At 31.7% G+C, this 243,793-nt stretch overlaps 11 protein-coding genes and 1 pseudogene across 22 annotated transcripts; 6 read left to right on the top strand and 6 right to left on the bottom strand.

Annotated features, from left to right (window-relative positions):
• Positions 1–309: 309 nt before the first annotated feature.
• On the bottom strand, positions 310–8,468 carry LOC143068373 (uridine diphosphate glucose pyrophosphatase NUDT14-like). Of its 3 annotated transcripts, none has more exons than XM_076242376.1 (5): positions 8,234–8,468; positions 5,984–6,027; positions 2,659–2,723; positions 1,931–2,144; positions 310–669 (listed from the first exon to the last, which is right to left on the bottom strand). In XM_076242376.1, exons 1-5 carry the CDS (start codon positions 8,312–8,314, stop codon positions 426–428), a joined length of 648 nt encoding a protein of 215 aa, XP_076098491.1. In that variant the 5' UTR covers positions 8,315–8,468; the 3' UTR covers positions 310–425. The 3 variants fall into 3 exon arrangements, with proteins under 3 accessions (XP_076098491.1, XP_076098492.1, XP_076098493.1); XM_076242377.1 differs by lacking the exon at positions 5,984–6,027 and adding an exon at positions 6,553–6,596 and having other exon boundaries at positions 8,234–8,390; XM_076242378.1 differs by lacking the exon at positions 8,234–8,468 and adding an exon at positions 6,553–6,573.
• On the top strand, positions 8,446–64,614 carry LOC143068372 (E3 ubiquitin-protein ligase UBR2-like). Of its 2 annotated transcripts, none has more exons than XM_076242375.1 (47): positions 8,446–8,548; positions 11,059–11,321; positions 12,168–12,246; positions 14,311–14,421; positions 15,267–15,461; positions 15,833–15,910; positions 17,017–17,079; positions 17,307–17,430; positions 17,810–17,911; positions 18,221–18,257; positions 18,936–18,987; positions 19,641–19,739; positions 23,976–24,057; positions 24,322–24,400; positions 26,066–26,171; positions 27,058–27,186; positions 27,554–27,647; positions 29,708–29,794; positions 30,646–30,707; positions 31,242–31,349; positions 32,828–32,893; positions 33,259–33,335; positions 41,548–41,642; positions 42,416–42,540; positions 42,877–42,929; positions 44,079–44,187; positions 46,999–47,047; positions 48,891–49,045; positions 49,627–49,720; positions 50,672–50,769; positions 51,240–51,487; positions 51,955–52,107; positions 52,326–52,466; positions 52,864–53,031; positions 53,454–53,554; positions 54,002–54,113; positions 54,989–55,049; positions 55,382–55,469; positions 56,082–56,234; positions 57,055–57,285; positions 57,918–57,993; positions 58,468–58,601; positions 59,195–59,303; positions 59,766–59,903; positions 60,459–60,629; positions 61,483–61,584; positions 62,447–64,614. In XM_076242375.1, the coding sequence occupies exons 1-47, from the start codon at positions 8,492–8,494 to the stop codon at positions 62,586–62,588; spliced, it is 5,256 nt and encodes a 1,751-aa protein (XP_076098490.1). In that variant the 5' UTR covers positions 8,446–8,491; the 3' UTR covers positions 62,589–64,614. The 2 variants fall into 2 exon arrangements, with proteins under 2 accessions (XP_076098490.1, XP_076098489.1); XM_076242374.1 differs by lacking the exon at positions 19,641–19,739 and adding an exon at positions 19,255–19,353.
• A 1,337-nt stretch (positions 64,615–65,951) lies between these two features.
• Positions 65,952–78,033, bottom strand: LOC143068371 (AP-4 complex subunit sigma-1-like). The gene is made up of 6 exons (XM_076242373.1): positions 78,010–78,033; positions 75,821–75,963; positions 75,129–75,215; positions 72,743–72,811; positions 70,107–70,118; positions 65,952–68,563 (listed from the first exon to the last, which is right to left on the bottom strand). The coding sequence occupies exons 2-6, from the start codon at positions 75,953–75,955 to the stop codon at positions 68,438–68,440; spliced, it is 429 nt and encodes a 142-aa protein (XP_076098488.1). The 5' UTR covers positions 75,956–75,963; positions 78,010–78,033; the 3' UTR covers positions 65,952–68,437.
• A 127-nt stretch (positions 78,034–78,160) lies between these two features.
• Positions 78,161–127,565, top strand: LOC143068370 (striatin-3-like). Of its 6 annotated transcripts, XM_076242366.1 has the most exons (19): positions 78,162–78,422; positions 80,056–80,159; positions 81,021–81,100; positions 81,602–81,677; positions 82,408–82,584; positions 87,322–87,465; positions 88,125–88,197; positions 89,344–89,467; positions 90,320–90,409; positions 93,749–93,883; positions 95,724–95,878; positions 96,702–96,760; positions 98,210–98,326; positions 98,845–99,014; positions 99,667–99,834; positions 100,565–100,705; positions 101,079–101,186; positions 102,127–102,213; positions 122,262–127,565. In XM_076242366.1, the coding sequence occupies exons 1-19, from the start codon at positions 78,219–78,221 to the stop codon at positions 122,429–122,431; spliced, it is 2,382 nt and encodes a 793-aa protein (XP_076098481.1). In that variant the 5' UTR covers positions 78,162–78,218; the 3' UTR covers positions 122,432–127,565. The 6 variants fall into 6 exon arrangements, with proteins under 6 accessions (XP_076098485.1, XP_076098481.1, XP_076098482.1 ...); XM_076242370.1 differs by lacking the exon at positions 87,322–87,465 and having other exon boundaries at positions 78,161–78,422; XM_076242367.1 differs by lacking the exon at positions 90,320–90,409.
• An 11,040-nt stretch (positions 127,566–138,605) lies between these two features.
• LOC143066739 (neuroglobin-like) lies at positions 138,606–142,846 on the top strand. Its single transcript, XM_076239550.1, has 3 exons — positions 138,606–138,827; positions 139,137–139,368; positions 142,320–142,846. Exons 1-3 carry the CDS (start codon positions 138,619–138,621, stop codon positions 142,482–142,484), a joined length of 606 nt encoding a protein of 201 aa, XP_076095665.1. The 5' UTR covers positions 138,606–138,618; the 3' UTR covers positions 142,485–142,846.
• A 12,492-nt stretch (positions 142,847–155,338) lies between these two features.
• LOC143068369 (glutamate receptor ionotropic, kainate 1-like) lies at positions 155,339–167,633 on the top strand. Of its 2 annotated transcripts, none has more exons than XM_076242365.1 (6): positions 155,339–155,637; positions 157,737–157,766; positions 160,296–160,490; positions 163,388–163,742; positions 165,227–165,967; positions 166,698–166,823. In XM_076242365.1, exons 1-6 carry the CDS (start codon positions 155,572–155,574, stop codon positions 166,700–166,702), a joined length of 1,392 nt encoding a protein of 463 aa, XP_076098480.1. In that variant the 5' UTR covers positions 155,339–155,571; the 3' UTR covers positions 166,703–166,823. The 2 variants fall into 2 exon arrangements, with proteins under 2 accessions (XP_076098480.1, XP_076098479.1); XM_076242364.1 differs by having other exon boundaries at positions 155,346–155,637; positions 165,227–165,963; positions 166,698–167,633.
• Positions 167,634–170,726: 3,093 nt separating this feature from the next.
• Positions 170,727–180,529, bottom strand: LOC143068368 (HHIP-like protein 1). Its single transcript, XM_076242363.1, has 8 exons — positions 179,741–180,529; positions 178,656–178,744; positions 177,894–178,069; positions 177,207–177,347; positions 176,178–176,307; positions 175,464–175,597; positions 173,893–173,953; positions 170,727–172,099 (listed from the first exon to the last, which is right to left on the bottom strand). The coding sequence occupies exons 1-8, from the start codon at positions 180,203–180,205 to the stop codon at positions 172,006–172,008; spliced, it is 1,290 nt and encodes a 429-aa protein (XP_076098478.1). The 5' UTR covers positions 180,206–180,529; the 3' UTR covers positions 170,727–172,005.
• A 3,692-nt stretch (positions 180,530–184,221) lies between these two features.
• On the bottom strand, positions 184,222–200,391 carry LOC143068367 (tubulin--tyrosine ligase-like). Of its 2 annotated transcripts, none has more exons than XM_076242361.1 (10): positions 200,290–200,391; positions 199,131–199,247; positions 198,696–198,859; positions 197,987–198,065; positions 195,934–196,178; positions 194,859–194,991; positions 191,415–191,615; positions 190,881–190,974; positions 190,432–190,550; positions 184,222–189,432 (listed from the first exon to the last, which is right to left on the bottom strand). In XM_076242361.1, the coding sequence occupies exons 3-10, from the start codon at positions 198,856–198,858 to the stop codon at positions 189,324–189,326; spliced, it is 1,143 nt and encodes a 380-aa protein (XP_076098476.1). In that variant the 5' UTR covers position 198,859; positions 199,131–199,247; positions 200,290–200,391; the 3' UTR covers positions 184,222–189,323. The 2 variants fall into 2 exon arrangements, with proteins under 2 accessions (XP_076098476.1, XP_076098477.1); XM_076242362.1 differs by having other exon boundaries at positions 200,323–200,389.
• Positions 200,392–200,489: 98 nt separating this feature from the next.
• Positions 200,490–224,702, top strand: LOC143068366 (putative ATP-dependent RNA helicase DHX57). 2 transcript variants are annotated; one of them, XM_076242359.1, is made up of 27 exons: positions 200,490–200,853; positions 204,478–204,615; positions 204,843–205,031; positions 206,417–207,425; positions 208,211–208,332; positions 209,325–209,520; positions 209,952–210,076; positions 210,350–210,483; positions 210,960–211,014; positions 211,350–211,531; positions 212,219–212,325; positions 213,094–213,200; positions 213,612–213,671; positions 214,091–214,204; positions 214,634–214,797; positions 215,141–215,217; positions 216,242–216,337; positions 216,980–217,029; positions 218,716–218,806; positions 219,304–219,399; positions 220,054–220,137; positions 220,504–220,641; positions 220,997–221,111; positions 221,809–221,870; positions 222,140–222,229; positions 222,550–222,690; positions 223,303–224,702. In XM_076242359.1, exons 1-27 carry the CDS (start codon positions 200,546–200,548, stop codon positions 223,444–223,446), a joined length of 4,194 nt encoding a protein of 1,397 aa, XP_076098474.1. In that variant the 5' UTR covers positions 200,490–200,545; the 3' UTR covers positions 223,447–224,702. The 2 variants fall into 2 exon arrangements, with proteins under 2 accessions (XP_076098474.1, XP_076098473.1); XM_076242358.1 differs by lacking the exon at positions 216,980–217,029 and adding an exon at positions 216,903–216,952.
• Positions 224,703–228,340: 3,638 nt separating this feature from the next.
• Positions 228,341–242,753, top strand: LOC143068365 (uncharacterized). The gene is made up of 9 exons (XM_076242357.1): positions 228,341–228,515; positions 232,215–232,354; positions 232,796–232,937; positions 237,552–237,673; positions 238,495–238,605; positions 239,742–239,787; positions 240,250–240,310; positions 241,567–241,657; positions 242,573–242,753. The coding sequence occupies exons 1-9, from the start codon at positions 228,413–228,415 to the stop codon at positions 242,708–242,710; spliced, it is 954 nt and encodes a 317-aa protein (XP_076098472.1). The 5' UTR covers positions 228,341–228,412; the 3' UTR covers positions 242,711–242,753.
• On the bottom strand, positions 234,902–236,076 carry LOC143068363 (uncharacterized). Its single transcript, XM_076242356.1, has one exon. The coding sequence runs from the start codon at positions 236,068–236,070 to the stop codon at positions 234,943–234,945; it is 1,128 nt and encodes a 375-aa protein (XP_076098471.1). The 5' UTR covers positions 236,071–236,076; the 3' UTR covers positions 234,902–234,942.
• Positions 236,312–237,154, bottom strand: LOC143069818 (uncharacterized; annotated as a pseudogene).
• Positions 242,754–243,793: the final 1,040 nt, after the last annotated feature.

Raw genomic sequence — 243,793 nt, 5'->3', positions numbered from 1 at the left:
TATCAATCTCGCTACCAAAAATGTGGATATCACAGAGGCAATTGAGTAATAGAAAGAAAGACAACATCATTGCTTAAATTTCCACAGCCCATAGGAACATATGGACATACATAAAGAATGACAAGGGTTTAAACACTTAATGCCCACTTCACTGTGGCGGGGCAAGAAGCTGTCAAACAAATCTGTTTGCATGAACAATGGAGAAAAAAGAAACTGTCATAGACATAGGTAAAGGTTTTTCACTGAGTAATAATTCATGAAAATTATGACATTTTATGTTAATTTAACCAAAAATCCATAACTTGTAAAATCAATATAAAATGCTGCTTTTATTCAATAAAACACATTTATAAAGAAATAAAGATGATTTGCATTAAAGTAGTTGATTTGTAGAATTCTCATTATAACCTATGACAATTTGTTGGTCAAATTTTCGAGGAATAATGTTTATTTTTATGCTGAAAGAACCATAATACAGCAAACATCATTCCTACAGGTTTGTTTACATTATCATCCATGGCAAAGTCCATAGCTTCTGAAACAGGTATATCTACAACATCTATCATTTCTCCCTCTTCCTTTACTCCTCCTCCTTGAGATACCCTCATGGCATCTGTCACTTCAGCAAAGTACATAGTTTGTAAAGCTCCACTAGTTCCAACACCACCTCTAAAAAAGACAATGATATAAAATTATCTTGCATTAGTTTGACCACAACTGTACCGACATGAAACATATCCCCAGAACAAATTGTAGACTTGGCATCACAATATATCAAGCAAATGAACCCCAAAAAACTGTGAAAGTATTCAGTAGCTCCAGAAAAGTAAGCACTTTCTGCTCCTTTACTGACATGTGATGTTTTTCATGCATGTGATGTCTGTCATGCTAAAACTTGGTAAGTTACAATTATAATAAGTTAAAAAATTTGCTTTGCTGAGGGCAGCCTGATGCAACCGCAGAGGTTGAATCCTGAACAGTTGGAGCAAATTTGGACACAATATTCAAGCTTGATACTGTCTGAATTTGGATTGTGACAAAAATTATGACATAACATAGGTTTCTGACACAAAATAATTATGGTCAATGATCATACAAATGTATTGCGCAATACAGACAAAACAAAATGTGAAAAAAAAAGTATGAATTCCCTTAAAAATTTGGAAAAAAAATCCCCCCTCCCATTCCCCAACTTTCTGAAACACCCCTTGGAGCAATAACCTCAAAACTCAATCCCAGCCTTTCCTTTGTAGTATGGAACCTTGTAGTACAATTTCAGAGAGATTCAAACACTTAAACACAAGTTATTGTCTGGAAACTAGTAAAATGCTTGTTTTTAGACCCATTTTAGCCCTTAATTCCTAAACTTTAGGCCCCATGACCCCTAAAATGAATCCCAACCTTCAACTTGTGGTATAATTTCAGAGCAATCGAAATACTTATACACAAGTTATTATCCTGAAACTAGAAAAATGCTTGTTTTGGGTCCCTAATTCCTAAACAGTTGGGATCATCATCCCCTAAAATCAATCCCTACCTTCCTTTTGTGGTATTGTACCTTTTTCAAATATTTCATAGAGATCCATTCACTTAAACTAAAGTTATTGTCCAGAAACCAATGTTTCTTCAAACGACGATGCAGATGACAAAGTCAACATCATACCATTATACGATCCCCCAAAAAATTTGCGGTTATATAATAATTTATAATGCTCAAATATATATTAAGCTTGAAGAACTGAAAAGTAAGGTTGCAATTCCCAATTGCAAAGATGACTCAGACATCTTAGTAGGCCCTTTTGATTTTATACATTTTATGTTTATCCATATTTCAATCCTTTGGTTATAATGAATATATAACATGCCAAATGACATTAGTATCTTGTGTTAAAATTGAATTTGTTATTCCAAAATATTATTAAACACTAACCTACAAGAGCACATTCTTTCGAGTTTATCTAGAGGCACTTTATACCCACACTCCTCCAATAACTCTCCCTGAGCTATTTGTTCCAAACTGGTATCTTTATCTACGATACCCGCACAAAGTTCATAGGTTAAACCTAAATTAGGTGGATTTTCCTCATGTTTAATAACCCGTTGTCCCTCCACTTCTGACACTTTGGAACTGCACAGGTATACAGCTGAAAAAGATACACAACAAGATATAAATTCCTTCTCATCAAATATACAGCTTTGCGTGAAATAGAGTTTCAAAATCCTACATTTTCATTACTTTGTATTATTTCTCAAAAGGCTTAAACTCGTGTAAAAATCTTCAATTGTATTATTTGCAAGTCTCCTTCAATGATGCCAATATGAATCGTTCATTAAATTTTCATATAGTTAGCTAAAAAAAAACCAAAATATTATAAAACAAACACTTAATTCATATTGTACAATGGGAGATAACTCAGTAATCTCCTAGTCAATGCATTAAAAATTAAGAATCACCTCAATGAAAAATCAGTTCAAAATTTGAAATTATGATCAATTTCAATACTTATCCAACACTTTTGTTTGGGTATAGGTTTTGGAAAATTTTGTCCACTTGAAATTATGGTTAAAAAGAAAATTCATGTCATTATCTACTTTTTGTGTCTGAGATTTATTTAATTAAATTTAATTTAAATGTAATTAAATGTACAAAAATCTTACCAGGTCTGAACTGTTTAACAAACACCAAGACATGTCTTGTTACATTGTAGATGAGGATCACAACACTGGAAAAAGAAATCATAAAACTGCTTTATAACATGAACAACTATGTTGTTAACTTGTCCAACAAGCATACCATAAAAATCAAACGTTTGACATAAACTATTTCAACTCTTCATTGTAATGATATTTATTGGATAAAATTTGACTTAGAAATTGTTCTAATTCTGATGATGATGTAAATATTTTGCTATATTTTCGAAAATATTGGCTTAATTTGTCAAAAATAAAGAAGCAAGTTCACAGGTTGTTTTAGACAAAACAAAATGTCTACCCACAGTCTCCAGGGGCGGATCCAGGATTTTGGAAAGGGGGGGGGGGGGGGGGGGGGGTGAAGTAACTAAAAATCGCGGAGCGAAGTGAGGCGAAAAATTTTTGGAACCTTTTTTAGACTAGAAACATAAAATAAAGGTAAAATGTACTTTTTAAACGGTTCTTGACTTCGGGCATGTATATTTTATATTTGCTGTAAAATGTACGGGTTGGACATTTCTTATGCCGTATTCTCCATATTAATTGTCTATTATAAAATGATGGGATGATTCAAAGCTATGTACTAATATATTTGATGTGGGACTTGCCAGTTAAAAATTGACACGGAAAATTCTAGTTTGTTGTATGTTTAGTTAGTATCAAGATATACGCCGGGCTATTCCGAATGAAATTTACAATACGACCGACACGAGTTAAGAAACAAACAGACAATTTTTATCGAAATGTTTGATAGAAATGTTTCTGCCAACAAGGAAAGAGAGGGGTTTCCAAATCAACCAAAGGCTACGAATGAGTCTGAAATGACAACAAATTTATGAATGACGGTCGAAAAATGGAGACATTAAGGCAACATCCATCAGGCAGGTTGCAATCGGGCCTTGAACAAAGTATTCAATAAATCAATTCGGCGAAACAGACATTCCGGTCAGATATGCAAAACCTCGGCCACCGAAAAATTACGCCCGTTTATTAATCATCATGTTCATTTAATTCTAAAAAAAATCTGTTGGAAATTTTGGTTTAAAATGGCAAAAAGGTAGACAAGATTATTGTTTTCAATCCTGATACGACAAGATTTTTATACGCCCGTCGTCTTTTAGACGGGACGTATTATGGTATATCGTTGTCTGTCCGTCCGTCTGTCCGTCCGTCCGTCTGTCCATCCGTCCGTCGTCCACACTTCGGACAATAACTCAAAAACACTTTCACCAATTTCCATGAAACTCAAGAATTGTTTATATCTATTGACGTAAGCTCCCTTTCGTTTTTTTTTTAATTTCAGATTTTAAGTTTTGGATTTATGGGGCTTTATTCATAAAAAAGGGGGGATTTTCAACACTTCGGACAATAACTCAAAAAGGCTTTCACCAATGTCCATGAAACTTTGGTGAATTGTTTATATCTATTGATGTAAGCTCCCTTTCAATTTTTATAAATTTCAGATTTTAAGTTTTGGATTTATGGGGCTTTATCATAAAAAAAGGGGGATTTTCAACACTTCGTACAATAACTCAAAAAGGCTTTCACCAATGTCCATGAAACTTTGGTGAATTGTTTATATCTATTGATGTAAGCTCCCTTTCAATTTTTATAAATTTCAGATTTTAAGTTTTGGATTTATAGGTCATTATGCATACCATATGATTCTTATGCATACCATAAGAAAAAGCCCCATAAATCCAATTCATAAGAAAAAGGGGGATTTTCAACACTTCGGACAATAACTCAAAAAGGCTTTCACCAATGTCCATGAAACTTTGGTGAATTGTTTATATCTATTGATGTAAGCTCCCTTTCAATTTTTTATAAATTTCAGATTTTACATTTCCGTGTTATGAATTTTTATGCTTAAAAAAGGGGGGATTTTCCAATTTTGGGACAATAACTAACACTTTAACAAAATTTTATGCAACTTTGATAAATTGTTTAGATCTATTGACATAAGCTCCCTTTCCATTTTTATAAATTTTAGATTTTACGTTTTCTTAAGTAATGAATTTTTATACTTAAAAAAGGGGATTTTATGAAACTTTGGTGAATATATTAATGTAACATCCCTTTTGATATGTATATATATTTCTAGTTGATCATATAAATTCATTTAAAGCATAAAAGACAAGTTAAAAAAGCAACGGGCATATCATGCGCTAAAGCGCAGCCCTTTATTTGTTTAAGGCAAAAAGAGTGTCAGAACTTTTCCTCTCATACATCTCAGACTGCCCCCTTAAATCAAATGGTCCGTACCTTAGATCTTAAGCTTACTGACAGAGGATCATTATTCATATGTTATTAATAGGCTTGGCCGTGTAAATAATATTGCTATGGAACTTTTTTGTTCCTGATATTATAATAGAGTATTACTTTCTTTTTGGTGGAATTGTGAAATAAAAGTCAGTACATTCTTGCTCAATCCTTGTCTCTTTGAAGGTGTCATTCTTGTCACCCTCAGCATAAGCAATTTGTTACTTTAATTTGATTTTCAAATTGACATGGTGACGTTTTTTCGACGCACTGGTTTACTCCACCGTAGCGAATCACAGGACTTTGACATTACCAATAATATATTACAGTAAATACAAGCGAAAAATATCTTTACAATTAAATAATTGCCACATAAAAACTAAATACACGGGAAATATCAAAGTTCACGAAGTCTTGTCTGATTAATCTTTTACAAAAAAAAAAAAAAAAAAAAAAAGTCCAAGCAAAAGGGGGGGCGTACGCCCTCTACACCCCTCTCTGGATCCGCCACTGGTCTCTCCTATGATACAACAAGTCAATGAAATGTTTTAAGATATTATTACAAAATAATCACATTTCATGTATGTTTCATTATAAATTGTTATTATGATTGGCTAATATCTATCTCATGTCATTCTGAAATCAACCTTCCTTACAAAATGAAATGTAACTTTCATTATGACACAGGTAAATAAAAGAAAAACTTGATAGAAAACATGTTTTCATTGTCCTGCCAAAAAAATGTAATTATTAGTATTGAATGCTTCTTTCTTTAAGTAATTTTAAAGGGTGGTAATAGCATTGATTGTGCACACATTTTTAGAATGAAGTGCTTTCTCACTTTATACAAAAGGTACTTCGGTCGACACTTGTACACAACAAATTAACAAAAAAAAACATATAATAAGAAAAATATTCACATTTCTGAGAATAATTTTCACTGTATTTTTCAATTTAATGCAAAATGTGCCGAGTTTATAAATAAAGGTTTTCTTGAAATAAAATGAAGAGCTATTGTAATAATCCCTACCTATCATGAACTTTCATTGCATCCCAAATCTTTTTTATTCCATTCTAAACAAATATAAACAAACATAATATTGTTACTCAACTTATGTAATTTGTATAAAAGACATTAAGATTATTTATGATGTATTCTTATAGAGATATTGTGTAATCTATCAAAATATTATCCGTCATCCCCTACATTGCATACATGTTTACTGAAGTAAACATAAAATGTTTTAAGGAGCTTGCATTGCCTGCCTTGTCAAATGCTTTTACATGTACCTGACATATATAATAATGACCCACAATACTTTACTAATAAAGTGGAGATCAGTTCATTAAAAAGTGTCTTAAATAACAAAATTTACCTCCAACCATGTAGAGCACCTGTTTTTTTCATGACTGAAAACCAAGTAGGATGCTAGGCTACATTGATTCCAGGTTAAGAGCGGTTTTTCTTTCTTTAATCTAATACCAAATTAAGGGAACATCACTGACCAATAAAGTCATCAATTAAATGAATAATTTTGATTTGTTTTTCCCATTTCTAAATTATATGCAAGTAGATAATGAAGGAGTACAGTAACTTACTCTTCATGGTCCCATATTAAATCTACTGTCTTTTTCTTTAAATTCTACCAAATATAATATAATATTATTTGAGAACCTTTCGTCATCATATAAATATAAGTAAACTTATTAAAATTTTGGTAGATTAAAATTCTATACAATTTTAATAATAAGTTCTGTTGCAAACATACTGCATGTATCTCGCTATCACAGGAACACTTGTTCAGGGAATGATGTTAAGGTTTTGGCAATGTTAGCCAACAGGTTAGATTTTGTAGCCAATATATGTAGTTCTATACAAGAAAAGCAGAAACTTTAGGAGCCCACAACAAATTTTAGGGGCAATTGTTGAATGGGCCCCTGCTAATTTCAAACCCTGTTGTTGTTCCCATAATTTTTTCCGGGAGATTTTAGAAAAAGATTTCTTCATATTTGGACAAAAAGTTAGGACACTCAAGCCGGTTTGACAAAAATAAATTTTATCTAATTATGGTTTAATGGAATAAATCTGTATTTAGAATATATAGCATGTTCAGAAAATGAATTATCAATTCTTAATCTATGTTATACAAGAAGCATGACTTGTACTAACCATGCTTACTAACATGACTAACATTGATTTTGTTTTTAATGAATATTAAATATGTATTGCTTTACAGTTATGCATACTTGTTGGACTACTGTCCATACTTATATTTTGGCATTGTACAAGGCCTCGTTTTTCTTTGAATGTTCATTTCTTGTTAACACTTAATCCCTTTGAGTTGTATGGAATGATATTAAAGTGATAAAAAACATGATTTTAAATGTTTATTGTAATGAGTAGTGATGAGCTTTGAAAAACACTTAATTTATTTTTCTTCAATCAATTAGATATCTTGGTGTAAACATCACAAGTAACCTACACTGGGAAAACTCATTAAACATGTTAAAGAAATCTTTAATAAAACATACAGAACACTGAGATTAATAATGTATCACCCGCAAGTAAAATTACAAGCATACAAAGACTTATAGGACCTGTCCTTGAATATTCAAGTGCTGCCTGGGATCTTTATCAAATATATCTCCAGAAAAAAATTATAAAATATCAAAAAAAGAGTGGCCTGCTTTATTTCATTAAATTTATAGAGATTGTGAATCCTGACATGACTGATCAATGACAGCAATTCTAAAACTTTAACAGCTCAATTTACCATCATTAAAAGATAGAGGAACACAGAGTAGGCTAATACTTCTGCATAAAGGACTAAACAACAAAACTTATATGCAAAAACTAAGAGAGCAATTGGACAAATTACCAAATCCATGCAAAAACATCATTTTCTCAGACTGCCAACCAGATCAGACTCACTCAAAATTAGCTTCATATCAAATACCATTTAGGACGGGACCTCAATGACAAAATTGAATCTTTAACAGACTAAGTAACTATTAAAGATCATTTGACATTTGCAGATTATTGTTAGGGAGGAGAGTATTTAGACTAATCGCTATATATGTGAGTTATTGACCAACATGGTAGTTATATGCAATGTGCATAAACAAACATGAATGGGAATGTCAAAAATAAGTCTTGCACGTAAGTGTACGATTGTAAGAGGAAATCAGTTATAAAATGTCTATAATGTTTGAAATTCATTGTTTGCAATTTTCTAGTCTTTTGGCACTATAATGAATATTTGACTGATGTCATTAGTACCTGTTGATATGTTAGTCTTATTGGTTTGATATATGTTGATTTTTCGCAATCAGCAATTGTGACATCTGATATTTTATCCATATTTCAAAGTTTTGCTTATATAATAAGTGCTGAAGTGGTCTACTTTCAGTTTCCCAGTGCATATGTACTTTATCATGATCAGTTTAATGTTTGTCGAGTACCGAGTTTACGTGAAAATTCCAAGCGTCTCAATTACCAAGTTTCGTTGTAACGATATCCTGTCAAAATAATGGGAAAATGGCGTTGAAATTACCTTTACAAGCACCAGAATTTTGTCAAAATACACTGTTAAAGGTATGTATTGCTGTTTAAAAAGTCATAATTTATTCATTCAATATTCTTGTTAATCTATATATCGTTTCAAAGTATATGTTTTCCGAGATTTGCGCAGTTGGCACACAAACAAGATACCGTGTATAATTTTGTTATTTCTTTTTTATCTGTCAATATATGTGTACTGTGCTAGAGAAGAATTAACAGTAAAAATCTTGAACAGTCAAGCCTCAAATTTTGGTCTTAAAAGGCTAGCAATTTACTTTGCTGTAGTCACTTAAACAAACCATTTTTTTCATGGTGTGCATATAAATATTCAGGTTGTACACATGGGTTCAACATATGCTATGAAATGTATGTTTATAGGGCTGAAATAATATATATTTATCAATGATTATATTTGGATTTTTATTGCAAAGAACCAATTTATTTTGTATTGTTTGGAACATTTTTGATTCTTCAATCCTAAAATACACATCACCGCACATGCCACCTGGCCATACAAATTGTCAATCTTGCAAAACATGTTAATAAAATTTTGGTTAAGCAGGCATCTAACAGTCAGTTTTAGTAACTCCAACAAGCTTATGTTTAACTACATTGTATATTATATAATTGTTTTTCCCCACATACAATGCATTCGGGGGGGGGGATAGGAATAACGAACAACCATCTGTCTAAAATCGGTAGGTCTTTTCACCACCGAACACTGCCGAACACAACAAAAGTTTATTATTTTGACTTTTATCGTTATCAATGTGGATAAAATATAATATTCAAGTTATTAATTCAACAAATCAGAAAATTACAAGTCCAAATATCTATAGAAAACAGAACGGAAGAGTCTATAGCACCCCACTTTTTGAACTCTGCTGACCCTCATGGACACCTTAAATTTACTTTTTCCAATTTTTTCTTCTTCTAACTCTTCTATAAAATAGTTGTACCAATAATTTTTAAAAGAGAAAAATATAAAAATCTAACCAATGAACAGATCGAGGATACTTGAACAGATTACTAAATATGAATATATTTGAATTTTATAACACACACAACGTTATCCGGAAAGTGATGGATCCGTAGACGTTTTTCCTTATATTGAATATCGATTTTAACATAAAAATGATGCCCATAAAAATCTAAAAATTAATTAAATTATATGTAATTTAATTTGTTTTATTGTATAATATCAAAGTTTCTAGTGATTGGTGTTTTTTTGGGGTGTGCGGTGGTGTTTGGTGGTGAAAAGACCCACCCCTAATCTTGTTAGCACTCACACGTGTACAATTCATGCTAAAAACATGTATATTTGAAACATATATCATACAATGTAGGTTTATATCAGCAATGTTTTGGTCAAGTTCAAAAATCAGTGCCAATCAATAGACAACTTTCGAATTCGATGCATTTCTGTCATAAAGTCTGGATTTAGGGAACATCATTCGTGCGTTTAGGTTTATATCAGCAATGTTTTGGTCAAGTTCAAAAATCAGTGCCAATCAATAGACAAACTTTCGAATTCGATGCATTTCTGTCATAAAGTCGGGGTTTAGGGAACATCATTCGTGCGTTAAGGGGCATCGTCACTTCCCTTCCAATGTTGAGTGAGTGGTTAAAAAACTGTAATACTATAGTGTACAAATTATTCAGCAAATTAAATTCTCATAATTGACAATCATTGCTGTCATTAGGGAATTGTGATTAAGTACTTATAAAACAAACATTATTTCTAGTTTATCCTGCACAATGACGATCTCTACAATGCTTGATAAATGTTAATATTGGAGGGACACATGTGATCCCCCTTAAAAGAGTTGAAAATTAATTTTATTGAAAATTGCATGGTATTTTCTCTTTTTTAAAGCCTTTATTTTTCTCAGATATTTAGAATAAATTATTTTAAGTTATTGCCCTTAGGCATATAAGATGTGCACAATGCAGGGGACAATGGAGCTCTGTTCTAACATACTGACTTTGAAATTTTTTTAATTTGATTTGACAGTCAAATCTTGTTGGATGAAGACATGTAAGATACATGTATATGTATGGCATTTTTGTCTCACAGAGAATGTTTTAATTAAATGTTGTGCGCACAATGTCTAAAACTCAATATAGATTAAATAAACGTAAAATTTATTTTGGTACATGTATACAACATGATTGTAAAATGCAAATGTTTGTCTGACCTTGAACTCTTTTTCATTATTCATTCTATTTCTATTTCACAGATACTGTAAGTTGTACATACATGTATGTAGGTCAACTGCATGAGGTCTTAGAACAAATATGAGGTGATCTGTCCATGACCTCATTTTCATGGTTTGTTAGTCTACCTTATATTTTCATTATTTAATACTAATGTATGTCATGCATGTTTCTCAGATATTTGTAATATCAGGTAACCATGAATCTTAATTATCTTATTATAATTTATATAAAATGGTCATACTATAATCATAGATTACATGTATGCTGCCCAGTGCCTTAATAAGCCATTGAACATCATTTAGACATATTAAATATTATTTCAGGAATGGAACCTGCAGTGTAGATCAGGAAATCTACTTTTAGCTCTACAGAAACACTGGAAAACATTTGCTTTAGTTGTCTTTGCCAATAACTATGAGACAAGCAAGGAAGATAGACTGGCAGAGAAATTTCTCTTGCGGCCTATGGAACATTTCTTGTGTAATGGTGACCCTGAAACAATCCTCAAGTCTTTAAAAGAAAAGGATCAACCGTCTCAACTCTGTGGCAAAGTATTTAAAAATGGTGAACCAACCTACTCATGCAGGTATATATTAATGATATAACGTAAAAGACACCCTTGTAAATTTCGAAAAAAGTTTCATCATAATATTAGTTCTGACATTGATTACTACATTTTCCTGTCAGGTGTGAACACAGACTAAAAGTGATAAGCAATCATTAGCCAACATCATCTTGAACAATTTAAATGGTAATTCAGAGGGCCCTTCAGATAATCATACAATATTGCAGTGACGTCACAGTTTTATAAACTAAAAAGCATTAGCAAAAACTAATTCTTGATGTCGATAAATAAATTTATTACATTGGTTGCAATGAATTACATTGATTTCCCAATTAGATAAAAACCGATAATTTCACATGTGAAATAAACGTGGTTATTTCACTCTCTGACGTCATACAACAATAGGCGTTGTCAAGACGTCGATAACGTCGGATCAAAACAAATTGTCAATGCGTAGGAAAAAGATTTTGTTCCTTACATTTTCTACATTAACTTCATAAAAAAAGCCAAATTTTGCCAATGTAATAAAAAGAATAACTAATCGCCGTATTTGAATATCAAAAATAAGACAACTTGTGACCGAACGCCGCTATGGATTAAACTCGTGCTGCGCACTCGTTTAATCCATGCGTCGTTCGGTCACGCGTTGTCTTATTTTTGATATTCAAATACGGCGATTAGTTATACTATAAATGATGTTAATGAAATAAGCGAAATTATTTCTGCACATTCTGTTTCATAACCTAAATTTAACATGTTTAAGACACCATTTCTGTCATTGGTCTTTCTGATTAGGACTTGAGTGGCAAATATGAGTGTTTACAGACCCTTGCATTCATGTCATGTATGGTATATGTATATTTACAGGGACTGTGCCAATGATAATACTTGTGTATTGTGTATTGACTGTTTCCAAAAAAGTGCTCACAAGAAACATAGATATAAGGTAAGAAATTGGTATAGACTCCATGATGACTAAGCATATAACAAATTGAAAAAAAATGGGAACTCACAAACTCAGCCTTATCAAATGTTAAATGTTTACAAAATTAGAAAGTTAAAAAATTCAAATCTAAAAAAAGATATTTTTATGAATATTGGTGTAAAATAGTTGATACTTACATATTTTGTAAACAAAATGTTAGATTCAGGAAAATTGGTTAACCTTGTATAAGACTATAATGCTTACTGTCTTTAAGCTTTTAATTGTTACATTTTGGTGCTTTTAATACATAGGATTTTATAAGTTATATTACGACTTGCTTGCGATTTTGATGCATATTTTAAAAACACCTGTAATAAATCACTAAATCAATTGAATGATAGCCAAATGCACAGTCGCAATGTGACATTATATTTAACCAATTATCAAGTGACATAGCATCAGAGCTGGGATTGCTGCTGTTTTGTGTTTGTTTGTTTTTTTACTTTGATTACATAACTAACTGACACTTTATCTAAATGTAGGTATACTAAATGGCGTTGAAAATGTTTAATTGTGTTTATTTTTGAGAAATATATTGTAAAACAGTTTCATGTTCAATTACAGATTCATGTGGTAAGATCTAAGAATCTTTTTTTTCTTCAAATTTTACTTCATGCTCATTATATAATAAATGTTTGATAGGTTCAAAGAGCTTCATGCAGCTGTTAAGGTTTTGAATAAGCTTTAGGTAACTGTTATTACTTTTAAATCAACTCTTTTTGTCTCTTTGTTTGTTGATATTTATGTTTCAAGCAAATCTTATAAGTCAAGACCTTTACAATTGATTATTACAGTTTAATGGTCGTCCCACTGTCTGAATCACTCTGTTCAGGCCTTAATAAAATTGCATATCATTGGTTTTTTTTTTACGTCAAATACATTGACCCAACCTTAAAAACTAACTGCATGTATCAGCAACGTCATAATATGTATGATCTGACATTGACAAGTTTGACCTGAACTTATCAAGTCTTCTTCCGGTCTGCTGGTCAAACAAAGAAAAAAACTGTTTCTAGTATGCAAATTAATTATCTTGTTGTCTGCATATTTATATGGTAAATAATCAACTGCTGGACACAATATGAAGACTTTTTGAACTTTTTTCGCTGTGCACACTTGACAAAAAGCTTCATATTGTGACTTCACTTGTACAATGTAGTTAATATTTTACTATATCAATATGCAAACAACCTGATAATTGTTACTAAGTTAAACAAAGCCCAATCTCTTTGTGAGGTATAAATATGATTTACAATTCCATCATAAGAATACATTTTAAAGCTTAATTCTAATAAATGCTTCTTCACACTAACTTTTTTATTACTTTCTTACAGTAGCTCAATTTTTTTTTATAGTAAATTCTTATGAATAGCTAAAATACTTTTAGTTTCTTTCAAATTTCTAATCTGATAAATAGTATAATCTATAAATTGAATAACCAATAAACAGCTTATAAGACAGTTAAAATTTCTATATGATATGCACAAGAAACAAGTCTGATTTTCATGGTTGTAACTAATCAACTGCTTGGATCAAAGGTAGAATATTTAGCTAATTGAAAAATCATTTGTTCATTGAACCTCAACTTAAACTTTACTATTGTTTCATAGTACACACAAGGTGTTAAAATCACTATGACTGGTGTTAAGTAAATCAAAGGGTGATTTGTGGTGATTTGGAATATACTGCCGACTCTATGCTTTGTTAGATATTAGTTTTCACGGATTACGTGGGTACAGGTGAACCATGAAATCATGTATTTTCTATAGGATTGTAAGTAGAATCGGCAAAACCACAAAATTGAACATCCACAGACATGTTAGTTTTCCTTAATCCACAAAAATTGGTACCCACTAAAGTGAATGAATCCACAGTAAGACTGTTTTGATATCATATAATACCTATAGCAATCCAGTCTCTGTGTACTTTTGTTACCAGATTAAATTATGAGGATGTTACAGAACATAAACACATGCAGTACATACATGTAACTTTGGAAATAATGGTTGATGTTTTTTTTGACAGATGAGTACATCAGGAGGAGGAGGATACTGTGATTGTGGTGATGTAGAGGCATGGAAAAGTGATCCTTACTGTGAAATACATGATGCTAAAACAAAACCAATGTCGGATCAGGTTTGTTCTTGTTCTTACTGTAATATTGTCAAGGATGATAGTCCAAATCTTCTCTCTCTTTGAATAAGTAAAAAACTGATTTATAAATAGGTGTGCTGTTTCCAGTGATGGTGATAATAATGTATTAGCTTGTGTGATTATGTCAGTTTAAAGGGAACCATTTAAAACTGATTTATAATTGGGTGTGCTGTTTCCAGTGATGGTGTCAATAATGTATTAGCTTGTGTGATTATGTCAGTTTAAAGGGAACCATTTAAAACTGATTTATAATTTGGTGTGCTGTTTCCAGTGATGGTGTCAATAGTGTATTAGCTTGTGTGATTATGTCAGTTTAAAGGGAACCATTTAAAACTGGTTTATAAATAGGTGTGCTGTTTCCAGTGATGGTGTCAATAATGTTTTAGCTTGTGTGATTATGTCAGTTTAAAGGGAACCATTTAAAACTGATTTATAATTTGGTGTGCTGTTTCCAGTGATGGTGTCAATAATGTATTAGCTTGTGTGATTATGTCAGTTTAAAGGGAACCATTTAAAACTGATTTATAATTGGGTGTGCTGTTTCCAGTGATGGTGTCAATAATGTATTAGCTTGTGTGATTATGTCAGTTTGAAGGGAACCATTTAAAATGATGTCTATCATTGTGTAAGGCACTGTCATTTGTAATTTCCCAAAAAAGATATTTGACCCTGCTCTTTCAGTCATGGTACTGTCTTTAAAATTTTAGCATGAATCTTTTCATGTAAAAGTAAAATTCCTGACTTTATTGACTCCACCTGGAAGTAAAAAGTTTATAAGACTGTATTGAACTTAAATTAAATATTTCTATCTTATTTATCTTGTATAGAATCCTATTGAAGTTTTACCAGAAGATTTGACTGACAGAGCCAGTGCATTATTCATGGCAACTCTACATTATGTAGTGCAAATGTTAACTTGGGAGCAGTGTGATTGTCTGCCATCAGAAATACAACCTGAGGGAGAGTTAGATGATTCATATATCACAATGCTGTTTAATGATGAACTTCATACATATGAACAGGTGAGTGGGTTCAGATCGTGTAAAATTACACTCTTCACATGTCAGATTTAGCATAAAATTATATTTGTTTTTTTCCTTGCCAGATTCAAAATATTCTTTTGATGAGTTTATTCAGTGTTATGTCAGTATGAAGATTTGTTGGAAATTCTATACTTTTATGTTTTTCACACCCATTTGGTTCCATTTTGTTTTTGTCTCCTTTTTTTCAAAAATAATATATTTTTCTCCTCTTTCAATTTCTCTGTGACTTTTTACCTTTGAATTTTTTTATTACATGACTTTTTTCCCTACATTCGTATAAACACAATTTTGTAGGAATTTTATCACTGAAAAATAACAGTTGTACATTGAGTGGATTGTTTTTTTTGCAGGTGATTAACACTTTACAGAGAGCTGTAGAATGTACTCAGGAAGAGGCTGTGGAGCATGCTACCATTGTTGACAGAGAAGTAAGACTAATTTTCGTGCTCAGAAAAAAAACATTGGTTTGGTTTTTATTATGGTGTGTGATAAGTCTGGAATGTTTCACAAATTCTCCATGCAGAAAACAAGTTTTGATGAGTTAGACAAATGACTTCAAAAGTCTGCATTTCCATACTGAATATGCGTATAGATATAACTAAAATGAAAATGTAAGGTAAAGAGAAGCTGTTATTAATTCAATTAGTTATTATTTAGGAAAATTCATTCTATCAGATGGCACCAAATGAATAGATCAAAGAGGAATGAATATGATTTGTATATATGTTGTGTACAAGATGTAAGTTTGTACAAATTATAATTTGTACAGGGTTTTTGTACAAGTTATAAGTTTTTTGACACCTACCTTCTTGCAACAGGTGAACAGGTTTAACTTATAAAATGTACCAGTGTAATGTTTTAAATTCAAAAAATTATACGTCAACCTAACATTTAGTGCTATTCTCCTTGCCTTCAAACTGGAAATGAGGATACCTGAATGGTTTAAATTCTAATTTTATTTTTTTCCTTATACCATATTCATATCTATACAAAATCTTTGTGAGGTCTTATAATGTTTTTGTATCAATGCTCAGTATTAGACTGTATCATGAAGTTGTGAAAAATTGACAGAAATATGCGTAGCAAAAGACTGTGTGCTTGCATCATTCGTTTTTGTTCAGCAGGTCATAAAACACTGATAACTTGTACAAAAATTCTGTACAAATTATAATTTGTATTCTGTACAAATTATAATTTGTACAACATTGCAACTAGTACACAACATATATACATGAGACCACAGTTTCATGAAAAAACTGGAAATAAACCATACAGCACATAATTCAGAGCAACATCTGCTAGATTGTCATCAACAATACATAAATAAGGTTACACATTACAGAAAGAGTAGAATAGCATCCAGTATCCACTCATTAAGTGCATTTAATTTATGTATTGTTTAGAAAATTAGTTTCTTCTAGTCATGACCATAATATACATATATCTATGCTCTACATCAGAATATTTTCTCTTTATGGTTCTTATATCATCAGTTGTTAAAAGTATATTATATTATGTAAATGTTTCATTTCAGGGAAGAAGCAGTGTAAGAGATGGTACATTTTCTTATTGTGAAAAGGCTCGTCATATCATTGAGGTAAATGAATGAAGAAGACATGTTTTCTTTGATATACAGTATAACTTAGAAATCTTACAACGATATCACTATACAATATTACTGCTAAATTACCAAAGACAAGATTAGGAGTCAGTACTTAAGTATTTGTAAGCTGTACTGAAATAGTGTAAATTTGTTCCTAGAACATTCAAATAAGTATAAAGAACATTAAAACAAGTATTAATATAATTGATAATATCTTGCAGCACTCAACGTCTAGACATGGAAGTAAGCCATTGAAGGTACAGATTATGCATACAATAGTGGTAGCCCATCAGAAGTTTGCTCTCAAGTTGGTCACATGGCTTCAGGACATCATAGGAAAATCAGGTTGGTTCAAAGGTTCAACGGGGTTAGCTTAAGATTTGTACTGGAAAGAAATGTTTGTTGTAGAAACTTTTCATTTAAATTTTTAACTGAAGGATCTTTGTTTTGTATTACTCATAGAAAAATCCATACAGTTTTTAGAAACCCACACAAGAGTATTATCCAAATTATCTTGGAAAAATGAATGTCATAGTATCTTGAATTTGTTTAATTTTCTTAATGTTTATTTATAAAGCATATATACTTATAGTTTTTAAGTCTGTTAGTTCCCAGTGCATAATAATCCTCAGATTTTTTTTTACAAAAAGCCCATATTCAAGGGACTATATAAGAAGATAATTAAAATTCATTTTAGTTTTTAAAAGTATAAATGTAATTACAGATGGATTGAGAAGACTGTTTTGTACACTAAGCACACAACCTTATGAGAATGGAGAATCCTTGATAGAAAAGTTGATACTGTCAGATACACAGATGTGGAAAAGTGAGATTTGTCATACATTTATATCCTGCCTTAAATATTTCCCCTCTACCATCTTTTGAGATTAGAAATTATTCAGTTCTTCTCTTACTTTTCAATTCCGCATTGATAATTTATACAATTGATTTGAAAATAAAAAATGTAGTATTTCAGTTAAAAAGTGTTTCTCTTGTGAAAAAGTCTTAGTCTATTGACATGCCAAAGTTTTACCATTTAAAATCAACTTTTGCATTATGCTTTCAAAAACTTACAGGTGAGTCATATCACTGTGTCAACAATTAATTTTGAAACATTTGATATTTTATTTTACAGATGCCAGAATGTTGGTTCACCAGATGATGATGTCAGGGTAAGTGTATGGGAGAAATGAGTGGGACTTAACATCCCTCTTAAAAATCTAATGAGTGTACCTGAGGTTAAGACAAGATCAAATAGAATTTAGGGTTTATATGTTAAATAATCTATTACTTAAGGATTTTGTTTTGATTTATCTCTCATGTTTTCCAAACACATATAGTAATTTGTAGAAATCTTAAACAAAAAACAATTAAGTACTAAAGTTTGACCTAATTTTTAGCATTATTTTATGGATCACTGGTCCATTAACTCTTGGTGATTTGATTTGTAAGAATATTTTTTAGTTCAAACACAATGTCATGAACCACGATATACAGGTCACGTTCAATTTTGTCATTAAACTTATTGATATTTATAGAGTTATGCTTTGGGTTATGATGTCTGTGGTCACCTAGTTTTTATGTATATTTGTCTTTTCAGAATCTGAATTTAGGTTTTTGCAATGAGCACTTTATTATAAAATGTAGAAAAAAATTATTTCTTAGCTCATCTTCTTAAAATCATTTGTTTCTTTCCTAAAGGTAATTATAATTGCTGCTATTGAAACAAATATGTTTATCTAAATTGCTAGCAAATTCTCCAATCAAATTTTAATAATAGGCAAGTAAGTAGATTTGTTTGTTTAAAATTATTAAAGTAATATTAATCATGAATATATGTTTTATTACAGTGTACTAATGGATCAGGAATGCAAAAAGCAGTTCTCTATTATCTTCACTAAGGTAATGTCATGATGTCATTTGACCAGTAAAAAGAAATATCAAAAAAACATACCAAATACAATTTTCATACAACATTACAATAAATCAAATTAAAGTAATTGTAATCAGATCAGTGAAATGAATATTTTAAGTAAAGAAATAAGTATATAATTATTCATAACTATAAATAACTCTCAAGATGAATAACACATGTTAATAATTTTAACAGCATGAGGGCAAAATTTAATATTTAGGAACAAAAATAACACTATTTTTGCCTACTTCTAGCATTATCCCAGCCTGATTAAGGACTATGCCACTGATGATCATGATTTTGAAGTCTCTGTGGCCTCGTTGTCAGTACAAATATTTACAGTTTGCAGCCTGGTATGTTTGTCATTTATGACAAACAAGAAAGGCATCTGGCTACTTTAAACAATTTTCTGTTGGAATTTGTTAACATTTGTACAGTGGGTTAAAAAAGCCTATTTTAGATTTTTTTGCAGTACTTCAAAATTTATGCAACAAATAACTATAGACAAACTATTTTGTATATTTTAGGAAAAATATATCATATCACTTATTTGTAAGATTTCACACTGTGCTGTAAATTTTGACAGGAAATTGTTTGAGAAGACCAGATGTTATATCTTGTTTTTATATCTGTTTTGTAGCATTATGAAGCAATAACCAGAGAGTTTGTATCGGACGACCATAATCGCCCGGTATCCATTACATCTTTGTCTGTTCAAATTTTCACCGTCCCATCAGTGGTAGGTTATTGATTTTGTCAGTTTATTGAGTTACTGTGGATTAATTATTATTCGTAAGATACCAATTTTCGTTGATTACTTGACCAGAGAGAAACGGTGAAATTAAATGTCCAACTAGGTTTAAATTTTCTAAAGGTTTGTGTTCTAACTGTTGTTGCAAAACCATGAAACCAAATATCCACCAAAATATGTATTTCCCTTATTCAACGGAAATTGGAACCACGAAAATAAATGAATCTACAGTATGCATGAGTTGGACGTTTTGTTTTGATGTCTGATGTTATTCAAATTATTTAAAAGAAGAAAAAAAAGCATAGCCCATTTTGAAATCACCCATCCTCATAATTCCCAAAGTTTGAACAGAAAAGAAAGATACAATGTGTATTGTTATAGAACTAATAAAGTTGACTAAGATGCACATTAATTTTTGATTCTATGTTTTTTGCTTCCCAATGTAGTATGCATGATCCAAATATGTGGTGAATTGCTGGTAAGCAACATCCATTTGAAATCTGATTTATCCATATAACAATTTTTTGTGCAACAATTTCCAGTTTAAAAGTATACAATTTAGCAACCCCGGGCATGCTTTTCTTTACAAAAATAATCCATCTAGAACCTGCTTGTGTGTCCCATGATTGGATTTGACTAATAAAAAAATAGCTTAGAGGGTTAATGCTTCATCAGAAGGAATCTATTCAGTAAAGGGAAAATATATTAAGTCTGTGGGTTTGTCTGTATATGGAACCCATTCAAAAATTTCATTTCTGCTTTTTAATCTGCAGTTTCTTAACCATTGGTGTCTTATCCATATCCAAAGCAAAACTGTAGTAGGGTATAAATGATCAAAAATCACATTGTTCCAAAAAAAAAAATCACATTTACCATTCAAGATAGTATTGTGTCCAATTTTTAGCTCACCTGGCCTAAAAGGCCAAGTGAGCTTTTCTTATCACTTTGCGTCCGGCGTCTTCGTCATCCGTCGTCGTTAACTTTTACAAAAATCTTCTCCTCTGAAACTACTGGGCCAAATTAAATCAAACTTGGCCACAATCATCATTTTGGTATCTAGTTTAAAAAATGTGTCCGGTGACCATACCAACCAACCAAGATGGCCACCATGGCTAAAAATAGAACATAGGGAGTAAAATGTAGATTTTGGCTTATATCTCTGAAACCAAAGCTTTTAGAGTAAATCTGACGGGGTAAAAATTGTTTATCAGGTCAAGATCTATCTTCCCTGAAATTTTCAGATGGATCAGAGAGCCCGTTGTTTGGTTGCTGCCCCTAACTTGGTAATTTTAAGGAAATTTTGCCGTTTTTGGTTATTATCTTGAATATTATTATAGATAGAGATAAACTGTAAACAGCAATAATGTTCAGCAAAGTAAGATCTACAAATAAGTCAACATGACCAAAATGGTCAGTTGACCCCTTAAGGAGTTATTGCCCTTTATAGTCAATTTTTAACAATTTTTCTTTTACAAAAGAGTATTTCCCTCACGTCAATCGTTTTATTCTAAACATTATGGAACATCTCGGATTCTTATGATTGTCTTGCTTTAAAAGGTAAAAACAAACAAAGGGATTGAACTTCAACAACTTTGCTATAATGTTCTTTTCATAATCTTCATGTTTAATAATTCCCTTGACTTATATGCGTGTTTTTAACAACACGGAAAATCAGAATTCAGCAGTATTTATTTTTAGTGTATTTATAAATTTAGAAACACATCAGAGGGAATACCCAGTTTTGGTAAAATGCGAGAGTTCTCGGAATTCCAATCAATCTATTTCTGTCATATAAGAACTGAAGTGGAGTTTTACTTATATGTTACCGTTATGAAACTGATATTTGAGATTGTAATAGAGAACCATGATATCTAGGTCGTTTAATAAACATTTAATATACGTTCTTGCTTCAGGGTTTGTTTTGGAAATTATGCGCATGCGTATAGTTTTCTTGAATTCAAGGGGTTTTAGATTGAATGGTTGCTCTAGATTCCCCACTCAATTAATTAATTTATAACTCATGTGATCTTTTCTATATATGTCCGCTATTGAGGGTTATTGTTGATGCATATTGCATAATTTTAAATCATATGCATCATTTAAATTAAAATAAATATCGTCCACATCTTAGAACACCCCTTTCGGCGAAATGGAGTCTTCCATATTATTGTATAGAGTTGTCTCCCTTCCGGAAATAACTTCCGTGAATTCTAATCGAGTATTAGCTCGTTCTGTCAATAAACGTCGTATTATATTAAAAACGAATGCAGTTTAAACCGATAAATGTGTACGGAAAGGAGTCATGATCACTGACCCAAAAGAAATTAAATATTTAAAGAGTTAGGAATGGGGTGCCTCCTAGAAATAACGTAGGAAAATAGGTCATAAGATAATAAGATAATGTACGAGGTGGAATGCCTTCTCTCACTCTGAGTCTCGGTGACTGCTGTGGAAAGTAAACTTGGAATTGATAATACAAAAATAAAACACAATAGGTCTAATTACATTGTTTAAACACTTTTATCCGGGATTGGCTATTTTGTAACTATTTTACATGTGCAGTTGAATTAGTTTTAAAAATAATATTATCCAGCTACATGTATACATCGGTGTCAATGAAACAACGGCAATCGTATCCCTCAGAGCAATCTGCTCTTTGATTGGCTCATATTTCTGAAACCAAAGCATTTAGAGCAAATCTGCTGTGAAAAAAATTCTTCATTAGGTCAAGATCTATCTGCTCTGAAATTTTCAGACCAATTGGGCAACTTGTAGTTGGGTTGCTGCCCCTGAATTGGTAATTTTAAGAAAATTTTTGCAGCTTTTGGTTATTATCTTGAATATTATTATAGATAGAGATAAACTGTTAACAGCAAAAATGTAAAGGAAAGTAAAAGCTACAAATAAGTCAACATGACCAAAGTGGTCAATTGACCCCTTACAAAGTTATTACTCTATATAGTCAATTTTTAACAATTTTCAGAAATTTTGTAAATTTTGGTAAATTTATACAAAATATTTTCCACTGTCACTTCTGGGCCTAGCTGTGGAACTGTAGCTCTTAGGACCATATGGTCCGCAAATAGTCAAAAAATAACATAAGGACCTAAGAGCTACGGTTCCGCAGCTATTCTGGGCCAAGTTCATTATAGGTAGAGATAATTGTAAGCAGCAATATTGTTCAGTAAAGTAAGATCTACAAAGGCATCACCAACACCAAAACACAATTTTGTCGTGAATCCTTCGGTGTCCTTTGCTTAATATGCACATAGACCAAGGTGAGCGACAGAGGCTCTTTAGAGCCTTTAGTTTTTTTTTTATTGTGGCCCATATTTCACTGTCTGATCCTAATAACAAAATTTTTAAATATTAAAACCACAAGTCTTGGATTGTATTCTTGGTGAAATGTTTAGATTCATAGCAGATGCCAATAAACGCTTTGGACTAAATTTCATGTTCGAATTAAATACTGTAAGTTTAGAAATTATTGCATGCATTTATTTTTGCAATTTTAACACAACAAACCAAAATCCACAAACTAATGTATGTGTCAGATTTCAAAATATGAGTTCTTATTATTACAATACTCCCCAAATCACATTATTTGCAATAATAAAGACCTCACAATTATTTCTAAATTTACAGTATGTTTGATTTAGCACTCTTAAGAACATTGATGATTATCATTTAAACTTATAAAATTGAGAATTTTAACAGGGAATATGTCAAAAGAGACAACAACTCGACCAAAGAGCAGATAATAGCCCAAGACCACCAATAGGTCCTCAATGCAGTGAGAAAATCCTGCACCCAGGGCATATTTGCAGAAATATCTTGATATGAAGGAATCAGGAAGTCATCACACTGTTCAAATAACATTCATTATTTTAGATTTCATAGTAAAAGATATAATTGAAAAAGATATTGAAAATCAACTAAGTATTTATTCAGTATTTGATGCAAATAAGCCAAGTAAATGAATTGCATGAGCAAAAGATAAAAGATGAATAAAATAATATGAGCTTGGGTAAGCATGTAAAAATATGAGCTTGGGTAAGCATGTAAAAATATGAAAATAAGATGTATTATGATTGCAAAAGAGAACACTCTTGACTAGAAATCAAATGATGAAGAAGGCAACAACTATAGGTCACTGTGCAACAAAATGTTGATTAAAAACAACATTAATACCTGGAACGTAACTTTATTTTTTTTTCCTTCTAGGCTAAAATGCTGGTTACTGACCATGACTTGTTAGATGTAATTATAACAACATTCCTTGGATTCTGTGAGGAAAAGAAAAACAGTAAGTAGTTATTTAGCATATCTCTAGACTTTTAACATGCTTTATAGACTAGTAAATCAAAGAAAAAAGAAATAAGTTTACCATGGGTAAAGATTGGCCTTATATTTACTCTTAATAGTTAACAAAAATTCCTAGAAATAAGATCAACTTGAACAAAGAAAGTTTTATATATTTTTGAATGTTTATAAGTATCCATAACAAACTGCTTTATATTAATTGAAATTATGTTTAACTCACCCATAATTATTGCCTTATTTTATATAGATGATGGGAAGCTGTCCTTCGAGAGAAATGAAAGAAGTACATCCTTTAAACGAGCTTGTTATGTATTATATGATGTCAAGTAAGTTATGAATACATTTTGGGGCAAATATATGGCGTGTTTCAGTCTGTGAGACTTGAAAAGTAATATTTGAAAAATTTTGAAATGTATTAAGTCATATCAAGGATGTAACATGAATATAGATAATTGATTTCCTTTGTTCTTTCGTCCGTCCTCCTGTCCTGCTTCAGGTTAAAGTTTTTGGTCAAGGTAGTTTTTGTCGAGCCTGCAACTTTTGTTGCAGAAAGCTCGACATAGGGATAGTGATCCGGCGGCGGCGGCGGCGGTGTTAGCTCACTTCTTAAAAGCTTTATATTTTAGAAGGTGGAAGACCTGGATGCTTCATACTTTGTATATAGATGCTTCATGTTACGAAGTTTCCGTCAGTCACATGTCCAATGTCCTTGACCTCATTTTCATGGTTCAGTGACCACTTGAAAAAAAAGTTCAAATTTTTTGTAATGTTGAATTCTCTCTTATTATAAGTAATAGGATAACTATATTTGATATGTGCGTACCTTGCAAGGTCCTCATGTCTGTCAGACAGTTTTCACTTGACCTCAACCTCATTTCATGGATCAGTGAACAAGGTTAAGTTTTGGTGGTCAAGTCCATATCTCAGATACTATAAGCAATAGGACTAGTATATTCAGTGTATGGAAGGACTGTAAGGTGTACATGTCCAACTGGCAGGTGTCATCTGACCTTGACCTCATTTTCATGGTTCAGTGGTTTTAGTTAAATTTTTGTGTTTTGGTCTGTTTTTCTCATACTATATGCAATAGGTCTACTATATTTGTTGTTTGGAATGATTGTAAGGCGTACATGTCTAGCGGGCAGATGTCATGTGACCTTGACCTCATATTCATGGTTCAGTGGTCAAAGTTAAGTTTTTGAGTTTTGGTCTTTTTATCTAATACTATATGCCATAGGTCAACTATATTTGGTGTATGGAAATATTTTATGATCTTTATGTCAGTCGCGCAGGTTTTATTTGACCGTGACCTCATTTTCACGGTTCATTGCACAGTGTTAAGTTTTTGTGTTTTGGTCTATTTTTCTTAAACTTTAAGTAATGGGTCAACTATATATGTTTTATAGAAGCATTGTTAGCTGTACATGTCTGCCTGGCATGGTTTATCTGACCTTGACCTAATTTTCAAGGTTCATTGGTCTTTGTTTAGTTATCTTGGTTAATGTTAAGTTTATGTGACAGTTGTAATAAAGCTTAGCTTTATACTTTGGACTATCAACATAATATCAATGATTAGTATAGAAGGCAAGACATTTCAGTGTGTGCACTCTTGTTGATGAAGTCGAAGTCCTATCAATTTGAAACTTAGTACACATGTTCCTTATGATATGATCTTTCTAATTTAATGCCAAATTAGAGATTTGACCCCAATTTTATGGTCATTTGGGCATTTTTTTTACTATGAACACATTCTTGTTTGTTTATTATTTACATATTTGGATAAATTGCATTGCTCAGTTTACTATCTGAAAGTGTCATGGGAAATTTTGGTTGGTGTTTGTCTCAAAATTGTCAAATTTGCAAATTCTAAATGGTAAAGTATAGGAAGTCATTGATTAATTCATATTTGAAAAGTTAAGGAATTTATCATTAAAACTGAATGAAATTAGAAAGCATTAATCTGCCATGTTATTGCTCTTCATCATTTCCAGATACGCTTTGATATGTAGACCATCACCAGATGAATGGAGTGACAAACTGAGACATAGTTTCCTTAAAGGTTTTAAATCATTTCTTAAGATGCTGAAAATGATGCAGGTAAATTCTATTGAGAAACAAGAAAAAATGATACAAGGAAGTAGACCTTGGTTAAGGGAGATAACTCTTTAAATCAGTTATGCATTTGTAAAAGTCGAAGTTTCATCAATATGTTTTAAGCATTTATAATAATCTATGTAACCTTGAAGCTTAGAACATATTATGAAAATGGTTCACACAAAAGTACTAGTGACTTTATGAGTTATTTCCCTTAACCTATGTCTACCTCCTTAACAGTGGTATGTTAAACAGTTAAGTGTGCATAAAAGGAGATATGGTGTTAACATTGTTGAGACATTAAAATCTAACAGCAGAAAGAGAATTGAATAAAAAGCTTTATTGTTGACCAGAAATTTAAAAAAAAAAGTATAAATATGATTAGTTTTTAATAGCACAAATGCAAATTAAGCTTTAAAAATGTGACATCATATTTTTTTTTTAAACAGTAGAGTTTGCATGAACATTGATGACTATTATCCTGCATAGAAAATATGTATTGCACTCACTAGCTCTTTCAATATCAGAACAAACTTTGTACAATATTCATCAATTTTCATGCTACAACCATTTTTATTTAAGAATTTTAATAAGAAGCTTATTTACTACTATAAATGTAAGGGCTATTCCAGAAAAAAATGTATGGGGGGGTTGGAAGGCACATTATATTAATAATACATGGGTGATGGGTATCAGAGCAACTTTTCACACTATAATGCACTATAATTCTCAATTATAATTGTCTGGGTGGCGGGTGCTGACAAAAACTGCCTCCCCCCCCCCCCCCCCCCCCCCCCCCGCCCCCCCATACATTTTTTTCTGGAATAGCCCTAATGCTAATAGTTGTGCTTTCAGAAATTGACTCATTTTATTAACTGTTTTTATATAGGGTATGGACGGTGTAATGAGACAATTAGGTGTACATCTGGAGTATGAACCTGAGTGGGAAGGTGCATTTAACTTACAACTAAAGCAGGATGATGTAATAACAGAGTTTCTGGAATGGTGTGGCACAGATGTAAGTATGAAACACTTTGTATTGATTAAAAATAGAAATTAAAAAAAGCATCACCAGAATAGAGTACCTATGTTTATATTTTTAACAGTACCACATTGCATCGGTGTAGCCAATGGAATAACACAGATTATACAAATTGAAGACTTCCTGTAAGTACTTGTTAATCAGTTAGTGAGTTTCCTGGTATGTTTTATGTTTTCAAGTAATTCAACTGAAAAGGCAGAAGATTGATTGACAATATATATATATTTGAGGGAACACTCAAAAATCTAAATATATAAATGTTCAAAGAGAAGTTCTGTTTCTTTAATACTGTGAATACATGTTTTTGTTTTTGTTTTAAATTTAAATTTCTTTATCTTTTTAGAGAAAAGTTCTGATTGAAGCTTTTAAACTAACATTAGAGTTCCTTTTGAAATGCAAAGACAAACCAGCCACAGTGAAACGAGAAGACAAAACAGGTAGTTATATCAGATGTTTTGAAAAAAAAACCATAAGCAGTCATACATTAAATCTGCTGGATCTGTACTGGTTACAGCGGATTCCATTGAGTGTGTAGCAAAAGGTAATATCTTTGGTTAGCTTGCTTGTTAGCTGAACCGTGAAGTCATTATTAGGTCAGGTATACTACCCTCCTTTCAAAGTAGCATAGTCCAACAGACAGATTGACTGGTTTTCTGTCGGACTAGTCTATTCTTAAAGTAGGGTAGTTACCTAAGCTAACAATGACTTCACGGTTCAGCTAATAAGCAAGCTAACCAAAGATATTACCTTTGGCTACAAACTCAGTAGAATCCGCTGTAATACTTAAGAGTAGAAGAACATGATATATTTAATTGTTGAAATTGGTTTTTAACTGGCTTTTATTAACTGTGAGATCTCTTAGATTGTACGCCTTTTCTTGTTTCTATAGTAGGTGGGTTTTTTTGTGCTTTATATTAGTTTTTTTTTAGCTGAACCATTTCCAACTGAATTTTTACAAGCTTTTATAGCTGACTTTATGGTATGTGTTATGCTCCTTGTTGAAAGATTTACAGAAACTTTTATTTTCTCACATTTGGCCTATTTGGACTTAAGTGGGTAGTCTAATTGGCACTCATACTGTATTATCTTTTAGAAATTATTATGGTTTTTAAGTTCACTTTATTACAGTTTGTCTTTCTTTTTTTGTGTTTGCCATGCGAAGGCATTGTATTTGTTCAATTGAAATCGAGATACTTGGTAATTTGTGATTATACCCCCGCTTTGAAAATAAGGGGGGTATACTGTTTTACCTCTGTCTGTCCTTCCGTCAGTCCATCGGTCCGTCAGTCTGTCAGTCAGTCCGTCCCTCCCATGAATATTTTTCGTCACATTTTTCTCAGGAACTACACTACCAGGATTTCTGAAATTTGGTTTCAGGCTTGATATAATTCAGCTATACTGTGTGATGCGTTTTCAGATTCATCACTCGACAACTTCCTGTTTACTGAACACGTGTATGATTTTACACATGATAGCCAAGTTGAAAATTTTCGTCACATTTTTCTCAGGAACTACAATACAAGGATTTCTGAAATTTAATTTCAGGGTTTATATAAGTCAGCTATACTGTGTGATGCGTTTTCAGATTCATCACTTGACAACTGCCTGTTTACCGAACACTTGTATGATTTTACACATGATAGCCAAGTTGAAAATTTTCGTCACAATTTTCTCAGGAACAACAATACAAGGATTTCTGAAATTTGGTTTCAAGGTTTATATAAATCAGCTATACCGTGTGATGTGTTTTCAGAGTCATCACTCAATAACTTCCTGTTTACGGAACACTTGCATATTTTTACACTATTAATATTATCCACTTGCGGCGGGGGTATCATCAGTGAGCAGTAGCTCGCACTTTCACTTGTTTTTATGGCCCTGCAACGAAGATGTCGGTGCCATATAGTTTTACCCTTGTCCATAATTCCATTATTCCGTCATTCCGCAACAAACCATTATACAGAGTTTTTTTCTAAACCCCTTCAGATTTATGGTATGTGAGTTAACCATGATGAGTTACAGATCAAGTTTAAGTTTTGTTCGCTCCACTAATTTTTACTGCAATTACAGGCTTTGGACTTTAATGAATTGTTGAAAAGCACAGATATACAGACTTTTTTCTAAAGGCTTTCAGATATTGGGATAATTTTTGGCATATGATGAGTTTCAGATCAAGTTTAAATTTCGTTTTGCTCCGCTAGTTTTTGCCAAAATTAAGGGTTAACAACTGAAAATTGTTGAAAATCACAGTTATATAAACTACCATCATGTTTGTGTACACATATGTGTTATTGAAATTGCAGATTTTTCAACATTTTGAGACTGATGACTGAATTTTAATGAAAATGTCACATGTGGTGAATTTGACATCTGTTAGGATATGACAGTTCCTTGATTTTAACCATACATATAAAAAGTGGCACATTCAGTTCCAATGACTATCAATATGTCTATAAATATTATGTGTATATTATTATTTTGTTTTTATTTATAACAGTGTGTGGACATAAAGTAAGATGTTTGAAGTATGATGTGTCTACTCAACCTGTATCTATACATCTGCCTTTATCAAGGATCCTAGCAGGTAAATAGAATAGAGTAAATGTGCATTTTAGCTACAGAGTGTGGCCATAAGTATTCATCACTTGAGATTTTTCGCTATATATTGTATTTAAAACTACATTTTTTCCAAAAAATATTTTGGGTCATTTTTGGTTTGATTTTAGGCAAATTGGTACCAATAGAAGCAGAATTGTCACAAGTTTATTTGTTTTTTTTGGTTATATTTTTTTGTGGATCATTTTAATTTTTTCACAAGATAAATACATATTATTTTCTGTTCAGAAATTCACTATAGAATGAAATTCAAAACAGTGTAGCTGTGGCCATTGATTGACACATTAAAATCATCCATTGACTGGGACAATTAACGCGAACGTTTGTCTGTAACGACCACTGTTCACGACGTACCTACGATAGACATTTAAACTGTGGGGTCACCAAAGGTTTCTTAACGCCTTTAATTATAAAATAATTTGAAAAATTAATCAGGAATAACCTTTGTGTTTTGATTTATATAATTGATATAAATCAAAATATCGTGTTATTTCTGATTAATTTTTCGAATTACTTTATTTAGGTGTTGAGAACCTTTGGTGACCCCATAGTTTAAGTGTCTTTAAAAAGTACATAGTGAGCATTGGTCGTTACATACAAACGTTCACCTAAATTGTCCCAGTCAATGGATGATTTTAATGTGTCAATCAATGGCCACAGCTACACTGTTTTGAATTTCATTCTATATTCAACCAAATTAAATTATAAAAATTTATTGTATGTGTTCACATCAATAGAAAACACAAACACCTGAAGACAAAACTATTACCGAATAAACAAACACACTTAAGGTTTGCATGTGTCTTTTTTTTATTTTAGGTCTATTTTTACATTTTGGAAAGCTTGGAATTGCATGGAACAGTCCTGAAGTTAACATTGAGGTAAGAGTAAAACATAAATTGTCTTGTAAAGTTGTATAAGATACTTACATTGTAACATTCAAGTAGGTAATAAATAAAGAGACTTTCAGAGTTTCAGCTGCTGCAGTATGTATTGTTCACTTTTAAAAACATTCTGTGTTATTACCATGTAAAGTTTAATCAATGAGAATAGTGCATATGTTATATATTTCTAGCAGGGTAAGAGAATTCCAAAACCTGCTTATAGTATGGTTTATTTGTGGTATTGGCGGGTAGGAAAGGAAAATTGGATGTCTTCTTTGTGTAATCAGCTTCTACAGTTTTCAACCCTGATCTCTGAAACTTCACAGGAAGATTGCACATATGTTGAAGTTGTGTACCTGCTATTATGGAATTGTTTTAAGGAATTTATCTCATTTTCCATACTTGTGGATATATTCTTTTTTCAGCAAAATTAAGTCACGAATATTGTTATCTAGCCTTACAAGACTTTCACCTATTTTACTATTATTTTGTTGAATGTGTTTTGATAGAAATTTTTCAAATGTATTACAGCACTTAGATATGGCAGAAATTATAGAGCCTCCTTTACGAGTACAAGTGATGGTAGCACAAACACAAGCTGGAATGTGGAGAAGGAATGGTTACTCCTTACTAAATCAGGTGAGGCATGAGTATTTTTAATTAGATTATAGATCTGCCAATTTAATTTTCCACATTTTCTTAAAGAATTGGAAATTTAAGTCTATTTTTTCCCCTGACAAAACTACAGTACATAGTGAATTATTTTTGAAATATAGCTTTTGTGCTTTTAACTTGAATTTTAATCACACCTTGCTTAGACTATGTAGATTTTAAGCCTGACATATTGCTTAAGACACTTTTCCAATTTTGTTAATTGTATGTTAATTTTAAACTTGCATCGTTTATTCTGTGACATAATATAGCCATTATGTTGGTTCCCACTTTGATCCAGAATAAAATCCTTGTTTATATTACATATCATCCTCTTTATTTGTTTTCTAAATGTAAAAAAACTACAAATAGCCAATAGCAGTTGATAGGGAAAAGTTGTTCACTCAAAAACTGTAAAAAGTCCATTACTTTGAGATTGTTTTGCTTTTTTTTTTCATTAAGATTTTATTTTGAAAACAGTTTGGATCAGCTGTTTTATAAATTCATAGTATGTCATTTTTTATTCATAATTCATATTTCCACACAGAAAGCACAGTTAAAGTCATATGAAACGAGTGACTGGTGAAAAATAATGTTTATCAAATTCTTGAACCAATGCATGTATATATCATGAACCTTGTCTTCTGTGCATGATTTTGTCATTTTTTACGCAAATATATTGTATAATCATCAATTTTTTTTCTCTGTGTCTGTTATGATTTAACAAATATGGCAGCTCATTAAATGCCGTGTTTTGAAGCCGAAGTTTATCGATTGAAAACAATCAACAAAAAACATGGATATTGAGCAGGTGTATAACATATACAATCAAATAATAGTTTATTTAAATGACAGATCCACGTGTATTGCGATCACCAGATTTTTACGAGAAGGGTCACGTTAAGGTCACTTGCATATACGGAAAATATGTCTGGAAGCAAGCAATTAAAATAAAGTAAAATTCTTCTAAATGTGGACATATTAAAGAATTTTCTTAAGATAAAGTATATGCACATAAGTTTTATAATGAAAACTATCCATTTAGTTCTTTAAATCATATGTATAATTGTTTCAAATGACTTTAAGTAACTAAAGAGAAAGAAGATGACCAGGTTTCCTGTATCAGAGTTCATTCATTTGGATACAGAACCTAAAAGAGGCATTAACTTGCAAAAAGAATGAAATTGATATCTCTGATACTTTCTTTACCATGGGACAGGTCTATATCATCATGAAGATAAAATGCCTTATATAACTAAATATTACATTTTCACTCCTCTGACTCAACTTTTCATCAAACAATACTGATAACTTACAACACTATACACATATTTTCCAGTTTATGTAGTGTTTAATCATTTGTTGAATATTTTGTTTTTTCAATTAATTTTTCTGTTGGAAAAAAACCTTTATTAAGATGGAAATCCTTTATTGTATCATCATCTTGTATTTATTATTGCTTACAGATTTTTTTTTACCACAATGTTAAATGTAGAAGAGAGATGTTCGATAAAGATATAAATATGTTACAGGTATGTATTTTACATCATTTATGCTTACAAAATAGTCACAAGTTTGAATGATATAGATTATAGACTAAATAAAAAAAAAATAAGCTCATTTGCAGCACATTTACTATAGTTTCCCTCAACTAAATGGTATAGAAATTTATACATAATGATTATTTCCACAAAACACAGATCAAGTTCGAAATTGGGTGGCACCACTTTTACGGTTCATGAGCTATTCATAAATTAAAAAAAATGCTGAATTATTTCGTTTCTGTTTTCTAACTTTAGGTTGCCTCAACCAAATGTTATGAAACTATGTCAATAGTTTAATATAAACCTAATAAAGGAAAGCATATCTTAAAGTTATGACATTATTTTGTTTATAGATTGGAGCCAGTATTATGGACAACAATGAATTTCTTATACACCTTTTGAATAAATATAATCTTCTGTCTTGGGTTCGGTAAGTACAACATATTGTGAATCAAAAGATTTCAACATATTGTATTTCATAGTTTGAGGAATATTAAAATTACTTTTTTTTCATTTTTATACGACCGCCAAAAAAATTTTGCGTCTTATAATGGTATCATGTCGTTGTCGTCCGAAGACTTATTTTGTTTCCGGACAATAACTTAGGATTTAGTGATTGGATCTCTATAAATTTTTACCAGAAGGTTCAATACCACTAAAGGAAGGTTGGGATTGATTTTGGAGGTTATGGTCCCAATAGTTTAGGAATTAGGGGCCAAAAAGGGGCCCAAAATGAGCATTTTTATACAACCCGTATATTGGTATGATGTTGGCGTCGTCGTCTTTGTAGTCCGAAGACATTTGGTTTTTTGCACTATAACTTTAGTATAAGTAAATAGAAATGTATGAAATTTAAACACAAGGTTTATGACTATAAAAGGAAGGTTGGGATTGATTTTGGGAGTTTTGGTCCCAACAGTTTAGGAATAAGGGTCCAAAAAGGGCCCAAATAAGCATTTTTCTTGATTTTTGCACAATAACTTTAGTATAAGTAAATAGAAATCTATGAAATTTTAACACAAGGGTTATGACCACAAAAGGAAGGTTGGGATTGATTTTGGGAGTTTTGGTCCAAACAGTTAAGGAATTAGGGGCCAAAAGGGGCCAAAATTAAACTTTGTTTGATTTCATCAAAAAATGAATTATTGGGGTTCTTTGATATGCCAAATCTAACCGTGTATTTAGATTCTTAATTTTTGGTCCTGTTTTCAAATTGTTTTACATTAACCCTTTCGCGGCGAGTGTATCCTTGAGGATACACAATGCGCAGGGCGGATGTTTCCTTGAGGATACACGATGCGCAGGGCGAGTGTATCCTTCAGGATACATAAATATTGACCCAATAAAAGCCGCAATTTTACGCTATTTGCCGTTCTTAACAGTTGAAATCAATGTTTCAATTAAAATCTGCGATATCTGAGGGTATTATTTCAGTTCTTCAACAGCATTAAAAACATCGTGAAAGGTAAATAAATCAAATCGGAAAATTTTATTTTCTAAAATTAGAACCGGAAACACGTTTTGAGGTCATGTGGGGTTTCAAAATGGCTCCTCTCGATAACGAGGAGTGGAAGTACAGCTGTTTTCTGTGTTTTGATGAAGCCCATTATTATTCTTAGGTAGTTTTAACTATACAATAAAAATAAATGGTTCAATATATCTTAAATAAATATGATAGAGTCTAGCGATCTTTTTATTCCGCCCACAAATCGGAACTAGACAAGTAAGTTTTTTTCGCGTTCATGGCTTTGCTACAAAAACAATTCTCGATTTCGAGGGAACAGAGATATGGCTTTGAAAAGCTGGTACTCGGGTGACACATACACTTTGATTGAGTATCGGGTGAAATAAGCGGATAGGCTGTGAATGTACGGGAGAACAATGCACGAAATTGAAAGCAGTTTAGGAAGTGCAACTTCGTCTGCTAGTATTTCAGTGTGAAAATGTCGTCAGACGAAACTGATGTAGAATTTGCAGGTTCAGTGAAACTGATGTTATTAATGCCGGAAAAGAGGTCTTACTTACTTAATGAGGAAAGGTTAAGAATTGGTCAGAATGGGCAGGGGAAAGATGACAGTGAGGGCTATAATGAGTCAAATAATGAGGAAGCCAAAGGGGAGCAGGAAGTTAATATTAATTGGTGAGGAGATGGTGGTGATTTGTGGCACAAACGATGAGATTAGTAGTGTTGAAAAAGTCTACACATATATTTGCCCCTTGTGGGAATACTGGGCTAAGTCATGTCATGGGTACTGAAAAGGAGGTGTCAGATTTAGGGCAACTTTATATGGACAATCCTTTTCTTGAATGCATTCTAAATCAACAAAACTGATAACTTTAAGCTTTCCACTGATTTTTAAAGGTGCTGTTATGTCACTATCCCAGATAAGGGGGAAAGGTTGAGCGCTCACAAACACGTTTAACTTTAACCCTGCCACACTCATTATTTGCCTGTCCCAAGTCAGGAGCATGTAGTTCACTGGTTGTTGTTGGTTCATGTCTGTCATTTTCATTTTAGATTAATTGTTTTGTAATCAAGAACATGTAGCTATATATATAGGCAGTTAGTTTTCTCAGTCGAATTGTTTAATATTTCTCATGTCTGGTGGGCCTTTTATAGCTGACTTTACATTATAGGATTTTCTCATTGATGAAGGCCATATGGTTGCCTATATGCTTACATCCACTGTATTTGAACTTTGGTGGATAGTGGCAATCATACCTCATCTCCCTATTTTCATATTCACTACAAAGGCAAAGGCCAAATGACAACAAAATGCCTTTGAGCTACAAATCAGAAATGAAAGCAATTTTTTGGTCTTGCATACCATTTACTAAGTTGTATTGGTTAACAGATCCAATAATGGTCACCTCAATATTTTCTTGTACAATGATTAGGGACAGGTATACCCATATTTATGGAACGTTCATTTCTCTGACCATCATAGTAAATGAAACTTGATTACGTGAACAAAATGTTGATCCTTTCTGTAATATTAAACCTGTTGTTTCATTAGTTGAAACTCTGAAGAACAAAACAAATGTCTCAATCTTGTTAATATAATATATATATTGGTCAAGTTAAATGTGTAATAAATTTTGGCCAGTTAGCAAGATAAGAGGTTAAACTACCCGTTTGTCATTGTTGACTACCCTTCAAACAGGGGTGGCTGACCAATACATCTAGTATTATTGATATTATCAAAAAACCTTGCAATGGCTCAAAAAAGTATATTTCATTTTACTTGGGATAGTTAAATTTGTAATGCCTACATATTATTTACCATTCATCCAACCTAAAATTTCTTCAGTTTTCTTGTTTGCTGGTAAAAAGGATTGATAAATAGATATTTTGTGCTGGGGTAAGCAGGGTAAGGCCATTACTAGACATAAGTTCACACACATGCCTTCAAACTGGAACAATAAAGAGAAAAGTCAAGTTTGCTGTATTTAATTTGTTCTTGTTTGTTAAAATTTTATTGTTGAAAGTTCATAATTTAGTTATCAAATTCTCTTAGTTAATTTTAATACTGATTATATAAATGGGAAAATATTGCTTAATTTTTTATCAAAATCTAAAGTTTTGTGACTTGATATGGGAAAAATAAAACTGCACTGAATTATCAAGAAAGGATGAAACATATGACAGATATGTGTACATATGTAATGAGAGTAGAAATTCATTGTGTAAGTGATTATTCTTCACATGATTACAATGTACATGCATATATATGATAACTAAAGTATCTATCATAATTAAAATAGTAATTTAATATATTTTATATACTCAGTGATTAAAAGTTTTTCAAATTACATAATCAGAAAATCTAGAACAAAGCTGTTGCATATTGGTAATCATGGTAATAGAGGAAGTTGAAAAAACACCAAACCTTTGAAAAAAAGACCAACTACAAAAATACTTGTATATTTATATATAATGGTTGACCCTGGTAAATAATTAATCCATTTTGTTTATCTACTTATAAAAGATAATCATGACCAACTATATTCTGCTTTTTTTTCAAGTTGTCTTTTCATCAATACAAATGGCGGTTGGAAACGAAAAGTCAAACGGTTAATTTAGGAGAGATAAAAAGCTTCGGTTTTGCTATAAACGATGTTTAAATGACAAAAAACGAGTGATAAGATAAATAAGAAGACTCGGTAAAAATGATTTGCTGAATTATATCCGTTTAAACACATTTTTAACGTAATAAAGTACATCCGAATGTCGACATTTTGGCAACATTGAGCTAAAAAGGTAACAAAAATCGATCTTTCAAGCATTGTAAAGACATTATTTTTGTTTTAATTTTAATTCACTAGGAAATTTTTTTACAGAGCAACTTTTTTAACTTCTGTATCCGTTGTTTAGGCGATCTGAGACTGCGTTCTCGAGTTACAGCACGTTTTTCAATTTGCAACTTTTCTTGTAGCACCGGTCACGAAATTAATTCAGGCTGGGGAATCTGAGCGTTCAAATTTGCCTCGGCCACAGAAACCCGCGGAAAAAATAAAATCAGTAGTGAAAGTGTTAAGGTCCAAAGGGTCCAAAATTAAACCTAGTGTGATTTTAACAAAAAATTAATTCTTGGGGCTCTTTGATATATGCTGAATCTAAACATGTACTTAGATTTTTTATCATGGGCCCAGTTTTCAAGTTGGTCCAAATCAGGGTCCAAAATTAAACTTTGTTTGATTTCAACAAAAATTGAATATATGGGGTTCATCAATATGCTGAATCTAACCATGTATTTAGATTTTTAATATTTGGGCCCGGTTATCAAATTGGTCCACATTGAGGTCTAAAGGGTCTAAAATTGAACATAATTTGATTTTCATCAAAAATTGAATTCTTGGAGTTCTATGATATGCTGAATCTAACCATGTAGAACGAAATTCATAACAGTGTGGTCGACAGTAAAACGTTTATTAGTAATTGTACTGAAAAGTTTACCTTTAACTTGTTTGTCGTGGGCGATGATTTTATGCTCACTCAGTCTATCGGAGGCCTTCAAGTGGGGATTTAAATAATCATTTGTTACACATTTTGATACATAAAATGAAACTTTCTTTTCACATATCATTTAAGGAATTTATTTTAAATAATTGTTATACCATCACTTACAACAGTTTCACTTTTAAGAATATTAATGTCCAGAGCTGATATCAATAAATAATAATAGAAAAAAAAAAGTTTATTCATGGTAAAAAAAAAACAAAAAAACTTTTAAGTTAATAGGGACCCGCGTTATTTCAGAAAATATCTTATTGATTAAGAGAACAAAAACTTCTACGTTGTGATCATTTAAGAGTGGCCTTCTATTTATTCAATGCTAACCATGTGGGCTTTGTTTTTTTTATATACCATAAATCGATTCGTTCATTCAGATATTTGTCAGTTTGCCTTGGCTCTTCAAGTCCAACACACAACTTCTCACGAAATTGGTATTTTTCTTACAAAAATTACATCCGTGTGATGTATTCTTTTCATGGAGAATGAATGTTGCACCTTATTTTATTTGTTATCGTTTTTTTTGTGTGTATCATTGACGTATAAGACAACCTGAATCTTCTTTATTCAAATTTAAAACATACAAGATGGCAATTATGACACAAAATAACTAAATTAAACTTACAGCAGAAGAAAGATAATGAACATCGCTATTATAGTCTTCTAAATATCGAAGACGCGTGGTCTTTTTAAAAATGATGTAAATTTATAAAGGAAACAACAAACAAAATAGTTCGAATATTTATATTGAAAAAAGTAACGGTGTGTAAATCATAACAATTATTTTATTTCAATGAAAATCAAACTGTTGAATTTTTTCCGCTGCGAGCAAATTTTTAATTTTGGTCGCATTTTGAAAATCAATAAATCTTGTATTCTTGTTGGAAGCTGCACTGTGTAGTTTATACCCTTTTTTTTCAATGCCACACAAATCCAACACAGACAAAAAAAAAATGGTAGGTTCAAGAAATAATTGATGCAAACTATACTTTATTGTAGTTTTAACATGGGTAGGCATTATATTCGTGATTATTTTTGCCGAAGACGTCCATTTCTATTTAAATTGGGTCGATTTTTTTATATAGATAAGATGAATGCGTTTCTGTTGCCAAGTGTTTTTCACAAGTATAGTAGCAATATAGCAGAACGGTTTAAGTTTCCGAAAACACCAAATGATACATTTTGCCAATACAATAACGTAAATGCATGCAAATTTCACAAGGTTTAATCCAAATAGCTTTCTTACTATCCAATAACTTTCAAGTACGAAAAAGACAGGGCAGAAGTATATTTTGTCTTTATGTTTCGTATTTGCACAACTTTTGAAAGTGGATTATGCATTCGTTCTAAAATAAAATTAGACCAGATAAAAGTTAAAAGATTACATAACTCGACAATCGCAATTGTTAAATCCGAAAAAGATAATCAGTCAATACATGCATTCAGTAAGTCATTCTTTTTTCTGAAAGAACATGGCTTTGCGATATCTTATTATGAAAATTGATTGTCGAAACATAACAAAAACACAAGTAAAGGACGTTTAATTAATCAATATAAATCAAAACACAAATTCCTGATTAGTATTTCGAATTATTTTATATAGGCGTTGAGAACCTTTGGTGACCCCACGGTTTAAATGTTTATATTAAGGACGTCGTGAGCAATGGGCGTTATAGACGAACGTTCACCTAATCTGTCCCAGTCAATGGGATATTAAAGTGCGCCAATCAATGTCCATAGCCACACTGTTATGAATTCGTTACTATTTAGATTTTGGACATTGGACCATAATAGGTAAATGTCCAATTTAAAATTTTTATGTTTTTAAGTTTAAGTTCTTAGACCACATTCATTCTGTGTCAGACACCTATGTTGTGTCAACTATTAAATCACAATCCAAATTCAGAGCTGTATCAAGCTTAAATGTTGTGTCCATACTTGCCCAACTGTTCAGGGTTCAAACTCTGCGGTCGTATAAAGCTGCGCGGATCATCTGGTTGTAGTTTTGAAACAATAACTTGTGTTGAAGTGTATGAATCTCTTTAAAATTATACCACAAGTATCCATACCATGAAAGGAGGGTTAGTAATGACTTTGGGTGGTTATGGCTCAAAATGTTTTGGAATTAGGGGCTAAAAAATGGGAATTAGGGGCAAAAAAGGGGGGAAATATAGGTTTTCTGGGCAATAACTTTAGATTTAGTGAATGGATCTCTAAAATTTTTTACCAGAAGGTTCAATACCTCTAAAGGAGTCTTGGGATTGATTTTTGGGGTTATGGTCTTAGGAATTAGGGGCCAAAAATGGGGCCCAAATTAAGCATTTTTGTAGTTTCAAACAATAACTTGTGTTTAAGTGTATGAATCTCTCTGAAATTATACCAAAGTTTCCATACAATGAAGGGATGGATAGTAAGGACTTTGGTTTTTTTTTGCTCAAAATGGTTTGGAATTAGGGGCAAAAAAAGGGGAAAACTAGGTTTTTCTGGTCAATGGATAATTAAGACAATTTAAAAGCAGTGTAAGGGAGGTAATTCAAAAACAGTTAACATACAATGTTGGGTATGTTTTCGGATTAACCTCCCTTACAATACTTGTAAATAATGTATAAAGAAACGTCAGGTTTTGGACTTATTGCAAAAAAAAAGGCAGGTGGAAGTAGTTTTTAATTTTTCCCCCCCAAATTTCTCAAATTCCAAATTTTTAAAAATATTGCATAATAGATTTGTAAGATCTTGATATTTGTAACGTGTCAGAAACTCATATTATGTCAAGAATTTGATCACAATCCAAATTCAGAGCTGTATCAAGTTTGAATGTTGTGTCCATACTTGCCCCAACTGTTCAGGGTTCGACCTCTGCGGTCGTATAAAGCTGTGCCCTGCGGAGTTAACATTATGTTTGAGAAATATCAGTACTTTAGTTAATTAGATGAATCTGTCAATGGGGGATTTGACAGACTGGCAAATGCAGTTTTATTGGTAATGCATAAATTTTTGTTTACAACAGTGATTTTTCAACTGCAATACTGATTCATATTCTAATGCATTACAAAAAACATGACGTTCTACAAATGAAAAACTTTCATAAAGGTTATTCATGAATGCTTATTTCAGTTAAAACCTGACTTGTAGAATTAAGCTTAATATTGAATAATTTTTCTAGTTTAGTTAAACATGTTCTGATTTAAAAAAAATTAACAAAAAAATAACTTTTCTAATACAGTTGATTCATTTATTTTCGTGGATTGAGAAAAACTTGCATTTTCGTGGATATTTGGCGAAGTCTGCATTCATTCCATTAGAAAATTTGGATTTTTGTTGAACATGTAAATTCATGGTTCCCTTGACCCTTGTACCCAAGAAATTCACGAAATTTAGTATCCAAGGAATATTAATGTATCCAGAGTATTGTGGAAAACTGTAGTTTCAGTACAGTTGAGGTAGTTTCTTAAAAAAAAAATTGAGAAAATTAACTGTTATTAAAAATTAATAATACAGATTCAGTTAAAAATGCCATGTGTGTGATACAGCATGCCATGTTTTACTTATAATAAAGATTGGTTTATACAATGTACAAAGAAACATTAAAAGTAAAACTTTAGAGTTAATCAGAAATGTATACTTTCAGAAAAGATTATGACACACCGTCAGGGCAGGAGGACATGGTTAGACAGACTGTTACTTTAGCTGAAGAATTCCTTACTTTACTCATAACAATAATAAGTAAGTTAGAAGTACACTGTTAAAGGACTTTTTATGCTCCTGTCAAAGCAGAGGTGGCATTTAGTGTAACCCTTGTCCGTCTGTTTGTCCTGTCTAACACCAAAATTGGTGTCTGTTCTTTATGTTTAGTTTGCTTCAACCAAATGCTATATAACTTATGGACAATGCTTATTACAACAAAACACAGATTAAGTTCAAAATTGGGTTGTGTCACTTTTACTGTTCATAAGTTATATCCCTTGATATACATAGAAATTGCTATATTTTTCGTTTCCATTCTCTAACTTCAGTTTGTCTCAGCCAAACTTTATAAAACTTATATACAAGGCATATTACCACAGAACACAGATCATATTCTACAAACATAAAAAATGCTGAATTTTTCATTTCCTTTCTACTTACCCAATTGTTATGAAAGTTGTACATGATGCTTATAATCACAAAATGGTCTTAACTACATAAATCCTTCATCTGTATGAGGAAGTTGACTCATGAATATTTACAAGTGTGGGCATCTGTAGCCCATAGACACATTCTTAATTAATTTTTTTACAAGGATAGCAATGATCATGTCCTATTAGAAAATAATTAGTTCCATGTGTTGTAAATGAGATGTTTAAAAAAAACACCAGACAGCGTGTTTAATGTTGTTGCAGGAATACATAAAATGATAATAATTGATTTTTCTAACCAATGAAATGCATAAAACAATGGGTACCTACTTGAAATATTTGATACTTAAAAAAGATAAACAATTCTTTTCTTCTGTTTAGGTGAACGTTATGTGCTTGGCATAGGAACAATGGATGAACAGGATATAACCAAAAGGGAGATAATTCACCAACTTTGTATAGCACCTATGTCATACAGTGAACTTACCAAAGGATTGCCTGTAAATGTGAGTTGTTATCATTTGAAGACTAATATTCTGTAAAGAAAATATATTCTGATGTATTTTTATCTTTTACAAGTAACGACACCTGATTAATGCTATCTACAATTGATGTTTGAAGAATAGAGTCGTTACAGATTCTGTAATATTAATTTACTCTGCATAATAATAGACCCAAAAAGTTAACAGTTGGCAGTTTAAATATAAAATATTTAACCCTTATTAAACACATTGGTAAGAAATTTTGCACACAATTCTGGTTATGTTTTAGAAAGAAAAAATGTACTTGAAAGTCCCTTGTTTGTACACAAATGTATAAAGTTTTTTTTTTTTTTTTATCAGAGTAACCATGAAACAGGAATTGAAGAGGTCATCAATGATGTTGCTGTTTTCAAGTAAGTTTGAATGAAACATAAATAAATTGCATACAGATTGATAAGATAAATACATAAAACCATTCCAAAATTTGTATTGAATCATGAGAGATAAAATAAAAATGGAAATTATCCAATTACATACAAATAGACAAATAAAACATATAAAGTATCCAATTACATAAAGACAGATCAAATAAAACAGCTGAAATAAAACATTAAAATGATTAATATACATACTGACATATATTATTAGTTACATGGTGTGTTAGTGACCTAATACGATATATATGGGGTCAGTAAATTCCATATGGGGTGAGAGCAAAGCTCGAATATTATGTTTTATCAGACATTGATACTGTCCATTAATTCTTCTGGACAAAAGTGTAAAATTAAAATTTAATGTTTGAAGTCAAAAAGAACACAACAAGGATTTAAAGTTAGGACTTATTGGTATTGTGCAGTGAAGTTGTCATTTTAATTCCAAACTAGTAACTACACTTTGTTGTCTGAAATATTTCAACTTTAACTTGAGTATGAAACGATCTTTACTGTTTTTGTGAAATACTTTAAGTATTGATATAGCATCACACAAATAGAATGGTATAACTGTACCTTTGACCCTTGATAGCAAATGATGCTTGATAGCAACTAAGAAAAACAAATTTTCAATATCATCAGTAAAAGCAATATTTAACAAATAATATCACATGAACATCTTACACATTATTGCACCTCATGTAAATTAGTATATTGTGATTGGTTTAAAGCCGCCATGTGGTTACCCCTTATGGATCATATGGGTTCAATAGGTTTCATATTGGGTTCATGATGTCACATCTACTATCAAGTTTGACGTAATCTATGAATGTTATTGTATTTCATTGTTTATCTATAACAAAACTTGGCAGGAACAGTCCTTTGTGCAATAAAATTGTCCCATGTGCAATAAAATTGCTATACAGTTCACTACTGACCCCTTACAGATCCATAGATGGTGAGTTAAAACCATAGAGGATTCAGCCTTCTGCTACACCCCTATGGATTTCACTAACCCTCTATGAATCCTAAGGGGGTTGTAGAAGAATCATATTCAATAACTTATGATAGAAAAATTAAACAGAAAAACTATAACTATTTTGATACATGCACTTTTAATTCACATTATAGGAAACCCAGTACTACAATGGGAGGAAAAGGAATATTTGAGTTAAAGCCAGAGTTTTACAAAGAATATGACCGATTTTTCCTCCATTATAGTAGAACTGAACAGTCTAAGGTATGACATCAAATTTGTACAAGTTCAAATATTTTGATTGATTGTGTGTGATGTTTTTTTTATTTGGAGCATATCAAATAGAATGGTTCAAATGTAAAACTCCTAAATTCTCTAGAATGTTGATATCCATATATAATTCTGATTCAGATTATTGACAAAAATGATAAAACCACAACTTCTCTTTATAAGTTTGTTACATGTATTGAAAAGTGCAATTTTGCAACAATTAAAAACAATTATTTTTTTTTACATTTCATTAAAAATCTCTAACCTCATGATGTATATGTGCTGAATTTTTAATCAATGTTGAAAGATTATAGAACAATTAGTTTTTGTTCGAGCCTGCAACTTTTGTTGCAGAAAGCTCGACATAGGGATAGTGATCCGGCGGCGGCGGCGTTAGCTAACTTCTTAAAAGCTTTATATTTTAGAAGGTGGAAGACCTGGATGCTTCATACTTTGTATATAGATGCCTCATGTTACGAAGTTTTCGTCAGTCACATGTCCAATGTCCTTGACCTCATTTTCATGGTTCAGTGACCACTTGAAAAAAAAGTTCAAATTTTTTGTAATGTTGGATTCTCTCTTATTATAAGTAATAGGATAACTATATTTGATATGTGCGTACCTTGCAAGGTTCTCATGTCTGTCAGACAGTTTTCACTTGACCTCAACCTCATTTCATGGATCAGTGAACAAGGTTAAGTTTTGGTGGTCAAGTCCATATCTCAGATACTATAAGCAATAGGGCTAGTATATTCAGTGTATGGAACGATTGTAAGGTGTACATGTCTAGCAGGCAGATGTCATGTGACCTTGACCTCATTTTCATGGTTCAGTGTTCAAAGTTAAATTTTTGTGTTTTGGTCTGTTTTTCTCATACTATATGCAATAGGTTTACTATATTTGTTGTTTGGAACTATTGTAAGGTGTACATGTCTAGCGGGCAGATGTCATGTGACCTTGACCTCATTTTCATGGTTCAGTGGTCAAAGTTAAGTTTTGAGTTTTGGTCTTTTTATCTAATACTATATGCCATAGGTCAACTATATTTGGTGTATGGAAATATTTTATGATCTTTATGTCAGTCGTACAGGTTTTATTTGATCGTGACCTCATTTTCACGGTTCATTGCACAGTGTTAAGTTTTTATGTTTTGGTCTATTTTTCTTAAACTATAAGTAATAAGTCAACTATATATGTTGTATAGAAGCATTGTTAGCTGTACATGTCTGCCTGGCATGGTTCATCTGACCTTGACCTCATTTTCAAGGTTCATTGGTCTATGTTTAGTTATCTTGGTTAATGTTAAGTTTATGTGACAGTTGTTATAAAGCTTAGCTTTATACTAAAAACTATCAACATAATATCAATGATTAGTATAGAAGGCGAGACATTTCAGCGTGTGCACTCTTGTTGTAAGAAGGCTTGATACCATAATTAATCACAGAATTATATTAAAGTTTTCTGTAAAGATATTAATTTTAAAAGCATCAAATTGATACATAGTGCTACAAATGATGAAAAGTATATTCACATTTAAATTACTGTGAAAGTACTTTTATTCGTGGAGAAACAATTTTTGTGGTTTTCGTGGATGACTTTATCCACAAATTTAAGTGTCCAACGAAATAAAAAACAACCATTATCAAAATCAAGATATGTAGATGTGACTACTGATATGATCTAGAGAATATATTGAATATCGCCAAATCTGAGAATACTATAATAGTAGTTACAGGGCAAATGCACTATGAACTACAACTGCATGCAGGATAAAAAGCCAGGATTATACCCATTTAATCTTTAATAATCTTAACTGTACAACTTTTGATCTTTTAATACTCATTAAAAATATTTTTGATCGATGAAAGTCAGATTTCCGGTATTGATATGCTAGTATGGTAAAGTGTTCATTTTATATTCTCATAGTTATCATACACATGGGAAATTATAATTTCATGCTAGGCTTGATTTTGATAAGAATTATTTTACAATTCAAGATATGTTTATAGCATTTGTTTTTGTTACTGTTTTCTTTAGGTGACATGTTTCAGGCCTAATTAACACCTTTATGGTCTTTAATCTGTTGATCACTTTCTTTTATGTTAATTAGTGTGGTCACTATTGTCAATTTCCTTTAATCCAGAAAATTTGTAGTCTGTTTCTAATGGCTTCAATTTTTCAAATATAAATATACCCCCGCTTTAAAAAAGGATGGGTATACTGTTTTACCTTTTTCTGTCCTTCCATCCATCCTTCTGTCAGTACTTCCGTCCCATGAATATTTTTCGTCTCATTTTCTCAGGAATTACAATACAATGATTTTTTAAATTTGGTTTCAGGGCATATATAAGTCTGCTTTACCCTGTGATGCCTTTTCAAATTCATCACTCAACAAATTCCTTTTTACCGAACACTTGTATGATTTTACACATGATAGCCAAGTTGAAAATTTTCGTCCCATTTTTCTCAGAAACTACAATACAAGGATTTCTGAAATTTGGTTTCAGGGTTTATACAAGTCAGCTATACCTTGTGATGCCTTTTCAGATTCATCACTCAATAACTTCCTGTTTACCAAACAATTGCATGTTTTTACACTATTAAAATTATCTTCTTGCGGCGGGGGTATCATAAGCGAGCAGTAGCCCACAGTTTCACTTGTTTTTTTAAGAAAACTACAATCAGCAAATTTTAAAAACCTACGAACATGTAAATGTTGCTCAAACCACAAAAATTGATACCCACGAAATAAAGTACTTTCACAGTATACTGATTTATATTCAGGGTTATTATTATTTTTTACAGTCTGAAGAAGCTCAAATGAAAAGGAAGAAAGATGCAAAAGAAGATCATGGTAAGCTTTTGTGCTGAAATATATTATTATAGTGAGATACCTGAGTAGACGAATCAGGAATTTCAATTCTTTTCAAAAAATTTTGAAACAAAAACAAAACTTTTTACTATTCTTAAAATAAGGGTTTTGTCGAGCCTTCGACTTTTGTTGAAAAAGTGAGACATAGCGATCCTACATTCCATCGTCGTCGTTGTCGGTGTGGTCCACAAATCTTCAATCTGTGGTTAATTTTAATCACTTTCTTAAACTATCTTGGATTTCTACCAAACTTGCACAGATGCTTGTTTATGATTAAAAGTTAGTATCTAGAAGAAAATTAAAAAAAAAAATTCCATTTTTTCCCCGTATTTTACTTATAAATGAACTCAGTTTTTCTGCAAGGAAATATTACATTCACTCTCTGGTTAAAGTTTTTAAAATTTTAATAACTTTCTTAAAGTATCCTGGATTTGTACCAAACTTGCACAGAAGCTTGTTTTTTATCATGAGATAGTATCCAGAAGTAAATTTAAAAATAAAAAAAAATCATTTTTTTCCGTATTTTACTTATAAATGGACTTTTTCTGCCAGGAAACATGACATTCACTCTGTGGTTAAAGTTTTTAAAATTTTGATAACTTTCTTAAAGTATCCTGGATTTGAACCAAACTTGCACAGAAGCTTGTTTATGATCAGAAACTAGTATCTAGAAGGAAACTTTGATAAAATTTTGTACCTGTTTTGTATTTTAGTTTTTCTTCCAGTTAACATTACATACAGTCTGCAGTTAAAGTTTTTAAAACATTTATTAGATTCATAAACTATCCTGGATTTTTACCAAATGTGGACAGAAGCTTCTTACAATCAAAAGACAGTATATTTGAGCCTTTGATTACTGTGAAAGTACTTTAATTCGTGGGTATCAATTTTCGTGGTTTGAGTAATATTAACATGTTCGTGGGGTTTTGAATTCGTGGATTTTAGTTTTCTAATATAAAAAAATAATTGAAAAATTAAAGCCTTTAGAAACGAAGGTTACAAATAGTCTTGATTGAAGGAAATTGCAAAGTAAACATTGACCGTGTAAATCGTAGTGATAACACTAATTAACCTATGATAAAGTGATCAACAGATTAAAGACCATCAAAGGTGTTGATTAGGCCATAAACATGTCACCTAAAGAAAACAGTAACATAAATAAATGGTTTAAACGTATCTTGAATTGTCAAATAATTCTTATCAAAATCAAGCCCAGCATGAAATTATTATTTCCCATATGTAGGAGAACTATGAGGATATAAAATGAACACTTTATCATACTAGCAAAACAATACCGGAAATCTGACTTTTGTCGATCAACAATATTTTTTATGAGAATAAAAAGATCAAAAGTTGTACAGTTTAGGTTATTAAAGATTAAATGGGTATAATCCTGCATTATTCAATATATTCTGTAGATCATATCAGCGGTCAAACCTACCGATGGGGATCTTTCCATGTCTTGATTTGGACAATGGTTGTTTTATTTCGTTGGACACTTAAATTCGTGGATAAAATCATCCACGAAAACCACGAAAATTGGTACCCCACGAATAAAAGTACTTTCACAGTAATAGCAAAAGTAGGCGAGACACTTGGTTCCGTGAAACCCTTAGTAATTTTTCTCACAAGATTTTTCTTTCTAAGGAAACTTGATTTCATTGTTGTAACGTTCACTTTAATAACAAAGGTTGCTGTGCTCTTTTATATTATTTTTTTAACATTGCCCCCTCTTTGTGCAATCAAAGGTTGATTACTGTAGTATATACTTGTTAGAGAGTTACATGTAAATGTATGTACATTGACTATAATTTATGTATTACAGCATTGCCACCCCCAGTACCACCAAAGGTTACACCAATGTTTGAGCAACTTGTTGGGTTGCTGCAGTGTGACATTATGGTACATATTATGCATCTCATTCTACAAAGAACGGTGGCAGTCAGGTCAAGGTCATGGTCAGAAGCTCAGGTTGATAGGGTAAGTATTTTACTTGAAAGTCAACATATCATACCCGTAATTCAAGTTAAGGTTCAACTGTTGTAGATGATAGTTTTAGAGACATTTCAAAAAGTTAACGGAAGTTTGTCAGACATTAGGACAATCATGTTTGAGGTAATAAATGTAAAAATAGTGTGAGGTCACTGATTATTAACACTTGCTGGTTTTTTTTTAAACAGTCTACAGGTTAAAAATCCCACCTTATGATAATGAAATGCTAATCACACAGTTTATTTGCCAGGTTTGACCATAATTTGTTTCTGCAGTCATTCTTACTACATGTACTATAATATTTCAATTGTACCCATGTAAGGGCTTTCCAATAAAATATACATGGGACTCAGGGAAGGCATGTTGACATCTCAACTATGATAAGGTGTTAAAAGACTATGTTTTGCAGTGAAAATGTAAGAGAAATTCTAAAGATGCCACTATAGATAGTTATCCCATTTTCACACTGCCTTTCTTGGGTGAGATATGTGTTAATGGAACAGCCATAAGTTAATTGTTGAATGAAGTATGTGCTTAGAGCTTTTTAATTTTGTTTCAATATTTTACAGGTTTTGCATTTAATAGGACTTGCCTTGCATGAGCAGAGGAGAGCAACACTGGAAGGAAACCATAACTTTGACTTCCTTGCCAGAGCATTGAAAGGTAACCTTTGAAAGTAATACTTTAGCCAATCTGGTCTGCTCTCCAATAAAATGAACATATCTTTTAAGATTGAAATTTTCTTTATTTTCCTATGAATGATACAGCTGTATAGCAAACTAATATGTCTATATAAATAGGTATACAAATACAAGCTATGAAATTATATTTCATTATTAGGGAAACTCTTAAATTTTCACTAAATCTTCATAATATATGTTTCTACAGAGGTCAAACTCATCTCTATAATACAATATCTTTCCAATTATCAAAAACTTTTATATTTGAGCAGCAATTGTAAGTTTTCACATAGATTTTCTGTTAATAGCTTAATAATGCTATTTTGCATGTTATCAATTATCAAACTGTAACTAAATTAAGCTTATTTTTCATGCAAAATATTTCAATATATAGTCTCAAATTCTATATTCTTAACATATAATATACTGATATTGTAATGAATTTATCCACATACATTTCTCAATTTTGCAAAACAGTGAAGTTTCATTGGTTTATTATTTTTTTACATTACAAATTTTTGACTTCAATCGTTTAAGCAATGTAACAATGAAATTGTGATTCAAATGTGTCAATCTAGGTGTGCAGGGGGCAAAAAAATGCCAGAGTTTCACTCAAATAATTGATTCATTGAAAGTCTTCTGAACTTGACGACTTATGGGATGTCTTCAGATTTTCAACAAATCTAATGGAACAAAATGAAACCTGATAGGTAAACACATTCTGCATCTCGAATATTGAAAGTATGTGTATATTGAATCATTCTTTGAGATAAACAAAATAAAAACTGTGATTCAGCCTCTAACTTTTATGTTTACATTTGGAATTAAGTTATTCAATCCCCCTTCAATAAATGCAGTGAATTGAAATTTTCATACTTGTTTTTCAAATAGTTTTGGGTTTACTTTTAATATTATTATGTATATTATTTGACAGATGACAGAAATATTTTAACCTTGTTAGAATCACTTGTTGCTGATCATCGTAATATATCCCATGATTCAACAGACAATTTATTGACGTGGGTTGTTAAGGTAAGTTTGATATGGAGAATTTATTGAAATGAGTTGTAGTTTGTTACATCATTAACTTCCATGTATCAGGTAGACCAAACATTTTACTGTTAAAAATTTAGAAATATCATTAAATTCCAAGTATCACATAGACCAAACAATATACATATTTGAAAAAACCTAGAAATGTAAAATTGAACTGTGCTAGAATACCCAAGTTTCACTTCTGAGGAGAAAAGCTTTGACATATTTAAAAAGACTTTCCCAAACAATAATTGTATACTAACACAGTGTCTATGCATCAGATGTTTGGAAATTAGTTTACACTTTGGAATTAAAAGAAAATTTTTGTTCTCTTTTAACATTTGAAATTTCTATTTGTAATTTGGAAGCCTTGATTGAAAAAACTTCCAGAAAAACCAAATTATATATGTGTTTCTGTTAAGTAGTATTGATCGTTTAAAATCTGCATGTAATGATTTATCTTACAGCAATTCATGGAGATACGACAGATGACTAATTCTAATGTGACTGCTAGTGCATTGGATGAATTGTCAGCCAGTACTAGACAAGAAATAGAATTAGCCAAAAGACAAAAGGCAGAAATAGCTGCTAAAAGAAGAGAAAAAATAATGGCAAAGATTTCAAAAATGCAGAAAAATTTTATCCAAGATAATGCAGATCTGTTTGAAAGTACTGATGCTGAATTGGCAAAAACTCCATCGGATATGGATGTCAGGTAATTATACTCTTTTAAATTACATTTCTTTTTCTATATGATTGATATTAGAAGATGTGGTATGATTGCCAATGAGACAACTCTCCACAAGAGATTGAATTATTAATTTTAGAAATTAACAACTATAGGTCCGTGTACAGCCTTCAACAATGAGTAAAACCCATACCGCATAGTCACTTATAAAAGCCCCAGAAATGACAAATGTCTGCATAAAAGATTCACCTAGTATCGGAGATGATAGTCGTAAGTAAGTTCATTTTATTTAGAGTCGGTACATATGTACAGTTGACAATAACAATGACCTTAAGAAAGCTCATACAACCGACTATGAAGTAGGGAAGGGGGTTTGGGGAACAATATTTTATTCAACCTTGGTTCTTTTTAATCAAAATTATCTTATTAGAGATTTTCTAAAAAAGTAAATGGTTTTACTTTCTTATTACATGTTTTGACTTTGTATGTTTCAGTATATCTGACAGTAGGTTTCCTGTAGCCCTTGGTAGAAACCAGACATCCGTAGGATATGTAGGTTGTCAACATGCTACATGTATCCTGTGTCAAGAAGAACAAGATGTCCGACATAATTCCAGGGCTATGGTTTTAGCTGCTTACATCCAAAGGTAAGCTGGAATTTTTTAAATGCAAATGTATGGAAGTTTAGAATATAACACAATAAGCTGGAATTTTCAAAATAGGAATTGCCTCAGGAGTATAATGCAATTTAAAGATTTTAATTGGACAATTTATAAGGTTGCTGTTGTTCAGGAGCAAAGCCTTATTACAATATCTTGATTCTTCACTTTATTCAGATGTAATGATGACATATTTTCTGTTACAGGTCTACAGTGCTATCACAAAATCGTAGTAAAGTAGTGTTAAATGGGGATAAATATGATCCAACATTTATGTCAGCTGACCTCAACACTGATGTACATACTAGTTCATGTGGTCATGTTATGCATGCAGACTGCTGGCAAAGGTAAGAAAGATGATATCAGTGCTCATTATTCCAGGCTTAATAAACAAGTGTTTGGCTGCCCAGGATAGGGATTCAACTTCCTAAATTTCTGAAGTGTGAATTAGTTGATTTATTAAAGGGACAAAAAAAGTAGTATATTCACAGACACATTTTGTTTTTACTTATAAATACCACATTGGATCTAAACATTGTGATGTGAAAGCATTTGTTAAGAATTGCATTTTTGTGCATTTTCATGTTTTATGCAGCAAGGTCATATGTATCCATTCCCTTTATATTCCATTAGATAAATGCCATTTAAAACAAGGGTTTGTGACAGAATTAAATAAAGTATTTAAATTTTCTTATAATTTTCAGATAGATTACTGTGATTGTTAATAATTTCCTTCTATTTTAGGTTTTTTGATGCATTACTGGCTAAGGAGAGACGTGGTAGACCATTTAGATTTAGACCTAGCCTAAGTTATAATGTAGATAACAGTGAGTTCCTGTGTCCACTGTGTGAATGTATAAGCAATACTGTGATACCTATTGTTCCTGTTCTGTCTAGTCTTTGCAAAGAAAGGTAGGTCTAGTCAATTATTAAATGCATCATGTGAAAAGCTCTGGATGTACAAACATCATAATATTGAAAAGTGTCATTAACAAACAATATGTCATATGATTAAATCGTTTTACAGACCTAAACACTTTTGTTTAATGTAAAGTATGATAGTGATTTTTTTTTTTATAGTAATCTATTAACCACATATTATCAGTCTTGTAACAGATAATTATATACAGTGGCACAGATTGAATTGTTTTTTGCAATTACTTTTCATTGAATTCAATATTTGGCATGACAGATGAAAGACACTTACAAGCATGGACAGAAATATTTTTTTTATAAACCTTATTACATGTACAAATCTCTACATCATTATCTTTTTTTTAAGTCTTGACATTGTAGCCTATGAATAAACTATACAAAATTTGTATTTGTTTCAGTGATCAAAAAAGTATTTATATAACTTTTAATGATTGGATTGATGGTCTTCAGAAAACTGTTCAGCATAGTATAGAGAAAGCTAAAGAAAATGAAGATCAAGGTAAATAGGACTGGATTAATGGGTTTACATAATACTTTCCTAAATAGTAAAAAGATAGGATTAAGTTTAATAAAAACAATGAAAAAAATAAAAGTCCACCAAATGAATTTATTTTAGATTTTGTTTAGCATGATAACTGAAATTGATTGGATTGGAATTCCTCCGAAAACTGTTCTAGAATGGTATAGTGTTAAAGAAAATGAAAAGAGTACTTGGTGTATATATAATGATTAATTCAAGAATAAAAATTAGAATATGTTTAGTGTAAAGTCCAAACATACTGCAGAATGGGGTGAGAAAGCATTAGAGAATAACAACCTAGAAAAGATTACATGAATCGGTACAAATGTTTAACTGCTTGCTAGTGGTTTATTATGAAAAAAAACCATTATATTCAAACAAAAATGATAAAAGATGAAAGAGAGTTTCTTTTCTTTTTTTATTTAGAAGATTCCTTGTTGTTCAAACCATGTCCATTACCAGTGGTTACAAGGATGCTAGCTGAAAGTGTAGCAAGAAATTTCCAGTTGTTGTGGGACTATGTCTCTGAGGATGGCAGGTAAAGAAAATTCTGTATTCTCCTTTTGTTACAGAATACCATAGTATTAATAAAACAACTTTAACATATAGTGTTATTAAAGTTAACTGGAAGTTGTGATATGAAATTGGAACAGGTTTCAGGTTTCCTTTTAATCAGGAAGGTATGAAGAATATTTCAGGTTCTCTATTGGAAAACAAGCTACACAAGTTGACAATTCTGAATGTCCATAATAATAATGTTTAAAGGAATAAAGCAACTTCGCCACCATGATTACTGCTACTGTATATTTTTCAGTATATAATTTTTCACTAAATGACACTTGTGTATATTTTTCAGTATATAATTTTTCACTAAATGACACTTATGTATATTTTTATGCCCCACCTACGATAGTAGAGGGGCATTATGTTTTCTGGTCTGTGCGTCCATTCGTCTGTTCGTTCGTCCGTCCGTCTGTTCGTTCGTCCGTCTGTCCCGCTTCAGGTTAAAGTTTTTGGTCAAGGTAGTTTTTGATGAAGTTGAAGTCCAATCAACTTGAAACTTAGTACACATGTTCCTTATGATATGATCTTTCTAATTTTAAAGCCAAATTAAACTTTTGACCCTAATTTTACGGTCCACTGACCATAGAAAATGAAAGTGCATGTTTCAGGTTAAAGTTTTTGGTCAAGGTAGTTTTTGATGAAGTTGAAGTCCAATCAACTTGAAACTTAGTACACATGTTCCCTATGATATTATCTTTCTAATTTTAATGCCTAATCATATTTTTTATCCAATTTCATGGTCCATTGAACATGGAAAATGATAGTGCGAGTGGGGCATCCGTGTACTTTGGACACATTCTTGTTCAGTATATAATTTTTCACTAAATGACACTTTTGTATATATTTCAGTGAACAGTTCTCTGACAGCATGAAGGACATGATTAAGAAGTTTGCTTCAGATTCTTATTCTGTGAGTAATGGTGCATTTCTTGTATCTTGATTTGGTATAATTATGTGTCTTCATTATTAGCTCTTTTATATTTTCTTCAAATTTATAATCTTTAAGATATTGTTAGCAAATAATAAAAGTAATGTTGGTTTTCTATTTGTTTCTGATCCTATGTAGTTGCATGTAACCTTTTTAGGTGCATTTTGTGTTTAAATATTTTTTTAATATACATACATGTATTTTTAGTGTCAACATCTAAATGTCATTGTGTATGACTTTTAAAAACAGTGGAGATTTTATTTATTAGTCTGAAGAATGTTGATTACAATTTTAAATTTTGAAATATATTACAGTTTGGATTAGGAGTAGAACCAGATGAAACCAACCCTAGAGTTCCAATCATGGCTTGGAATACTTGTGCCTTTACCATACAGTCCATTGGTTAGTACTTATTCTTCGTTTTTTGTCGTGATAACTTTTTCTATTACATTAAAATACTTTCAACTGTCAAGGAAATATAATTGGGCCTAATGGCCCAGCAGGAATCAGAAACAATTTCAACAGGTTTAATTCAATGTCTTGATCTCATGAGGTTCTTTGATATGCCGAATCCAACCATGTATTTATATTTTCAAATTTTTGTCAAATTTTTAAGTTGGTTAACATTGAGGTCCAAAGGGTCTGAAATTAAAATTTGATTGATTTAAAAAAAAATAATGAATTCTTGGATTCTTTTGATGCTGAATCTAACCATGTATTTAGATTTTGGATATTGGACCATAATAGGAAAATGTCCAATTTCATTTTTTTTAAGTTCTTGGAATACATTCATTCTGTTTATGAAACTTATGCTGTGTCAAATATTTGACCACAATCAAAATTCAAAGTTGTATCAAGCTTAAATGTTGTGTTTGTACTTAACTACACCTAACTGTTTAGGGTTCAATCTCTGTGGTCATATCAAGCTGTGCCCTGTGGATCATTTTACTAATAGTTGATATAAAGAATTGATACAAAAAATAAAATTCTCAATTTAATGAACTTTTATTTCAGAACAAATTTTGAGACATGACCAGAAACCATTGTTTGGATCATTGTCCTCCCGACAGTCTGATTGTATGGGTTCATTAGTAAGATTTGCTGCTGTATGTGGTCAGGTGATGAATTCAGACTTGGTCAAACAACATTGTCTCAAAGTACTGTCATGTAAGTTTTTGATTATTTTTTCTATAATTTTATTCAGGTTAATGTATTATGCACAAGTAAATGCAAGATTGAAAGGTCATTAATTAATCACAACAAAACAATTCAAATTTTAAGTCTTCATATTATTAGAAAAAACTTGATTGAGACAATATAAGATTCAAATGAAACATCTTATTGTAAAGTATTTTATTTGCCAAATATAAGCAGATGATGTAAAAAAAAAAAACGTAGAATAGAAAACAGATATATTTAGGAAACAGGAAGAAGAAAATGTAGGAATTTTTCAGAGACGCATGGTCAGAAAATTGAAAAACTGTTATTGCCAACTACTTTTACAGAACATCTGTTAATCTAGTTTCAATCTACACTGTTAGACATTCAGGAAACAGATAGTTGGTCACTACGACAGAAAAATGTCAAGATTTACACTATTGACCTAATAAAAGGCTAATATTGATGATTTTTGCATAGTTTTGGCCAAAATACATGTAAATATATATATAAAAAAAAGCTTAACCCCAAAAGATTTTTTACACTCATTAGCATCTTAGGGACGACATCAAAAGTTCAATGAAGGATAAAAAACTTAATTCACATAGTTTTTTCACTGACCCCCACACCCCCCCTCTTAACTTAATTTGGGAAAAATTGATTGACCAATAGGGATATATGTAAAATCGATTTGAGATTAACAAAACTTGCAGCAATGTTGACCCCCCCCACCCCCAAACTACTTGATTTAAGTTTTCTATCCTACATCGACCTTTTGATGTCGTCCCTTAGTAAAAATTAATTAGTGTTAGGTTGTTTCTTTTTTCAGTTTTGATTATGGATTCTACACAAGCCAATGAAAACATGTGCATACTCGATGTGGACTTATTTCATTATCTGACTTTATTGACAATGACTCTTCCTTCACTCCATGTTGAAGGTCAACGGTCACCTTTGTCAATCATTCCCACTGGAGGAATTAACAATCATCATGCTTTAGAGCTTGTGTTAACAGCTCATTTAGTGCAGATAATGCTTGTCTGTGATATTTCTTCTCAAAGTAAGTGGATTTTTTTGTTCAGATTATGAATATAGTATAATTCTTTCAATTTCTAATATTTCTTCCCTTATTGACTATTTGAGGATAGTAGAATGTAGAATAGTAGTGCAGATAATGCTTGCCTGTGATATTTCTTCTCAAAGTAAGTTGATTTTACTGTTAAGATTATTGACATAATTTCTTTCTTTCACTTTCTAATATTTCTTTCCTTATTAACTTGTTCCATGGTAGTGGAAAAGTTGATACTTACCAAACATACTGTTTTTCGCTTCTATCAAAGAAATTTGCAGAATAACCACAAGGGAAGCAAATCTTTATAAAAACTTGCTAATGGCTTGCTTTACTAATATCAACCAGAAAATTTTCCTATCGAATTTCAGTGGTTTTCTCTGGGCACTCTGGCTTCCTCCACCAATAAAAACTGGCTGCCACGAAATAGCACAAAAGAGGTTCTTAAAAGTGGTGTTAAAAAAAAATCAAACCTGAAAATCAAGGTCACCCATCATTTTGATTGTCATGGATTAGTCATGTTAAAAATTATCTGATTTAAACTTTTTGCTTAAATGATAGATCAAACTGTAAATTGTTAAGTTGTGCATTGAGAGGACCAAAGTATTTATTTTATTTTATAGGTGCAATGGAAGTGGAAACAGATTCTGATGATCAGAAAATGCTGGAAATATACACCAATGTTAGGCAGTTGGCTGGGTAGGAATAATACTGTTATCAAACATATAGGGATTTTTAATGGAGAGGATATTTAATCAATGTTACCTTTCTCAATAGAAACTAAAAATTTAGATTTCAAATTTGAAAAAACTCTCCTAGAATCATTTAACACAGTGCTTTGACTTGTAGTTGGTATGGGGTTTATAATGAATAATTTTAGTTTTGATAAAGAAATTTTGTATATCATTTATTTTCAAAGTGCTTAAGAAATAGTTCTCTCATGCCATGCTCTATGCTGATTTTAACATTGGTAGGCATTATATTTGTCAATATCTTAATACCAAGCGTTAGTCATATCAGAATTTTTATTTGATCCTTTCTACCACTAGGGAAAACCTAGTAAATGAATTTTTTTGAGTTTTGATGTTAAGTTGTTCTTCAATTATTTATGGAGGAAAAGTAATGGATTGATGTTCAAAAATTGATGAAATTTTTATTTTTTCTCTTTGACAGAATCCAAAGCCAGACTAGTCCTCAGCCTTGGCAGGTAACACAAATGGTTAAAGAGGCTTGTCTGCCTTTCCTGAGATGTGCTGCCATTCTCTATCATCACATTACCAGTATACCTGTGCCAAATATACTTCAGGGTATGTATCATCTATCAATATTATTTCTTCAAACTCTTATTATATTAGGAGTACATGTTACTTACTACCCTCTTCAATATGATAAGTTCAATGTTGTACCTGATAATTAACATAATGTCTATCATTTTCATATTTCCTATTCACATTGGGAGTTAGTTTACTCACTTGAGATTTTTCTATCAGCAGCTGTGTCATTTCAAAAGTAACAGGGTATTTATATATGGGTGAAATAGATCCTTTGCTGAAATTACATGTCACTCAATAACAATGAATTTCAACAAAGTATCAACCATCACTGGCACTATATAACAGGATTGTTTGCCTGCAAACTTACAGGATTGAGGTGTGACATACAAATTTTGTATCCCTTGTTATGAATTCACAAAAATAGTTTCAAAACACCATTTTGTTTTATTCCAGATTTTGAAGTTTTCCCACAAAAGACAATAATAATTAATTTTTTAAAAGCCCAAAAATTTGCTTCCAAAAAGCGATCATAATGGGATATTTTATGCCAGGTGAGCAACTGGTGCTCTTATGAGCATCTAGTTTCTTTTGTATATTCAACTTAGTATATTTTTTTTTATTTTCAGAAGCAGGCTGTGATCAGTTTGAGCCCATTTGTAGATATTTAGCTATTTCCTCACCTCTCTCCAGCTTGTTTGAAACACAAGGGGACATAATTCAGACTCTAGTCATGAGGTAATTTTAAAACCATGCATTTTGTGAAGTAAGAATTTGTAATGGCTGATGAAGCATTATGCATGAAAAAACCTGTTATGACAGTAGGTTATTATAATTTTACATTGTAATATTGCAAAAGAAAATTACAAGTATACTTAAGTTTTGAACAGAAAGGAAAAAGTTATGATAATATTTAATATAACTACAAACGAGTCTCTTGATACATGGCACAATTCTTCATATGGCTATGCCATACTGTGAGATGTGTTTTCAGTTCCTGTGATATTCTACTTTCTGTTTGCCAAAACTAGTAATGTCATGCAAATATAGAAAATTAATGTCATTGCTTTCTAGTTTTAGTCACCAATTGCAAAATTTGATTGTTAATATATTTACTGCAAAATAGAGTTGACAACATTGAGCAAGGATATAATTTGTGAGCATTAGCTAAAAATATGTCTTGTTTTAATTATGTTTCAGATGGTGCAGTAACAGTACTTTAAGGGACCGGTTCTCAGCCAGTAGTGATAAAATTATTACATATCCTTTACCTATCAATAGACTTGTTCCCTTACCTGAAGATTACAGCGAGCTTATAAACAGAGATTCTACATTTACGTGAGTGCTTTTACATGATCTACTGTATATGGTTATACATTTTTTAATGGTTAGATATAGGTTTAAATTGACTTTATTCAACATGTACAATGAATGAATTAAGAACTTGGATTTCCCCTCAAATTATTAAATTGTACATAAAATACCTACATTTGTATTTTAAAAGAATTAACAGTTGTTTTAAGAATGATAAGCAACTTCCAAATTTAATGGCTGCAAAAGAAAAAGTAGATATAAAAAAAATGTTGGTTTTAAAATTGAATTAACAACAAATATGTGTTAACATTGATTCAATAGAAAAGTGTTGATCTACTGAACATTCATAAGATATTTTTTGGCTTCATTGAATACAAATAAACTCTAAGATGATTTTTTTGGCAGTAAATTAATCAATGTATCCTCCAAAATGAATACCCTATGAATATTATACTTATATTGTGTATTTTATCGAATATTGAAGTCTTTCACATATCTTCAACTATTGTATGGCATTGATCTTTTAAAGAGTAAAAAACTTAAATGCTTTAAATTTTGTTTTACCAATTCTTTTGATAGATGCCCCAAATCAAATGGGGATGAAACAAGAGCCCCTACTATGTGTTTGGTTTGTGGACAGATGCTGTGTTCTCAGAGTTATTGTTGCCAGACAGAACTTGATGGTGTTAAAGTTGGTGCTGCTACTGAACACTCTTACAAATGTGGGGCTGGAGTAGGAATATTTCTCAGGTATGTAACTACCTTAAAAACAAATAGAAATTTTCTGTGATTGCAGAAAATAATCATTTTCCTGTTATTGTCATAAAGGAAATCATAAGTCGTTGAGATCAAAACTGATCATATTGCAAATATTTTGGCCTGAAGTTCTGAAATGCGCATCTGGTGCCGAAAAATTGGTACCATTAATGTTATTGAAACCTTCTTGGAATATCTGCCACAAAATATAGGTTAGTAGTAGGAAACTCAAGGGGAATTTCATGATTTTTTTTATATTTCATACATATATTGTATACATTATTTATATACAAACAATTTTCTTTTCATATTAAGTTAGGTGTTTTTATGCCCCACCTACAAAATTAGAGGGGCATTATGTTTTCTGGTCTGTGGGTTCGTCTGTTCGTCCGTCCGTCCTTCTATTTGTCCTGCTTCAGGTTAAAGTTTTTGGTCAAGGTAGTTTTTGATGAAGTTGAAATCCAATCAACTTGAAACTTAGTACACATGTTACCCATGATATAATCTTTCAAATTTGTATTCCAAATTAAAGTTTTGACCCCAATTTCACATTCCACTGAACATAGAAAATGATAGTGTGAAGTTAAGGTTTAGTTTTGGTTCAAGATTTTGGTCAAGGTAGTTTTTGATGAAGTTGAAGTCACATCAACTTGAAACTTAGTACACATGTTCCTATGATATGATCTTTCTAATTTTAATTCCAAATTAAAGTTTTGACCCATATTTCACGGTCCACTGAACATGGAAAATGATGCGAGTGGGGCATCCGTTTACTATGGACACATTCTTGTTCTTCCTATTTCACAGAGCCTATATTTTGATAATTAAAATGTGTCTTAATTTGTAGGGTAAGAGAATGTCAGGTTTTATTACTGACTGGTAAGACAAAGGGCTGCTTTGTTCCACCACCGTATCTTGACAGCTATGGAGAAACAGACCAAGGTCTCAGGTAGGACACAACATTTTTTATCTATAGAATATTATTAGAGGAAAATAACTAATTTTAAAAGTATTTGAGAATATTTAATCAAAAGTTCAAACATATAAAATGAATGGATAACAGTTGTCATATCCATCTTGATAATGGCATTTTCTTATGCAGAAAATAATGGATTAAACATGGTTTTATAGCTAGCTAAACCTCTCACTTGTATGTCAATTGCATAAAATGGCATTATATTGACAACGGTGTGTAATCAAAACAAATAGACATAGTAGGTAAAAATGCCAAATATATAGGTACAACAGCAAACATTGAAATGTTTGGAATGGAAATTGTTGTCATAAATATTGATAAATACCTGGTGAAGGGTTTTACACTCTTTGGGTAAAAAGTGACATTTTTCCTGAGGAAAAGAAGATTTTCACAAATGATGACAAAATTTGTTGTTGTCAATTATGATATTTCTGTAAGAAAAGTAAGACATTTTATATTGAAAGTAAATAACAGATGCAGTATAATGGAAAAAAAATATTCAAGTAATAAATCTTTTATGAATGACTTGTATCAAAACAGTTTTGTAAGGTCCATGATAGTTTTCGTTAAATTTGTTCATGACTTTTCTAGATGAGGGAAAATTTAATAGATACAATGGTTTCTACTATTTAAGACTATTGGCCTTTGGGTTTGGCATTTCATTGGTATGCTCGTCATCACATTTTATCCATATACTTGATAAAGACTATATCAGAGTATAAGTGCTACCAGTCCATGTGAAAATCAATAAGTCTGGCACTACAAAGTTAGGTTTATTTAACCACTCCATATGTTACTAATTAAAATGTTTAAAGATTTTTTGATTTTTTTACAGACGTGGTAATCCTTTACATCTGTGTCCAGACAGCTATAAGAACCTTCAGAAATTGTGGTTTAATCACAGTTTACCAGAGACTATATCTCACAGCCTGGAGACAAATACAAACCTATTAACTTTTGATTGGCAACATCTTTGATGATATATGAACTAGTTGGAATGTTACTTCTTATTACACCTTATTTTATTTTTATAACATGTACAACTGGGATTTTTTTTTAAACGAAACAAAACCGTCATGACATAATATAGTTTATTATCACATGCATATCATCTTTGTACATGTTGGATTGTATGCATGCTTCCTGGTGACCTTTGTGATATCTGGACTTTAATAAACATGATTTTATTATTAAGATTAATAATTAAGTCTTTCAATATTGTAAATAGACAGGTAATACTTTATAAATAGACATACATTAGATAGAAATAGAAGCCTTGAATTAACCCTATGGAGTTTTAGCTGATGTATATATAATTATCTTCACTGTATTTATTCCATATTTTGTTTGAGAGTAATTTGTTTTTTTGTACAAATAGGTAATAATAACCTTAATTAGAAGCAGGTGTCTCCTGTGAAATGGACAAATAACAAATTTCTGCTTTTATGAACCATTATTATTTTCAAATATGATGTGGCTCAATTCACTGGTGAAAATGTGTTTTATGCACATTAGAAGAGAATCTCAGACTTTCACATGCTTGATGTGTGAAATCTTATGAGATGATTTCAAATAACTAGGATTATTTACTAAATATGTTTAATTACAACACATAGCTTGTGAAATAAGAAGAAACAAATACAATTGTACATACCAAGGCTGTCAATGAAAACCCAATCTCAGTTTGTTGTGAACTGACTGACAATGCCAACTGTTTTGCTGACCGGATGAATCATTACTGTACACACTTGTTCTTGTTATTCTCAGGTATTTGCATTGCATTGCATTATGGTATATAAAGTACCAGGTTTTTAATTTGCTTGAATTTGAGGGATTGTTGGTGATATCTTTTAAATTTGTTTTCATTTTCAAGTCATATTTATTCATTTTGAAAATATCTGAAGTGTGATTTGTTTACTTTTCTAAGGATTTCTTTGCATTTCCCTAGACTGGATTTACTTGTTCTCAATCATCAATAAGGTACATGTATCAAGTTTTAAAAATATGTCTAATGGCCCCCACCTGCTGACTAACATTGCTGACACGGCTAAAAATACAACACATGGGTTAAAATGTATTTTTTTGTCTGCTATATAGACAAAGAAAATCTGAAAAGGACAGAATTATTCAAAATGATGAGATCCACCCAATTACTACATCTAAACTGTCGGACGAATTCTTGTTAGAGTTATTGCCCTTGAACAGTGAAGTTTTACCATAAAATTATTTTATTTTTAATGATATCTTTAAAATAAGAATAGATAAAAACTTAAATAGCAAAAATGATCTGCAAGATGATATCTACAAATAAGTCAACATGACAGAAGTCATTTGGTGATTCCTTATTAAAGTTTTTGCCCTTTAATGATGATTTTTCCCATTTTTTTTCTTATTATCTTGAAAACTATAAAAGAAAGATAGAAACTTAGAATAGCAAAAATGATCAGCTAGACAAGATTTACAAATAAGCCATGGCTGAAATCTTCAGTCAACTCATAATTTGAGTTATTGCCCTTGAATTTTTAAAATGTCACTATAAAATTAGCAACAACAAAAAATGCAGTTAGGTCCAAGAAATATCAAGTATAGTATTATTGTTATTTATATTGTTGAATCATCCCTTCTATTTCATAGGTCATAATGTTAGTGTGTGGAGTTAATTTTCAGTTTCAGAAACAAAGATGGATGAAATAGTGTACAGTTCTTTCAAGAAACCTAACACATGCTTTATGCAAACCAATTATAAATTTTCCTGTCACTGCTTTCCAAAGGTAAATGTTCTACTGATATGATATGCTAAAACTATAATTGTCAGTAGATATTTAATTTTATAATATAAATCCATTAACTGTTTGAATAGGAAAGTTTATGTTATTATAGCCAGTGCTGTCTTTTATTGTTTTTGTTATTCATTATTATTTATATTGTTGTCTGAAATGAATTCTGTACAAACTTGTGTGTATTAATCTGTCTTGTCATCAATAAAAGAATGTGTAATATTTAGATTTTGTTTTCGTCATGATAATGCCTGAAAGTCCCTAATGAAATGTGCACATGTATGTTGTGCTTATTTCATCTGACCTCTCTATAAATGAAATTTGCAAGAATAAGGTACATATAAAGCCCAACAGAAAATTAAATCGAGTATGGCACTTAATGAATTAATATGCCTGGCAACATTGTAAACTTATGAGGACAAGGCCAAGCTGAAGTGGAAGTTGTCTATATCACAAATCCTGTCTACTCTGTCTTTGAGTTCAATGTCTATTCTGATTGTTTACTAGATGATACTTTTAATTGTTCACACAACAATAGCAATGTCGATAGCTTAATTATCAAAGGTAAACTCTTTGTTCAGTGTAATAGACAACTTTCGAGTTCGATGCATTTCCGTCAACAACTTTGGTTTTACTGAACGTCACTCGTGCGTTTATGTGCGCCGTGACTTCCATTTTAATGTGGAGCAAGTGGTTGAAAAACTATAAAGCTATAAAGCACGAATTATTCGGCAAATTAAATTCTCATAATTGACAATCTGCACTGCTGTCATTAGGGAATAGTGATTAAGTACCTACTAAACAAACTTTAGTCCTAGTTAATCCTGCACAACGATGATCACTAAGACGCTTGATGAACGTTTATAGTGCAGGGATACAGGCAAGCCCCTCTATCTAGTTAATGACGTCACAAAGGCGTGTATAATTGACGAGTTTTTGTCCGTTGACGGATGAACTCAAAAGAGGTCTATTGTTTCAGACCTTAGGTTCATTGTTCTAAATGTGAATTTTTTAGTAAATCTATTCTGATTTTTAACCGGATTTTTGTGACAAAAATGTCGGTTATTCATTTGGGGATGTCAGGCGAGCAGCAGCCAAATGTTGTCCGTTGCATTTACTCATGAACCATTCAACCAAAGGTTTTAGAATTTAAATATGTTGTTACTGACAACAAAATGGAGGTCAATTTCAATACTTTTTACTTTTACCATTCAGGAGTAATTGTTCTTGAAAGATTGAAAAATGGTGTTTCCAGTTGTGTCCCTGAATTTACTCATGAACCGTTCAACCAAAGCTTTTCAAATTTAAATATGTTGTTACTGATGACAAAATTGAGGTCAAGTTCAATAATGGCGATTTTCACTTTTTCTGTTCAGGAGTTATGGTTCTTGAAAGATTGAAAAAATTGTGTTTCCAGTCATTTTGTTGCATTTACTCATGAACCATTCATGCAAAGCTTTTCAAATTTTAATATGTTGTTACTGATGACAAAATGGAGGTCAAATTTCATCATCTAATTCGATTGTTTAGCTAATGAGTCATAAAAATTTAGAATCAAAATAATTTACTTTCCAACAAATGTTTTATTGAGTGAATATACATATATACAACAATGTATAATTACTAGAAGTTCCTAAGATCTTGAATTACTCAAAATTAAATCTTGAAATGCTGATAATTTTAGTTTTTTTACTTATTTGTTGTAGTTTTCCAAATAATAGCAATAAAATGCTCCTTGCAGGGCAGCAGGTTGATAAGACCACAAAGGTCAAACCCTGAACAGTTGGGAGAAGTATGGAGACTATATTCAAGCTTCATACAGCTCTGAATTAGGATTGTGATGAAATATTTGACACAGCATAGGTTTCTGGCACAGAATGCATGTGGTTAAAAAAATGATGTTTTTTTTTAAATTGGGACCTATTGTGTTCCAATATCCCATATCAAAAGCATTTTTCAGCATATCCAAGTGCACCAAAAATTTATTGAAAACCAAAAGAAACTTTTCCACAGATTAAACTCCTATTGTTCAATCTGTTGCCCCATTGAAAAAATACAAAAGCTATTGTTCTCTGTGCAGTTTATTCACTTTTAAATTTGTTCAAAGAGAAATCTATCCCTCTTTGATTAATTAACCTATGGTCGCCAAAACCCTAAAAATTAACCCAACCTTCCTTATTTTGGATATGGAACCTTATGGAAAAATTCAATAGAGATACATAGACTTATAACTATACTAAAGTTATTGTCTTTAAACATGTTTAACATAGCCACATTCCTTGGAGCCTGTAGTTCAGTGGTTGTCATTGGTTTATGTTTGTCTGAGTCATATTTGTTTTTCATTAATTGTTTTGTTATAAATTAGGCTGTTAGTTTTATCTATTGAATCATTTCATATTTTTCATGTCAAAGCATTTTACAGCCAGCGTAAACAGTATGGTTTTTTTTCTCATTGTTGAAGGCTGAACAGTAATGTTGCCTCGCAGTTCTTGCATCCACTTCATTAAAATTGAGGTGGATGTTGTCCCATTGGCAATCATACCACATCTCCTTATTTTCCTATTTAAGTGCAATAGAAGGAAGCATCCACTTATTTTGGTCGAAAGTATTTTTCAGTTGATCTTGTAAGCTAATAATTTTTCCTACTTATAGCTTCCACTTATCTATTTTATTTTTTAAGTTAAAGGCAAAGATTCAAAAACTAGTCAACATTGAGAATTGAATGGCAAGAATAAGGCTTACAAGGAGTCATGTAATGGTTTTGGTGATATTATTTGCATTTTGTAAATTTTGTGTAATATACTGGAATCCTGAAACTGACCTTTAATATTAATTTAAATATATTTGTTCTTAGTGTTAATGTATTAACACTCAAAATCTGAAGATATGATCAAATGTTGATAAATGTCAGCATAATGTGCTAATTATTTTCAACAATACAAAACCAAAGAAAAAGAAAAACATTCTCAGCTTCTAAAATCTTATGTAGGTTTATAAGTGTTAAAAAATGTAACACCAGACATGCCAGACATCATTCTCTTGATAAAAACTTTTTAATGAAAATAAAACAGAATACATTTCTTGTTCTTTTTAAACACGAATACATTGGAAACACTAAGACTAGAACAAGAAAGACTAATTTCAAACTCGATTACTTCAATGGAAATTTTAGAAAAAAATATTTTTGTCCCTGAGCAGAAGATGCAGTCTTTTTTACACTTATTTCATCTCCATATTTCCCTGCACCATCCAGCAATTAAAATACTTCAAGTAGCTAAAGTTGGTTTTATATCTGTATATAAATCTATAAAGGTACATGTATCTTTAAACTCCTTAGTGTCCAAGAGTACTAAAGTCTTAATTAGATTACTGCTTTCCGAGATTTTTTTTTATCCATGCCTGCTTTTTCTTTACTAGCTGTGTATGTACACTATTTCATTATATCCTTGTTATATTGTGTGGTATCAAACAACAGTAGAGCAAAATTCTAGCTTTATTTTTGCTGTTTTCAAGAATATTTCCACTATCAATGTTTGTTGACATCTACTGTGCCTTTAATAATTTCCAATTTCTTAAGTGGAAGTTAAATTCTAATGCATACTTATTTACTAGTTTATTCTTTGTTTCAAGTTTCCCATTTGCAACTACAGCAAAATTATAATCATAGTTAAAACTTAAAACTGTTTTCAGAGATGTTTCTAAATAATTCTTCATTTGTTTATATCAGATGTTAAGCAGCTATGATATTAATAAAACTTTAGGTCAACTTTCTGCTTTCCATGATGTTTCAATTCTTATTAACTCAAATGGTTCTTATTTCCTTGTTTCACATTAAGTCACTCCATCAGAATTAACATTAGAGGTTTCACATTTTGCATTTCGAGACTTATATGCATGTGCACCCATCTCGTTATTCCACATGTCAGCTCAAATACAGATGAACCAAAGTTCTGTTTAGCTTCCTGCATTCAGAGATATGTTCCTCCAAACTTATTGATTATTTCCTAACTGTATCCAATATTTGTAGAGGAGCAAGAATTCTACTTTGATTATTTCCTAACTGTATCCAATAATTGTAGAGGAGCTAGAATTCTACTTTGATTAGTTTCTGAAATGTATCCTTCTATAATCATCTCATCTAGAATCATATGAACTTTGTCCATATTTAATATAATCTGTTTATAAATGTCAAGGATTTTAAATAATATTACCACTGGTTGCCTTTTTCAAGCTAATTTATCATTAGAATTAATTTCTTTTCTCATAAGGGAACATGCATAATCTTCTTACAGTAATTTTAACTAGCAATTTGTTCAAAAATAGATGAGTTAACATGGTATTTTTTGTTGTGGGCTTAAATGGTCAAAGGAGACTGTTTCATCTCTTATATTGTGCATGGTGCAATCTTAACATTTTTTGTTTACATTGTCCTTAGCAATATTGTTGTTGTAAGATGATGTCATGTAAAATTTGACACCACTGAGGTGACATATATGATCTTGTTTTTCAATCTAAAGCTTAAGTATTATTTTGTAAGATCTATAATTTAAAAGTAACAAACAACTGAAATGAGTTTATGTTGAAACCCCTCAAATGTATGTACCCACATTACAGAAATTCCCCGAGAATTCAGAATTTTATATCATGTTATACTATATGCATGTTTCCTACTTCATTGAAAAGAATTTTAGATATTGAAGTTGCTTTGCTATTCGGGTAGTTACTTGGACAGGTCTGCAAAGCTTAAGGTCAAAAATTTAATGCCTGTGCAAGACGAGAAAAATCTCACACAATATGGTGTAAGACCACATACAAATCTTTGATAAAAATAAGCAAGAGAGGATTAAAATCTTCATCAAAGACATCTAAATATTTTGACTCTAACATTTTAAACATTGCTTATAATGAGGATCCTAGTTCAGAAACCTGTTTTTCAGGTACAAAACTTTAAAATAAATTTTAATTACAAAAGTCAACAACCTCTCATTCTTTACACTGATGATTTATGAATCACCTTTGATTTTCTTAAGGGGACCTATCACTTGAAATGTTTCTGGCCTTTTCATAATTTAAAGCAAAGAGAAGGTTCACGAAAGGTTAAAATTTGCTCTAAATTTTTAATGTTTATTTAATTTGGGACAACTTAGAAATATTTGTGATACATGTACTATTATTAAGACTAAAATATACTTTTTTGGCACCTTCCTTTAAAAAATTTAAAGCTATAACCCATTAAATATACATTATTTGTATTTTTGGTCAATTTTGGTTGATTTTTTCCAAAATTTTAATTGTTTTGGCATAATTAACCTTGGCCACAATCCACGATTCAAAAAGTTTTTATATTCATCAAGTATATTTCAAAATTGGAATCTTTTGGTTACAAAACATTTTGTATTGTAGGTGGTATTCAAGTTTTTCCTATACACCTTTTAGGTCTGAAAATTGCACAAAATCATCATATTTTGACAAACTGTCCAAAATGGGCCTAATTAGAGAATAATATGTACTTTTATTAAAAGAACTGATTTATTCAGCATTAAGGCTTTTGAAATAGACCCATTTACGAACCAAATTAAGAATGTTTTAGTGTTTTATGATAAAGTTCATAATATAGGCCATTTTGGGTCATAAGTGAACCTTGTCCTTTGAACCCCTGAGTGTAGACTAACTGTCTTATTCAGTAAACTTCTATCATACAGGTCTGTCAAAGGATACATCAGCTTCTGACTGAAATTACAAAGTAATCATCAAGTTAATTATAAACATGTATCTATGATTTAAAGATAAATAAATATATTATATAAGAACCAGATGCTCCGCAGGGCGCAGCTATATACGACCGCAGAGGTTGAACCCTGAACAGTTGGGGCAAGTATGGACACAACATTTAAGCTGGATTCAGCTCTAAATTTGGATTGTGATTAAATAGTAGACACAGCATAGGTTTCTGACACAGAATGAATGTGGTCTTATGAACTTAAAATTTTTTTTTTGCCTTTGAGCAATTCACTATGCTGTTGAATATTAATCCTCTCAAAAAAATGTTTGAAGAAATTTTCTTTTTATTTATGAAATCTGAAATGAGAAAAATTTAACCCCCCCCCCCCCATTTTTTTTTTCACATCCCCCTTTCCCTTTTTCCAAAACTGATCTCAATTCAAATTCCTAATGGAGTTTGCAACAATAACTACTCATTTAAATACATCATAAAATATTAAAATGTAAAATAAAGTGCTTGTTATCACTGAATGGTAAAGATTGTTTTAATTTATCAGTTGGTAGTAAAAGTGAATATACATTGTATATTGTATAAAACAATGATTTAAGTTGATTCAACTACTATTCTGGACAAAGAAAGATAACTCCAATTGAAAATTTCTTGCTATTGCACAATATTGTGCAATTAGATATTTCTTGCTATTGTGCAATACTGTGCAATTGAAAAAATTTGCTATTGCACAATACTGTGCAATTGAAGATTTCTTGCTATTGCACAATACTGTGCAATTGAAAATTTCTTGCTATTGCACAATACTGTGCAATTGAAGATTTCTTGCTATTGCTGAATACTGTGCAATTGAAAATTTCTTGCTATTGCACAATACTTAATATAATAATTTTGGATCCTGATTTGAACCAACTTGAAAACTGGGCCCATAATCAAAAGTCTAAGTATATGTTTAGATTCAGCATATCAAAAAAGCCCAAGAATTCAATTTTTGTTAAAATCAAACTTAGTTTAATTTTGGACCCTTTGGACTTTAATGTAGACCAATTTGAAAACGGGACCAAAAATTAAGAATCTACATACACAGTTAGATTTGGCATATCAAAGAACCCCAATTATTCAATTTTTGATGAAATCAAACAAAGTTTAATTTTGGACCCCGATTTGGACCAACTTGAAAACTGGGCCAATAATCAAAAATCTATGTACATTTTTAGATTCAGCATATCAAAGAACCCCAAGGATTCAATTTTTGTTAAAATCAAACTAAGTTTAATTTTGGACCCTTTGGACCTTAATGTAGACCAATTGGAAAACGGGACCAAAAATTAAGAATCTACATATACAGTTAGATTCGGCATATCAAAGAACCCCAATTATTCAATTTTTGATGAAATCAAACAAAGTTCAATTTTGGACCCTTTGGGCCCCTTATTCCTAAACTGTTGGGACCAAACCTCCAAAAATCAAACCCAACCTTCCTTTTATGGTCATAAACCTTGTGTTTAAATTTCATAGATTTCTATTTACTTATACTAAAGTTATGGTGCAAAAACCAAGAATAATGCTTATTTGGGCCCCTTTTTGGCCCCTAATTCCTAAACTATTGGGACCAAAACTCCCAAAATCAATCCCAACCTTCCTTTTGTGTTCATAAACCTTGTGTTTAAATTTCATTGATTTCTTTTTACTTATACTAAAGTTATTGTACGAAAACCAAGAATAATGCTTATTTGGGCCCTTTTTTGGCCCCTAATTCCTAAACTGTTGGAACCAAAACTCCCAAAATCAATCCCAACCTTCCTTTTGTGGTCATAAACCTTGTGTCAAAATTTCATAGATTTCAATTTACTTAAACTAAAGTTATAGTGCGAAAACCAAGAAAATGCTTATTTGGGCCCTTTTTGGCCCCTAATTCCTAAAATGTTGGGACCAAAACTCCCAAAATCAATCCCAACCTTCCTTTTGTGGTCATAAACCTTGTGTTAAAATTTCATAGATTTCTATTCACTTTTACTAAAGTTAGAGTGCGAAAACTAAAAGTATTCGGACGACGACGACGCAAGACGACGACGCAGGACGACGACGACGACGCCAACATGATAGCAATATACGACGAAAAATTAAAATTTTTGCGGTCGTATAAAAAGTCTTACATTGGCATTCCTTCCACATCTTCTTATTTCTATTTATTTTTATTCACAAATATCAACATCTTTGCACAAGACACAAGACATCGTAACCAAAATTTTTGTGGTAATAAGTTTTGCCCACATCCAAATATTTAAAAAGAAGATCTTTAAATGAGGCTTTTGGCAATATTTGCTGATTGAAATATTGCTGGATCTTTGAAGGCCTAAGGCAAATATTAAGAAAAAGTTCAAATGTATCATTAGAGACAAATTTATATCTTGAGATCATCTAATGGATGTAATTTCCTAAATTCTGATATAATGAGATTCTTGAATACATGACATTAAAACCTTGCTAATTCAAGCAAAACTTTTTCTTTAATATATCTTCCATTCATATTGAGTTATAAACACTCTTATAATAGTAATGTTTCTATTTTTATGAAATTATTTTTAGAATGTTAATTTTTTCTGTGTACAATGCAACTTACCACTTTATTTAAATACTTCATCAATGTTTCCACCAAATTGTGTAGTAATTCAAGGACTGCCAGTTCATTCTACAACACAATGTATAATTGTTATATTGCAATGAACAAAAATTTAAAATGAACCAAAATTATTCATTAACCAGATGCTCCGCAGGGCGTAGCTTTATACGACCGCAGAGGTTGAACCCTGAACGGTTGGGGCAAGTATGGACACAACATTCAAGCTGGATTCAGCTCTAAATTTGGATTGTGATTAAATAGTTGACACAGCATAGGTTTCTGACACAGAATGAATGTGTTCTAATGAACTTAAAATTTTTGTTTTCTCTTAGAGCAATTCACTATGCTGTTGAATATTAATCCTCTCAAAAAAATGTTTGAAGAAATTTTCTTTTTTATTTATGAAATTTCAAATGAGAAAAATTGAACCCAATTTTTTTAATCACATCCCCCTTTCCCTTATTCCAAAACTAATCTCAATTAAAATTTCTAATGGAGTTTGCAACAATAACTACTCATTTAAATACATCATAAAATATTAAGATGTAAAAAAACTGCTTGTTATCACTGAATGGTAAAGATTATTTTAATTTATCAGTTGGTAGTAAAAGGTGAATATACATTGTATATTGTATATAACAAAGATTTAAGTTGATTCTGGACAAAGAAAGATAACTCCAATTAAAAAAAAATCTTGCTATTGCACAATATTTTGCAATTAGATATTTCTTGCTTACTATTCTGGACAAAGAAAGATAACTCTAATTAAAAAAAAATTTGCTATTTCACAATATTGTGCAATTAGATATTTCTTGCCATTGCGCAATACTGTGCAATTGAAAAGACTTGCTATTGCACAATACTTAATATAATAATTTTAGATCCTGATTTGGACCAACTTGAAAACTGGGGCCATAATCAAAAATCTAAGTACATTTTTGGATTCAGCATATCAAAGAACCCCAAGATTTCAATTTTTGTTAAAATCAGACTAAGTTTAATTTTGGACCCTTTGGACTTTAGTGTAGACCAATTTGAAAACAGGACCAAAAATGAAGAATCTACATACACAGTTAGATTTGGTATATCAAAGAACCCCATTTATTCAATTTTTGATGAAATCAAACAAAGTTTAATTTTGGACCCCGATTTGGACCAACTTGAAAACTGGGCCAATAATCAAGAATCTAAGTACATTTTTAGATTCAGCATATCAAAGAACCTAACTGATTCATTTTTTGTCAAAATCAAACTAAGTTTAATTTTGGACCCTTTGGACCTTAATGTAGACCAATTTGAAAACGGGACCAAAAGTTAAGAATCTACATACACAGTCATGACAGTTAGATTCGGCATATCAAAGAACCCCAATTATTCAATTTTGATGAAATCAAACAAAGTTTGATTTTGGACCCTTTGGGCCCCTTATTCTGTTGGGACCAAAACTCCCAAAATCAATACCAACCTTCCTTTTATGGTCATAAACCTTGTGTTTAAATTTCATAAATTTCTATTTACTTATACTAACGTTATGGTGCGAAAACCAAGAAAAATGCTTATTTGGGTCCCTTTTTGGCCCCTAATTCCTAAACTGTTGGGACCTAAACTCCCAAAATCAATACCAACCTTCCTTTTGTAGTCATTAACATTGTATTTAAATTTCATTGATTTCTATTTACTTAAACTAAAGTTATTGTGCGAAAACCAAGAATAATGCTTATTTGGGCCCTTTTTTGGCCCCTAATTCCTAAACTGTTGAAACCAAAACTCCCAAAATCAATCCCAACCGTTCTTTTGTGGTCATAAACCTTGTGTCAAAATTTCATAGATTTCTATTAACTTAAACTAAAGTTATAGTGCGAAAACCAAGAAAATGCTTATTTGGGCCCTTTTTGGCCCCTAATTCCTAAAATGTTGGGACCAAAACTCCCAAAATCAATACCAACCTTCCTTTTGTGGTCATAAACCTTGTGTTAAAATTTCATAGATTTCCATTCACTTTTACTAAAGTTAGAGTGCAAAAAGTAAAAGTATTCGGACGACGACGACGACGACGACGACGAAGACGACGACGACGACGCAGACGACGACGCCAACGTGATAGCAATATACGACGAAAAATTTTTCAAATTTTGCGGTCGTATAAAAATAATACAATGTAACAACAAAACTAGGAATTAACTAACCTAATATGATGATATAACATTCATAACAAAAGCTATCTTCAGTTAAAATATAACTTAAGCATTTCACATTATCAAAAAATGTACAAACGTTTTGTAATAACAATGTCATCATGCAAATAATCTAAAAGGTTAGTAACAACTATAATCTAATTTCCATTATGGATTTCAATTCTAAAGAACAATTCTAACAATTACGTTACCTCATCTTCTGTAATTCCTGCAGCAAAAACCAAGTTACCATAGTGACGGTATACTAAAGTGTAATCTTTATAATCTAGTATTCCTTCCTGGAAATGGAAATTGTATGTTTAAGTGTATTACTATCATGCCTTTTTGTATTTCCTTTTCATTACTATTACAGAAATAATTAATTTTGAAAATGGCTCCTAGATTTCTTATGTCTCAAAAAATCCTTTTGATGTCATATCCTTTATTTACTTTTTTAAGATACACAATTTTTATTGTCCTTGAAAAAGTACATTGAGTAAATGTAGTCTGATGCCTGTAAAACATCCAGTATCCTCTTTGGGTTTTTATAAATTTCCTGAAATAAAGATTTAGCTTAACCAAACTATGTACACATTACTTCAATTGAAACTTGGTTCAACACAAAACAATCAAGATTTTTTTCTATTAAAACAAGCATTGTGACTAATTCATTTTCCATAAATATCAGCAGGTATATAGACATTTTTTATGGGAGACAGTGTTTATTTAAAACAAGGACTCACATTCAGATATAATGATTTACTTTTAATTGTTATTTGGATGCAGAGTTGTCTCATTGGCACTCATACCACATCTTTCTTTATCTATTTAAACTTGTATATACATGTGATGTAGCATTCATTTTGAAACTTTATTAATGTATTGAAGCAAAAGGTCACTGTACCTGTTTTGAATGCGCTAAGCAAAAATTAGAAACCTCTTTTTGAACTGTTATTCTTTGGGATTCTAGAGGATTGTCATAAAATCTAACAATTCTTGGTTTTCCAATTTTGTTGAAAAGGAAAATGAACTTTATCATAATTGCACCTAAAAATAATAAAACCGAAATTAAAATTTCACCATAATTATTTAGAAATAAACTTTAAACTTTAACATTTTAAATGTTCGAAATGTTTTATGTATACAGCAGACAGACAACTAAAACATACTCTTAAGTGAAGGCATAAGCGCTAAAAGAAGGGTTTTTAGACATCAAGGGAACAACCAAAAAACATTTTTTAAAGGCAGACACACAGACAACAACATCTCAAAAAGAAAATCCATGTATAAATGTATAACAAAAATAACAAACTTCAAAGGAAATTCTAAACAGGAAAGTCAATAAGGACTAACAAGATCAAACATTATCAATAGGTTCCATAAATTTGTTTTCTGGTTGGTTTTTTTGCCCATTCTCAGGCTCACATTTAAGGCTAAGATGGCATATCTTTCATTTAAGAATAAATGCATTCTTGGTTAACTTAATATTGTTTTATAAAGCATACACCAGTTTGTTGTCATTTGCTATCAAAGTCATAAACAATTAAAATTTAACTAATGATGTGAGATTATCATTTTGGAGTAGAAATAATGATATAACCCACTCCTTTAGATCATGAAAAGTTAAATTTCCTACCCATTAAAATGATATTTCCTGTCTTTAGATTATTTATTAATAAAGTTGAGAAACCGGGATTATGTATCAAAGAAACAACAACCTGACCAAAGAGCAGAAAAAAAACACAAGGCCACCAATGGGTCTTTATCGCAGCAAGAAAATCCTGCACCTGCAAGCAGGCTTCAGCTGGCTCCTAAACAAATATGTGTACTGTCATTCACAAAATAACTTTTTTCTAATCAAGTGACTTTGAAATTAACAGTGATTTTCCTTTTATTATGTGACCATATTTATAGAATGAAAATCAAACTTTATTAATTTTGTACATTTCAAGTGCTTTACTGGATTTATCTTTATCAGGGACACTCATACCAGAAATTGTGAATACCGAGGATGTACCTAATCATGTAGAGCTGTATGACTTAAAAGGACTACATGTATTATAAACAATATATCCAGTCACCTAAGTTCAACTTTGCATGAGGTAGTTGTAATTTGATTCCAATTATGATTGCAATTGTTTTAGTTATATTTGATTAAGCCTCCTCAAACCACTTTTCACAAATGTATATGCCTATTTAAACAATTTTGACCTTGACCTTAGACACAGCAACATAAAAAATAATAAATTTAATATCTTCCTCTCATGATATGTGCCCATTATATATGCAAGTAAGGTTACAATTCCATGTGTAGTATTTGATTAAGGATGGGGAAACCACTTGTCAGCAGAAATCTGTCTATTAAATTGAGGTAAACAGGACCTTGACCTTTGACCTGATGACCTTCAAATCAATAGGAATCTTTCTCTCTTACAAAAAATGTATATATGACAGTATATCCAAGCATGAATGAAATCAGAAATTAAGAATAAGAGTTAAAAACTGAACCCATATAATGACTGAAATATGACTACAATTGTCAATTCCTATCCATATCCTATATCCAGATATCACAATGGTTATTATATAGTCACATTTTAAAAGAGACTATTGTTTAATGACATCTTTTCCAAACTTTCCAGCGCGACTACTTAAAGGAAAAGAACTTAAAAATTGTCACTTTATAATCCCCCCCCCCCCCCAATTATTTTTAAAAGGGAGATGTGATTTATACCAAGGATTTGTATAGATAAGATAACTTTAGTAGCACTAACGCATTGACAATAAATGGTTATGTATAGTAAGATCTTTAAATCCTTGTCTGCATCAACAGTGATTCCATCATCATGCATAATATAGCTAAATTTTCGAAATAAGAAGCCTTTTGCACTCTTTCATTCTTTTTTCAAGTTTATAATTCATGAATCGTTGATAATTATTGTACACTATTTACAATTTTTTATGTCTGTATAATATTTTCATTCATGAATCATTGATAATTATTGCTTTCATAACTTATACTGTCTGGCCTCTGCTGTTCAGGGTTGATAAATAAAAAAAAAATCTAGTTTTGTATATTATTTCACGGCATACGTGTGTATTCAATAAAAAGTACTGTTATGAATGAGAATTTGGTCTGCAGAGGCTTTTTCGGGTGGGGTAAAGAATTTTTTTAATCTACCAGATTTCCTTTGATAGGAAAGAAAAGTCCAGACGCATTCCGAAGGAAAATTTTGCGTCACTGACATCTGAAGCGACACCTATCATAATAAAAATGAAGAAAATGGCGATCCTCTGAAATAATGATTAACGATAGTGAAGGACCACAAAACGGAGGGTCTCTGGGCCCTGTTTCCGGAGCAATAGGGATGCTTACTAAACAGCAAGATGAATCTATTCAACGGCCACAGTATTCAATGCCTGGAATATTGCATTTCTTGCAGACAGAATGGTCCCGTTTCGAGATGGAGCGATCGCAATGGGAAGTTGAACGTGCAGAACTCCAAGTGAGGACTAAGCAAAAAAGCAAATAACGCAATTTAATAAATCTTTAATTTTTAAACTATCATATAATGGCTAAGTTATGGTTGTTATTAAACAGATCTTCTACAAACATCCGTGTTAAAATCATATATCCCAGGACGCCATTTTGCAGAAATCAATATGGCGGCCAAATTTGACATCTGATTCACTTATTCACTGTGACAGTACCGTAGAGGTCTTTAGTAGAAAGCATTGTATCACCAATGGGATTTCTCAATATAATGCTTCCCTGAGGGAGAAGTAAACAAAAGCATATTGAATGGTTTTCTCTTAACATTGTCAAGTGTGTAAACAACACAAAGCTCTCACAACACCCTTTCAGTTGTTTATAAAGAGTTTCTGTCTAATGTCTATTTCCCCATTGCAATACGTTGTGTGGGTTCATGGTTTAGTAGCTAAGACAGATGGCTACCATGCTGAAGGTCCCAGGTTGGGATATGACTCGGGGCGCTGGAAATTTCAGTACATCACAAGGATGATTTTCACGGTATCTGATCTGTTCGCCCAGATTTCATGGTTGCCCTGGTCCATTCGCCCTACTTTAAAAAATTCAATTTAGGGCTTTAAAGTTTAACGTATTCAGATATTATATGATATATATTCTTGAAATTTATGAAACCACATGGAAATATTTAAAAGTTGATGACTTGTTTTGGAGCAATATAATTGTTCAATGATATAATAATTCTCACTGATTGTTGTAACACAAACACTTGTCTTCAATGGAGTAATTAAGTAAAGAAGAACAAAGTTTGTATTTTTTTGATAAACTAGTCCGCTTGGAATTGATAAAAACATGTTATACGAATTGTAAATCATGAATAGGATTAGGATCTACAAGTTCATTTGTAATTAAACTCTAACTTTAGAAAGAATGAAAAAATATGTTCAAATTATCGGGTTTTCTACACATTGATATCGTAAAAAATTAGCCGCGAGCCACAATGTAAACCTTTTTGGCGAGTGAGCGTAGCAAACGAGCTAAAAAGTTTCACCTTGTGTCGAGCGGCTGATATTTTACGATATCTATACGAAGAAAACCTGATTTTCTTTTTCCCTAAGACAGTTTTACGCTTGAAAAAAGCAAGCTTGATAACGTCTCCTCTCACATTGTGACGTCCCTGATAACTTCTCCTCTCACATTGTGACGTTGCTGATAATGCCTGGTCTCGTTTTGAAGTCTTGATACGATAATTACGGAGCAACAGAGCAGGGTGATATAGGCAGAGGAAAGGACGATAATAGCAATAATCTTACCAAAACACGATTAAGATTTAATCAACAAAAAAACCACGTCAGATTCTCACTATACTGAAACAATGAAAAAAACATTTATAGCAATACAATAACCAAAACTTGATACAACATGTACAATAATATTAAACACAAAGGGCAAACGTTAATGGGCGCTTATGTGTTTTTGGGTGACCAGACTATGATTCTCAGAGGAGGTATAGTTCAATTCAATTGAATTTATACTTCGGATAGTGAAATCTATTTCAAGTGTTGTGTAATCAACACAGTCTAGGGCCAACAATTTATCAGATTACTCTTGACAATAAAACTTCTCTTTATGAACATACATTTATTTTTTAGGCCAGAATTGCATTTTTACAAGGAGAAAGAAAAGGACAAGAAAATTTAAAACAAGATCTTGTCAGAAGAATAAAAATGCTGGAATATGCCCTGAAACAGGAAAGGTAAGTTGACAATCTATAGTGTCAGTTGTTAATATTAATGTTAGTGCAAAACATTGTTGTTCAATACAGAGAAATGTGATAATGGTCAAAATGAAAACATAAAATTGTGTCATGATATTGGCTCAGCCTGAGATTATCATTTTACAATACCATGAATACAGGGGGATTGAAATAACAATCAAAATAATACCAATTCTGGAAAGCAGAATTGAAAACATTAAACATTTAAGTGGGTGAACAGCCAATATGTTATTTTTGGTGGCTAATTAATCAAGAAAACATGTAAACAAAAATGAGTCCATCTCAAAGTTTAGGGACCATGGGCTCCAAGGAATTGTCATCCTTGCTTTTAAAGGTTTCTTACAAACACACTGTTTTCTATGGGGAAATTTCTTATATCCTCCTGGTAAACAGGTAATTAAGAAATACCATCTTGTTTCTAAAAATTATAGCATGACACCCATAACACTATCTGTTAAAAAAAACCCACTTCAGATACTAGATAGAATCACATTCTAGCGATATAGCAAATTAACATCACATTACCATGGTGCTAAAAAGCCGTGGTGAGAACACTGAAATATTCATCAATCCATCGTATAACCAATAAGACAAAAACATGGTGTCAAGATTAACCATTGTGTTCAGAAACTATATTTTGTTGTTATGTCTGTTGTGAAAAGCAAGACTTATCATTCTTTAATTCAACTGGCACAGTCAATTATATTGACAATCATTCAGTCAACATGGTCAAGTTCTGAATATTTTTTCCAACTAGTCAAAAAAAAAAATGTTAAAGTCATTAAATTTATAATTCTTGGGGGATTCTCAAGGATACAGTATTTAATTCTATAATTTCAGGTCAAAATACCACAAGTTAAAATATGGAACAGAAATCAATCAGGAAGACTTGAAGCCCCCTGCATTAGAAAAGAAAGATGGTAAATATTATCATGATAAAACATTAATTCAATTTTGCCAGTTACATGAATATAAAAAAATTTAGTGAGAATGAAATATTGCATTTAGAAATATATTATTAAACTTTATAAATAGCAAGATTTACAAAAGTATAATCAGAGGTCTAACGAGTGTCTAACGAGTGTCTAACCAATAAATAGCCTCTCTTTCTTCTTTTTAGAATTTTTTTTCCCCTCAGAATTTATAATGATTCTTGTAACTATCTGAAAAAATATACTTATACACCGAAAAGCAATCTTTTATACAAGAAAGGATAAGTTAAAGGATAGCTTGGTTCATGAAATGTATAAAAACGAGCTAAGATATTCATTCCTTGAAAATTTTACTCAAAAAGTGTCTTACAGGAAGTCACATTGCAAATAATTTCAAATTTAATGCTGTTTCATCATTATAGTCTCAAGTATTGAAGCCTAATATATAAACTCATGTAATTTCTGTTTTTGTTTGTATTTGTTCATTAGATGAACCTGAGCAAAATGAGATAACAACATCAAACAGTAATGTATCATGGCGACAAGGAAGACATTTACTGAGGCAGTAAGTTCATTTGTTATTATAAAAAAAATCATGTAGATTATGTAATTATGTGAAAATAAGATAATTTGAAATATTGGTTTTGAAAATATGCCAATACAGTGATGATTTACCATTTAATTAATTGGAAAATTTGTTTAGAGATTATTAAACACAAATCAAATTATACTTATTTACATTTTTAGTTTCAGAGCAATGCCCCTGAATTATTACAAAGAGAATTAAAGGTTGTTTTTTGGCTAAAAGTATTGAGTTGTAAAAGGTCATATGCATTGTATTGTTTTTATAACAATCTGACACAAACAAAAGAAAAAAAAATAATAAACACAACAATATACAAGATTCACTATGGTCCCTAACTGGCTTACTTTGAAATCTTAATTGGAAAGATATAAAACATTGTAAAAAATACCAATATATGGTCACTATAGATAAAAAAAAAATGGACTTGATAGGAATTAATTTATCTGAAAAAAAATTGGTCATACTGACCAACTTTTAATCACAAATAGTTATTATATCTTGAAGGAATTGATCAAAATTTAACAGCATTTTAGTAACTGAAAATATTAAAATTCGGAAATAGAAAATATACTGATAAAAAAAGTTCTTCCAACAAATTGTCCTTATCAATTACTTATCCATGAAATGGAACAAAAGTTAAATTAACCAAACAATAATTCTAAAGATGAGAAGAAATATGATTTATAATGTGCATTCTTGGTGTTTGCAGATATTTACAAGAAATAGGATACACAGATACAATCATTGATGTGAGATCTGCTCGAGTAAGATCATTACTGGGACTACAGGCTCATAATATAGAGAATGAAGCAGAAGGAGCACAACCAGCACTGGTGAATGGAGAATTATCACCAGCCAAAAGAAACAATGACCAAGGAAAAGCAAGGTTAGTTCCTGAAGATACAGAAACAAAATGTGTGAAACACTTTATAACCATTCAAACATGTATTGCTTGAAGTTATAACTTTCTTGTTGCATGTATTCACCAGTCCTACAAATGGCAATTGTGCACCTTATTAATGCATTTCAGCTGTCCAGGATTCCATATCAAGTATTGTGCAATAGCAAGAAATTTTCAATTGCACAGTATTGCACAATAGCAAGAAATATCTAATTGCACAATATTATGCAATAGCAATTAATTTTCAATTGGAGTTATCTTTCTTTGTATAGAATAGTAGTTGATAATATATGTTGGAAATTTGCCAGACATGACTATGATGTCATTTTCTATTTTTATTTGCCAATAACTTTATGTAAATAACTTCATTGGAAATTTGCCAATATAAAATGTTGCTGATGAAGCTTTTTTTCCTTATCTTATCTAAAATGTTTTTAGATAGTGTATGTTTGACATTTGCCAGACATGACTATGATGTCATTTTCTATTTTTATTTGCCAATAACTTTATGTAAATAACTTCATTGGAAATTTGCCAATATAAAATGTTTCTGATGAAGTTTTTTTTATTGTTTTATACAATAAACAATGTATATTCACTTTTACTACCAACCAATCTTTACCATTCAGTGATAACAAGCACTTTATTTTACATTTTAATATTTTATGATGTATTTAAAAGAGTAGTTATTGTTGCAAACTCCATTAGAAATTTGAATTGATATCAGTTTTGGAAAAAGGGAAACGGGGATGTGAAAAAAAAGGGGGGGGGGGTTAAATTTTTCTCATTTCAGATTTCATAAATAAAAAGAAAATTTCTTCAAACATTTTTTTGAGAGGATTAATATTCAACAGCATAGTGAATTGCTCAAAGGCAAAAAAAAACTTTTAAGTTCATTAGACCACATTCATTCTGTGTCAGAAACCTATGCTGTGTCAACTATTTAATTTTAGATTTAAAAAGTTTGAAGAAGAAATTTTTAATTGATTTGTAAAATCTTGACATTTGTTTTGTGTAAAAAAAAACCATGTATTGTCAAAAATTTGATCACAATCCAAATTCAGAGCTGTATCACGCTTGAATGTTTTGTCCATACTTGCCCCAACTGTTCAGGGTTCGACCTCTGCGGTCGTATAAAGCTGCGCCCTGCGGAGCACCTGGTTGAAAAATATATAGTAAGAATTTTTGACGCAGATCGCACCGTATTTTTTTTTTATTTACAAGTACCTATTCAATTCCGGTTATGAAAAATACGACTGTTAAGATGTTATTTTTAGCTCACCTGGCCTAAAAGGCCATGTGAGCTTTTCTCGTCACTTGGTGTCCGTCGTCGTCGTCTGTCGTCGTTAACAATTTTTCAAACATCTTCTCCTCTGAAACTACTGAATAGATTTGAATGAAACTTAAAATGATTGTTCCTTAGATTATCCTGCACTAAGTGTGTGCTTCGATTTTTGATCCGTCAAAAAACATGGCCGCCGTTACTTAAAATAGAACATAGGGGTCAAATGCAGTTTTTGGCTTATATCTCAAAAACGGAAGCATTTAGAGCAAATCTGACATGGGGTAAAAATGTTCATTAGGTCAAGATCTATCAGCCCTGAAATTTTCAGATGAATCAAACAAACCATTGTTGGGTTGCTGCCACTTAATTGGTAATTTTAAGGAAATTTTGCAGTTTTTGGTCATTATCTTGAATATTATTATAGATAAAGATAAACTGTAAACAGCAAAAATGATCAGCAAAGTAAGATCTACAAATAAGTTAATATGACCAAAATTGTCAATTGACCCCTTAAGGGGTTATTGTCCTTTAATGACAATTTTTCACAATTTGTTCATCACATTTGCTAACTTTAAAAAATCTTCTCCTCTGAAACTACTGAATGGATTTGGATGAAACTTAGCATGATTGTTCCTTAGATTATCCTGCACAAAGTGTATTCTTCGATTTTTGATCCGTCAAAAAACATGGCCGCCGTTACTTAAAATAGAACATAGGGGTCAAATGCCGTTTTTGGCTTATATCTCAAAAACGGAAGCATTTAGAGCAAATCTGACATGGGGTAAAAATGTTCATTAGGTCAAGATCTATCAGCCCTGAAATTTTCAGATGAATCAAACAAACCATTGTTGGGTTGCTGCCACTTAATTGGTAATTTTAAGGAAATTTTGCAGTTTTTGGTCATTATCTTGAATATTATTATAGATAAAGATAAACTGTAAACAGCAAAAATGATCAGCAAAGTAAGATCTACAAATAAGTTAATATGACCAAAATTGTCAATTGACCCCTTAAGGGGTTATTGTCCTTTAATGACAATTTTTCACAATTTGTTCATCACATTTGCTAACTTTAAAAAATCTTCTCCTCTGAAACTACTGAATGGATTTGGATGAAACTTAGCATGATTGTTCCTTAGATTATCCTGCACAAAGTGTGTGCTTCGATTTTTGATCCGTCAAAAAACATGGCCGCCGTTACTTAAAATAGAACATAGGGGTCAAATACAGTTTTTGGCTTATATCTCAAAAACGAAAGCATTTAGAGCAAATCTGACAGGGGTAAAAATGTTCATTAGGTCAAGATCTATCAGCCCTGAAATTTTCAGATGAATCAAACAAACCATTGTTGGGTTGCTGCCACTTAATTGGTAATTTTAAGGAAATTTTGCAGTTTTTGGTCATTATCTTGAATATTATTATAGATAAAGATAAACTGTAAACAGCAAAAATGATCAGCAAAGTAAGATCTACAAATAAGTTAATATGACCAAAATTGTCAATTGACCCCTTAAGGGGTTATTGTCCTTTAATGACAATTTTTCACAATTTGTTCATCACATTTGCTAACTTTAAAAAATCTTCTCCTCTAAAACTACTAAACCAAATTCAACCAAACTTCAACTGAATGATCAGTAGGGTGTATAAAATAAAGTTTGTGCTTTATTTTTTATTTCGTCAAAAAACATGGCCGTCATGGCTAAAAATAGAACACAGGGTAAAATGCAGTTTTTGGCTTATATCTCAAAAACTCCAGCATTTAGAGCAAATAAGACAAGAAGTTAAAGTATTTATTAGGTCAAGGTCTACCTGTCCTGAAATTTTCAGCCGAATTGGGTAACTGGTTTTTCAGGTATAATGCCCCTGAATTGATGATTTTAAAGAAATTTTGCAGTTTTTGGTTATTATCTTGAATATTATTATAGATACAGATAAACTGTTAATAGCAAAAATGTTAAGCAAAGTAAGATCTACAAATAAGTCAATTTGACCAAAATTGTCAATTGACCCCTTAAGGAGTTATTGCCCTTTAAAGACTTTTTTCACAATTTGTTCATCATGTTGACTTACTTTAAAAAATCTTCTCCTTTGAAACTGCTGTATCAATTTCAGCCAAACTTAGGCTAAATGAGTTTCAGAGTATCTAGTATAAATTTTATATTTCATTTCCTTGTATGTCAGAAACATAGCTCCTATGGCTAAAATAGAACATAGGAGAAAATGATTTTTTTTTTTGCTTTTGAAGAAAATGGGACGATTCAAAGAACATTTAAATAAATTGAAAAGCCAAAATAATCATTGATGAGAGATTTAACCAAAAAAATTAAGGTGAGCGATTCAGGCTCTTGAGAGCCTCTTGTTTTTGTGATTTAGTCATATTTAAACACCTGTGAAGTGTTTTAGAATCAATTACATACATTTCTAACGGCAACTTGATTTTGGAAATCAGCATTTCCGCAAACGTGTGCGATTACATGTACACGATTTGAAATTAACAGATTTACTTTACGTTTTCAACACATGTCAAACAGTTTTCTCTCTGAATTCTTATTATATATTATTTTAAGAACAAATACATTTTAGAATCATGATCTTAGCAATAATGAAAGACAGTGAAACCGTATTTTAACTTTTCTTAATTGATTATTATTTCTGTTTTAAAAGGTTCTTGGACTTGGGTTTAATTGTAAAATCTTTGAAATGCAGCATAATTTGATCCATGTCAAATCTTCAATTCATTCAGACCTACCAGAATAAACATACATGTAGCTCTTATGTCATTAAGTTATGGTCCTTATGTCATGATATTTTTTGACAATTTGCATAGGTACACATGTAAATAAAAAAGTATTTCAGACTACAAGCATGACAAGACAAGGACTTACAAAATGTACTTCCTTAGCAATTGTCATGCAAACATGATTAGAAAAGTATCAAAAAGGTATAGATTCTTAGAAAATTTTATTCATAAAAAGTATATACGCGATCTGTCGATTTTCACTGAAGTCTCCCTGTTGAGCCTTCACTTCTCCCTGAAGTCTCCCTGTTGGGTTTTCACTTCTCCCTGTTTGGCTGCCAGGGAGAAGTGACTTCTCCCTATTATTTTGAAGTGTGGTGACCCCTGACATGCATGTTAAAGTTTATGAAAATAAACTACATAACAATATGTCATTAATGATCAAAAAAGCATTTTTAAACTTTACTTTCTTATATAACCATATTCTGCATTTTCCTTGTGTATTTGAATGTGTGCTATCAGCATTGAAATTAAAGAACTTTGTAGAATTTCAATAAAATATATTTAAATTGTAAATAATGAAATATATCTCTTCTACTATAAACATGATAAATAAACATGTGTACAACATGTCTGCATAAATTCTCTTTCCTTTCTTCAATATCTGCATGCTGGAATGATTTCTTCTTGTGCTTTCTTAGGCCTGCTGGTAAGAAAGTGCCTGCTTCATTAGTGGATGATATATTTATGGAAAGTGAAAAGTCTGTTCTTGCTACCCTTGATTTCCTTGATAATGAAGGCATTGATGATGACGACGACGATGATGACGATGATGATGATGACAAGTAAGTTTTGATTGACGTTAATTGCATAAAGAGGATAATTAAAGATAACAAACATTGTGATGGATGGGTAAATTTTTCATGTGTATCAATTTTTGTGGATTGCTGAAAACTTGATTTTGGGGTTTTGACAATCTCTGTATACAAAGCCTATTGAAAATATGATATTCGTTGAACATTTGAATTTGTGATTCACCTGAACCCACAGAACCAATGAAAATATGTTTCCAATAATAATGAATCCACAGGCTATGGTTTTGATAGTATGGCTATTTTCTCACATTTACTGACAAAAAGAAATAAACTTTAGAAGAGTTGTCAAATATTTAACAGATGATTAGCTATGCAATTTTCTAGGAATGTCTGCTATTAAAAATTAAACATAAGCTGATAGTAATCTATAGAATAACATAGTTAACGAAGAACACTGCCTGAAATGGGGAAAAATTATAAATTGTATTTAAAACAATAATAAAGGTACAAATATTAAAATTTAAATCAGAATTCCACTTGCTTGTGATGAATATGAAATGGTCATCTCCAACATTCAGTTAAATTGCAAAGCATATTTTTGTGTTGAAAAAAATACTTAGTTACATATTTAAAAACATTGTTCAATAGTTGTTCAATAAGTAAAGTTTTATTATTATATTTTTGCACAGTGATGAAGAAGATATTATGGCAGCAGACGAGAAAAGAGAAGTAAGAAGAATTGTTAAAAGGCCTGGTCCTGGTGTAAGTTTAATTTATGTTCCAGTGTAACAGTATGAAACTTATACACAAAAGATTGGTCAAGTTTGAATTTTAGTGGTGTCACTCTTCGGCCAAATAAAAATATATGTGTGGTTCCAGTTCCAGTTACATACTTTTAAAAAATAGGGTCGGTAGGTCGGCAAATTTTTTTTTTCTTTTCTAAATTTTTTTTTGGATTGTCAAAATCTGGCAAAAAATCGTGTTTACCGTAATTCTTTCCGGTATTATACACATCAATACCGTAAGTCGGCCATTTTAAAAGTGTTTGGTTGCAAAATAAAGACAGTCATTTACCTTTTTAGTTAATTTTGTTGCATTTTGACAACAAATTGTTATGAATTCTTGCATTTTATATGTCTCTGACTTTATCAATAACAGATACTTCTGATGGAAATTCAGATGACAGAAATCTACGAATTTTATTATTTTAATTCACAATCTTCAAAATTTGATCGTTTGAAAATTCATTTTTCCGAAATGAAAAAAAGTTCTAGGGTCGGGGGGTTTAAACTAGGGTTGGTCGGGTTACTGGAACCACACATATATTTTTATTTGGCCTTACCATTTTAGACAAATGGAAAAATTGCTGATTTTTTGGTTTCGGTTCTCTTATGACTGGTTTCAACTTAATGTTATGAAACTTATACACGATGCTCATTACCACAAAACACAGATAGAGTTTGAATTGGTGGTGTCACTTTTACAGTTCAAGAGTTATGCCCCTTTACAAATGGAAAAATTGCTGAATGTTTCTGTTCTCTAACTTAAGTTTGTCTCAACTTAATGTGATGAAATGTATATATAATGCTTATTACCACAAAACTCAAGTTAAATTCAAATTTTGGTAGTGTAATCTTTTACAATTCTTGAGTTATGTCCCTTTATAAAGTTATATGCTAGCAGGTGCATCATCTGTGTCCATTTGGACACATTCCCCATTTATTTCATCTCAATTGCTATGATGATAATTTGTTACTACCTTTGAAGATAGAAATTCATTTTGGCCACAAAAAAATTGAGATAATTTTTTTAATGTTCTTAAGACTTGACTTGATTGATGGTATTATTGAGAAATTCATTTTGTCAAATCTGTATTGAGATAAGAATTTGATTGTTTCTTTGGCATAGGTTGATGGGATTATTGCTGGTGATGAAGAAACAGAAGAAGCTCTTAGAGAATTTGATTTCCTTGTTGCTGAAAATGAAGATGGCGCTGGAGAGACACGTAGTCATGGTGATGGACCAGAATGGGGTAGGTTTCATAACTGAATTCTAATTTGTCTTTTTTTTGTGATAGAATAGTTTGTTGTATTCAGATACTGTGGAAACTGAGAAAAACATTGTGTTTTAAAAGTTCTAGTGGTTAAATTTTTCATTTGATAACACTATATCAATTTTAAATTCAAAGCTGACTACTTCTTTAATGTACCCAATTTTGTGTTTTATACTTTTCATGTTCTTTAAAATTAAAGAAAACTGTAACATGACATTAAATTGTTTGAAGTATGATGTACTTATTACATGAATGGGACTCGGCTGGTATGTTGGAATGGCAAGAGTGAAATCAATTTGTATTGACTTTGTGATGTTCAAAATGAAAGAAAAACTTCAATAATTTGCAAAGGTTGAAGAAATAATAAATGTGCTTGAAAGTATTTTTGCCCCATATTTAATGCCAATATTTTTTTCCATATCATTATTGAGGTAAAAGTTATTATAAAAAGAAGAACTTGGTTGCATTCTATTTGTTAGTTTTTCTCAGCTTCTGAATTTGTTGATTTCTAATTTCCTGTTTGATTTTGTGATTAATCTTATCATTTTCCTACATTATTCATCAAAAAGTAAAATTCATTTTAAATAAATGATTGGCTCTTTTGGAAAAAAAAATTATTTTAAGTAAGACAGAAAATTTAGGAAAATGATAGTCTTTGTTTGAAGTGAAAAAAGACACAACAGCATAAGAGGAAATTAATGGTAAGAACATTAAACAGGACATTGTGTAGAGGGAGATGCAATTTTAATTAATTTTCACCAATTTAAGTGGTGTATGCACTATCTGCATATCCAACACAGTAAAGTGATATTTAATATGTGTATTAAACAGAGAAGAAAGATGATGAATGGAAAGTTGATCCTCAAAAACTATCTAAATTTAAAGAACAGTGTGAAAAAGAAAGAAAAGGCAAAAAATCAAGTAAGTTCAACAGTCATTTGGTAAGCTCCTGTCTCATGCTAGTACATGAATGGATCAGATTTTATGGTAAAATGTTTTTCTGTTTTTAGAAAACGTGTGAAAATGTTTGAAGCTTTTGCTTGTTAAAAAATTCTGTTTTCTGCTTTAGAACTGATGGCACACTGTATCACTTCAAATGAGTGTTGTTGCATGAATGCTCCCAAAAATCCTTGCATGGTTATAGTATGCTGTACTTTATATATTACTTTTAGTTGTCAAGGCCATATGTATTTTTTTTGTAATTTACTTTGAAGATTTTTTTTTTTTGGGGGGGGGGATTTTCTAGAAGACAGTATGCTGTTGATTTATTTGCATACTTCAAATATGTATATGTTTAGTAGGCATGCAGTTTATAAATCTTTCTGATTGAAACAAATTTGATATGAGGTTAATACAAATCTAAATCTAAAAATGTTGTGTTAAACATAATTCAATTTAGATTGTAATTCAAAGTTTTATTTAAAGTTGATTTTCAATATACTTAATAAACACAGGCTCTTATGAGCTTTTCAAATAGACTAATAAACACAGGCTCTTATGAGGTTTTCAAATAGACTGAGATAATGTCTATTGTGTCTTTGTAAACATTAGATTTCATATTATCCTTAGGTCACAACAAAACTACATTCAAAATCATTACCATAGTTTTACAATATTTTATTATCAAATTCCTTCATGACAACAACATCAAAACATTTAAGGCTATGTAAAATTAATGATTTAGTTTTACATGTAGATGCTACTAATTAAGAAAAGTTAAATTATACTGATGGCCTGTATTTTTTTGGCAAAAATAACCGTTTGAATTTTTGCTGGTGGACAAAGGTAGATAACTTAAGATTCACTAGTTTTAAACAAGTTTCAATGGTCTATTTTAGGGACTTTTCATGCAGTGTTTGCAGCTGAAAACATTTATTTCTTTACATTTTATTTAAATTTTTAAATTCTTAGATCTTCATGTAACTATACATATAGGTCATTTATTTGGGTATTCAATTATAAAAAAATACTGGTAAATATCTCAAATTTCTATTGAATTTTATCTACAGGTTCAATGTTCAGTCTATTAATTAATGAAATTCTTCTTAAATTTCTGATATAATGTCTGACATGAAAAAAAACTTTTATTGAAAACTATTGTCCTTGCAGTAAAAACCTTCAACATACCCACTGAAAACAGATTGTGTGTGAATGAATCAAGCAAAAGTTGTTTTTTTTTAATGAAAGTCACCTCAGTAACTTGTCCTTTATAAGATTTAATTTTTGACAAGCAGCCACCTTGTCATGGGAACTCTCCAAAAAATATATGTATATATTACAACACAAATGACTTTCATTTAATCACCAATTTCAAAATTAAGTTTTCTGCTCAATTAAGTTTGATCAGAACTTCTTATGATAGACTATGAGATTTTCTGTAAAGTTTTGTTAGTATTACTACATTTCAATACTTATGATTAGAGTGAAATTTTGGGAAAGGTTTTGTTTCTAGACAATATCTTTTGAGCCATAAATCTTATCTTAACCAAACTTGCTTATATTGATAAGCAGATAGACAAATTGTTTTTGCAACATAAATGCACCTTGCTAACAACTATCCATATACGTGTACAAGTTTAATGCTATATTGTTTATCCTGATTTGCGTGAGATTTGAGGTAAAAGTACATGTAAATTTCTGTAAATTTTTCCTCCCTTTGAATTCAGAAATTTTGCTAATATCTGTTATTTTTATGTTACTCATCCTTTGTTTGACATAGAAAAACACTCTAATTTTGCATAGTTTTTTCCAAATGTATGTTCTTCTGTGAACATATGATCATATTCTTCAGTCTGTCTTGTCATTCTAAAAATATTTTGATGCACTAAAATTTTAATACTTAATATGTTTTCAAAATATCTTACTCAAACTGCTCTCGGACAGTAAAATCTGCTAATCTACATTTCTAGTTAATACCTAAACGTGTTAGCTTGCATTATACTTATAGATGTCTACTCACCTTTTAATTGTTCTTTTATAAAAAAAAAAAAATGACATGCACTGAAGTTTAATGCGTTCTCCAAGCAGCAAGCTAAATAAATATAAGAGTTTTGCTTTGAAAATAAGGGTTTGATTGTTTACTGTAAATTCTGAAATTTTTGCATGCATTTACTACTGCAGTTGTTTAGCAATTGATACAAATGTGAGATTAATTAACAATTATTTTGCTTTAAGTAAAAGTTATCAAAATTTTAAAATGTGATTATTTATTTTTGCAAATCCTATTCCGTCACAATTATTTATTTTTGCAAATTGTATTCCATCACAACAATAGTAAAAACCTTGCAAGAAAATGTCTGTATTTACAGTATTAACTTTAGATAAAATCTTAAGTGGTATTAAGCTGAGTTACATTTTAAGTGATCGTAATATTAAATGGGCTCTTTGCCAGATTACAATCTATAAATAAAAAAGACATATATTAAAAACAATATAAGTTCTCAACCCATATTAACAAACATGAAATTGATTTGAAGATGTTCCTCTTGAAAAAATTGATTTGGTTGAATCAAATAAATCTTTTTAAAGATGAAAAGCAAACAATTTTATTAAATGATAATCTGGGTAATGTTGGTGAATCTTTAAGTGACGATTTTAAACAGGAAAAGATGGATGTATACAGCCCTTATGATACAATGAACTAGACAGGAAGTTCAGTCGAAATTGTTTTCCTATAAATAAGATGTAGATTACATACCAAACGACAAACATGGAGGAATTTAGTTTCTTGGATATGGAGTTCGATACATATTCATGTATTACTTTCAAAAGAAATTCAGGTTATATAATCATTTGAATTTTCTTAATTTATTAAATTTTGTTTTTAGATTTTAAGAGAAATTGTTTATAAGTTTTTAAGATTTTTAATGATAAAATTAGGGAGGACAAGAATAGTTAAAATGGAGGCAGAGGAAGTTATTTCTTGTTGGCAGAAGCTGACCTAATTAAAATATTTTGTTGATGTGATACATCTATTATTGCATAAATGGTATTCAATGTTAAGAGAAAATGTTCTTGATGATAACTAAAGTTTACTTGATGTTTTTGCATATTAAAATTATAATACAAAGTTATAAAGACAAAAAGTTAAAACTTTCAGTTCTGAAATTTGCTGTGTTAATTAATGATGGACTTGTTCATCAGCTTCTTCAACACTATTTACTAACTTTCTCTAAAAAATCTTATTTTCAATAAAAACACATTCAAAATAAAATAGAATTTACCAATGATGTTCTGAAGTTGAATAATCTTATTTGACAGGACCAAAAAGATCAGCATTACAAGCCATGCTTGCTAATCTAGGCACTGAAGACGATGTGCATGCTGGGGCAGCATCGTCAGGACAATCTCCTCCTTCATCTTCGGGAAATAGCATGCCCGATATAGATGAAATGGGTATGCACATTAGTCATACTGATACAATATAATTCTAATTTTGTCAGTTGAGTGAGCAGTGTATTTAGACAAAATTAGAATTACAAATGTATATGATTGAACTGCCGGGACTTTCCTAAGTTTTAACTTGCATTTGGGTGTAATTATAATTCAGGAAAGCTAGCTTTTGCAAAAATCTGGTGAAGGCATTTTAATATTTTACTTATAATCATAGTAAAACATCCAAAGCCATATATTAAAGTGTTATGCATAAATTCAGAGTGGTGATATAAATTTCAGAATTGTTTGTTTTTTGTAGTTTTTAGCTTTGCACGATTCACTTCTTTTTTATTTCACAAATCTGCTTTATTCCACCTAGGAAAGTCCCTGATTTATTTATAGATAGAGTATGTTGTTTTAACATTTATTGTTTATCAATCCTCATTAATATATTGTAAATGTTCAATGTTGTATGCAACAAACCCTTGCAGTTAACCTTTGGTGTTATTATCAGTGTAGAAAAGTCTTAACCATAACATGTATAGTAAAATGAACTTATGAAGTAGATGTCATCAATGCATGTCACAAAATAGTAATTTCTTTTTTTCCACATATTAACTCTAGAATATTACTTGTCAGGTGAAGACTGAAAAACCTCTGATAGTCTAATCTAGTCTAAACTGCAAATGGTAGAAAATCTTACCTTAAGATGCCTGGTATTTCCAAGACTAGAATTCTTGCTGATGTTCAAATTTACCCCCTTATCTGTCAATGTTCATATAGATTTTTAAAAAAATAGATGGAAAAAGACACAGGAACGTATTCTATCCCTTCAAGTTAGGTAGGAAAGATATATTGAATCGGTCAATAGCAACTGAGATAACCAACAGCAGACCAGAAATAGTTCTCCATGTTTCATTTCCATTGAAAATTTACTTTTATAGATTTTTATGGCCCCGCAACGAAGTTGTCGGTGCCATATAGTTTTGCCCTTGTCCGATATTCTGAAATTCCGAAATTCCGTAATTCCGTCATTCTGTCATTCCACAACAAACCAGTATACGGAGTTTTTTTGTGAGACTACCATCATGTTTGTGTCATTGTCAACATCATTGTTGAAAATCACAGTTATACGGACTTTTTTTCTAAACGCCTTCAGATATTGGGCTGATTTTTGGTATGTGAGTTAACCATGATGAGTTACAGATCAAGTTTAAGTTTCATTCCGCTCTGCTAATTTTTGCTGAAATTATGGGCTTTGGACTTTGATAAATTATTGAAAATCACAGTTATACAGATTTTTTTTCTATACGCCTCCAGATTTTGAGCTGATTTTTGATATGTGAGACTACCATCATGTTTGTGTCCACATGTGTTATTTAAAAATTGCAGATTTTTCAACTTTTTGGGACGGGGCCATTCATGTCGCTTCGACACATCTAGTTTAATTAATATCAAAAGAAAGTTCTTTTTTGTTATCAAATAGGGAATTGTTTATTACTCTCATGTATATCATAACGTTATTACAGCTGCTTAAAAGAAAAATACAAGTTGACAAAAACCCCTAAAGGTTGTAAGGTTATTTTTAACAATTCAAAGTCTGGGAATCTGATTTAGCTTAATTGAAGGTACGATATTGACTTTCTTTTATGTTGTTTAGTTAGAAATTGACCCATTTATAAATATAATATTATGTTGAGAAATTTGTCAGATAGCCACACCTCCAGATGAAATGTTGAGATTTCCTGTTGTAGGTGGTAAGAGTCATTGAAATATGAAGACAAGTATAATTTATGTAGTTGTTGTTCTCATAATTACAATTGAAGAATGTAGATTTAATCATATTATGTTTTATTTGTAGGCGTTCAGGGTGGTGGATCAATGCCTTTTTCATCGTCTAATAATCAGCGACAGATAATGAATGCTGAGGAAGATGCTCTGGAAGCATTAGAACTGGGGGAATTAGCTGGAATAACTCCTCAGGACGAATTTGACCCTGTTAATAATAATTATGATGTAAGATATGTATAAAGCATGTGTTTTACCTCTGAAATGAAATATCTATACAACTAATTGGCAGAATACAACTTAATCTAGTTTGAAATGAATCTTGACGGATTCAATTTTGATCAGAAGAGAAATAATAGTCTAAATTAGAAAAAAGATTTCAAGACTTTTTATAATGACCTCTACATTAAGTTCTCCAGTCCAGTGTATCCATCCCTTTATTTGTCTATTCATATCATTTATATATTGGTTAAAGGTTGTTTACTATGAATTTGTGGTCACAACAAATTGAACCTTAGTATTTATTTTCCTTTTGATGTGAATTTTTGAAAAAAATATTTGCTAATTTAAGGGTTTTGAGGTTAATTGAGCAAGGAAATATAATAGAATGAGGGGTGATGGTGTCGTATAAACCTATATTCTTGTTGTGCTACAATTGAAAATAACAAAGAACTGATGCCAATGATAAGTTGAACTATGGAAAACAGAAATATTTATTGTTAGTGTTGAACTATGGAAAACAGAAATATTTATTGTTAGTGTAGCCTTTAATTTGGGAATATTCATTAAAAAAGATGGTAGCTATTATACTAACAATCTTCAAAACAATTGTGTATTGAAAAAAAAGAAATGATGTAGAGAGAGGAAAAGAGCCATGTAATGTTCACAATTTAAGTTTTCCTATACTTACATAGAAAATGTACATGGTGACGTTTACACATAAATACTTACACCCAATGAGAAGTTTATATCCTTGAATCTGAAGTTTATATACTTGAATCTCAAATGAAAAAGATTTAAACATTCTGTTTATGATTATTTTGTGTTGTAGAATTTGTCACCAAAAGAACCTTTCAGGAAAACTTGGAATGCCAAGTACACGTTACGAAGGTAAGATAAACTAAAAAATATTTGCAATTCCGATAACATAGAGGTAACTATTAAAATATGCAGTAACAATATATGGAAATAAAACAATGGGCTAACAAATTTGTTAAAGTGTAAACTCTTAGAAAAATGGATACCTTAATATTTTTCTATTAGTCAAAAACAAGTCTAGATCTGATTTAGATCTTTGATAGTCAGTCTAAAAAATCATACCTGTCAACTGACCCGTATTCTGCGGGTGTGACCCGAGATTTTCACAATTCTGAGGCATCACCCGGAACACCCGCCGGGTCATTGAAATAACCCGGGAATTCCGAAAATGACCCGATTTCACCCGTATTTCTTAGCCTTGAGATTGATTTCATAAGTAATATTCCTTTGAAATACCGGCAAATTCGTAATTCTTCCATGAACAGGAAGTTCATCTTGCTATGTAAACTGTCAAATTAAGTGACCCATTAAGTACATGGCTTCACTTGACAGCTTTGGTGTCAACACACTGTTAATTAACACCAATTACCTTAGCTTTAGGTCGTAAATAAATTGCACCATTGGTTTACAAACTGAACTAGAGTTACGTCCCCTTATTTGTCACCATTCAAAATTATTCCTTATATTTACGTTTTATGGGTGAAAAAGATTAAATCATAAAAATATAAAATTCAAATACATATTGAAAAATAACTTTTTATTATTTTTATACCTTTATACAATTTTTTTAAAAAAAGTTGAAAATTATTTTTTACATTTATACTTCCTTTAACTGTATTACTATATTTTATCATAGTCTAATTTCCTTGATAAATGAAAACAGTTTGGTTAAAAGCTAGCTACATAGTCAATAGTCTCAAACATTTAAGAATTGCATTAAATTCTAGTATTTGATGATTGTAGTTACTAGTATTCTTTCTCAAAAAGTAAAGCACATAAGACTGAGTTACACAAATTTATAAAAATCTTTAAAAGTGCAATGAAATAATATTTAATAAGATTTAAAATGACTTAACAAAGTGAACATGCACTGATGTTTTGGTATCTTTGATATACATTATAAGAAAATGTACCATAAATACTGAAATTCAGCTCGAAAAAGTTCGTACGCGTTATGACCTGAGATTTGATTCTTCAATGCAGGTCATGTCCTGCATTTTCATCGTCACAGGTTGACAGGTATGAAAAATGTGAATTAAAAGATTATGTTTGTGTGTCCTTAACCTACCTACCAACAAAATACCTGCCTACTCAAACATTTTCATTGTCCTGATGTGGATAAAAAAAATTAATCAAATAGGCATGAAGACTTAAAAAAAACATCTGACATTTCAATTTCTCTTTGCTAAAAAAAAGGAAATGCCTAGCTACCTATCCTCTTGCTCTACCTTTGGGTAAGGTTTTGGAAAACCAAAATGTTTTTAAGTGTGGCCTCGCTTGATATTTTGACTTTGTTTTCAGCCATTTTGATGGTGTTAGAGCCCTGGCCTTCCATCCTGTTGAACCTGTTTTATTAACAGCTTCTGAAGACCACACGTTAAAATTATGGAATTTACAGAAAACAGTCCCAGCAAAAAAGTAAGTTTTAATCTAGTTGTTTATTTACAAACATCAACACAATCATTATAATCTCTTCTAGTGTATTAATTTCTTAATTTTCTTAACAGATAATAGGTAAGCTATCAATAAATAAATCAAAAGACATGTATCTGTAAATGTATGCAAGACAATAATAATACCATTTAGAAAAACATGTATAAGGCAATGTTGGACAAAAATTACAAAAATTTGAAAAAAAAACAACATATTTTCTATATATTTGTAAAAACAGTTGTAATAATTATCTAATTTGCATTCTTTTTTTTGAGTTGAAAAGCCTTAGAAACAGTTGGTATTCCTGTGGCTAAATTTGCATATTTCTTAAAAGATCTAGACTTATTAGTTTTTTGCTGCTTTAAAATCCAAGTTTGAGAAAGACACCCTATTTTCCTTTTGAAAAAGTAGCAGTTGAGAGTAACCAATGAATAAGAAATAAAAAAAAAAACAGACTATAGTTAGTGACATGACATCATATAAGTGTATTATTGTTTTTTTAGAACTGCATCATTAGATGTTGAACCTGTATACACATTTAGAGCACATATAGGGCCAGTATTATGTTTAGCCATTAATGCTACAGGGGAACAGTGTTACAGTGGTGGAATAGATTCTACAATAAAATGTTGGAATATACCTAATTCAAACATAGATCCATATGATTCATTTGGTAAGTCGCATCATAGTACAGTAATGAAGTTAAGTGGTTTAAAATTTCTTTTCAATTATTGAAGTGAGTAGTGTAAAGTGATAGATTAACCTATATTTCTCACTTATGTTTTGTAACTGCTTCTGAACCTCTTGACTGAATTAGTTTATTTTCTCAGAAGATGTACGTTTTCACCTCTTATTTTATATCTTTCTCCCAATAATTATCAGGGTTTGAACGAACTTTGTCATATCCTTTAATACAGTACACATTTACTTTTAGGGCAAATTTTGAATCTGTGCTTTTTCAATAAAGCTTTGCTTAAAACTTATGTCTTTTACAGGTTGTTATTAGCCATGAAATGACCCTAAACTCAGTAATAAAACTAATAGTAAAATATCAAAATACCCTAAACTCAGTAATAAAACTAATAGTAAAATATCAAAATACCCTAAACTCAGTAATAAAACTAATAGTAAAATATCAAAATACCCTAAACTCAGTAATAAAACTAATAGTAAAATATCAAAATACCCTAAACTCAGTAATAAAACTAATAGTAAAATATCAAAATACCCTAAACTCAGTAATAAAACTAATAGTAAAATATCAAAATAATGAAAAATTGCAATTCAGCAATGGGACTGAATAATGTCTTTCTTATTTCTTCCAGATCCAAGTGTTCTTCAAGAAACTTTAGTTGGCCATACAGATGCAGTATGGGGTTTATCAATACACTCATCTAAAACACAACTTTTGTCAAATTCTTCTGATGGAACAGTGAAGTTATGGAGTCCAGGAGCCAAATCTCCATTACTGAATTCATTTACAGCAGATACTGGTAATTGTCACCTTATCCATTTTATAAAAATTTAATTTTGGTTGTAACACGTCTTCTGAATGGCTGACATTATTTTGTTATGAGCCCATAGACATAATTTAGTCATGTGACCGTGATGTCATCAACGTTTTTTCATGGTTTTCTACGGTTTAAAATGGATTTAGAATTAAATTATAAGGAATAACTGTAATATTTTTTCTGTCTATTCGAAATAACATAAAAAATGTGGTGCACACTGTTAAATAACCTGCTACACCCGTTATTCAGTGTGCACCAAATTTTTTATGTTATTTCTTCATAGACAGAAAAAATATTACAGTCATTCCTTAAATAATCGTTTAGATGATTTGTATTGTCTTGTCTATTTACAATATCTTTATTTGTTTTGGTATACATTTGTGGCATGTATGGAACACAGTGACATTTAGCTGAATAGCTAGTCTATGAAATAAATATCTGTTCTCTACCTTTTGAAGTATCAACAGAAGTTGTAAATATACAATAAAATTATGGGTAAGGTAACACAATAGGATTTGACCTGTGTTGCTCTATTAAAAATAGCTGATACAAAGTGCAACAAATTAGCAAAAGCGAATTATAATTTTATGCACACAAAGTACACACTCAATTAGAGAAGATGTCACACATGCATTCTAAATGTCATATTCTTAAGAAATTTAACAATATATGATATTAAAGTATTTATTCTTCATTATTATTTTCTTAACAGATGATGGTGTACCAACATCAGTAGATTTTGTGCGTTGTGATCCTAGCCAAATGGTAGCTTCTTACACATCTTCAAATACTTACATTTATGATTTAGAAACTGCAAAACAAATACTCTGTTTAGAAACTAAAATCAATATAGGTAAGTATTGTTTTCATAGCTTTAAATTACCATTTTATTAAAAGATTCCCATTTACAAAATAATTAAGAACAAAGATTAGGTTTAGCAGTTAGATTAGGTTTAGCAGTTATGATGCAATAATTGAATTCTGTAGTCAGTATTGATTGTTTTCTTTAAATACTGACCAACAGCTTAAATGTTCACTTTTTTTTTACTTCAGGCTGTTGTAAATTCCATTTATAACAAGAAGGGAGACATGTAAAGCATCATCTTAGGACTCCCCATTATTTTGATATTTGTAGCATGCATAGAGGTTTTTTTTTCATGATTATGTTGCTTTTCTTATGGAACATGAAGTTGTGAAATATAACATTATATATTTATTTTTTTCAGATACTAATAATAGTAATCAAATAAATAGAATAATAACACATCCAACACGTCCAGTCACTATTACAGCACACGAAGACAGGCACATTAGATTTTTTGACAATAACACAGGTAATGTTCATTGAAAAATATAAAAAGTTTCAATTATTTGAGAAGAAGTCTTGTGTATGTTATTTGTTTTAATGTAGCTTGACTGTTAAATACTATTACTAATATATATTTATATACTGCTGCTCAAAAGGAGGGGGAATGGTACTGTTTTAACGCTGTCAGTTTTTCCTTACGTTACATAGTTCTACCAAATTTTTCTCAGTTACTACAAATTTGAGTTTCCTGAGATTTGTAAGCATTCTTCATTTGAAAATGATATACTGTGTAATACAGTTTCAGAATCATCGATCCTCAACTGCCTGTTAACCTAATACGTGTATATTCTGACAAATAAGTGATATGAATGAAATTTTTGTGGCATTTTTTCAAAGTACTACAAATAAGTTTTTCCTGTTCACTAAGTTTTTTCAAGTGGAGTATCATTAGTGCGCTCACAGATTTACTCGTTACCAGTTTGTTAGTTTTATGTAAAAAGGTCTTAATGATTTTTAGAAGCGTCAAGTCATTTGCTAAGTAGCAATGACTTTTTCAACTGTTTTTATGCCCCCATTTAGGGGCATTATGTTTTTCAATCGGTGCATCAGGTCTTCTGTCTGTCCTGCTTCAGGTTTTTGGTTTAATTTTTTGGTCAAGGTAGTTTTTGATGAAGTTGAAGTCAAATCAAAAACTAAGTACACAAGTTCCCTATGCTATGATCTTCTAATTTTTATGCCAAATTAGAGTTTTGACCTCAAATTCATGGTCCACCGAACATAGAAAATGATGAGTTGGGCTCATGGACACATTCTTTTGTTGAGTAATAATTTTCCACAATCAAAAAGAAATAAGCTTTACAGATGTTTTTTATCCACTTTCTCATGTAAAAATAAGTTTCTAAAATGTTATAACATATAATTCCCCCTTCAGAAAAAGATTTAAAAAATACTGTTTATTGTTACAGGTAAATTAATCCATTCAATGGTGGCACATTTAGATGCTGTGACGAGTTTAGCCATTGATCCAAATGGACTTTATTTATTGTCTGGAAGTAAGTATCCATTTATATGTCTGTAATTAAGTCTCCCAAACAAAGTTTGGAGACTTATTGTTTTTGGTCAGTTCTTATTATTTTTATTATGGCACCCTCAACGGAGTTGGGGTGACATATTGTTATTCATCGTTTCTTTTTTTTCTTATTATGTCACCCGATCGACAATGTCGGGTGACATATTGCTTTTCTTATGTTTCTTTGTTATTATGTCACCCGATCGACAATGTCGGGTGACATATTGCTTTTCCTCTGTTTCTTTTTCCGTATTATTATTATTATTATTTTTCTTCCACCTAATTTTGTCCGCCCGCTTTCTCAGAGCCAAAGGAACCAATCTGAATGATGGTGCACTATAACAAGGAACCCTGACTTTCCTGTTGCTTTCCGGTATTGGAACTAAAAAAATGGCTGCCATCACCATGGAAACGGAAAAATGGTGAAAAAATATAATTTTGGAGTTAGGTGAATTGTTTGAGAATGCTTAACCTTAAAATCTTTAGATTTTAATACAATGTAGGTGCCCACTGTATACTGCTTTGGGATGATTTTGGCAATCATTGGAACTGCTATGTTGCCATGGATACTACACCAAAAATTTCCAAAATATGGAAATGCTCCAAATTTTATAAAACTTCACAGTAACGATGAGCAACATTGTAAGATGTGGAATTTGGCGTTGGAATTTTGAAAATGTCTACCGTTACCATGGAAACAATGCAAAACAGGTCAAAATGGTCCAAAAACCTTAAAGTGGCATTAACTTTCTTAATATGGTAGGTCAAATGGATCGAAACTTTGATGGTATGGTCCCTCCCATGTACCAATGTGGTATATGCCATTAAATTTTGGGAATGGTCTCTGTTGCCATAGGAACCAATCAAAATGTCAAAAATTTCAAAAGTTTCAAAATGCTCCAAAATTGATGAAACTTAATATGATTGTAGACTGGCAAGTCTGGATGAGACTTTTGAAGTTGGAATTTCTAAAATGGCTACCGTTGCCATGGAAACTGTAAAATTTGTCAAATATTTTCAAAATGCTCCAAACTTAATGAAACTTAATATTATTGTAAACTGGCATGTATAGATGAGACTTTCGACTTTGAAAATTTCAAAATGGCTGCCGTTGCCATGGAAACAGCAAAAATGTCATGTTTTTAAAAATGATCTAAATGTACTGAAAATTTACAGAAAAATGCATTGCCATGCAAATATGTGCATTCACTGTTAAAAGTTTTTGAAATGGCTGCCGCTTAGTGGCAATTGGGGGTAAGGGTGACATCCGCTATTGCTTGCAATGGCAATTCTAGTTATTATTATTCTTCCACCTTTTTTTGTCCGACAGGTTTTTTGGAGTAAAATGGAACCAATCTTAATGATAATTCACTATAAGGAGGAACACAAAATTTCGGGTTGCAGTAGGGTCTAAGACCATAAAAAATGGCTGCCGTTTCCATGGAAATGGAACAATTGTGAAAAATTCCAGTTTTTGGTTTTGTGAATAATTTAGAGATGCTTAAACTCAGAATCATCATATTTTATCACAATGTAGGTGCCAGCCATATATTGGTTTTGGATGATATTGGCAATCATTGGAACCACTATGTTGCCATGGAAACTACCCCAAAAATTTCCAAAATTTCAAAATGCTCCAAATTTTTTGAAACTTCATAGTAACGATGAGCAACTTTGGTAGATGCGTTATTTGGCGTTGGAATTTCCAAAATGTCTGCCGTTACCATGGAAACAGTGCATAAGTGTCAAAATGCTCTAAAAACCTCAGGGTTTGGTAAATAACTTTGGTATGCTTGAACTTAAAATCATCAAATTTTTACACAATATAGTTATCCACTATATACAGGTTTTGATTGATTTTGACAATCATTGGAACTCTTCTGTTACCATGGATACAGGACCAAATATTTCAAAAATTTCAAAATGCTCCTAAATTGATCAAACTTAATATGATTGTTGACTGGCAAGTCTGGATGAGACTTTTGACTTTGGAATTTCCAAAATGGCCACCGTTGCCATGGAAACTGCAAAAAAGTCAAAAATTCTCTAAATGCTTTGAACTTAATGAAACTGGATATTATTGTTAACTGGCAAGTAAAGATGAGACTTTTGATTTCGAAATTTTCAAAATGGCTGCCGTTGCCATGGAAACAGCAGAAATGTGAAATTTTTAAAATGCTGTGATTGTACTGAAAATTTTCAGAAACATGTATTGCCATGCATTTATGTGCATTCACTGTTCAACAATTTTGAAATGGCTGCCGCTTAGTGTCAATTGGGAAGGGTGACATCCGCTATTGCTTGCAATGGCAATTCTAGTTATGGCACCCTCAACGGAGTTGGGGTGACATATTGTTATTCTACGTTTCTTTTTTTTCTTATTATGTCACCCTGACGGAGGTCGGGTGACATATTGTTATTGTACGATTCTTTTTTTATGGCACCCTCAACGGAGTTGGGGTGACATATTGTTATTGTTCGTTTCTTTTTTTTCTTATTATTTTTATTATTTTTATTCTTCCACACTTTTTGTCCAAGGCAGTTCTCGGAATTGGATGGACCAATCTTGATGGAACTATGCTATAATGTTGTCCACCATGTGAAGTTGTGCACCTGACTTTGGAATGTGCAAGATGGCCGCGGTTACCATGGAAACTAAAAAAATGTAAAAGAAAATCAAAATTCTAACTCTTTCGTTATAAGAGCCAACCTTATGAAACTTTGTGCAAATGTTGGTGGTGGGGCCCCGAGGTACCAACAATACTTAGAAATTCCAAAATGGCTGCCATTGCCATGGAAACAGGCAAAATGTTTAACATAGAAAATTCTAGAACATCAATGTTAAATTTCTTCTAGAAACATTTTGTATTAAGTGATGGTATCTAATTATGATGAGAACAAATTGCAGCAGCAGGTTGACTTCGGAATTTTCAAAATGGCCGCCGTTACCATGGAAACAGCAAAAATACGAAAAATTTCAAAATGCTCCAAAATTTTTGAAACTTTACGACAATGGGAAGAGACATCTGAAATTGCGGTCTTTGACATCAGAATTTTCAAAATGGCTGCCGCTCACCTGGCAATAGGGGAAGGGTGCCATCCGCTATTGCTTGCAATCGCAAATCTAGTTCTTATTATTTTTATTCCACACTTTTTGTCCGGCTTAGTTCTCAGAATTGAATGGACCAATGTTGATGGAACTATAACATAATGTTAATCACCATGTGCAGTTTTGCACCTTACCTTGGAATTAAAAAAATGGCTGCCATTGCCATGGAAACAGCAAAAATGTGAAAAATAGAAATGTGTTCCAATTGATATGAAACTTCTATGATATTAAGAGACTCATGCACACTGCAACATGGTACATTTTTTTTTCAACTGGGGGGTCTCTAGACATAATTTGAGGGGGGTGAATTTTTCATGGAACATTCCAGAACATAAGTGTTAAATTTATTCTAGAGACATTAAATGGTATATGATGGTATATAATTATGGAGAGATCAATTTGCAGAAGAAGTTAGACTTTAGAATTTTCAAAATGGCAGCCGTTACCATGGAAACAGCAAAAATATGAAAAACTCCAAAATGCTTCAAATTTAATGAAACTTAAAACAAATGTTGCCTAGCTAATGTAGACTTGACTTTTGAGTTCGGAATTTCCAAAATGGCCGCCGTTGTCATGGAAACGGCACAATTGTTAAGAACAGAAAAACGTACATAAAGCTATGAAAACTGAAAGAAAGATCTTTTATTATGGATATATCTACATTTACTGATGGAACATTTCGAAATGGCTGTCGTTTAGTGGCAATTGGGGAACCAGGGTGACATCCGCTATTGCTTGCAATGGCAATTCTAGTTATGGCACCCTCAACGAAGTTGGGGTGACATCTTGTTATTGTTCGTTTCTTTTTTTTCTTTTTATTATTATTATTATTATTTTTATTCTTCCACACATTTTGTCCATACTATTTCTCTGGATTGGTCAGACCCATGTTGATAGAACTATACCATAATATGAACCGCCATGTAAAGTAGTGCAAGAGACATTGGAATGGTAAAAAATGGCCGCCGTTGCCATGGAAACTGATGAAATGTGAAATAAAATGCAAATTTTAAATCTTTCATTATAAGACCTAGCTGGATGAAACTTTATGGTAATGTTCCTTGGTATGCCTAGATGTTGTGACAATATAAGAAAATTCCAAAATGGCCGCCATTGTCATGGAAACAGGGCGAAAGTTTAACATTGGCCCTATGTGAAAATACATTAAAGATGCATTTTCTTGAAGAATATAGCATCAATCCCAATGAAACTTTATAGATATGTAACATGACATGTCCCAAAGTGGCACCTGTCTTTGGAATTTTAGAAATGGTACCCGTTACCATGGAAATAGCGAAAATTTCAAAAATTTCAAAATGCTCCAAAATTAATGAAACGTTACAACAATGTTAATACACATCTGTAGATGCAAACTTTGACTTTGGAATTTTCAAAATGGCTGCCGCTCACCTGGCAATGGGGGAAGGGTGCCATCCGCTATTGCTTGCAATGGCAAATCTAGTTATGGCACCCTCAACGGAGTTGGGGTGACGTATTGTTATTCTACGTTTCTTTTTTTTCTTATTATTATTATTATTTTTCTTGCAACAAATTTTGTCCAGGTGATTTCTCGAAATCCAATGGACCAATGTTGATGGAACTCTACTATAGTAAGGACCCCCAGGTGCAGAGTTGCAGGAAGCATGGAATGGTTCAAGATGGCTACCGTTACCATGGAAACAGAACAAATGTGAAAAAATCCAGTTTTTTGTTTTGGTGAACTGTTTGGATATGCTTTATCTCAGAATCATTATATTTTAATACAATGTAGGTGCCCACTATATACAGGTGTTGGATGATTTTGGTGATCATTGGAACTACTATGTTGCCATGGAAACTACACCAAAAATTTCGAAATTCTCAAAATGCTCCAAACTTCATGAAACTTCACAGTAACGATGAGCAACATTGGAAGATGTGGAATTTGGCGTTGGAATTTCCAAAATATCTGTTGTTACCTTTGAAACAATGCAAAAAGGTCAAAACTTTGAATTATCACAGAACATTCCAGAACATCAATGTTAAATTTATTCTAGAGATATTAAATGGTATATGTTTATGGAGGGCAAAAAATTGCAGCGGGGGTTTGACTTTGGAATATTCAAAATGGCCGCCGTTACCATGGTAACAGCAAAAATATGAAAAACTTCAAAATGCTTCAAATTTAAGGAAACTTATAATAAATGTTGCCTAGCTTATGTAGACTTGACTTTTGAGTTTGGAATTTTCAAAATGGCCGCCGTTACCATGGAAACAGCAAAATTATCCAAAATTTCAAAATGCTTCAAACTTAATGAAACGTTGCAAAAATGTTACTAGACATCTGTAGATGCACTATTTGACTTTGGAATTTTCAAAATGGCTGCCGCTCACCTGGCAATGGGGGAAGGGTGCCATCTGTTATTGCTAGCAATTACAAATCTAGTTTTTATTAATCTTCTTCCACACATTTTGTCCACGCTAGTTCTCGGAATCAAATGGGCCAATGTTGATGGAACTCTATTATAATGAGGACCCCCATATGAAGTTGTGCATCTTGCTATGGAATGGTCCAAGATGGCCACCGTTTCCATGGAAACGGAACAAATATGAAAAATTCCAGTTTTTGGTTTTGGTGAACTGTTTGGATATGCTTTAACTCAGAATCATTATATTTTAATACAATGTAGGTGCCCACTATATACAGGTGTTGGATGATTTTGGCACTCATTGGAACTACTATGTTGCCATGGAAACAACACCAAAAATTTCAAAAATATCAAAATGCTCCAAACTTCATGAAACTTCACAGTAACGATGAGCAACATTGGAGGATGTGGAATTTGGAGTTGGAATTTCCAAAATATCTGTTGTTACCATGGAAACAATGCAAAAAGGTCAAAATTTTCAAAAAAAAATAAAAATGCTGCAAACTGGATGAAACTTTACAGGAATGGTCACTAGCATAAGCAGAGTTGACTTTTGAAGTTGGAATTTTCAAAATGGCCGCCGTAACCATGGAAACAGCAAAAATTTAAAAAATTGCAAAATACTTCAAACTTAATAAAACTTAACAAAAATGATAATTTGAATGTGTAGATGCACACTTTGACTTTGGAATCTTCTAGATTGCTGCCGCTCGCCTGGCAATAGGGGAAGGGTGCCATCCGCTATTGCTTGCAATGGCAAATCTAGTTATTTTTATTTTTCTTCCACACATTTTGTCCGCGCGAGTTCTCAGAATTGAACCTACCAATGTTTATGGAACTCAACTATAATGAAGAACCCCACTTGAAGTTGTGCACCTTGCTATGGAATGGTAAAAGATGGCCGCCGTTTCCATGGAAACAGCACAAATGCGAAAAAAATCAAAGTGGTTCAAACTGGAAGAAACTCCACAGGAATGTTAACTGGCATGTGCTGATTTGCAGTTTGACTTTGGAATTTTCAAAATGGCTGCCGTTACCATGGAAACAGCTCAAATATCAAAAATTCTAACTCTTTCGTTATAACATCCAGCTGGATGAAACTTTATGAAAATATTCTCCAGTATGCCAAGATGTCAAGACAATATTTGGAAAGTTCAAAATGGCCGCCGTTGTCATGGAAACTGGGGCCAAGTTTTGCATTGACCCTATGGAAAAATGCATAAAACCAGCATTTTCTCAGAGAGTAGTGCACCAAAGTTAATGAAACTGTATTGATATATAACATGACATGTGGCAAAGAGATGTACGCTTTTAGAATTTTGGAATTATCTACTGTAACCATGGTTGCAGCACAAATGTTCAAAATTTCCAAAAAAATTAAAATGCTGCAAACTGGATGAAACTTTACAGGAATAGTAACTGACATGTGCGGAGTTGCAATTTGAAGTTGGAATTTCCAAAATGGCTGCCGTAACCATGGAAACAGCAAAATTGTCCAAAATTTCAAAATGCTCCAAACTTAATGAAATTTTACAAAAATGATGACTTGCATGTGTAGATGCACTCTTTGACTTTGAAATTTTCAAAATGGCTGCCGCTCGCCTGGCAATGGGGGGACGAGGGTGCCATCCGTTATTGCTAGCAATTACAAATCTAGTTATGGCACCCTCAACGGAGTTGGGGTGACATCTTGTTATTGTTCGTTTCTTTTTTTTCTTTTTATTATTATTATTATTATTTTTATTCTTCCACACATTTTGTCCATACTATTTCTCAGAATTGGTCAGACCAATGTTGATGGAACTATACCATAATATGAACCGCCATGTTAAGTTGTGCAAGAGACATTGGAATGGTAAAAAATGGCCACCGTTGCCATGGAAACTGATCAAATGTGAAAAAAAATGCAAATTTTAAATCTTTCATTATAAGACCTACCTGGATGAAACTTAGTGGTAATGTTCCTTGGTATGCCTAGATGTTGTGACAATATAAGAAAATTCCAAAATGGCCGCCATTGTCATGGAAACAGGGCGAAAGTTTAACATTGGCCCTATGGGAAAATACATTAAAGATGCATTTTCTTGAAGAATATAGCATCAATCCCAATGCAACTTTATAGATATGTAACATGGCATGTCCCAAAGTGGCACCTGTCTTTGGAATTTTAGAAATGGTACCCGTTACCATGGAAATAGCAAAAATTTCAAAAATTTCAAAATGCTCCAAAATTAATGAAACGTTACAACAATGTTAATACACATCTGTAGATGCAATCTTTGACTTTGGAATTTTCAAAATGGCTGCCGCTCACCTGGCAATGGGGGAAGGGTGCCATCCGCTATTGCTTGCAATGGCAAATCTAGTTATGTCACCCGATCGACAATGTCGGGTGACATATTGCTTTTCTTATGTTTCTTTGTTATTATTATTATTCTTCCACCTTTTTTTGTCCGACAGGTTTTTTGGAGTAAAATGGAACCAATCTTAATGATAATTCACTATAAGGAGGAACACAAAATTTCGGGTTGCAGTAGGGTCTAAGACCATAAAAAATGGCTGCCGTTTCCATGGAAACGAAACAATTGTGAAAAATTCCAGTTTTTGGTTTTGTGAATTATTTAGAGATGCTTAAACTCAGAATCATCATATTTTATCACAATGTAGGTGCCAGCCATATATTGGTTTTGGATGATATTGGCAATCATTGGAACCACTATGTTGCCATGGAAACTACCCCAAAAATTTCAAAAATTTCAAAATGCTCCAAATTTTTTCAAACTTCATAGTAACGATGAGCAACTTTGGTAGATGCGTAATTTGGCGTTGGAATTTCCAAAATGTCTGCCGTTACCATGGAAACAGTGCATAAGTGTCAAAATGCTCTAAAAACCTCAGGGTTTGGTAAATAATTTTGGTATGCTAGAACTTAAAATCATCAAATTTTTACACAATATAGTTGTCCACTATATACAGGTTTTTAATGATTTTGACAATCATTGGAACCACTCTGTTACCATGGATACAGGACCAAATATTTCAAAAATTTCAAAATGCTCCAAAATTGATCAAACTTAATAGGATTGTTGACTGGCAAGTCTGGATGAGACTTTTGACTTTGAAATTTTCAAAATGGCTGCCGTTGCCATGGAAACAGCAGAAATGTGAATTTTTTTAAAATGCTCTGAACATACTGAAAATTTACAGAAAGATGTATTGCCATGCATATATGTGCATTCACTGTTCAACAATTTTGAAATGGCTGCCGCTTAGTGGCAATTTGGGAAGGGTGACATCCGCTATTGCTTGCAATGGCAATTCTAGTTATTATTTTTATTCTTCCACACATTTTGTCCATACTATTTCTCTTGATTGGTCAGACCCATGTTGATGGAACTATACCATAATATGAACCGCCATGTGAAGTAGTGCAAGAGACATTGGAATGGTAAAAAATGGCCGCCGTTGCCATGGAAACTGATAAAATGTGGAAAAAAATGCAAATTTTAAATCTTTCATTATAAGACCTAACTGGATGAAACTTTATGGTAAGGTTCCTCAGTATCCCTAGATGTTGTGACAATATAAGAAAATTCCAAAATGGCTGCCATTGTCATGGAAACAGGGCAAAAGTTTAACATTGGCCTAATGGAAAAACACATTGAAGTTGTATTTCCTGCAAGAATATTAAATCAAACCTTCTACAACTTAATGCATATATAACACGACATGTCCCAAAGTGGCACCTGTCTTTGGAATTTTGGAAATGGTACCCGTTACCATGGAAATAGCAAAAATTTTAAAAATTTCAAAATGCTCCAAAATTGATAAAACTTTACAAGAATGTTAATAAACATCTGTATATGTGCTCTTTGACTTTCGAATTTTTCAAAATGGCTGCAGCTCACCTGGCAATGGGGGAAGGGTGCCATCCGCTATTGCTTGCAATGGCAAATCTAGTTATTCTTATTATTATATTTATTCTTCCACACTTTTTTGTCCATTCTATTTCTCAGAATTGGCTTGAACAATATTGATGGAACTATACCATAATGTAGACCACCACATTCTATAGTGCAGTGGGGTATGGCACCATCAAGATGGCTGCCGTTGCCATGGAAACGAAACAAATGTGAAAAAATCCAGTGTTTTGTTTCGGTGAACTGTTTGGATATGCTTGAACTCAGAATCATTATATTTTGATACAATGAAGGTGCCCACTATATACAGGTGTTGGATGATTTTGGCACTCATTGGAACTACTATGTTGCCATGGAAACTACTCCAAAAATTTCAAAAATCTCAAAATGCTCCAAACGTCATTAAACTTCACAATAACGATGAGCAACATTGGAAGATGTGGTATCACTCTAAGACATAAGCCCGAATTTCCAGCTACTTTGTAGCTGTGGTCTTATCAGACATCATGCTGATGCCAATTACCCCAGACCATGCATCATGCTGGGTTTGTTGATCATAATCCCCCAAATAACTGGTCACATACATATTATCATACTTAATATATATATCATTTTCAGTACAGTTACAAATGTGTATAAATGATTCCTATAGTGAATATTGATATAGAAATTGAATAATAAAGTTTGATCATGTGAAAAGTAAAATCACAAAAATACTGAACTCTGAGGAAAATTAAAAAAGAAAGTCCCCAATCAAATGGCAAAAATCTAAAGTTCAAACACATCAAACAAATGGATAACAACTGAAAGTTAACATCAGAAGTTGAAATAAAAACAGAAAACTATTACAGTAATTTTATCATAATTAATGTTAATATTTTAAAGTGATTAAGTTTTTATTGTAATTTATAGTATGTAATATGTTAATTGTTTGGCACAGTAGCAAATGTTATACCTGTTTAAAAAAAGATGACATAAATCTGATGTCGTCAAACAATTATGGGTATGATAGAAAAGAAGAGAACACATTGATTAACACATTCTATATTGTTTTGAAGAAAAAGGGGGGATTGTCATCTGGAGGTTTAATTGATTTTTTTCGTTTTCTGGTAATCAAATTGGGTTTTTTTAAATGAAAATCAGTTCTTTTTACCACATTGATTTTGTGTCACAAACCTATGCTGCGTCAAATATTCAATCACAATCCAAATTCAGAGCTGTTTTAAGCTTAAATGTTGAGTCCATACTTGTTCGACTGTTCCGCTTTCGACCTCTGCAGGAAATCTGGTTTGCCGTCACTCTTAAGTTAATTTTGGAATAGGGCTCTATCATGCATAGATCATAGTACTTAAAGACAAGGAGTTTTTAAAGTCCTCCCCCTTTTTAAAAACATCTGGAGTTTTTGTTCTGTTAATTTCTAGCTGTGTAAAGTTAACTTAGAATTAAAAGCAAGTAGCAATTAAAATTTAATTTGAGCATGTTTATTTTGATATAGTATAAAAACCGTAAATTTAATCGAAATTGATAGAAAACTAAGAAAAATACCAGATTTAAATAAAAGGGGGAGGGCTAAAAAAGTTGTCTTTTGGCCAATACCTATGGCATAGACCAGATCATTTATCAAAGTTAGGCTAATCGTTTATGGTAACTTTTTAATTTTCCCTGATTTCACAGCAGTTTGAAAGAAATCAAAGTTATTTATTTTTATTAAATGTAGAAAAAAAGGTGAGGAACAAAATTATTTCATATACGTGTAAATGCAGGGAAAGTTGTCCATAACATCAAAATAAACTAAACATGCATATTATTATTTTAAATATATATTTTTTCTTTAGGATTTTTTTTTTCTTCAAATTTATTGTTCAGAAATACAATGAAGCTAGGAGGAAAGACACAGAGAAATATAAATTTATAGCTTATCATTTTGTGATCCACATGTGGTTATAATTAGTGAATCACTAAGAAAGTGTGTCCACATAATTTATATCTAACTGATTACTGATAACATGCTGAGATAGATTTATAGAAAAATATTAGGAAATCCGGGTTTATGTCTTAGAGTGGTATTTGGCGTTGGAATTTCCAAAATATCTGTTGTTACCATGAAAACAATGCAAAAAGGTCAAAACTTTGAATTTTCACAGAACATTCCAGAACATCAATGTTAAATTTATTCTAGAGACATTAAATGGTATATGATGGTATATATGATTATGGAGGGAAAAAATTGCAGCGGGGGTTTGACTTTGGAATATTCAAAATGCCCGCTGTTACCATGGGAACAGCAAAAACTTCAAAATGCTTTAAATTTAATGAAACTTATAACAAATTTTGCCTAGCTGATGTAGACTTAACTTTTGAGTTTCGAATTTTCAAAATGGCCGCCGTTGCCATGGAAACAGCAAAATTTTCTAAATGGCTGCTGCTGGCCTGGCAATGGGGAAAGGGTGCCATCCGCTATTGCTTGCAATGGCAAATCTAGTTATGGCACCCTCAACGGAGTTGGGGTGACATATTGTTATTCTACGTTTCTTTTTTTCTTATTATTTTTATTCTTCCACACATTTTGTCCACGCTATTTCTCGGGATTGAATGGACCAATGTTGATGGAATTATACCACAATGTGGAACACCATGCGAAGTTGTGCAGCAGACTTTAGCATGTGCAAGATGGCAGCCGTTACCATGGAAACAGAACAAATGTAAAAAATATTTTTTTGGTTTTTGGTGAATAATTTGAATATTCCTGAACTGAAAATCATCAAATTTTTATATATTGTTGGTGTCCACCATATACAGGTTTGAGATGATTTTGGGAATCTTTGGAACTACTATATTGCCATGGAAACTAAATATGTTTAGCATTAAACCCTATTGGGAAAATCTTAAAGTAGTATTTAAACTCTTAATATGGTATATTCAACCATTAAAACTTTAATGGTATGTTCCTTATCATGTGCCAATGTGGTAGGTGTCTTTGGAATTTTGGAAATGGTCACCGTTACCATAGAAACAGCAGAAATGTCCAAAAATTTCAAATTGGTCCAAACTTTCTAAAAATTGACAGACATGTTAAGTGGCACATCAAGAGTTGGTATTCGACTTTGGAATTTCCAAAATGGACGCCGTTTCCATGGAAACAACACAAAAATCAAAAATTTCAAAATGCTCCAAAATTGATGAAATTTTACAACAACGTTGATAGACATCTGTAAATGCGCTCTTTAATTTTGGAAATTTCAAAATTGATGCCGCTCGCCTGGCAATGGTGGACGAGGGTGCCATCCGTTATTGCTAGCAATTACAAATCTAGTTATTTTTATTTTTCTTCCACACATTTTGTCCGCGCGAGTTCTCAGAATTGAACGGACCAATGTTTATGGAACTCAACTATAATGAGGAACCCCATTTGAAGTTGTGCACCTTGCTATGGAATGGTAAAAGATGGCCGCCGTTTCCATGGAAACAGCACAAATGCGAAAAAAATCAAAGTGTTCCAAACTGGAAGAAACTCGACAGGAATGTTAACTGGCATGTGCTGATTTCCAGTTTGACTTTGGAATTTTCAAAATGGCTGCCGTTACCATGGAAACAGCTAAAATATTAAAAATTTGAACTCTTTTGTTATAAGATCCAACTGGATGAAACTTTATGAAAATGTTCTCCAGTATGCCAAGGTGTCAAGACAATATTTGGATAGTTCAAAATGGCCGCCGTTGTCATGGAAACAGGGGCCAAGTTTTGCATTGACCCTATGGAAAAATGCATAAAATCAGCATTTTCTCAGAGAGTAGTGCACCAAAGTAAATGAAACTGTATTGATATATAACATGACATCTGGCAATGAGATGTACGCTTTTAGAATTTTGGAATTATCTACTGTAACCATGGTTGCAGCACAAATGTTCAAAATTTCCAAAAAAAATTAAGTACTGCAAACTGGATGAAACTTTATAAGAATAGTGACTGGCATGTGCGGAGTTGCATTTTGAAGTTGGAATTTCCAAAATGGCCGCCGTAACCATGGAAACAGCAAAATTGTCCAAAATTTCAAAATGCTCCAAACTCAATGAAATTTTGCAAAAATGATAATTTGCAAGTGTAGATGCACTCTTTGACTTTGGAATTTCCAAAATGGCTGCCGCTCGCCTGGCAATGGGGGGACGAGGGTGCCATCCGTTATTGCTAGCAATTACAAATCTAGTTATTCTTCTTCTTCTTCCTCTTCTTCTTCCGCCACTTTAAAAAAGAACTTGTCCGCAGCGGTTCTCCTAAACAGCTTGTCAGATTTACTTAGGATTTTACAATATGTTAGACTAACATGTCTAGGTGAGCCATCAATGTTTCGTTTGTGCATTGGGGTCTATTAAGGGGTATTTTGGGGGGTAGAAAGGAGGGAGGGGTTTACTATAGAACCCTATGGGATTTTATTTTCTAAAATTTTCAATTGAATATAACTTGAAAACTGTAAGTGATAGATACATGCAGTCTTCAGAAATGATTATAAGACAATAAAACAAATCACATGAAATATAGGGGGAGTCCCTGGGGGGTCATCCCCACCCCTTCAATTTGAGAATATGCTTTTATCTTGTAAACGGTCCAGATCCCCACCCCTAAACCATATATATTCTTGAATGGGACGATAAAACAAATCAAATGAAATTAAAGGGAAGTCCCCGGGGGTCATCCCCACCCTGTTCAATTTGAGAATGTGCTATTATCTTGTAAACAGTCCAGATCCCCACCCCTAAACCATATATATTCTTGTAGGGGACAATAAAACAAATGAAATGAAATAAAAGTGATGTACCTAGGGGCTCACCCCACCCCCTCTTGTTTGAAAACTTGTAAACAGTCAACATCCCCACCCCTAAACCATATCTATTCTTGTATGGGACAATAAAACTTATCAAATGAAGTTAAATGGAAGTTCCTGGGGGTCACCCCCACCCCCGTTCAATTTGAGAATGTACTATTATCTTGTAAACGGTGCAGATCCCCACCCCTAAACCATATATATTCTTGTAGGGGACAATAAAACAAATCAAATGAAATGTAGGAAAAGTCTCTGGGGGTTACCACCACCCCCTCCTGTTTGAATACTTGTAAATGGTGGAGATCCCCACCCGTAAGCCATATATATTCTTGTATTGGACAAAAAATCAAATCAAATGAACATGGGACCATATAAATGGCGAGTTATGGGAGCGTTGTTTGGGAGACTTCGTAACAGCATCCTGTTACAATTACTTCTTGTTATTTATTATACGACCGCAAAAATTTTAATTTTTTGGTCGTATATTGCTATCACGTTGGCTGCGTCGTCGTCGTCGTCCGAATACTTTTAGTTTTCGCACTCTAACTTTATTAAAAGTGAATAGAAATCAATGAAATTTTAACACAAGGTTTATGACCACAAAAGGAAGGTTGGGATTGATTTTGGGAGTTTTGGTCCCAACATTTTAGGAATTAGGGGCCAAAAAGGGCCCAAATAAGCATTTTCTTGGTTTTCGCACTATAACTTTAGTTTAAGTGAATAGAAATCTATGAAATTTTGACACAAGGTTTATGACCACAAAAGGACGGTTGGGATTGATTTTGGGAGTTTTGGTTCCAACAGTTTAGGAATTAAGGGCCAAAAAAGGGCCCAAATAAGCATTATTCTTGGTTTTCGCACAATAACTTTAGTATAAGTAAATAGAAATCAATGAAATTTAAACACAAGGTTTATGACCACAAAAGGAAGGTTGGGATTGATTTTTGGAGTTGAGGTCACAACAGTTTATGAATTAGGGGCCAAAAAGGGGCCCAAATAAGCATTATTTTTGGTTTTTGTACCATAACTTTAGTATAAGTAAATAGAAATCTATGAAATTTAAACACAAGGTTTATGACCATAAAAGGAAGGTTGGGTTTGATTTTGGGAGTTTTGGTCCCAACAGTTTAGGAATAAGGGGCCCAAAGTGTCCAAAATTGAACTTTGTGTGATTTCATCAAAAATTGAATAATTGGGGTTCTTTGATATGCCGAATCTAACTATGTATGTAGATTCTTAATTTTTGGTCCCGTTTTCAAATTGGTCTACATTAAGGTCCAAAGGGTCCAAAATTAAACTTAGTTTGATTTTAACAAAAATTGAATCCTTGGGGTTCTTTGATATGCTGAATTTAAAAATGTACTTAGATTTTTAATTATTGGCCTAGTTTTCAAGTTGGTCCAAATGGGGGTCCAAAATTAAACTTTGTTTGATTTCATCAAAAATTGAATAAATGGGTTCTTTGATATGCCAAATCTAACTGTGTATGTAGATTCTTAATTTTTGGTCCAGTTTTCAAATTAGTCTACATTAAGGTCCAAAGGGTCCAAAATTAAACTAAGTTTGATTTTAACAAAAATTAAATTCTTGGGCTTATTTGATATGCTTTATCTAAGCATGTACTTTGATTTTTGATTATGGGCCCAGTTTTCAAGTTGGTCCAAATCAGGATTCCATATCAAGTATTGTGCAATAGCAAGAAATTTTCAATTGCACAGTATTGCACAATAGCAAGAAATATCTAATTGCACAATATTGTGCAATAGCAATTAATTTTCAATTGGAGTTATCTTTCTTTGTATAGAATAGTAGTTGATAATATATGTTGGAAATTTGCCAGACATGACTATGATGTCATTTTCTATTTTTATTTGCCAATAACTTTATGTAAATAACTTCATTGGAAATTTGCCAATATAAAATGTTGCTGATGAAGCTTTTTTTCCTTATCTTATCTCAAATGTTTTTAGATAATGTATGTTGGACATTTGCCAGACATGACTATGATGTCATTTTCTATTTTTATTTGCCAATAACTTTATGTAAATAACTTCATTGGAAATTTGCCAATATAAAATGTTGCTGATGAAGCTTTTTTTCCTTTTCTTATCTTAAATGTTTTTAGATAATGTATGTTTGACATTTGCCAGACATGACTATGATGTCATTTTCTATTTTTATTTGCCAATAACTTTATGTAAATAACTTCATTGGAAATTTGCCAATATAAAATGTTGCTGATGAAGTTTTTTTTATTGTTTTATACAATAAACAATGTATATTCACTTTTACTACCAACCAATCTTTACCATTCAGTGATAACAAGCACTTTATTTTACATTTTAATATTTTATGATGTATTTAAAAGAGTAGTTATTGTTGCAAACTCCATTAGAAATTTGAATTGATATCAGTTTTGGAAAAAGGGAAACGGGGATGTGAAAAAAAAAATGGGGGGGGGGGGGGGGGTTGAATTTTTCTCATTTCAGATTTCATAAATAAAAAGAAAATTTCTTCAAACATTTTTTTGAGAGGATTAATATTCAACAGCATAGTAAATTGCTCAAAGGCAAAAAAAAAATTTCAAGTTCAGGCTTAAATTAAAATATTGTTTGTTTGCAGTTTACCGACCGACCCTTGAAAATCCTCCCGACTGTGAAAATTTTATTGCTTTAAATTTGAAGAAATTTTTTTTAATACTTCTATTGACGCGATCCGGAACTTTGGGTCCTTTCCGGAAATGATTTAAAGTCTGGGTCAATTACGCATTTCAAGTTCGGTTTTTCTTAGCTTCCCGTCAAGCGTACATGTGACCATTTAATGATAAAGCACATGGAAATTGTTTACAGGTATCCATGAAGTCACGGAGGAGTACTTTACGCTGTCGTCTCGTGTCAATTTGAAGACAAATAACAAACAAAAAAGTTTATTAGTAAACTGTTTATACAGATTCAGGCACATGTAATGATGTGTGATGATATCATTGACGATGATGCAGCGGATATTCATAACTGACACGATAACCATTCTGTCTCAAACAAATCGGGTACAGAATCTGTGGAGCCTGACTTTATGGAACCAATTTCAGTGGTTAAATAAATCAACAGCAGCTTGAAGTATGGCATATTTTCTACAAATCGTTGTGAAGACGACAAGGATGAAACCACTCCTCCGTGACTTAAATCTTCACGGATATCTGTAAACACGCCTGTACGGAGGAAGGGCTCATTTGAAATGTTAATGGATAATAGATCATGCCAAATCAATAAGAAGCAACCCTAACTACACAAAGATGTAGAGAAAATGAATGGTTAGCTTGAAAAATAAATATACTCTCTCTATATTAAATCTATCTTCGATTGCAATGAGTATGCTCCTTTAGGATAAGGGGGGCTGCCCCACTCATTGCAATTATTCTCTTTCTTGAAATATTAAATATACCCAAACTGTGTGGCCTGTGTGAATTCAATTAAACCTAGTGTTGTCAACGGTTAACCGTTCGAACGACCGAATACCGAATACCAAAAACGCTAACCGGTTAACCGGGCTTTTTTTTCAATTTTAATAGATTTGATATAAATTTGTATTGAAATCATTAAATATTTATGTTGTCTTTAAAAATTGTTGTCTTGGTAATTAATTTGACAGATCAATTGTCCAGTATATTAATTGCTATTGTTAATCCAAAAATATAAGATTAATTAGAACTTGTCTCTGAGCTCGGGGCAAGATATTAAGGAAACATAATTAGTTACATGTTTTTTTAACAGTAACTTTAAATCAGTGATACGATTAAATTTTACCATTCACTTCATTATTTCATTTTTGATCTAATATTGTGTAAACCGACATCTGAATCATGTGCAATCTCCGTCGTGCAAGTCTTTGTCATATTTTAAACGAAAAGCTAACTTAAAAAAAAAAAAAAAAAAAAAAAAAAACAACGTGAATGTAATCAAATATACTTGATGGATGGATAAATCAATTAAAATTAAAATACTTCAATATAATTCACATTATTTTCGGAAACAACAAGTGAAAATGAAAGAATCATCGGTTTCAGACATATTCAAATCTACGAGATCAAGGTTTCTATTTTTTATTTTTCAATCTGAAGTTAGTACAAACGCCATAGTTGATACCTTTTATTTGATTAAAAATCAAACCTCGACAGGAATCTTCACAGACAAGCCTTATAATACCAAAGGACAAACTTCAATTTATGGTATTATAAAAACGTAAATGTATGACTTGAATGGAAGGTATTCACATTGACACTCATACCACATCTTCTTATATCTATGTGTAGGGTACTATTGAAAAAACTTTCAAACATCAACTTAAACTACCGGTTAATCGGTCGAACGATTATCCGAGTAACCGGTTAGGCAAAAGTGTACGATTTGACAACACTAATTAAAACATGTCCTTAGGAGCTGTGCTGCCAATTTTTTTTATGCATTAAAAACATTTCAGTACAGACCATTTACTTTTAATGGGGTGCTATGGATTTCACCCCAAACTTTAGATTTCTTTGGTTTTCATTAAAGCCTGGCAAAAATATAACCTTATCACATATAATTAAATATTGTTAGAAATATGAAAACAGTCGAATGTCTTAATACTTTTTTTTCAAGTTGCCTTTTTTTCAATTGAGGAAGATTCAATGGTTATTTTTTTTTTATTAAAAATACACTCTTTAATACATTGTCTTAAAAATCTTTAATATCTACATTTTTCTGATGAAAATACTCTACTCATGAAAACATTCTAGTCAAGAAGCATACATGTCTGAATATATTTCTTTAAAACAGTTCTAGTCATAATGACATTCCTTGTTTATAAGTGTTCCAGTATTTAATAATTATACCATATTTTATGTCATAAATTGGATAATGACACTATGTTAAAGTTTCAGTTTTGGTTAAAAAGTTTTTTATCTGAAAATGCCTGTTCATTTGATGTTGGTTTTCAGCATGTCCAGTGTTTGTTGTTTTAAAATGTTTTTTTTTTTTCTTCACAAGAAACTTGGTTTAGTGTAACTGCTTGTTTAAACTGTATTTTGGCTGATAAAATACCTACCGACCCTTCAGTCTGAAGGTACAGTCGGAAAACTGCAAACAAACATATTTTTAAGGTTGGCCTCATTAGACCACATTCATTCTGTGTCAGAAACCCTATGCTGTGTCAACTATTTAATTTTAAATTTAAATAAGTTTGAAGAAGAAATCTTTAATTGATTTGTAAAATCTTGACATTTGTTTTGTGTAAAAAAAACCATGTAATGTCAAAAATTTGATCACAATCCAAATTCAGAGCTGTATCACGTTTGAATGTTTTGTCCATACTTGCCCCAACTGTTCAGGGTTTGACCTCTGCAGTTGTATAAAGCTGCGCCCTGCAGAGCACCTGGTCTATTTATATGTCTGTAATTATTTATCTATTTAAAGTTGTGCATTTTTAGAGTATTACAAAAGCTGCTTTTGTCTCTCCTTATTAGTTTGTATTCCAAGTTTGTTAACCAATCTAGTAAAATTAATGGTCTAAGACTCCTTTCGATTTTTATGATTCTAGACTCACCTATTTCTACATGCATGAAATAATCTTTGACTGAAAACAAATTTCAAAATTTACCTTTATTCAAAATAGCAACATATTTGTCTTTCATGAGAAGTTACAAAAGATGTTGTATTTATTAGTCATAAAGTTAGGCATTAGTATTTGTGTAAGGCCAAAATGAAATGAGTTTAATACTATGTTTCTCCTTTTTTACAGGTCATGATTGCTCTATTAGGTTATGGAATTTGGACAGTAACACTTGTGTACAAGAAATAACTGCACATAGGAAAAAATTTGACGAATCAATATTTGATGTAGCTTTTCACCCGTCAAAGCCTTACATAGCCAGTGCTGGAGCTGATGCATTAGCTAAAGTGTTTGTATGACCCGGAAAATAAGGCTTAGGATATAGCTAATTACCATTCAATGCAAAAAGTAAAGGCCCTGGCCTAAACTGTCTGTGCCCAGGGAACATAATCATGCTGTGTTCATTTGTAAGCTTGGAACACGAGGAAACGTATGTCCGGAGAGAGAGTAAATATTCATGAGAATTTGTAAAAAAAAAAAGATTTTGTATTTAAGAAGTTTTTGTGTAGTGTACAAAAGACAATTAACAAATTAGATTTTTAAAACAATTTGCAGATTTATTTATGTTTAATACAGTAAATCTATGAGTGATACACAGTTAGTGCTATTCAAGTTTTTCTTTCATTCGTTATATTTCAGTTTATATTGTAGGCAATATAAATGATGCTAGCAGACACAAATTTTTGGAGGGGGTTCATATTTATTTATCCGTCCATACAAAAGTATAAATCAACAAAAACATATGAGAGGGGTTGGATAGGTATTTGGTCCAAATATGTAAAGCAATAATTAGCGGGAAATTTATACAAATTTGAAATAACAATTTGACCATATGATATATTCCAGTGATGACTTTAATTAACAAGTATACTGGTATTTACAATTGAAAATGAGATTGTTTACAAAATATCTTAAAAGGGAATTTAGTGTTAGATGTTATGTTATTTACTGAAATCAGTAAATTATGTTTTAATAACCCATTAACAATGAATACCAAAAGGAATTAATTGTATCCATATTATGGACCACCAAAGTAACCCCTTAAATGTTCAACACATCCTTTTTATATATAAACAAAATGATGTTTTGTTTTTATTTCTTTTTGCTTTCTATCCTTATATGAAGGTGAAAAAAGAAGAGCAAAAGTAAAGATAAGTAATTATGTTCCCAGTCCCATGGCCTATATATGTGATAAAACAATGTCACGAATTCATACTAACATGTTATGTGTATAGTTCACAAATGTGACAGTTATTTATTTATTTCAATTATTAAAAAAGTGTATTGCAACTCATCACTTATTTTCATTCAGTTAACAATTATGTTTTAATAAGCATATCAGAGATTAAGTTATGATTTATTGTTCATTTTATGCATTTATTATTTCAATTCATTTGTATGTAGTTTCGCTATAGATACTCATTTCACATCAACAATATTCTTTCTCACCTTTATATATATACCACTTATATATATTGCAAGTATATATTAGATTTTCAGTTGGATTAATGCTTGTGAACCATCTAACTTGAAATTATATTATCTACCTCTTATAAGTGAATTGTAATCAGCAAATTTATTCAATGTAACTCAGTTTTAAAGATAGCTCACTTGTTTTAAAGGCATAGTATTCTAAATTTTGTCATCTATCAGTATGCTAGATATACCTCTCCAACAAATGTGCTTTATTCATTGTTTCTCTATGAAGATTGAAAATCGTTGGAGATGCCCAGTCATGCAGTCAAATTTATCATACAAGGGATGTGTTTCATTTGTTTTTGGTCCTATACATACAGGCATAGATAATGGGAAAGTACACCTCCTCATATTTATATTGACAACTCAGATATTCTAGGAGAAAAATTGTCCAAAGAATGAAAACCAACACTTCATAAAAAAAGAAGGTAACAAACTGACATGATGTCAATTTTCCAACATAAGAAAGGTATTACTATATAAAACTTATTTGCCCGATGGACCATTGTGCAATAAAACACCCGCTAAATCCAAATTATAACTGTCAGAATCAAAATATAGGTATGAAATATCATAATTATAAACCAAGGGTATATATCTTGAGATATTAAAATTGCAGTTAATCTTTTCATTCTTTCTCTCCATAGTTCAAATATCTTACATTAAATGTTTATCTACAATCTGTCATAAGCATATATAACCAATTTTTAATATCTATGTATTGTATGATTACTCTTGTTATACGTTTATTTTTAACCTCAGATTTACTCGATTTACTCCCATAGAAGTTTGTGTAGTATGTTAGCATATACTTTAGTTACTTGCACTGATGCAGATGAAGCTTAATTACTATTTTATTTATTTTTGGAAGCAAACCAGTAGAATGCATGGTTTGGAAAAGGTTGTTCTAAATACAAAATAATGATATGTTTATGTGAAAGAAAATACAAAATATATAAATATTAATATTGAAATATTATTGACAAAAATCATAATTAATATCGGTGAACATATATTGTTTCATTTGTTCTAAATACAAAAATAATATAATATGTTTACTTGAAAAAAAAATACAAGATATATATTAACAATGAAATATTATAGAAAAAATTCATAATTAATATCTGACAGTGAACATATATTGTTTCATTACTTAAATTCATATATGAATCCATGTATTACATTTATAGTCTTTTCTTCTTGACTTTTTTATTTAGAGAAGAAAGGATTTTATCTAAAGATAAAGAACTATACCTCAAAAATAGGGTAGAATTTAGTAAGAATGTTAAAACAGTAAATTGTGTATTCTTAATAATTCTAAAAGAACAATCTTTCAGCCAAATTGCAGATTGAAAAGAAACAATTATATATTAGAAAGATAAATAATTTATAATTTGCAAGAAAGAAAAATGCTAGTCCAATAGATTACACACATTTAAATGTTGCATATGCATACCTAAGGAAAGTTATCAGCTTGTTTCTGTTCAAGTTCTGTATTTTTAGAAATTTGTTTGCTATCCTAGAACTACTTTTCACTGAAATTAAGTTAAATGATCAACAATCCTTAAACTGGAGTTTCGGTTATTACTAATTTGTCAAAAATATTCCTTAATATATTTGAATTGACTGAAACTTGAATTCCACTTTGATGAGTTATCATCAAATTAGTAGTCAAATCTTGCCAACTAAAAGCAAATTTTTTAACAATAACAAATTAAAGGATAGGGTGGCGTGCTCATTTTCGCCATATCTTTCCATGTTTTCTACAGTTTATGTTCAGGTCTATACGTTTTTGAAGTATACTGATATTTCTATAGGAAGATAACTTCAAATGCAAAATATTCTTAAGCTTGAAAACTTGTTTTTTTGAAAATAATCATCTGAAAAATTAGACTAAAGGGTGTTTGAAATTGCCTGATATTTTGTCTATGGGGGACACATATTCGCCATTTTTAGACATCTACTTAAATCCAAATAACTGCAGCTTTAAACAATATTTTTCAAATCAATTTCATTATAGACGGCAATAGCAGACATTTCATAGGTGTACAAAACTAAAATTTAGGGCGATCAGTCAAAGAATTAATAAGAAATACTTCTTTGAAATCGGGGTTTTCATTCAGGAAATTGGCCGAAAATCGTTGTCCATTTTTCGGTTCTATCCAGTAAAGTGACGCAATTTTGTCGTAGTTTAAAAAATAATCATAGTTGTTGTAAAAATTTAATTTACCGGCATATTTCTTTCATTTCAGCCATCCTTTGAAGTTTTTACACCTCAAAATCATAAAACGGCGAATATGTGCACCACACTCTAGTTGGTTAATAGTTTACTGTAGACAATTATACTTTTTTTATGAAATTCTCAACAAATGAAACATAGGTATCACAATTGCTAATGTTTGTGGTTAGGTAAGATTTAAACTAACCCCTACAATTAAATTTAGTGTTCACAATTTTATCAGCATTAGTGCATCTCTTTAGGTACATTGAATTTTAAAATGTAAGCATACTTTAATGGCTAGAAGTTTTTGATTGTTAATTTTAAAACAATCAATGATATTTGGGATGCAGTTGCATTGAAATATTGCAAAGGGAAATAAGGCAATTATATAAGAAGTACTTTAAAAGTCATATAAACCACTTATCCCTTTATGTTGCTTTTTGTCAATTTTGCTGTAAGCACGTTAGACAACTTTATTTTACTCTACATTTCAACAGCTGATAATTGAATTTGATTTGAAGTAAGTAATAGTCATTTAAGAAATTAAATGACTGGCATAATATTTTACAAAATCTAATATTATACATGTCAAACAGGTTTATTGATTAATCAAGAAGTTGATTTCGATCAGGAAATGTCAAAATAGATACAATCATGTTATAATATGTATACTGGAAGTGTGCTTTATATGTGTACCAAAGATCCTTTAAATATGGCTGTTCTTAATTATCCTGTCTTCCTTTATCCTAGGTTTAGTGTTAAGATTTAGTATGTAGAAAATGTCATATTAGACAAAGACACTATGTTAGATTGACAGTTCTAGTCAACTAATATATCACAATCTGGGTAATACTATTTATAGTGCTATTATTAGATAAGTATTGAAGCAAAAGTAAATGATGGAAAATGTAATGCCATGTTACTTTTTTGAGGTAACGAACAACTGATATGTCAAACTTTACTTTGCTTTGATTTTTTAGTCATCATGTATATGATGTGCCAAATATGTATATGTATGGTTTAGGATCTATGCATCTTAGAAGAAAGGTTATATACAGAGTTTGTACTTCATCAGGAAAAGCTTTTTTTAAATTAAAAAATGTCTGGACTATTATAATTGACATTATATTCAGAAAGAGAAAATTGATAAATGTCTAAGATTTGATTTATTTCGTACGACATGTAAATTTTTTAATACAATTGTTGCAAGTCATTTGTTGAATGTATTTTTTTTAGAATAACTTGTGTGTTTTGCTATGTCATTGACCAATTCTGTATTCTGCATGAAATATTGTTTTTCACAAAAAAGGTTTTGTGTTGACATCAGACCAGACAATATGTTTATCTCTATAAATACCTAAATCAATTATTACATCAAAAGATTAGTCTGTGATTTATTACTTTGTAGATTTTTATTGATGGATCTAAGGGAGTCATGTCTTTTTATTTTGTTGTGCTCAACAATCTTACACAGATACCTTTCAGAGATAAAAATGTTGAAAGCATAAAACTTGGATATTCTTTAGAATAGATGTGACTTTAAACAATGATTTAACTTTTCTTCTTATTTAAGCAACAAGCTTGTGAATGATTAGATGAAATGACTTTACTCTATATAATAATAGATAGTCGTTCCACGACTTCTACATTACAATCATAAACATTTTGGTTCAGAAGATAAACCGCAGCTAATATATGTATGTTTTTGATCATAAAATATTAAAGTATTAAATATATGTTAGTGTTTGTGTCAATGAATGTATTCTACTTTTCAAAATTGACGACATGCTTGTGCTTGATTATGAAAGATTATAATTTTTAACCGGATTTTTGTGACAAAAATGTCGGTTATTGATTTGGGGATGTACGGCGGGCGGGCGGGCGGGCGGTCGGGCGGGCGGGCGGGCGGGCGGCAATCAAATGTTGTCCGTGCATTAACTCATGAACCGTTCAACCAAAGCTTTTAAAATTTTAATATGTTATTACTGACAACTATTCGAAGGTCAAGTTCAATAATGGCGATTTTGACTTTTACCGTTCAGGAGTTATGGTTCTTGAAAGATTGAAAAATGGAGTTGTCCGTGCATTTACGCATGAACTGTTCTACCAAAGCTTCCCAAATTTTAATATGTTGTTACTTATGAAAGAATGGAGGTCAAGTTCAATAATGACGAATTTGACTTTTACCGTTCAGGAGTTATGGTTCTTGAAAGATTGAAAAATGGAGTTTCCAGTCGTGTCCGTGCATTTATGCATGAACTGTTCTACCAAAGCTTCCGAAATTTTAATATGCTGTTACTGATGACAAAATGGAGGTCAAGTTCAATAATGACGATTTTGACTTTTACCGTTCAGGAGTTATGGTTCTTGAAAGATTGAAAAATGGTGTTTCCCGTCGTGTCCGTGCATTTTCTCATGAACCATTCAACCAAAGCTTTTGAAATTTTAATATGTTGTTACGGATGACAAAATAGAGGTCAAGTTCAATAATGACGATTTTGACTTTTACCGTTCAGGAGTTATGGTTCTTGAAAGATCGTAAAATGGCGTTTCCATTCAGGTTGTTGCATTTACTCATGAACCATTCAATCTAGGCTTTTCAAATTTTAATATGTTGATACTGATGACAAAATGGAGGTCAAATTTGATATTGACGATTTTCACTTTCACCATTCATCAGTAATGGTTCTTGTGATATTGCCAGGACACAAATAAATGTTAATAAATCCGGTTTGCTGTCGTTGTGACAGCCTCTTGTGTATATATTGTTACTACAGTGTAGACTTGGATATTTTCATGGGTTGTTATATTTTAGCCTTTTTGATACATAGGGGTTAAATTTGCACATCAAAACTAGAAGTATATTCTTTATTCAAAGCTATTAAAATTTCATCCTTGTTGCATGATCATGAAATAAGCAAAAATAACCCTTGCATGAAAATTACCTCTTCTATAGTATTTCTGCAAGCAGTAATTATGGGACCATTTTATTGTCTGTTTTCAACATTGTCTTCTTTTACTCTATTCTGCAATTTTTGCAGTGGTTCATAGTTATCAAAGATATCAAACTTATAATTTGATGTGTCAAACGCACTTTTCACCTGCTTAAAACTCATCAGTGATGCTCAGATAAAAAAGTTAGAAAGCCAATTAAGTATAAACTGAAGAGCATTGAGGACCCAAAATTCCAAAAAGTTGTGCCAAGCATGGCTAATCTATGCCTAGAAAAAGAAAATTCTCAGTACTTCGAATAGTTCATACTTTTGTAAACAGTAAAGTTATAAAAATGACCGTATAATTGATATTCATGTCAACACTGAATTGCTGACTACTGGGCTGGTGATACGTTAACAAGTGGGTACTTCATTGCCGACTACTGGGCTGGTGATACGTTAACAAGTGGGTACTGAATTGCTGACTACTGGGCTGGTGATACGTTAACAAGTGGTTTCTTGGGATTTATGTTTAGCTAATTAGTAATGTCTACAATCTACAAATATCAACCTGATACTCTTCTGACTGTTGATCTCATAATTGAACAGAACAAAATATTTCAATGAGGGCAATTAATGTCGAATTAGAACCAATGTTTTATCAGATCTATCAGCATCCTAGAGTTCTTTATTTCAATAACAACTGCTTAAGTACTGACAAGATTTATAAAATACTTACATGAAGAAGAAAAACTATGGTAGAAAATGAGGTTATGAAGAAACTAAGGTGGCAACTCCCTCGGACGATTTTGACTAGTATGCTTTATGTCTTTTTTGGTCATATAACTCTTTTACAAGTCCACATTTTTCTACATCCCTGGCTTTCAAATGTTTGATCTTCAGTTTTGACATGAATATCAATTATATGGTCATTTGTATAAATTTTCTGTTTACAAAACTTTTGAATTTTTCGAAAAACTAAGGATTTTCTTACCCCAGGAGTAGATTACCTTAGCCGTATTTGGCACAACTTTTGGGAATTTTGGGTCCTCAATGCTCTTCAACTTTGTATTTATTTGGCTTTTTAACTATTTTGATCTGATCGTCACTGATGAGTCTTTTGTAGACGAAACGCGCGTCTGGCGTATAAAATTATAATCCTGGTACTTTTGATAACTATATATTCATGAAGAGGTTAAACTGGAAAAGTACTTCAAACATATTTAAATATATTGATTTGGTGTCGTGCTGATATTTGCAGGAACTATAAATAATTACACAAACAACTTAAACCGTTAGTTGTACATAAAAAGATCCAAGTTGTATATATTTCTGAATTTAAATAGAAATGAATGGTTATAAAGTCTTTAATTTGCTGGAATATACAGGCATGTAAATGCCATCAGATGCCCATCATCTTACATATTTGATCAAAAATAGCTTGCTGGTAATATTTGTCTTTTTCATGCTGCTGTTTCAGGTGGCTGAAAAAAAAAGATGTGAAACTGTAGGACCTAAGTGTAGTCTAAATCCTGGACACCATCATTTACAAAGTATCTAACATGACAATTACGTTTCAATGTTGTCCTTAACTGCATCAGCACTTTACTCTTGTGTTATAAGCACATGGTAGCAAGGAATTGAGGAGTAAGAGCAAAAACTGAAAGGGCTTGAGTCGGAATAACGTGTATGGGTAGGATGACATTTCTACTAGGGATTTACCTTAGGAGCTAGCAGATCAACATGTCTTGTTTACATGGTTACCACTAGTAAATTTGCCTCCACAGAACCTGGATCACATGACTGATAATATCATTTTCCATGTTTAAAATGAATGAATGACCTAGAGATCAGTTGGATCAAGTTGGGCTTGAACTGATATAAGACTTAATGGAGAAGCTTTTCTATAAATTTTGTCTATAAATTCTGCACAACGCTACTTATATGTATTGAGAAAGTACATTATCAAATTTCATACATTTGTATGTTATTTGCAACCATCTAATTCACACACAAACAAACCACAAACAATAGGTTTCAATGTGTGTTACTTGCAAGTATGTTCTTGATCTTTAAGGTGAAGCAGATCTTGGTTTAGAACAGGATGATCAAGGATTCGAATATATACTGTAACTTGGAGGTACTATGACATTCAAATTAATACCATTTATGTTATCACTTACCATAACTGCTTTTATGTATGCAAAGATGAAATGTATCCATCATTTGCAGCCATTTCAGTGCCTTTAAAACGTCTTACTCGTATCTGGGGATATTCCACCATAATACTGATGAAATTCATGGCTTCACCATTTGGAACTCTTGGTTAATAGCTTCCTTGTGAGCAGCAACCCTCTATCAAGAAAATCATGATAGGAAATGCAAGCACGTATCAATTTGGACCTCGTTTAGAAAAAATTGAAATGGATCACCCTCAATATCAGAACCGAACCAATAAAGTTCTCAGAATGTGCCAAAAAAACAAAAAAACAAGAACTGAAATACATAGCTATAATGAAAATTGGAAGTCCCTTGTCTTATATCAAAAGCTCAAACACATCAAACGAATAGAATACAACTGTCATATTCCTGGCTTGGTACAGACGTTTCCTTATGTAGAAAATGGTGAATTAAACCTGGTTTTATAGCTATGCAACAGCTTATTGCACATTACACAAACTTTCGTTGAAAAACTGAATACAAGAGTAGATTTTTGCTCAAACTAAATTAAGTCTATAGTATATAAGAAGGGAACTCATTTTGCCAAAAAGATGGAAAAGCGAATAACGGATTTTTTTTAGGAATACTGTATTGCAATGTTTGACTTTTACATAATCAATTAACGAGATTTCAACATTGGCGAACTACTGTCGCCTTAATTGTTATATATATACAAAAAAGTAAAAGCACAAACATATTGAACTCATAGGTAAGTCCTTTAATCAAATGACAAATCAAAAGCCAAAAACACATCAAACGAATGGATAACAGCTGTCATATTCCTGACTTCGTACAGGTTTTGTTATCACATAAGCAACACGACGGGTGCCACATGTGGAACAGGATCTGCTTACCCTTCCGGAGCACCTGAGATCACCCCTAGTTTTTGGTGGGGTTCGTGTTGTTTATTCTTTAGTTTTCTATGTTGTGTCATGTGTACTATTGTTTGTCTGTTTGTCTTTTTCTTTTTTAGCCATGGCGTTGTTAGTTTAATTTTAGATTTATGAGTTTGACTGTCCCTTTGGTATCTTTCGTCCCTCTTTTCCGTATGTAGAAAATGGTGGATAAACCTGGTTTTATAGCTAGCTAAACCTCTCACTTGTATGACAGTCGCATCAAACTCCATTATATTGAAAACGATGTGTGAACAAAACAAACAGACAGAATAGGTAATAAACAGATCACAGATACCAAGATAAGATAGGCGAAAAAGAACGCGCAGCCATGCTAGGTTAGGTCAAGTTATCATTAATATAACCAAACTATTGCACACTCTCTTGCTATGTTCTAAAACAAATAATTGCGAGAAACCTGATGGAAAAATAGAGAGGCAAAAGGTTTTGAATACGCAGTTAGAGTAACAAAAGTTAAAGGATGTTATTCAGACTGGTTTGAAACAAGGGTATGTGTGTGAATCACTGCTAGGGACACTGACTTTTCTCCCTCAAACTAGTTACCCAAACTTACAGAGTTTGGATGGTAATTGAGGGGGAAATAGGAGGCCTTTTGACAAATTTTCGCTCTGTAGCCACTCTTGAAAGAGAGGGTCACTCCCTAGGTGGTTATAGTGGTTTTATGTTCCTATCATGTGCAGTAGATCGTGACTTCGAACCCTAATCGTATCAAATGCTAAAGCATTCGAACAGACGTTTTCCAATCTTGAGAACTCTAATGCTGATGGAAATAAAGCAGAAGTGGAAGAGTATGAAGTCGTTCAAGAGGAACTATATCTGCAAGAGAATTTAACCGACCGAGAAATTGTGAGAATTGAAGTTCACAAACTGTGGGAAGGTCCCGAAAAAAAAAATTTACTGACAGATGAAAATATTTCTCCTCCTCCACTAGCACTTTAGAGGTAAGAATATGTTCCCCTTGGAAGAAAATTTGTTTCAGATGGAATCGCCTATCTTGTTCCAAGAAATTAGAAAACCTAAGGACTGAACATTTGATAACCATTTATGTCTGAGCTTTCACGTCCTTGAATAGAAAATATTTGAAATAAGAGTGGATTCTTACAGCCTGAGAATAAAGTTGAGCTCTGGTCACCTGCATAACCGTAGGTAATAAGTGAGGTTCTTTGGATAAGACAACATAATTGCCTCGAATAGGCACATTTGTTCCATGTTCCAGACCAAACATAGGTATTTCATGAAGGAGGGATAAGTAGTATATTAAAAATAAGCATTCGACAGATATAAATAGGTTGTTCGCATTTCAGGCATGCTAGCCCTCTAAGGGCCTGTTGGTTTTTATTTTGAAATTAACTTAACTAGTGCAGTGTTTAGACTGGATAAATCTATGATTATCTCACTCCAACTGGGTTTTTTTATTATTAAAAAAAGTTGAAGAAAAGATACGTGATGACAGTTGACGGAGATCTGTGAAAGAATGTTGAATTTTCAAAGGATCCGAGATCTGAGTGAGAAAATAGAAACTACAGACCGAGAGCTCTTACACTAAATTGGTTCTCTATCGAAATAATGACAACACCCAACAATCAAGACATTTCTAAATAAAGGCAACAGTAGTATACCGCTGTTCAAAACTCATAAATCCATGGACAAAAAACAAAATCGGGGTAACAAACCAAAACCGAGCGAAACGCATTAAATATAAGAGGAGAACAACAACGACACAACATCGAAACGCAACACACACAGAAACAGACCAATCATCAGACAAAACACCACGAGAATAACAAATGTAACATGAAAACCAAATACATGAATTTGGGATAGACAAGTACCGTGCCACGTCTTATCTCAATATCTCAAAAATAAGAGAAAACACAAACGACTCAACGTTAAAATGCAACACAAAGAGAAACGAACAATATATAACAATGACCATCTTCCTGACTTGGTACAGGACACTTTTAAAGGGGAATAAAAGTGGTGGGTTGAACCTGGTTTTAAGGCATGTAAGACGTGTAAAGAAAATAATTTACTCCTTCCCCTCCAATCTGGAATTGAAGGAATAAGAGGAATGTTATTCGTGTGGTCAATAACCATGATAACGTACAAAGTGGTAAAATCTAGGTATCAGGGCCAGGTTTCATGAAGCATTTAGGGCTACCAGAGGTTTTTGGAGCTGCTTGCTAATAAAGTTTTTCAAATCGTAAAATTTGAAACAGACGAGGCTTCAACAATAATAACAATTTAAACATTAACTTTTAACTCAGCTGCTCTTGACCCTTAGACAAAAACAACTCAAAGATTAGTCAGTACGAAAGGACTTCAATAAGGGGTCTTTAAGGATTTACCTGTAGTAGATCTATAAAGTTTATGCAGCATATCCAACCATGATAAAAAAAAATACAACACTGAAAAAGAACACCTCGCTTCGTTGCAAATATCTTTGAACACAGAAAGCCCCAAGGAATGAAGGAAACAAGAGACAAAACCAGCTTATACAAAGAACCATCGGAAATTGGAACCAACACTCACCATCAGTTACATCAGCCATCATAGTTAATGGTTTCAGAGCCGTCTTGAAGGCGAGTCGTTAAATAAATTAAACTTAACTAAGTGTTGTTTTCATATTATCTATGTTTAGTTAAGAGAAAAGAAATGATTTATAAACTATGAGCAGATTTATGTCTTTAAAATAATTGTATTAAAAAATAAGTCATGATACATATTGTAGCAAAACAGATGAGTGAAAGTATTAATGTTGTATGTGAGAAAGTCAGAGCGAGAAAGAGGAGAGATAAATCAAATACAATTTATATGTTACACAAACTATTCTTATTGTTAAAAAATTAATTAGTCAGAGAAACATGTTGTATATTACTTTTTTTACCCCTTGATACCATTGTCAGGTGGTAGTGTATGGGGGGTCTAAAATCCTGACTATTGAAAAAAAAAAAAGAAAAAAAATTAAACTTGCTCCATGCCTGACATTGCATTAAAATTTTCACGCATAACCACTTACTTTCACATTGAATTTGGTTCCCTACATGGAAGAGGAGTTTGAGTTTGATTTCGTCCTAGAGCTAGAGTAAGAGTTATTTGTTTTCAATAAAGACAAAATGGATTGGTCATTTAATTTCACATTCAGATATATTGATGGTGTTCTTAACATTAACAATTCAATCTTTTTTTTTATCGGATTCCATTAATATATCCCACAGAACTAGAAATTAAAGAAACAACATACACGACTTCCTCCATCTCATTTTTAGACTTATACCTTATACACGGTCATATCAGTACCAGAAGATATGACAAATGAGACGATTTTAATTTTGAATATGGAATACACATTTTCGAACTTAATCGATATTCAAGAGCTGACTTTGTAAAACGCCACCAGTGTCTGAGCAGAAAGTTGATAAACCAGGGGTAGGTCAAAGAACGTCTCGTCCTTTTTGTCGAGCCTTCGAATTTAGTCGAAAAAGCGAGACGAAGCGATCCTACATTCCGTCGTCGGCGTCCACAAATATTCACTCTGTGGTTAAACTTTCTTAAACTAGACTGGATTTCTACCAAACTTGGACAGAAGCTTGTTTATGATCAAAAGAAAGTATCCAGAAGTTAATTTTGTAAAAATAAAATTCCATTTTTTCCGTATTTTGCTTATAAATGGACTTAGTTTTCTGCGAGGAAACATTACATTCACTCTGTGGTTAAAGTTTTTAAAATTTTAATAACTTTCATAAGCTATCCTTGATTTGTATCAAACTTGGACAGAAGCTTGTTTATGATCATAAGATAGTATCAAGAAGAAAATGTTGTAAAAATAAATTTCCACTTTTCCGTATTTTACTTATAAATGGACTTAGTTTTTTTTGCCAGAAACAAAACATTCACTCTGAGGTTTAACTTTTTAAAATTTTTATAATGTTCTTAAACTATCCTGGATTTCTACCAAACTTGGACAAAAGCTTGTTTCGGATCATAAGATATTATTCAGAAGTAAATTTTGTAAAAAAAAAATCCACTTTTTCCGTATTTCACTTATAAATGGACTTAGTTTTTCTTCCAGTTAACATTACATACAGTCTGCAGTTAATGTTTATAAAACATTTATTAAATTCATAAACTGTCCTGGATTTTTACCAAACTTGGAAGCTTCTTTCAATCAAAAGACAGTATCGAGATGGAAATTTTTATTGATGTTTTTCCTCATTTTTGTTGAGTCTGCGATTAACAGCAAAAGTAGTCGAGATACTGGGTTCCGCGGAACCCGTACGAATTTTTTCCAAAAAAGATAATAAAAAAGTTCATCGGAAGGTATCAAGACCTTGTTGATAAATATTCCGTATCAACTTCCTAAATTCTACACGATGGTCTTGAAGTATAGATTCTGGGTACTGACGTTGTTTATCATCTTTAAAATAACGTGTTTTAGTAAAAAATTTCATATGTCTATATGAATATTACTTTTACTGTTTAATAAAATTGAGAATGGAAATGGGGAATGTGTCAAAGAGACAACAACCCGACCAAATAGAAAACAACAGCAGAGGGTCACCAACAGGTCTTCAATGTAGCGAGAAATTCCCGCACCCCGAGGCGTCCTTCAGCTGGCCCCTGAACAAATATATACTAGTCCAGTGATAATGAACGCCATACTAATTTCCAAATTGTACACAAGAAACTAAAATTAAAATAATACAAGACTAACAAAGGCCAGAGGCTCCTGACTTGGGACAGGCGCAAAAATGCGGCGGGGTTAAGCATGTTTGTGAGATCTCAACCCTCCCCCTATACCTCTAACCAATGTAGAAAAGTAAACGTATAACAATACGCACATTAAAATTCAGTTCAAGAGAAGTCCGAGTCTGATGTCAGAAGATGTAACCAAAGAAAATAAACAAAATGAGAATAATACATAAATAACAACAGACTACTAGCAGTTAACTGACATGCCAGCTCCAGACTTCAATTAAACTGACTGAAAGATTATGATTTCATCATATGAACATCAGGCACAATCCTTCCCGTTAGGGGTTTAGTATCATACCATCATAACATATATGAGAAGAACATAACTGTTTAGTCTGTTTTTGGTGATATCCATTTGACGTGACTCTGTACTTATACATCCCATTATTGTGTTATTGTTCTTAATATAATTTGCATTCTTGTCTCTTTTTTTTTTTGCTAATCTGCTTTGTCTTTATGACATTTTGTGTGGGTTTTTTTTATATACATACGAGTTGACCCTGTACTTATACATTGTGTTATTGTGCTATTGTAAAATTCTTGTAGTCTTGTTTTCGTTTTTGTTCATGTTCTTTGTCTATATGCCTTTTTTATGTTTCTTTGTTACATATATGTTTTTTTTATAGTGATTCAGATTAAATATAACATCATATTGACTGCTGTATGATTATAAGTTATAAATTATCTGGTTACAAATCTTTGAATTTTTGAAATAATAAGGCTTTCCTACCTCAGAAATAGGTTATCTTAGCTGTATTTGGCCTTTTCAACTTTTTTTTATTCGAGCGTCACTAATGAGTCTTTTGTAGACGAAACGCGCGTATGGTGCGAATACGAAATTTTAATCCTGGTATCTGTGATGAGTTTATTACCTATTATGTCTGTTTGTTTTGTTCACACTTCGTTGCCAATATAATGGAATTTAATGCGACTGTCATACAAGTAAGAGATTTAGCTAGCTATTTAACCAGGTTCAATCCACCATTTTCTACATAAGAAAATATGTGAACCAAGTCGGGAATATGACAGTTGTTATCCATTCGTTTGATGTGTTTGAGCTTTTGATTTTTCCATTTAATTAGAGACTTTCCTTCTTCAATTTTCCTCGGAGTTCAGTATTTTTGTGATTTTACTTTTTACTAATGTTTTCTTTTAAACACAAATTATGGCATGTTCCTAAAATCTTATTTTTCTTCTTTTTAAATTCCTATCAATTCATTACAAAAGAAAGAATATTCGTGAGCTCACTAATATGCTAATGTCATGGTTTTTAATCATTTTTTTTGCGAAAACACAAGATTTAATCTTTCTGGTCCCAAATTTCCAATGTAATTGAGTTGTAAATGTCAATAACAAACAATTTTAGCTTTGTACTTCATTACTTTCAATTACTTTTAATTGAAAAAAGATACTCAATCACACATTACATTCAATTATTTGAGAAATTGTAATTTATTACGGTCAATTACAATTACATTTTAATTACCCCATGTCTGAAGATGATGATAGATGACTGCTTTTATGTCTCTGCTTCAAAAATTTCAACTAATCTTTCAAAACAATTATTTGTCATTTTTAATGTTTAATTCCGCCAGGTTTCACGAACTTTCTGATTTTTAACCTGCCAGTGAAACAATTACAAGAACAATACACAAAAGCTCTTTTTCCTTCTCAAACATCTTTTTAACCTACAAAACGTGATCTGTGATCAGTTAGATGTGTCAATTTGATATGATTTATACCAGGTGAACTAAAAAAAGCTAAGATAGAATTCATATCAATCTTAAATTATTAACCTTTGTCGTGTCGAAGAAATATAATTTCCTGGAAGACAAAGATAAGAATTCTTTCAAGTCTGAAAAGATAATTACAAAATATTAATTTCATGTAATCTTCTTTCCATAATTCAAGGTGTTTACTTTATAAAATAAACATCACGTTTCACTATATTTTTTCATTTGAACAAAATGGGCTGCTCAATCGCAGCTGTTAAACACAAAACTCAACCAATATGTGCAGAACGTCAACACAGAAGTCTTAATTCCAGACCATCTATAACTTTTACAGACGCAATTAGCAGGCTAGATCTAAATGAACGACAAATATTTCAACTTCAACAGTCATGGAAAGCAATCTCTCGGAAAATGGAATATACAGGAATTAACATGTTTATTAGGTCAGCATTAAACACTGAATACCGGTATCAGGTTTGAAAGAAGTCATAATTTTTAAATAGAAATTTCCACCAATTGATTGAATGGTTAATTCTAATAACCAATACACAGTTACTTACCAATACTAGTGTATGGTACATTTCATATGTTTATATTCAAGTCTATTCCTACTTTTAATTTCAAAATTGGATACAATGCATTTATTCACATCCTGATATCTGCAAAACACAACGCAAAGTAAGAACGGTTTTGCAAATTTTATTTAAACGTTTTTAAAAATACCATTGTTAAATTTTTTTTTTATATTTTAGAATATTTGAAACACATGCTGACCTAAAGAAATTTTTCTTTATGGTTGAAAATTGCACCACTATTGCTGAGATGAGAGAATCAAAGGGTCTTGCCAAACATGTGTTGATGGTAATGAATACTCTAGATGATACCATTTACAATCTAAATGACATGCAGTATGTTATAGACTTACTTTATGACATCGGGAAACAGCATCGGACGTTTTCGGATTTTAGACGGGAATTCTTTTTGGTAAGTAGTAGACAATTATTTTCTCATGCTTATATTTTTTCGCAGCAGTGTGATACCATCCACTTGCTGTTTTTAAACACATCATCACTTAATTTTGTGTGCATGATAATTTTTCATTACGAATGATCTTTCTATCTTCACAAAATCGAAATTTGAAAAAGGAAACAAACCTTACTAAAGTACTGCAATACATGCTTGTTACGTTTTAACACACAAAGATTCTGTTATCGTTTGTTATAAGAAAACATTTGGTTTAAAATGCGTTTGGTGAGAACCTACACGTATGTATTTACCTCAGGAATATATTACCTTAGCTGTATTTGGCAAAACTTTTAGGAATTTTTGGTCCTCAATTCTCTCCAACTTCGTACTTTATTTGGCCTTTTCTAGCATTTTTGATTCGAGCGTCACTGATGAGTCTTTTGTAGACGAAACGCGAGTCTGCCGAAAATATTAAATTTTATTCCTAGTATCTATGAAGAGTTTATTCACTATATATTATATTTTCTTTATTACACTAACAAAATTTGAAGTTTATGTTGTCTTTAGACCCTTAAGAATAGATGAAGATATAAAAAAAATGTTTAATTTAATTCTATTACTACGGTTATTACAATAAATATTGGAGATACATTTGAACAATTATCAGCTGAAAGCATCTGTGAAAGTTGGCCGTCAATTTACTTTCAGAGAAAAGCCCTTCCCAGAAAAGAAAAGTGGCTCGAGGTGAGAACATTTAGCCACGTATACAATATGAGCATGTTTTCTGTTACTAATATATATTCAAAATGTTATATGTATTGTCAACATTAGCTCCGTCTTAAAAGTGGAGTAACTAATAAATCGAGAATTTAAAAGTAATTGAAAAAAGTAACGCTTCTTGTTATTAAAGTTTAAAGTCAAAATCTTATTTGCAGCAGAAAAAAATCATCGTCTTAATCCAACGTTTCTAATCTCTTTCCATACACGTATGTTCAAATGTTCATGCTAGTCTTAGGCATAGTATGAAAGTTTCCCGTAATCTAGACACATTTTGAGTCCCTTTTTTTTCGAGCACATCTGTTTGCCCAGTGTAATCTGAAAATATTGTCTCTAAGTGAATGTTATAATGAAAGTCTGTTCGGGATAAAAACATCCGAAAGGAAACTACATTTATGAACATTGCTAACAGTTTTCCAATTGTAAGTCGTTTTGTGTATTGCTTTGGAGTGCCTTTGACTCCATGAGGTCTTGGTATCTAATTTTCAAAATTGGTTATCGTCGTTGTATATCATTCGATTTGATATTAATTTTTCTTGAACTTCTTTGGTCTAAGTATAGGCAAATGTGCCGTGTTGCATATACATGCTGTCAGTAGATTATAAATTTGGTCACCAACCGTATGAATTAGCTTTACACAAATTTTTGGGTAATCATTATCTCATAAATGCACCTTTATTTATAATTGTTTCCAGTTAAAAAAACGTGTTTTGTAAAAGCATATGATTGCAACGATCTTGCCAAAATTAGTAGATACTTTTGGAAAGAAAATAGTTCTCAAATTTTCTTACTGTCATATTTTCTCGCCGGTCGATGATTAATAGTGCGTACATGTATACAAAGCAATATAGAAATGCTATATAAGCGTATTCCCTTTTCAGTTATCCTACCCAAAGTAAATGAATAACACACATACTTTAATCCTGATTAATATATACTAAAAGGTGATACCAAATATTGTCCAAAAATAAATATATTCGAGATACCCAATAAGAATACTAGTACTGTACTTTAAAAAATATTGTCATCAAACAAGCAAATAAAAAATTGAGAATGGAAATGGGGAATGTGCCAAAGAGACAACAACCCGACCATAGAGCAGACAACAGCAGAAGGTCACCAACAGGTCTTCAATGCAACGAGAAATTCCCGCACCCGGAGGCGTCCTTCAGCTGGCCCCTAAACAAATATATACTGGTTCAGTGATAATGAACGCCATACTAAACTCCAAATTGTACACAAGAAACTAAAAGCTAAAATAATACAAACAAAGGCCAGAGGCTCCTGACTTGGGACAGGCGCAAAAATGCGGCGGGGTTAAACATGTTTATGAGATCTCAACCCTCCCACTATACCTCTAGCCAATGCAGAAAAGTAAACGCATTAACAATACGCACATTAAAATTACGGTCAAGAGAAGTCCGAGTCTGATGTCAGAAGATGTAACCAAAGAAAATAAACAACATGACAATAATACATAAATAACATCAGACTACTAGCAGTTAACTGACATGCCAGCTCCAGACTTCAATTAAACTGATTGAAAAATTATGTCTTCAACACATGAATATCAGGCACAATCCTCCCCGTGAGGGTTAAGTATCATACCATCATAACATATGTGAGAAGAACATAACCCGTGTCATGCCAACAACTGGTTTATTAATAATGAAGACGATTAGCTCCTTGATACGATTATTCGTTTTTTTAAGTTCCATTAAAATAAGCAATTTGGAAACGAGATAAAGAAGAAACTGATATCTCTACTTTAGAATACTTTTTTGCATAGATATCCCTGTAAGAAATGATGAATTTAAAAACCTTCTAAGTTTTCAAAAACATGTTGCTAAATCTACAACAGATTTTTAAAACTGTTAAAAACAAAATTAGACATCTACAAATGACAATTTATATGTGGGAAGGCTACATGTGTCCTCTGTATTATTGATGTCTGTATTATTGATGTCTGTACTATTGATGTCGTTTCATATTATCGAGGTATTGTCGTTATTTACACTCGCACTATCATTATTTCTGTTCTGTGCACTCATGTTCTACTATTTATATCTTTATAATAGCTTTCTCTGTAATACTGTATAATTTAATTAATGTGTTAGTTGTTTGCAGATTAGAAATATACAAGTTGTAATCATGCGGTTGCATTAGTTCTCATGTCTTTGATTATGTTTCAGTCAGTGACGGAACCTTTCCTATTGGCAGTAAAAGAGACACTTGGTGATAGGTATACAAGAAATATGGCAACAGCTTACCGAAGGCTCATACAATTTGTCATTGCAAATATATTCCAAGGATTCGGAGATGTGTTAACTGAAAAAAAGAAAATCCAAGACGGATAAGCAGGAATTTCTCTGAAAAAAATAATCTCAAGCGAAACAGAATTAACTACTTTAAGTGCTGTGAGAATTGGTTGGTGCTAATAGAACATACATTAAATGGGACGAACCATGTCTTCATAGGGTATTTGTAATTTTGTAACACCTACAGAAATTGTAGCAGAATGTAATTGTGATATAATTCATGCGATTTATGCTTCTTTTCAATATGATTAGTGTTCTTATGTAAAAACAAATTTTCAAGAGATAAAACACTGCTTATTGTCCTGAATGGTACCAGAGACTGCCGTCAGAGATTTGCAACAAATACATTTGTAAACGTTATTTTGAGTTAGACATATATTCATACAGCTATATACAGTGAACATTATAATTGTTATCAGTAGAACTACCAGTTATTTATGTCATATCATTAGGGAAATTCGTGGTTGTCAGAAAAACAACTCATTTCGTCTCATTGGCAATCATACCACATCCTTTTATTTCCGTATTACTTTTTTTGTATTTAGCATGAAAATATTGACATAACTTCGAATTATCTTTAAGATACAATCAAAAATCAACAGTCCGATCCTAAATTCCAAAAAGAGGAAACATAATAGCAATATATAGAAGCAGAAAAAACGTTTTACCGTAAAGTTTGTATAACTGTTCCGGACCATATGAGTATTTGGACCACACCCGTATGGTCATGACCATATGCGTATACTCATATGGTCCGACCGTACGTGTATGGTCGGACCATATGAGTATATTACTCGTTTGGTTATTCACGGGCCGGACCATATAAGTATTTGGACCATATAGGTATTTTTTTTTAATTTACAGTATAAAAGTTTCAATAATACAAATACTTTATCTAAAAAAACGATGATGGTCACATGACAATGTATTATTTTTATAATTCAAATACTACGTAAAAATTAGATATTGATGTCATAGTTAGTTTTCATCGCTAATTACATTCTTGCATGTGAACTTGGGGTGACATTTACTTTCACATGGTATCATAGCTTTTTTGCATCTGCAAGTCTTGGTTTTGCACGATCCTTTTCATTTACACCTTTTGTTTGCGAGTGAAAAGCTAGCCTTCTTGTAGCTGCGTACAGTGATACTAAGGTATTGGGCCATTCCGAAATGTCTACGTTGTTTTTAAGAAGCTCTAGATCTCAAATATCGTAACATGATTGCAATACACTATATTCACAAGACAACTTAAATAAACTATGTTACTTTCCAGTGACCTCTTGTAAAACAGTTCATTCAGAAATCTTTTGATTTTTTTTTAAGACCAAATATTGCCATTCACTCGTAATAACAAATCGGTAATGCCCGTCGGTAATGACCATCGGTATAAAATGTGTTTATTATAGTTTTGACAAGTAAGTAAAATTAACTATGTGAAACGTCTAATTTTTATTTAGCTAATCTTTTTATTATAATATAATAATAAAATTACCTATATGATAGCGTCTTTTTAATGAACGTCATACAAATGAAGAGTTCAGAAGTATTAAAGGTAAACTGTAACAGAGTGTTAATTACCTCGACCATATGAGTATATACCCATATGGTCATGACCATACGCGTATGGTCCAAATACTCATATGGTCCGGAACATAACCACCTACAAATTTCAAAGTGTTTTGACTGTAGTAAAAGATCCATCAAAATTGGTACAACAAATAATACAGTGTATCAACCGCTTTCCAGAAAACAACAAATCGACGTCTACTACAGCTAGTCGCGCATTTATCTCTCTGACTGAGACCAATAGAGTAAAATCTGAGTAAAATTACAGAGCTTAGTAGAATTTTCCTATAAAAAGATATATTATTAGATTTATCTTTGACTGCTGCATAACATAAATATGTTTAAATTATGGATATATGAGCACATTTGTATGTATACTCAATTTAAAGCCATCGGACCGTACATTTCAAAAATATTTAGGATTTCATAAATATATAAATATACGTCTGTAGGGAAAGCGATACTATTTATTCTGCCATAGTCCACAATACTAACTAAATTGACCACTTTTTATAATAAAAACCTGGATAACACAGTTATATGTGGCGTTAGAACTTTATTATACTGTTTTAAAAGTTGAAGCCAAATAGTATCATGACCAACTTCCTACGGAGCTTGTTTATGTTATCAATGCCCACCGTCATTTTACACCAAATTTATGAAATTTTGGAAGTCTTTTCGAATAATTCTGTAGAAATATGTCAATAGGTTTTAAAATTTATATTGTAAATTTATACACTGCAGTTGTTTTAAGCCCTGGTCACAACGAACCCAAGACACATCTATGCAGTACCACGACATGAAATTTGGTCAAATCGCGGGTCATCTGTGATCGTCGTACGACAGTCCCACGATATTTTGAGCATCGTGGCGCCGTCGTGTGTCGTGGAACGAATATTGAACATGCACCTTTTTGCTCTACGATTTTTTGTCGTGTCACTGTCTTGTGGCTGTTGTGAGAGTGTCTTAAGCCCTGGTCACAACGAACCAACGACACATCTGTGCAGCGGCACGACATGAAAATTGGTCAAATCGTGGGTCATTTGTGATCATCGTACGACAGTCGCACGATATTTTGAGCATCGTGGCGCTGTCATGAGTTGTGTGACGAAAATTGGACATGCACCTTTTTTGCTCTACGATTTTTTTTATCGTGTCACTGTCTTGTGGCTGTCGTGATAGTGTCTTACCACTGTCGTGCGATTGTCGTGCGATAAACACATTGTTGTGGGTACAAACATAAACCATTTTAATAAAGAAAAATCGTACAACTGTTGCACGACTGTCGTACAACAATCCTACGACTGTCGTAAGACACTCGTAATACAGTCGCACGATTGTCTCACGAATACCAAATTTTGTACGATGCTCGCACAACATTGATTGTCTGTCGTACGACAGTGGTATCTTCGTCGTGCAACACATTTTTGTTTTATTTATAGAAGAATACAATTCGGCTGGAATGAATGGTTGGAAAACATACCGTCTGCCGTTTAAAGAGGATAACTATTCCACCAGAACGATTACGCTTGGTCCTGCTAAATAGGCACCTTATCGGACTCCAACAAGAGCAAAATATGGTCCTGTTAATTCGAGCCCGTGAACAGTATAGGAACCAGAGAAACGCCCGACGTTTGTAGGTTAGCGTTTGTGGGTTAGGCCATGGATCGAACGGCGCCTGATGTTGGGCAGAATAGTATGCACTGATGCAAGAGTTGGAGCAGGAACCTGCATGCTGGTGATTTCGTTGGATTCATGAGAATGGAGCCTGGCATGTTTCAGGACAGTGGCACGAAAGTCTTACGACAGTGGCTCAACAGTGAGACAACAGTAACACGCGCACCCCATGACATGAAAACCTGAAAAATAGCCCCAAACAACTCACGAGTGTTGTACGACTGTCGCACGACCGACTTGCGACTTACCTACGACAGTACAATTACAATTCTTTTTTCTCTGTCGTGAACCCATCGTGGACATGTCGTAGCTGATGTGACCACTTGAAATATTTTTGACATTTTGCACGACGGTGTCACGACAACTGTTTTATAGATCATCCATGGCTGCCGTACGACAATCTCACGACTGATGAAAGGCACTCGTGATACAGTAGCACGATTGTCTCACGAATACCAAATTTTGAAATGTTTTAATTCACATAATGTCTGATTCTTATAAATATAGAATACTTTTAGAAAGAAAAACTATACGAAAGCTTAGTTTGGACATTTTTACAGCAATTAAAAATAACAAATTCACCTTAAGCATGGTAATGACTATAATATACCTATACAAACTGATAGACTTATTTTGTCACAACATCATTAAAGTGGAATTAAAGTCTTATAGGATCTAATAAAGATACAAAAAAAGTCTTATAGGATTGTAAGTATGTTTTATTTTATCACCTTGCACTTTCATGATTTGGCTGTGGTTTTCTACAGCAGTTTGTTCGAATTGCTGACCAGTTGAACAATTTGATTTTATAAAACAAATTTCAATTTGGTCAAAATTTTGAATGAGTTGCAATTGGTGGAGAGCAACACTAACAGTCAAGTCACTGTAATAGAAAGAAGCAAAATATTTCAATGGGTGATATTTTTTTGTAAATATTTCATTTGTTGTAACTTTAACAGACATTTTTTTTATTTTTTATTGTTACATTCTAACAACCAAAATTGAAACTTATCAAAGGTTCTTTGGTTGCTTTCCTAATATATTGCAGAAAATATGGATACTAGATGTGATAGATAGTTAGAGGCAATTTTGGTTTACTATCAAGATTTTGTCTCGGAAATTGATATCAGGCGTCACAAAACATACTAGACAATATATATAAAAGACCACAACAACCAAGAAAACATGTACAAATGACGTCAAAAACAACATTAAACAACCTGAAACAAAAAGTGATTGGGCTAATTAATATCCTCTTGTTTACACGTGTTTGTTTGTTTGTTGCATGTATTTTATGATTCAATTGTGTATGACTTTGTCTTGGTAACCTTTATTAATAAGTCAGTAATAAGTTAGTTGAAAGGGTCAATGAGCTTACACGGATCGTATAGTCATTTCCGCGCTTTTAGTACAATATTACCGTAAAAGTCTCCATGTCTTAAATATCTTATTCATAAAGCATTTTAGTGAGAAATCTTCTTTCGTTCTTTGTCAAAGTTCAATACATTTCAGGTACAACTACGTGTATATTTTATTCCAAACTTCAACGCTTGTCTTTATATGAAATGCAACTTTAAAAAAAAAATAATCGGACTTGTAGCACCAAAATGGAAATGGAATGACGTAATTAGTCAAAATTTCATTAGTTAGGACATTGTAGGTCAACCACAGGTTTTGGCGTAAACTTTTGAAAATGTTAACAAAAAGTAAACTCACAAAAATACTGAACTAAAAATTCAAAACGGAAAGTCCCTAATCTAATGGCGAAATCAAAAGCTCATTTATGAATTTCGAATAGCGTTATACTACTGTTGCATTCCTTTATCAGACACATCATACGAATGGATAACAACTGTCATATTCCTGTCTTCGTACAGGCATTTTCGTATGTAGAAAATGGTGGATTAAACCTGGTTTATAGCTAGCTAAAACTCTCACTTGTATGACACTCGCATAAAATTGAATTATTATATTAACAACGATGTGAGAACAAAACAAACACACATAACAGGTAAAAATGTCAAAAATAGGGGTACAGCAGTCAACATTGTGTTAAAATCTTAACCACTACAAATAAATATGTAACAAAGAAGCAGAAAAAGGCAGATACTAGTAGACAAAGCACATGCATTAGCAAACATGAAAGACAAGAATACAAACATTTACCATAGCTCAATAACACAATGACGGGAATAAGTACGGAGCCACGACAAATGAATATCACCAAATACTTATCACAGGTACCAGGCTTATAATTTGATTTATCGTCCTTCCCTCTGCCTATATCACCCTGCTCTGTTGCTCCGTAATTCTCGTATCAAGACTTCAAAACGAGACCAGGCATTATCAGCGACGTCACAATGTGAGAGGAGAAGTTATCAGCGACGTCACAATGCGAGAGGAGACGTTATCAAGCTTGCTTTTGTCAAGCGTAAAACTGTCTTAGGGGAGAAAGAAACGACCAGTAATAGAACGATAAAAAGATAATCGGGTTTTCTTCGTAAAGATATCGTAAAATAACAGCCGATCGACACAATGTGAAACTTTTTAGCTCATTCGCTACGCTCACTCGCCAAAAAGGTTCACATTGTGACTCGCGACTGATATTTAACGATATCAATGTGTAGAAAACCCGATAATCTATACACACCAGACGCGCGTTTCGTCTGCAAACAGAAAAGTAATATTCATAAATACAAATAAAAGAATATTATAGAACGTTATTAAGATGATTAACAACGTAAGTACCCAGAATCTATACTCCAAGCCCATCGTGTATTATTTGTGAAGTTGATACGGAATATTTATCAACAATGTCTTGGTACCTTCTGATGAACTTTTTTTTTTAGAAAAAGGACGAGACGTTCTTCAACATACCCCTGATTCTTCAACTTTCTCCGCAGACACTGGTGGCGTTTTACAAAGTCTGAGAGTTTGCTACAAGCTCTTGAATACAGAATAAGTTGGGAAATATAGATTCCTACACTGCAACAAGTGTATTACGATATTTCTCCACTCGAGACAGTTAAATTTTATTATTTAAAGCGCGAGGCTTGCCGAGCTCTTTAAATAACTAAAATTTAACTGTCGAGAGTGGAGAAATATCGTAATACACGAGTTATAGTGTAGGAATCTGTTTCTCTAATGATTTTTATCCTTCTTTTTCAAAGATTTTCAGAAACTTGTGTTTAACTGTCGAGAATTGTAAAATTTTTGCACCTCGTTCTATTTGGTCAAATATTTTATTGTAATTCTTATTTATTTTTTTTTTTAGCAAATTTATCATCCAATGTGTTCACCTCATAGCCAATTGTTAAACTCGTTGTAATTAAAACATGACATGTTCAAATGAATGTCAACAAGTTCTTTATTAGCCTCAATCATTTCAGTTTCACTTGGGAATTTTAACAGCTTTATAAAAGTCCCTAATAAACTTACATATCAATATGCTACAATTCATTATTCAAATTTAAATTTAAATCACCCAGTGGTACATTGATAGTTCGATATTTTCGTTAGGATATCTAGCACCTCCAAAATGAACATGATCGTAATAAAAATCATGTTATTGGAGACATTTTTTATTGCTAGTGCAAGTGAAAAACCTGTTATTTCTGTTAACACGTTTAGCTCTGATGGAAAAATCTTGATTTCGGAATCCAGTGAGGTAGGTACTGCAGTTGCTGTACTGGCTGTATCTTACCATAGAAAGGTTGTCTGTTCAATAGACAATGATAACTTTACGCTTTCAACAATAATTGATGATGAGTATGTCATCAAAACGCATGCGACACTCGATAGAGAATTAGTAAGTTCTTACGTCGTTAGAGTATCTTGTGAAGATCAGCTGTTAGGACTATTTTCTTCAGTCAATCTCTATATCTATATAACAGATGCGAATGACAATTCACCGGAATTTCATCAAGAATCTTTCATTTATAAGGTTCCAGAAGACATACCAATTGGCACATATATATTTACAGCTGGAGCGAATGACACGGACACAGGAAAGAACGGAGAAATTATGTATGAAATTATACCAAGTTATTTGGGTTTTATTATTGATGCTAATACTGGAGAAGTAATGACTAGTCATTACTTTGACAGGGAAACAATTGAAGCTTTTTCGTTTGATGTAATTGCCAATGATCAAGGCTCACCACAGAGGAAGAGTAAGGCTTCTGTCACAATAGAACTTATCGATGTAAATGACAACAAACCTTTTTTCCTTTACCCGTTTGACGACCATCAATTCCAAGTGTCGAAAAATTGTTTAATTGGAACTTTGATTGGAAAAGTAATAGCATACGATATTGATGAAGGAAGAAATGGTCAAGTGACATTTTTTGTGGAAAATCCCGATTTACCTTTCGAAATAACAATAGCTGGAGAGATACGATCTACTGGTGACATACATAAAGATACAGGGGAACTGTATTATCTTTCCATTGTAGCTTCGGACCACGGCGAAAAAACATGTCAAAATTGTAGTTACTGGTTAATGTTTTACTCTAGCTTTGCTAGACTGTCTTAAAATACTAACATAATTTAGAGTTGTGAAATGAAACATAATAACATATGTCAGAATAACTGTTTGTAGTGTTGGTCATTGTATTGTCTTGTTTCATCAAGTAAAAAGTTATATATATATTAGAATATGCTTTGTTGCGAGTACAAATACATATTATATTTTCCGACAATGAACATATATTGTATCAGGAGACTTCATTTGTACAAGTACAAATAAAGCAAGAATTTATTTGTGTACTTGTTATTTGTACAATAGTTGGCTGATTGTAGGGTAAATTGAAATCTTTAATACTAAAGGCAAGGTGGTATATTTGGACTGTTCACATCTGTTTCTTTGGCTTTAAAAACTAATGTGGATGTATTTTTTTGTAATCTTATATACTTGTTTATATATTTAACGAGCAGCGACAACCAGATGTGGGGTTTTAGAAATTCTGTAGATCTTCTGCAAAATCTTCAATCTCAATCACAACACAAATCTTGAACAAATTTAATTCTTATGTAGAAAAAACGCGCGTCTGGCGTGCTAAATTATAATCCTGGTACCTTTGATAACTATTTACACCACTGGGTCGATGCCACTGCTGGTGGACGTTTCGTTTCCGAGTGTATCACCAGCCCAGTAGTCAACACTTCGGTGTTGACATAAATATCAATAAAGTGGTCATTTTTATAAATTTCCTGTTTACAAAACTTTGAATTTTTGGAAAAACTAAGGATTTTCTTATCCCAGGCATAGATTACCTTAGCATTATTTGGCACAATTTTTTGGAATTTTGGATCCTAATGCTCTTCAACTTTGTACTTGTTTGGCTTTATAAATATTTTGATTTGACCGTCACTGATGGGTCTTATGTAGACGAAACGCGCGTCTGGCGTACTAAATTATAATCCTGGCACCTTTGATAACTATTAATTGGTTTTGATGTGTAATTTGTTATACGGTTTCACTTTTTTCTTTGCATTGTTTGCAAACTATGTCTCGATGATAGACAATTATCAGATCAAATATTGTTCAAGAAATTTGTGTTACAGCCACTTAAAGATATGCTGGTTCTGACTATCGTCGATATCATCCTGATTAGCTCACCTTGTACAAAGGTGTCGCATGAGCTTTTAAGCAATCAGTTTATGTCTGTTACCCAAGGTTTTCGTTTTTGTAATATCAAAACGTTTATTGTTTCTACTCTTAACACTACTATTTCGTATGTGTGATTGAAAGTAAGACTACATCGTCTTTATACTCTTTTTTTTCTTCTACAAACCCGGGAAACGTAAATACAAACTCATTGTTTAGGGGATAACCACATTGATTCCCTTAGCAATTACCGTGACCAAAGATGACATCATCAAAAAAGTATTAGATTATTTTAACATTTTTTTATAGTATGAGTAAAAGCGACAGTAGAGTTTAATGGCGGATGAGGACATCAATTCTCTCATAAACTTATCAAAACCGAAAGTTATGTATAACATTTATATTTTTTTTTAGGATTTAAGTTGAATTTTTATTGGTTATTCTCCCATATCCTGTTTCTAGTATATCAGCCATGCAGGTCGATCGGCAGAAATATTGGAAGTTATTTTAAAACTAAAAACATAAATTATGTTTGCGAACATGTCTAGTTTCAATGGTCGCAATAGGTTAAAAGAACATTCTTCTAAAAAAAAAGTAAACCCTGAATAACAGATATAAATTGATTGCTTAAAAGCTCATACGAGACCTTTGTGCAAGGTGAGCTAATCAGGATGATATCAACGATAGTCCGAACCAGTATATCTTTAGGCATCTGTAACACAAATGTCTTGAACTAAGGAATTGATAATTGTCTATCAGCGAAACATAGTTTGCAAACAATGCAAAAAAAAAAAATCGAAACCTTTATAACAAATCATACATGAAAACCAATTAAATTTGTTCAAGATTTGTGTCAGATATTCTAAATATTTACTACCATATGGAATGAACCCGTAATTAACAAGTACTGCACATAAAACAGATTTTTCATAACCAAATTTAAAAAATCCGACTGCAATGCAAAATATAGTTTTCATACAATATGAAAACTGTAGATCAATATACATACCAATAACATAGTCTTTCGTATGATTGTGGCATATCAAACTAAATCGAGTAGATCTCTGTTATGAATAAGTTATATGGAAATTCTTTAATTTGATTGGCCTATTCAGCAATGTGAATAAAAATGCAACATTCGCATTGGCTACTTGTTAGAGCGATGCTGCCTTTAAAGGGTCACAATGGATTGAATTACTCTCTAAGCAACACTGATTTATTTATTTTTTTATTTTTCAACTATTTAACACCCGCATATTTACTTGAAAACTATTTTGTCAAATTTTATTCCATAATGAAGCTTCGAGAAAGTTTGAAAACATGTGACATTAACAGAAGCCTTCGTGCTAGTATATCCATATGATGACAATTTCGTTATGTGCTTTTTTGAAATAGTGATAATTTGATGATAAATTCACAACTAGGTGATATAGGTTTTATTTGATATTCAAAGTTACAGTAATAAACACAAACTGAAATTCAGAGTATAGAATAGAAACAATTGAGTATGGGAAAATTTTACGGGATGTATAACAATGCCACCACTTAGAAGCGAAATAAAAACGGTAAATCGGAGGAAAAAACTTTGAGGAGTCCGTGTACAGTGGATTGTGGAAAGGTAAACTTTCTGCCGCTATCAGCAATATTAATATTTATGGTGACGGTTCAAATTTTCGATTCTTCATCCTGGGATGCAGTCTCCCATACTTTACAAAGCTTGTCTATTAGATTCATTGTTAAGTTCTCGTCTGTGGTGTGCATTAATAATGATCACTACAGTGGAAGCACACAGCACTAATTTAATCACAAGATGACTGAAGCCTTCATATTCAATCAATGATTTTGATGTTCTGTGACAAAAAGTAGCATTCCCCATCGAGCCATCTTCTTAAAATAAATAGAATGGATAAAAGATCTTAAATGGTAATAAACAAATTGGTTTCAAGATGTATCAGGTGGCACATCAAGTGTTTGCAGATTCGGGTGGTTGGAGTGGTTTGAATAAAAATATCAGCTTTATTTAGCCAAAAGATATAGCTTTTGTATAGCTTCACAGCTTTAAACTAATTGTGTAGAAGGCATATAATATAAAAGAAGAGGACACAATGCTAACAAATGGGCATTTAAAAATTCAGATTTCGAATATAACTCTTTTAGTTCATTTTTTATTACTAACAATAACATTTTTGTTCGCAATGGAGATTCAGTTTATCGTCAAGTTATCGGAATGTCTATGGACACTTACTGTGCACCACTTATTGAGAATCTGTTTCTGTATTGTAAAGAGTTACAAATTATGACTAAAATCAGTAAAGACACATCTAAACAATATCTGATACAAAATTTAATAACGCTTTTAAAAATTTGGATGATATATTGGCTGTCAATAATGACGACTTCAGTATGTATACTTAAGAGAACTATCTTGCTGAACTTAGTACTATAAAATTGAGCTAATACCAACAAAAAAAAAACAATCCCCTCTCCTTGATCTTCATATCTATACAATTAACGCGAAGCTTAATACCAAATTGTATGATAAAAGATATGATTTTCCATTTACTATTGTTAATTATCCATTTTTAGATGGTAACGTTCCCTTGTCACTAATTCTGATGTTTATACATCTCAACTTGTTCGATTCACACTTTTATGTAACAGCGTATTTTTCTCTGAATTACTGAAAAACAATTACACAAGGGTTTCCGATACCACAAACTAGTCGAAACATTGTGCTTGATTTTCATATGACGGAGACGTAATCTTTCAATCAGTTTGATTGAAGTCTGGAGCTGCATGTCAGTTACTGCTAGTGGTTATTGATAAAAAATGTCAGAACCAGAATCTTTGACAAACGAGACTAGTTTAATTTTTAAATTATCATTTACCCCTACCTTAGTAGCAATATACCAACTTCACCTGCATCTGCATGGATATACATTTCCCAACTTATTCGGTATTCAAGAGCTTACAGCTCCTGCTCAGGCTTTGTAAAACCTCGACAGTGTCTGAGCCGAAAGATGATGAACCAGGCGTATGTCAAAGAACGTCTCGTCATTTTTCTGAGAAAAAAAAAACATTGCAAGATAAGACGAACTTGTTAATAAATATTCCGTATCACTTTCACAAATAATACACGATGGTCTTGAAGTATAGATTTTGGTTACTGACATTGTTTGTCATCTTACCAACGTGTTACAGGAAAACCCATTGAAACTTGTTCATTTTTTTTTAAACCAAACTGTTCAACTGGTCAGAATTTTGAACAAACTGCTCAGGCAAGTTGTATAAGTGCTTGGTGATAAAATAAACCATACTTACAATCCTACAAGACTTTTCTAAAGAAAAAAAATGAATGACAGCTTAGTTTTGGACATTTTTATAGCAATTCAAAATTATACTGCCTTTCACCTTTGGCATAACAATGACAATAAAATTTCTATACAAACTGTTAGACTAATTTAAGTTAAAGTCTTTAATGAATTGTAAGTATATATTATCTATCACCTTACACTTTCACGACTTGGCTTTGGTTTTTTACAGCAGTTAGTTCAAATTTCTGACCAGTTGGACAGTTTGGTTTTGTAAAACAAATTGCAATTTGGTCAGAATTTTAAATAAGTTGCAAGATGGAGAGCCATTATAACAGTCAAGTAACAGTAAGAAGTCAACTGAAGCCCGCATCCGGGTGCGGGATTTTCTAGCTGCATTTAAGGCTCATTGGTGGCCTTCGACTGTTTTCTGCTCTTTGGTCGGGTTGCTGTCTCTTTGATACATTTCCCATTTCCATTCTCAAATTAGTATAAGTATTACTTAGTTAGTATAAATAGAGACGCTATATGAACACTAAAAGGTGGCCATGTTTTGTGTAAATAAACAAATATATATTCTAGCTATTTGTATTCTACATATAATAGCAGTGGTCTTTAATTGTGTTAAGTGGTCAGGTTATCAGAATGTATGTTTATATATATATGTTTTGATATGCTACAAATAGCAATCATTAAAATCTGGGACTATTATACTAACGTTAGTAATAGTCCCAGTTAAAATCAACAATATAATCATTTATAAAATTCTGAGAAAAAAAGGAAGAGTTCCTGTTAATTTAAGATAAGAATAGATAATATTAGCCTCACAGTACAAGCACAAGATGCGTACGAATACATTCTTACAGCATGCCTCTCGCTGAATTGTAGTGAAATGTGATCTCCTAGTGCTGTCAGTAATGGCATAAATGGAATACATCATTAACAATCAGAAATTAAAAACATGGACGCACAGAAATTCTTAGCAACCACCGTTTTTATTATTTTTAATAGCATCTTAATTACAAAGGTAAGTAACATTTTGTTCTGTTAAATTGTAAGCTGTCGGCATGAATTACTAGTAATCTGACCTTGATTCCATCGAGGAAATGTGTAAATATCGAGATGAAGGTGATCTGTGAACACGTATTGATATGTTCTATCAATATCATTACATGATAATAGTGAAGATAAAATCAACTTCATCATTGATGATGCTAAGCAATTTATTCGTAAATTATAATCTGTAATTTTCTCATTTTTTGGCAGATAAGTTATTATTTACATGGAATACTCACTTGTCAATGGGTTAAAAATTTAATTAGATTTGTAAAAGTAATTTTAGAAATCAATAACATTATTGTACACAAAACCATTTGTATTCTCATTGTTTTCCAATATGTAATTATTTATTCTGGAAGGGAATAAAATCTACTTTATAGCATGCAAGCATCTGCTACTGATTGTATGGCAGCATTGACACTAATGTATATCTACGTCACAGATTCAGTACAATATAAATATAGCAAATATGTAATCATGGTCATATTTCTCTTTTATTACCATGTAGACATCACAATATGTATCTGGCATAAAAATGGTCTTAAAAGTTAAATTACAACAATAGACTTATGTTAGTTGCAGAAGTAGTTTGTTGCATGTTTGTCTATGTACTGGTTTTTTTTAATTTTGAGATTCTACCAGCCAATCAATAGGTAGAAAAACACACTATAAACAAACACACACACACCCAGAAACTAAACATGCTTTAGAGTTTGACGCTATTTTTAGATCAAATGCATGGAGATTCAGATTCAATGTTTTATCACGCATGCTGAACAATTTATCGTGTAAACAACACATCAACTCGATGCTTTTATTTTGAACTAAATGATAAAGGATGAAGGCGTTTCTAACGTTCCCTCAGAAATCATAATCTATTGATTATCAAAAGATTTCTATAATATATATTTAGTGTTTTGATCTCAGACCATCAAAAGCCTACCAGAAAGTGAACGGAAAATATAGAAAAACAAAACTTTGGCCTACATTGACAAAAGATATAATATAAAAAAGAAGATGTGGTATGATTGCCAACGAGACAACCATCCACAAAAGACCAAAATGGCACAGACATTAACAACTATAGGTCACCGTACGGCCTTCAACAATGAGCAAAGCCCTTACCGCATAGTCAGCTATAAAAGGCCCCGATAAGACAATGTAAAACAATTCAAACGAGAAAACTAACGGCCTTATTTATGTAAAAAAAAAAAAAATGAAACATATTACATATACAATTTTATTTGTTAAATATATATGTTATTAGGCTGTTAAATTTCTATTTTGCATGTCGGGCCTTTTACAGCCGAATATACGGTATGAGCGTTTCTCGTTGGTGAATGTCGTACGATTGTCTATAATTGCTATTTAAACATCCATTTCATTAGAACTTTGGTGAATAGTTCATACCACATCTCATTAATTTAATATTATGCAGTTATTTTGCACCATAGCATTAGTGCTACGAGATGCGGCATTCTACGTCTCGTCAATAGTGAAGGGATTTGGCTTTTTTTAATACTGTAAAGAACAATTACCCTGATTAGATATTGAAACAAAATATGTTTTCAAAAAGAATCTATGGCTACGTGACAAATAACATGGATTTTTCACATTCCTACTTAATTCTTACTTTTGCTGATAATTAATCATTATTGAATATTTTCACAATACACGGTCAAAGTTCTCTGTATTATAAGACATTCTCGCTTTGGAATTCGGAGTCACTCACCTATGAAACACAAAGCCATACAGACACAGGAAACGGAATAACCTTCATCAGTAACAAATTTGTAAATAAAAGAAATAAAAATATTTACGCTTGAGATATAAGAAAAACAAATACAAAAGGGCCTTATAAGAAAACAGTAAAACTCATCTAAGGTTGACTTCATCTGAGACAGTATGTTGTGTACAAGGACAACCCAATAATTTTGAGATGTTTAAAAAAAATATACAAACGTTTTTTTTTAAAGTTTGTTGGTAAATTTTACATATCAATATTGATGTGTGCCGAAAATTTTGAACAAACCTATAAATTTTATGTATCTTATATTCATTTCACAGGGAGAAAAACTGATTGTATCGACATTAATTGTAAGTATGCAAAATTGTTATACACGATAAGACGTTACGTTATTATATGATTTTAAACAGCAACCATTTGCCTATAAAAAAATAAAATCACCAACATCCATATATCTACAGAAAGGCCCGGACATTTTTTTCTTATTTTAAGTTAATTCTATAAATTTTTGCACCATACATTTATTTTTTTGAACTCACAAATCTTACTTTTGCGTTAAAAATTGCATGTCCGGCGTAACATTTCAGATTAAATTAAATGCATTTCTCTATGTTCTGTTGTAATTTTGCACATAAAATCTTCGAAATTTAGTATATCAGCTTCCTACTAGATTTATATTATAACATCATACCCGTTTTTTTTGGTATTGGCTGAACTTTGAACCAAGCCCTCAACGAAATATTCAGCAGAGGAACCTGTCTTAATGAGTTTTGAGGAAAGTTTATCAAAATTTCAGTTTTATTATTATCCCTATAAAATAATCAAATCATATTAAAACTATACTCAATAGAAAGTTCAGAAAAAGATAAGCATTTTCAAAGTTTCAAATGTAAAAAAAAACTTTTTCTTGAAGCAGATTTTTTAAAAATCGAATGTCTAGCCATTATGTCCAAACGTTATTTTTGTCAATTCCTTAGGTGAAACATGTTGTATAAATACTAAATATGCATTTATAATACAAAACTAACATATTTATAGGATACAAATTACAAGTTCATACAAATGGTTAAATGAGTCGGGTCTTTTTACTAACATTATGACCTTACAATTTTTTTCGGAAAGTATTCCCTATGTCTAGCCATTATGTCCAAGGGTGTCATTTTGACGTTTCTGCACAGTGGCGTCTTTTATACAAATATACACTATTTACGAACTGTTTAGGCAGTTAAAATGATGCCGGGAAATGTTCATTCAAAATGGTCTGCTGAATCAAAATAACACTCAGATTAGAAAAACATACACACATAAGGAATAAACCCTTTATAGACACAGGGGAAAAGGGGGGATGGGACGAGGGATAATTTGTCGTATGGACAAAAGTTTTCACGCAAATCTAAAACACCTTTATAGATTAGAAACCGATTAGAATCCGAGTTACAAAGGTCTTATAAATTTTAAACAACTATATAGATACGTATTTGTAAAATTAAACCATCAGTGCTAAAAGATCGAGAAATAGTCTGAAAACTCGCACAGACATTGGACAAACTCCGGGATGATTGAGTTCAATCTAAAAAAAAAAAAATCATTTCAACTAAAATCATTATAAAAAGAAATATTGCAGAATTATTATATGACCGATTTTTATGAAATAAATACCATAAATTTTTATGTTCAATTTGTCAAAAAAATGTTCAGGCTAAATTTATCTTCTCATGTGTCCCTCCGGAAGCAAGATTTTTTTGTAAAGGTTGCTATGTATTCTATCCAAAAAAAAAAAAGGAAAAATTTGCATTTGTTTTCATCTAATCACGGATCAGAAAATAAAAACTATCCTTACGTAATTAATTGCCTTATACATGATAAATTTTGAAACATTTCTTCAGCTTATGGTATTTATTTGATAAAAGTCCGCTCTTGATAACAAAATGTCAAAGTTAGTATATGGCGTCAAATTTGTCAATTATACATGTTACGTCTTGCAACGCAATACCGTGCGTAACGTCTTAAGTGAACGGGTAGTAAAAAATACATAATATGTTTAGTACTGTTTATCATATATCAGTAAGTTGTTCATTACGGAATAAAGGCTACAGAATATTTGTTCCAACAGGAACATATATCATTGTTTATAACAAAGTTTCCAGTTGAACTTCTGTTAGGTGGAACAAATATGCGTTGATAGGGTTATATAATAACTCAGCCTTTTTATATTGTTTTCAGATGTTTATCATAATTTCAATGCTTGAGCACAAAGCAAGCAAGCAAACCAAACCTTTAATTTGCTGGCAAAAGGTTAACAGCTGTTAAACTTTTAATTTATACAGACAAAAAAATATATCTTCATGAATAAAACAACACAAATAGTTATATATGCATGTCTGCGCTGTGATACGGGGACATGCAAGCACATTTATTTATCATAAAGTAGGGTTGTACATTACAGCCGATTGCATTGAGTGTGTAGTTAAAGGTAATATCTTTGATAAGCTTGCTTGCTAGCTGAACCGGGAAGTCATTATTAGGTTAGCCAAACTACCCTCTTTTAAGAGTAGACTAGTCCGACAGATAATCTGTCTGTACGACTAGGCTTCTTCGAAAGGAGGGTAGTATACCTAATAATGACTTCACGGTTCAGCTAGCAAGCTAGCTAACCAAAGATATTACCTTTACGTACACACTCAATGCAATCGGCTGTAAAGATCTTCAACCGTTCATTTGCCAGCTTGGTTATTGACAGAACTTTAAGATATTTGAATACAATATACGAATCAGAATTATATCATTTTAATAAACTATATAGTATTTTGGTTAAGCAGTGTTTAGCATTTAATGAATATTTTTTTTCTTAAACGTTTTTTTTTCTTTTCATCATTTAGCAAGATCCCTATCTTATCAACAAAACAAAGTCAGGAAATGCACCAAAGTACGAAGGGTACATTAAAGATTTATTAGACAAATTATCAAAAGATGTAGGATTCACGTACGACTTCATATTCCCCGTTGATGGGGAGTATGGGATACAACTTCCGAATGGTACTTGGACTGGGACGATTGATGATATACAGTCAAAGGTAATAATACCCACGCATACGAAATACGTTCGGTTATCAGTCAAAACGCAAGTCACGTGGGTAGAAATGTCTGCGGTTATTATAACTCCGGAATGCCCTCACGTTTGTCCGCTGTAAAAATCATAATCAGTATCGTCATCATAGTCCCTAAGCGTAAAACTGTTAACATAGTACTAATCAATACCATAATATTTTTCTAAGTATGAGTGGGGACTCGATGGCCGAGTGCAGGCGCGAATCCAGCCATTTTAAAAAGGTGGGGTTCCCAACCCAGAGTAAAAAGGGGGGGGGGGGGGGTTCCAACTATATGCTCCCATTCAAATGCATTGATCGGCCGAAAAAAAGGGGGTTCCAACCCCCGGAACCCCCCCCCCCCCTGGATCCGCCACTGGAGTGGTCTGAGTAGTCCAACTATTTAGTACTATCTCACTATCCTGTCTACACTGAGGTTGTCAGTTCAATCCGTCACGTGACGTGTTCAACTCCAATCTTAATTTAAGTTAGGATTGTCAGTTTTCTTACCAGGCACTCCAGCTTCCTCAACCAGTACACCGTCACCAAATAGCACAATAGGGCTGATATTAATGATAAGTTTTGGATATGTATATAGATTGTTGCAAACAGTAAATTTTTTCTGATTGTTGCAATAGCATAAGGAGTTTTTGGATATTATAATATAAAAGTCATGTACAATTGGATGTTCCTTACCTCCAGGATAACGTGCATCCAATCATCAAATTTTAGTATAATGTAAACAGGTTTAACACCGCCTGTTTTATATTGTTTGCAGATGTCAATCTTAATTTCAATTTGAGCAAACATTAATTACAACTGAACTAAAGTATATTAGGAAATTTGCTCTAATACCCGATTTTTGTCTATTTTTAATAGCGTGCCACACTCTCTGCACTAATAGAAGCATTGAAGCAACACTTCATAATATATAATGAACCAGCAGCATTGTAAATTTAAATTTATAAATACAGGCTACAAACTAAAAAACAAATTGAAAGAGTTGGTATTGCTTTGTTTCATAAAAAAAGAATGGCCATTGTAGATACAAGTATCTTGTCTTTAGGGAGGGATAAATCCTACTTTGTGAAGGATCACGCTGATTCAAACAAAAAATTCTCTGAAACTGACATTATCAAGATGCTTGATTTCTTGATTGATAACATATTTGTTACGTTCAGAGGACGTGTTTTTCAACAGACTGTCGGCATTCCAGTGGGAACCAATTGTGCCCCTCTTCTTGACGACTTGTTTCTTTATTGTTATGAGGCTGACTTCATACAGGAACTTCTTATGAAGAAAGATAAGAAGTTAGCCATATCCTTTAACTTTACTCTCCGCTATGAGATGATGTTCTCTCACTAAATAAATAAAAATTTGGTGACTATGTTGAACGCATCTATCCAATCGAACTAGAGATAAAGGATACAACAGATACAGTTAAGTCGGCTTCATATCTTGACTTACATCTAGAAATTGACAATGAGGGTCGGTTGAAAACAATTTTTTACGAAAAAAAAAGATGATTTTAGCTTTCCAATTGTGAACTTTCCATTTTTAAGTAGCAACATTCCAGCAGCACCTGCATACGGGGTATATATCTCCCAATTGATACGATATTCCCGTGCTTGTATTTCCTATCATGATTTTCTTGATAGAGGGTTGCTGCTCACAAGGAAGCTATTAAACCAAGAGTTCCAAATGGTGAAGTTGAAATCATCCCTTCGTAAATTTTACGGACGCCATCACGAGTTGGTTGACCGTTATGAAATAACCGTTTCACAGATACTATCGGTTATGTTCCTTACGTCGTAACTACAATCCCATTCCCTTTCATGAATCTGATCTACCGAATTATACTATTTACCGGATATGTAATAACATGAGCAACACGACGGGTGCCACATGTGGAGCAGGATTTGCTAACCCTTCCGGGGCACCTGAGATCACTCCTAGTTTTTGGTGGGGTTCGAGTGCTTATTCTTTAGTTTTCTATGTTGTGTCATGTGTACTATTGTTTGTCTCTTTGTCTTTATCATTTTTAGCCATGGCGTTGTCAGTTTATTTTCGATTTATGAGTTTGACTGTTCCTTTGGTATCTTTCGTCCCTCTTTTACATCTTTTTATCAATGGACGTTAACAAAGGCAAAAATATAACCCTCCATTACAGTCGATCCATTATGCAGAAAGTGAATAATTTAGTTGTGTTTTAATACTATTGTAGAGCCCCTTAGTACAGGTAGAACATATATATAGAATCGATTCTTTGGCTCAGTGGGTTAACGCACTGACTGTCACGCAGGCGACCGGGGTTCGAATCCCGGTGGTTACGATATGAATTTGTAAAGTAGATACATGCTCTCCGGTTACACTATTATAGTTTATAATAGTCTTGAAATATTTGTCACTGAGCGACCGTGGCAAACAAACAAGACCCAATCTATTGTTAACGTAGTCTAATTAATATTTAGGTTCTTGTTTTTCTTTTTCCCCAATCATATTGTGCATAATATTGATGTAAAATGATGTCTTTTATGGGTTCTTGATTAGATTAATAAAATTCTTATCTTATCTTATCTTATCCAAAAAAAAATTGCTGGATAATGCACCAAGAATACTTGTCTCATAACAGGCTTAAGTTTGATAGTAAGACCAATTATATTAACTTGAGACTTGTTTATATTCTAGTTTTCTACTCTAGAAACTTATTGAATATAAACGATATTTTTTTTTTATTTCTAGTTCTAGTTCTCATATCAGTTTAAGTCTTTAATGCGGCTTTTTCATCTACAAGAAATTCTGATTTTGTGTAGAAAGAAGTTTTATCATAATATTTCTACACATGTATATAAAATAAAAATAAATGTTTTATTTACCTTTTTCAGAGAGCACAAATGATAGCAGGGTCATTGACTGTAACGTCTAAGCGTGCAGATGTTGTGGAATTTTCATATCCATTCCAAATTACAAACTTGGTTATGGTTCTTAGAAGACCGGACCAAGCAAGGTTACCGGTTATGGACCGGATAAAACGCATTTGGTCACCATTTGAATCAAGTGTGTGGCTTCTGACGATTGCTGCTTTCTTTGTCACCAGTTCTGCGATCTACGTTATTTCTTATTTTAATCCTTATGATTGGCGTAGATTGGCACGTGATGGAGAAGCAACCATTAGAGAAAGGGAATCATTCACTTGCATGAATTCTTTCTGGTTTTCTCTAAGTGCATTAACTCTTCAAGGTAATTAGTTGGTTATATTTCGTTTGTAATTTAGTAGACACAAAGCATTTCCATTTGCACTCTTAACACAAAAATGAATTGATTTTATATAGAAATCTTAAATCTGAACAGAGACTGCAGAAACCTCCGATTTAGGCAAACAATATTGCCCGGAAGACTGGATAAGTTCATAAATATTTTCCCTGGTTAATATTGATAATGTCTACAATTGTTATACCGACCGGGAACACATTTTATTGGAAAAACACTTTCGTTTTGATGTAAAGTATTTTCCAAACGAGAAATAAAAATATAGGACCAATTTTCCCTGTATGTTTTTCACTGATTGACATGAATAAGGTTAGAAAAATGGTTAAAAACTAATCGAATTAGATATTTATAAGTCTGGACAATAATTTGTTCAACAACTTACATATTCCTTTAGATTCAAAACGTTAAAGTTTTTTCTGCCAAATAAATAACATTGAAATTTTGTACCATCGTTAGTCATATAGCATTCTATAATTTGTTTTGCATGAAGGAACGATAGTTTATGCTTTGGATAATATTTTAATTGACAAGTTTTATGCAAGCCAACTTTATCAAGGTGTAAATAGTTGAGTATGCTATATAGTTCGGTACTAGTGTATCACTTGGTAACCTTCTTACTCTCCTTTTTCTAACTTTTCGTTTTTGTTTTATCAAACGTTTGGTAAATTTGTTGAAATATGGAGAAGGCTATGGAGGTATAAATTATCAAAGTAATTTGATTGGTCGCAAATAAAGTTTACTGTTATCTCCATTCTAATGAAACTGACAGAAAACAACGTTAAAACACACATTTAAAATTTGTCATATGTCGTCTGCGCTTGCGCGTATTTTCATGGCATCAATTAGAAGATAACTGTATTGTATTTGAAGCTCCGACGGCATCAATTGGTGATTTGATGGTCGCAAATTAAGTTTACTGGCGACGCGTTAGCGGAGACAGTAAACGGGTATTTGCTACCATCAAATCACCTTTTAATGCCGTGGAGCTTCAAATACAATATTGTTATCTCCGTTCTAATGGAACTGACAGAAAACTGGCAACGACAAATCATACATTTAAAATCTGCCATTCGTCGTTTGTTCTTGCGCGTACATTTTAAGTCATGGCATCAATTGTCATAAAAAATTGTGACGTTATCCAATCAAATTGAACGTTACAAGCGACGTTGCATTAGAATTGTGAATTGATGCCATGAAAATTTGTGACGTTATCCAATCAAAATGAACGTTACAAACGATGTTAGTTTGTTTTTGATGACGCAAACAGCTCTATTGGTCATATTGTTAACTTTCAAATAGATATGATAAAGCACTTACTACAGGTACATCAATACATCTATGGTGTGTACGTTAGTTATGTCCTATGTTTGCTAAAGAAAAGTAGTAAAAATGTTTCAAGGCCTCTTTATTTTTATTATTGATTTCCTATATATATCAACTAATTCATCTTGTAGGCTATGTCAGAAGTCCACGGTCATTAGGAGCCAGGGTAGTGGTAACTGCTTGGTGGATGTTTGTCATCGTTTTCGTATCGTGTTACATAAGTAAATTAACTGGTCTTCTACAAATACCTCCTAATGAAGAGGAGATTGAAGGATATTTGAAGTTTCAAGGTCTTCGAGATGTTATTAATCGAGACATAAAGTTCATGGTCATAAGAGGTGGCGCTGTAGACGATCTGTTAAGGTATAACACGCAACAAGAACACATACAACGACTAGGCGCCGAACTTAAATCAGGTGGAAGCGGCGAATATGTCGACAATCTCGAGGAAGGAATAAAAAAGCTTGAAAATTATCCTTCCGGTAAAAAAGCTTATATCACCGAATCATTAATGGTGAAATATCAAACTCAGAGATATGGTTGTCAGTTTTATTTTGTAAACGAGAAAACAGTTAAAAGACAATATAGTTTAGCATTTCCAATCAACTCTACGTATACTAACATTATAGGACGATATATTCTACAATACCATGAAGAAGGGTACTTGGATTACTTAGAGAAGAAATGGTTTACAGGTTCATGTAACCAGTATGTATTTGAAGGAACTGATGAAAAATATAGAATTCAAGAATTTCATCCTTTAGATACCGCCTCGTTTTCAGGAGTACTTATTGTATTAGCTGCTGGAATATTGATTGGTGTTTTAGTCACTATAGTTGAATGCCTCATATTCAAATGGGCAGAATCGGTAGGTATGCACGGTCTCTTAACTATTATTTAGAGGATTTATGTGTAAACTGCTTTAGTATACTTAAGATTTACCACATAGCCATATAGACTTCCATACTCGTTCATGGGTGAGCAGTTTGTGTTTTTAACATGACTATTCAACACAATATTACTTGTAATGCAAGAAACCATATTCAAATCTTCTAAAAACAAAGATAATAGTTCTTTTTTTAACATGCGTTTTAAAGAAAACAAAAAGTATTGTCAGTTGCACGTGGTTATTTACATTTAAACTACATGTATGTTGTCATGATTAGTATAATGAAGATATTAGTTAAACAAATTATAATGAAAGCATATCGAAACTTTCCTGGAAAATTCCCATTTTCTTTTCAAAAGTAAAAAAATCTTTGTTTCGATCAAGATTTTCAATTTTTATTCATGAGTAGCCTCCATTTCAAAGATGTGTTAATGTTTTGTTAACAGATTTGTTGTAACTTATGTTCTCTGAAAATTTGTGTTATTCGTATTATTTAACTTATTCCAGATATATTCCAGATATATATATATATAAGTACGTCTGAGTCAGTGACAACTCTACAACAGATGTATCCATCGGATCGCCATCAATGATGGTGATACATGGCTGTGTACATAATGTATATATATATATATATATATATATATATATATATATATATATATATATATATATATATATACCGATTTGAGTACATTCTGTTTCTTTTGTAGGGTGATCCCGTGCACCATGAGCACGAACATCAAAAAGGATCAAACCCAGATGGCATACAGACAACTTCATCATTACTGGATCAGCAAAATGATCGATCTGACACCCAAGTATGATAAGTCCAAAAATACTGATGACATAGATTGACTATGTGACAGTTTTGATAATTTTAAGAAGTTTGTGATGAGAATTTCTTAGAATTAGTGTCATGTGATATTAAAAAAGCGTTATATCATTTGAAAATAACTCACATGTGTGTGCCTTATTCATTCAAAATATTACAACATTTCATTAGACGTTATTGTTCAACTGAAATTTGACAACATTAATAAGCCATAATGCCAGGGCATTCATACAACTTGATCATCACCTTATTTTTATATGTGTGTATTTTACAGAGTTTGCTACCTCTTTTGGTGTATCTAATTTATTTATCTATTTATTGAAATTTAGGTTCTATGTTTTATTTGTATAACCATATTTTTTTTTATTTGGATTCGTGTTTTTTCCTCTATCACCTTAAAACGGATTTAATTTATTGAGTATTAGTGTATATATAAGACCTCTGTTATGGACATTCCATTATTTATTGTAAAGAGATATTTACCCAATATTTCCATTATATGGCCATTGTTACGTAGTTTGTTAAATATAGTGTAATATTTATTCGACATATGTTCCTAATCTAGAAATAACTTGTAGAGTTTATACATTTGTAGAGTTATTTATACCTGTATGCTAGTTTGCAGCTCAATTTCCTGATTTATCTATGTGTTTACATACATCTGTGGAGATTAAGAATCTCAGAAAAAAACGTATATTTTGTGTTGCAACAGAAATATTGCTTTTAAGTATATATCTACTTTTCAATATTTTTACATTTAGTACTAAAGTGTGTTTGTGTGGAAGTTTGTTTAATAAAATCCCAGAAAATATATTGTTTGTGTTTATAATTCAAAATAAAATGTGTAACAGTTATTTAATTATTTATTTTACTTCAGAGCAAGGATAGAAAGGCTAAATAAATATTCCATGATATTCCTGGAAACAGACCGAACCGGTTTTGTAAGTGACGTAACAGACAACAAAAACACAGCCGTTTTCCATAAACTGTGCATTTTGCACGAATACTGGTAGCATACGATAATTTTATACTTTTACCCGAAAAAATACCAGATAATACGACATTGAAATAACTCAAATCAAGCTCAAAGTACTTAGCGAACTGGAAAAATTAGTGAGAAGGTACCTATAGGGTGCAATCATTTAAAACCACAAGTTTAAAAAGACAACAAACAAAATAAAAAAAAAACACGTCAAACAAACCTTTCAAAGAAAACTAAGCATAGAGCAACAAATAACCTACAAAAAGCCGGCAAGATTTGGAAATCGTCGGTATATTGGTATATGCCAACTCGATTTAAGACTTTGATCATAAAGAAACTACCATTGCCTCTTGTCTTTAGACCCATTTTAACATACATTAAATCCAATATATTCCAGAAACAAAGGTTGTTGACAAAACTTATATTTGAATTTACCATGGAGTGAATGATGAACAATTTTTCTTTAATATAAGCTTTTGAAAACAATCACCACTGAAATAATTACAAAATAAATTTAAAATAAAGTTTTTAAGTATACTACATAATAAGTCTTGTCAGTTGTAACAGTTTATAAAATCAGGAGCATAAGATTTATAAATGAGCACAAAAGAAGAGATAACAAGCACATGTTGTTGTTTTTTTATAGCTAAATGGGGAAAAGTGACCGTCGGAAGTTTGATTCGATATGTTGCGATATATTTATTCCCTAAGTTAATTCAGTGTTTGAAAAAAAGTATTTCATAATTACTCTCAAATATACTTAGACCGTTGGTTTTCCCGTTTGAATGCCGTTTTGCACTAGTCATTTATTGGACCCTTAATAGCTTGCTGTTCGGTGTGAGCCAAGGCTCCTTGTAGAAGACCGTACTTTAACCTATAATGGTTTACTTTTACAAATTGTTACTTGGATAGAGATATCTCTCGTTGGCACTCATACCACATCTTCTTATATCTATTCATAAACCGTAAGACAAAAAGAAACGAAAAATAAAAACAGAAGTAACAAAAACCAGCACTCAATTTGTTTTTATAGTTGTATAACTCGGACCAGGATTGCTTTGAAATCTAACGGACTTTTTTTTAAAGACTTGTTTTAGACCGTGGATCAAACGTCCGAGCATTTTAGGACTATACTTGTCCAACGATATTTTAGGAGTGTAATCGACTGCTCCAGATAGGTTCAGATGAAACAGTTTTAAAGAAAAATAAATAAATAAACAACACATTTTTATTATATAGAATCATATTCAAAACAGTGTGGCTGTGGCTATTGATTGACGACCTAAATTATCCCATTGACTGGGACAGATTACGTGAATGTTTGTCTGTAACGACCACTGCTCACTATGTACTTTTTAATGACACTTAAACTGTGGGGTCACCAAAGGTTCTCAACACACGAATAAAGTTATTCGAAAAAATAATCAGGAATAACACGATGTTTTGATCTACATCAATAATATAAATCAAAATATAAAGGTTATTCCTGATTAATTTTTCGAATTATTTTATTATTAAAGACGTAAAGAACCTATGATGACCTCACGGTTTAAGGGCATACGATACAGTTACAGGGGAGGTAATGACGTTGCTAACGTAAAATGTTATTTTCGCGACGTCAAACTGTGACATATCGGGAAAAGATGCATTTTCCGACTGATTTTTATCATTCAAACTGATTTAATTTGAAAACGACTTCATGGACCCCTATTTTTCAAAACAGCAATTTGTTTCATTTTGCAGGGAGATTATGTGACCTAAATTTTATGAAACTGTAAATAGAGGAATTTTTTTAATTTTGATAAACGTGTAGCAAAAAATGACGTATTTTTCTCAATTCATGAACATTTGATAAATATGAGTTATTTCTGAATAAAAAATGCATAATTTTTTATGATACTTATAAAATACAGAAATAACCGATTATTAAACAAAAAACAATTTGTGTTTATCTTTTATAACAAAAAAGTTATGTCTTTCTTTCGAAAAAGAAATTACGGCCACAAATCTGAATTTTAAGCAAATATACAAAATTTCGACCTCATTTTACTCAAAAAGTAGCACATGAAGGTATATTTTTTATTACATATTTGATTTAATCAGGTAAAAAATAGCCTATATGCAAATTTTCACGAACTTGTGAATACAGGATCAAAACTGTATCGTATGCCCTTAAGGGCATACGATACAGTTACAGGGGAGGTAATGACGTTGCTAACGTAAATTGTTATTTTCGCGACGTCAAACGGTGACTTATCGGGAAAAGATGCAGTTTTCGGCTAATTTTTAGCATTCAAACTGATCTAACTTGAAAACGAGTTCATGGACCCCCCTTTTTTAAAATGACATTTGGTTTTATTACGTAAGAAGATTATGTGTACCAATTTTCATGAAAACGTAAATAGTGCAATTTTTTTAAATTTGATAAATATACAGCCAAAAATTACGTTTTTTTCCTACATTCATGATCATTTGATAAATTTGAGTTATTTGTAAAAATAAAATGTACAAATTTATGCAATATTTATATAACACACAAATTACAAATAATTTAACAAAAAACAGATCGTGTTTATCTTTTAAAACAAAAAAGTTATGTATTTCTATCGAAAGGAAAAATATGTCCACAAATTCGTATTTTGAGGACATATCTGAAATTTGAACCTCAATTTACTCAAAAAGTAGCACATGAAGGTATATTTTTGATAACATATTTGATTTGATCAGGTTTAAAATAGCCTATATGCAAATTTTCATCAACTTGTAAATACAGGATCAAAACTGTATCGTATGCCCTTAAATTCTATAATAAGTAAATATAGTGAGCAGTGGTCTATACAGACATACGTTCACCTAATCTGTCCCAGTCAATGGGATAATTTAGGTCGTCAATCAATGTCCACAGCCACACTGTTATGAATATGATTCTATTTTATATTTTCAAAAAGGTTCTTTTTTCACATATTCAGGCAAAATTTGATTTGATGGTTACCATGGCAACGGGTATAATACAGGGAAAATAAAAACAGAATTTTACTCATCTATCAAAGTTCTTATGATATAGGGCAAACACAATCACTTCTGTGACATGTCATGAATCACCTTCTGCATGATTTTTACAAATACTCAGACTTTACGCACGGTACTGCGTCGCAAGAAGTAACATGTAGCCTATGCACTTCAAAGTAAAAATAATGCACCAAAGATAAACAGTATAGAAAAGATTTATCTTTAAATACTGAACTATTGGATAGTGTTCGGAAATTATTTAAAATACACGAAGTAACTACAATCCTTATTTCTAGATTATAAACTGGACATTTCTTGGTGTTTTGCAGATTTAGCTAATGAATTTCAGAAATATGCATTCTTATATTGTTAATTTGGTCCTTCGAATGTACAAACACATACGTATTTCACTAAGACTATCGAAAAAGACAAACAAAGTCTATAATAATAGATAAAAGTCCTGAGTTTTGCCAATAGCTACATAACTATGATCTCTATTTTCAAATATACCTTCCGCTTTCTAGCCAAGGTTTCCGGTACATTGGCCTAAAATGTTAACATATAAAGGTATACAACTGTTTTTTAAATACAAAACCAATATCAAATTTATTGAAAAATAACAAGAAAAAGGTCACTATCTCATCGACGAGAATCATTAGCATCGAGTGAATTATCATCCACCGGGACAAATACATACATGCATGTTACAATTTGGAAATTAGTATGGCGTTCATTATCACTGAACTAGTATATATTTGTTTAGGGGCCAGCTGAAGGACGCCTCCGGGCGCGGGAATTTTTCGCTAAATTGAAGACCTGTTGGTGACCTTCTGCTGTTGTTTTTTTCTATGGTCGGGTTGCTGTCTCTTTGGCACATTCCCCATTTCCATTCTCAATTTTATTCTTCTTTGAATGAATGAAAACGAACGATATGATTTTACTGTGTGGAATCTACAGATAAGTAAAAACCAACATGGGAGTGATTTCAACCTGGAACCGGTATTTCACACAATACATGCATAATAATGATTACAACTATAGCATTATAAGACTCTTATGCGGACATATAAAAATATACTATTTAAAGCTTCTTGACTTATACCTTTGGAATAAACATGTAAAATAACAAATTTTAAAAATATAGATACAAATGTACGTCACATTAGTCTTAAAAATAACCATTATTCGATGTGGGCTAACTACTGTATAACATGGTTACTATTACATATGTGCACAGTAAAACCAAAACGCTCGGCAACAACTGGCAGGATCCGCACGTGGTTACAGCACTGTAATGAGAGAGAGAAAAACCATTCATATATTTTATTTAGTGAATGGCTATTATTTATTTTGAATTTATTGAACCATAAAACTAATTTTTGACTCTTCACATTGAATAATCCGCGAAGAGTCAAAAATTAGTTTTATGGTTCAATAAAATCAAAATAAATTATTGCCATTCATTATAAATAAATTTCTATCAAAAATAAGGCTCAAAGAACTTTTTATATATTATTTATATTAACAATGACAACGTACACACATGTTAGCGTATGAATACACAACGTCAGAGTGGGCGTGTCGCCATCAAAATTGATAACATTAAAAATAAAACTAATGATTTTAACCAATCAGAAGACAGTAAAAACACCAAATTTATTTATTTCAAGTTGATGAAAGCGTTAAAACTTCATTTTACTGATCAGAGCTCGATCCAATTAAATTTCAATACAAGAAGGTGTTAATCTTCTTGACGATGTGAAAGGAGTGTATCAAGGTCTTCTATGTCATGCAGAGGCAAGAAGAGGATAGGTGAGGTGAGGTTTGATGAACATGTTAAATGAAAACCAAGACGCCACATTGCAGTGCAATGTAATACTTACTAACAAAACCGAGACAGAAACATTTTTTTAAGCTTTGGGTTTGTCTAGTGCACGAGGGATACTTATAATGAATTAATGGACCACATCTTCTGTTTTCTGTTTCCATGTAGATGTCAAAGATGAGATAGACCAACTTATTTCCACGTATTGTTTTTTTTTTCTTCACACGTTCAGGCACGACCCTGTGCCAACTCTGAATTTATCAGTGTAACTAGTTTATCTAGTATGTACTAAACAGTTAATCAACATTTTTTTATTAATTTAAGTTGCGTCGGCCAAAATGCGATATTATGCAAGCGCATGACTGTGATTGATTTTGGAACATTCAAATACGAAATAAAAGAGTAATTTGGGTCTGTTTGTAGGGTTCTTATATCAACCCCGAACAGATACAAACTTATCATACACATTTTTTTCCATCCGAAATAGAATCATATTCAAAACAGTGTGGCTGTGGCTATTGATTGACGACCTAAATTATCCCATTGACTGGGACAGATTGTGTGAATGTTTGTCTGTAACGACCACTGCTCACTATGTACTTTTTAATGACACTTAACCTGTGGGGTCACCAAAGGTTCTCAACACACAAATAAAGTTATTCGAAAAAATAATCAGGAATACCACGATGTTTTGATTTACATCAATAATATAAATCAAAATATAAAGGTTATTCCTGATTAATTTTTCGAATTATTTTATTATTAAAGACGTTAAGAACCTTTGATGACCCCACGGTTTAAATTCTATAATAAGTAAGTAGTGAGCAGTGGTCTATACAGACATACGTTCACCTAATCTGTCCCAGTCAATGGGATAATTTAGGTCGTCAATCAATGTCCACAGCCACACTGTTTTGAATATGATTCTAAGTTTACAGATGTGTTGATATTCATTTTCATACAATCAATTTCTATCATATGCAGCTCAATTATAATTAGAATAAAGTGTATGTATCACGATTCGTAGATTTCTCAGCTTCACTTTCCATCTCTTTTCTCATTTGCATTCATAATTAGTTATCAAAAGTACCAGGATTATAATTTAGTACGCCATACGCGCGTTTCGTCTACGGCATAAGACTCATCAGTGACGCAATGACTGATGACCTTTACTATTACTTTACCATGCATACTATTTTTTTCTTTTATTGGGAATCCATTACATTTAGGAAAATATTATAAATATTGATACTTTACCTTAAAGGTGGTATTAATTTCAGAATCTCTCCTTTCTGTTTCGTTAACATAAAAAGTTCACCTATAATCATAATGTTAAAACATATCATACTTAAAACTTCACGATCTAATGTTATACCAAAAACAAATTTTACAGAATTTGGTCCCTATCAACCGTATCCTTATTTTCCAGTGTAAGTCAACATCTTTGTCCTTCATTCCGGGCGATCTACTTGGTAAAATATAGTCTTCTGCATTAATTGCCAATTTGTTCTCGTCCCAAATATGCTTGAATAACTAAACATTGGATGTTTAGCAAACGCGAACCAGTCAATCAATCACACTTTCAAAACGTTTATGTTCTTAATATCCTTTTTTTTTTTCTTTTCTGCCATATTCATGTTTACCAAGGACGTATATTAGAAGGATAGGGAAGTCCCGATACCGCCTTGATAATATCCGAGAAGTGCCCCGTCCTTGATCAAACATATTCTTCACATAGGTTCTTGATTGAAAATAAATATAAATAAATTGTCCAGTCGTCAAAAGATACTTCATTTATTACAAAAAAGAAGAAAAAAAAACGCCAAATATAGATTTCGTGCGTCCGAAGCGTTTTTCGGGATTGACATCAGAAAGGCTCAACTGTTGTTGGGATGTACAAGTACCCGGCCACGTCCACTAGTATTTTTGTCCATCTGATGCGTTAAGCCTTTTTCAACTGATTTTTATAGTTCGTTCTTATGTTGTACTGTTATACCACTGTCCCAGGTTAGGGGAAGAGTTTGAATCCCGCTAACATGTTTAACACCGCCACATTATGTATACATGTATGTGCCTGTCCTAAGTCAGGAGCCTGTAATTCAGTGGTTGTCGTTTGTTTATGTATTACCTTTTTGTTTTTCGTACTTTTTTTTGTACATAAATAAGGCCATTAGTTTTCTCGTTTGAATTGTTTAACATTGTCATTTCGGGGCCTTTTGTAGCTGACTATGCGGTCTGGGCTTTGCTCATTGATGAAGGCCGTACGGTGACCTATAGTTGTTAATTTCTGTGTCATTTTGGTCTCTTGTGGAGTGTTATCTCATTGGCAACCATACCACATCTTCTTTTTTTTTATATCAACTGCGCGAAACTATGATGCGAAAGCCGTGTATATATACTTGTCCAGGTATATGAGCAATAGAGACATAAAACAAATAGCAAAAATTCCAACATGTTTAATAAACATCTAGAAGGCCACGATGAAAAGGCAATGCGAACTCAATATTGCTTTCGTTTTCTAATGTGTATCCATTTGTTATACTGTACATTTGATAGAATTATCAGCATTCTGTTTTCTTTTCAGTTGAATGTGTTTTTCTTTTTAAATTAGCCTTAAGATAACGAATTCTTACCTTCACTGTCAGAACTTTTTAAAGTCTTTTATTGAACTTTTCACCCCTCCCCTGACAACCAATCAGACAATAACTTTAAACTAACAAAATTCATAAAATTACAAAAAACGTTTCGTGACAGCAAGAGCATTCTGTTTTCTTTTCGGTTGAATGTGTTTTTCTTTTTAAATTAGCCTTAAGATAACGAATTCTTACCTTCACTGTCAGTTGAAAATGATTGTAGAAATTTCCCCGGTTTGTCTCGGGCATCACATGGACATTTATTTTGTGCACATTGTGCCAAATTATATTTACTATTGGACTCGTTCAGTTTTAATCTGAACAACTTTCTGCAAAAATAATAAATAAAACAAAATCTTATTGCTTTACATAGAAGATTATATGTGAATATCTTTTAAAAACATTCTTTTGTAAATATTCAACATATATTACATTACACCCTTGAACTTTCCATATCAAAATTTTTCCTCGACTCTATCGCTTTATTTAATGTATGTTCATGTATATTCAAAATAAAGACGTTTTACTTGGTTTCCAAACATTTGGCTCACAAGCTTTACAGAAACTCGCGCATTGCACGCCACACTGAAATGTTATCATTTGCTGACTTTTTCTCTTCAATCTATTTGATACATAACATTTGATGGAAATATGTTCACATAAAAAATATGTAAAATGAATAGATTTCATACCAGAAAGTTCTTCCTTCAAATGAAAAAAAAAATCCGAGACGTTGTCGACGGTACCATTTCTTGTTGTTACGTTGGAAACTAGATATATGTTTAAAATATACGTTGCAGTTTTAATTTAAAATTAAATCCAAAATTATAATTTGAATAACTTATAATATTATGTTCTTTATTCACGGGGACATATCAATAGCATACTCTTGTCATTAACATAACATACCCAGAAACATAATCACCAAAAATGTACTGTCCAAAAAGACTTGAGAATGACTTCCCCCTATAGACATAACCACCTACAACAGCATGTCCCATATCACCATGTGGGTAACTATATATAGGGCCCTCGTTATCTAAAAAACATTGAAGATCGAACAAGAGTTAACGATACAGTGTAATACCATTAAAAACATAGAATTGAAAGGGGTACTGTTCACGAAAGGTCAATATCAACCCTACAATTTCATGAAATAAAAGTATAGTCATTATATATATTTGATGAACAAATATGCAAAAATACAGTCTGAATATGTTCATGCGTCTGTCTAAACTCAGGAACCTGGGCAGAATTTGTCTCTTGTCAAATACTAGTAATTTTTTTTTATTTTGAAGTAATTGGTGTAGATCGAGGATCTTTGATAATTTTTGTCCAATATGTACATGTTTTCGGACTGTATGTTGACCTCTAGATACCTTCTGTGTAGTTGAGTTACTGTCTCATTTATAATTATATGAACAACGCATTTGCACACCGCTTTAATTAAAATATAGATTTCTGATTACGTTATTCACATTCAACGCAAGTTATATAGATATAGATTATTGCACACTCAGAATGATTTTTACTAACATATGTCTTAATTTGGATAGAATTTCTTTCTGAACATCAAAAGCCAAATGCAAAAATAGATTTTTGAGAAGATGTATTCGTTCCCTATATGCAATCTTTCGTAATGCGGGTTATTTTCGCGGGGTGAAAAAAATCGCTTATTTTCGCGAAGAGAACAAAATCGCCAAAATAAATGAGTTTTAATATACCAACGTTTGAAATGCACCGGAAAAAATATGGAATAATATCACAATTGAACATCAAAACCTCCAGAGCAAACAGTATGTCGAATATATGTTTGATTTATTTAAGTTGGCTTTTTAAGAATGTCTTGTTTGTAACAAAGTTCAAACATAAGGATCCATATCCTTTAAACCAGTATGACATTTTCTGGTATGTGTTAACTAGAAATTTTGTATATACCTATTGTTTCATTTTTTGTTCTGTTAATTTTAGCAATAGAACCTTCAAAAATGTTCCACCCATAATTTTTTCCGGATTTAATCAAGTTTATTTCCTCTGTATCTGTATCACCAACATCACCACAATATAAATAACCAGTGCCTGTAAACAGAAAGTAAAAAGCATTATTCTTTTTAAGATATCGCCATACTATGCTGCTAATTAAAGATTATTTCTTTGAAAACTTGTTCAGTATTCCGTATACTATTATAATACTTTGCTGCATACTATTATAATATTTTGCTACAACGTGCATTGCATTTCCAGTTTTGACTGTTAGCATATCAGCTACAGATGTCGGAATGTTAAAAATATATATGTATCTATCTCGTTCTATGCTGTTCTCTGTGTTTGAGTTATTCGTTTCAACATCCATATCGATGTTAGTATTGATTAATATAGGCATACGTACCAACTGTAAAACGAATTTAGACAAATACAGTTTTTGGTCAAGGTAGAAGTCTAATCAACTTGAAACTTATTACACATGTTCTCTATATGATTTTTCTAATTTTATGATCAAATTAGTGTTTTGACCCAAATTTCACGGTCCACTTAACATAGAAAATGGATGCCCGAGTGTGTTATGGACACATTTTTGGTTTGTACTGTCCTTGTGTTAATGCATTGTATGTGAGTTTTACATACCTTTATCAACACTACAGCGCCACATATTTCTGGCTCCTAGTGCGAAAATTTCTGATCTCCATGACGTGTTTCCAACGAAAGGATTGTTAGCAGGTATTGAGTAAAATAGAAGATGGTCATCCACTACTTCAGTCTCATCCACGTTGATTCGTAGTATTTTACCAAGTAGACTCGAACTACAGAAGAAAATGTTCTATAGTTGTATTCTTAATCGACAAAACATCTTGAAAAATGTACAGTTTAGTTTCCTATCCGACAAAACATTATTTCATCCTTAATTTGATTACAACAAAAAACTCTAAATTTTTGGGCAAGATCAAGATAAACGAGAAACACGAAACTGGTCGATTATTGATTGCTTAACGTCCAGTGGCAAGTATTTTATGCCGTTAAGGAAAAAACAAATTAAAAATAAATACTTGAGGGAGGTCCTGTAATAGAAGTTGTCCTGGATGAAGGTCGGGGTAATTTGGGCTGCCACTGGAAAGTGGAAATTTTGCGTTGCAACGGATCACCTACTGACCCCTCAGATGTAAAGGTCCTGCAAGGGTTCTTGCGACACACCTTAGATTTGGATTCTTAAATATAGATATTAGTCTATTCTTTTTTTAATTTCTTCGTGCGTGTTATACTTACTTTCTTATGGGTGAACTAGACATTTTTCTCCAAGATTTCACATTTTATTTGCTATGTACGACACAATATATTTGGCAAAATAACACAATTCTTACCAATACTTATATGCAAATAAAATAAGCATACCTGCTCTGGGCAAACGAAATATTTTTGTTGTCGAGTGATCCTCCATCTCCAATGGACACATACAATAATCCATCATTACCAAATAAAGCCTGTTGATATAAAAGGGTATCGAGTTATAGAGCGTCTATATGCCATATATAACTGGTAGTTTAGTTATTGTTTTACTAGTTAAACACGTAATAGAAATCAGTTATTTATGTGGTAGAGAGTTGACACGAGGTGATCATTGTCCAACTCCCGCATATTTGTTATTTTCACACTTCTAACTTTTTTCAAAGATCCCATATGTTTACTCCCTATTTCCAAAATTCACATATGATTGTATGCTAGATTTAATGATTTACTGACAGTTAATAAGAAATGAGAGACGATGATACACTTCATAAGAGACCATAGAATATCCCCAAAATGTATAAGAGTATTAAAAAAATTGGAGAAAAGGAAAGTATAGCCTCGAAAAGAAAGAAGAAAAATCCCTTATATATAGTGAGTTTACAAAGACTCCAGAAACAACTATCCAACTACTTGAAAATCTTGACAGACGAAACCCCCAACTACATGCATAAACAATATGAACAAGATACTGGAACGGTTTCATTGATTTATTGTAATATCATGCCTCTTTCTGATCAAATGCTTTGATGCATATAACTTCTGTTATACTAAGAATAGAGTAGTATAGAATAGATCTTAAATCTTATATGCATGCATAACTATTGAAGGGTTTACCATTGTGTCGTGTGTTTTTGACAGAAAAATTGAATCGAAACTGTTTCAAAAATATGGACATTCCATATGAACCAAATGTAAGTTCTACATATGATATAATATCACATTTCATGAAGTACAAAGAAGTTTTTTTTTCGATATACAGACAAACCATTTGTTTCAAGAAAAAAACTTTGTGTATAAAGAGAAAGGTTTTACCTTTCCAATATGTTGTAAAATTAAGTAGAAAATGCTGTAAATACAGTCACATTTTAGTGAAAACAGGTAATTTATATCATATGTCATTCTTCATGATCACATTACATCAGTAAAACAGAAACATTTAACATTTTTTAAATGTTTACAAATATATATACCTGTCCACCATTCAATTTTTGGTTTGCCTGTTCAATAGCTAGAATAATATCTTCCTTCAATAGATCTGGTTGGATTTCAAGTTTTGAAACGACAGCATATTCTTTTCCATTTATTAGACGAATGCTATACGTAAAAATTAGTTTATTACTGTGAAATTGTGGATGCAAGGCAATACTAAGTAACCCTCTCTCGTCCCAAATATTGTTAGAGATGTGGACGTCATTTGTCAAATTGACTAAAGGTTTTGATTCTCTCTTCCAATCTTTTGAGTATATATGTACAACTCCGGTTTGTTGTGCCACATAATATTTTTCATTCACAGAATCCTGTTCTACAAATACAGGACTATTGATATCGCCCACTAGTTTTTTTAAACAGTAACAATCTTCCGATTTACACATGGATTCCAATGTTACAATCAACACGATCAATAGACGACGAAAACACATAAAATTCACGTCCATATTTGTTCTTAATGAAGAATACAACAACAATAATATAACAACAAATATCTGTAGTAAATATGAGAACTAGTACACCTGTCCACTGATCCGGATCTTACCTTGTCATAGAATATTACGCACTTATTAAATAAAGTCAACGAGATTTTAATCAATGATTAACTTTTTATCACAATCCTCTGTAATTGGAACAGCTGCTGTGTGGAATATCATAATCATACAGTCCTTCTAAAAAGACTTTTCAATAAATATAAGAACTAAACTTGAAGATTTTTTTCAGTAAACACGAACACCATGTTTTACACGCTAAAATAGTTTTTCTAATGAGTTCAATCCTGGTTCAACTAATAACACTTAAAAATTTAAGAGATTCTTTATTCCACTTGGTTGAGGAAAGATTACGAAACAATACCACCACATTGTATTTAATGTAATTTAAAACATTTGAATAAATCTGCAAAATAAGATATATATATATGATATAAATACATGTACTTTCGTTTTAACATTACTAATAACGGTTCGTACGCTTTTAAATCAAGTCGTCATTATGCCTCGCACTTTCTTTTGAAGTGCAAACTTATATATTATATTAAAGAATCATTAAAGTTTAACCGATGATGAATATATAATTTGCTGTGATCTAAGTGTGCACTAATTTAACACGAAATGTTCTAATGTATAGGCTATATGGAACACTGAGTGGCCTCGATTTCTATTTCTGAAAGTCCGACTTTTATTATAATTGTTTAAGGGGGTCATATGCACCAAGGATTTGTATAGTCTCACTATACAAATCCTTGTATGCACTATTGGTTTTAAGTTTTTTAATTCATATGGGGCTTTGCACCCTGTGAGTGTTGAATGAGTAAGAACACTTCTTGCATGTAAAAATCCTTGCATCCGCTCTCTTAAGGTTGCATGATCTTATGATAGATTTACTAAATGACCTTATTTTCCCTGAGTTTTATTCGAAATTTAGCATTGCACCATTCAACCCGGGCAATCTTCCTTGCAGAACATACATAGTATTTATTATTCATGTGTTCGTCCTGGAGATGAATGGAATATTTGCCAATGGACGTTAATCAAGCAACAATCAATGCGATATTTGATTCACATATATTTTTCTACTTTTAAACTATTTGCTGTAATTCTTTTTTGTGCCTTTATGGTGTTAGCCATTATCTTTTTATTGGTTGTGAACGTGAGTTTTTCGAAAGTTCATTGAACACTAAATATGATGTAATAAAATTGAGAATGGAAATGGGAAATGTGTTAAAGAAACAACAACCCGACATTAAAGCAGACAACTATAAACCTATTTTGTCAAAGGCCAGAAAACATCAAATTGCAGACAAATGAAATTATTAGCCTGTCGTAAATGGCTTTTGGCATAAATTAAAGTGGTGTCATTGTACGATGTGTTCTTCTCTGTTAAGCCCCAGTTCTACTAGATCACGATCGCACCACGCTCACCGCGATCTAAAATAAATTTAGATCGTGGTGAGGTCGCGGTATGAGCGGAATGAAAATGTAAAATTTTCGTTGCTTTCACGATGCTAAGTTACGTCAACATTACGCTTCTGTAACGATCCCGCTTCGATTATACCACGTTCTCACCGCGCTTATTCTGCGACCTCACTACGCTCTTCACGTTCTCACTACGACCATACCACGAGTTATCCGATTGCAACACGATCTTACTGCGATTATAGAACGTTCTTACCACGATTATATACTACGTAAGTAACAATTTATAAAAGTAAACCAATATAGGCTAAGGTACGGCCTTCAACACGGAGCCTTGGCTCACACCGAACAACATGATATAAAGGGCCCAACATATTACTAGTGTAAAACCATGTAAACGGGAAAACCTACGGTTTAATCTATATAAAAACGAGAAGCATGGTTGAGCCGTTAGAGCAAATGGATAATGACATTCAGACAAACGAAATCTAGGGAGCTTTTTTACATATTTTATGTGAAAATTACAATGAGAATGATGGTCGTAGTGTGAACGTAGTCAGGTCGTAAGAAGAGCGTGATGAGGACGGCAAGGGCGTGCTAGAATCGTACTATGGTCGTGAACAGCGTGGTATAGACGTAGTGGAAGCGTAGTTGGATCGCGATGAGAACGTGATGGTCGTAGCTGGGTCGTGATAACGTCGCTGTGAGATCATAGCGCAGTCTCTTCGAATAGAATCACTCTTTCGCTACGCTCTCGCTACGATTGTACAGCGACATTTGCGATCTTACTACGATCTTAGTGCGCTCTCACTACGCTTTTAATACGACCTGATTTCGTCACGACCGCACCACGATTGTTTTGAACATGTTTAAAGTTGGCCACGTTCTTCACGATCTTGAATACCTCATCACGACCGTGATACGACCTTACTGCGATCTACACGATCGTACTACGGTCATCAAAATTTGCATTTTTTTTCACAGATCGTAGTGCAATCGTGGCCTAGTAGGACTGCGGTATCATGAATACATTTCAGCTCCAGTGTGAGCTTATGCTATCACTTGGCATCCGTAACATTTCTCAAAGATTTCTTCCTCCGAAACTGCTTGCCCAATTTAAATAAAATTTAAGATGTTTGATTCTTAGGGTAGCCGACTTACTTAAAGTTTAAATTTTTTTTCCAGTATTGAAACCTATGTGGCTACCATGATTAAAATAGGGTATTATGAATATTTGGTAAACCATAATAGAAACAGAAAATCTGACTTCGCAAAAAAAACAAACAAACGGTCTAAATCAAATTTGTCCAAAACAATCGAACGGTTGTGTGTATACGAAATATTTACGATTGACATACCTGAGGAGACCTACTACGAATGATTCCGTAAAATATATCAAGGAGAGGTTATACACCACTGTATATGAAATCTATTTAGAACAAGTTTTAGTGGAGAAAACAACCGAGAAATTGAAATGTAACAGATGTGCGCGACCGGGTGACATTTAAAAACAATTGCAAGTTAAGTACCTTGTGTTAAATTCAGGTAGAAAGGATTTTTTTTTCAGAGAAAAGCACATGAAAAAACAAATCCCTATAAGAGACCAGATATGGCAAATTAAAAAAAACTGAAAAAACATAGACTTATGAACGACAAATAAATACGACAGACAGCATTCAACATCCACTGAATTACAAGCTCCCGACTTGGACAGATTAAACAGTTTGTACGTGCTCAGCTCTCCCCTTAACACGGGACAGTGATGTAATGGCATATATAAGAAATTCTAAATGCATGGACTCAACAATTGGCAATCGGACATGAAACACAAAAATAAAATAGACAAAGAGACAAAAGACACAAAGAACCGACCTAAAAGAACTATCATTATAGAAGTTAGTCCAAAGCAAATTCCAAATACGAAATAAATTATGTTTTCTTAGTATATGTTGTAAGCAGTACGCATTAAACAGATTAACAATTTTAAAGTAACTTTTTAGTCAGTTTTACGCCAGCTCAATTTTCAACCTTTGTCAATCCCGGCCTTCATATGACCAAATCTATAAAAAAAAAAGTCAATAAAAAACCAGCTCAGTGCAGTTAAAGTTCTTAATTATATTCCAATAGTATGTTAAGATTCCAGGAACATAAAACAATTGGAAATAATGTAAGATGGGCATTTGTTGACATGTGGGATCATGGAATATATGAAATCTGATTTTAAAACAAGTACAAACGGCTGCCAGAACTGCCCACTCATCAAGAGAAACTTCTTTTTAAAACAAGAGCTGAAAATACTAGTATGCTTGAAGTGACAATTAAAAATGTACTGTTATTGCTAACTTTTCACCTGCATAAATGTGTTAAAATTCACAGTGGGCTAAAACTCCCGGTAACAGTGACATTGACAGTTGACCTGTTGACCAGAAAATCAATAAGCCACTCCCATATTCTGTCTTCCATCTGTATAAGATTCATTCCGACCATGCAATGGAAAATTAAGCTCTATATTTTTCTTTACTTTTGACCTTGGTCTTTGACCCCAAAACATATAGATGCTTTATTTTATTTCCATAAAATGGGCTCACAAGGAGCATAATATAATATCATTTTAATATTATTCTTTTACAAATATAATAAACAATACAGTATACATAGTTACAAACACAAATAAGAATATGATTCTTTCTTTTTTCCCGATATCTTTAATCTGTATAATTTTCATTTCACTCAATAAAGGTTAAATCAAATTGCCGTCTGGAAACGACCCCCCCCCCCCAAAAAAAAAAATTTAAAAAAAAATCCTATTTTTAGTAACAGTGACCTTGACCTATGATTTATTGGCAAAAGAAAATCAATGGGGTTTTCCCCCTTCCATGTGCATAAATTTCAATCTTATATTGTAAAATATACTAAATTTATGATGCAGAAAACATTTGATTCAGAAACACAGATGATGTGATTACTAAATGCCATCGAAATTCTCAACATTCAAAGTTCTATAACAATTTTTATCACAGGAAGACTTATTTCATAATAACTATGCTCTCTAACTAAATTGAAACACTTGGGAAAACACAATATGTGCTCTCTAACTAAATCAAAACACTTGGAAAACACATTATGTGCTCTCTAACTAATAGAAATACTTGGGGAAACACAAGGTACTCTCTAACAAATAGAAGCACTTGGGGAAAACACAATGTGATATCTAACCAACAGAAACACTTAAGAAACACCATGGGCTTCTTGAATATTGGAAACACTTGGGAAAAAACAATGGGCTCTCTAACCAATAGAAGCATTAGGGAAATCGCAATGGGTTCTCTAACCAATAAAAACATTTCTGAAAACACAATGGGCTCCCAAACTCATGGAAACTCTTGAGGAAACACAATATGTGCTCTCTAACTGATGGAAATACTTGGGGAAACACAATATGTGCTCTCTAACCAAATGGAAACACTTGGGAAAACACAATATGTGCTCTCTAACTAATGGAAATACTTGGGGAAACACAATGTGCTCTCTTACCAATAGAAGCACTTTGGAGAACACAATGTGATAACCAACAGAAACACCATGAGCTTCTTGACTATTGGAAACACTTGGGAAAACACAATGGGCTCTCTAACCAATAGAAGCATTTGGGAAATCACAATGGGTTCTATAACCAATAAAATCATTTGGGAAAACACAATGGGCTCGCAAACTCATGGAAACACTTGGGAAAACACAGAGTGCTATATTTGGGGGGAAAAATATGGGCTCTCTAACTAATGGAAACTCTTGGGAAACATTAAATGTGCTCTCTAACCAATAGAAGCATTTGAAAAATCACAATTGGCTCTCTAGCCAATACGAACATTTGGGAAAACACAATGGGCTCTCTAACTAATAGACACACTTGGAAAACACAATATGCTATTTAACCAACGGAAACATTTGGGCTCTCTAACTAATGGAAACAATTGGGGAATACAAAACGGTATCTCTAACCAATAGAAAACATTTGGGAAAACACTATTGGCCCTTTTAACTAATGGAAATACTTTGGAAAACATAATGTGCTCTCTAACGTATAGAAACACTTGCGAAAACACAATGGGGTCCCTTACTAATAAAATCATTTGGGAAAACACAATGGGCTCGCAAACTCATGGAAACACTTGGGAAAACACAGAGTGCTATATTTGGGGGGAAAAATATGGGCTCTCTAACTAATGGAAACTCTTGGGAAACATTAAATGTGCTCTCTAACCAATAGAAGCATTTGAAAAATCACAATTGGCTCTCTAGCCAATACGAACATTTGGGAAAACACAATGGGCTCTCTAACTAATAGACACACTTGGAAAACACAATATGCTATTTAACCAACGGAAACATTTGGGCTCTCTAACTAATGGAAACAATTGGGGAATACAAAACGGTATCTCTAACCAATAGAAAACATTTGGGAAAACACTATTGGCCCTTTTAACTAATGGAAATACTTTGGAAAACACAATGGGGTCCCTTACTAATAGAAGCATTTGGGAAAACACAATGGGCCCTCTAACTAATGGAAACACTTGGGAAAACACAATGAACTCTCTAACTGATGGAAACATTTGGGGAAAGCACAATGCACTCTCTAACAAATAGAAACATTTGGGAAAACACAATGTGCTCTCTAACAAACAGAAACACTTGGGAAAACACAATGGGCTCTCTGACCAATAGAAACACGTGGAGAAACACAATTGAGAATGACTCTCTAACTGATGGAAACACTTGGGAACACAATGGGTTCTTTAACAAGAAAAAATTGGGAAAAGACAATTAATTTTGATTTCCTGTATTATGGATTGCAATAGAACTTTGAATGTTCAGAAAAGCACAGTTCTTGATCAGAGTAAACTTACAGGTGTTCTGGCATCAAACCACAGCTTTTTTTTCTTTCATTTTTTCATAATTCCCTAAAGACCTTTTAAAGCAATGAAGAGAGTTCAAAGAATCTTCAGTTCTTACCTAAAGCTGCTAGTCTACTTTATTTAGAAAGGTTCTGGTGTTTCCAGCATCTAATAGATTTGATATTTCCTGAAGATTAGTGTTAAGTTGTGTACGGATTGAAGAAATACAACAATTCTTAACTTCAGTATAACAAACAATCAAATGTAAGCTCTATCAACAGCTATATCAAAAATAGTCTCACATTCCTTGGAAGTATTAGACTATGTGCATTAATTAGTCACATTGTAGGGTCCTTATTACACTTCTGTGTTTTTGTTATTGTTATATATAATATATATAGAAGCATAGTCTCTTTGTTCAATTCAAAATTTGACTAATTAGATTCTAGGTCATCAGACTAGTAGACAAGTATAGTAGTCATTAAAACTTTGTAAACTTTGTTCAATATTTTTTTTTTTGAAAATTGAGCATATTATACAATAAACGAAGTCACAACAATTAATAATGTTTTCTACATTCTCTTCTACTCCAACACAACAAAACATTGTTTATAATAAAGGACATCTTTGTAATTTTGGTAATGGAAGACAATACTAAATAAAAAATAATGCCTTAAGAAACAATTATATCACAGTATATTATTAATTCGTATATTTTAACAAATTTGATTCGTTTAGGGATAGTCACATGTTAAACTATATTTTCGAAGGTAGAGAGAAAACGGCGGATAGCAAAACGCATATTGACCTGCAAAAAGCATATTGCACGGTTATTTTTAGAATATCTAAAAACCAATATACTTTGTGACGTCATGTAATGAATTTCAGGATATTGTTTAACGTTTGGAACACATGAAATCTGTGATCGATTATTTGACGAAAAAAATCTTCAAATACATAAAATGTCAAAAAAAAAAAAAGTAAATGAAATAACTACTAATATGTTGTTATTGTCAAGGAGACAATGTAATATCTATAAAATTCCAACAAACCTAAATGACGATTTTTATACAAATATGGTCAGAAATTAATAATATAACAAATATAGCCTTTGTATGAGGTCAATACAGGATATATCGACCCAAAGAAGTATATCGACCTCAGACTTCGTCCTCAGTCAATATACTTCTTTCAGGTCAATATATCCTTGTATCGACCTAATACAAAGGCTATATTTGTATAATATCAATAAAAGGCATTAAAGACTCAAAAATTCATGTTGCACAGAATTTTTCTTTAACAAAGAAGAATGGTCTATGATTAACATTTCAATTAATGAAAATAGAAAAAAATGGGAAAAAGTATTTCAACAACTCCCTAATGACATGAACACACCTTCAATGGGTATAGAAACTTTAAAAATAAAATATCAACACAGAAATATGTCCTTTCTGTTCCTTTCAAATATATATATTTTTTTAAATTAGTGTATATAAGGAATATATTATCTGACTTTACTGCTCATTTTTGAGAAAAATTGGAAAAAAATGGTTTTCTTATTATGGCTAATAACGAAAAAGAGTCTGTGAAAATAAGTTGGTAAACTTTAAATAATTATACATATCATTTCTACTTAAAATTCTGAACTACATTAGTTCCTCATTAAAAAATTCTGCAATTTGATTATTAATAATTCCAGACTAAAAATACATAGTTTTCTTTGGAAAGTAAAAAAAAATCAGGACCATATTACACCTAATAAAGAAATTTCCTGTATAAACATCATCACATTACATTCTTTCAAATGGATTTCAAAGTTTGCATAAAAATAAAGTAAATAAATCTAAAATAAAGCACAAATATATAAAGAACTTGTAAAATGTTACAATACAATGATAGAATAACAGGGACGGAATGTGTTTATAATATCACAATAATCTACAAAGGTTTAAAAGCATTTTGGCAAAATATTTTGACTAACATTAATATTGACTTTATAATATTATCTTTTTATAAACAAACATATACTCTTTAGATGATAGTTCACTATTTAGAAATAGCCATTTCAATGTAATTCTACCACTTCAATAAGTTAATTAATAGCTTATATTGTAGTGACATGTTATTTCTTTATCATTTTAAAAATATTGCAATATGTCAGACAATTTCTAACTTTCAGTTAAAACAACATGACAAAAATTGGTCATATTAAAACATATACTGATGCAAAAAGATAATTCTTTATTACCATTAACTCCTGGAAAGTGTATGGTCTTTAATCCATATTAGTTCTCCTCAGTGAAACTTGTTTACTGAATGACATAACAACAAAAACACAACAAACAAACGAAAAAATCCCTGAAGTATATTTTTTACAATGAGATATTAAGTAAAAACAAAAATTCACAGGCAGTCATGATATGTTTCAATTTAAATTTTGGAGCACAATAGACCCATATAATATGCTTTAATTGGTCAGTATGTTTTTTCAGGTTTCCCTCTCCTATGAAGTGTTAACATATCTTAACTCTTCCATTAAAATTTTTGATAAAAATATTAACAAATACAAGTGTTCCACAACTGTATAGTGTTAAAACTTTTAGTTTTTCCTCTCTGATGGAATATTTATGAACTGTGAAAACAGCAAGTGTTCTTGATGAACAAAAGTCAGCACTTAATTTTTCCGAGGGAGCATTATCTGAGAACCAGAATATGTTCTTTAAATAAGCCAACATAAATATAATATGCATGTCTCATATTTTAGAAAACCAGTTATCTCCCCTTCCTTTTGCTGATTTCGGTTTAAAGATTGGGTCTATGGCTGTTTGTACTATACATCTGGCCAAATCTGGTAGTAATTTTCTGAAATAAAAAATATACTCTGCACTTTATTAATTAAATCTGCTAATTTTTTGTTTGTAAGTAATGAAAATACAAGTGCGATTCTTTTTCTTTAAAGCAGTTGGTCCAGTAAGACCCCTTTTTGGCTCCAAAATAAAGCAGTTTTACAAAATTGTCAAAATATAAACGTTTAATTATTTACTGGAAAGTAGAATGCTTCTGCTACATAAATATGAGCTGTTTTTGACAATACAATGCACAGATATCGGTACTAGCATCATTAAGTCATGCTAAATTACTGAAATCTTCAAAATTTTAGCATTTAAGTTAAATTTTAGACGGTTTCCGTCTTAAATGAAGGTGGCCGCATTTGTGTTTATTCTCAATATTGAAATGTAAGTTGTATCTGATGAAAATAGATAACATATATAAAGGTTGAGGATAAACACGGATGCAGCCACTTTCATTTTTGACAGAAAACATCTGAAAAGTGACATTTTTGGCATATTTGATAGATTTTTCATATTTCAGATTGCATCAAAGCGTTTTTAATGACCAATTCAGTCAAAATCTTTCACATAAACCAATTGAATTAATGTTTATAAAGTGTTCAAAATCTTTCATCAGATGAACCTGATTGATTTTCCTAGTATTTAGGGGAAGGGGCCGAAGGCCCATGCAATTGGGAATAAAAGTTTGTGAAATGTTGGATTTGGGAAAGTATATTAGTTAATTTATACTGATCGCGATTGCACACAGCACCAGCCGTGTGCAACTTGGAAGTGGCATGTCCCCAAGAAAATTTTGAAAAATTAGGTGCAAAATTACTGAAATTTGAGGCCAAAATTGTAAGTGGTAGATCTTAATAGGTTTGTGTGTCTGCAAAGTCTTCAATGTGGCATTTGCTGTAGGCAAGACAAAAATGAAGTAACTAACAAATATCAATTATTCAGGTCACTGCATTCACATGCATTTTCAATAAGAATATGGGTACATATTCAAAATGTATCATAAACTTACTGTGCACAAGCTGGTGCTCCATTAATTTCAATTAAATGGACCTGAAGTTGACTATCCAATAAAAAGTCAAAGCCAAACAGCTGGAAACTGCCATAACCCAACATGTTTGTGCTAATTCTCTGAAAGAATAAAGGATTAACAAATATAGACAAACCTTTACACAAAGAGCTCATACCTTTTAAACTAGATTTAATGAAATGAGGTATATAATGAAACCAAACAACAGAAAAAAACCAGATAAAGACATCTAGAGGTAATTATATTCTACTCAATAATAGACTGATGTCTATAAAACATGTCAAGCTCTTAACCACCTAAAGTCTCGAAAAGGGTGAACAAAAATTATACTTATAACACAAAATTCCCCAAAATGACAAAACATGCATTAAGATATGACAAAAGACAAAAAAATAAATAAGTGAAATGTATTATATTCCAAATCAACTTACATCTTTTATCATCAGCAACACCTTCTTTATTATTTCTTTGATTTGTGGAATAATAGTGTTGTCCATTGTCATACGTGTCTTTTTCTTTAGGTAACTGTAACAAAAATTGTCTATCTATATAGTATTTAAAGTTACGAATACAGAATGGCTGGAAGGTAAATCTGCATGGCCTGTTTACAACTTATTACTGGTTATGGTATTGCAACAACATTTAAAGTAGTGACACAGCATTGTATCTAAATTTTTTTTTAAAGTTGAATTAAATATTCAAAATACAAATGAACATGTTTCCAAACCTGTAACTTGAATGACACATAAATTTGTACACTTTAATCTAAGTTAAAAAAAAATAAAAAAATTGCAAAAATGTTTCTGTCTATTGCAGGAAAAATGGATGGAGGGTTGCATGCATTTGATTTTATTCTTTGGGTTATGAAGTTGAAGCAAATACTATTCTGTTATAAGTGACATAAAAAACTATGGGAGGTGGGGAATAAAAACAGTACAATTACTGTAATAGCCCATTGTATTTACCTGTTAAATTCATCGAAAAAGAGTTCATTTCCAGTTTCATATTCACCAAAGTTTGCTGACAATTCTTTCTGTAGGCAATGATTTGTTAGATGACTTGTGACATCATTATAATTCTCTGGTTTATAACTCTCTGATGCCGTACGAAGAACTCCTTCTCTGAAGAAATACACATTGTAATTGCTGTCCAGCAATACCCAACATCTATAATCATACAAATAGTATTGTAAATTTAGTTTGTTTTGAAATGTTTCTTTCATTGCAAAAAAAATGAAATAAGATATATGCAACAAAAAAGAAATACTCATATTTTAAATTTCTACATCATTATTTGTAGCAATGTCAATATTTTGAGTTAAAGCTGGTAGAAGTTTCTATAAATTTGATATTATTTGTCCCACTAGTAGAACATTACACTGTGAATTTTTTTTTAGGATACAGCAGGTGTGATTTTTTTTAATTTGAATTTATTGTGTAAAAGAAAGGCACTTTGAAATAACTGTGTTCTCGGCCCTTATAAGTACAAACAATGTAAAAGAGCTGTGTAATTTAGGTAAATTTATATTTAGATTTTTTAAGCTTAAAACTGAAATGTTAAAATAATGTTTATGTCTTACTACAATACCATCTGCTATTCTGTCACATAGTCTGTGTTTATGTATGTATTGTATATATTATTGATGTTGATGTATTTCAAATGTGTACCTTTAGTTTATAGACTTTGGTAGTAAAATATATACAAGCATCCTCTACCATAATAAAATTAAACATGTAGACAAGATATCATATATACAAATGATATATATATACATGGCAATCCATCAATACTGAATTCAGGTGAATTTATAAATATCATAATTATTTCCTACTCAAAATTTAAGCATACATATTAAAAAATAATTTGTTGGATGGTAAAAAAAGTTAATACATCAATGGTGGAGTGAGTAATTAATATAGAATTTTAATATATATATATATATCCTTTTTTATTCATAAGAATCTATTCTCATTTTGCAAATATATATTTTAAAACTCCTCTAGGTTCATGATATAAATTTATGTTTCATTAAAAAAACTTGATTGAAAATTAAAAACTAAACAATTTTTAAAAAATTTCAATGAAATAAAAATAAACATATATAATGAAAATATAAATTGTATTGATTTTTTCAAATCAATATAACTTTTGTAATCTTTAATTAATCTGTGTGAAATTTTTATGTACACAATGTAAGATTGTTTTCAATTATTGGTTGATTAGAAATGAAGCCACAAGAATAAAGTAATCAATTTTTTAATGTAATCACTCAAAATACTGATTGTAGATAAATAAGGCCTTTGATGATACTGTTTTTTGAAACCCTACAACTCCTAAACCCAAGCTCTACAGCAAAATGAGTAAACTAAAAAAAACTATATATATTTATCAATTTTATTTTAATATCATATTTTTATAAAGATTTGAAATTTTGAGCAAAAAATGGAGGAAGCATACTTAACCTGTGCTAAACAACTGAAAACTTTATTGTTACAACATGATAAAGCTGTGACGCAAGTTTTTCTTTTTGGTAAGTTTACATATCACATTTGAAATATCACTAAATTTCAGTCTGTAATTACTTAAGTAAAATTTATTTTTCACATTCCTGTTATATTTTTAACATGTCATTAAATTGTTGGCTAAGATACAAAAAATGTAATTTTTCAAACCTTCTGATGATGTCAAAAATTTCTTCTGTCTTATCTATCTTATTTGGTGATTAATTCCTTAATTTTATCCCAAATATTTAGCTATTATCTTTTTTTAATAATTCTGAAAAATGTGAAAAGATAAGGAATAACCATATAGAATTAATCAAAATAATGTTGTAAAATTATTTTCAAAGTCATGCAAGAAATTTATTGTGTCATTTCTTTTTTAAATCTTAAAAATCTTTATTAAACAAAAATGAAATGGTCTTGCAATTAATTTTATTTGAAATCATTAAATTTTGCAAATAAAATCCGTAGTGAAGGCAATAAAACCAGACATACAGAAACATTCAACAAATAAAAAGTACAAATATGGTACTTAATAAAACAAATTAAAGAAATACATTTAAATTCAATTTAATCTGTAAAATTAGAATAAAAAGAAAAACCTTAAAAAAAAACATTTTTTTTTTAAATTCAGTAATAACTGGTTTGTTTGCTTTTGTTTTAATATATCAAAAATAAATTTGACAAAACAAATAAATGAACCTTTAAATGAATTTATACAAGTTGAAGAAATACATTAAACTAATTGACTGCTAATACTTATTACAGATATGAAAATATTGGCTCTAGAGAAGAAGATTTTCACATCAATCTTAACAGGTAATGACATTATGAAGACAAGTCATGAAAGAAGAAAGTCAATTATTCTTGGTATCAGGATCATGTTTGACAGATACAAGCAAAACAAATGGGAAAAGATTCAAGAGTTATCTGCCCATATCCTTCAGATAATGCAACAAGATGATGTTGATGACCAAACAGAACCATGGCTGACAACAGCTACACAAGAGAGTGATAATACAGTTACCATTGAAACAGATATGTTTTGTTCACATTACCGATCTTTTTAGAATATTGTCAGAGATGTGTCTGTTATTTTAGTGCTGTATGAGAAAAGATTGTGCTTTGACCCTTTTAAATTATAACAATAAAAAATTAAATCTGAATGATGTTTTGTTTGTTTTAATTATATTATATATAACTACATTAATATTTCAGTTATACATGTATATTATCAAACACTTTATAATAAATGTGATTATTAATATCTATAGTCTAAATACAGTCAAACCTGTATATAATAGATATATAGGGAAAGAGAAATATCCACCATTTATGAGCATGTGCCCTTTATACACAGGAGATGTGTTGTACATGTACTTGCATATGAGTTAATTATCCATCACAATTGATATGACAAAAGTAAAAGCTATAATAGGTCACTGTACAGCCTTCAAAAATGAACAAAACCTATTCTGTACAGTCAGCTATAAAACTGAGGTGTCAATATGAAAAATGTGAAACAGTCGCAACAAGAATATTCATAACATATAACTGATTGTTTAGTGTAAAGTACACTAGTTTTAATTTGTACAAAAGTGTCTTGTTTATTTTTCTTTGGAGGACAGGGAGAGATATCCGATCGTCAATACTTTTAATTCAGAAATAAATGCATGCAATAATTTCTGAATTCACAGTATACTGTTCACTGAGTGTTGTATTCACCATTTCGCACTAGCGTTAAAACGCATTTATCTTTCACTAAAAGCATATATACGATTATCTTTCACTAAAAGCATAAATACATATATCTTTCACTAACAGCATGACAGTAATTTGAATGTTAGGAATGTACTGCCATACATGTACATGAAGAAGCATAATTCAAGAGAACAATGTTAATGTTACCTAATATCAAACTTTCTGTCTCCATCCAGCAGAAATGGATTTAATATGTATTTCTGGACTATAAAGCCTTGTGCCTGAGTATCTATAAATGCAATCAGTTCATCAACATCTTGTGAGATTTTGATACCTTCACCTGAAACCAATATAACCTAATTCAGTTTACAGTCAATTTACTTTGTAAAGAATATGTCAATGAACTAAAGTTTTGCTTTCTTACTTAACAAGAAATTGCATATGTTGTCTTGGTTAACATACCCATCCTTACTTTTAACAATGTAGGTGTCTGAGTGATTAAAAAACATTCACAAGTCAATATATCCACAGAGAACCAGAACAGAATGTAAGAGTAATGCCTTTGCTCTATGAGTGGTCAGAATATGGAATACACTACCTGATATTATAGTGACATCACCAACCACAAATACATTTAAGAATAGACTAGACAAATCCTGGATGAACCAACCAATGGTGTACGAAGACTACAAACAACAATCACTGGAAGTGGAGCAGATTTAGATAAAAAGACTGATGAAGAGGAACTTTTGTTCCTGTATCAGTAAAAGAACCTTAGTTAACCTAAGTATTACTGTCAAGCTGCAGACCAGATATGAAATATTTCATTTTAGTAGTACATGTATATGAAAAATGAGACACAAATATTCACCTTAATTATTCCACATATTGAAAAATCAAGGAATCAGGATCAGGAAAAAGGTGTGACTGATTTGAAACACTTCTACATTATAAGTCATCACAGTAAACCTACAGACCAAATATGAAGTTATTTTGTTCAGTAGTACATTTGTGCCTGAAAAGGTGTGCAAAAGTAAATATTCATTGCCTGAAAAGAGTGACGAGCAGGCAGACACAGGGGTTGCAATAAAGTCCCTATTCCTAGAATGGAGGTATAAAAATTAACTATAATATGAAAACATTAAATAAAACCAAATGATCGATTTTTCATGGATAATCAAATACAATATTTCCTATTAACATTTGAGAACACATTGACGAAAAAGCAAATTGGATGTTTTTTTTTTATCTATTTCATTCTTATTTCTTTAAATAGTTTTACCTTTTGCTCCTGCAGCAGATTTAGCTATCCAAACAATTCTTTTCTTTTCTTGTTGTACCAATGCTGCATCAGTCTCTACTAGTTCCTGTCTATCATCAGGTCTGGCTACCTTTCTCATAGCTGCTACAGAAGCCTCGCCCATCTGTTTAGCATTCTCGGATATTTTCTTTGGACATATGATAAATGACATTGGTAGCCCTTTTGGAAACATACCTGGTCGCCTTTTCAGTTCTTCTTTAAATACCCTTAAATGGTGTTCAAACAAATCTAACTAATGTTTTCTCCATTTGTAAACTACTGGAGAAGATATTTAATGAAATGAATGCATGAGTATTAAACAAAGAAAGGTACAACATCAACTGACAAATTTTGTTCAGGTTAATGTGAAAGTTCAGAAATCAGTTAAAAATTTATGAAAAATTGCTTCAAATAAATCTGAATAATTTAGATTTTATAAAAGAATGACATTATGTTTTCCATTTTGGCATTGTTTTTAATGTTTATATTTTAACCATTAAAACTTTACATTTAAATTTAGTTGCCAAAACCAAAGAGAAATGACAATAGATATAAGAAGATGTGGTATGAGTGCAAATGAGACAACTCTCTCATCCAAGTCACAATTTATAAAAGTAAACCATCATAGGTCAAAGTACCGTCTTCAACAAGGAGCCTCAGCTCACATCAAACAGCAAGCTACAATGGGCCCCAAAAATGACTAGTGTAAAACCATTCAAACTGGAAAATCAACGATCTAAGGTATATAAAAAAAGAGAAACGATAAACACCTATGAACCACAACAACAAATGACAACTACTGAACATCAGATTCCTAAGTTTATTGTAATTGGTAACTTTCCATCTAGTTTTATGATTTCAAATGAATGTTTTAAGAATCTAAGAGTGAAAAAGTAGATTGGGCCTTGGGGGGTAATATCAATCAGAAACAAATTAACTAAAACAAACTTCTAGAAAATTAAAAATAAATCTTTAAATTAAAAACAATATATATTTTAACCCTGCCACATTAATGATATTATGTATGTATGTGCCTGTCCCAAGTCAGGAGCCTGTAATTCAGTGGTTGTCTTTTGTTTGTGTGTTACATAAAATTGAGAAAGGAAATGGGGAATGTGTCAAAGCGACAACAACCCGACCATAGACATATTTGTTTTTCGTTCATTTTTTAAAAATAAATAAGGCTGTTAGTTTTCTTGTTTGAATTATTTTACATTGTCATTTCAGGGTCTTTTATAGTTGACTATGCAGTATTGGCTTTGCTCATTGTTGAATGCCATACAGTGACCTATAGTTGTTAATTTCTGTGTCATTTTGGTCTTCTGTGGAGAGTTGTCTCATTGGCAATCATACCGCATCTTCTTTTTTATATTCAAGGTTTATCAGTCATACTTTTGTCACCATTACTTTTTTAACAGATTAGCCCAGAAAAACTACAGATTATAATCTTTTTGTAATTTATTGGAACTATCAGACATTCCTTAACTGTAAATTCAGTTATTTTCATTTGATCCAACTTTTTGGTAAAGGAGAAAGAAAGATTGTATTTTTGTGGCTATTTGAATTCATGGTGTTGGCTATTTAAATTTGACTTAAATTAAATCCACGAATAATACTGAATTTACAGTTATTCATCTGCAATGGGCCATGAAAGAAACCTGTTTTTCATTTCAATGTTTTTTTTAGTTTAGATTTTCTATCAAATGGGAGATAACTCTAATGTAAAAATGGTTTTTAAAAATTGAAATATTGAAAAAGTGTAGTTTTAACATTTATTTGAAGACCAATTTCATAAATACATTTTTACTATCATGCTTAAATGATTTTATGACAAAAGTTAAGCATAAAAATGAAGAAAATGATTTGTTGATGAGATGATAAAAATTGAGAATGGAAATGGGGAAATATTGTCAAAGAGACATCAAACTGATACCAGCAGAAGGCCACCAAATGGTCTTCAAACCAGCAAGAGAATCCCTCACCTAGAGGTGGACCTCAGAATGATGTTACAAAAATGTAAAGAAGTTTTCCTCACCTGATCATTGCAGTTTTTCTACATATCATATCTGATCCTCTGTAATAATTCACCAATTGAAAAAGTCCAGGTTCATGACCTAAATATATGAAAACTCACTTTTTCTTTCAAACTTTTAAACTATTCCACTAGTTACTTAGTTTTTGTTTCTCACAAATCATTTTTCAAGTAATTATTTTGTATTTTTTCTTTCACACTTTTCACAAGGTAATCAATGACTGTATGCAAATATTGATAAAAGCCATCATTTAAATTTTGATAACAGAAAATTGACAAATGATTAACTGCATAAGAATGAAAGACAGCTATATAAGACAGTTGCCATGAATTAATACAATATAGCCCTTCCATCAGAAATCAATAGGGTAAACATGAAATGCTATATCAACAATTTTTACAAATTGAATACTTTTAAAAAGAATTGAATGATTATTTTTGTTAATTCATTAGGGTGTAAAAGGGTTGACCAAAGCTTCATTCTAAAAATGTGCGCCAGTCAACGTTTTTACAACCCTATAAAATTACAAAAAGAAGCATTCAATACTTATAATTACATTTTTTAGATAGGATCATGAAAACACGATTTCAATCAAGGGTTTCTTTAATTTTTCTGTGCACTTTTTCTTTTGTGGGACCTCGTGTCATCATGAATGTTACGTTTCATTGTGTAATGAATGTCAATTTCAGAAGGTCTAGAGATTGTACCAACCTAATCTACCAAATGGCAATTTATTTCTTTCCCCAAACATCAGATTAAATGATGCTGAATTAGCTGGCATTTTCCTCCAATCCTCATCACAATTCTCAACCAGAAACTTAGAGACAGCTTTGTAGACACTGCTTTTAATATCACGATTCACAAACCCATACATTCTGAAAAAATAATAAGAAGTTGACATTGTCATGATAGTTGAATACTCTTTTTTTCTACAATAAAACATGTAATAACACTAAATGGAAGAGTTGCTATAACAAAGAAGTTGTTGTGAAATGCCAAATTTCTAAAGTGAAAGGGGCATAACTAACAAAAACTGGAACAACATGCACATCTGCAGATCAGGATCTTGTTATCTTTTAAACTTATATGAAGTTGAAGCAAATAACATTTTTTTATAAGTAGAGAAATGAATAAATATATACTAACCTGATAGAATTGTTCTATCCCTTTTCTAAAACTGAACCATTCATTATGAAGTTTTCATTTTTCAACTGTAGATGAAGTAAACACTTAAACAATGCTGTAATAAGTCATCAATAGATCCTATAATGAATTAAAAATTAACATAATGCATATATGTCATTACTAAAATGCACATTAATTATTCTAATCATTTAAAACATAATATTTAATTTTGAATTGTTGATGTCATCTTTAATTTTGACAAATTAAATGCTAATCTGAACCAAAATCATGTACATGTATCTGACTAAAAGTTACAAATTCATCAATATTTTTATACTTGTAAAGGGTCTAACATAGATGGAGATTTTTTAAATGTTAGCTTGCTATTTGTACCAATTTATACTTATTTTTAATGCTTATTACTAATCACTGTATATCAACCTCCCTCACAATCCCAAGATTCAAATGTATAAAAGTATTTGTGACTGTCACAATCATTAAAATAAGTTTCAGCTTCAAGGCCAAATAAATCTGGTGTTTTGAGAGACTATTTTTTTGCAGTGACGCCTTTGCGCTTCAAAGCAAAAGTTAAGATAGCCTTTAAAAGTCAAAATTATTTTGACTAATCTTGTCTATATTTTCATATTAGGTCAAAAGCTCTTTAAAGCTTGTGGTGTATAAATTAAAAAAAACCTATCTTATCTTTTTTATCTGGTATATATGAAGAACACATACCAGTCGACTGGCATATATTTCTTCCCAAAAAAAAAATCTATGATATGATGGCCTTAGTACATTTAAACATGTTGAGACCAAACCCTCTATATGGTGATGCATGTAACACCTGTATAGAGTGACTATCCTTCTATAGAGGGATAAAATTATATTTTTAGATAAATTTTATGTTAAATTTAATAATAGAAATCTGTTCATTGCAAACAATGTAGGCCATAACTGAGTGGTATTTACACAATTATCACAGGTTTCGAAAATGATGAACAATAGATTGAATGCTCAGTCATTTTAGCACTTAAAGAGAAGCGAAAGATACCAGTAGGATATTCAACTGTTCAAAATCTGAAGTAGAAAATAAATTGACAACACCATGTCTAAAAAGGAAAAAGACTAACAGATATCCAATAGTACACAAAACAAAAAAATGATTTGATTTGATGTTTACATTTAATCGGTTTGGTAACTGAAGTAAACAAACCATTGACCTCTTCACCTAGTCACTTAAAGGGTTAACTGAAAGTTTATTCCTACTTTCATTTTCAATTAGTTCTTTTGTAATAGAGACTCGATAAGTATATTTTTTTTATCTTTATCGCAGCAACGTTTTTTCAAGGCAATTTATATTTAAAAAAATGAAGCTGACGTTTGACATCGAGCAAAAAAAAAAAAGTGTAGGGTTCGTACGGTTTTATTTCGTGCTCATGGATGAATTTTCATTTTCCAAGAGAAAAAAGGGAAAACCCAATAGAGGTGGAGGTAAATTTAACCGTGGACGAGGAAGAGGAAAGCCTAGTCGAGATGAACATCGTCACGATAAACGTCAAAGTGAACCTGACAGTAAACGAAAAGAACACACGTCTGGTGGAAGAGGCCAATCGTCTGGTGGTAGAGGCTACTCCTCTGGTGGAAGTGGCCACACGTCTGGTGGTAGAGGCTACTCGTCTGGTGGTAGTGGCCACACGTCTGGTGCAGTAGGAAACCGAAAATATGGAAGTAGCAAAATTTCTGGGTAAATAATGTCTCTAGTTAAAAAAGTCAAATCATTTTTAGCTTTGGAACGGTGAGCTTTAGCCATCACTTGGCGTCCGTCGCCATCCGTTGTCATCGCCGTCCGTCGTCGTCTGTCTGGTGTAAACTATTTCAAACATCTTCTCTGAAACTATTGAACCAATTCAAACCAAACTTTAGCTTGAATGGGCCATAGGGTATCAAAGTTTGTGTTTTATTTTCTGTTTCTTCAAAAAACATGGCCGCCATGGCTAAAAATAGAACATAGGGGGTAAAATGCAGTTTTTGGCTTATATCTCAAAAATCTAAGCAGTTAGAGAAAATCTGACATGGGTTGAAGTGTTCTTAAGGATAAGTTCTATCAGCCCTGAAATTTTCAGATGAATCTAAAAACCCATTGTTTGGTTGCTGCCACTAAATTGGTTATTTTAAGGAAATTTTGCAGTATTTGGTTATTATCTTGAATAGTATTAGTGGTAAAGATAAACTGTAAAGAGAAAATATGTTCAGCAAAGTAAGATCTACAAATAAGTTCATATGACCAAAATTGTCAATTGACCCCTTAAAGAGTTATTGCCCTTTAAGGACAATTTTACACAATTTGTTTATCATGTTTTCTAACTTCAAAATCTTCTTCTCTAAAACTACTGAACCAATTCCAACCAAATTTAAGTTGAATGATCAGTAGGGTATCTAGAATAAAGTTTTGTGTTTTATTTCCTGTTTCTAAAAAAAAACATGGCTGACATGAAATAGAATGTGGGGGTAAAATGCAGTTTTTGGCTAATATCTCAAAAACCAAAGTATTTAGAGCAATCTGAAATGCGATAAAAGTGTTCACTAGGTCAAGTTCTATCAGCCCTGAAATTTTCAGATGAATCTAACAACCCATTGTTGGGTTGCTGCCACTTAATTTGGTTATTTTAAGGTAATTTTGCAGTTTTTGGTTATCATCGAATAATATTAATGATAAACATGATAAAGATAAACTGTAGTGTAAACAACAAAAATTTTAAGTCAAGTAAGATCTCAAAAATTAAAATTAAACTTTGTTTGATCTCATCAAAAATTTAATTCTTACGGTTCTTTGATATGCTGAATTGAACCTAAAAAACAAACTACGATGCAATTAAAAACTTAAACTTTTAAAGAAAGATAAATGCCAAAAAATATAGGTGAGCAATTCAGGCTCTTGAGAGCCTCTTGTTTAATTCATAGTTGATGTTTGAAAGTATTAACAACATATAAAGTGCTTTCAAGACATTTCAGTATCAAATACCAGTTAGGCCAAAGTGGTTTTGTTTACTTTTTTTTATTGACCTTTTTTCATATAATTTGTAGTTCATGTAGTTTACACATTCACAACATTACTTTTATGACCGATTTTTTCCTCGAAAATGAAATATAACTTTAATCATCCTGCCCAAGGCTAATACAGGCAAATAATATTGTTTGTATTTGTTGTATTTATATTACATGTGAGCTACGTCAGATAGAAATCGACCTTATGCAAATAAATATCAATACATCTGTTAACCTATTCCGGATTAAATAATCGCAACAGAAAGTGTGTAACTATCTGAAAAGTGAGTTGTTATACGAACCCTACTAAATAGACCAACACTCAGTTTTCATTTCTCATTTGAATATTAAAAAAAAACAACCAAATAGTATTTTTTGTACATTTAAAGTGTATTTGCATAAGGTCGATTTCTATCCGACGCAGCTCATGTACATGTATTACTTAACAAACAGTAATTTTTAATAAAATGAACAGACAAGGAATCTGACACCCCCTTAAAAACAGGAAAAATGTAATTTATAAGTAAAAATACAACCACATTTTTGTTCTAGTATGGACATCTAACTCCAAAAGGTCAGTAGACTGAGTAGTGCCCCGAATATCAAATTCTGGATCCCCCCTCATGTGCATCTGCTCTGAAATAAGACAGGACACAAACCTTTCTTATTTGACACATGATTAAGACATAAAAGATGTTTCCCTTTGACCTTGATGCTTGATACATATATCTTTTCATAACAGAGAATAGAAAATGAAAATAAACAATTTGTGGATAATTGCATACAATTACCAAAAAAGAATCACTTCAATAACATGTTATTGCAGTTTTGATTTAGCAAAAATTAGTAATGCTATCTTATAGCACTAGCAGATTTAGGGGGTTTGAGGGGGCTTTTCCTTTTCCTAAACGAGAAATGTACGGGTTTAAAAGATGTTTCAAATATGTGTGGCTGCACTTTAACATATGGATTGTCTATTCAACTTCACCAGATGGAATTTACTGCAAATCTTGTGTTTTGTTTGCTACTGACCACAATCTCTGAAATTTTGTTAAGAAAAAATGTTCGGAATTGAGTAAAAGTAAATGGTGAATGTAAATCTTAATGAAAAAACAGAATACCATCAAACATCCTTATAAGTAGCACAAGACTTTCAGCTCTTTCAACTTCTTAAAGACCTAATTGCGATCAATCATTACAATCGAGAGAATCAATGGTCTTGCTTTAATGCATTTTCATATCAGCACGGCAATCGTAAGAAAACTCCTCCCACCCCCCTTTAAAGCTCTTTTACATGTGGATTATCTACCATATGGCATAACAAGAATATTGTGTTTTGTGTCTCATACATGGAGATAATTTTATCAATGTTTTATTTGAATTCATTATGAATCTTGTTTCAATTACTGTAATCACAAACTAAAATAATTTTTAGGCCTTATGACTTAATGTGCAGTGCAAGCAGCAAATTAATATTCAGGAGTCCTTGACTGATATTGTCTTGGTTAATGTTAGCTGTTTATATATACTTTATAAAGTAATGCTGTATTTCTTTTTCTAGCACTGGGCCAATAGAACTGCCAGTTAACCGTTAGTTCCCTAGAACATCCTTATTTCAGTAGTCATTGCATCACCACTGACATGATTTGTTTTTACCTACATTTTTTAAATTTTCTGTCGATGAATTTAGAAATTATAAAGAAACTTAGCAATAGGTTCCAACTCCCTTGGCAAAGGTTAACTTACAATATAGAAATCCACCAGAGTCAAAATGACATGGATGTAAAGGACAACTGAATAACAGTTGACAAAGTTTCTCAGAACTGACGTAGAATTGGACAGGGAAGCAAATGTGTGTACCGGTATGCTGTTTGGGTTAAACCAGTTTTGAGATATCAACCCTCCCTAATAAAATTAAGTACAGGATAAGCATGTGATTCTATAATACTATTATAATAGGTGACAAGTAATTAACCTCTGTGGTCTAGTGGAAGTAAGATGTACCCACAAGACAAGTCATATTTTTAAAATGATAGCTTAGAAGGCAATAGTCCACAGGTAGACATATCACCCTTCTTAGACCCATTATTCTGGGTTGGAGTTTGCAAGTCTGTGTTCTTACTTCTAAATGCTGCCAGCTGGGTGTAGAAGCAACAATGGCTAATTGTAAAGTCTTTGGTGGATTGACTTAGCTGTGGATCTACCTCATCAAAGTGGACACCTTACAATAAGTTGTTGTTAAAAGAAAATAACACACAAAAATAACCCACATTTTTATGTTTTTAAGTTAAGCTTACTCATTCCCATTTCATTGTTGTTGAAGAAATGAAGGTGTCAAGGAAGTCAAAGTTCAGATGCAAAGACTACACATGAGTGCAGAAAATCAAGACATGGTTAGAGACATGCTGAAAAATCTACATGAAGATGAAGAACAAGAAGAAGAATTTGTCCATGATAACAGGTTTTTAGTTTTTTTAAGTACTTTATTACATGAACTTAGCCTAAGTGGTTTTTATGTGTGTAGATGATAAGTTTAAGTTTTAATTAAATGGAATTTTATATTTGATCTAGTTTAATAGGTGATAATTATACTTTTGATGTTGAAGCATTCCATCTTTTTTTTAATTTATATACATTGATTTGACATTTATTTTAAAATTAACACTTGAAAAAATACTTATAATACAGTGACGAAGACTATGAAGAGGTACCAGAGTATGATGAACTAGATGTAAGATATGAAGACCAGTATTGGCTGACAGATAACACTTTATATGTGGAAGATACAATACCCTTGGGCATCATGGGAGGACAGACAGCAGCAGACTGTCCACAGAAAGATAGTATCAGTCCTTATGCACTGAATAAGTTATTAAGGTTGGAGTTATTTAACTTTAAATAGCTGAGACATTTATTTTACACTGATAATGTTTATATTAACTTGCAATCTGATTAAAGTTCCGATCATGTACCTGAGCTTTGCTTACAATTAATCTGACAAAACCAAGGAATCCAGAAATTCTTTTAAACAAAAGGTAGACTGGAGCGTATTCAGGTCCTTGTAAGCAAAGCTCCAGTCTAACTTTTGTTTCAAAGAATTTCTCGATCCTTTGGTTTTGTCAGATTAATACTGTACACGTCTTAAAATTTGAAGGCTTGAATTTCATTGGCTTATGTTATAATTGCCAGAACAGAATGTAAAACGTAGTTTTGTCAGATTCTTGTAAGCATAGCTTAGATGTATATATATATATATATATTAAATGACTGAATAAATAGTCAACGATAAATCTTAATCATATAATCTGGATCATATAAACATGATTCAGTACACTACAAAATATAATATATAACAAGTCTAAAAGGGTACAACATCACCAAAAACACAATAAAACGAACAATATGTTAGATATTTCGGTAATTGCACGATGACAAATGAATCATGTCAATTCAAATTAAGACTCTATCAAAATCTTGAAATTTATACAATTTGAGCGAACACTGGAACAATTTTAAAATTTCCAAACACGGAGCAAAGACTACAAAGATATGCCAAAATAAAAATAGTTATTTACGATGTGAACTTGCACAACTCTAAATTCCCAAAGGTGGTGACAGTTGAGATGTTCAACAACTGCGTGGAAATACAGTCCCAATAAACTATTTACGTTTTATTGTGTTTTTGGTGATGCTGTACCCTTTTAGACTTGTTTTATATATATATATACAGGATCTGCATTTTGAATCAGATTATTAACATATTGATTGAGTTGCTGCAAAAATTTCAATCTTTTAACAACCAATATGGCAGTGATGAGTTGGAATCTGTGAGCAATTTTCAGATCTGTCAGACATCTATGGTACTTTCTGTTTGCTGATACTTTGAATTTTAAAAGATGATAATCGAACTTAAATTGTTCATCACACTTTTCTCATAACCTTATATATAACAAGTAGAGCTATGCTTAACAGTACAATGCATGCATTCTTGTTTAGCTTTTATAGAAATCTAAACAAAACTGACCATTTTCAAGAAAATTGGGTAGAAAATGAATTGTTTCTAATGTTATTATACTGAATTATGTTACAAGTCAGTTGCATCGAAGTGGCTGAACTAGACAAACAACTTTGGCAAAAATAATGCTAGAGCCAGGCTTTTGAGGACTAGATAGGCAAGTTAAGTTTCATATTCTCCTGAGATATTTGGTGAAACACATTTACAATATTATATTATTTGTAATACATATTCTTCTATTATACAGGTATGGTTATGAAAGACAGAGTTGTATAGAAGCTTTACAAGTTAATGATGGTGACCTTGGTGTAGCCTATGAGTACTTGTTTTCTCAATGCTTTCTTGAAGAAAGAGATGACGAAGAGCAAAATGACATGACCAAAACTTTGACTGAAAATGGAATGACTCTTGACGAAGTTATTGAGCAAAGAAATGAAGAAATGACCGCTTTACAGTCAATTTATGATGAAAATTTTACTGAGAAAATTCCCAACAAAATATGGACATTAAAATTTCAATGCGAACTGTTAAGAGATTTAATTTTCAAAACTGAAAAATCTGCAAACTCTGATGTAACATCAAGGAAATCTGAGGAAATTTGTAAATTTCATTTGAAAGGGGCTTGTAGGTTTGGTCATAGGTGTAGATACATTCATGATTTGGAGAACAAAAACTTACAGGACGTTGATGACAGACACTTAAAACAGGAAGTGGATACAAACTTTGAACTGGATCTTCGTTTCACAAAAGATAATCTTTACCCGTTAGAACCTCCATATATTGGATTCTCAGCTTTAGATCCTATGTTCCCGCCTTATATATCACTAAATATTACAGAACATATGTACAAGGAAGCAAAGACAAATTCAGAATCTCAGTTACCAATTGTCTTTGCTTTAGTAAGTTTGTTAGAAGATGAGGTTTTATTACAACAGCTTGTAGATAAAATGCCATTAGAATCTAGTCTTCCCCAATGTACTAGTCCATCCTGGAAGCAGAAGGAATCCCCTGGACCCAAACCACAAATAGAAAAACAGTCACATGGAATCTCTAATGACCAGGACAGTGATACTGAAATAAGTGAAAATGATGTAAATGCTATTATAAACACGATCGAATCAGATGTGAAAGAAGAGTCTGATTTCAAAGTTGAGAGGAAACGTACTTCCTCTAGAGAAACTGAGGATTTCCATATAAGTCAAGCAGAAGTTCTAAAGCAAAACAAAATACTCAAGGATGAATTTGTTAGAAAAAAGGTAATTTATATGTTTACTTCGTATGATTATTTAAAATAGTATATGTTTGGTCTTGTAAACTCATTTTGTATTGAAGGATATCTAATATATAGTCTTTATAAAAAATAAACAAATAGATTTTTTAATGATTAACAAATCATTTCCATATACATTGTTTAATCAATTCTGTTGAATAAAAAACTCCACATTTTACACAGAATGGGTTTATGATCCTTTTTTACATGACTCAACTGCAATGCTTCTAATGAGTATGATCGAATGATTGCTTGGTGTTTAATGCCACTTTCAGCACTATTGTGCTATTTTGTGACTGTCAGATTTTTATTGGGTGGAGGATGTCTGTACCACAACCTTCTGTAGGAAAACTGGCAATCCTAGTCAATTAAGATTGTAGTTGAATGCACCTGCCACACACCAGGTTAGAACTTATGACTACAGTATTGACAGGCAATAGTGATACTGTAATTTCGACTACTTACACCTCTCAGCACTGAGGTCACACTGAGTTTGAATTTTTTTTCTAAGCAAGTTTTTAATATGGAATGTAACAAAAAATTGTTATACAATGTGATTTAGATAAGTAAAAAATTAGTTGCTTAATCTGTGAAGCTATTGAAGCAAATGATTTTTTTTTAAATTTAGAACAAACAAAAAATCTAAAAATGTTGTAAATGACCTTTTGATGTTCTGAATTATATGAAACAAATTTTTCAATACATGTATATACTTTTTGTAATTCCATTTGAAGAAGATGATTTTAAAGTTTTCTAAATTAAATATTTTAGACAATACCCAAATACAAATCAATGATGTCTCAAAGGAAAAAGTTACCTGTATGGAACAAACAAGATGAGTTACTGTCAGCTATTGATGGACATCAAGTCACAGTTATAAGTGGTATGACCGGGTAAGTAACTCCTACTAAGATCTTTAAGCTAGATATGATCATTTGGTGGGAGGCAATTCTGGTACAGAGTTTTTTTTTAAATTTCAGTTTGCTTTTAAATATTTTCATATATTCCAATTATTTATTTGTAAAGAGATGCTGATGAAAAGGAAAAGTCCAGGACCTGTATGCATAAAACCACTTAAGTTAAGATATCCAATCGTTATATTAATTTATCAGAGGACATGTAGAAAAATCTGTCTGTTCGGAACAAATTTTAACAGCTATAATAATAACTTACGTAACTTTATGCATACAGGCCTTGGATTTTTAATTTAAGCTCAAAATTTTGAATCTACAGGCAGGGTAGTGCAATAAAGGTTTTCAAGATGATTATTGTATTTTCTTAAATCAAATATATAAAAAGATGGTAAAAAGAATGCAGCAATTTTTGTTTGAACTTCACCTCTTTTCCAATCTGTCTTTTATAATGTTGTAATTGTATGAAATGACAATTTACAGGAACAAATAAGGTAACATTCTGAAGATAGAATCACCTTAATAATTCTAAAGGGATTAATACTGCATTGGCTTTCTTAAATTTATTTAGTATCTTTTGAATTTTTGAATGTTTGTCAGAAAGCATTTTAATTAGGTCAGCTAGAAATCAGTAATTGAACAAACTTCAATTATTATTTCCATTGGTAAAAGAATATTTATTACATAACATGCATTCACTGCAAACCATACAGTCCCATAAGATTTCCAGCCGAGACTATAAAAAAAACCAATAATATATACTGTAACAGAATTTAACAATCAAAAATGGAACTCCATCTTTTTTTATTCTAATGTTATCTTCGTCATATTTTTCATGTTGGTGGGAGCATCACACATCTTACATTAGATTGATGAAACAAGCATTTGAAGGCTGTCTTCATTTTTGAAAATTACTGTAATAAGTATTTAATGAATGATGCTGTACATGTTCTGACGACTTATTCTATTTTCAGATGTGGTAAGACAACACAAGTACCACAGTTTATACTTGATTCATATCTGAATGGTAAAGGTTTACATTTGTGTAATATGCTATGTACACAACCCAGAAGAATATCAGCTATGTCTGTGGCAGAGAGAGTGGCCCAAGAGAGGGCTGAGAAACTGGGCAGAAGTGTGGGATATCAAATCAGATTGGAAAAAGTACAGGTAATGCTTAAAAACAGAGTATACATTCTTTAAGAATTGAAATTGCAAAGCTGAAATTAGACTGTAAATTATTTGTGGCATGAAAGTTTGGTAGTGATTTGGTCCATTTTAAAAAGGTTAAGAATATATGTCTGAAGATGTCAAACAGAATGCAAGACCCAATATTTTGAGTTGGAGCTGATACAGTTCTCTATAATTTGATATTATTTGTCCCAAAAGTAGTACACCAACCGGTAAAAATATTATTGAGAAAGTGCAGGTTCGATTGTTATAATTTAGATTTATTATGTGAAAGAAATGCACCTCAATATAAGTGTTTTCAAGCACCCATTTGATAGGAAAGACCAGTACCTAGTACTAAGTAGGTACTGCCCACAATATATATTTAAACCCTAGGATAAATTGCTAACCGTTTATACATTTTATTTCAGTCTAGCATGACAAGATTATTATTTTGTACCACTGGTATTGTATTGAGGAGATTAGAAGGAGATCCTAAGTTAGAGGGAGTGTCACATATTATCATTGACGAAGTCCATGAAAGATCACAAGAAAGGTAAATGCTTTTTTCTATTCAGTATTCCTCTCTTGTTATACTGTTTATTTTTATTTTTTTTTTATTATTTTTTGTATTGACTGTATTAGCTTATCACATGTGCATTATTAGAGATGGTAAAGTGACTATTGAATTTTCACCCTCCTTCCCTGTTATTTTTTAATGTCCTTGACATATTCACAACAGGTCAAGCAAATAGTATGTTCATACTATTGTATAGTAATCTTGAAATTGACTTGATTTAATTTTAGCTGAATGAATTATCTTTTACAGTGATTTTCTAATTATGTATTTGAGAGATGTTTTGTATACTCGTCCTGACTTGAAGATCATTCTGATGAGTGCCACATTAAATGCTGACCTATTTTCAGCATATTTCAATGGTTGTCCTGTCATAGATATACCAGGTAATTAAACCTCATAAAATTTATATAATTACCATACACATAACATTGCATACCTCATTCTGTGTCTGAATCCTGCCTTGTCAGTCAACTACAGGCTCAAGACAAGAGAATGTGGCAGAGTTAAACATTTGTGTGGGCACTCAACCTTTCCCCTAACTGAGGAAAGTTGTGTAAAAGCACAACATGAGAACAAACTGTAGCAAAATCAGTAACAATTGGCTCAACTCAAAAGATCGGTTTGAGACATAAAATAGACACAAAGGACCAATATATGTCTACAGTACTTACAGTTACTGAAATCTTGTTTAAAGCCAATTACAACTGATAGATAAATTACATTCTCCCAGACAAAAGTATTACTTGCCAGCTTTGTTGTCATTATCACATATTAATTTATGATACAATACTGCATTTAGATCTTGATTCTTAGGATAATTGTACTTTAAAAGTTTTACAATACTTTATTTACACTTCAGGTAGAACATTCCCTGTTGATCAGTATTTTTTAGAGGATGTCTTGGATATGACGAGGTAAGTTTTAGATAAGAACCAGAATAGTCTACATGTAGATTTGGAAATTTATGCTTGCATTTATTAAATAAAATCTTCAAAATTGGAATGAAGGGCAGTTTAACTGATGAAAAAATATATAATGTGTTGTTGTAAAAATGTGCATGAATACAAATGTGAGTTTTATATTAAACAATGTAATCTAAACCCAGTTAAAATTGTAGTATATGTATGATAAAAACAGCAAATCTATTTCTGAATTTACAGTTGCAAGTGATCATTGCCTTTGAACTTAAATTTACAAATGGTAAATGTGATTGGGGTCTGTTTTAGCTGTATTTGTCACTTTGTTATAGATTTGTAATGGAAGAAAAGTCACCATATGCTAGACCTTTACAGAAATCTAATGCTGTGTTTAAGTATGGTGCAGACTATGATGATGAATTTGAATTTATTAATAATGATCCTTCTAAGCCAGCTGCTGAGCATGTTAAAGATGAAAATCTTAGTGTCAAACAACTTAAAATGAGATTCCCAGGTACATAAATTTTTCAAAAGTTTCACTGTTATTTGATTTTTGTTTTCAGGAAATGCACATGAATTATCTGCTGAATTATTACACTTATTGAAAATATGTAATAATATTTTTAATACTAGAGAGCATCACTTGCACTATTAATTTTTCTTATTTTTGTTCGTAATATTGGTCTTTATCTCCCCTTAATTGCAAATATACAATTTGAAATTGGGAGATTTTCAAAATCAAAAAAATAATTTTTTAAGGTTTCACTGAATACAGCAGATATACATTTCAAATTCGTATATAAATTTTCAGGATAATTTCCATTGTGAACACACATAGAAATTGGTTTTTTAAATTGATGTTTTAAAAGTATATAGCTTGAGAGAGAGAAAATAGAAATTTTAGATGTATATGAATGAATGAATGAATGTCTTATTTGCGAAAGCATAAATAACATGCTATAGAAATACATAAACAAGTATATACAATCTAACAAAACAACTAATAGCAAAGAACAATACATAATGTAATAAAGGTACAATTAATTCACAATGCATAATCTAATTTTCCATGCATGTTTCAGATAGTTACACAGTTTAATTGTGATTGATTTAGATTTTGCTATAGAAAAGACAATGTTTATAAAAGATATTCAATAAAAAAAATAAAAATGTTTTGATTACAACAGTTCTTTGCTTTTAGATTACAGTAAAACTGTCCTTAAAACTTTGTCTATGATGGATGTGAATAAGATCAACTTTGACCTTGTAGTGTCCTTGCTAGAATTTATCGTAGATGGAGATCATGATGTAAATATACCTATAATATTATTGTTGTTATATCATTGCAAAAATATTTTTTAAGTGAGAATCGGAAGTAAACAAAAACAGCTTTAAAAATCATTTTGTGTTAGGAGAATACTAACTATTTCGTTGTTTGTGTATCTGTAATTGTCAGCATTGTAATAAAGTGACAAGTATTACTTGAAATCGGAGACAATTTAAGTCCAAATTTATTAGAGCATTCATCATAAGAAAAAATGAAAGAAAACTTTTGCTGATTTTGTTAAGGAAGCTGGCTTGTCATATTTTGGATTTTTTGTCAGATTTTCGGAATCCTCTGGTTTTATCAATTTGAATGCCTTGAAAAATTTGCCCGGTGACCCCCATTTTTCTTTTTGAAAATCTTTTACATGTATAATGATAAGCCATCTGTAAAAGTCTTATAAAATTTTAATTACTTTTTAACAGTTTTTGAGAACTTCCACTTGTCAATGATAAAGCTATGAAAAGTCAAGAGAGAATTTTTTCCCGCCAAAATTTCAATGGGTCATCTCTCGAAAACAAGCACGGTGACCTATATATTTTTTTTGCTCTTTGGATTCCTTTATCACTTCCCTATCAATATAAACTAGTGCTTTGAAAAGTTAATTACTTTGAAACTGAGAAGCGAACTCCCTTAAACTACATGGTTGATTTTCAAGTGAAACAATTCATATATATATACATATATACAATGTTATTATGTTTATAATTATCTTAAATTTACTTTATGAATTATTTGGTGTACGTTTTTAGTTTCCCAATGGATCAGTGTTAGTATTTCTACAAGGATTCTCAGACATTCAAACAGTACTAGATCTTCTCCACACAAGTCCTGTGTTTGGTCAGAGGAATCAAAGAAAGTAAGTCATGGGGAGGATGAAAATAAATATGAATCTGATTTGGAAAATCAACCATTAGGTTTTTTCTGAAGAGGAAAGTACAATTTGAGTTAAAGGAGACATAAAAAATCAGTTGTATTTGCAGAAATGCAGAAATGAATGAAAAATTAATGTACTTAGATAAAATAATGGAATCCGAATGTATGATAGGATTATTTCCTCACAAAGGGTTATAAACCCAAATCGCCATGAAATAACATTGAATTAGTAAAATGGCAAAATTACACTTAAGCAGTTTCAATTTGTATCAAAATAATGTGTATTAAATCTGAAATTGGTTTAGAATTGACTTGATATGTTTGTTAAAATGTAACAAGGGCTAACAATATGCACACCATTTTCCCAGTTTATATTACTGTAAATGTATTTTAGATACAAGATTGTGCCACTTCACTCTTCCTTGTCAAGTGAAGATCAGCAGTTGGTATTTACGTAAGTACATGTTTGTTTCTTTATAACTAGTTTGACCCCGGTAATGGTATTCAGGGTCAGAGTTTAAAGGTCAAGGTCTTAATATAGCTATTTCAAAATATTTACTCAATATTGCAATACTGAAGTAAGTAAATTTCATTATATAAAAATTCCTGTTATCTCAAAGTTAAATTTCTGTCCGAAATTGATAGTTATTTTTGCATTATTATGATAGTATATGTAGTAACTCCTGATATCTAAAAAATCCTGTTATCGCAAATTATTTTTGTCAGTCTGATCAACAAATTTATAAGTGTCAACAATTGACATGTAAGCATGTAAGAGATTTCTACCCAGTGACTGATGCAAGCTTATGTGAAGTTCTTTACTCAACTGTAGCAATAGGTTTAAGACATCCTTGATTTACTTTTATGTTTTAGAAAACCACCAGAAGGAGTAACAAAAATTGTCATAGCAACAAATATTGCAGAAACATCTATTACTATTGATGATATTGTTTTTGTCATTGATGTGGGGAAAATGAAGGAAAAGAGGTATACAATGCATTTACAAAGATTTTATTCAGTTTTTCTGGAACTGTACTTTGCAAAAGTCAAGGTTCAGTGACTTTTAAACTTTTACATAGTTGACATGTGAAAGTTTTGCCATTTTAATTTCAATATTTGCAATTTACTGAAAAAATTGCATGCAGTTGAGACATATTGCTGTGTCAAAAGTTTATTAGAATTTTGGTTGTGAAAGTTAATTTTGTGTTTTTTGTTGTTGTTTAAATGAAACATTACACTTGGTTAAGACTTTATAGAAAAAAATGAAACATACTTTGAACTTTAATTTATCGATTATGGGTCTAGTGTCAATAGCAATATAAAATTTCATTATTCATGAATTAAAACATTGTTTGACTCTCACTATTTATTTTGAAAGGTAATTACTTTTCAAATTTTGTTGATGATAAATTTAAGGTATGATCCTTCAAGAGGCATGGAGAGTCTTGATACAGCATGGGTATCTAGAGCTAATGCTATACAAAGGAAAGGCAGAGCTGGACGTGTGACTCATGGTGTTTGTTTTCATCTATTTACAAGTCATAGATATCACAATCATCTCATTGAACAACCAATACCAGGTAAAAATACTTATTGGTACATGTATCACTGTCACAGTATCTTTTGTGTATACTTGCTGACATTTATTGATGATTTATCTGTTGAAAACTTCCTATTGATTTGGTTAAAATTTCTGGAAAAGACATACCGGGTATTTACAACTGTAAAATGAAAGATTAAAATTGTTAAGTTTACACATAATATTTAATTTCAAAAGAAAAGCTAAATTCCGAAGTACAGCTGCTTGCCCACTAAAATAAATGCCCAAGACATTCAGTCATTCTACCCTGTTAATGTTACAAATGATTAAATTTCTGTTCCTGTACCTCCGACTGATGTTTTTGACTTTAATTTTTGTTACAGAGATACTGAGAGCACCCTTAGAACAGATTGTACTGAGGATTAAAATGCTTGATATTTTTACAAAACAGTCACCAAAGGTAAATATTTCTGCTTAATAATTACTGTAAATTCAGAAATTATTTCGAAAATGTGACAGGGTTATAATCGCATTAAATTAAGCTCGCATTTTGAACTATTTTATTTGAATTAAACAGGATTTTTCTCAATAACGCAAAAATTATAATTGCATTTTAGTCTAAAAAAAATATGTTGAATCAAAATTGTTTAGGCAGAACTCAGGAAATGATTTTTAATGGAATTTTTAATGGAATTAAGCTTGATCACTGGAGCTATTCTGTTTGTCCATCCTTTGGTTTGTTTGTCAGTCATTTTAACTTTAAATGTTTTAAAAGAGTTATGGTCCTTGATTGTCTGATAAAAATCAAAACTCTGTGGTTTTCTAGCTGATAATTTGAAAACTACGAATTGTGTAAATGCCTTTCAAACATCTTTGGGAAAATAGGAAACTTGTGGTATCCAAATGTGGAATAGAGAACTGCTACATAAAATGGATTGAAATTTTAAGATTGATTTTCATTATACTTCTTATATATCTGATGGTAGAATTGCAAGTAAATTATTTTACATCAGAGATATGGATGAAGTGTTATAATAATGATCATTAAGTTGAGTTTTGAGTTTTGGTTAATGCCACTTTTAAGCACCGCATTTAAGCTATTTCGTGGCAGTCAGTTTTTATTGGTTGAGGAAGACGGAGTGCCCAGAGAAAACCACCGACCTTCAATAGGAAAACTGACAATCCTAGTCAATCAGTGTTGACTGGCTAGTGATTACAGTTGTAAACTAGTAACTACTTAGACCACTCGGCCACCGAGGCCCCCAAAATATATATCTGATGGTAGTATTGCAAGTAAATTATTTTACAACAGAGATATGGATGAAGTGTCATAATAATGATCATTAAATGGCAATTTAAGCTATAAAGTTAGCTGTTGTAAAGATGTTTCTTTTATGTTCAACTGAAATTTTACGGAATAATATTATTTCATTCTGTATGTGCATCTGTCTTAGCCAAATATTATTTTTTATTACATATTATAGGAAGTATTAGAACAGTTGCTAGAACCTCCAGAAGAAGATTCTATTCTAGCAGCAACTAAACGTTTGCAGGACCTTGGAGCTCTTGACGAAAAAAATGTAAGAAATCATTCAGAACTTTTGAATATATTTCCTAACAGGACTTAAAACATGTATAGCACATTTTAAATAAAGGTTATGTTTAAAGAGTAAAGACAATTTAAAAAAAAAGACAAGAAAATGATACAGTGTGTAGAATAAGAAAAAGTACTTTGGATCTTGAAACCATTTTGTGGTCAAAGGATGAGCAGACACTAGAACCATACAATAAACTCCTGTAAATATATAAGTTTTTTCAAGATGGGAAAAAAAATCGACACTCAACAAAAGTCATCAAATATCTAAAACATATTCCCTTTAGGACAAATAATAACAACAAAAAAGATAACAATAACTCCTGACTTAGGTTATGACTTGACAAAAGCCTTTTACCATATGTTTATATTGATTTAAGAATTGCTCAACCCATAACCTAATATTAATTGTTTTAAAAAAAATCAAAAGATTCTTGAAATATAATGTGGTACACATTATACTACATGTATATACATACAGGATGAAAAAGTTCATTATTGTAAAATTGTACCTCTATGAAACAGAATATTTACATTTTTAATATTTGTAGGAGTTGACACCATTGGGCTATCATCTAGGTTCTTTACCTGTAGATGTAAGGTAAGTTAGAAGTGTAAATATTTGTAGGAGTTGACACCATTGGGCTATCATCTAGGATCTTTACCTGTAGATGTAAGGTAAGTTAGTAGTGGAAATTTGTTTGAATTCTAGATAATTTGATGTTATATTTATCAATTGATTTTGTATTTGAATACATTTTTATTATTTTCTGCAAATAGTTCTAGATTGAAAGGTTGTATCAAAGTGAATGTTTGATTTAATGAATGGCTATTATTTATTTTGAATTTTTTTAACCATAAAATGAATTTTTGACTCTTCACATCAAATAATCTGCGAAGCGGATTATGTAAAATGTGAAGAGTCAAAAATTAGTTTTATGGTTTAATAAATTCAAAATAAATTAAAAACCAATTGTTCAGAGAACAATTGAAGGTCTTTCCACCAATAAGGATCTATTTTGATATGAAAATATTAAAATTCAGTTGAAAATGTCAGTTCCTATGGCTTAATGATGTATAAATATGAATTTTGAGCAAAGGTCAAAATCTAGAAAGTCAAATTTACTGATGACCTTGACCTATATTTCAAGGTCATAAACCAGGGACCCCAAATAAAAAGACCCTAGGTCTGTAATATGTATAGTTAATGAGTTATATCACTTTACGTTTAATTCTTAATATAGGAGGGGCAAAAACTCCCATTTTATGTCTACACACCCTTTTAACCAAAATATATAAGTTACGACATGTCGCAACTAACAATTTAGTAAAAATAATTTGTCGGTATCTTATAAGGTTAATGAAAATTAGTGAAAATAGGCCAAAATCAAAATTTAGAATATGACCTTGACCTTTGACCTTTACCTAATTTTCATTTTTTTGGACCAATGATCTCAAAACAAAAGACCCTAGGTCTCTATCACTTATGGTTTTCCAGTTTAAAATACATTTCAAAATTTCAAATACAAAAGGGGAACTAACTCTCATATGGAGTCTCTATACCGCCTCGGTCAAAATAAAACAGAACATTCTGAGGATGAAACGAGCAATTTGGTAAAATAAATTTGTCGTAATCTTTTATGGTTGCGAAGGAGTAGTGGCCACAAGAAAAACAGTGTTTGGGGAGATAACTCTTACAACGTAAAGTATTTGGTTACGCAGTGGTCAGTTTTAAAAGTGCATACGCTTTACGATATCATATTCCAAATATCTAAGCGACATCTTTTGAAACATCAATACTACGCAAGAAAAGAATTAGGCGGAAGAATAAAAAAAAAAATAATAATAATAATCAGAAGAAATCCAATAGGTCTTTCCACGGAAAGGTGGAAAGACCTAATTATTGCCATTCATTAAAAATAAATTTCTATCAAAAAGAAGGCTCAAAGAACTTTTTATATTATTTATATTAACAATAACAACGTACACACATGTTGACGTATGAATACACAACGTCAGAGTGGGCGTGTCGCTATAAAAATTGACAACATTGAAAATAAAAGTAATACTTTTAACCAATCAGAAGACAGTAAATACACCAAATTTATTTATAAGGAGTTGTCAAAAGTTTATATCAGAGGCAAAGTAAGGGGGAGGGGGCAGGGAACCCTGGCCCCCTTATGGAGCTACATATAAGATTAATCCTTAGAAATTTTACATGTTTCACTCTTTAACATTGCCTAGTCTGCATATTAACATAATGGGTAAACCATTCAGAAAATTTGCATGATGTATTTTTTTTTTCAAGAAATGATTCTATCATGTCATGCTCTTTGCTAATTACAGTTTAAATTTTTTTTATAGGATAGGAAAATTGATGTTATTTGGTGCCATATTCAGATGTTTAGACCCTGCACTGACCATTGCAGCATCACTCAGTTTCAAATCACCTTTTGTAAGTAAACATATCATGCAATATGTGTCAGACAAAACAATGATGTTTATCACCATATCATTAAGATAATGTTAAAATAATAACATCTGAAGAAATTTAATTCTAGAATTATTTTTTATGTCTGAAGCAGTTATCAATGTATGATTGAATTTATGATGATAAAATTAAGATGGGAAAATTGGAAAATGAAGTTTGAAGTTTGAATTATAGAAAATGTATTATGAAATTTCAATTCTTGTATGGTGGTAGCCTGTTACAAAGAATGAGTAGATATTGTACGTTTGGGGGACAGATATAACTTTGTTTTTACAATATTAAGTTATCGTTTCATTTTATTATTTGAAAGTGTCTCCTTATTTCTAATTTTTGGGTATTTGATGAAAAATTGGCTCATCTTCCATCTAAAAAAAACCTTAGTTATAATATATCTTTCAAAATGAATGATATTAGACTCATCAAAATACTTATTTATATTCCTCTTTTATATAACCTTGAAGGTTTCACCATTTGGTAAGAAATTTGAAGCAACACAAAAGAAGCTCGAGTTTGCTCAGGGAAATTCTGACCATTTGACAATGCTAAATGGCTATCAGGTAAGCAGAGATTACTGTAAATTTACTCCTTATTTTAATGGGTAATTTTTGCGTACAATTGAAGTACACTTTGATTATTAGTAGACCCATGATTTGTTTTTTCAAAACAATGATAAAAGATATTTAGAAAAAAATTATGTCATATTTTGATCAGAACATTTTTTTCAAGTTCTGATTTCACATTCATTTTTCTTCAAGATATTTTGCTTGATATTTATTTCTTGTTGATAAGATTTAAAAAGGATAACAATAATAATCTGAAAGTATTTTACTTTACAAAATAATGCAATAACCACTAACATCCACTTAACTGTTCTGACTCCTTCACAAAACTAGACCAATGAAAAAACAAAATTATGAACATTTATGCATATAGTTGATATGAGAAGAAGTGGTATGAGTGCCAATTAGACAACTCTCCATCCAAGTCACAATTTGTAAAAGTAAACCATTATAGGTCAAAGTAAGGTCTTCAACACTAAGTTTAAAATTATCTTGTTGAACAAATATGTTCAGAAATACTTAACTAAAGATTGCAATATGTTGACCCTTTTTGATAAATGCCTTTTAGAGTTTTAAACAGACTGACTGTTTACTGTCATAACATTCAGTAGAATTATGCAATATTTATTGTAATTATGTATTGTGTTGTAGGGCTGGCTACGTGCAAAGAAAATAGGTGGCAGAGAAGCTTACTTATTTTGCCAAGAAAATTTCCTTTCACAGAAATCTTTACAGGTATTTAATAATGCATGCATCTTTTTATTTTTATCAATATAATGTGATGTTAAATGTATGTTTAATTATTTTATAAAGTATAAATGTGATTGTCATCTTGGTACCTCTGTGTTGATGGCATCATTAAGATTAGAATCAATGATGTTTAAAGATTTTATTTCATCCTATCCATTTAGCATTTTATTTACTAAAGAAAACATTTTCTGAAGGAAACTGAATACAGCTACATGTTTTTGTATAATTTTGTTGGTGAAATTTTACAAGTTTTTCTAGTACTTATTTTGTAAGATTATTTTTACTTAAGTGGATTATAGAATAACAATATCATTACAGAAATGATCAAGTATTAAGTATTTTATTTATTAGATGCTGGTTAGCTTGAAACAACAATTTGTAGAACTCTTATCAGATATAGGATTTGTGAGAGAAGGAATAACATTCAGAGATGTAGAGCGAGCTGCTAGATATGGTTCTGATGGTGTTATAGAACTTACAGGGGAAGAGGTATAATATAAATAAGGCTTATTTTCTTATTTTATTTATTTACTGAGTACGGTAATTTTTTTGTTAGAAAAGTAGTATTGTAGAAGGAGAGATGGGATTATATCAACAACCTTGAAGGTAAGGAAACATTTTTCCAGCAATTTATTTTCTCTTCAATATAACAGAAAATATTTGACCCTTGAGATCAAATATGACTGTTTAACAAGTGTCATTATGTGAAGTGGTGCAAATTAGGGTCAGTCATAGATAGAGTAAAGACCAATTTTATACAATTGGTATATTAAAAGTATATGTCTTTGATATTATCATTATAGTAATGTCTGTAACATTAAACAATGTTTATATATATTAACAGGCTAACATCAATTTAAAGAACCTGAAGCTGATATCAGCTATCCTGGTAGGAGCTCTGTACCCTAATGTTGTACAAGTCATGACACCTCAGTCCAAATTTAATCAGAGTAGTGCAGGTAAATAGTGACATATCATTTTAAAGTGTTTGAAAAGAAAAAAGAAGATTTCAATATATCTACAGTTAAACCTGCTATAAAGGTCACCTATATGAAATGAAATCCTGTCTTGTCAGTGTACATTTTTCTTGTCCTGTTGTAGTAAAGTCTATACATTTTGAAAGTGAAATCAAAGGTCATCTCTCTTATAATGTCAGTTTCTCTGGCTGTTTGGGTGAGTTTTATACACAGGTTTTAATGTGGAATTTCATCATAACTTGCAAATCTTCTGGGTTGTAGACAAGTTTTGATTGACTGAGTTATCCTAAGGTCTGAACTTTAATATGTATGAATAAAGATGAAGAGAAGTTAATAACCCATCAAAAGATAAGAAAAACAACAGCAAGCACTGCTGATATTAAGACAGCCACAACAATTAATAGTTGGTTTTTGGTGATTTGTGATTCTAATGCAATGTAACTGTAATGCCAGTTCTGATTCGATGAGGTCTTCTGTCAATTTTACAGTTGGCAGTCAGCTTCAATGGCAATGATGTTGCAAAACCTTTTTCATGAGGAGGGGAAGGGGGGTTTATGTCTCAAAGATACACCATCTAGCTTAAAATAACTGTAAAAGTATATATGTTCAAATAATTCTTGATAAATTGAGATGTATTTTGTTATTGAATACCAAGTAAATCAGAATATTTTCTTTAAAGGTGCTGTTTCAAAATTTCCAAAACCAGAGGAGTTGAGATTTAAGACTAAGTCAGATGGATTTGTAAGTATTTGATGGAAGCAATAATTATCAGTTTTTCACTTTTATTTCTAGATATTGTTGAATGGATATATTGTTTACACAAAATACTTTCTAGAAATGTAACTTTAATCTTTGATACAAATAACTTTTGATCAATTTCAAAGGAGTAAAGAACTAGTCTTTTTTTTAAATTTAAACTTGGATAAACGTTGCATTGTGAATGTTTATGACATGTTTTTGCTATATTTTTTAAATGGTTTCAAAGAAAAGATATTATTGTTCTATTCCAGATACATATCCATCCGTCATCAGTCAACTTTCAAGTGAGGTACTATGAGAGTCCTTACTTGGTTTATCATGAAATGGTCAAGACATCAAAGGTATGTTGCTATTCAAACAAAACAAACATTCCTAACAAGTTGATTTTAAGAAATTAGAAAACTATATTGTATTCCCTTTTGTTCATCAGATCCTTTTCAAATATGAATGAATGCTTCTACTCATGAAAACTGAGATGAGTTTGATAATCAGAAAAAAATGAATTGGTGGATCATTTTTTGAGAGGGGGACTTGTTAAATATATCATATTAATTCTTGTCTTTGACACTTTTTTTTATAGAAATCCTATTCAAAAGTAACTTTTTGAACATGATTGTATGTATTAACAAAAAGCTTTATTCATTATTACTTGTAATACTAGGTATACATCAGAGACAGTACTATGGTTAATGTGTATCCACTGTTGCTATTTGGAGGAGGATTGTCAGTAGATTTAGACAGGGGAAACTTTGTATTATCTGTGGATGATGGATGGATTAAATTTATAGCCAACTCACATCAGGTATCAATCATTTGTAACTTTTTTCTCTGTTTTAACCTTAACAGTAAGGAAAATAGCTTGATATCTTGGTAACAATTTATATTTTGCATTATTTTTTTCTTGGACAAAGTTTGGTAAAAATGTGGCTCTTGCAAAATTAATTGGTTAATAATAATAATATAATAATAATATTTTATTCCACAAAATATGAAGCATATGAATTATTACAATACACAATATATACAATACAATACTAACACATACTTTGTAAAATATAATGACATTTTATGAGTGTAGTATCCTTAAGGGCATGAAAAAATTGCTGATATTTTATCAGGGTTAACCCATGAAAGCTCTAAAGCTTGTTTCCAATGGGGTCCCTTCATGTAAACGTTTTATAGTTTCGACATACAAAAAGTAATAGCACACAAATTAGTATGACATAAAAACTTCATAAAAAAATAATTTAAACAAAAAATAAGTTTAATAATAGATGAAGCCGCACTACAACTTTTGGTCAAGTACTTTATACTGTATTCCATTTTCAATTTATTTTAAACATATATTATGATCTCAAAACTTCAAACTAAAATATTCTGTTGTTATACTTCATTTTTGTTCTTATGTTTTCAGATTGCAGAACTTGTGAGAGAATTACGAACAGAGTTAGATCAGTTATTAACAGACAAAATAAAGAATCCACACATGGATTTGTGTACATGTCCTAAAGGAAGTAAAATAATAGATACTATAGTAACTCTTATTACAACTCAGTGAAACAATGTGCCTTACAATCCTCAGGAATAGGATCCAAAAGAATTGATGAGCTTTTACAACACAATATGAATAATGCACCTTGGCCTGTTTGGTTGTGGAATGAACTTAGATTACTGGTGCTTAATCATGGTATCATTGATGCATTAATCATGTTGCATAAACCAGTTAAAATAACACAGTTACGAAAGAAAGATCATAGACTACCTAATAAATACTGCTTCAGGGTTGATAACTTGATGACTAATAAAGTTTTTAGTCTGAGTATCCGGATAATTAAGAATGGCAGACATTATTGAACAATTTAGTGTTCAATTCAAAGTACAGAAAAACTTGTGCAACAGTTGTGTATTCAAGTCTAGTCATAAACACTTGTTATATTCTTGTTATGGTGTATGAAAAGGTATGACTACTTGTAGGGTACCAATTTTTGTGAATCCATTCAACCACATAAGTACAATACAAAAAACCTTATGTTCATTAGTATGTCAATCATAAAACAATAACTTAAAAACCATGCAAACAAAATATAATTTCACAAACCATGATAACAAATCACAGAGAGAAAAATACTGCCTGCAACAATATGACATAGATTTTTGAATTTAGGTAGATGGTTTCATGTGACCCGTTTTTAGTGGTGGAATGTCTGAAATGTTTTTTTGATACAATTTGAGACAAGGTTTCCACTTGAATATTGTTTGGGTAATTAAATATTATGAATATTCATTGGCATTTATTTATATAATTAATCAATACAAACCATTTGAAGGACAGTTACATAAATCAACTACAAATGTATCATGTTATATTTTAGCATTAATATTTATTACAAAAAAAATGTTTTGTCTGATTGCATATAAGTGCTTTTAAAAATGTTTGTGTATAATGAGAAAAGCATGCATATTGATTACGTATTCAAGATGAATATTTTGCTACATTTGGAAGTGTGATATTGACTCTCTTGACTTTACTAAGTTTAAAAAGTATGGGTGAATTATTATCCTTTTAGACATGTTTGTATCATATTTGAATAACAATAGAAAATTGACTGATTGACCTGTAAAAAACAGAAATAATTTCAGTTATTTTTTTTAAGTTGCTTGAATATAATGATGTATGACACTAAGAGTCACAGTGATAAAGAATTACTTAAATGAATAGTAAAAAATATCAAATGTCTTCCATTAATGATATGTGTAGAAGTTAATGAATTATCCTATTGTACTGCTTTGTTGTGATAAAATATTTAGTTTATGGTTATTTTGTTATGAAGTTATTATGTAGTCGTGAAAAAGAATTGTGAAGGGATAAATGTTTGCTTGTGTATTTATTGTTGCTTTATTTTAAATGTCACAAAAATGGTCATTTTTATGCTATCATCAAAAATCTCAGGGAAACATATTGGTACTGCTTTTCCTTTTTAAAGATTTGAGATATTCATTCTTAAGACAGTTGCCCAACAACACAATAAACTACTAGAAAAAAAAACATGTACATAAACACACATAAGTCAAACCACACATATAGGTCTAAACTGCCTAGAGTGTAACGTCACAGTACCCAAATTGCACTGAGTACCTTAATTGCACCTACTGAACAAAAATAACTGTGGAAATCTTTCAAGTTTTATTTGAGACTAAACAATTTGTATTTGTATGAGTTGACATTATTCACGTTTTTCAGCATAAGCAAATATATATAAGTATGAACAAAACTTTCACAGTATATCTCAACAGATAAAGTAATATCTACGGAAACGTCGTGATGCAACATTCACTAAAGATCATCTTTTAAATATGAGCAAATGAAATATGTTACAAGCATCCATTCCTTAAAATAAGAATAGTAATAAAATTGAGAATGGAAATGGGGAACGTGCCAAAGAGACAACAACCCGACCATAGAAAAAAACAACAGCAGAAGGTCACCAACAGGTCTTCAATGTAGCGAGAAATTATCACACCCGGAGGCGTCCTTCAGCTGGCCCCATAACAAATATATACTAGTTCAGTGATAATGAACGCCATACTAATTTCCAAATTGTACACAAGAAACTAAAATTAAAATAACACAAGACTAACAAAGGCCAGAGGCTCCTGACTTGGGACAGGCGCAAAAATGCGGCGGGGTGGAACATGTTTGTGAGATCTCAACCCTCCCCCTATACCTCTAGCCAATGTGGAAAAGTAAACGCATAAAATAAGCATGGACTAATGTCAAATTATTCTAAATATTGGAAGAAACATCTGTTTTCAAGGATGTGAATTTAAGCATCGATGCAATTTGGGTACTCCCCATTACAGAATAATGGATCGTTTGGAGATCAATTCAGACCCATTTTTGTATGATTCAATACAGATTCAAAATTAAATCGTGTAACAATATAGTAAATTAGGATACATCTACAAAATAAAGCCAGAATGGAAACTTTTGTTTGGAGCATACAAAAACGTAGGTGAAAAAACTGTCATAATAATAATAGGTGCAATTTGGGAACCATTGACTGTTAACATTAATTTTTTTCTAATGGTACCTTTAATTTGTCATGAAGTAATGTGATTTTCAACAATTTTTTTTTATATAGTAGTAGCTTTTATTTGCAATAATTTAGATCTTTTACTATGACCCAAAAACTACTTGGGTGCATTACTAGTAAAAACAAGTCAATTTTGAATTTATCATGGTTTGAGGTTTACTTCAGGAATTTGAGTTACACAACTCATATCACCAAAAATATTCTAGTAGGTCATAAACAATTAAGTATAACTTGGAATAAATTTTTATTGTAAGATTTTTTTTTTGTAAAGATCCCTTGTAATTTACCTAAAACAAAAGAAAATCAATAGAGTTGATTGTTTCAAATGATATATATTACAAAGTTAAATTGATATCGCAGAAAGGGTTGACAAAAATTTTGGGAATACATGTTTTAAATTTATAAATAACTAGTAAATGTCATTTTAACACTGTGATATGTAAAAAAATACTTTATTTATAATGCTATTGTTGACAAATAAAATTAGAAATATGTGGTTTTTTTTATTACTAGTACAATGTATTTGGAAAATATCATTATTGATATAAAATTTAAAAATGTTATTGATGAGAGGCCATAAACAAAATTTCCTCCTTATACATAATTGGACTGATATCTGACATGGACACATGTTTATTTTCTATGAAAGTAAAAGGACCATTGGCGGATCCAGGGGGAGGCTTCCGGGGTTGGAACCCCCCTTTTTTGGAGGATCAATGCATTTGAATGGGGACATATAGTTGGAACCCCCCCTTTGTCCTGGGTTGGGAACCCCCAATTTTTCAAATGGCTGGATCCGCCCCTGAAGGACTGTGTGCATATGATTCATATTGCAAGGAAAAGATATATGGAAGTTAGATCTTTTGATTTGTTTTCTTCAAAAAGTCTTCAAGTAATATAGTTTTAACAATATCCATTTCTGATTTGATAAATTTATAGGAAAAAGTATACACTTACCGGTAACTAGTACAAAATGTTCATTTCAAACTAATCATCAGACAGCAACCAACACCAACCTAACAAATTACAGGCTTACTCTTCCCTAATCAGGAACAGCACAATACAATGTAGAGAGCAGTTGAAAAGGCTTAAATCATCAGGTAAGCAGTAATTATTCAAAATCATTACCTAATAAAAAGACTTTAAAGCACAAGGTACTGATGTGAGAGTATTAGCTAGTTCAAAGCAATTCCAAAAAATTAATAAGACATGTTTTCCCAGACTTAAATTTCAATCAATACACATCTGAGGGATTTGGTGTTTAAAGACTTCATAAACAATAAAAAAAACCAAAAACATAGCTCTGTGAAATGCCAAAATATAAGAATCAACAGGATGTTGTACTAAAAGAGTTCATAACTGTATAGCCATATATAATTAGTAAAAACAAAATCAATGTTAGTACAAGGCAGGGTGTAATCTGGGTTGGTTCCTTCCTAAACATTCAGTATGCCTGTGAAATAATTCAAATATACAGATTAAAACTTGTCAAATAACAGCTGCATACCAGACTAGGAGGATTCTAAAAAGTAATCCGCTGTTATCTACCGTATTTACATATTCTGCAATGTAATCACATGCAATCATTAATCATTCGTCTTCTTATTACAACCAATTGCAAATTTTAGTCATTTACAATGCTAAAACCAGGTGAAATGAAGATCACTATTAGATAACTTTTATGTTACAACCATATGATTGCTGGCTGATTTCAAATTTTGTATATGCAAAGCATTCTTGTGATACATGCATGAATAATTTTTGCTATCAAACCTGTGAGTGTTCACAATGATTGGTCAGGATTCCATAAGATGATTCTATTTTCTTTTTTTAACAATTTCAGTATAACCAAGCTTAGGAATATAGAGTGAACATGTATGATTTATTTTTGAAATAGTTCAGTAAATGAGTTTACCTTTCCAAATGTCTCATTTTGAGATTAAGTCCTAGGTTGTGATGTCATTGATTTGAAAACATTTTATGTTCCCTGATGGAACATTTTTTATAGTATCTCCAGTTTTAGTTTGCATGTTTTTTTTAATACATAATGGCAATTTTATCAATCTAAATTGTGTAAAGAAAGAACAAGTACAATTTTAGTATTATATTTTATATGCTCTAGTAAACTTGAACTCTGCTATTGACATATCTCATAATCTGATGAAATTTGATTACAAACTTCTACAATCACTTGATTTCCGAATTTATTTACTATTCTTCATAAATATTTCTTTATTTATAAACCAATTTGTTATTATTGATCTCAGATATATTTTTTGAAATTTTAAATCCAGCACATTGTCTCCCTTCCTTAAATGCAAGATTGGATCTTATCTTGTCCGGTATTGCACCTAAATTTACACTACTTTCACTTTCAATTTTGACATTTTCTCCATTTTGACCACGTTTCGAGACAAATAAAATTTGGGGATGGACACCAGTAAGACAAAAGAGAATTTCAAGAAATTTCTGTCACGTTTAAGCAACAAAGATGAACTTAAGTTTCTTGGATGGTTAAAGAATAATATAGATGGTAGGTATTTCGTCTAAAATCCACATGCACTTGTCAATGCCTAATTACAGGCACTTGTTTTCTATCCATGGCAAGCTCTGCTATCCTTATATGATCTACTATCCCTATTTATGGATAGATCTTGTCATAGAAAACAAGTGCCTTTGTGTCTAATGGTGGGATGTTTTTAAGGTTCATCTAAAGGAATTGAAAAATATGGCCTTTTTACACCAAAAAATCTACTACGAGTACAGACAAACTGATGCATCGAGGAAAGTTTAAAGTCATGGCAGGACCTAGATATATAAAAGTTATATGCAGTCTATGTTTCAGAAAATAAAAATCTTACCTGGATTTTGATGTGCATTTTTTCCAGTCTGACATCTGAGACTGTTTTGCCAGACAATTGTGAGCCGTGGGACGTTGGACTATATTTTTCCAGTCTGCAGAAGATAGCAAAATAAACAAACACATGAGTTTCATTTGACATGGATCACTCAGTTACACAGTTTAAATCACCTAGTTTCCGCAGATGTCTATTGTCCATTTAAATCAATACACTCCTACCTAGGAGTCTACTCCCGTATTCGGAAGAAGAAGAAGAACTCACAACATATATTGTGTAATGGGAGCTTCTCAAAATTCGTTCCCAACTTAATTTACTTTGGCACCTTCTGCAGGAAAGAAAAAAAATGAATAGCAAAATATAGTGAAGTCTTCAATATTCTGAAACTTGAAATGCATTTAAATTTTATTTATCTAGGTCCAGCCATGCTCTAAAACTTCCAGATGCACAGGTTTGCCTGTACTCAGAGTGAAATTTGAAGTGTAAATACAGCCATATTTGCGAAACTGTTATGATGAACCTTAATGACAGAAACTGATTAACAAGTACCTGGTACCTGCTTAAAAATTAATGACAGAAACAAGAACTAGCCATATCTATACATCCAAAGACTGTTTCTCTCCATTCTCATTTAAATAGCTTCATCTTCTGTACAAAGTTATAATTACTTTAGATGCATGTTTCATTTTAATACATTATTCTGATTGGCTAACTGCACATCACGTGTTATTCCTTAAGGAATTGCATAACACAATAAAACTTATCATTCATGATAACACGAGGTCCCACAATAAAATGTACAGGTGAATTAAATTAAAAAAAAAGATAAAATTTGTGTTTTCATGATCCTAGCTAAAAAATGTAATTATAAGAATTGAATGCTTCTTTTTGTAACTTCATAGGGTTGTAAAAGCGTTGACCGTGTGCACATTTTTAGAATGAAGCGCTTCTGCGCTTCATACAAAATGTACTTTCGTCAACGCTTTTACACCCCAATAAAGTTACAAAAAGAAGCATTCAATTCTTAATTAATCACTACATATGTTCTTTGTATATCTTTTTGTATATAGCTTTGTAAATAAATACACATTCGCTAGCGATTGTAATAAACTTGTCAACAGGTTATTCAGTTCACGTTTGTTACTTGTTCAATGATTTTATTGGTATTTTAACTTGTCATGAGCAACACAAGTGTTGATATGATGAGAAAAAAATGTGGTATACATATATCATTATAGAATAATAAATAGATTGAAATATTGACAAACAATTACAATAGTTTCTACATTAGAACATTAGCCAATGTACTGTCTATTTTCGACTGATCAACAGTAATACTGTCATAATACTTCAGCATTGGTCGTGGAACACTGCAACTGACAAGAAGTAAAAGGTGTCTCAATCTTAAGTGTTTTTCTAAGTAGTGTTTTTATACAACCGCAAACAAATTTGGGGATCGCTTAATGGTATGATGTTGTCGTCTGCGTCGTCGTCCGAAGACACATTTGGTTTCCAGACAATTACTTTAGTTTAAGTGAATGGATCTCTATAAAATTTTATATAAAGATTCAATACCACAAAAGGAAGGTTGAGATTGATTTTGGGGATGATGGTCCCAACCGTTTAGAAACTAGGGGCCCAAAAGGGGCCCAAAACAAGGTATGTGGGTAGGGGGCTGAATGTTTTTAAGGGGTTCCAATTTTATGTTCAAAATTTTTCAAAATTTCAAAATTTCAAAAAAAGAAATCGTTAATTGCACAGTATTGCGCAATAGATTTGTAAGATCTTGACATTTCTTTTGTGACAGAAAATCCAAATTCAGATAGTATCAAGCGTGAACATTGTGTTGAAATTTGCCCCAACTGTTCAGGGTTCAACATCTGCGGTCGTATCTGGCTGTGCTCAGCGAAGCATTTTATTGGCACTCGTTTAATTTTTCATCTTTTTTCTGTGTTTTGTCAAGGTTTTTTCTTTATTTATAAAATAATTGTATTTGAATGTCTTCTTATGCAATAATTGTTTATAATCTTTCTTTGCCTGCAATGAAATATATATGCTGCAATATAATGAATAAATGTAGGTAAATTACCTTCTATTATCAAATAAACAAGAGAAGCCTAAATTTTTTCCAGTTTAAATTCTTATTGCCTTGCATTTCTGTCATTAAAGTCAATTTAGAAATAGGTAGGCATTATATTTGTCGATATTTTACACTGAGCGTTAGCGAGGTGTAAAATGTGGTCGAATATTATGCCTACCCATGTTAAAATGAGCATAGAGCATGACATGAAGGTATTATTTCGATTCTAATAGGACAAATACAGTATTTTTATAGGTTGCAGCGTAAGAAAATACCGTAAAAATGTTTAGCTGTTCCCGTTTCCTCCCAGAGGAGTCTGTACATCACATTTCATATTTGATAAGTTTAAAAAATTCGAGCAGGGTAAATATATGTTGTTCGATATAACATATATTATAAAAGTTTATGTAAGCTACTTGAATGTATATATTTTATAGGATAACGATGGAAATAACTTTAATATAAACAGAATTTGTGCGCATGTGTCAAACATATGTTGTGCTCATTAGAACACAGCTTTGTTTACAAAGCGTAATAAGGACGTCATATTAGAATCCCTATTTTATCTGTGTATGGCTCATAACTTATGTACTGTAAAACCAAAATCTGGTCACTCTTTCCTTGACTTTGACCCCTATGATAATAACATTGTCTGATTTATGTTTGGTGCATAACTTTGCAAACTTTGATACCATAGCCCTTAGATTAACAAGATTTTTTATGCAAAAGCTTCATACAAACCTTGATTTTGATCACTAGGATAGTAAAACATTGTCTAATTTGTGACCAATTTAGTTTTACCCTAACAGATTATGATTATACGATTCAATGATTAAAAAATTATCTCTGAAAGGTCTTGAAGGAGTTTGAAACTTAACTCTCGTCAACTTTGTTATATCTTTGAAAATTGAAATAAATAGACACAAAGGTAGAATATACAGTTATGCATGTGATTTTATTTGTGATTTAATTTCCACAATGGAACAGTACAAATATGTGCTTTGGACCAAATTGGAAATACATGTGAAAGAGTTTTCCTTGATAACACTGCTACAAATAAAATACTTAGATGATTATTTGCTTGTCCTTTATCAGATTTGTGTTTTTTATCATAATTTTAAATCCAAAAAGGAGTTCAGCCAATAAAAATATTACATGTGTTTCTGCTGACATGTCGAAAAAAAATAGACAATATCATTTTATTTTACAGGCCGTAAGGTCTTCTGTCTCCTTTGATATGAAATAAGACAACAAAACAAATATTTTTTCTTTTTCTTTTCTTATGAAATTTTAGATTTAGTAAATGAAGCTAGAGATACATGTTGCAAGGAAAATGATGTTATACTAGACAGCCTTAGAGATGACATACGACAGAGTTTACCACAGAATGCAGTGTCTGCAACTGAAAACATACAGACACCAACTATTGGTATGGTAGGTAAACTGTACTTTATATAACCAAAAGGGTTTTATAGAGCTTCTTGAAATTAACATCTTCACTTTAGAGATGGTGCAACAGAAAATTGGGTACATTAAGAATTTAAACTAGATTTTGTTATACTTAAAAAACGGGCTATACTTAATTCAACATTTTAGAAAAAGATGGACACATGCATTTCTTGTGGTGGATTTGCATAATGGATTTCATGAAATAAAATGCATGTTTTACTGTTCAGAAATGAACCATTTGATTTAATTTTCCGATTTGTCTTTTGTTACGGTGATATGATAGATGTGATCAAAACACTTAGTAGTTATATTGTTTTGAATGAACTTTTTCAGATTTACATTCAGACATCTTGTGCAGTATATTTACTTAATAATGACTTACCATTTAACTTGGAATAAAAAATGTTAATTTTACTTATATTTTAGAACAGTGACTGTGATCCTGCTACCACAGTTCATGTTGATGCTTTTCTGTATGACGAGGAAACAGTAGATGATTTGTGTGATGAAGGCAAAATGAGCAGAAACTATTGTCAAAAATGTGGCTCACATGATGTTAAACCTCTCAGTAAATATATATAAGCCATATATAAATTTTCATACAAATTCTTTACTTTAAATAAATTGTTTTTTGCTATCAATACATTGCAATCAGTTTGACAACTATTTCGAGGCCCTGTCCCAAGGTCATGCTCCAGCAACTTTCAAATGTTAAATTTTCTGCTTCCCATTGTCCAGAATTGTAGTTGAATCAACTACAACCAATGCTTTATTGACAATGCAATATTTTATTTTACTTCTCACTGATAAATTAACTTTGATTTTAAACTATCTCTTATCGTGTACATAAGGCCAACTAAAATTAATTAGTAGATTTTCATCCAACTTTTGAAAAAAAAATGGGGCGGGTGGGAGGATTTTATTTTTTATTTTTTATTTTATATGAAACTATTTTGTAAGGTTTTATAAATACTAGAACACACCCGCGAAATCGCGGGCATTCAGAGCGTAGTTTAAAGTATCAGTATGTAAAGTGTTGTTGGAAGAATTTTGTTAAATACAGAATGACTGGAGAATTTCAGCAAAAGTATCATAAGTCATAGGTTATTGGGGACAGGAAAATGGTTTTTTTTTACCCTCCACCTTTATTTCCAAAGTTCACAATTTTTGGTTTTCTATCAATTTCAATATGAACATACATTTAGTATGTTATGAACATTTATTTAAGTAAGGAGCCGGTAATTCAGTGGTTGTCGTTTGTTTATGTGTTACATATTTGTTTTTCGTTCATTTTTTGTACATAAATAAGGCCGCTAGTTCTCGTTTGCATTGTTTTAAATTGTCATTTCGGGGCCTTTTGAAGCTGAGTATGCGGTATGGGCTTTGCTCTTTGTTGAAGGCCGTACGGTAACCTATAATTGTTAATTTCTGTGTCATTTTGGTCTCTTGTGGAGAGTTGTCTCAACATGGCAATCATACCACATCTTCTTTTTTTTTGTAATCAATGAATTTTGTAAAAGATTTAATGACTGGAGAATTTCAGAAAAAGTATCAAAAGTTCACATGAATAATTTTAGCGCTTATCTGTATATTATGAACATTCATTACTATATAAATAAAGCGTATTTACTTTCAATTCTAAGTTTACTAATCGATCCATGGTGATCATTGATATAGTATACAGACCCTCTCTATTTAATAAACTCTGTGACTGCCGTGGATAGTAAACTTGAAAATGATAGCAGATAACATTCTGAAAATACACTTTATTCGTAGTATATGTATGTTCAATATACAGAAAAACGCAAACCGGAAGTCTAATCTGACTTAAAATTTCGTACAATGACGGGACAATACCCGGATGCCTTTTTTCTCGTATTTCTCCTAAAATAACTCAATCTGAATAATCATATGAATGGATGACAAATGCGACTATGCACTGTACCTATAGGACACAGAGGCGTGTTGATTAATTTATTGTGGAAAGAAGAGAAGCGACACCAAAAATGAGGTCTTCTCGTTTAATAGTATAGATATAAACGTTATAAAATGGCTTATTTTGCTCATTATTAAAGGCCATAAGATAACCTTGGCTATAGTTCTTAATTTCCATGTTACTTGGTCTCTTTTGAGTAGTGTCTGATTGGCAATCAGTCCACATCTTCTTTATTTATACATGTATTATATTTTATTCCAGACATATGCTGCTGCACAATAGAAAATTCAACTTCCAATCTCTTCAGAATTAAACTGACCAAAAGACATCTTAAAGTCACAAAAATAGTCTTGAATATCAGATGATCCATCTCATGTTACAAGATTCAAATCTCATTTCTCTGACAAATATCCAGTGGGAAAATTATCCAACAGTTGACCATATCAAAGTGAATGACAATAAAAGCTAAATTCAAATAAAACTATCTGTTTTATTAAACAAAACAAAAATGACATTTAAATGCAATATATTACAAATTATTGATACTTATAACATGAATATATTAAAACAAAGAGTTCAAACATTTTTGTAACAATGTATCATTTATAGAAAATTTTGGTTTAATTTTTTTCCAAAGTCATTTAGGATTAAATTTGTTCCTAGTACATCTTTCAACAAGTTTTTTACCATTATCTTTACAACCAGTGCATAAAGGATAATATTTGTTGGCTTCATCTTCATCACCTGCCTCAGCAGGTTCAAGCTCCTCAGTTCCACAAAAGAAACAAACATCTTCAAAACCAGCAGAATAATAAGTTAATTCAACAGTACAGTTACATGTTATGTTTTTTCTTACAAACACAGTTTTCAAAACATGGGTTTCCTCTTCAAGATCTAACTCATCAAATGAGAAACCACATGTGTACTGAATATCAGTTAAACAATTTGATAGTTGTGTCCTTCTGACACCCCTTACTACCTTTTTGGAGTAAAGAACTCTAGGTTTATCACAATCGGAACATAGAACAACCATTTCAACATTTTTAGCGTACTGAGAAGATGGAGAAAATGGTAATCCATGTCCAGATGATGGTTTGCCAACGAGTGATATTCTATACTTTTCTGAAGTTGGCTTTTCATATAACTGATCAAATGATTTATATTTGTCACAATTAAGCGGCTCTGGGTCTGGAAGATGATAAAGATTTTCAAACATTTCATTACTTAAACGAGGTTTTTTGCAAACTTGACATGATGTTTTACCACATTTTTTTACACTAAAAATGTACTGAGCAATTTTACAATGATCATTCAAAAAACTGACAAACAATTTTCTTTTCTTAATATCCTGCTGAGTACTATCTGTAACTTTAATATCCTGGTCTATTTTCAATATTTCTCGTCTGAGATCAAATATTTCACCCTCTGTTGCTGGATTAAATACCTTTAAGTTTTTATCTTTCCATTTGAGCCTAGTTATTACATTTGACAATAAAATACGAACAGGTTCTACTGAGTCTAAAACATCTTCCTCAACAGTAGGATATTTTTCTGCTAGTTTTCTAATTTCACCTAATGAATTTGCAGAATCTAATTGTTTTTCATAGTGCTCTGTTTTTTCACGCATCAGTCCTAATGACTGGAAACCCAGGTTCAAGATAGACATTATTCTTTCAGCTGGATTTTTCCAGCTATTTTGTAGAGGGGTTCTAGCAACACAAATCATATCAAGATCAAATATAAGAAACAGGCAAATCAAAGACATTTGAACTGAAACATATGCCAATCTATGGTCGGGACCCCCATCGCTGTAAAAAATTAAAATGGGCTTGATCATACCATTGGTCGTCTCTCATAAATCTGTACAGATTGGCTTATGTATACAAAATGTATCTTTTATAAATGTATTGTGTAATTTTATACATGAGGTGAGACGTAAATAAAAAATAAAATATTGAATTGAATTACCATCTTCTAAAAATGAATTTTTCAAAATTTTAGACATTTCAGTTGCATGTCGCCATGGGGAAGAAGATTGAAATGCTGTTTCTTTTACACCAAAAAAAACTTGCCCACCATAAAATTTCATCTGGAATATCTGAAAATAAATTTACACTTGGAGTTATTGAAAATTTTGTGAAGTCGTGATCAGCAACCTCAAATTTCTTTCCCATGGCAACAATGACTTGCTTCCCCCTTTCCACAGTTGCAACTGGATATCCAGGCTCCCCAACTTTTAATTTGTGCTTATCATCCATACACACAAAATTACAAAATGGTTTATACATTATTGCAAACTCTTTTTGGTACCTAAAAATAGCAGAAGCATAATGCATATCTACATGAGTCTTTCTAAATTGGCGACTTTGAATCATAAATTTTACTTTCAACTTGCCTGTATATCTATGTCTATGAGAAGATTGAAAATTGGCATGTCGTGGCCAAAATTGTCAACGCAACCATTGCTGTGAAGGGACTAAAATGTTTGGAGCTAATTTAGCTTTAACCTGTTCATAAAGATCTCTAACTGAAAACGCATCTGCCAAATGAGTTATAACATCACCCCCCTTATCAATTTTGTCATGCCGTCTGTCATCTACAGCTAATTCAAGCTTCTCATTATATAGTTTTGGCATTCTGAAAGAAATTCATTATACTTTTCGGGTTGACCCCGGTTATTAAGTCTTAAGTCACAAATAAGTTCAGAGTCTTCATTGTCTAAAATTTCACTAATGTGCTTGTCAACCTCTGTCTGTGATGCCATAAGTGATGCAGACTGGTCCCCAGTCAGACGTCTATATGCCTCTCTTAAAAACGCAGATTTATTGGAAATTGTGCGACCAAACAAAGAAAGAAATTCACGTTGCATTCCCCGACTGTGATACACCGGGAGTGATTTACGCAAATTACATGCTATTTGCATGTTCTGTGTAAGTAAATCACTCTCAGATACCATTGGAACTTTCCACAGAAACATCAAGTGTTCTTTTGATCCTGTGTATGTATATTGACAGCATTTTACAGGGACTATTAGGCCTTTGAAATAGTCGTATCTTCTGTTTGGTTCACCCGGACTGTAGTCATTGACCACAAGGAGCAAAAAAGTTACTATGTATATAAATGTAATATAACAAAAAGATAGCATTTTACTTGTTATAACATATGTATTTGAAACCACATATGTGAGAACCGTATAACAATTGTGTTATAGATTGCTGAATTTTTATGTGATACATTTATTTCCAGCTTTCATTACACATTCAGCATCAGTACCACAGATTAAATACATATACCAGTATCTGTTACCTGAATTAAGAGGTAAAACCGTAGTAGATGTTGGGTCAAGGACAGGAGCAGTTTTATATGGGGTAGGTAGGAACTTAATGTTACATATAAATATTGCCAAGAAAACTTAAGCATTATTTGACACCTGTGCTGTAATTAAGGTGGTACATGTACCTTACACTATAGGGAGATAACTCTGTAAAATCAGCTAAACGTTTTAATTAAGTTGTGTTGTGTATTAAGCTTCTCAATGATAAAAAATAGTGTTTGTCAAACTGCTATATAACCAGTGTAATTTTTCTGATAGAATGTTTGGTTCAAATATTTTGAAATTTTATATGTTTGTCAAAGGGTCAAATTAAATACTTTTTTAAAATTTTATGAAAATTAAACGAGGTAAATTAATTTAAGTGAAGGTGTTGGTACCACCTTAACATGTTCTAAATATAGAATGGTTATGTATTGCATTAGTATTTTGAGGACCATGAAGTCTTCAGTATCTGAGAACTGGAAAGCTGCTTCAGTATGTGGACTGTACAAGTCACTTAAGATTGGCAATCTATTTTTATCAATCAGTTCAATGGTATTTGAACAAATTAGTTTTTCAAATATAGATCGTATCTTAAAAGGTGCTCAATTGATGAAATTGAGATTTATATGGTTATGTTTATACACAAATTGAACAACTATTTAATCTTGTTTGCAAGGAGATGTCACTAGGGAAATTTGAGGTTAATCATAACTGCTATAGAACAAATAAAGGCAAGACATATAAAAAGAATTCTTTATAGATAGTGGATATGCCATAGTTTGTATTAAATTTTATGATTGCAAAAATTATTATAATAGGTGGTGGAAACTTGAATAGTTCTCCCCATAAATTGTCTTTCATTATTACTTTTAGGGTTATTTATTTAGTAATGCAGAGAAAATGATAGGCATAGAAATTGATGTCAGTTTTTGTGAGTTACAAAAGAGAATATTAGATAAATACAAAATGACAGACAGAGTTCAGGTATGGTTACTCAAGTTGTGTTTTAAAGTAATGTTTTATATTTCATTAAAAGGGAACATCCATGAATGCACATACTCTCCTTGATAACCTTCCAACAATGTGCATGAACATTTAAAACAAAACAAACAAAAAGCTTTTGCTTCCATACCTCATGTGCATTGTTAACACCTCAATAAAACTACAAAAAGGAGCATTCAAGTCTTAAAAAGTCAGGGGTGGATTGAGAAGTCTTTAAACAGAAAGAAAACAAGTACTTTTAGTGTATAGATGTTATGTCCCTATTTTTTGTTACTGTGAATGACACGGGACTCTCAATGAATAATAAATTAATGATAAGTCTAAATTAAGGAAATGTGGTATGATATCAAAAGCTCACCATAGATCTTCAACAATTAGCAAACCCCAAATTGTATAGTTCGCTATAAAGGCTCGGACATGACAAAATGCAAAACAATTTAAAAAAAACACAATAGCATCATTTATGACGAAAAAAATACCCAGAAAAACAAATATGCTAGAAAGCAATCAATTACACTGAATTACAGGCTCCTGACTTAAGACAGGTACATATAGAATGTGGCTAGGTTAAATGTGTTGGGACAAGGGTGTAACAGCACACCATTAGAACAATATGATAAATCAGTTGGAAATGGGTTGACTCATTCAATCAGCACATAATACAACAAGAATGTGTCCCAAGTACACGGATGCCCCACTCGCACTATCATTTTCTATGTTCAGTGGACCGTAAAATTGGGGTAAAAACTCTTAATTTGGCATTAAAATTAGAAAGATCATATCATGGGGAACATGTGTACTAAGTTTCAAGTTGATTTGATTTCAACTTCTTCAAAAACTACCTTGACCAAAAACTTTAACCTGAAGCTGGACGATCGGACAGACGAACGGACGGACAAACGAACGGACACATAGACCAGAAAACATAATGCCCCCTACTATTGTAGGTAGGGCATAAAAACAGCTAATATAAATACAAAAGATGCAAAGCACCAATTAAACAGTTACTGAAAACTATTTCAAACCATGTAAACAAGCAATAAATAAAACAGGTTAAGTTTTACATGTTGCAAATAATATATATTGAGAATTAACTACCATCCATTCCTTTTTTGTAGATTCTACATAAGGATGTTTTAGATTGTACTGCTGTGATTAAGAAAGGTAGGTCAAATCAAGAATGCTCAAATTATGAGTAGATTCAATTATTTTATGATTTGCGTAGTAAGAAAAATTTAGGATGAACGTTAACAAATGATTGAGGTTGTGATTTTTGTTGCAGGTTGTATTTTTATAGACTGTTCATCGACTACTTTCAGTACTTTTATAAACAACATGGCAATTTGAATTTATATTACAATGAAACAATTTGAACCAATTCACTCACATCAAATAAATGTCTTCAGCACTTTTGTTAACTTTTTGCTTGAATTGTTACAGTTTTTGCAGTCAATTTGATGATTTAGCTCCTGCTTACCTTAAAATCTATTTTTTTAATGTTAAGCACATACATAAAACAACAATGAGTAGAGGTATAATTAGTGAGAAACAACTCAGAATAAATCTTGCTTTAAATCTTTTCCTTTATTTACAGTGTTCCTCATTGTTTGTTTTCTTTTGTTTCAGCTGACATCATTGTTCTAAATAATGTGTTTGAGTTTTTCATGCCAAAAGAAATTCAAGAAAGGTAAAATTAGTTTTAAATGTCCCATTTTATCTTATATTTGTAGTAAATATAACCATAAGAAATAATGTTTAGCATGATTAATTTCCCTAATAATTGTTGTATGAACTACTTATAAAACTGAAAATGTGTATGAATAAAGAAGATGTCAAGGCCGTAACTACCATTGAGGCAAGTGAGGCAATTGCCTCACTAAAATTTCGACACTGATTTTTTTTTAAATATATATATATATAAATATAATAGTTATTTGTTGTTCTGTCTCAACCTTAATTTCTATAACTTGTCATCATTCCTTTTAAATTATTCTCCCTGGATATAACTCAGAATCTCAACGGGTGATGTTTCTCGATTACATTAACCTAGTAATGATAATCATCATGGATCTTTGGTTAAAACAGGCACTTGCAGAAAAAGGAAAACAATACTGAAGGCAAAGAAGGAATAATTCTAGTAAACTATTTATTTTGTGATCAGAGTCTGAGTATTGAATAAGTATTAGAAGTAATCCAAAAACAATAAGTAGACTGAAAAATTAAGTACAGAGCATCGCAAGAGGGCAGTCCTGTCTGCGTATTCATTGCTCCGATGGAGAAGGAATCGAAAGAAGACATCGATCATTGTGTTGATGATAGTGTGCTACCGCTAGAAACACAGACTGCCCTGAAACGACTGAAAAGTTGGAAAAGGGCATGCATGAGTGGCGAGAGATTGTGCGGTCTTGCCATGATCCATGTTCATCTTGATAAGGATGTCAGCAGACCAAATATTCTGAAACGATTTGACGAAACCTGCCTTAGAAAAATTGGCAAACTCTACTGAATCGATGTTTGTTCTATGTTCTGGCGAAAGACTCAAATTGATATTTGGATGATTATCTTACATATGAATTTAAATAAAGTTGTTAAAAATTTTGTGTTAGTAAAAGTCTTAAGATATGAAAAATTTATATAAAAAGTGTCTAAATTTAAAACATTGTCAAACTCTGTGGAAATGCCTAGAATGCAGGATTTTGCACCATTCATATTTTATACCCTTCAAAAAAATTTCTTGTCTCACTAAAACAACATGTCTAGTTACAGCATTGGATGTGGAATTGTGTGTACATCATTATTTACCAAACAACTCAAATGCAGTCAAAATATTACGGTCATTATACAGACTTTACAATTGGTCTAGTGATCTCATCTGATATCATCAACAAGACACACTTCATGCATGTTTGTAGTTATTTTACATATGTCTTGATTGTATTTCAGGATTTGGAACTATTTGTACGACACTTTAAAGAAATCAGGAACTATTATTGTGACAGTGCCTAGTATAGAAGATACTATATCACCCCTACAGGTATGAAATACAAGATCTAACCTACTGGGATTTTTTGTAGTTGTTTTATTAGGCTTTTGTGTAATTTTATGCCCCATCTACGATAGTAATGGGGCATTATATTTTCTTGTCTGTGTGTCCCTTTGTTCATCTGTCCCTTTTTTTTTTATCGCCGTCCGTATGTCCCGCTTCAGGTTAAAGTTTTTGTCAAAGCAGTTTATGTTGAAATTAAAGTCAAATCAACTTGAAACTTGGTGCTTATGTTCCCTATGATATGATTTTTTTCTTATTTCAATGCCAAATTAGAGTTTTTACCCCAATTTGACGGTCCACTGAACATAGAAAATGATAGTGTGAGTGGGGCATCTGTGTGCTATTGACACATTCTTGTTTAAGTATATCTTCCAACAGGGTCTACCTATATAACGGTATTCACAGATGTGATGCTGGAATGGGTAACCTTTTTACAGGTCAATTTTATAGATGGGTTGAAATTTATCAAGGTAATATGTCGATGGGTCAGTAGTTTTCATCTTTTGATCAGTCCTCTCAGTATATACTGTGCAGCATTCCTTGTGTCAAATTATATGAATTACCCCCACTTATTTATCTGTTGAAACTTAAACAGCACAATATAAATAACCCTTTTAAATAGATTAAGATATCACAGATTGTAAGAGTGATAACTGAGAAATATATGAATGTGTTATGAGTTTGCAACAACAAAAAAACATATTATCTTGATCTTTACAAGACTTCAATAATTGAATGAGGTTATTTAATAAATCCCAGCAGCACGTCAGAAATGTTAGGTCACGAAAGCTTAATTTAATATTTAATCATCTTTAGATTATTTAGCCAATATCAGCAGGAGCTGCTGACACATTAACATGCTATATAGACCGATTCATAGGTCATTCTCCATTTTGTTTGTAGACCAAAGTTGATTTGGACAAGTGGGTGAAAAAGATAGATACTTCAGCAACACTTCCTCAGGCCAATCTGTTGTTATATGGAGATGAACAACATGAGGACTCAGATTTAGAAAATATTTTTGTGTATAAAGTCTTATAATAAAATTCTATTAATAGAGAAAAATAATAAACATCAATTTGAACTCATTCTATTTTACAGTGAAATCTCATACAATATGAAAGTTCATCAGGAATGACCATAACCTGCAACTCATTTCACAAAATGTCTGACAATTGAAAGTATGTGCTAGTCATGAACATTTCAGTATACTGTGGATTCATTATTATTTCCGTGGCTTTTGTGGGTACAGTTGAACCACGAAAGTAAAAGTTCAATGAAAGACATATTTTCTTAAGGCTTATATGCAGACTTTGGCAAAACCATGAAATTAAATATCCACAAATATGCAAGTTTTCCTTCATCCACCAAAATTGGTAACCAGGAAAATAAATCAGTGAATCCATAGTAACTTAAAATTATGTTTAGTGGCAAGATTTTTTGTGAAGAGCCACTGGACATAAATATTAAATGCTAATGATCTTGTCTTTTAATAGGAAACAATCTGATGATTAAGATCTTTAATTGTTATTAGTAAGAATAAAATGAAATAAGGCAGCCACCAAACAATGCCCCCCAAAAAGAACAAGATGTCTGATATCGAACTCGGACTTCTTTTTAACTGATTTTTATTTATGCCCATCCTACGATAGTAGAGGGGCATTATGTTTTCTGGGCCTGTGCGTCCGTTTGTCCGTCCGTCCGTCCGTCCATTCGTCCGTCCGTTAGTTCGTCCGTCCATTCGTTCGTCCGTCTGTCCCGCTTCAGGTTAAAGTGTTTGGTCAAGGTAGTTTTTGATGAAGTTGAAGTCCAATCAACTTGAAACTTAGTATACATGTTGCCTTTGATAAGATCATTCTAATTTTAATGCCAAATTAGAGAATTTATTCCAATTTCACGGTCCACTAAACATAGAAAATGATAGTGCGAGTGGGGCATCCGTGTACTGTGGACACATTCTTGTTACAGTGTGTATTGCTGTGCATTTATTTATTCTACATTGGCCTTTTTTTTGGGACAATGAATGCATTTGAACGGGGACAAGTAGTTGGAAACCCCCATTTTTAAAAAGGCTGGATCCGCACCTGTAGGGGGAGGGTTGAGATTTCATGAAACATGTTTAAC

This window comes from Mytilus galloprovincialis, chromosome 3, assembly GCF_965363235.1.
Source record: "Mytilus galloprovincialis chromosome 3, xbMytGall1.hap1.1, whole genome shotgun sequence".
NCBI classification, from domain to species: domain Eukaryota; kingdom Metazoa; phylum Mollusca; class Bivalvia; order Mytilida; family Mytilidae; genus Mytilus; species Mytilus galloprovincialis.
Note: the sequence above shows the minus strand (reverse complement) of the source record. Positions and strands in the feature narration are given on the sequence as shown.

Bases quoted from the DNA above. Each gene is read 5' to 3' on its own strand.
- LOC143068368 (XM_076242363.1), bottom strand. From the start codon at position 180,205: ATGGACGTGAATTTTATGTGTTTTCGTCGTCTATTGATCGTGTTGATT. The intron at 176,308-177,206 runs GTATATACAAAA...AATGTTTTTTAG, and splicing joins AACAAAAAATGAAACAATAG to ATAACGAGGGCCCTATATAT. The intron at 175,598-176,177 runs GTATGTTATGTT...TTATTTTTGCAG, and splicing joins TTTGGTGATTATGTTTCTGG to AAAGTTGTTCAGATTAAAAC.
- LOC143068369 (XM_076242364.1), top strand. From the start codon at position 155,572: ATGGACGCACAGAAATTCTTAGCAACCACCGTTTTTATTATTTTTAAT. The intron at 155,638-157,736 runs GTAAGTAACATT...TTCATTTCACAG, and splicing joins ATAGCATCTTAATTACAAAG to GGAGAAAAACTGATTGTATC. The intron at 165,964-166,697 runs GTAGGTATGCAC...TTTCTTTTGTAG, and splicing joins TATTCAAATGGGCAGAATCG to GGTGATCCCGTGCACCATGA.
- LOC143068363 (XM_076242356.1), bottom strand. From the start codon at position 236,070: ATGTCTTTGATTTGCCTGTTTCTTATATTTGATCTTGATATGATTTGT.
- LOC143068372 (XM_076242375.1), top strand. From the start codon at position 8,492: ATGGCGTTGAAATTACCTTTACAAGCACCAGAATTTTGTCAAAATACA. The intron at 49,721-50,671 runs GTAACCTTTGAA...ATTATTTGACAG, and splicing joins CCTTGCCAGAGCATTGAAAG to ATGACAGAAATATTTTAACC. The intron at 53,555-54,001 runs GTAAATAGGACT...TTTTTTATTTAG, and splicing joins TAAAGAAAATGAAGATCAAG to AAGATTCCTTGTTGTTCAAA.
- LOC143068371 (XM_076242373.1), bottom strand. From the start codon at position 75,955: ATGATAAAGTTCATTTTCCTTTTCAACAAAATTGGAAAACCAAGAATT. The intron at 75,216-75,820 runs GTACAGTGACCT...TTCCATTTCCAG, and splicing joins GCTTAGCGCATTCAAAACAG to GAAGGAATACTAGATTATAA. The intron at 72,812-75,128 runs GTAACGTAATTG...ATTGTGTTGTAG, and splicing joins CAGGAATTACAGAAGATGAG to AATGAACTGGCAGTCCTTGA.
- LOC143068366 (XM_076242359.1), top strand. From the start codon at position 200,546: ATGGATGAATTTTCATTTTCCAAGAGAAAAAAGGGAAAACCCAATAGA. The intron at 221,112-221,808 runs GTAAATAGTGAC...TTTTCTTTAAAG, and splicing joins ATTTAATCAGAGTAGTGCAG to GTGCTGTTTCAAAATTTCCA. The intron at 222,230-222,549 runs GTATGTTGCTAT...TTGTAATACTAG, and splicing joins AAATGGTCAAGACATCAAAG to GTATACATCAGAGACAGTAC.
- LOC143066739 (XM_076239550.1), top strand. From the start codon at position 138,619: ATGGGCTGCTCAATCGCAGCTGTTAAACACAAAACTCAACCAATATGT. The intron at 138,828-139,136 runs GTCAGCATTAAA...TTTATATTTTAG, and splicing joins GGAATTAACATGTTTATTAG to AATATTTGAAACACATGCTG. The intron at 139,369-142,319 runs GTAAGTAGTAGA...ATTATGTTTCAG, and splicing joins TTAGACGGGAATTCTTTTTG to TCAGTGACGGAACCTTTCCT.
- LOC143068373 (XM_076242376.1), bottom strand. From the start codon at position 8,314: ATGGATAAAATATCAGATGTCACAATTGCTGATTGCGAAAAATCAACA. The intron at 6,028-8,233 runs GTACTAATGACA...ATATTTGTTTAG, and splicing joins TAAGACTAACATATCAACAG to AATGGAATAAAAAAGATTTG. The intron at 2,724-5,983 runs GTAGGGATTATT...TTCTTTTTCCAG, and splicing joins GCAATGAAAGTTCATGATAG to TGTTGTGATCCTCATCTACA.
- LOC143068365 (XM_076242357.1), top strand. From the start codon at position 228,413: ATGGACACCAGTAAGACAAAAGAGAATTTCAAGAAATTTCTGTCACGT. The intron at 232,355-232,795 runs GTAGGTAAACTG...CTTATATTTTAG, and splicing joins AGACACCAACTATTGGTATG to AACAGTGACTGTGATCCTGC. The intron at 240,311-241,566 runs GTAAAATTAGTT...ATTGTATTTCAG, and splicing joins CCAAAAGAAATTCAAGAAAG to GATTTGGAACTATTTGTACG.
- LOC143068367 (XM_076242361.1), bottom strand. From the start codon at position 198,858: ATGTATGGGTTTGTGAATCGTGATATTAAAAGCAGTGTCTACAAAGCT. The intron at 194,992-195,933 runs GTAAAACTATTT...TATTGGTTTCAG, and splicing joins ATCTGCTGCAGGAGCAAAAG to GTGAAGGTATCAAAATCTCA. The intron at 191,616-194,858 runs GTAACATTAACA...GTATGATTATAG, and splicing joins GACAGAAAGTTTGATATTAG to ATGTTGGGTATTGCTGGACA.
- LOC143068370 (XM_076242366.1), top strand. From the start codon at position 78,219: ATGATTAACGATAGTGAAGGACCACAAAACGGAGGGTCTCTGGGCCCT. The intron at 81,678-82,407 runs GTAAGTTCATTT...TGGTGTTTGCAG, and splicing joins GGAAGACATTTACTGAGGCA to ATATTTACAAGAAATAGGAT. The intron at 87,466-88,124 runs GTAAGTTTTGAT...ATTTTTGCACAG, and splicing joins GACGATGATGATGATGACAA to TGATGAAGAAGATATTATGG.